The sequence below is a fragment of the Mercenaria mercenaria genome, chromosome 10 (assembly GCF_021730395.1).
Source record: "Mercenaria mercenaria strain notata chromosome 10, MADL_Memer_1, whole genome shotgun sequence".
NCBI classification, from domain to species: domain Eukaryota; kingdom Metazoa; phylum Mollusca; class Bivalvia; order Venerida; family Veneridae; genus Mercenaria; species Mercenaria mercenaria.
The window spans coordinates 28627445-28915802 of NC_069370.1; the positions used below are offsets into that span (position 1 = coordinate 28627445).

The 288358-nt window shown below is 36.6% G+C and overlaps 3 protein-coding genes and 2 long non-coding RNA genes across 9 annotated transcripts in view; 2 read left to right on the forward strand and 3 right to left on the reverse strand.

Moving 5' to 3' along the window:
* Window positions 1-9756: 9756 nt before the first annotated feature.
* LOC123559578 (uncharacterized) lies at window positions 9757-20649 on the reverse strand. 3 transcript variants are annotated; one of them, XR_008372677.1, is made up of 2 exons: window positions 20337-20649; window positions 9757-11162 (listed from the first exon to the last, which is right to left on the reverse strand). It is a non-coding gene; the product is annotated as an uncharacterized LOC123559578 (long non-coding RNA). The 3 variants fall into 3 exon arrangements; XR_006687954.2 differs by lacking the exon at window positions 20337-20649 and adding an exon at window positions 19279-20229; XR_006687953.2 differs by lacking the exon at window positions 20337-20649 and adding an exon at window positions 11338-12280.
* A 19281-nt stretch (window positions 20650-39930) lies between these two features.
* On the reverse strand, window positions 39931-78343 carry LOC123559577 (V-type proton ATPase subunit F-like). Of its 2 annotated transcripts, XM_053552566.1 has the most exons (6): window positions 77592-77613; window positions 69805-69854; window positions 65227-65308; window positions 61312-61394; window positions 53443-53565; window positions 39931-42100 (listed from the first exon to the last, which is right to left on the reverse strand). In XM_053552566.1, exons 1-6 carry the CDS (start codon window positions 77596-77598, stop codon window positions 42071-42073), a joined length of 375 nt encoding a protein of 124 aa, XP_053408541.1. In that variant the 5' UTR covers window positions 77599-77613; the 3' UTR covers window positions 39931-42070. The 2 variants fall into 2 exon arrangements, with proteins under 2 accessions (XP_053408541.1, XP_045207453.1); XM_045351518.2 differs by lacking the exons at window positions 69805-69854; window positions 77592-77613 and adding an exon at window positions 78240-78343.
* Window positions 78344-81658: 3315 nt separating this feature from the next.
* LOC123559576 (prenylated Rab acceptor protein 1-like) lies at window positions 81659-156350 on the forward strand. Of its 2 annotated transcripts, none has more exons than XM_045351516.2 (5): window positions 81659-81784; window positions 107336-107545; window positions 131506-131603; window positions 136081-136182; window positions 144267-156350. In XM_045351516.2, the coding sequence occupies exons 1-5, from the start codon at window positions 81705-81707 to the stop codon at window positions 144356-144358; spliced, it is 582 nt and encodes a 193-aa protein (XP_045207451.1). In that variant the 5' UTR covers window positions 81659-81704; the 3' UTR covers window positions 144359-156350. The 2 variants fall into 2 exon arrangements, with proteins under 2 accessions (XP_045207451.1, XP_045207452.1); XM_045351517.2 differs by lacking the exon at window positions 81659-81784 and adding an exon at window positions 81819-81970.
* Window positions 156351-178257: 21907 nt separating this feature from the next.
* On the reverse strand, window positions 178258-181045 carry LOC128559845 (uncharacterized). Its single transcript, XR_008372679.1, has 3 exons — window positions 180264-181045; window positions 179490-179657; window positions 178258-178967 (listed from the first exon to the last, which is right to left on the reverse strand). It is a non-coding gene; the product is annotated as an uncharacterized LOC128559845 (long non-coding RNA).
* A 26594-nt stretch (window positions 181046-207639) lies between these two features.
* The window catches only part of LOC123559575 (fibroblast growth factor receptor-like), a 117286-nt gene continuing 36567 nt past the window's right edge, over window positions 207640-288358 (forward strand). The window contains exons 1-11 of the mRNA XM_053516840.1: window positions 207640-207753; window positions 230859-230995; window positions 231554-231645; window positions 235713-235894; window positions 238562-238691; window positions 247189-247334; window positions 250039-250192; window positions 262369-262428; window positions 274174-274262; window positions 283499-283609; window positions 284949-285114. Of these exons, the coding sequence (XP_053372815.1) occupies window positions 207640-207753; window positions 230859-230995; window positions 231554-231645; window positions 235713-235894; window positions 238562-238691; window positions 247189-247334; window positions 250039-250192; window positions 262369-262428; window positions 274174-274262; window positions 283499-283609; window positions 284949-285114 (1381 nt within the window). The remainder of the gene's footprint in view (window positions 207754-230858; window positions 230996-231553; window positions 231646-235712; window positions 235895-238561; window positions 238692-247188; window positions 247335-250038; window positions 250193-262368; window positions 262429-274173; window positions 274263-283498; window positions 283610-284948; window positions 285115-288358) is intronic.

Here is a 288358-nt window from a genome sequence, read left to right on the forward strand (position 1 = left end):
ACATAGTGGTGTGGGAGACATATATCATTTATTCCTCTGTGTGTGTGTGTGTGTGTCTGTCTGTGTGTGTGTCTGTCTGTCTGTCTGTCTGCGTATGTCCGTCTGTCACAAAGCTTGTCCGCACTCTAAGAAGAACATTTCTCATCCGATCTTCACCAAACTTGACGAAAATGTGTTTGACCATAAGAACTTGGCCAAGTTCGATAACTTGCCAAATCGGCCCAGGCACTTCTGAATTAAGGCCCTTGAAACTTGTTTTTATAATCAAAGCACTGAAAGTCTGATAAGGCAGTCGCGTTATAATCAAAGCACTGAAAGTCTGATAAGGCAGTTGTGGCAGACATGCGCCTTTCTCAAAAGCATCTCTAGTTTAAGAAATATAATATCGTGGTTATTTACTAATTGTTCTATTTTTATAATTTTGATGGTATCCTCATGATGATGATGTTGATGACGACGTTGGGCTATTAATCATACCTTTAAACGCAAACGTATGGTGATGATGAGGATGGTTGTGGCGGTTATGATGATGATGATTAGACTATGCATTTTACTGTACATTGGGTAATAATTACAGCAGTACTATGTTGACCTTCCGAAACTGGAAATGGTTTAAAAATTAATCATGCATTAAGTATTAGATTGCGTCACATTTTGTTCATTATACAGCAGTACAATCTATTGTTTTGTTTTATTTTTAAGCAGGTATTGAATGTAAATTTCTTTTGGGCGATGGGTAAAGAAAACAGGCATGTGGACAATAGAAATTTGTGCTGGTGTTGGGTAAAGTAGTTAAAATATGTTATTTGGTAGCAATACCTGAAGGTAAGTAGTCAGGTAAAAGCTACGTGTTATTAAGGTTTAGGAGTATATCACCAAAACACAGAAATATTTTATAAACGAACAACATCGTTACCAATATTTTACCTGACCATTACATGTTCTGCCGTACTGTTCCGTACCGAAAATATTCTGAAAAAGTTGTCCCCCTTTGAAAATGAATGCCATTTGTAAAGAAATAAAAATAAACAATCGCTGAAAACTGTGTTTCACCTAGTTATGTAAAATTTCAACACTCGCACGCTATTACAAATGCATCAAAACAAACATGTGTAACAGTTCCTTGAAAATGGTGAGTTTTTAAAAGTGCTTGACTGTCTGGAAGTGGGGCCTGTTTAAACAGTTCTTTTTTTCGGAATTCAATGCTTATATCAGTATACTGACACTTGTTTTATAGAGTAATATAAGTAATATGCACGCTATCATTACAAAAACAACAAAACAAGTGTCAGTATACTAATATAAACATTGAATTCCGAAAAAAAGACTGCCTAAATTTGACCCATTTCCGGGCAGTCAAACGCCTTCAAATACTCACCATTTTCTAAGAACTGTTACACATGTTAGTTTTGATTCATTTGCAATCGCATGCGAGTGTTGAAATTTCACATAATGAAGTGGAACACAGTTTTCAGCAATTGTTTATTTTTATTTCTTTACAAATGGCATTCATTTTCAAAGGGGGACAACTTTTTCAGAATATTTTCAGTACGGGACAGTACGGCAGAACAAGTAATGGTTAAGTAAAATATTGGTAACGATGTTATTCGTTTATAAAATATTTCTGTGTTTTGGTGATATACTCCTAAACCTTAAACCGTTGTCTTTGGTCCCTTTTGTTCTACCATCTAAATCGGTTTATGACCACATTATTTATGTTAACGCTTTTTATCAAAAACTATTTTGATGTGGTTGTTGTAGAAGCGAAAGATAACATTTCGATGTTATTGAAAAGTTGTTTTTGGTCCGTTTTGTTCTACCGTATATGATACAGTCTATATGATACAGTTTATGTCCGTTATATCTATGTTTACGCTTGTAATTAAATTGTTTTGCTGTGGCTTTTGTTAAATCAAAATTTCTAAGGAGGTTAAATTGATCGAACTGATTTGAACGGCATATGTCATACAAATTTTGCTTTCGAATTGCGACTTTGACTGCGTTTTCAGTGCTAGATGGTTCCTGTGCATGCATGTATTATGTAAGAAAATATTCCGTATTATACTGCCAGTGGCTTAGTCGTACAGGAATTGCAGTAACATTGATTCTTGAATATTGCATCAGTATGATATCTTAATGCCGCCATCTAGTTAATAATTTTCGTCCACAGTGCCAAATCTAGGGCTGTGCGCTTTGTGACTTAATCGTAATAATGAAATCATTCATCAATAATCAAAAACTGTATAGTATTTCTATTATTTAGTTATTTGATTTCGCGGCGTTAAACCCAACATAATAGATAATAATTTTGATATTATATTTACTTTTATTTAGATGCTTGTGTATGCAGCTTCTATATCCTCTTGTCACAGGCGTTGTGCTGTCGATATATGTTATTATACCGGAGCCAAGGAAGAAGCACTGTCGAGTCAAATAGTACACTAGGAATAGAAGGGCAGCCTGAGAGCCCTGTCGAATCATTTGGTGGATTGCATGAGAGACTTCGCTAAATCTAAATATACACTCGGAGTGGCAGGGTGGCATGACCTCGGTAGAGTTCTTTCACCTTAGACTGGTGAAAGTAAATGGAAACATTGCTAGCAGGGTAAGCAAAACACTATTAAGTAAAACTTTTGATCTATTCAAATATACGTAATTACATACTTGAATAATGGCTGAATTATAAAGTACGTGTCTTATAAAGATTACCGCCTGACCTATTTCGGGTTAGATCCAACAAATTTATGAGGGAAAAAGTAACTGCTGCATAGTGTTGATTTGATAAAATCAAGAGAAATAATGGTCAAATAGAGTTGAATATAGCTTATATTGCCATCTTTGAAAGTAAATTATTCGGAAAATCTGGTATTATTTAAGAAATGAATGCTTGCATGTGGCTATTCAGTAATTGTTCCATCTCTTGAACACTTAGAATGGGTAAGTCACACTTGACTGAGTATTGACCTTGAAAGCTGTTGTCATTACAAGCTGGCCAATCATACTCCGTGACCTTAGAAATAACCTCTGACGTTTAAATTATTCTTTCCTAATTGAGGCGACTCTCTGGCTGAACGCGCTCTGCAGATTACACATTACTAAACCCGGGGATGGAAAAGTGGAGTTGTTGAAACAGGGCAAACATCTCATTTGTCACAAAGGTTAACATACGTCGTTACCTTCGAATGCATGTTTAATAGTGTGAAAACAAACCCCATTGCGACCACTGGCACCAGACCAGAAAGAATATACCTCTGTACATGTTATACCCTACCCCTAGGTATTCTATAAGAACCATGGTCATGAACGGGAAAGTGCACTAACCCATTTCAATCGTAAATTTCTCACCTAAAACGCGCAGTTCGGTAAATGGATACCCAGCATATTGAACAAGCGGTAATTTATCTTCCATCATGCACCAGTCTCATTGTCTCAATATTTCATATTGCAGAGATTCTCACTATATTTTATGCTTTCGTTACCGTTACAGAAAAACTTGCGTGAACTCCCCTAATGAACATCCGGTCTAGAGGTCACAGCAGTGTGAACATGTTAGGCGAAATGTAAAGAAACAAAAACAGAATGCAAAATATTCACCGTCATACAATAAAACTCGAAATGATGAATGAAATTCATCTTGTATATGATTTTGAATTTGAAATCATACATTGGTAAACATCTGTTCTGTTTATTTCATTCATTTTGCACATTTATGCTGCATATACACATTTTAGCGTACACGTGTAGTAAAATGACGACTGACATACATTTTCACATCAGCCAATCAGAATGGTTAAGTAATCTAGACCGGAACTTCACCAGGGAAGTTCAAGCAAGTTTTTTGTGTAACGTTGAAAATCTATAAACTACGCGTTGTTTTTCTAAGACAAGAAGTATTGAAGAAATGTGACCGGTACACAACTGAAAATAAATGATCGCGTATTTAATATACATAGTACACATTTACCGAACTGCGTGTTTTAGGTATGAAATGCGCGATTGAAAAGGGTTGGTATATTTTCCCGTTCATGACCATGGTTCTTATAGAATACCTAGGGGTAGGGTATAACAAGTACAGAGGCATTTTCTTTCTGGTCTGGTGCCAGTGATTGCGACCCTCTCATTGTGCACAACAAATTCATGAATCGAATGCCCGGATGTTTAGGACAGATACTACTAAATTACAGCCATGAATTACTTGATTAATGACCGCTAAATTTGTTGTGTGCGAGGTCGAAGACGCATCAAATCACGGCGGCCCAAATCACTAGTAAATTAGGATCCCATCACCAGCTATTGAAGGGATGAACATTTTTCAAAAAGTAACTGATTAAAACCAAACACTTGCGTATAATATCCATTTTACATGTTAGAAAAAAACACCAAGTTCGTAAAATATCCACTATTCACTTTTAATTGTCCGCTATATCATCTCTATAAACTTCTCAAAAAATCTACACGCGTGTACGATTTTCCAATAATACGTGCACATTACGAGTTTAAATCGGGTCAACGTGTACAGCCAGTGTTTCTTAATTGCCGTATTTACTCAACTAAAAGTGGTAACGGATTTACTTTGTTGTTGGATTTAACAACTTATTTTAGCGTAATTACTGTGGAAATAGCGGACTTGACATTTTTTTCGTATTTTGGTGCAGATATAAACGCCCCCTTGGTGCAAATGTAACGCCCCCGGGGCGCTTAAACGGGGGTTATAGAATGCCAATAAGGTAGAATGGTCTTGTCATTGCGTCCAATCCTAGTGTTCCACACACTGATGACCAATATTTAAAGAAGAAATTGCAACCAAAATTTACAAGATGATCATTATATAATTATATAGATGTGCTCTAGAAGGAACTTTTGCTATGCTTTAACTTGTTAGATACAATATTCAATGTACCATTTTATGGGCAAATTTTATTTCATAAAATATTTGGTGGCCCTCAACACACTTTGTGCATTTCGGTATGGCATATTGTATACACAATCATCAGCATAATTTAGGCAATCAGAGCAAAATCCATTACCATGATGTTGAGAATTCGTTGAGCATCTTGGCCTCGGATTTTCGGCAGCTGGATTTGCTAGCACAATTTGCAATTTTGCATGTCTAGTACATGTGTGCTTATCATAAATTTAGAGCTTCAGCATCATATAGCGTTGCCTATATTGTTTCTATGCAATTTGGCTAGAAATCTATCATTTCATGCTTCATTTCATGATACTTCTATCTCATACAATATGCCATGATATTTCATTAATTTTCTGTAATGATATTATAATAATAAAAGTCACGGCCTTATCCCATTCAATCAGCATTTGTTATTTATTGCGACAGGCTGCTCTTACTGATATATGGTTAAAATCTAGGTCAGTTCTCGTCATGGTTAAAACAACATGTCTTTCAGAGTGCGGGCGAGTCTGCCGCTTCTTATATTCATGTCCTACTGATAAAATAAAGACAAGATAAGGTACAATTACATAGTTACATGAGTTTTTGCAATTATTACAGACTAAACACGTTTTTCTGTAACGGCTTGTACAATGAAATGCTTTAACAAATGAAAATTCTTCCCATATTCTGAAAGGAATGGCACCGTTCTAGAGGCTGGCTACAGTTTAGTGTAGGTATTTTATACTTGCAGAGGTAATTCATATTTCAGTTAAAGTATATACTTTTACTCTCAGAACATGGAGATGCCTAAACATATTCAAGAATCCACGCATAATCTAGCATGACTATCTCATCGATATGACGATATGACTATTACGCATCAAGTATATAAAATGGTGAAAACGAAAATCGCTTATACACTGCATGTCACGTAATTTCAAAGTATTGGACTACATTTGTCATGCATTATATATTTACTTAGGACAAATGTAAATACACAATCTTTACATATCCTACTAAATACGAAATTTAAACATACATGTGGCTGATAAAAGTTATGAGCCATTGATTTCAAATAAAATTGCGTTTCGTTCTCTTACACTTGGTGTCAATCTTCCTGGTTCTTTGTAATCTTTAATTCTTCTCATAATCCGCCCGGATTTAACACTGACTTAACTCGTCAATAACACACTGTTTATTAATTACTATTTATTTGATTTATCAATATTTATTTTCTGTTTCATTCCGTATGTGAAATACATCCAAGTTTGCCTGTCAGTCATAAACTAGTTTAAATTTTATATTTCGTTCTTACTGGTCTGAAGGATGCAGGTCGAAAATACCTTATTTAAATCCCAAACAATTCCTGAAACAAGACATTTATGAAAGGAGAATATTCTGTTTAACAGACAATTGTGTCTCTGTGTGTGTGGGGGTGGGGGGGGGGGGAAGCTCAAGCACGACAACATCGTGTTTAAACTCTGTGATATTAGACTTCACAGTACAAACTGTTCTCGCAAGTAAAGTTCTGCCAACTTCCCCACATGAATCAGAGGTGAAGGACGAATGATTTCAGATTGTTTTGCGAAATCGTCACGGAGAACATACGTCATGCCCTAGGATCGAACTCACAGCTATTATTATGATCATTTAATGTTTTTGCAGGGAAAATTATATTATTGGAATTATAACAGTGCCAAAGTTCAAGTACGCTATTGTATCATATGAAAAGTAAGCTTTTGTCGGAAAACTTTTTTTTCCAATTATGATATGCAGTATCAATTTAGGTTATACCAGAGTTATTTTCCTCAAAGCTATCACGACTGTATCATAGCTGCGTTGTGCGTTAATCGAAACTTTAATTGAAATTAGCTCAATTAAGTTTATATTTGTTTCTAGAACCATGTATTCCGTTCCGTGTCATTGAACACTTTAGGTTTATTTTATATGATGGTAGAGGATCGTAGGTGAGACGGTATTACGATGACAAAATTAGCTTTTTGTAAAGCTAGTCAGCGGCCCGTTTATTATGTTATGTTCAACTTGATTATAACCGAGAAGGAATACGACACTGATATACCAACTTTCAAATAAGCAAAAATTTTCATTTATCTTTGTCATCACAGAAAGCAAGGCAGAAAGCAAGGTAGAAACGGCCTCCATTATATTCGAAAGCTTCCGTATTCACCGTTGATTTTAAACGAAAAACCTATCGTAATACTACGGTGTTCCGTTAGGGCCAGCGCCTGCTCACTGCAAACGCGAAGCGTGAAGGTACGACAGTACGATGGCGAAGCACGACAGTACGATGGCGATAACACGACACTACAATGGTGAAGCGCGACAGTACGATGGCGAAACGCGACAGTACGACGGACTGTCACCATCGTACTGTCGCGCTTAGCCATCGTATTGTCGCGCTTCACCATTGCAGTGTCACCATCGTACTGTCGCGCTTCGCCATCGCACTGTCGCGCTTCACCATCGTAGTGTCACCATCGTACTGTCGTGCTTCGCCATCGTACTGTCGCGCTTCGCCATCGCACATTTGCGCTTCACCATCGTACTGTTGCCTTCCTGTCAACCATGCGCAAAATAATTCACTTAGTCTGCATGACGTCAGACGGAGGGACGTGCTCGGCCGATGATATTCGTTCAACAACACCCTACCGGTTAATATTCTTTTTTGTTATACCTCAAGTAAACAATGTAAAATAGCCATAAACCAACGGAGAATATTTTTAAATAGTACATTTCAAACAATATTAAGGTATGATATTTTTGAATAGCATTATGACAGATGATATTAATTTGAGTGACTCACTGCCGGGGGATTTTCATTTGTATAACACCCGGGTGATATTCGTTTGAATAACAGCTGCCGGGTGATATTCGTTTAAAAAACATCAGGTCTGGTGATATTCATTTTAACTATAATACCGGTGCCGAAAAACGTCCCAATTATTTGATCATTGGACAGAAAAGACAATACTATACAACACAAAGTTTAATTAAAGTCGGTCTATAAAGAGAGAAAAGATGGTGAAGCCCGACAGTACGATGGTGACAGTACGATACTGAAGCGCGACAGTGTGTTGGCAAAGCGCGACAGTACGATGGTGACATTACGATGGTGAAGCGCGGCAGAACGATGGCGAAGCGCGACAGTACGATGGTGAAGCGCGACAGAACGATGGCGAAGCGCGACAGTGCGATGGTGACACTACGATGGTGAAGCGCGACAGTCTGATGGTGACACTACGATGGTGAAGCGCGACAGTGCGATGGTGACACTACGATGGTGAAGCGCGACAGTGCGATGGCGAAGCGCGACACTATTGTGGTGAAGCGCGACGGTACGATGGCGAAGCGCAACAGTACGACGGACTGTCACCATTTTACTGTCGCGCTTCGCCATCGTACTGTCGTATTATTATCGCCATCGTACTGTCGTGCTTCGCCGTCGTACCTTCGCGCTTCACAGGGAGCAGGCGCTGGCCCTAACGGAACACCGTATAATACAGACCCGTTGAGACTGGCCGAAAAAAAGTTCTTCTTTGAAAAACGGATTTCCAATTTATCACTTTTTTACCCAGTCAGAATTCTTGTTTCAACAGCCAATAACATTTATAAGAAGATCCTTTGGAAGCATAGAATTCAAATATGCACAATAATAACAGACTCGGAACAAAAAATTTAACAACGCTGAATCAAAGTACGGGGAGTCATTTTACGTCCACTTTAAGATTGCTGTTGTGATAGTTAATAAAAGTCTCAGTATAACCTTTGAACAAAACAGTACTGAATTCCTTAATTTTGGAAATGAATATTTGAAAGTACATGCATCCTTTTATTGGCTGCAGTAACTGTTTCACAGCTCTCGAAGAAATAATTGGATTCTTCATGTGCTAGTTTTGTATGTTTGTTACATTTGTGTTTTTCGATTATTTCGATCATAGTTTTTTCGTGCAAATATATACAAAGTTTATGCCGGGGTGTGAACATTTCCATGAGGAGTGAAGAAATGGGTACGTTTGTTTTATTCCTTACACCCCAACTAAATATAGACTTTGACAGCAAGGCACTGATTGGCTGGGGAAAGTGTCCTCTGAACGTAACCCTTTATCGGCTTTCGCTTTCATCTGACACAAAGAACCAAGCGAGCCGCATTCTAGATTTTATTTAAAAAAAAAAAAATAATAACTAACCTTGTAGAGAAATTATGTCATGAATATTTCATGGCTGGTTTCACGTGTGTAATAAAAAGAGAAGCTATTCACTTTTGTGGTGGTGGTGTGGCGCAGGTTTAAATGTTCGGAAGTTTTGCTAGTCTTTCATAGATTATGTATGTATTCTTAAACTTGGGCAGCTGTTCCGTGTGAGAAAAACATGCAAATGTATGTGAATTTGTTTGTGGGATAAATAGGAGTCCAAATTAGAGGCTACATATTTCTGAAGATAGATGGCTGATACATAAAGATAGTGTTTGCGGTGATATTCATCACCTCCAGGGTAGTTATCAAAATTAAACGTCAATATCAAAGTGGTATAGAGGATATTTTTAGGTTTCAAGTGCAAGTTTGCCCCATATTGCGCAATCGTAGCATTGAACTTTTGTACAGTTTAGTGTCAGGCGTTACCGGAAACCTGTGATTCGTGCGATTTATCATACAGTAGAGATGACAACGTAGATGTGAATCTCTTCAAAAGGGAACGACATAAAGATATAAATATACGGCAGTAAACTGGAGAACACCATTTTCTAAAAAGAAACCCATTTTTTTTAAATTTATAGATTTATGATGAGACAGATAGATGTTTATACAAACAATAAAAGTTCATTCAAAAACAGAAAACAGTGGAGCTGATCACCTTGCTATTAACGTGATACAATCAACTTTCGTCCACGTACAAATTTATATTCCATAAAAAAATCCAGTTTACCCAAAAAGAATGTTCGCAGATTTACACTAAGTTCATAAAACATTTACACGTTCATAAAAATTACTAGTACGAGAATAAAAAAAAACAGGCTCTTTATTTTACTTCCAATGAGAAATTTTTCAGTCCACATGAGCCGACATTCACAAAATTTAATAATTCGACACACTTTGACAAGATGCGCAAGTACGTTAAGTGTCCTACAACCGTAAAACGTTCACAAGTAGATTCCAATTTAAACATTCACAAGGATATATATGTAGGTCGCCGCTCACCAAGAACCGGTTATCACGAGGCACTTTGTAGGTCAATCGTAAAACACATTCAGTTCAATTAAGCGTTCATCTGTTAAAATATATCTAAATAATGTAAATAGTCAGTTCATGCGAAGTTCAGCTTTTAATAGTCTAGAGCTTTCCTGTAAGAAAGTCTTTGAACTGTAAACGACTTTCTGTGAGCAACGTTTCACACACTACGTCACATTTGTTGTGAAGCTATTTGACGACTACTATATACTGGTCTCTTATTCTTTAATTATTCGTACATTTATCAGTAATAACTTTCGTCCTTAAAATAGAAGAGATAACTAAATCCGTCTTTTACATCTTGGAAAAGGTTAAGTAACAGTGGACGAATATAATTTCATACTCACACTTGTGAAACGATTAACGCTTTTGAAATCTGTTTAATCAAATATTCAATATGAAACTATGAAACAATGAAAATTTTCCTAAAACCTATAAGGCAATTAAATTACAGTTATGGAATTGATAATGTACAAATAAACATTTGGTAAATCCAAATAAAAATGGCAACATGGGTAATCACACAGAACACTTTACTTTGTACATGTTTGTTTTCTCTTTAATCATAGCACAGTCTGTTGACCTTGTCGTGTGGTTATCGTCTGGCAGCTCGACACTTCCCGACAAGTGCTTGGCGGAGTCCTTTTATTGTCGGTCTTTGCAATTTGACTATTTTCACAATTTTCTTTCTGGGAGTCTGTGGAATCAGAGAAAAATTCTGGCTTATCCAATATGGCTGCCCGTTGTTTGTTTTTCTGTTTGAATCTCCCAGACCTCGATATTGACATCGTGTGACGTAATCGCGCGTTCTTTTCCTTTTCCGTCTCACCAAGCGTTCCTTCGTCTTTGAAAGATTCTGATCGGATTAACTCGGATCTTGTCCGCTTATCGTCCTTTTTCGAAGAAGTTTTCTTGCTCCAAAACTTGAGCCACGACATTGTCTCTATTTACTTTTTTGATTGTCTGTCAGTACGGTCTTAAAAGTATGTCTGCCTTTACATGTTTATTTCTGATCTTCACGGCTGCAATAAAAGAATAAATATTTGACATTAATCATGTATAAAGAACATCAGAAAATGTCTGAATACTTAAACAGACAGTCGTAAAATAGTGCCAAATGCTTATATTTGTAAATATACACAAATTTATAGCCTTAAGAAATCGATGTTAAAACAAAATGTCTACATATATATATACCTGTACTGATAAGCTTTGGGAGATTAACGTATCCTTATGGTTACTTAAACATCCTTCCTTTAAATTTTCTCAAGAAGTCCCATTAATTGCACAACTAGTGTCCCTACCTGACCCAATCTTACTGTTTTAACAAGTAAGATATAACAGGTATACATGTACTTATAAACACTCAGGCCCGAAGAAAAGTGCTTGTTTGTCTAAGTTATATTTACTTTTGACAAACAAACGGTAGGCAGGTATAACTGGCGACAGATAAGGGAAAATGAAATCAGATTGATTGCTTGAAAACGAGGGTATGTCGAAGTTTTATAACAATGTATTTGATAATAAAGAAAGTTACAAGTTAAAACGTTAAAACGTTCTCAGATTTAGAAAATGTTTCTGTGATTCTCTGAACAAGAAAAGGTCCCATTTGCATTAAATATACTTGTAAATCCTTGTGCTGCCTTTACTTCTAATTTACTCTTAAATCTATATATATTATCTGAACTTATAGACGATAATGCTCATTTCATTTTAATTCAAAATACTATTTGTATCAATTCGAGTTAAATGCAAGTTTGTTCTGGTTCACTTAATTTGAAATTAAATTTTTGCTTATTCTACTTTGTTCCTATTAATACTGTCGTTATTTACTTCTGTAAAGGTATTTACATGTTCCCTTTATATTTCCCGTATAGCACTGACATGACATGACAGATAATTATCTTTTATCTTTGTTTATTATTGTATTTGCATTAATACCAGTATTTAAACTTTTATGTCGAGACTGATAAGAACAGGTACTGATAAAAGTCCAGAAGGTTAAATTCCCCTACATCTAGCATTTTCGCGACGACTACTAGTTTTCCAATATCTTTAAAAGAAGGAAGGTAATGTTACGTAATAAAGACATATCGTACTGAATGCTAACATATACTTTACAAGTAAGGTTTAGCATATATATTACCTATGAATAATTCAGTTTATTTCCAAATCCAGTAATTTGGGTAATGTATTTTCACTACTCTTTCAGCATGAACAATTTATCTTGGAAAACACTAATTTCAACTAAAAACTAAATCAGTGTGTCCTATGCGACGCTACAGTGACTTACTTCAACAGACTTAGTTCTATATAAGTCCAAATAATAATAAAAGATCACTGTGCAATGTGTTAAGTAATAAGTGAGTCACCGGTCTGAAACAAAGCAAATTGTATAATGTTTTAAAAGTTAATGTATACATGATGCACATATCGCTTCAAAGTGTAAATATATAAGCGTTATTGTGTGATATGTAAATGGCCATGGTCTTGTTTATCACAATTTATACGGTAACGAATTTGTGTCATTCCATCTCTATTTAATTCGTTGCGAAATAACGCTTGCGAAAATAACAAAGCGGTTATACAGTAAAGCATCGGACATTAAAAGTACTAAAAAAGTAGTACAAAAACTAGTCTCGCTAAATAACAAAAAGATTATTTGAAAAAGGAACCTGACGAAAACAGAAAGGACGACTTTATGGAAAAAAAAGACAGCATTTTTTGGAGGCAGGAAGTAACAAAATATAACTCGACAGAAGTCTCGTGTTGCTTCGACTTTATTATTCTGTTCTGGGAATTTCAGCGTACTTTAGCGTGGCTAGACTTTATTATTCTGTTACTTTAGCGTGGCTAGACTTTATTCTTCTATTCTGGGAATGTCAGCGTACTTTAGCGTGGCTAGACTTTATTACTCTGTTCTGGGAATGTCAGCGTACTTTAGCGTGACTAGACTTTATTATTCTGTTCTGGGAATGTCAGCGTACTTTAGCGTGGCTAGACTTTATTATTCTGTTCTGGGAATGTCAGCGTACTTTAGCGTGGCTAGACTTTATTATTCTGTTCTGGGAATGTCAGCGTACTTTAGCGTGACTAGACTTTATTATTCTGTTCTGGGAATGTCAGCGTACTTTAGCGTGGTTAGACTTTATTATTCTGTTCTGGGAATGTCAGCGTACTCAGTTTGCGTGGCTAGACTTTATTATTCTGTTCTGGGAATGTCAGCGTACTTTAGCGTGGCTAGACTTTATTATTCTGTTCTGAGAATGTCAGCGTACTTTAGCGTGGCGTTAGTTCGTCATTTCCCAAATTGAATCGTTTTCTTTCCTTCGTATATTTTTTCTATCTACTTCCCCCATTGAATTACCGAAACGTCGACATGGCACATATCGGCCACTATACTTTGAAAAATCATTATGATAAGCTGTTATACTGTCTAATGCGACACACGCTTCAATATTTTTCCATGAAGAATAATCCGCGAAGATTTATACCAAAAAAGATTACAAAACGAGTGAAAAACTACAAACTTCAATATGACAGGACTTTGATGTTTATAATGGAGGAAGTTTTAATAGGTACGCGTAATCGCCAATGCGTACAGTTTTATGTGAATGATGAATATAGTCGAGGTGTGAACAATTGCAGTTTGAAAATTATAAATGATGACTGCAGTCACTTTAAACTTTCTATCTCGTTAATTATTCATACTTTTGAACAGCTTTCAACCGTGAAATATATACAAGATCTTTCAAACCTGCTTCAAATAAAATCATACTCTTGATTAACCATCAGTATAATTATTTATCTCCAGTTCATACACTTTTTCATGGGCATTTTGCAAGTAAAACAGAAGACAGTTAAAAACCTGATTTAGCTTTCCTAACTGTCAACAACTTCCACACATGCAGTAGAGACGTATGATTTTATACATTATTTGAATGGCTTGCCGATGAATAGTCAAAGCTATTGCCCGAGGGCCAATAGTTTTGACTATTGAGTGGTAAGCCATTAATAAAGAGTTTAAATACATGACATCAGAGATTAATTTTGAATTAAATGTTGTGTGTTGAATATAGACCGGACATATAGCATAATTCATGGACCGGCGATTTTTATGTAAGTTACTTTAAACGTTATGTCATGACCGGCAGGACGCATTTAAGTATACTAATGTTGGGGACTACTTTGCTCCTGCTTAGTCAATATATTCGTTTACTTGTAAAAAATATACATATTTCTTATAATATCTATATTTCTAAGATAGGGAGTGTTTTTGTTTAAATCTGAACTTAATTTTCAAACAAACAATTTCGTCCCGTTAGTAAATGTATATAGACAAGTACCCTAGTATGTTTATCATTGATGTATATAGACAAGTACCCTAGTATGTTTATCATTGATGTATATAGACAAGTACCCTAGTATGTTTATCATTGATGTATATAGACAAGTACCCTAGTATGTTTATCATTGAGTACAGAGTATACTTCAGATGGTTTGGTGAATATCAGAAGTAAAAATAGATTCCGTGGTCTCTCTAAAAAACTATATATACATGTCATCGATGTATCGACCATATTGTATTTGTAAACTTCCGTTAAATAACAATAGCAGACATATAGGTATGATCAAGTCCTTGTTCTTTTTATCTCTTATTCTTTAATTATTTGTACCTTTAATGAACAATAGTGTTAATGCTACCAATCAATAGTTAAGCACTACAATGTCTCCTTTTATCAGCAAAGTTGATCGTTTTGTTCGACATTCTGTCTAATGCGCTTAACTGACACTTTAAACAATATATTCAAAATAAAGAAATCGGAATTAATCCAGCGTTTGTTTGCATTTGTTTAACTTGAAAGCAAAAGAGGCATTATTTCTGTTTCGATAATGTACACATATGATAGTTTCGCTCTCACTTTCCCGTTTGCGTAAATTAACTTATATCCGCTTAAATGTTGCAATTTTGACCCGAAACTAAATATGGTTTTGAAAAAGTTGGATCAGATGTATTCAGTTATGAATCCAAAATAAATATGATATGATATAGCTCTTATTTTGTCTCTGACAGAGTGGCGCAAATATGACATAAAGTAGACGTATTTATGGTCATTTTATGCCTGAACAAGAAAAACATTGTTGATGTCCAGCGACAATACGGCCACCTAGTAATAAAACATCTAAATATAAAATTAGGGGAGTTATTTTTATCTCTTCCGTTTGCACTTGTTTCACTTTTATTTACAAGCTACTGATCAAAATGTGTGATAATCATTTCGTAACGTTGTGTAACATTATGAGATGCAGTTTTTAAACCATTTATTCCATGCTCCATCCACAAGCTCTCTTGGCAGAAACTCAGTATTTCTTCGTACATGTGACACTCTTCATTCAATCCAGATGACAGAGACACTATATGTACTTGTTCCTGAATGTAACACTCTTCATTCAATCCAGATGACAGAGTAATTCCATGATTATATACATTTCCCTCTGAATGTAACACTCTTCATTCATTCAAGATGACCACTCTTCATTCACTCCAGATGACAGAGACACTCACTATATATATTTCTTCCTGAACGTAATGCTCTTTATTCATTCAAAATGACCACTCTTCATTCACTCCAGATGAAAGAGACATTTACTCTCTATATATATTTCTTCCTGAATGTAACACTCTTCATTCATTCAAGATGACAGAGACACTCACCATATATATATTTCTTCGTGAATGTAACACTCTTCATTCATTCAAGATGACCACTCTTCATTCACTCCAGATGACAGAGACACTCACTATATATATTTCTTCCAGAATGTAAAACTCTTTATTCACTCCAGATGACAGAGACACTCTCTCTATATATTTCGTCCTGAATGTAACACTTTTCATTCATTCCAGATGACAGAGACATTCAAAATATATATTTCTCCCTGAATGTAACACTCTTCATTCACTCAAGATGACAGAGACACTTACTATATATATTTCTTCCTGAATGTAACACTCATTCCAGATGACAGAGACATTCAAAATGTCTTCCTACCTGCAACACTTAAACTGTTCACTCCAGGTGCCGGCGGCAGTAGTTGGCACAATCTCCTAAAAGGAAAACACTAACACTCATCACTCAGCCAATGTGAAGTAACAGTCGTAACTAAGAGCAACACTTGAAATCTTCTAGTCAAGAGTGACTGTAGAAGCAACACTAGCTCTTCCTGACTGCATCGTTCAGTTAGGGCAAAAGTGACACTATAACATCAGCACACACTATCTCTTCCTGACTGCAAAGCTTCTATTTAATCATTCTGCCAGGGTGACACTACAGCAGCACCACTCATTATCACGTCCTGGCTGCCACGCTTCTGTTTAACCATTCAGCCAGGGTGAAAGTGACACTATTGCAGGACCATTTACTATCTCTTCCTGGCTGCTAAGCTTCTATTTAACCATTCAGCCAGGGTGAAAGTGACACTATGAAGGCGCCACTCACAATCTCTTCCTGTCTACAGAGCTACTATTTAACCATTCAGCCAGGGCGAAAGTGACACTTTAGCAGCACCACTCACTATCTCTTCTTGGCTGAAACGCTTCTATTTAACCATTCAGTCAGGGTGAAAGTGACACTATAGCGGGACCACTCACTATCTCTTTCTGGCTGCAACGCTTCTATTTAACCATTCAGCCAGAGTGAAAGGGACACTATAGCAGGACCACTCACTATCTCTTTCTGGCTGCAACGCTTCTATTTAACCATTCATCCAGGGTGAAAGTGACACTATAGCAGGACCACTCACTATCTCTTTCTGGCTGCAACGCTTCTATTTAACCATTCAGCCAGGGTGAAAGGGACACTATAGCAGCACCACTCACTATCTCTTTCTGGCTGCAACGCTTCTATTTAACCATTCAGCCAGGGTGAAAGTGACACTATAGCAGCACCACTCACTATCTCATCCTGGCTGCTAAGCTTCTATTTAATCATTCAGCCAGGGTGATAGTGACTCTATATCAGGACCACTCACTATCTCTTTCTGTCTGCCACGCTTCTATTTAATCATTCAGCCAGGGTGAAAGTGACACTATAGCAGGACCACTCACTATCTCTCCTGTCTGCCACGCTTCTATTTAATCATTCAGCCAGGGTGAAAGTGACACTATAGCAGCACCACTCACTATCTCATCCTGGCTGCTACGCTTCTATTTAATCATTCAGCCAGGGTGAAAGTGACACTATAGCAGCACCACTCACTATCTCATCCTGGCTGCTAAGCTTCTATTTAACCATTCAGCCAGGGTGAAAGTGACACTATAGCAGCACCACTCACTATCTCATCCTGGCTGCTAAGCTTCTATTTAACCATTCAGCCAGGGTGAAAGTGACACTATAGCAGGACCACTCACTATCTCTCCTGTCTGCAGCGCTTCTATTTAATCATTCAGCCAGGGTGAAAGTGACACTATAGCAGGACCACTCAATATCTCTTCCTGGCTGCTACGCTTCTATTTAATCATTCAGCCAGGGTGAAAGTGACACTATAGCAGGACCACTCAATATCTCTTCCTGTCTGCCACGCTTCTATTTAATCATTCAGCCAGGGTGAAAGTGACACTATAGCAGGACCACTCAATATCTCTTCCTGTCTGCAACGCTTCTATTTAATCATTCAGCCAGGGTGAAAGTGACGCTATAGCAGGACCACTCAATATCTCTCCTGTCTGCAGCGCTTCTATCTCTCCTGTCTGAAACGCTTTTATTTAATCATTCAGCCAGGGTGAATGTGACACTAAAGCAGCACCACTCACTATCTCTTCCTGGTTGCACCGCTTCTATTTAACCATTCAGCTAGTTTAAAGGCGACACTTTGGCAGCACCACCCACTATCTCTTCCTGGCTGCAACTATTCTATTTGATCAATAAGCCAGGATGAAAGTGACACTATAGCAGTACCGCTCACTATCCCTTCCTGGCTGGAACACGTACAGTCTTACAAAGTAAACAGCTTGCATCGCTCACAACTCTCTTGTAAGAAACAAAGAAGGAAAAGAAAAGAAAAAAAGAAAACATTTTACAATGACATAAAGGAAAAATGAGATGTTGTAAAGGAGCACCCGGAGGCACACATGCGAACTACATCGGAAAAATTAACTGAATGTTAATGTTTTCAAAATAATATCAAATTTACTCATTCAGTAATATACATTTTCACATTATGGTAATTTACATTTATACGAAACGAGACGGTTTTGTTACTGTTGATAATTTTCGTGTAAACCATTCATAAAGCCTACAAAATATTACGCATAAAAACACATTGCTACGAGCAGGATAGCCGAACTCAGTCACTTTGATAAATTAGCAACAAAGTGTATTCTTCATTGTTCCAAGCGAAATCAGTTTCATCTATTTTAACAGAACCATTTTCAAAATTATGTTCGTTTAAAGCCGTACCAATTCAGTCTTACATCATAGAGCGGCTTTTCCGCTTTTTTGGTGGTAGGTGGTGGCTGCAGATTTTCAGGCGTGTGCACATGAAAAAAAACCCACATTCAAAAGCCGGGTGCCCAACCCATATTAGTGTCGGGCGAGTGACTGAATGCTAGCAATAACGGAAGCTCCGTTTCTTCAGTCTTGAAAGAGTGCATAAGCTTTGTACATAAGGTGCACGGAACTGCAGGGGAGATTTATTATAAAACACTGCTGACAGCATGTTAGTGCATGTACGTGCATATATACAAGTATATTATAAGCAAGGTTATGATAAATAAAACTTATTTGAACAGTATTTTTTGTTGTTTAAAGTGGGGTTTACATTTCATAAAAGGTCGGTAGGGGTAAAAGGAAGAAACATTATTATATATATGGATTGAGATTTGAAAATATAGTAGTAGAAGTAGAAGTTTAACAATTTCACAGTATACTGGTATACTGAAAAAACTACATATAAACGATTTTACCACCGGTCCCGGAAATAATAGTTAAGTGGTTAACCATTTTTTTAATGTATTTTACACCGATTTAATACGTTTTCTTTGTTTAATCACAACTAAAACATACTAAAAATCTATTTTGAAACTATCCTGTGCTTTAATATCTAATTTTTGTAATTTAAGAAAAAGCTGATACTCACAATTTTATATTCCATAAAAAGTAATGTTGTCCGCTACATAATCAGTTTTAAAAGCTTTATTCTAAAAAAACACGATATTAGTATAAGTAATGTAAATCCTTATACCCGTATCGGAGTGTATAACAAAGTTCTAAATATGGATTTATACACACCTGAATGTGAATAAAGCGCTGTAACGTAAGGGTGGAAGGTAACATTCAATATACCTGCGTAACTGATCGACATAAATTTAGACCTAAGAAGGACATATTTTAATCTCTGCTGAAAACTGTAGATTATATCTGGTCCATTTGAAAAATAAAATACACAGACAAAAACGCCATATTTATACACAATTTTGAAACAAGTTACTGTTTCGTTATTTGGTACCAGAGACGGGCTGAATTGTACGAATGATTTACACTGATTATGATACGAGAGAGCTTTCTGGTTGGGTATCAGATATTGAATTCTCAAAATGTACTTCTAAACTGTATAAAACTGCAAGCCCTTGATTTCTAGAAGTCTTTCTTTTTCATTGATATGGTTTTATTTTCACAAAAATAGAGAATATCAAAGATGCGTTGACAGGTTTTCATACAGTTCCAGGATCGTTATGTGGGCATTCACAATATATTCCTGTAACAAAATAAACCCTAGACCACCCAAGATGTTTCTTCTCCCGTCTGATTTTACATATTGAATTGGAAACTGTAGATGTTATTAAGCTAAGATATATTTTATTCCAAAATACGCGCATTCCATCACTGGCTGCGTCAGAACTTGGTAACATGGAACATGAAACTTTTGCATTTGAGAGAGCATGCAAGAAATCGTACTCAACAAGGAAACATACTCCACGATTAATTAACGTAACGTCGCAAACCTTTTGGAAGCATTTCGAAAGTTATATAAACAGTTACCATAAGGACACTAAGGGCATGAAACCCTTATCGATCTGAAGCAATTTTAGAAAAAAAATGAACAAATGCAATCGAGTAAAAAAATTGATAACGGCTATATTTGACTACATAAGCATTAATAAAAGTATTTACAAAAAGACCAAATTATGGTATTACCTTGGTACAATCATAAAATAACTCCAGCAAGAATTATGTTGATGTTTTAGCACAATGTGAGACGTGTCTCCTGTTACGCAATATGAAATATATCTACAGCTAAAATGAATACTAGTATAACGATATTTTTCCTTATCAAAATGTGTAAATGTAAACAAAATCAGACACTGATCTGTCACTCATGTTTAATTATAAAGTTTACCATAACTTCATAGCTAATCATACATGAAATGATCGATCGATCACCACAGATGACAGACGCGATTACTTTTATTATCGATCCGTCTATCGCGTAAACTTCCTATAAGCCTCAAATTACCTTTTTTTGTCCAATGGTGGTATATTTATAATTTATATACGATGTTTACAAGCATTTAGTATAGTACAAACATGATTAACAGTACGTTTATGATATCCACATGGCCTTTTTGTGATAACCGATTTTTATTTTATTATAACAATTCAAAGAAATTGTACACATCGAACAACTCTTAATAATAATATCCATCAAGAAATACGGTGTTAAATATCAACATCAAGCTTAATACGATAATCCTCGGGACGGCTTCAACTGGACCCGGGATTAACGGACTGCCGTTTAGCAGTATACTACTTGAAATACCTGCAATATTACTGAAATTACTAACTGAACGTATAATTTCGAAGTGAATTATTAACTGAATGTACATTTTAGGAAACAACTGCTAATAGGAAACTTAACAATTACTGAAATCAAACCCTCTAATATTCTGTAACGGTTTTGACTTTTCTATATGCTAATTAGAAGTTTAGTAACTTTCACTTATTTCTGTACTTGCATGAATTAATTCCCTTTTATTCTGAACAATTTAATTACATTTGTTTCACAGCAAATCTAAAGTTTGTTGAAATTACACATTAATTCTTAAAGCAATTTAATGTATCTTTAAGTTGAAAGAGAGTAGTATGTATGATATGAGCATAACATTTATTGTTTATCAATATGTTAATATGCTAATTTTATACCAGTTTAATTGTTATTGAAAGTTTACATAAATACTTAAGAAATTACACTGTATCTAGGTGGGGGCCTCCGTGGACGAGTGGTTAAGGTCGCTGACTTCAAATCAAATCACTTGACCTTCGCCGATGTGGGTTCGGGCCTCACTAGGGGCGATGAATTCTTCATGTGAGGAAGCCATCCAGCTGGCTTACAGGAGGTCGGTGGTTCTACCCAGGTGCCTGCTTGTGATGAAATAAAGCACGGAGGGGCACCTGGGGTCTTCCTCCACCATCAAAGCTGGAAAGTCGCCATATGACCTAAAATTGTGTCGGTGCGATGTTAAACCCGACCAAAAAATGTATCTAGGTCAGCAACTCTGAACCAGGATTTCTGGCAGCAAATCCAGGATTTCCTAGTGAATCATTTAATTTTCTATATCTAAAAGGGTACAGACAGCCATGTTATGTCATAACCCTAGAATCGGATATGGTATCATTTGGGTTTCAAACGGCCCTCTTCCATCACAACCTGCGGGTTCTTTAGTGTATCCCCATCTATAGACTATAGTATTCATGGTTTTACTTGTTGACATTTTATTTTATGATGATATTCTCATATTATAACTTGGTTGTTCACTATTGTTAAGGGCTTTGTAAATAAATTTGAAAACCTTTATTCAGCTTGGTCTTTAGTTGATCTAACTTTAAACTTGATATACCCAGTGTACGAACCTAGGGTAGTAACCGCCCTGTTGAAGTATCTGCTCTTTGGAGCTATAGCATGACTGGAAAGGTTCATGCTGCGTGAAACTTAAGGGGACGCATATTGCTACATTCACAGTTCATACAGCAATGCGGAAGGGGTGCATATTCAAGAAATCGATGGTGGGAAAATAAAATACATATTCCTAAACTGATATAATACTGATGGACACCTGTAATATTCAGTATTTTGTGGATAAGGATGTGGTACTATGAATGTAATAGGAAAACAGAGGTGTTTGTGAAAGTACATTCAACACAAAATATTAAGCTTTTGTATAAGGAAAAAACAGGTTTTTTACTATAACAGTGTTCCAAATAATGTTGAAGGGATGAGATTTTCTTTCTAACACACCAGGTTTGCTTAAACATGTAAAAATTTAACGCCACGTCAGTTCATCTCGGATGGACGCCATATTTCTCATTGATAAAAAATGTAAACAAAAAAATCAGAGTGGGATTAGCATTGCAAGGGCATAACATGACATTCTACACAATGAATACCTTAGAACAGATATCTAAGATGCTACACAGGTCAGGCGGGTTAAATGCATAATGTCGATCACTTGAAATTCATCTTGAAAAGGTGGTTAATTTTAGTTTGTTTACATGGTTTTTAATTTTCCCACGACTTCTCGGCGATTCACTGCAAATGTATTACTGCGCCGGACGAAAGGTAACTCTAATAAACAACGGGAGACAACTTAGGTGTCAGCACGTGTACGATTTTTAAAAAAAACATGTCGATGATTATAATTTCTTATCAAATAATGAATCCTATTCAGATATTCGTCTTTAATATTAGAAAATTATTAATTTCTGTGGACATTTGTCAAAAATATTACCTACAGTGGACTACTTTGCGCATCAAACTGGTTTCCGCTTCAGTTGTGAGGCACTTCCGTTATACTTTTGACAACAATAACAAAACACAAAATTAATCAATAAAGTCACTTATAAACCGACTGCTACTTAAATAAGTGTAAGTAAAGTTGTTGTTACAACATTATACATGTTCGTTACGTTATGAAATAAAGTTTATCTTGAACTGCATAATCCATTAACTACGTTTACATGATATTGAATTTACAACTTATTTGACCCCATTTTTTTACGTGAATGACAGCATTCTCGTGCAACTCGTGCAAACAGAGTTATGAAAAGTATGGTGGAGAATTCAAGGACAAATTATAAATGACATTAAAATGAGGATAACTGTATATTCGTCCAGTTTTGATCATTGACATTCCTGCTGTGTATTAGTAACTTTTGTGAACAAGATTAGAATGTTGCTTTTGCACATATACACATTGATTGGACCTCTCAACCAAATTTCATACCTTATTTTAGGGATTTTTAAGACAGTACATTTTCAAAAGTTTGTTGAATGTGTTTTGATATTTAAGTGCATTGCAATTCATGAATACCAAGTTAAAAATTAATAATGGCAACATTTCTAGGCCTTTATTGTAAGCCACTAGACTTCTGTAATGATAAATGTTTAATGTATTAAGGGGAATATACTCTTTTAGTTTTGTAATGTGGCATTCCTTGACCACCGTATCTTTTCTTATGCACTACTTTGTAAACAAACTAAATAATGTGTTTTAGCTCACATTTGCCAAATGAAAAGCAAGACAGTGAACTTATTTCACATTCTTTCTTTAAATTAGAATCTGTAGGACATTGATAAATGTTTGGACAAAGTGAAGCACTATTATTTTCGCACCAAAAAGTCTTAATTGTTGACTTTGAATGTACACAAGAAGTCTTATGTAATTCAACAATAACTTTCTTGTTTCAGTTTTTCTCATTTTTATTTTAGTGAGCAATCCTTTGTGTACTTATAACAGTTGAAACAGTATTCATTTCATTTACCAAAACCTTGTACTTTTTTGCAGGTAAATTTTATAATACCCCACCCACTTTTTTCTAATTTCAAAGTATGCGTCCCCTTAAGTGAACTTGAGGGTTGCTATTTAAGAGCATCCTACAGGATCAGCTTGGGTTGACACTATTTAAAGTCTCAGCAGATAGAACGGTTACAATTCAAGGTAAATTCTACAGTAAATCTGCCACTGTTCATATATAATTCGAATGAATCATTTAGAGCTTTGTGTACTCTCTGGGTTCGGGACATTTAATCTCTGTTAATAATTAACACCTTAACTATCTTACACGCTCCACAAAAATGTGCAAATCCTCTTGATATAAGCACGAATGTACCTGTGCTTTAAATACCGATCGATTGATCGAGTGACTGATTGATTAAGTGGTTATGATGGGTTAGCTGTTGCGGACAGCTTCCACAAATGAAACAGAGACAATGTCTGGGTTTAATTTCTGCGTTAAATTATTAACAAAAAACGGAATTGTATCAACTATCATAGTGATGCTGCTGAAATAGGTGCATTGGACACTTTTGTACATAACATTTTAACATAATTTCAGATAAAGAGCAAGCTTTGAATTACAAGAACTCTTCAGTCCAAGCCTGGAAAAATGTATGTGCAGTGTTAACAAAATCAGCGAGTCATAAAACTGCGATTTTATTTTCACAAATGGAATCAAATGTGTCATTCATCTCGTGTAATTCATCATCAAAATATAAATACAGATTAAAGAGAATTCCAATATTGCTAGGTATCTAAAACAGACAACCTTTCTGATCTGGAAGTATTTAAAATTTCATTGATTTCCTTGAAGGACAGAAAACAAGACTGATAACAAAAATGTTATGAACATTTATACTGAAAAAAAAAATTTCAGTGAAGAAGACAATGAAGGCCCTTTATCTCTCTATACTTTGTGGTAACTGTTTAAAGCCTTTATCTCTCTATACTTTGTGGTAAACTGTTTAAAGCTCATAACTTCCTCCTTACAGACTGCAATTTTCATAAATGAACTAAGTAAACATATAAATAACTGAGTTTGTAAAACTTTGTTTAATTAGGTTGTCATACAAAAGTTTCTGCCAAAGAGACCATGTCTCAGAACAGTCACTGACCAAGTGATAGCAGGTAGATCAAGGAATAACTAACAAGCTGTATCTTCAACATTCTAGTACCGCCAAAGAAGCCAGAAATTAACTTGCCCCTAAGATGACCAAGGGGAGCACTGATCTAGTGGTTCAGGTATCAGCTGCTAGATCCAACTGAAGTAAAGACCACACTGTCTCATGTGGCATCAGTTCTGGTTTGGAGCAATGCAAATAAGCTTCAAGCTTTCATGCACATGGAGCTGGAATAACGTAGAATAAATTACAAGATTTCATGCACAGAGAGCTGGAATAAATTAGAGTAAATTACAAGCTTTCATGCTCAGAGAGCTGGAATAATTTAGAGTAAATTACAAGCTTTCATGCTCAGAGAGCTGGAATAAATTAGAGTAAATTACAATATTTCATTCACACAAAGCTAAAATAAACTAGAAATTGCTTTTGTAAAAAAGCGCATGTCTCCCCCAATGCAAAGTCCTATAGGCAAGAAGTCAATAGGGGTCAGGAGCGAAAGTCAAAGAGACACTGATGGTTGGCTGCAATAGGGACCATCTACTTGTCATGTCCAGTCATCCCACTAAATTTCAACACTCTAAGCCTAGTGGTTCTCAGGTCACTGTTCAGGCTCCTGTGACTTGACCTTTAATCAAGTGACCTCAAAATATTTAGGGGTCATCTGCTCTGCATGTCCAATTATCCTATTAAGTTTCAACATTCTAGGTCAAGTGGTTCTCAAGTTATTTTCCAGAAATGATTTTACATGACCAGGCCCCTGTGACCTTGACCTTTAATAGACTGACCCCAAAATCAATAGGGGTCATCTATTCTGCATGTTCAATCATCCTATGAAGTTTCAATATTCTGGATCAAGTGGTTCTCAAGTTATTGATCAGAAATTGTTTTCCATGTTCAGGCTCCTGAGACCTTGACCTTTAACAGAGCGACCCCAACATCCATAGGGGTCATCTACTCTGCATGTTCAATCATCCTATGAAGTTTCAACATTCTGGATCAAGAGGTTCTCAAGTTACTGATCGGAACTGGTTATCAATGTTCAGGCCACTGTGACCTTAACCTTTAAGGGAGTGACCCCAAAAACAATAGGGGTCATTTACTCTGCATGACCAATCATCCTATGAAGTTTCGACATTCTGGGTCGAGAGGTTCTCAAGTTATTGACTGGAAACGGTTTTCCATGTTCAGGCCCCTGTGACCTTGACCTTTAAGAGAGTGACCCCAAAATCGTTAGGGGTCATCTACTCTGCATGATCAATCATCCTACGAAGTTTCAACATTCTGGGTCAAGAGGTTCTCAAGTTACTGACCGGAAATGGTTTTCAATGTTCAGGCCCCTGTGACCTTGACCTTTAATGGAGCGACCCCAAAATCGATAGAGGTCATCTACTGTGCATGTACAATCATCCTATGAAGTTTCAACGTTCTGGGTCAAGTGGTACTCAAGTTATTGATCGGAAATGGTTTTCAATGTTCAGGCCCCTGTGACCTTGACCTTTGACAGAGTGACCCCAAAATCCATAGGGGTCATCTACTCTTCATCACCAATCATCCTATGAAATTTCAACTTTCTGGGTCAAGTGGTTCTCTAGTTATTGATCGGAAATGGTTTTCAATGTTCAGGCCCCTGTGGCCTTGAACTTTGACAGAGTGACCCCAAAATCAATAGGGGTCATCTACTCTTCATGACCAATCATCCTATGAAGTTTCAACATTCTGGGTCAAGTGGTTCTCTAGTTATTGATCGGAAATGGTTTTCAATGTTCAGGCCCCTGTGACCTTGACCTTGACCTTTGACGGAGTGACCCCAAAATCGATAGGGGTCATCTACTCTTCATGACCAATCATCCTATGAAGTTTCAACATTCTGGGTCAAGTGGTTCTCTAGTTATTGATCGGAAATGGTTTTCAATGTTCAGGCCCCTGTGACCTTGACCTTTGACGGAATGACCCCAAAATCAATAGGGGTCATCTACTCTTCATGACCAATCATCCTATGAAGTTTCAACATTCTGAGTCAGGTGGTTCTATAGTTATTGATCGGAAATGGTTTTCAATGTTCAGGCCCCTGTGACCTTGACCTTTGACAAAGTGGCCCCAAAATCAATAGGAGTAATCTATTCTTCATGACCAATCATCCTATGAAGTTTCAACATTCTGGGTCAAGTGGTTCACTAGTTATTGATCGGAAATGGTTTTCAATGTTCAGGCCCCTGTGACCTTGACCTTTGACGGAGTGACCCCAAAATAAATAGGGGTCATCTACTCTTCATGTCCAATCATCCTATGAAGTTTCAACATTCTGGGTCAAGTGGTTCTCTAGTTATTGACCGGAAATGGTTTTCAATGTTCAGGCCCCTGTGACCTTGACCTTTGACAGAGTGACCCCAAAATCAATAGGGGTCATCTACTCTTCCTGACCAATCATTCTATGAAGTTTCAACATTCTGGGTCAAATGGTTCTCTAGTTATTGATCGGAAATGGTTTTCAACGTTCAGGCCCCTGTGACCTTGACCTTTGACAGAGTGACCCCAAAAACAATAGGGGTCGTCTACTCCAACAGCCCTACAACCCTATGAAGTTTGAAGGTTCTAGGTCAAATGGTTCTCCAGTTATTACTCGGAAATGAAGTGTGACGTACGGACGGACAGGGCAAAAACAATATGTCTCCCCCAGAGGGAGGGGAGACATAATTAGAGTAAATTACAGTATTTCATCCACACAAAGCTAAAATAAATTGGAAGAAAGTACAAGCTTTCATCCACACAGAGCTAGAATAAATTGGAAGAAAGTACAAGCTTTCATTCACATAGAAACATTAGAATAAAGTCAAGTTTTCATCCACATAGAGCTAGAACAAGAGCTCGTCGACCACGTAATGCCCCACTTCATGCATTCAGTAATTGCACAAGGAACAGAAATTATATGCTCACTGTAAACAAAAGTTCTACCATTCTGGTTTAATCTGACCTTGACCTTTAACCTATTAACCTAACAAGAGATTACAGAGTGATCTTGGCGCCAACCACTGAGCCATTTTTGAATATTCCAAATTTCAAGACTAGTTCAAGGTCAAAATCAAGGTCAAATTTCATTTCGGTACAAAACAATGTGTATGTGGTCCAAATTTGAAAGCTGTGGCTTGAGAAATGTGAAAGCAGGTCACTAGATCAATTTCAAGGTCAAAGTTCATTTGAGTAGACAGAACTATGCACGTGCTTCAAATTTGGAGGCTGTAGCTTGAGAAATGTGAAAGTAGGTAACAGATAAAAATCAATGTCAAATTTCAATTCAGAACACAAAAATATGCAGGTGGTCCAAATTTGAAGCCTGTAGCTTGAGAAATGTGAAAGAAGGTCACTAGGTCAATCTCAAGATCAAAGTTCATTTCTGTACACAAAACTATGCATGTGGTTCAAATTTGAAGGTTGTAGCTTGAGAAATGTGAAAGTAGGTCACTAGGTCAAATTCAAAGTCAAATTTTATTTCGGAACACAAAACTAGGCAAGTGGTCCAAATTTGAAGCCTGTACCTTCAGAAATGTGAAAGTACGTCACTAGGTCAATCTCAAGATCAAGGTTCATTTCAGTACACAAAACTATGCTTGTGGTTCAAATTTGAAGGCTGTAGCTTGAGAAATGTGAAAGTAGGTCACTAGGTCAAAATCAAGGTCAAATTTTATTTTGGAACAAAAAACTATGCATGTGGTCCAAATTTGAAGCCTGTACCTTCAAAAATGTGAAAGTAGGTCACTAGGTCAATAACAAGGTCAAAGTTTTTTTCGGTACACAAAAACCTATGCATGTGGTCCAAATTTGAAGGCTGTAGCTACAGAAATGTGAAAGTAGGTCACTAGGTCAAAATCAATGTCAACTCATGTCAAGGTTCATCTTGCCACTCAAAACTATACATGTGGTCCAAATTTGAACGATGTAAGTTATGGACATGAAGATTCTAAGTTTTTCCCAATATAAGTCTATATGAACCATATGACCCCTGGGGCGGGCCCATATTTGACCCTAGAGGGATAATTTTAACAAACTTGGTAGAGAACCACTAAATGATGCTACATTACAAAATACCAAAGCCATAGTCTTTGTGGTTTGGACAAGAAGATTTTCGAGGTTTTTCTCTATATAAGTCTATGTTAACCATGTGACCCCCAGGGCTGAGCCATATTTGACCCTAGGGGAATCATTTCAAAAATCTTAGTAGAGGACCACTAGATGATGTCATATACAAAGCCCTAGGCCCTGTTGCTTTGGACAAGAGGTTTTTCAAAGATTTTTCCTATATAAGTCTATATAAACCATGTGACCCCCGGGGTGGGGCCATATTTGACCCCAAGGAAACAAGAGCCATGTTACACATGGCTAATCCCCCCACTGGGCATATTATAATTGAAGTCTAAAGTTCCTGGCAAGTTAGTGTCTGAAAGTATTAATTTTGGGGAAAGCTTTGAAGATCCGTTTAGTTGTGGTCCGCATCAGGGGTTTTAAGATGTGGAAGAAAGAATAAGTCAGTAGTGAGGTAGTTGCTAAATTTTATTAATTTTCATGAACAGTATAGCTATGATGTTTTTCTATATGGCTACTGTAAAAAGACGGAATGGAAAGCTAACAGGGAACAAGAGTGCCAGAATGTCACAATATATGCCCGTCAAAGCAAATTTCTTTACTCTAGCAGCTGTATTTGCAAATGGAATGTTAATTTTGTGGTTGTTTAGTAATCATTGTAAGTCTTTCGTTTTTTAAAGTCCACAAAAAAACTCCTTACCAGGTAGAGATACCTTATATATAATAAATTGGAGAGTAACATCTATGTTGTACCACAGAAAAGTGGTCTTGTTTTTTCCCTAGAGTCAATTATAAGAATGTTACAATATAAGTTATTTAAAGTAACAACTAAGGGAAGTTAATCTTTAAAAAAAAACACAAAAAAACAAGAAGCTGCGTTCAATAAACGCTTGATGCCCCCGGTGGCATCCTTGTCGATACAAAGCAACCTAAGTCCAAAACGAGGTCAAGGTCAAACTGAGGTCAGGTGATGTTTGAAGATGAGGAATGGTCACAGGTTACATCTGTATTAGTATCAATTCATTCTTGTAAGCGGTATTGATGCTAGGCGAAACGGTCCCATTTGGTTAACCAAGAGATGGCCCATATAAAGCAACCTAAGTCCAAAATGAGTCAAGGTCAAGGTCAAACTGAGGTCAGGTGATGTCTGAAGATGAGGAATGGTCACAGGTTACATCTGTATTAGTATCAATCCATTCTTGTAAGCGGTATTGATGCTAGACGAAACGGGCCCATTTGGTTAACCAAGAGATGGCCCATATAAAGCAACCTAAGTCCAAAATGAGATCAAGGTCAAGGTCAAACTGAGGTCAGGTGATGTCTGAAGATGAGGAATGGTCACAGGTAACATCTGCATAAGTATCAAGTCATTCTAGTAAGGGGTATTGATGCTAGACGAAACGGTCCCATTTGGTTAACCTCGTACGGACGGACGGACGGACAGGACGATCACTATATGCCTCCCGCATCAGTAGATGCCGGGGGCATAAAAATTGCAAGTCCACACAAAAATCTTTATCAGGTAGAGATTGGTCAAAATACACCTCAAAATTGGATTTAACATGCTTGTTGTACTACAGAAAAGTGGTCTTGATTTTTCCCTACGACAAGTAATCAAAAAGTTGCAATAAAAGCTATTTAAAGTAACAACAAAGGGAAGAAATTCTAAAGAAGGGAACTGCGCATGACACTTCGTCTCATGATGGCGTATAATTGTGCCAAGTTACATCAAAATCCCTTTATGCATGAAGAAGAAATGCTTCAGACAAAGTCATTCTTGTATCTGACCTTTGGCCTCTAAGTGTGACCTTGACCTTAGGCCTAGTGACCTGGATCTTGCACACGACACTCCGTCTCGTGGTGGTGAACATTTGTGCCAAGTTATATCAAAATCCCTCTATGCATGAAGAAGAAATGCTCCGGACAAGGTTTTTATTCTTGTATCCTTTGACCTCTAAGTGTGACCTTGACCTTAGACCTAGGGACCTGCTTCTTGCGCACGACACTCCGCCTCGTGGTGGTAAACATTTGTGCCAAGATATATCAAAATCCCTCCATGCATGAAGAAGATATGCTCCGGACAAATTTTTTTAAGAAAATATGATAAAGGGGAATAACTCAAAAAATAGGCAAGGTAGAGTTATTGTTCTTGCACACTGCACTTCCTCCCAATGTGTTCTATCAGTGTATGAAGTTTGAAGAAAATCCCTCCAGTACTTTTGGGGTTATGCTCCGGACAAAATGTTTTAAGAACATATGATAAAGGGGAATAACTCAAAAAATAGGCAAGGTAGAGTTATTGTTCTTGCACACTGCACTTCCTCCCAATGTGTTCTATCAGTGTATGAAGTTTGAAGAAAATCCCTCCAGTACTTTTGGAGTTATGCTCCGGACAAAGATCATTGCGGACGCACAGACGGACGCACGCACGGACGGAGAGCATTTCTAATATCCCCTTCGCCTTTGGCAGGGGGATAAATAATCTCAACAATCTTGGTAGAGGACCACTAGATTTTGCTACATACCAAATATCAAAGCCCTAGGCCCTATAGTTTTGGACAAGAAGATCAGAAACCGCTTAACTGTTCCTGGCCAATGTGACCTTGACCTTTGACCTAATGACCTCAAAATCAATAGGGGTCATCTGCTGTCATGGCCAACCTAACTATCAATTTTCCTGACACTGGGCCCAAGCTTTCTTGAGTTATTGCCTGGAAACCATTTTACTTTCCTGGTCACTGTGACCTTGACCTTTGAAATACTGACCTCAAAATCAATAGGGGTCATCTGCTGGTGATGACTAACCTCCCTATCAACTTTCATGATCCTAGACCCAAGCGTTCTTGAGTTATAATCCAGAAACGGATTGGTCTACATTCTGACCGACCAACCGACCGACATCTGCAAAACAATATACCCCTCCTTCTTCGAAGGGAGGCATAATAAATTGAAAGAAAGTACAAGATTTTATCCACACAGAGCTAGAATAAATTGGAAGAAAGTACAAGCTTTTATCCACACAGAGCTAGGATAAATTAGATAAAAGTATAAGATGACTAGTCTTATCATTATAAAATATTCAAACGTTGACTAAAGGCACAGTTAAAAGGATTCACCCACAATGAGGTCGGAAGGTTAAAGGGCATTTCTGTACCTACAAAGGGACATAATAAAAAAAGTTTTTCTTTCTTAAGATGCTTTAGTGGTTGACGAGAAAATTTCATATAGTAAAACACAAACCGCTGGAGGTTGCGAGATGTATGAATCAAACATACAGATTATAAGGAAAATGGCCAGGGGCAACATTATTTGCTCAATTAAGCTGAGGAACTCAAGTCATTAATGCTCAAGGGAGCGGTGTTACACTCGATTAAGCCAAGGAACTCAAGTCACTGATGCTTGAGGGAGCGATGTTGCACTCTATTACACCCAGGAACTGAGGAGATTGGTGCTTGAGGGAGCGGTGTTACACTCTGCTCGAGGGAGCGGTGTTACACTCGATTAAAGCGACTAACCCACACATCGTGGTATCAGATTTTAAACAAGAGGACTATGATGGTCCTGAATCGCTCACCTGTCTCCACATGACCCAATTTTCATGAAGATCCATTGAAAAATATGGCTTCTAGAGAAGTCACAAGGTTTTTCTATTATTTGACCTAATGGCCTAGTTTTTGAAGGCACATGACCCAGTTTGGCATTTGACCTAGATATTATCAAGGTGAACATTCTCACCAATTTTCATGAAGATCTCATGAAGAGTATGGCCTCTATAGAGGTCACAAGGTTTTTCTATTTTTATACCTACTGACCTAGTTTTGACCACACGTGACCCAGTTTCAAACTTTATCTAGATATCATCAAGGTGAACATTCAAATTTTCATGAAGATCCATTGAAAAGTATGGCCTCTAGAGTGGTCAAAAGGTTTTTCTATTTTTAGACCTACTGACCTAGTTTTTGACCGCAGTTGACCCAGTTTCGAAACTGACCTAGATATCTTCAAGATGAATATTCAGACCAAAGTTCATATAGATCCCATGAAAATACGGCCTCTAGAGAGGTCACAAGTTTTTTTTATTATTTGACCTACTGACCTAGTTTTTAAAGGCATGTGACCCAGTTTCGAACTTGACCTAGATATCATTAAGGCGAACATTCTGACCAATTTTCATGAAGATCCATTGAAAAGTATGGCCTCTAGAGAGGTCACAAGTTTTTTCTATTTTTAGACCTACTGACCTAGTTTTTGACCGCAGTTGACCCAGTTTCGAACCTGACCTAGATATCATTAAGATGAACATTCAGATCAACTTTCATACAGATCCCATGAAAAATATGGCCTCTAGAGAGGTCATAAGGTTTTTCTATTATTTGACCAACTGACCTAGTTTTTATCAGCATGTGACCTAGTTTCGAATCTGATCTAGATATCATCAAGGTGAACATTCTGGCCAATTTTCATGAAGATCCATTGAAAAGTACAGTCTCTAGAGAGGTCACAAGGTTTTTCTATTTTTAGACCTACTGACCTAGTTTTCAACCGCATGTGACCCAGTTTCGAACTTGCCTAGATATCATCAAGATGAACATTCTGACCAAATTTCATAAAGATCCCATGAAAAATGTGACCTCTAGAGTGGTCACAAGCAAAAGTTTACGGACGGACGGACGGACGAACATACTCACGGTATGATACTTAAGTGACTTTTCAATGTTAAATTTTAGTCACATAAAGCCAAAAATTAGTCACATAAACCCACTTTTGGACACTTTTTAAAGTGACTGTCATATAAACAAAAGAGTTCAAACCCTAACCTGCTAGACACTCAAGTACCAATTCGTTAGCCCGGACGGACGGACGACGGACGCCACGCAATCACAAAAGCTCACCTTGTCACTTTGTGACAGATGAGCTAAAAATCAAACGTTTGCTATATTCTTCTATATGCTGCATATTCGATGTTCTAACAATTGTCTTCATTGAACTGTATTGAAGAAAAAAATTAAAGACAAAATTTAACGGGTCTGAGAATCTAACTCACGACGAAAAAGTATAATATGAATACCGTAACCGCTCTAGGCCAACGAGAAATCACAGACTGCAGCGTAAAACGTACTAAGTGTACTGACTTCATTTTATGTTATTGTTTTGTTTGTTTTTATTTAAAAATGTCACAACAGTGTGTGATACCTACACGTCTGCGCTCTATTGATAATAACGTGATGTTTGCTGACGGGAATTCCGTTTTTTATCTTATTTTAATCTTATTTTGTCTTTAATTTATTTCTTCAATACAGTTCAATGATGACAATCTAGTTCTAACATGTTCACTAAAATTATATGTCACAATTGACACATAATTATGTCTAAATACACTCCGCCTTTGATATGATATGATTGATTTTCCATGCTTTCAGCGTTTTGATTATGATTTTACTGAACTACTCAAAGTACCAAATCTCCTAATAGCACTGTGTCTCCCAGTAATAGCAAGGTGCTTAATGTTTTATAAGCTTTCCTGTTATATTTTTAAAACCTATATGAGTTAGTTGTATAAGTTTTATATTAATCTTACACTTCACTTTAATAAAAGCATTGCTCGGCCATAATTTTAGGATTGACTGATTTATAGATACTACCAATTTTATATGAAAATAAGAAACAAAACAAAAACTTACACAAAGTATGTAATGCAAACTGACAAAAATGGGGATTGAACTCCCGACGAAAACTTATATGAATACCGTAATTACGGTGTCGTGACTTTTTATTGAATCCTGAACCGCGATGTACTATGGTACGATGACGAAAACGCAATGGCACGATGACAAAACAATGATGGCACAATGGTGAATACGCGATGGCACAATGATGAAATCGCAATAATGTAATGGTACGATGATGAAATGTCAACGTAATATCATTTTTCATCATTGTACCATCGCGTTTTCACCATCGTACCATCGCGTTTTCACTATTGTGCCATCGTGTTTTCATCATCATACCATTGCATTATCACCATCGTTCCATCGCGTTTTCACCATCATACCATCACCCTCCGGTGGTCATGCGCAGTGGTACAGTATCCCGGTACAACCCGTTTTCGGACACCTAACGGTATATCGCTACGGTTTCGCTACGTTGAAAATGTACAACAATTATAAATGCTGGAGTTTTGTTCAACAATCATTTATCCTAAAAAATACGCAAGTAAACAACCCACATCCCGCAGCATGTTTTAGATATCCTTTCCAACATGGCTGACCTACTTTCCCATTAACCGGAAGTTGTACAACCTGTTTTCGGACACCTGCTTCAAAATATACTGCGCTCCAAAGTCTACTTCACAAAAAGTCAGAAACAGTTTAAACAAATTTCGAACATTCATTTTAACTGTTAGTATCAAGAAAACTACCCAAAACGTATTTATAAAGTATTTTCAGTGTTAGTTTATAGAGTTAGTTGGTGGGATCAGCACAAATGGGACACAGGAACGTGTCTCCTATTCCAGTTACCCTCACTGTTACATACAATATGATAAGTGTACCCATCCCTTACATATTATCATCATAGGGTCTGTATGATCCCCTAGTGGGCATATGATTCTGAAAAGAAACAGAGAAAAAAAACTTTACTACTACTATTTAAAATTTCATTAACCAATTGATTAAGAAAACCTCGTAAGGTACAGGGGTCTATAAGTGGTAACTTTTTGTGTGAAGTATACTTTTGCAAAATTTGATAGTGGGGGCGGAGCCTGTAAAAAAAACCTCATCTGTCAGACGACAGAGCTTTCAACATGAAAACATTGGATTTATTTCTAAAAAACACATATTTTGGACGTGATATTGTGGGAATAGTGAAAAAATAAAAAATATAACAGTATGTAAGTTTTTATCATTTGGTTACCCTTTTAATTTCTATTTTTCTTCAAAACTACCAGCGTGACATTTGTATGGTGCTTGTAAACACAGCATGCGTGTGGGAAACCGGAAGGGGCGTGTTTTCCAGGAAAACTAAAACATTACCGGGGCCGGCCGAATACGGGTTGTGTCCGAAAATAGGTTGTCGCGGGATATATGTGTCAGTAAAAAACAGGCTTGATACAATATCATTTTCACATTGCACTATGTACCTTCTACATCCTAACAAGAATAAGCAGTGTTTGAATAATATCCTAATAATATGTACTACAGAAAAGTGGTCTCAAATTTTCCCTACGACTAGTAATGAAAAAGTTACAATATAAGCTAGTAACAACAAACGGAAGTAATTCTAAAGAAGGGACCAGCGTATGACACTCCATCACAGGATGGTGTACAATTCTGTTACATTACATCAAAATCCCTCCATGCATGAAAAAGAAATGCTCCGGACAGTCATTCTTGTATCTGACATTTGGCCCCTAAGTGTGACCTTGACCTTAGACCTAGGGACCTGGTTTTTGCGCATGACACTCCGTCTCGTGGTGGTGAACATTTTTTTCCACCCAACCATTTGTGTTTGATAAAAGCTATCTACACACCAAGTATACTGACAATAAGTGTACCCAAACTAAAGATATTGAGTGGAAACCATCATTCTATTTTTAGTAACAGTTACCCCAAATATCATTCAAAGCTAATTTTTCAGATAAGCTTACTGTACACAAAGTTTGGTGGCAGTAAGTAAGTCCAAACTAAAATTATAAAGCAGAAACCACCTTTTTGATGATCACACCGAGTAAAACAAGAGCACCGCCTTGCGGGTGCTGACGCTCATCTGATTTTTTTTGTGTAATAGAAATATTGTCCTACCCATGAGTTTCTAAGTCTAAAAAGGGCCATCATTCTTGCAAAAAGCAGGATAGAGTTATGTTTCTTGATTTACAGTGTCCACTTATGATGGTGAAAAACTGTTGCAGGTTTTAAAGCAATAGCTTTGATAGTTTATGAGAAAAGTTGACTTATACATAATACTCAACCAAGAAAATGATTTTCTAAGTCCAAAAGGGGCAATAACTATTGCAAAAAGCAGGATGGAGTTACGCTGCTTGCTGTACAGGGTCAGCTTATGATGGTGAACAAGTGTTGCAAGTTTCAAAGCAATAGCTTTGATAGTTTAAGAGAAAAAGTTGACCTAAACATAAAACTTAACCAAGAAATCTGATATTTTCTAAGTCCAAAAGGGGCCATAAATCTTGCAAAAAGCAGGATGGAGTTATGTTTCTTGCTGTACAGGGTCAACTTATGATGGTGAACAAGTGTTGCAAGTTTTAAAGCAATAGCTTTGATAGTTTAGGATAAAAGCTGACCTAAACATAAAACTTAACCAAGAAAACTGATTTTCTAAGTCCAAAAGGGGCAATAAATCTTGCAAAAAGCAAGATGGAGTTATGTTTCTTGATGTACAGGGTCTGCTTATGATGGTGAACAAGTATTCCAAGTTTCAAAGCAATAGCTTTGATAGTTTGGGAGAAAAGTTGACCTAAACATAAAACTTAACCAAGAAATCTGATATTTTCTAAGTACAAAAGGGGCCATAAATCTTGCAAAAAGCAAGATGGAGTTATGTTTCTTGCTATACAGGGTCAGCTTATGATGGTGAACAAGTATTCCAAGTTTCAAAGCAATAGCTTTGATAGTTTAGGAGAAAAGCTGACCTAAACATAAAACTTAACCAGGCAACGCCGACGCCGACGCCGACAACTGCTCAAGTGATGACAATAACTCATCATTTTTTTTCAAAAAATCAGATGAGCTAAAAAACTATTTTTAGAGAAAAAAATCTATTTTTAGAGAAAAAATCTATTTTAGTAACTGTGACATTGACCAAAAAAAAATTAAAAAAATTTGGATCTCAGTTGGATTTGAACTGACACCCTTCCGTCCCATTGACTAAAAAGTAGCTAAAAAGTGTGAAGATTAAATAAGTTATCCTGACCTTGAACTTGACCCCAATGATCCCATATACAATCCAAACCTTGGTTTTTCTATAAGCTACCTATAGGCCTAGTTTAATTTCAATACATTAATGAAAACTAAAGTTATTGTGCTGAAACCATTTTTTCTATTTTTAGCAACAGGGACCTTGACCTTGACCCAAATGCAATCCCAAGCTTCATCTCCTTATCGTCTATCTACAGGCCAAGTTTGGTGTCTATAACTTGTTCCAAACTAAAGTTATTGTACGGAAACCAAGTTTGACGCCTGCCCGCCCGTCCGTCGACATACCCCAATCTAATAACCAGTTTTCTACGAAAACCTGGTTAAAAATCCAGGGGGAGAGCCCCCTGAGCCCCTTTTGTGAGGGGAGTACACCCACCAATACATGCACCTGAGGATACCATTTCATACCTGTATTTCAAAAAAAAATCTAGGGGAAGATCCCCCTGACCCCCTAACATTGGCAAAGACACCCCCTCTAATACCTTGCTATGCACCTCTGGGGTGACGTCTTCATTCAAGAGTGGTGCAGTGTTACACTTGATTAAGCCGAGGAACTCCAGACATCGGTTCTCAAGGGAGCGGTGTTACACTTGATTAAGCCAACGAACTAAAGACATTGATGCTCGAGGGAGCAGTGTTACACTTGATTAAGCCAAGGAGCTAAAAGACATTGATGCTCGAGCGAGCGGTGTTACACTTGATTAAGCTGAGGAACTAAAGACATTGATGCTCAAGAGAGTGGTGTTACACTTGATTAAGCTGAGGAACTAAATACACTGATGCTCAAGGGAGCGGTGTTACACCTGATTAAGCCGAGGAACCCCAGACACTGATGCTCGAGGGAGCGGTGTTACACTTGATTAAGCCGAGGAACTTAAGACATTGATGCTCAAGGGAGCGGTGTTACACTTGATTAAGCCGAGGAACTAAAGACATTGATGCTCGAAAGACATTGATGCTCCAGGGAGCGGTGTTGCACTTGATTAAGCCGAGAAACTAAAGACATTGAAGCTCGAGGGAGCGGTGTTGCACTTGATTAAGCCGAGGAACTCCAGACATTGATTCTCGAGGGAGCGGTGTTGCACTTGATAAAGTGGAGGAACTAAAGATATTGATGCTCGAGGGAGTGGTGTTGCACTTGATTAAGCCGAGGAACTAAAGACATTGATGCTCGAGGGAGCAGTGTTGCACTTGATTAAGCCGAGGAACTAAAGACATTGATGCTCCAGGGAGCGGTGTTGCACTTGATAAAGCCGAGGAACTAAAGACATTGAAGCTCGAGGGAGCGGTGTTGCACTTGATTAAGCCGAGGAACTAAAGACATTGATGCTCGAGGGAGCGGTGTTGCACTTGATTAAGCCGAGGAACTAAAGACATTGATGCTCGAGGGAGCGGTGTTGCACTTAAGCCGAGGAACTATAGACATTGATGCTCAAGGGAGCGGTGTTACACTTTATTAAGCCGAGGAACTAAAGACATTGATGCTCCAGGGAGCGGTGTTGCACTACACTTGATTAAGCCGAGGAACTAAAGACATTGATGCCTGAGGGAGCGGTGTTGCACTTGATTAAACTGAGGAACTAAAGACACTGATGCTTGAGGGAGCGGTGTTATACTTGATTAAGCCGAGGAACCCCAGACACTGATGCTCGAGGGAGCGGTGTTACACTTGATTAAGCCGAGGAACTAAAGACATTGATGCTCCAAGGAGCGGTGTTACACTTGATTAAGCCAGGGAGCTAAAGACACTGATTCTCGAGGGAGTGGTGTTGCACTGTAATCAATTCTAACTTGAAATTCTCGAATTTAATGGAGTAAAAAATAACAAATCTTATCTCTCTAGCAACTATTTTTACATTACAATGATCTCCTTAAAAAGAAAATGGGTCTAAATTAAGTACAACACTGTTACATATAACTGTCACAGTATATCCATAACATATACAGAATGAACCTACTAAAGAATGAACAAGAGCTGTCCGTAAGACAACCAGTGCTCAACTATTCAAAATATTGTCCCAGAAGCAGGAAAATATTACCCTAAATGTTAAAATAACTATAGAGTTTCAAATCAGTATCTGCATTAGTTTTGGAGATAGTAACAAGTTCAAAAGGGGACATAATTTGACCAAAATGCATATCAGAGTTATGGGACCTGATGAAATCAACTTGTTTTATAACCCAGAAGGCACATGTGAAGTTTCAATTTAATATCTGCATTTGTACTGCAGATAGTAACTTGCATGTAAAACTTTAACCAGGTTTTTCTAAGTCCAAAAGGGGGCATACTTTGCCCAAAATACAGGTCAAAGTTATGGGACTTGATGCTATTAACTAGATTTATAACCCCGAAGACACATGTGAAGTTTCAATTCAATATCTGAAGTTTTGGAGATAGTAACTTGCATGTAAAACTTTAACCAGGATTTTCTAAGTCTTGAAAGGGGCATAATGTGTCCAAAATACATGTCAGAGTTATGGGACTTGACACAGTGAGTTTGGTAATTGTACGAAGACACATGTGAAGATTCAATATCTGCATTAGTTTTGGAGATAGTAACTTGCATGTAAAACTTTAACCAGGATTTTCTAAATCCAAAAGGGGGCATAATTGGCACAAAATACATGTCAGAGTTATGGGACTTGACCCAGTGAGGTTGGTAATTGATCTAGAAAAAGAAAAAAATACGTTTCAAATCTATATGTCTTTAAGTAATAGCTGTATGTACTTGCACGCAAAACTTTAACCAGGATTTTCTTAGTCCAAAAGGGGCATACTTTGCCTAAAATACTGGTCAGAGTTATGGAACTTGATGCTATCAACTAGATTTAAAACCCCGAAGACACATGTGATTCAATTCAATATCTGCATTAGTTTTGGAGATAGTAACTTGCATGTAAAACTTTGACCAGGATTTTCTAAGTCCAGAAAGGGGCATAATTTGCCCAAAATACATGTCAGAGTTATGGGACTTGACCTAGTTAAGTTGGTCATTGACCAAGAAAAAGAAAAAATAAGTTTCAAAGCTATATGCCTTTAAATGATGGCCATATGTACTTGCATGCAAAACTTTAACCAAGGTGTGACGCCGATGCCAATGCCGACGCCAGGGTGAGTAGAATAGCTAAACTATTCTTCGAATAGTTGAGCTAAAAACAATGGTGGCATGATAACCACTTGAGACACTATAGATATACAGCATATGGTAAATTTATTTTTGACATGATGGTTATACAACTGCTTTTATTCATGATGATTGTTTGATTCACAGATTAACTGTAAGATTTTAGTCTTCTTTCTAAAGGCTGGTGCTAATTTCGACGAATCACACAGTTCTCATATATATTCAAAATTCGAGTTTCACTTCTATCTCACTGAAACAATATTTACAACATTAAATAGAAAATTTCTTTCATAAAAGCCTTTTTGACAGTTCTTCATGTTGAAAATAGCTAAAAAATATAAAGTGAATACTAACAACTCCAGATATGGAATGAAACAGGTATAAAGGTACAACACTGTTTCTCTGTATGTTCAGTAAGAGCCTTTAAATCAATTTTCCTTGAATACATGATTTCCTTCTATACAACAGGCTTTCACATTTTTTGTCGTGGATAAAGAAGTTTCAAAAATCGTGCTTGAACCATAAAAATAACTGTCTCCTCTTGGTTAAGCTTTTATATATATTTTATTTCTGAGATAAATTTGTGATCAGGCATTAGAATAACTATAAAAGCCAGCAGGTTATGTTCTAAAATATTCTATATATCTTCAACATGAAAACTGTTTACAAACAAGAATCCCACTGGTCTGTAACACTTCCAGGGATGTTTGCGTCCAGCACAAGTCTGACGTAAAACATAAACATTCATTGAAACAAAATATAACACATTGCAGAGTCTATACTAAATGTATGTTCCGATTATTAACTCTTATTTTTTCTATTCAGCTAGCTAGACTGTAAACGTCCTCATCTGAAGTCTTCAGCTGAAAACATACCCTGAAACACAAAACAAGCTCAAATTAAAGTGCATTCTGAGTAACCAAACAATATAAATGGTAGCTGGAATTTGCCCAAATCATCTTGATGGACAGAAAAACTACAAAATGCTATGATGATTGGATAAGCACATTTCAATTAAATCTGTTTTCTTATTACATGTTATTATACAAAAGGTCTTATTGAAAAAGTCAAAATTATGGTGGGTGCATTTTCATTGATTATCAGAGGGCCTTTGTTACAATTAACAGAGATGCTTTATGGATTTATGGATTGGTAAAATCAGGTATAAGCTGTAAAATGACTAACATGCTAAATGTATATATTGTAATGTTCATGCTTGTGTAAAATATTTCTGATTTCTTCAATGTAACTATCGGTTTGAAACAGGGTGAGCCCTTATCTCCCTTGCTCTTTATACTCTTTATGTTTGAGCAAGTACTCATTGTAAAATATGTTCAAATTTGGACCAATCAGAAACAAGTTCCATAAATAGCACCAAAGGTATAGATAAGTAGATGGATGACAAGGAAGTCATTCTGTATCCAGCGATTGATGTTAACACATTGAAGATTCAACTTATTATTTATCCCAGTACCTTGTTAAATGAGCTATTGCTGACTGTCAGAGCAGATACATTATATAAAAGAAGACGTTTGAGACTAAAGAAGACTTGCATTACTGTAACTAGATGCGAGCTTTAGGGCCAGCGCATAGAAATTAAACCTCTACGGGATAGACGATAGCAAATACAGGATAAGCATTGGAAAGCTAAGACAGAGACGTTTGGTCTGGTGATCTTCTGAGTCAGTACAAGAGTTCCAGTTCAATGTTATTGGCGAAGTAAAGCCAATGCATTGGGGGGCATATTTAATGCTATATGTTATAGCATATATATGCGCTGAGCATCCTAGAGATAGGGCAATCATACCTAGTTGCAGCTTCAAGTAAGAGAACATAGGCTGAACACCTATGCGAAAGTCGATGTTGTCCATTCAAAGACATCGTCTGACAGGAAAATATTTGTATATGAGGTATATGGTCTCACCAACTCTACGTTTTAACAAAGGACATTCTACATAGTTTGTCAGCTAGTCTGAGACATAGTCACCTTAGCGATTGGACCCATTACATTGTTCAAGATACTAAAGCCTTCGGCTCACCCGATAACCTCCTCCACCTCGCCAGATAAACTTTCTCATCTACGGCACTAACCTATTATTCTCTATTTATCATGCAAGTACTATGCAAATTGCCTGATATCACTTGCCTGATATTTTATTTTGTTATCAGGTCATTGACCTGATCAATATCAAAATTAAGGTTTCGATGGAGGCATTGAGAAACAAAAATCAAACAACACCAAATCATAGAAAGAAAGAGTTGTTTGACATGAAAATTGAACAGCATGTAAAACATGTATATTACTTTACGAAACAAGTGTCAGTATACTGATATAAACATTGAATTCCGGAAAAGGGCTGCCTAAAGGGGCTCCACTTCCGGACAGTTAAACGCCTTTAAAAACTCACCATTTTCAAAGAACTGTTACACATGTTCGTTTTGATGCATTTGCAATAGCGTGCGAGTGGTGAAATTTCGCATAACAAGGTGGAACACAGTTTTCAGCAATTGTTTATCTTTATTTCTTTACAAATGGCATTCATTTTCAAAGGGAGACAACTGTTCCCGATTATTTTAAGTACAAATGGCATTCATTTTCAAAGGGAAACAACTTTTTCCGATTATTTTAAGTAATCTAACTACCAGAAATTAGCATTCTTTAGGCTACATGTACTAATATGCAGTTTTTGAGAAAACATACTGTACACCCAAAATATTGAAAATGTGATATTTTTGTGTTTTATCAATATTTAATGCAAAATTGCAATCAATTTGTCATTTTTTAATCAAATTCTAAACAAAGGAGACCTTTTCCATCCTCATCTGGTCAGATTTCAATTTTTACCAATGTTTCCTTGTATGTTACAGCACACTAAATAGCTGTTCTTTTTTATTCTATATAAAACTGTCAATTATTTCCAATGGCAGCTGCACACATCAGGATCTATTTTAAATGTCTGTAACTTACATTTTCTTGAAGAATTTTGTCAGTGCTGTATAAAAATCGAAAGAAAAGTTGGGGTCATGTTTGATGCAAGAAAAATATTTTCAGTCAACCCATTTTTCTCGCAATTTTCCTATTCAGTGTCTGTATGCCTAAATGTCTTGTGGTGGCCATTTTGGAATTGGGAAGCCATCTTGAATTTGTTTTAGACTGAAGTTTGTGTGTTTTGAAATAAAATGTGTGTATCTTCTTTGATGCTGGACACTATTTGACTTTTGTGAAATACTCTGTATAATGAGAATTTAATGGTGGCCATCTTGGATTTTGGTGGCAATCTTCAATTTTTTTGAAAATTGTCATGAGCTTAATTTTTTTGTGTTATAATTCTCTACAACCATGCAGAAATTCACTTTCTTAATAAAAACATTGACATTATTATGGGTTGATTCCAGAAATTCACAGTTTCACCTTTTACCCCAAAATAATGCATTTTGCACCGTGACACTTTTCTTTGTTACATACATCTTGTATAATGTTTTCACCAAAAATCATTTCTTTGTGAGTTTTCCCTCCTATTTTCATCAAAGGCCTTTACTACAAATTTAACCTGAAATTCTAAATAAAGCAGGGGCAATATTCATACAAGAGGGCCATGGTGACCCTGGTAGGTCAGTAGGTCACACTCGTGGTAACTGAAAGTCAGTCTTAAGAATAAGATCGATGTGCAAAACTGTACATGTCTTCCAAATTTCAAGGCTGTATTTTAAAAAACAAGAAGTAGGTCAGCAGGTCAAGTGTCAGAGTCAAGTGATCCCTAAACGCTTGGGGTCATCAGGTTATTATAATTAAACAGTCTAGGAAATATGATCTGATAATTTTTGAAGTATTTTTTCCTATATAACTCATATACCAAGTGACCCCCAAGAGCGGGGCCTCTTTTCACCCCAAATGCATAATTTGAACAATCTTGTTAGAGATCCACGTACTAGGCTATGCTACATACCAAATATCAAAGGCCTAGGCCTTAAACTTTCAGACAAGAAGATCTTTATTTTTTTTTCCTATATAAGTCTATGTTAAAATTGGTACCCCCAGGGCAGGGCCTCTTTTCACCCCAGGGACATAATTTGAACAATTTTGGCAGAGATACACTAGGAAAGGCAACATACCAAATATCAAAAGCCTAGGCTTTGCTGTTTCAGGTAAGAAGATTTTTAAAGTTTTTTTCCTATATAAGTCAATATAAAAACTCGAGACCCCCTGGGGCAGGGTCTCTTTTCACCCCAGGGGCATAATTTGAACAATTTTGGTAGAGGACCACAAGGTAATGCAAAATTCCAAATTTCAAAAGCAAAGGCCTTGCAGTTTCAGACAAGAAGATTTTTTCCTATATAAGTCTATGTAAAACTTGAAGTGATTGGGCTATTCCAGAAAATATCCGCACCCCCCCCTATGGAAGGCATTTCAACCCCCAAATACCCCCCTTGGACACACCCCTAAAACACCCCCCTTGGACAAGCATAAGTAGGGAAAACACCCCGCTGGACAAAGAAATTATTACACAGTGTACCCCCTGGACAACCTATGGAAGGCATTTTTCCAGAAAAACACCCCCCTGGACAAGCCATTTCAAAAGACCCCCTGGACAGACACCCCCTGGACAACCTATGGAAGGCATTTTTTCTGAAAAACACCCCCCTGGACAAGCCGTCTCAAAACACCCCCCTGGACAGACACCCCCTGGACAACCTATGGAAGGCATTTTTTCTGAAAAACACCCCCCTGGACAAGCCGTCTCAAAACACCCCCCTGGACAGACACCCCCTGGACAACCTATGGAAGGCATTTTTTCTGAAAAAGACCCCCCTGGACAAGCCGTCTCAAAACACCCCCCTAGACAGACAACCTATGGAAGGCATTTTTTCTGAAAAATACCCCCCTGGACAAGCTGTCTCAAAAGACCCCCCTGGACAGACCCCCCTGGACAACCTATGGAAGGCATTTTTCCTGAAAAACACCCCCCTGGACAAGTTGTCTTCAGAGACCACCCCTAGACAGACACCCCCTGGACAACCTATGGAAGGCATTTTTTCTGAAAAACACCCCCCTGGACAAGCCGTCTCAAAACACCCCCCTGGACAGACACCCCCTGGACAACACAATTTGTGATTGAAATCTATGTGGTTTTCGTATACCGGTATATATATATATATGTTGCCATATGATAGGCTATATTTTAGATTTACATCAAAAGTTGCTTCAATATTATCCCATAGTATTCATTAATTTATTTTGCTTTAGAGATTATCTTGATCATGTGATTCCCCACAATGGCAATTCTGCCCAGTGGTTTTCTAGAAGATTTTTTAGAAAATGTTGACGGATGGATGACGGATACTGAGTGGTCACAAAAGCTCACCATGAGCCTTTGGCTCAGGTGAGCTAAAATATTGGCTTAGTTATGGCCCTTGTGTCATTTGATGTTGGTGATGAATAGATCTGATTTTTCTATTTTTAGCTTTGGCGGCCATTTTGTGCAGAGAAGCTGAACACGACGGCAATATGCATAACTAGGCTTGGTACTGATCACTCCTGTGAAGTTTCATCGAAATCTGTCCAGCAGTTTGACCTGTAAGTGCCGGACAATATTTTCTATTTTTAGCTCTGGTGGCTCTGGTGGCCATTTTGTGCAGCAAAGCTGAACGTGCCAGTGATATGCACAACTAGGTTTGGTACTGATTTCGTTGAAATCCAGCCAGCAGTTTGACCTGTGAAAGCCAGACAATAATTTTCTATTTTATGCTCTGGCGGCCATTTTGTGCAGCGAAGCAGATTGTGCCGGCGATATGCACAACTAGGCTTGGTACTGATCCCTAGTGAAGTTTCGTCGAAATCCGGCCAGCAGTTTGACCTGTGAAAGCCGGACAAGCTTAATGCAGACAGACGGACAGACACAAGGTGAAGGCAAAAACAATATGTCTCAGAGACATAATAAAAAGAGACTGAGTGAAAGTGCATCAAGAACAAGAGCTGGCTGTTGACAGCATGCTCAACTATTCGAAGAATTGATGGAAGTATGGGATCAAAATATTTCCAGAGGTTTTCAGACAAAAGAAGAAAACTAGATAAGCCAAACAATTACCAGTATTTGTGGATTTGGATAAGTCTTGCACTATATGACAATGTGTGATGGTAAGCAAGTGCTCAAAGTTTCAAAGCCATATACCAAACAGTTTAGACAAAATATGGAATGGTATGTGAAATTTAACTAATTTCTATGTCAAAAAGGGTCATAACTGAGCTAAAGTCCTTGTCCTTGTTAATGTACTCTTGCCTACATATGTAGACTATGATGGTAAACAAGTGGTCAAAGTTTCAAATCCATATGACAAACAGGTTAGGCAAAATATGGACTGGTATGAAACGTTTAACTGATTTCCAAGTCAAACAAGAGGGCCAGAATGTCACAATATACACCCGTCACAGCAAATTAGCAAATAGCACCTGTATTTGCAAATTGAATTTTGTAGCTGTTTAGTATGGTAATTATTGTAATTCTTTTGTTTTTCGAAGTCCACAAAAAAACTCCTTACCAGATAGAGATACCTTAAAATACACCTAAAATTTGAAAGTAACCTCTATGTTGCACCACAGAAAAGCGGTCTTGGTTTTTCCCTACGGTTTATTATAAAAAAGTTACAATGTAAGTTATTTATAGTAACAACTAAGGGAAGTTAATTTAAAAAAAAAAAAAAAAAAATTGTAAGTCCACACAAAAATCCTTACCAGGTAGATAGGTCAAAATACACCTCAAAATTGGATGGAACATGCATGTTGTACTACAGAAAAGTGGTCTTGATTTTTCCTTACGACTAGTAATGGAAAAGTTACAATATAAGCTATATATAGTAACAAGAGGGCCATGATGGCCCTATATCGCTCACCTGAGTAAAGTTGCTTGCTTGAACAAATTTCTTTGCTAAAGCTTCAAAAACAAGAAAGTAGGTCAGTAGGTCATATTCATGGTCACTGAACGTCAGTTTTAAGACCAGGGTGCAAAACTGCACATGCCATCCAAATTTCAAGGCTGTATCTTAAACAAGAGGGCCATGATGGCCCTATATCGCTCACCTGTTATCATTGCACTTAAGGACAAGTCTTCAAGGTCAAAAGATCATAATAGAAATCAATCAAAAGAATTATGAGAAAATATAGTTGAAATTTTCATTAAGTAACTTTAAAAACAAGATTTGAAAACTTTTTGTAGAGGTCCACTAGGCAATGCTACATGTCAAATATCTAAGCTCTTCTGGTTTATTTTTAGAAAATTTTGAAAATTTTTCTATGTACAATCAAGTAACCTCATGGGGCAGGGGCAGTTTGACCCCAGGGGTCATGATTTGAATAAACTTTGTAAAAGTCTAATAGGCAATGCTACATGTCAAATATCTAAGATCTAGGCCTTCTGGTTTATTTTTAGAATTTTTTTTTAAGATTTTCCTATGCAAAATCAAGTGACCCCTAGGGGCGGAGTCAATTTTGACCCCCGGGAACAAGGTTTGAACAAATTTTGTAGAGGTCCACTAGGCAATGCTACATGTCAAATATCTAGTCTCTAGGCCTTCTGGTTTATTTTTAGAAAATTTTTGAAGATTTTCCTATGTAAAATCAAGTGACCCCTGGGGCGGGGTCAATTTTGACCCAGGGGGTCATGATATGAACGAATTTTGTAGAGGTCCACTAGGTAATGCTACATGTGAAATATCTAACTCTAGGCCTTCTGGTTTATTTTTAGAAAACTTTTGAAGATTTTCCTATGTAAAGTCAAGTCATCCCTAGGGCGGGGTCAATTTTGACCCCCGGGTCATAATTTGAACAACTTTAGTAGAGGTCCACTAGGCAATGCTACATGTCAAACATCTGAGCTCTAGGGCTTCTGGTTTTTGAGAAGAAGATTTTTTAAATATTTTCCTATGTAAAATCAAGTGACCCCTGGGGCGGGGTCAATTCTGACCCCGGGGGACACGATTTGAACAAATGTTGTAGAGGTCCACTAGGCAATGCTACATGTGAAATATCAAAGCTCTAGGCCTTCTGGTCTATTTTTAGAAATTTTTTGAAGATTTTCCTATGTAAAATCAAGTGACCCCTACGGCGGGGTCATGATTTGAACAATTTTAGTAGAGGTCCACTAGGCAATGCTACATGTCAAATATCTAAGCTCTAAGGCTTCTGGTTTTTGAGAAGAAGATTTTTTAAGATTTTCTTATGTAAAATCAAGTGACCCCTGGGACGGGGTCAATTTTGACCCCGGGGTCATGATTTGAACAAATTTGGTAGAGGTCCACTAGGCAATGCTTCACACCAAATATCTAAGCTCTATGGCTTCTGGTTTTTGAGAAGAAGATTTTTAAAGTTTTTCCTTTCGGTTGCCATGGCAACCAGTGTTCTGCATGGAATTCAGTTCTTTGAACAATTTTGAAAGGGGGCCATCCAAGGAACATCCCTGTGAAGTTTCATCAAAATTGGCCTGTTGGTGTAGGAGGAGATGTTGTTTAAAGGAAAGTGTGGACGGACGTACAACGGACGGACGGACGGACGCCGGACGGTGAGCGATCACAATACCTCACCCTGAGCACTTTGTGCTCAGGTGAGCTAAAAACAAGAAAGTAGGTCAGTGGGTAACATTCATGGTCACTGAAAGTCAGTTTTAAGATCGGTGTGCAAAACTGTACATGTCATCCAAATTTCAAGGTTGTATCTTAAAAAAAACAAGAAAGTAGGTCAGTAGGTCAAGGTCACAGTCGGGTGACAGTTTGGGTCATCAGGTAAATATCATTAAACAGTCTTGGAAATATGATCTGATAATATTTAAAGTATTTTTTCCTATATAACTCATATATCAAGTGACCCCTGGGGCGGGGCCTCTTTTCACCCCAGGGGCATAATTCGAACAATCTTGTTAGAGATCAGCTAGGCGATTATACATACAAAATATCAAAGGCATACACCTTGAACTTGAAGATTTTAAAAAAAAATTCCTATAGTATTATATGTCTATGTAAAACTAGGGAACCCCGTGGCAGGGCCTCTTTTCACCCCAGGGGAATAATTTTAACGATTTTGGTAGTAGACCACTAGGCAATGCAACTTACCAAATATCAAAAGCCTAGGCCTTGCAGTTTCAGGCAAGAAGATTTTTAAAGTTTTTTTCCTATACAAGTCTATATAAACCATGTGACCCCCCCTGGGCGGGGCCATATTTAAGCCTAGGGGGATCATTTGAACAATCTTGGCAGAGGCCCACTATATGATGCTACATACAAAATATCAAAGCCCTAGGCCCTTTTGTTTTTGACATGAAGATTTTCAAAGTTTTTCCCTATATAAGTCTATAGAAACAAAGTGACCCCCTGAGGACGGGCCCATATTATATACTAGGGGCATAATTTGAACAATCTTTGTAGAGGCCCTCTAGATTTTGCTACATACTAAATATCAAAGCCCTAGGCCTTATGGCTTTGGCAAGAAGATTTTCAAAGTTTTTCCCTATATAAGTCTATATAAACCATGTAGGCCATATTTGACCCTAGGAGATTAATTTGAACAATCTTAGTAGAGGCCCACTAGATGATGCTACACACCAAATATCAAAGCCCTAGGCCTTGTGGTTTTGGACAAGAAGAGTTTTTAAAGTTTTTCCTTTTTGTTGCCATGGCAACCAGAGTTCTGTAGGGAATTCAATTCTTTGAACAATTTTTAAAGAAAACCATCCAAGGATCATCCCTGTGAAGTTTCATCAAAATTGGCTTGGTGGTTTAGGAGGAGATGTTGTTTAAAGGAAAGTGTGGACGGATGGACAGACGTACGTACAGCCGTACGGTGAACAATCACAATAGCTCACCCTGAGCCTTTGGCTCAGGTGAGCTAACAAGAAAGGGAAGTAATTCTAAAGAAGGGACCTGCGCATGACACTCCGTCTCATGATGGTGTACAATTGTGCCAAGTTACATCAAATCCCTCCAGACCCCCAGGCCAAGGCCTCTTTTCACCCCAGGAGTACAATTTGAACAATTTTGGTTGAGGACCATAAGACAATGCTACAAACCAAATATCAAGGGTCTAAGTGCTGTGGTTTCAGACAAGAAGATTTTTAAACTTTTTTTCCTATATAAGTCTATGTAAAACTTGGGACCCCCGGGGTGGGGCCATATTTGACCTTAGGGGGATAATTTGAACAATCTTGGTAGAGGACCACTAGATGATGCTACACACCAAATATCAAAGCCCTAGGAATCGTGTGGTTTTGTACAAGAAGATTTTCAAAGTTTTCCCTATATAAGTCTATATAAACCATGTGACCCCCGGGGCAGGGCCATATTTGACCCTAGGGGGATAATTTGAAAAATTTTGGTAGAGGACCACTAGATGATGCTACACACCTGATATGAAAGCCCTAGGCCCTGTGGTTTTGGGCAAGAAGATTTTTAAAGTTTTTCCTTTCGGTTGCCATGGCAACCAGAGTTCTGCATAGAATTCAATTCTTTGAACAATTTTGAAAGAGGTCCACCCAAGGATCATTTCTGTGAAGTTTGGTGTAATTCTGCCAAGTGGTTTTCAAGAAGAAGATTTTTTTAGAAAATGTTGACGGACACACGACGGACATTGAGCGGTCACAAAAGCTCACCATGAGCCTTTGGCTCAGGTGAGCTAAAAAACAAAGGTTGCCGAAAAACTTTAACCTTAAAAATAACCTAAGTATAACACCTTGGTGACCTTGACCTTGGGTATAATAGGCCCTGCACCAGCACATACTTTGTTTGCATGCTGAACAATGTTAATGTGAAGTTACAGTTAGATATCAGCAATAATAACAAAGAAAAACAAAGGTTGCCAAAAAACTTTAACCAATTTCACGCCGATGCCGGGGCGAGTAGAATAGCACCTCCATTCTCCGAATAGTGGAGCTAAAAACGATGGATGCTGCCTGAACTGCATATTTGTCAGTGGATGTATAGCTAAGAATTTTAGTCTTAGTAGGTCTCTAGTCCAGGTACCCACACAACAAGTCTTGGGATCATAGGTCAAAACATAGGCAAGTTTTGAGGAAAAATTGAAAAATCTTTTTTTCCCTCAATGCATGAAAAAGAAATGCTCCGGACAAAGTTGTCATTCATGTATCTGACCTTTGACCTTTAAATGTGACCTTGACCTTAGACCTAGGAGACCTGGTTCTTGTGCATGACACTCCGTCTCATGATGGTGAACAATCGTGCCAAGTTACATCAAAATTCATCCATGCATGAAGAAGAAATGCTCCAGACAAAGTCATTCTTGTATCTGACCTTTGGCCTCTAAGTGTGGCCTTGACCTTAGACCTAGGGACCTGGTTCTTAAGCAAAACACTCTGTCTCACGTTGGTGAACATTTGTGCCAAGTTATATCAAAATCCCTCCATGCATGAAGAAGAAATGCTCTAGACAAAGTTGTCATTCTTGTATCTGACCTTTGACTTCAAAGCGTGACCTTGACCTTAGACCTAGGAGACCTGGTTCTTGTGCATGACACTCTGTATCATGATGGTGAACAATTGTGCCAAGTTACATCAAAATCCACCCATGCATGAAGAAGAAATGCTCCTGACTAAGTCATTCTTGTATCTGACCTTTGGCCTTTTAGTGTGACCTTGACCTTAGACCTAGGGGCCTGGTTCTTGCGCCAAACACTCCATCTCATGATGGTGAACATTTGTGCCAAGTTACATCAAAATCCCTCTATGCATGAAGAAGAAATGCTCCGGACAAAGTTTGTGGACAAAAGGGTGTTCCCATAATACGTCCCATCTTTCAGACGGGTGTATAAAAACCCTACTGACCTTTGATCTCCAAGTATGACCTTGACCTTCAAGCTAGGGTTCTGGGTGTTGCGCACAACACATCATCTGATTATGGATGGCAGAGTTGTGGACTGGACAGGAAAAAAGCCCTGTTGACCTTTGACCTCCTATTGTGATTGTGACCTTTGAGCTAGGGGTCCGGGTTTTGTGCAAGACACACCGGCTCATCATGGGGAATATTTGTGCCAAGTGATATTAAAATCCCTTGATGAATGACAGAGTTATGGACCGGACACGGAATTGCGGACAGAGGGAATGATAGAATGATAGAAGGATGGAAAAGCACAATCCTACAGTCCCTGAAACTGGTTGAAAACCAGTAGGGGACAAATAAATCACAAGATGTTAGTAGAGCTACCCTGTTCTAAAAAGTTTTACCTTTGCTCGTCTTAAAATAGAATCTTTGCTAGCATCATAGGGACATTCTTTACTGGGAATTTCTAACACAGCAGGTATTGGATCTGTATACATGTCTATAACATGGCGTATCATCTCTGCTATCTACAATATAAAAAACATGTACCACATAATAATGCAATATGATATATAATAATGTTATTTCTAGAGCGACGCAGCGGGGCGCCCTGCCCTGCCCTTTATAACTGCAGCCACGCTGCACTTAAAATGCACCCTCCTTTGATCTTCTGCTAAATCCCGCCCTTTATCCTGTAGACATGCCTCGCCGATTTTTTGATCAGCAAATTTAGTCACGGCGAGTGCACACAGTCGGCAAGAATCAATAAATTGTTAAAATTAATTGATAAAGAGTACTGATCCTTTGTACTGTCAAAATAGCGCCAATTAATGAATTGTCCGTAAGCGGCACGTGAAAAGCGCCCTGTACGATTTCTTCAGGCAAGCCTTAAATTAGACCAACGTTTAATATAATGATAAGTGTATATCAATGCAGTCTGATCCTACCGTAATTTCAACTGGAAATTGCACACATTTGATGAATTTCAAAAGCAAAAATAAGTTTAAAATATCCGTTCACGATTCTAATTACACCCGATGTCGTATGCAATTTTTCCATAATTCCTTCAAAAAAGCTGACAATCAGCATATTTTTTATGATAAGTAACATCAAAATTTAAGGAACTAACCCTGGTTTACCCTATAACATCAAGTAAACAAAGTAAAAAACACTTTTAGACAACATTCCGAAAGTGTACCAGTATCCGGAATGTTCATTTTGGATATAATTTTGTACAGGGTTTTATAGCACTTTTCTGTTAATGAAATATTGACAAAAGACCTAATCAATGTAAAATGAATTTTGATAAATATTAGTTTACAATTTGACCTGAAACAGACCTTTTCATTATGTTGTAATATGTTCATGGTTTCAAGCTTATATACATATATAAAGGCCTCCAAAAATTCATATTCACATGAACAAGTTGACATCCTTAGTGACATTTTTAAGAAAAAGGCTTGAATGTTATGATCAGAAGTACAATGTAATGTAAAAACCCATTTGTAAACTCTGTTACTGGTTTTTGGAAGATATCATTTACCACTTTATTCTTTGATAAGTGTGCAATAATCATAAGTATTATGAATACATAACTATAAACATCTGGAAATGCAACTTTCCTGTTAAAAACAGCACCCTGCTCCTTTTTGGCAGCCCCCTGCCCCTTTTTGACAGCACCCTGCCTTTTTTGAGCTCTAGAAATAACGCTCATATAATGAGTGCAATATTACATAACAGTTATTCAATCCCATGCACTATATAAACATGTACATTATTTGACAGGTAAGTAATGACTATGCACAAAATCATATTTTTTTTCTAAAACAGCATGCTCTAATTCTTCTGACTGAGTTTGGTGAATCATGATGAGAAGTTGTTTAAACATTTTTTTAGCTTTGGCAGTCATCTAAAGGAACCAAGCAGAACCAATTAACAAACTTCAGAGAGAATCATGCAAGGATGTTACAGACCAAGTTTGGTGAAGATCCATGAATAGTTCTGGGGAAAAATTCATTTAAAGCTTTTTCTATTTTCAGTTCTTGTGACCTCTAAAGGGGGCCAAATGGAACCATTTTAACAAATTAAAGCGTGTTACAAACCAAGTTTGGTAACAAGCGGGCCGAGATGGCCCTAGGTCGCTCACCTGAGTAACACACCATAACAGTGTAAACATGTTTTACCTAGTGTTTTTATGGAGACAAATATTCTGACCAATTTTCATTAATATTGGACAAAAAAAGTGGCCTCTTGAGTGTAAACAAGCATTTTCTTTGATTTGACCTAGTTTTTTTATCCCACATGACCCAGATTCGAACTTGTCTAAAATTTCATAAAAACAAACATTCTGACAAAGATTCGGGAAGACCGGAGCAAAAAAGTGGCCTCTAGAGTGTATACAAACTTTTCCTTTGATTTGATCTAGTGACCTAGTTTCTGACCCCATGTGACCCAGATTTAAAAACATCCAAGACTTTATGATAAACATTCTGACCAAGTTTTATGAAGATAGAATCAACAAGAGTGCCAGAATGTCACAATATACACCCGTCACAGCAGATTTCTTTACACTAGCACCTGTATTTGCAAATGGAATTTTAATGTTGTGGAAGTAATTATTGTAATTATTGTAATTCTTTCTAAATCCACATAAAAACTCCTTACCAGGTAGAGATACCTTAAAATACACCTAAAATTTGAAAGCAGCATCTATGTTGTACCACAGAAAAGTGGTCTTGGTTTTTCCCTACAGTCAATTATAAAGAAGTTACAATATAAGTTATTTATAGTAACAACTAAGGGAAGTTAATCTTTGAAAAAAAAAAATCCTCCAAAAAAATTTGTAAGTCCACACAAAAATCCTTACCAGGTAGAGATAGGTCAAAATACAACTCAGAATTGAATGTAACATGCATGTTGTATTACAGAAAATGGTCTTGATTTTTCCCTACAACTAGTAATGAAAAAGTTACAATACAAGCTATTTATAGTAACAACAAAGGGAAGTAATTCTAAAGAAGGGACCTGCGCATGACACTTCGTCTCATGATGGTGTACAATTGTGCCAAGTTACATCAAAATCTCTCCATGCATGAAGAAGAAATGCTTCGGACAAAGTCATTCTTGTATCTGACCTTTGGCCTCTAAGTGTGACCTTGACCTTAGACCTAGGGACCTGGTTCTTGCGCAAAACACTCCATCTCGTGGTGGTGAACATTTGTGCCAAGTTATATCAAAATCCCTCCATGCATAAAGAAGAAATGCTCCGGACAAAGTTTTCATTCTTGTATCCTTTGACCTCTAAGTGTGACCTTGACCTTAGACCTAGGGACCTGGTTCTTGCGCATGACACTCCCTCTCATGACGGTGAACAACTGTGCGAAGTTTCATCAAAATCCCTCCATGCAAAAAGAAGATATGCTTTGGACAAAGTCATTCTTGAATTTGACCTTTGACCTCAAAGTGTGACATTGACCTTAGATCCAGGGAACTGGTTCTTGCGCATGACACTCCGTCTCATGATGGTGAACATTTGTGCCAAGTTTCATCAAAATCCCTCCATGCATGAAGAAGATATGCTCCGGACAAAGTCTGTGGACGCCGCCCACCTGCCCGCCCAACCGCCCGCCAGGGGCGTTCCCATAATACGTTAAAAATGTACCCCCTATAGTGTAAACAAGCTTTTTCTTTGATTTCACCTGGCGACCTAGTTTTTGACCCCACATGACATAATAGATAAAATTTCATCCGATATTTCATGCAGATAACCATTCTGACCGAGTTCCATGCACATCAAATGAACAAGAGTGTAAACAAGCTTTCCTTTGATTAGACCGGGTAACCTAGGTTTTGACCCGGTATGACCCAGTTTCCAACTTGGCCTGGAAATCATCAATGTAAACATTCTGATCAAGTTTCATGAAGATAGGGTCATAAATGTGGCCTCAAGAGTGTTAACAAGCTTTTCCTTTGATTTGACCAGGTGGCCTAGTTTTTGACCCCATATGACCCAGTTTTGAACTTGGCCTAGAAATCATCATGATAAACATTCTGACCTTGTTTCATGTAGATAGGGTCATAAATGTGGCCTCTAGAGTGTTAACAAGCTTTTCCTTTGATTTGACCTGATGACCTAGTTTTTGACACATGACCCAGTTTCGATCCAGGCCTAGAGATCATCAAGATAATCATTCTGTGTAAGTTTGTTTCAAATCAAAGCATAAATAAAACCTCTATATGGCTGAAAGGGCCAACATAGCAAATTCTGTCCCTTTCAGGGGCAGTAACTCTAGAACCCATAAGGAAATCTAGCCTGTTTTGAAAAGGAATTGAGCTCTTATTGTGACTTAAGTTGTGTGTAAATGTGGTTAAAATCAAATATAAAATGTCACTTCTATCGTGTTCACAAGGTAAAAATTAATTTTGGTTCTTTCAGGGGTAAATCTGGGATTGTAACTCCAGAACCTATGATTGGATCTGAAAGATTCATTATGAAATTCAAGATTTATTGTTGTTGGAGAGATTTTACAAGTTTGTATCAAATCAAACCATAAATGAAGTCTCTATATTGCTTCAAAAGCCAAAATAGCAAATTTTAGCTCTTTAAGGGGCCATAACTCTGGAACCCATAATGGGACCTGGCCAGATTTTTGAAAGGAACTGAGATATGCCAATACAAGTTGTGTGTAAGTTTGATTAAAGTTGATTGCAAAATGTGGTATCTATCATGTTCACAAGCCAAAAATAACAATTTTGTCCATTTATGGAGCCATAACTCTGGAACCCATGATGGGATCTGGCCAGTTTTCGAAAGGAACCAAGATATTATGCCAATACAAGTTGTGTGTAAGTTTGATTAAAGTTGATTGCAAAATGTAGTATCTATCGTGTTCACAAGCCAAAAATAGCTAATTTTGTCCATTTAAGGAGCCATAACTCTGGAACCCATGATGGGATCTGGCGAGTTTTCGAAAGGAACCGAGATATTATGCCAATGCAAGCTGTGTGCAAGTTTGACTAAAGCTGATTGCAAAATGTGGTCTCTATAGTGTTCACAAGCCAAAAATAGCAAATTTTGTCCATTTAAGGAGCCATAACTCTGGAACCCATGATGGGATCTGGCCAGTTTTCGAAAGGAACCAAGATATTATGCCTATACAAGTTGTGTGCAAGTTTGATAAAAATTGATTGCAAAATGTGGTCTCTATCATGTTTCACAAGAAATTGTGGACAGACGACGGACAAACGAAGGGTGATCACAAAAGCCCATCCTGTCACTATGTGACAGGTGAGCTAAAAATACACCTTCTGGTTCAAGAGAAGTTGTTTAAAATTTTCAGCTCCGGCAGACCTTAAAAGGAGCAAATCAGAACCATTTTAATAAACATGTGACAGGACCTTACAACAAGAGGGCAATGAAGGCCCTGTATCGCTCACCTGACCTATTGACCTAAAGATCATCAAGATTAACATTCTGACCAAGTTTCATTATGAATATGATATGGTCATAAATTTGGCCTCTAGAGTGTTAGCTAGTTTTTCCTTTAATTTGACCTAGTGGCCTTGTTTTTGACCCCACATGACCCAGCTTTGAACTTGACCTAAAGATCATCAAGATTAACATTCTGACCAAGTTTCAGGAAGATACAATCATAAATGTGGCTTCTAGATTGTTTACAAGCTTTACTTTTGATTTGACCTGGTGACCTAGTTTTTGAACCCACCTGACCCAGATTGGAACTTAATCTTAAGATCATTAAGATTAACATTCTGACAAAGTTTCATACAGATATGGTCATAAATGTGGTCTCTAGACTGTTCACAGCTTTTCCTTTGATTTGACCTGGTGACCTAGTTTTTGACCCCACCTGACTCAGATTTGAACTTGACCTAAAGATCATCAAGATTAACATTCCGATTAAGTTTCATTAAAATACGGTCATAAATGTGGCCTCAAGAGTGTTAACCAGCTTTTCCTTTGATTTAACCTGGTAACCTAGTTTCTGACTCCAGATGACCCAATATCAAACTCATCCAAGATTTAACTGAGGGTAACATTCTGACCAAATTTCATTAAGATTGGGCCAAAATTGTGACCTCTAGAGTGTTAACAGTCAAATTGTTGATGACGATGGACGGACGACGACGGACACAGGGTGATGACAAAAGCTCACCTTGAGCACTTCGTGCTCAGGTGAGCTAATGATGTAACAGATCATGTTTAATGAAGATCCACCAAGTTGTTTATAAAAAGAAGTTGTTATAAGGCTTTTTCTGTTTTTAGCACAGGTGGCCGCTTATGCTGAACCGTTTGAATGAACTTGAGAGAGGTGCATGCTAGGATGCAACTAAATTAGTTTTTGTAATTCTGAGGAGTTGTTTAAGTAACAAGAGTGCCATGATGGCCCTATATCATTCACCTAAGTTTAATTGCTTGCTTGAACAAAAACAAACAAAAAACTAGGTGAGAAGGTCATGGTAAAGATTCTTCAAGATAAGTGCTGAAATCTGTTTAAAAAATGTACAAATCTCTTTGATGTAGCTTCAAAAACAAGAAAGTAGGTCAGTAGGTCTCTTTTCACCCCAGGGGCATAATTTGAACAATCTTGTTAAAGAACCACTAGGCAATGCTACATACCAAATATCAAAGGCTTAAGCCTTGAACTTTCAGACAAGAAGATTTTTTTTTCCTATATAAGTCTATGTAAAAGTTGGGGCCCCCGGGGCAGGGCCTCTTTTCACCCCAAAGGCATAATTTGAACAATTATGATAGAGGACCATTAGGCAATGCAACATATGAAATATCAAAAGCCTAGGCCTTGCAGTTTCAGGCAAGAAGATTTTTAAAGTTTTTTTCCTATATAAGTCTACGTAAAACTCGGGACCCCCTGGGTGGGGCCTCTTTTCACCTCAGGGGCATAATTTGAATAATCTTGGTAAAGGACCAATAGGCAATGCAACATACTAAGTATCAAAAGCCTAGGTCTTGTGGTTTCAGACAAGAAGATATTTTAAGTTTTTTTTTATATAAGTCAATATAAAATTGGGACCCCCTGGCGGGGCCTCTTTTCACCCCAGAGGCATATTTCAAACAATCTTGGTAGAGAACCACTAGATGATGTCACATACCTTATATATAAGCCCTATGCCCTGTGGTTTTTGACAAGAAGATTTTCCAAGTTTTTTTCCTATATAAGTCGATATAAACCATGTGACCCCCGGGGCGGAGCCATATATGACCCTAGGGGGATAATTTGAATAATCTTGGTAGAGGACCACTAGATGATGTTACATACCAAATATCAAAGCCCTAGGCCCCGTGGTTTTGGACAAGAAGATTTTCAAAGTTTTTCCCTATATAAATCTATGTAAACCACGTGAGCCCCACATGGCAGGGCCATATTTGACCCTAGGGGGATAATTTGAATTAACTTGGTAAAAGACCATTAGATGATACCACATACCAAGTATCAAATTCCTAGCTACTGCGGTTTTGGACAAGATGTTTTTCCTTTCACTTGCCATGGCAACCAGAGTTCTGTATGGAATTCATTTCTGTGACTAATTTTCAATGACGATCATGCAAAGAACATTTCTGTGAAGTTTCATCAAAATTGGACTGGTGGTTTAGGCTGGGAGGTGTTGACGGATGACGTACAACGACGGACAATCACTGACAACAAAAGCTCACACTTGAGTACTTTGTGCTCAGGTGAGCTAAAAATATTGTTGCAGGAAAATGGAGGATGGACCCAGCAGGATGGACGCCACATCATCCACCACCTAGAACAATGTTCTGTTCAGCCCAAAAATAAGCTTTCACACTGGTCCTGAAATAGGTCCTTGATCTGTCACATTTAACCGAGGTCTTGATATACACAAATTGTATGCCCTTTCAAAGAAGAGGGCCATGATAGCCGTAGAATTCTCAACTGTTACACATTTTGGTAGTTGGTCATGCTAGGAAAATATCTGTGAAATTATATTTTAGCATTTATGTGCATGTACATGGTATATGCTTATTTTTTGTTTCAAATTGTTGCTGTCAAAATTAACTAAACATTATAAAAATTGAACAGGCATGAAACAAACTGAATTAGAGAAAAGACACATAGACAGGAAGTCGATACTTCATTACAGTTTAGTTAAACACTGAATAGACATCTGTCACCAGTTTCCCCCAGAAAACTTCAATATCAACTCAAATGATTTGTTTATAAAATGTTCAATATTAGTTGTAACAGCTTGCTGTCAGCTGATACAGAAAAACTTACATTTTGATTTATGAGAATGATGGCAATATCAGTACGCTTCACAAAGTTACGGAACACCTCCTCTATTTCCATTACACTCGTATCTAAAATATAAACATAAATAGTAACAGAAATAATATGAAATACAATCTGAAATGACTCAAAATTGTGTAATGAATGAGGATTATGAAACAAGAAATGCATTTAAGAAACGCACTTGCCCCAACAATAGCAAACCAGTGACACAGTTTGTGACCTTGACATTAGTGGAACAGAATCATAAAAAGGATCAGGATACACTTTTTTTTTTCCTAAAATGATAAAAGCTTTTATTTCAAAATGACTTTCATCAAAGTAAAATTTCGTGAAAATTTTAAATTACTTTTAGGAGTACAAAATGTATTTTTTCCTAAAATGTTATTTATTTTCAGCAAAAAAATTCTGGAAAAAATAATGATGCTGTGACCTAGAGTTGATGAAGACAGCTGATTATATAAGAAAGCAAAGCTTTCATTGACATGCCTGGAGCATGTCAGATGTGTAACCTAATCAATCAATATTGACCTTATTGGTGTTGCTCAAAACCTCTTACATCAGGTTGATGTTGCTCTAAATCTCTTACACCAAGATATTGCTCTAAATCTCTTACACCAAGTTGAACTGACACTGTATGCATATATGTATGATGAGGTGTGACAGTTCAAACAGTATGCTCATCATACATATAAGCATACAGTTTGAACTGACACTCCTCATCATACATGTAAGCATACAGTTTGAACTGACACTCCTCATTATACATGTAAGCATACAGTTTGAACTGACACTCCTCATCATACATGTAAGCATACAGTTTGAACTGACACACCTCATCATACATATAAGCATACAGTTTGAACTGACACACCTCATCATACATATAAGCATACAGTTTGAACTGACACACCTCATCATACATATAAGCATACAGTTTGAACTGACACTCCTCATCATACATATAAGCATACAGTTTGAACTGACACTCCTCATCATACATATAAGCATACAGTTTGAACTGACACTCCTCATCATACATATAAGCATACAGTTTGAACTGACACTCCTCATCATACATATAAGCACACAGTTTGAACTGACACTCATCATCAAACATATAAGTATACAGTTTGAACTGACATACCTCATCATACACATTGGCAAACAGTTTGAACTGACACATCTCATCATACATATAAGCATACAGTCTGAACTGTCACACCTCATCATACATATAAGCATACAGTCTGAACTGACACTCCTCATCATACATATAAGCATACAGTTTGAACTGACACACCTCATCATACACATTAGCAAACAGTTTGAACTGACACACCTCATCATACATATAAGCATATAGTTTGAACTGACACTCCTCATCATAAAAATAAGCATACAGTTTGAACAGACACTCCTCATCATACATATTAGCATACAGTATGAACATACATATAAGCATACAGTTTGAACTGACACACCTCATCATACACATTAGCAAACAGTTTGAACTGACACACCTCATCATACATATAAGCATATAGTTTGAACTGACACTCCTCATCATAAAAATAAGCATACAGTTTGAACAGACACTCCTCATCATACATATTAGCATACAGTATGAACATACATATAAGCATACAGTTTGAACTGACACTCCTCATCATACATATAAGCATACAGTTTGAACTGACACTCCTCATCATACATATAAGCATACAGTTTGAACTGACACTCCTCATCATACATATAAGCACACAGTTTGAACTGACACTCATCATCAAACATATAAGTATACAGTTTGAACTGACATACCTCATCATACACATTGGCAAACAGTTTGAACTGACACACCTCATCATACATATAAGCATACAGTCTGAACTGTCACACCTCATCATACATATAAGCATACAGTTTGAACTGACACTCCTCATCATACATATAAGCATACAGTTTGAACTGACACACCTCATCATACACATTAGCAAACAGTTTGAACTGACACACCTCATCATACATATAAGCATATAGTTTGAACTGACACTCCTCATCATAAAAATAAGCATACAGTTTGAACAGACACTCCTCATCATACATATTAGCATACAGTATGAACATACATATAAGCATACAGTTTGAACTGACACACCTCATCATACATATAAGCATATAGTTTGAACTGACACTCCTCATCATAAAAATAAGCATACAGTTTGAACAGACACTCCTCATCATACATATTAGCATACAGTATGAACATACATATAAGCATACAGTTTGAACTGACACTCCTCATCATACACTTAAACATACAGTTTGAACTGACACACCTCATCATACATATTATCAAACAGTTTGAACTGACACACCTCAACATACACATTAGCATACAGTTTGAACTGACACAACTCATCATACAGATAAGCATACAGTTTGAACTGACACACCTCAACATACATATAAGCATACAGTTTGAACTGACACACCTCAACATACAGTTTGAACTGACACACCTCAACATACACATTAGCATACAGTTTGAACTGACACAACTCATCATACAGATAAGCATACAGTTTGAACTGACACACCTCAACATACAAATAAGCATACAGTTTGAACTGACTAACCTCATCATACAAATAAGCATACAGTTTGAACTGACACACCTCAACATACACATTAGCATACAGTTTGAACTGACACACTTCATCACACACATTTTCAAACAGTTTGATCTAACATACCTCAATATACATATTGGCATACAGTTTGAACTGACCCACCTCAATATATATATTCGAATACAGTTTGAACTAACATACCTCAACATTTACATAAGCAAACAGTTTGAACTGATACACCTCATCATACAGATAAGCATACAGTTTGAACTAATAAACCTCATCATACACAATAGCATACAGTTTGAACTGACAAACCTCACCATACGCAATAGCATACAGTTTGAACTGACACACCTCATCATACACAATAGCATACAGTTTGAACTGACACATTAGCATAATGTTACACATTTAGCATACAGTTTGAATTGTCAGTTCTACTGGAACAAATATCATCTCAAAGTCTGACTGAAACACACACTTTTCTGGGAGATTAAATAGCACACATACAGATGGTGTGAATAATATAATTATGCCTCCATTTAAAGAGCAAAAATGTGCTAGTGTGTGGCTTAAAATAGCAAGCTGAAAACAAAATCTTCAACAAGAGGGTCATGATGGCCCTAGAGTGCTCATTTGAATTTCAGAGCTTAAACAGGCTAGAGAGTGTGCAACTTTAGAAGACAATAATATAGTCCAGGTGTTGAAAGTTCCAGAGACAACAAAAGATTATGACATAAATTAGTATGACAGATTACAGAGAGTTCAAACATCATATGGTTCTTAGGTCTTTAAAATTGTGTGGACAAAACAACAATTGGAGCAGGCTGATGGTATTTTGGAAGGTCTCAGACTCCTAAAGAGGAAAAAGTGCCTAAATTTGCATAAAATTCAGATGCGATTTACATTATATAATGATGCTACAGACCAAGTTTGATGAAGATGCATCAAGTGGTTCATCAGAAGAAGTCATTTAAAGGCATTTCTATTTTTAGCTCTAGTAACCCCTAATATGGGTCACGCTCAATCATTTGAACAAGTTTGGGAGAGGATGTTGTATTTGGTAAAATTCGAACTAGTAGTTTCAAAGGAGATGTCATCTGAAGAAAAGTGTGGATGGAAGGACGGACGGTCGACAAACGATCAAGAGACGGTGAGCGATCACAATAGTCGACCCAAATACTTCTTGCTCAGGTAAGCTAAAAACCTAAAAGGCAAACATCTTGATAAGTGAATTATAACTTTAAGTTCTTTTTTAAATACCTACTTTTGTTAACTACTAAGAAATTGGGCTCCCTTTTCTTGTTTATTTCACCAATCCCTCCTAATAAAAATCCTGTACAGGTGTCCTGAAAATGTAAGAAACAAATCATAACAATAATAATACCTTAAATTTATTTATGTATTAGCCAGCCTAACATACAGTCTTAAAATTTAAATCCTCAGTGTTGCAATTTTCAGCTTGACTATTTGAAGAATAGTCCAAGCTATTCTATTTTGACACCTTGGCGTCAGCATCCAACCTTGGTTAAAGCTTTGCATGCAGGTACAAATAGCTGTCATTTAAAGGCATACAGCTTTGAAACTTATTTTTTCTTTTTCTAGGTCAATTACCTACCTCACTGGGTCAAGTCCCATAACTCAGACATGTATTTTGGCCAAATTATAGAAAATCCTGGTTAAGTTTTGCATCCGAGTACATATAGCTGTTATTTAAAGGCATGTAACTTTGAAACTTATTTTTTCTTTTTCTAGGTCAATTACTAACCTTACTGGGTCAAGTCCCATAACTCTGACATGTATTTTGACCAAATTATGCCCCCTTTTGGACTTATAAAATCCTGGTTAAAGTTTTGCATGCAAGTTACTATCTCCAAAACTAATGTAGATATTGAATTGAAACTTCAAATGTTTTTGAGGTTATACAAGCAGGTGATAGCATCAAGTCCCATAACTCTGACTTGCATTTTGACCAAATTATGCCCCATTTTGGACTTAGCAGATACTGGATTGAAACTCTATAGATATTTTAACATTTATGTTAATATTCCTGCTTTTGGGACAACAATTCGAATAGTCTGTTTAATTGAGAAAATGAATACTCCACATTAAAATGTCCAACAAAGTATCTCTAGGCAAATGGTATTGATGTACTGGTCGGACACATTGATAACCTGGACACTTTCTAATTCAAATGAGTAAACATTTGATAAATGAAGATCAAACAAATCCACCCGTTAACCATACAAGAATACTACAAGTATCAAAAACACTTCTCTTGAACACTTAGGGGGTTTTTTGCTTATAGATGCCTCAGTAAAATGTCTTTGGAATTTAGGTTCAAATCCCAAGCTGACTTTGCCATGAGAAAGAGTTATTACAGAATTTATTTTATTCAACATCTGTTATATGCATATGCATATAGGATTTTGAAAATGCATGGAAGAGTACATCAGTAGTATATGACATGGTGAATAGCCCTAATAGGCAAAAAAAACTGAGGACTATTTTTTTTTTTCTCGCCATTTCCCTATATAGTGTCTGTAGGCTGAACACCACTAAATCTGGCTGTTCTTTAATTTATTTAACATCAAATCTAAATAGGAATAGGAATACAAATTTTATTATTGTAAACTTTATCTTTTTTTGTGAGGCATTAAATCTTAATTATTTTAGGTTAGGAAACAATTTTGCATAAGCTGAAAAACTGACAATGCCGACATGAATAATTAAGATGCTTTTCAGAAACTTTGCTGTTCAAATGCGTTTTAACTTAGACATGAAAACTTTATATTATAGAATTTTGTTTAATCAAATTCACTTACTCCAAAAACAGTCAGATTAATAACCATTTTGTAATACTTTTGATAATCTTTAATTTGTCCTTTTTTTTTACAATACTTTTATTCAGTGAAGATCCTGTTATTATTTTCACCTCTTTCTCTTTTTGCAGTAACATAATTTTTTTATGACATTGTGTACATGTAGAATTTTAAATGGAATTTTAATTTTACCAGTATTTTAAAGTGTATTAAATTGGAAAAATCTGTTAGAGAATAGATGTTTTGGATCATATAAAGCATCTGTTACTCTACTAACAAAAAAAGGTTAGTAACAAATTAAACCAGTGGAACCTGCAAATGAAATTTAAGTTCAAAATTTTATTTTGTATTTTATTGAAATAATACATAATGAAGTTTATCTAAATAATTACGTATCTTAAAAATGTTAATGCATTTTAAATAAACACATGGCAATTGGCATGTTCTTCATTCAAGAAGTCAAAATAACATTTAGATTGTATTATATTTGTGATGGGGCAATCTAAATGTCAAAACTTCGAAGGACCAAAATAATGGAGGATAAATCACAGTACACAGTCATGTAAGTTATTGGTTTTATCACTTGCGTGTACGGCACGCCAATTGTCCAATAATTACTTGAACCTAGGTTCGTGGTCGAAAAACTAAGATTAACGATCAATGAACCAGGTTTTTCGAACGTAAAACCAGGTATTTTTAATACTAACCTATATTTTCGAGTGAAAACATAGGATAACACCGTAATCCATAGTTAATGCTTTTAAACGTAGGTTCACACTTGTAAACCCAAGTTCATGGTCGTAAACATAGGAAAATGACCGTAAACATAGGATAACGGCCAAAATTCGTAGTTCAATCGAGAAACCTAGTTTATCAAACGTAAACCATGGTTTACAGTCGATATATTAGGATTATAAAATCAATTATGAATTTCAGGCATGAACATTGGTTTACGGAACGTGAACCTATGTTTATGACTGTGAACTTGGGTATATGAGCGTGAACCTAGATTTACGTTAGATAAACTAGGTTTCTCGAACAAAGCTATGATTTTGGGTTGTAAACATAGGTTCACGTTCATAAACTATGGTTCACGCTCATGAACCCAGGTTCACGCCTGTAAATATATGTTCTTGCTCAATCGGATAATCCTAGTTTTTCGACCAAGAACGTAATTATTGGATAACTGGCTTGCCACGAACCATAGTTTATGGACGTGAACCTATGTTTACGAGCGAAAACCTATGTTTACGACTGTGAACTTGGATTTACGAGCGTGAACCATAATTTACAAATGTGAACCTAGGTTTATGTTCGATAAACTTAGGTTTCTCGAACAAAACTATGATTTTCGGTCGTTATCTATGTTCACCAGCGTGAACCTATGTTTACGATCGTAAACCCATGTTCACGGTCGTAAATCTTAGTTTTTCAACCAAGAACGTAATTATTGGATAATTGGCTTGCCATGAATGCATAGTTTATAGACGTGAACCTATGTTTACAAGCGAAAACCTATGTTTACAACCGTGAACTTGGGTTTACAAGCGTGAACCATAGTTTACAAATGTGAACCTAGGTTTATGTTCGATAAACTTAGGTTTCTCGAACAAAACTATGATTTTCGGTCGTTCTCTATGTTCACGAGCGTGAACCTATGTTTACGGTCATAAACCCATGTTCACAGTTATAAACCCAAGTTCACGGCTGTTAACATAGGTTCACATTCATAAACTATGGTATACGCTCACCAACCCAGGTTTACGCCCATAAATATTGGTTCACCCTCGTAAACTTAAGATAACGACCGAAATTCAATCGAGAAACCTAGTTTATCGAACGTAAACCTGGGTTCACAAGCATAAACTATGGTTTACACCTGTTAGCTTGTTTTTGCTTGAAAATATAGCTTAGGATTCGAAAAACCTGGTTTTATGTTCGAAAAAACCTAGTTTATCGATCGTTAATACTAGTTTTTCAACCGTGAACCTGGGTTTACGTAATTATTGGAAATTGGCGTGCTATATGCATGTAGACGCAGTAAATGTTAATCATGTACTACAGCACATACATAGATTTAAATCACCAGAAAATTCATAATTTTGGAAATAATTTGATAAGTTTTACATAAATCAATGAGGAAATGAATCCCCTTTTGATACATGAAGTTTTACTGAATTTATGGCCATTTCATGACATAATCGGCATTTAAATCTATAGCATGTAAATAGGTCTTGGAAAGTGGTATATTTACAGATTATCTGAAAATTTACAGATAATCTATAAATTTACAGATGAAATGTTTGAAAACTGCTTTAATTATATTTGGACTCAAAATTGCAGCCTGAAATTTATTGATTTACTTATGGTATGCATAAATAAAGGTCAGTTGTAACTTTCAGTCATCTCTGTTGACTTTGATTTTTCTGAAAATGCCAAAAACTCAAAGTCAACAAAAATGGCTGAAACTCACAAAGACCTTAATTTCGGCAGTGGCTAGTGAAACATCAACTGTGCATTAGACCTCAGGTCTAGTGCACCATCATTTTCATAAATATATATAATACAGCGTGTAGCTTATATACAACTTAAATTGACATTAATATATGCTATTTATGAAAATTCAAAATTTATATCTTTTTTTTTTTCCATGAAAATCATTGTCATAACTGAGCGCTCTTCTCAAAACGTCAAAACTAAATGCTCTATTGACCGACCGTTGCCCCTGGCGGGTTTTTTCACCATGAATAGAATTTAAGCCCATGCTACAATATCAGAGATTATCAACTTATCCTCTAAGTTCATAAAGGTCAGATTACTGATGAAAAATGTTGTTACAGTTATGGTACTTGTCAGGCACATGACTTTTATAATTGTAAGTAAGTTTGTGAAGTATCATTCCACTGGCCTTTGTAGAAATTGAAAATTGTTCACTTTGCAGAAATACGTTAACTAACCTGCTATATTAGTTCATAATGGGGAGATAACAGAACAAAAATGATGGTGACTGTCATGGTACTTACTTTTACAATTGTAAGTGTGTGAAGTTTCATACCATTGGCATTTGTAGAAACTGAAAAATTTCAAATGTGCCAAAAAAGATTAAGCTATTCTCTTATTCATAAAGGGGACATTACTGAAGGCGTACACGACTGTATCTGTGGAAAGATTTGTCTTACTGTATAGTGCAACAGCCCTAAACAACTCTGTAAAACTGCAGCTCGGGGAAATCTCAACAGCTGTTGCCGGAAATACTTGCTGTTTGACATCTCGGCATGAGACAACAAAGACATAGGGGGCTGCCATTTTGTTATGCCCGATTTTTAAAGCAATCAAAAATGACAAAAATTTAATAAACTGATACTACAGGGTAGGTACTCCTTCTGCAGGTGGTCAAAAAAAAATATTTTTTTCATTTGATGTCATTAGCTTTTAACACTAGATGATCCATTTTCGAACTTGGCCTAGATTTCATCAAGGTCATCATTCTGACAAAATTTCATGAAGATCAATTGAAAAATACAGCCTCTATCGCATACACAAGGTTTTTCTTTGATTTGACCTAGTGACCTAGTTTTTGACCTCAGATGACCCATTTTAGAACTTGGCCTAGATTTGATCAAGGCAATCTTTCCGACCAAAATTCACTGCTGAGGTGTAATAGGAAAATAATGAACAACTTGAATCATTATCTCATTATAGTGTGTTCGCTTAGAGCCATATTTTGGGCCCGGTGCGATTAGAAAAAAGATTAATGGCGACATATACCAATCTGTTCCGTAATGTCTGAAGTTCATTCTAAGCCATGTCGCCAGTGTAAATTCTGTGACTGGACCAAGTTATGACGTCATCAAAATGGCAGCCATTTTTTAAAATGTAAATATATCATCATCTTCAAATGATTGATAGAGTTGTTTGTTTTTGTTGCTGAAAGTGAAGTTTGTTGTAGCTTACATCGTCCACATACATAATGATTAGCATTATGTTATTTTAAATAAAAAGAACGTCATTTTTACAATATTAAAGATATATTATGCCCAAATTTCATATTTGAATATATGAACAATTATCGCATATCATTTGTGGAATTATAAAATAACCATGTTTGTGAGTATGAAAGATGGTGTGTAAGGTTTAAATTCTACATACTGATTAATGTGTAAATATATTACGCTACTAAAACTCTGGAAGTCTGTTTGAAACAAATGTTATTTTACAGACATTTAATTGTGATTGCAGTTAGTTTATATATTTAGCCAAGGTAAAGATGTCTAATGTAGTTTTTCTAGATTTAGATCAATATGCAATTATGAAATATTTATATGTAAATGGTGAGCATAGTACATCTTTAAAGAGATGCGAAATAAAGGAAAAACTTTGATGCAGTAATCAGTCAGGGGTGTAACTGTTTTAAGTTATGTTACCTATTTCAGTTACTTTTTCAAGCATTTTATAACCTGTATTAGTTATAAAATGTAGTTAACTCAAAAAAAAGTCTTTTTGCTGTTCTCACAAAGTGACCTTTAAAGTGAAATTAGTAGCAAACTGTGGTTAATCAAATTCTCTTTTAGTCTGAGCATGACCTGATAAGCATAATGGGATATTAAGAGTTTTATAGCTTTAAAACGTTTGCGTTTGCATAAAACTTTATCAGCCTTGCGTAAAATTTTTTACTGCATAGCTGGAAAGATAAAAAGTCAAGGATTCAAGAAATAATTGCATTAGTCTCATTCATAATGAGGAATTGGCACAGGAGGGCTTTGTAACATTTTATGATAACTGAAACAAGTTATGAAAGTTTAAGCAATAACTCAGATGGGTTATAAACTGAGATAACTTGAAACAGTTACACCCCTGACTGGTAATTTCTATGCTGCATCGTAATTAAATGTTAATCAACCTGTTGATAATAGTCTAATAACAATAATCTTACATAATTGAAAACAGTAATAATAGATTAGACAAACTTATAATCAAAAGCACAATCATCTCGCAGGGTCCTCACGACCCACGACCCTTCAAAATTGTATATTAATACACTGTAATATAATTCTACATGTATCTTTCTGAATGAGTGCACTATTTTCTTTCTAGTGAACTCTTCTCTTACTATTTAACACAGCTGGACATAACTATAGAATAAAAGAGTATAATATCTAATTTATCTATCACATTTATAAGTTACTTTCTACTTTTCGTTGCTGTTGCTGTGACATTCCTGATTCTTCGCTATTGGCCCATTCAAACAGATGCGTCGTCGCCAAACCCTTTAACCGTGAAATATCACTCATCCGTAAAATATACACAGCATTCAGTGAAAACTGACATGATGTCTGTGGAGCATTTACAATCATTTCAGAAATGTTTAAGCTGCTGTATGAAACACTCATTAAATTTGCTTCAAACATTTTCTTGACAATGTTAGATTTGAAGATTGAATACTGCTTAAGCTGGTGCTAGGGGGTGTGAGCGGTGTTGCATTTTCCATTACTGCTCATGAACAGACTCAAATAAACCGAGTGTACAATTTTCACTGTTTGCGTTGTTCTCGGTGTTTCCGAGGAATCTACTTTTCAGGTTTTGTTTAACATATGTTCGTAAATATCTTCTCTGTATTGTTTTATACCTGTAAATATGTATCAAATGTCTGATCACAACAAAACTAAGCTCCAGTAGCACAACTTTGCACGATATGGAAACTATGTACGGGTACGATATATTAAACATACAGTGGTAAAATGTGCCCTAGCGCTTATGCAACAGACTTTTCTACCATTCGAGAATGCATTTAATGTGATGATCGCAATTTCTCTGACAGAGACTGACTTTGCATCTTGGTAAAGAGATTATGATAGAGCCGCGTCAGTAGGGACACAATGGACCGCGCTAAAATCAGATACGAAACGATTATTGTTGCAAAAGCAACAGAGTCAAATATGACTGAAAATAAACAAACACCCCTAGTTCTAACTAGAAGAGTTACAATGATTCTTTTAGGAAACAAGAGCTCCGCAGTGCGGAGCAATACATGCCCGAATGTATGACATGTGACCCATAAGTGTGACCTAGACCTTGAAGCCAGCTATCCGAAACATGCACTCTGCATGTTGTCTTGATGTGGTGAACATTTGTGCCAACTGCTTTAAAATCCTTCAAGCAGTTCAAGAGTTACAGAGGTGATAGGAAACAAGAGTCATATTTGTGAACATCTGTGGCGATTTCTTCGAAATCCTTCAAGGGTTTCAAGAGTTACAGAGTGGACACGGACAGACGGACACCGGGTCATAATATAATATGCCCCCTTCGGGCGAGGAAAAAGATTGTTTGTTTCCTGTCAAGACAGGCAATAGCAAATATTAGTTGTTGAAAGAGGCCAATGCTCTGTGGATGAAAAATTACAAATGGCGATGAAAAAGTCTTACGTTAAATCCGGCAATAAACACAAAATATGCCAAACTATTGTCGATGAAACAAATACATACTCAGGATTAGCAATTCAGTTTTTGGACGGAAAGGTTAACATACAAGAACTTTCCTCTACAGCTAAATTCTTTAGGGAAAAATGATACTCATTCCTCAGGCTGGTACTCAGTTACTGCTGACAATCAAGATCAAGAACTTTCAGGATTTCCTAAGAATGCCAGACGATGGCAAATGTTTCATCACACAATCGTGATACCCATAATGAAAAGTTTCCATCTCACAAACGGGGCTAAAATGACCGACATATTCTAAAATGAAGGTAACAATCCAAACTATGGACTATGGAAAGTTTATTGTGTAAAGACACTATTATTGTTCAATAAAGTTTTGAGATCTATGGAAACTATTAATCCTAACTTTTGAATGGCTTCTATCGGAATAAAACATATCTCTGGGGAAAGAAACATTAGAAGAATGGTAGGAATTCTAATCAGTGCATTTGATCAAGTGCGAATGTTTAAGGTCATTGTGGAGTTCAACGCGTTACAACTGATGGTGTGTCAGCAAACTGGTACTGTGTTCATGTGTAGCAGAGACATAAAGCACACATAAACAGCTACAGCACTAATGGAATATGACGATATTCATATATTTTGATGGTAAAGCATATATCAAACAAATATATTCAACAAGAAAATAATCTGTCGAAATAAAGTGGGTGGGGCAAGATATGTTTTTATTATTTCACATTATTTAATTGTTTATATGCTTGAATACCCTTACAGAAGCAAGCCTCTGTGGCGTACATGCTGCGTATTTGCTGTGTATATGCCGCGAACACAGTAGTACGCCAGAGGAGTACATTTTACATACACCGCATGCCGCGTACTATTTCGACGAGTACACAGCATGTACGCAGGAGGTCACTAGTACACTTCAAGTACGCAGCACAGACTCTGAAAATTTAAGGAGTACACTGCATGTACGCAGGAGGGACTTGTACAAGAAAATAGTACACTGCATGTACACCGCAGATACTTCGAAATTTATAACACTTATATTTAGACGCATTAAAGTTGTTTCCCCTTGATGCAGTTACGCCATTTTCTTCAGATGTTTACCAAATTACATGCTACAAAAATTGATTTATTTCATTGAAAAGTGGATGAAGAAAAGCATACTAATTTATTTGATAACATCAATCTACATTATTTTGGTAAGGGTAAATACTTATTGATGCATGTCACTTATCTTTTTTCTGTTTTTTTTTCTGTCCAAATGATCTGCATTTGCATAAGAAAGTTGGTGGGGTAAGGAATTTACATTATCACAGCAGTTTCGCCACAAGAGTACACAGCATGTATGCAGCAGGAGTACACAGCATGTACGCCACAGGACTCGGGCCAGGAGTACACAGAATGTACGCCGCAGGAGTACACAGCTTGACGCCACAGGAGTACACAGCATGTACGCCGCAGGGGTAGTACACCGCAGGCTCATTTGCATGTGAAAAGTGTATGTGCCGCGTACATGCTGCGTACTATTTTTCGCATACTAAATTCCTCCAGCGTACATCCTGTGTACTATGTAGTCCACAGCATGTACGCCGCAAGTAGTACGCGGCAGAGCTCATTTGCATGTCAAAAGTGTACTACAAACGTACTATCGGTGTATGTGCGGTGTATATCCTGCGTACTATTTAAAGCCCTTGATTTCAGTACACATCATGTACGCATCATATACGCTGTATGTACACAGCAAGAGTACGCAGCAGGCCTTTTTCTTCTGTAAGGGTATTGTTATTACATTGACAACACATATTCTAGAATGGAAAACCGGAGAGAATAAGATGAAGTTTTGCTGTGTAACATAAATAAATAATGAATTAAGCAAAGTTATATTTTCAAACTTGGCCGCCATTTTGATGACGTCATAGATCGGTCCAGTCGCGGAACTCGGACTGGCGACATGTCTTTTTGTGACATTTAGACATGGTCTTACAGTCTGGTATATGTCGCCATTAATCTTTTTTCTGATCGCACGGGATCCCCATTCTGAATAAACTATTAGTGTCTGCAGACTTTATGACCCTTCTATAGGTAAGGCCATAAAAACCCAATTAACTACTTGGAGGGCCACTGGATATAAAATTATATTAGAAATCAAAATAAACAAAGGGCCATAACTCACTCAAAAATTGTTGAACCAGTCTGATTTTCAGGGGGACACAACTAGGGTACCAATACATCATTCTGACAAAGTTTGGTCAAAATCCCCCAAGTAGTTTCTGAGGAGATGCGATAACAAGAAATTGTTAACAGACGGACGGAAGGACGGATGGAGACGGACCACGGATGCAGAGTGATTTGAATAGCCCACCATCTGATGATGGTAGGCTAAAAAAATTACAGGGCTACCTATCATTTGCTTTAATCTGGCGACAAACTAACAAAAGAGTTCACCTTGCAAATCAATTTGTTTTGTTTTTTTATCACGGAAATATAATGTTTTCTTCGTGTAAATTTTAAAATAAAAAGGATGTTCGCGATCTTTAGAATTAACTTTGCACTGATACATATCCTTATTGATCCTTATCTATTTTGGCAATCTAACCAAACAATTCGGCAGAAAAACAGACAAAACACATGCGCAGTAGCTTAAAGACATGTTGGGCTAGCAATTTCGTGGCACAGCTTTGCAAAGAAAACCAGTGTAAAAACTGCGGTCAGTAAGTTAACTGTTTAACAGATGACTGTCGAGGATCATTATAATACGAGGTTTCCTAGCGACTTATATATTTTCTGTGTGTCAGTTTTGTATCATTCCTGTCTAGAAAATAACAAACATGATAGGGGATGAAAGTCCCAGAGACGGTAACGTTCGTAGATAGTAATTCGTCTTTGTTGTTTGCATATACTCAGGCAATTTTTTCATTGGTTTCCAGATCCGGTTTATGTACACACCGCAGACTGGTTGTCTGCATGAACATCCGAGTACATGGAACTAAAAAAGAAATTTTAAAAACTGTAAGGAACTTTAGGAAGTGTAAAGGCCGTCAAGTTTCTGCGTGGTGTGCAAACAAACAAAAAAATTCTAGGGCCAGTGCGAGAATGCGGTGAATGACGTCATCGTCACGGCTTCCCGTAAATTTTGCAAAGTATGATATTCGCTGTAAGAGGTATGATGATACTAAAATTAATGTAAACTTCAGTGGGAAACAGGCTGATTCGGACCGTGGCTGATTCGGACCATGGCTGATTCGGACCAAATATTTTGGCTGATTCGGACCACATACTTCGAATAAAAGTAGATAATGACCATATATTTTGGCTGATTCAGACCTCAAACTTTTATTTAACAGTCAATAATGACCATAAATTTTGGATGGTTCAGCAATTTTCAGAAAATAATGTTGATTAGCTTATATAGATGTTTAACTTGAAGTAAGGACATAAAATATACACCATACAAACAGGTAAGAAGTTTTGACAAACTAAAATGCATCATTTATGCATTTTGATAAGGACTTTAATTGTTCTTTGCATCAGACATTAAACTTAATACTCATAAGTATTAGTTTTACTCATGACATAAGTGTCAGGAAAACTTAAACAATTTGGGCCGAATAAGCCAAGTAAATTTGGTCCGAATCAGCCATGGTCCGAATCAGCCTGTATTCCTTCAGTGTTAGAGCGAAGTTTCACTTTCTTTTGAGTGTTGAGTATTTCTTTGTAAGTGGATATATAAAAGATAAATCCCCATGCTAGGCGGTGCCTTAATTCATATTATCATTTGACAACTTTAAGGCAAAAAACGAGAATATGAGAAACCTTGAGAATACGAGAAACAGGGATATCACTTTCCTAGACCTGGTATAGTTCTGGCTACCATAACTTCACTGACGCTATTTTTATTTTCTGATGGTCGCGTCCATTAAGTTATGGCAAAACCCCATTTGGTTAACTAACCAGTATCAAACCGCAACATCTCGCACACTTCTCTCGTGAGAAACGGATGACGTCATGCAACAGTTCAGAGCACGTGGTTATTTTTGAAAATCAAGATCAAAATTTCACTTATTAATGCATTTATTTTAATCATGAACATAACAAATTTCGATAAAAAATCATAAAAAACATATCCTAGAAAGTTTGAGTTCTCAGAAAAGGTCAATAAATAACAATTCTATACCGAATATTGGTTTTCAAATGAAGAGTACCCTGATCAGGTGACAACTGCAATGGCGGACACAATATTGCAGACAGGGTTACCAATTTGAAACTTGTGTATATAACTTGTGTTCAATTTATGTTGCATGGATTATTTTATACCAGATCAAAAGAAAAAATAATTAGAAACATTTTAAAATAAAAGGTGAGTTCATTACATTTCATTTGATGAAATTATAGCGTGACAGACTTCTGGCACGATTCCTGGTTAGGTTTCAGTACGGGATTCGTTTCAGCACAGAGATCCATTCATAACTTTATCATGACATCACAGTACATTAGGGGTTCTAATTGACCAATCAGAGAGCTGCATTTTCGAGTACCTGCCAATTTCCACTTGGGTATAACGAAGTATATTTACAATGAACATATAGTGAATTTAGAAATAAATATCACACTATTTTAGAAATCAAATTAATTTTTTCACTGCACATGCCCCAGATGATGCTACAAACAACAAAACTTTAAAGTTTCATTGAAATATTATATAGATTTAATACCTTTATTTTAGTTAAAAGTTTGAGATTTTACACAGGGAGTCTATGATAAAGTCCGAGTAAAATGTAATCAATACCCAAGTGAAATAAGTATCATTCCGCAATGTTTTGGACCTGTTAAAATTATGAATAACAGCATATAAACATCTCTGAGCTGAATATTTTTAGCTAGACCTGGTAAAGCGCCGACAGCGGTGAAAATTTCCTACACTATTTTGGTCTTTCGAGTGGAGATATGGCCTATAAGAGCAATAACTCATTATTTTCTATCATCAAATTTGCTGGACTAGAAAGAAAGGCTAAAAGAACCTCATCCCCGATGACAGCTATTAATTTTCCTTTTTGAGCTGTATGCGCCATCTTGACTATCATGTGACTGAAAGTAACGGAAGTAGTTTTTTCCGAAAAGAAAAACGCTACCATACTATTTAATTGTATCTAAAATCCCGTTAACATACCGTTACTTTTAAAATTGACACTGCATTTCAAACGTGTCTGCCTCAGTTTATTCTCACCCCTCTGCCAGCGTTATAGACAGGAATACACGGTAAAGTATTCAAATGCTAGACTCTCTGATCCCAAGATATTCTGACCTAAAAACATTGGACTATATTCCTTTGAGCGGGCTATTCTAAATAAAATCTGGTGCAGACAGAACAGTTACGTACGTGATAAAGACTTACGACGATGGAAAGCAGATCTAGGTTCTTATTCCGCTATTGATAATCTCAATAAGGCTGGGTTCCAGAGTAGAAAAGTGTGCTATTTTATTCCTTAATTTGGTATCTCTGGAATTTTTTAGAACACTGCTCTGAGTAGTGAAAGGAATATGACCATGGTCAATTCAAATCCAAAGACAACATAATGATTAATGAACCTTAAAAAATGAAATGACGGTGATAATAGTAGATAGACTTCGAATTCAAATTCAGTTTTAAACAATTTATGAATAGCACATTTATCTGAATTTCCTAAATTATAATAGCAAGAATATATCAAGTTCTTGTGTATTTTAGAGCGGGTAGGGTCGATATTTTTGATGATATCTATTTATAAAACGTACATTCATTTTTGCAATTCCTCACTCATTTAGAATAAAATGTCTTGATAACGTTCTAAAATTACAACATATTCGAGTAATGACTTGATTTCTTTTTATCTATTTTACTCTTCAGAAATAGCCCTAATTTCTCAAATAGGAACTAAATATAACGCAATGTATTTTTTCTAATGCCATAAATCCCATAATCAGGGGTCTCGCCTATTATAAAGAAATTAAGCAATTAATGTTTGCTAGGTAAATTTACTATGCATTACCGGGGTTTTCTTCTGGTATTTAGACAATTTTTCTTTCGTCATCCCAGAATATTATGTACTATGTAAACTTTGTAATCATATTTGTATCAGAACAACATGCATTGTATTAACTAATTTGAAAACTATAAATCTTTTTTCCATAGCGAATATATATTTGTTACATGTTGCTTTTTTTTTTTTTTGTTTTTTAGAGAGAATTATTGAAATAGTAGAAACTATATATATATATATATGATGTTTTCATTTTAATTCATAACACAACCTAATATATATGATGTTTTCATTTTAATTCATAACACAACCTAAACGCGCAAAACACCTGTACTTTACACTACAGTTCTCACTTTGTTTATGAATCTGATTTTTATAATGCTATAATGACCAGTTCGGTTCAAATCGGATCAAAATTGAGCCCTGCTGTTGGAAGACGTGCAATATCTTTGACTGACTATTATTTTTTTCCAGCCCTTTGGAGGATAGATGGGGTGGGGGGCATGCACCATTTTAGACTGTTCGCAAACGCCCTATAACCTTCCATACCTGAACAGTCTGAGCAAATATTTTTAGTGCCATCATGTTTCTCTTATTGTATCTTTCTATTGGACTGCTAGTAGTATATTCTGTTGGGCTGTTTCAAAAGAACCCAATAAAGGAGTTTAAAAACACAGGCCCAGTACTTTGTGTTTTTACCTTTATATATGTATATTAACGGACCCAAAATGTCTGCTTGAAAATGCAGACCCACGGTACAGGTTTTGTAAAAGAAACATTTAATATGGCCCCAATAAATATGGTAAAGAACATAGCCCCATTATCTAGGTGACTTTAAGTATACATATATATCGAGATCCAGTTAACTTTCAGAGTGAGAAAATATAGCTTCTCTGGTCCCAATCAGTTAAAAAGACTAATTTAAAAATGCCACTACTGATTTGTGAGACATGAAAACAGAGATATGAGTATATATGCAAATGTTGAACCAGTACGAATGTGTAGTGCAAATCAGGCCCGTATATAAAGCAGCATCGAAACTGATTTTTTGGGGTTAATGGACTTGCTGTGGCATATGCGTGTTCGTTTGTACTGCTAGGCGCTTTGCCGTAATTGGTCTGATATTTTGTGGTGGTGATTTAGTTCGTATAAATTCTCTCTACTATATAATAATTTATAATGCGAACTTGTATCCTAGCGGATCTCACGTATTGTAAAGTCAACTGTTCTGAATATATTTATATCCCTTAATGCAAACTATCTCTATATATTCAATGTATCATCGAGATCCAGTTAACTTTCAGAGACAGAAAATATAGCTTCTCTGGTCTCAATCAGTTAAAAAGACTAAAATGTCACTACTGATTTGTGAGACATGAAAACAGCGACTTGAGTATATATATGCAAATGTTGAACCAGTACGTCTGTGTAGTACAATTCGGGCTCGTATGTAAAGCAGCATCGAAACTAATCTTATGGGTTAGTGGACTTGCTGTGGCATGTGCGTGTTCGTTTGTACTGCTAGGCGCTTTGCCGTAATTGGTCTGTAATATATATCTGGTGTTCACTCTTGAAAGATATTTCAATCTTACATTGAAACAAACAAATATATATATCAAGATTGAATATGAATTCATTTTGTACGAAGTGATGAAAATGTAATAAGTCCAACACATCAAATATACTTCTGTTTGACAAATGAAAAAAGTAAAACATAAAACACAATGATATATGAAATAAAGTTCTGAATATTACTTATTCTGATATAGAATACCCAAATCCTATAAACTTGTTACCCGTAAAGTATGTTAGCACCCTTAATTAGGTGTTGATTAATCACTGTCCATCAGACAGAGTGACTATCGTGTGTAGTTGAAATGATTGGATTATCACACCAATCATGGTAAAGGTAAAGGTAAATTTTATTTATTGTCGCTTTGTGTAACAATGAATATAAGCTCTGTATAGCGTTTGTGCTGCCCTATTTTAACATCAGTTAAAACCAATTATACCTTACCCTAAGCAATTTACTGGTACCCATTTACATCTGGGTCGACTGAGGCAATCGTGATAAAGTGCCTTGCCCAAGGACACGCCGCACTGGGAGTAGCCAGGAAGTGAAACCATTCTTACACAATATTCCATTCTCCAAATTTGTCATAAAATGAATTTCAAATATATGGACTGAAAATTCAAAAAACTATAGTAGGTTTGTTTGCATGTTTCAGTATCATAAACTTATTGCAAAAGCCTATTTGTTTGCAGACTGCTGTTTTTGTAGTTGGGGCAAATGATTTACCGCTACGCCAATGCGGGAGCATCTTTTAAAATATATCGAAAATAATAGAGATGGAATTGTTCCCTAAAGTTAGAATTACGCACATTCCCCTTTTGGTCTTATGTGTCGTGCGGTACGGCACAGTAGAGGTTTTAGCTAAACGCAACAGTACACGTTGGTTTGTTGACATGGAAAAAGAAGCAACAAAAGTGGATATTGACGGAAATATCGACACTTCAGCCTTTGAAAACCAGACTCTTAAGCAAAGGTTAATTATGATTTATGTTATGGAATGTATATTACTACGGATTTGTGCGAGGAGTTCTGTTGATTAGGATGAAACCAAGGAAATTTTAGGGAAAAAATCTGTTTACTGAATACATCTGTACTAAAGCGTATAAATTTTCAAGAACCTTCCGTACTGGTACACTCCGATGAGGGCTTCACCTAACAGGTTATGAATAGGCATAGAACCTTCTGTAATTAACAACGTTTCAAGAAGTTCAAAATTTGTTTAGAAATTTTTCATTTTGTCTACTTCTGAGTACAGTAAAGGAAGGAAGTTGCTATTCAGTATACGTACGGCTCTCCTGTACAAACAGTGAAATAGCCCGCAGGCTATTTGTATGGCAGTTTTGTACTACATTGTTCTGAAGTCATTCCACAGATATATCTTCACATTTGTACAGATGCATTCTGCAAAAAAATAAAAATAAAATAAGGCAGGAGAACCAGAATCGGTTCCCATTCTACTTTTAAACTTCTAGTACAGGGGCGCAACTGCACGTAACACTCGAAAAGAGGCATGATGCATTGTATAATTATATAGATAGAAGATAGCAAACTTATTCATCCGGAAATGGTTCTCTAGCCAAAGTACCATTCAAATAGGCTAGGGAACTGGAATTTTATTTCTATGCATAAAGCTACCGAAATTCACTTTCAAATTGTTTCTTTTGGTAAGAAAGACCCCGGCGTCGGTGTCTTTCCACGTCCCCACCTTGGTAAAAGATTTTTTTACACTTTCTGTTTTTTCTCCTTATCTCTGTAATTACTTGATGGATTTTCTTTAATTCCTGATCATCAACCACATCATATGCAGTACGACCAAAGTGAAAAGTTCCAATGGACACCCATCACCGTGATACTGAACCAGTGTGTTCAAAAAAATTTGACCACCCAGCTGGGTGATTTCACCGCAAATCGCAGTGAACAGCGTGTCCGGACACGGTGCTCGCCAAACACGCTGTTTCGCGGTGAAATCGCGGCGAATTGCGGTGTTCATGATTGTTTTAAGATATGCTATTTTTCATTTTATTTTATCCAAAAATTTAAAGAAATAAACATAATATGTTAAAAAAAGGTATCATCGTAATCTTTCAGTTTCAATGTTCGTCTGCAAGGTAATTTTGGAGACTTTTCATATGTTGCAGGTAGAGCACTTTACGCGAAGCATATACGATGAAACAGTGCTTAATAAACAATAAAACCTGTAAATTCATTCCTTTATTTAGATTTTACTTTCTTGGCTTTATTTGTTTGAAATTTTGTGCTTCCTAATGAATGATATATTCTGTTAAACTTCGTTTAGAAAAAAGTGAATTAATAAAAGATAAAGAAGCCCAATTTTCATTTTCTACTCCTTCCCTCCCCTGGTGTTGTGCTGTAATTTTCACTCTTATTTAAAGTTTCTACCCGTAAGTATAGATAACAACTACTTTACGCTTTCATTATTTATTATAATCCATATGGAAATGATACATATTTATTAGTAGCTTTAAAACATCCTGTAGTGAATGGTCCCGTACGATGGCCAAAAATCTAGTCAAATGTGATTATCACTACTCATGTAGTTCAAGTTGGACTGTCTAGCTGAATGTGCCTCACGTATGACTAGCTTTATGACAGTGCGGGGCTGTATTACTAGCCACTACCGCGTCTTGCTCCGAAACTTCACTTCTGTTTTTTTCTATTTTTTAGCTCCACTATTCGGAGAATAGAGGGCTATACTACTCGCCCCGGCGTCAGTATCGGCGTCGGCGTGACCCTTCTTGGTTAAAGTTTTTTGGCAACCTTTGTTTTTCTGTCATATCTTTGTTACTATTGCTTATTATCCCCCGACGAAAGTCGGAGGGATATAGTTTTGGCGTTATCCGTCCGTCCGTCTTTCCTTCCGTCCATCCTACCGTCTTTCCGTCCGTCCGTCCGTCCGGAGCCATATCTAGGAAATGGTTGGGAATATTTATTTTAAACTTCATATACATGTTCACCACAATGAGTTCTTGCGGCCCGTCAAGTTTCAGTCAGATTGCCCAAGTAACACCAGAGTTATGGCCCTTAGAAGTTTCTAGTGTTAACTATATAGTGTACTATAAATATGGCAATTTCTGCATCATAACTTTTGATATATTTGACCTAGAACTACGAAACTTTAACAGAATTTAGAGCACTATAATGTGGTTGTGCACAGACAATTTTGGACAGATTTCTTTTTGTAACTTCATCATTTGTAAAAAAATTTTTTTTTTTTTTTCATTTCTTATTTTAGATTTTTTTTCAAACCTTCCAAGTTGTACAATTCCCCCACCTCACTTCTCCACCCAGTCATGCCCACCACTGATCATGCATCCTCTGCCCCCCCAACTTCACCCTTTTACCTTTTTTTTTTTTTGTTCATTTTTAATTTTCAATCAATATTTATAATCAGCATGTGAAATTTTGTTTCCTCTCCCGTTCCCCTGCACCCCCACCCCCTAAAAAAATATATATTTCCATTCCTTCTTTTTTTTTTAAATGTTCAAACCTTCAACATGTTAAGTTGTGACTGCACAAACCTTGCCCTCAGCCATGTTCAAGATATCTTACCTGTGTTCTCTTAAGGACATCTGATCTTTTAAGTTCAAATGTACATGTAAAACAGCAACACCTGGTGCCAAACCACTCAAAGACAATATTTCATTCCAGTTAAACTTCAAGCTCACATTTCAATTAACTGCATTTAATTTTAAAAGCTAACCTTATTACAGTAAGCATATCCCATTCAAAATAAATTCTTTATTCGGGATCAAAGTATCATACATTTATTATGTACTCTTTAATTAAACATTTGTTTTCTGTTAAATTGATTTTGACTAATGAAATTATTTGCTTCTTATTAACATCCTTAACTTTTTGCCGGATATATCTTTTTGCCATTCCTCACCACAAACCCTTTCGGCGGGGGATACCAATTCATCGAATTTGCTTGTATCTTATTGTTACTTCACATAAACATTGTCCAGTATACAAACAAAGTATGTGTAGGGGTTGAGCCCATTACACCCAAGGTCAAGGTCACCAAGGTGTTATACTTAGGTTATTTTTAAGGTTATAGTTTTTCGGCAACCTTTGTTTTTCTGTCATATCTTTGTTGCTATTCCTTATATCTTACTGTAACTTCACATAAACATTGTATAGTATACAAACAAAGTATGTGTAGGGGCTGAGCCCATTATACCCAAGGTCAAGGTCACCAGGGTCTTACACTTTGAATTATTTTAATGTTAAATTTTATCGAGAGCTTGGTTTATAGACATATCTTTGGTACTTTAGAATATAATGACTTGAAATTAAAAGTATTTGTTTATAATCATCTGCATGTGTGGCTACATACCCCATAACTCTAATTGTGTTTTTGACAGAATTATGCCCCTTTTGTACTTAGTAAAACGTTTTTGCAATCTTCTCTTTCTGGATATAACTTTAATGCAATATAAGATAAAGACTTGAAACTTAAAATGTATCTTTATCATCATCATCTGCATGTGTGGTAACAATCCCCATAACTCTGATTTGTATTTTTGACCGAATTATGCCCCTTTTATACTTAAATTTTTACAAACTTCGTTTTCTGGACATAACTTTGGTACTATATAAGATAATGACTTGAAACTCTAAATATATCTTTATCATCATCATCTGCCTGTGTTGTAACAATCCTAATAACTCAAATTTGTGTATTTGATGGAATTATGCCACTTGGTGTATCTTCCTTTTGAAGTAGAGGTCTCTTATTCAGACATATATTCATTTTACTGTCAAATCCCCGAATAGTGGAGCGCGCTGTCTTACGGACAGCTCTTGTTATGTACTAGTAGTTTATGTGTACCTGAAATATAAAATAATAATTACTTCATTACTTTTGATTTATCCCTTATTTTATTTCGAAATAATGTCAAAATTAATTAATGAATTGCTTGTTTTATAAGCTTTCTATTCTTCAAAACAAATATATTTTGTGTTTTAAGAATTAAAGTTTAGGCTGTTAGAAAAACGTCACTTTTACAAAATAACATGGACGTTCGGCGAACAATGTTTTATCATTTCTAAAAATAGAATATCAACGGATTTGTATACAAACACGATCACATTCGTTTTATTGACTGAAATATCAGATAAGTATTGATGTCTTAAGTAAATAACATTTAAAACTATATAAAATCATTACTAATTCATTAAGAAATCAATTACCGGACGGCTAGAAAATCCCCTGAGGATTTGCTAGTCGTCCGGTAAAGCAGGCTAGACACTTCCTTATTGATAACGAACGTATACACCGTATTGAACAGGCATCGGCAGTTAATCTAATTAGCACTTGTTAACCAACATGAACTTATTAATCATAAGTAACTTACCAAATAATTTTGCAACGTGTGAAAATGGGCAAACATGCTAAACGAAAGAAAGAATTAGTTTAATTGCAACGTTTTAACAATTTTACATAAAACTATAAGCATAAACAAAGGAAACAAAACAGTTTATAATTACACATCTTATAAGCTTAGTGTTTACCTGAAAACAGAAAACAATATTGTTAAAACAAAATAAAGGAGCAAAAAATATTTTTCTACAATGAAAAACGGGTTTAACTGAGATGATCTGAACACGGAGAAACACCAATTGCACACAGCGATGCACCGTGTCCGCTGATCGATAGGCAGCAAATAAACAGACTCGGTGTTCGCTTCGATCTGCTAGCGTGTTCGGGACACCACAAATGGACACAGTCAATTGCTTTTTGTCGCGGAGGTTCGCGAAAAAATGACTTCATTTTGGTTGTAACTCTCACACCAATATTTCATGAATTATCCACCCTTTTAAATTTTGCTTTGAATTTCAGGTTGAAGTTTTGATACACTTTCACTCTATCTCAGTTATTCCTAAATGGATTTGATTCAAACTGAAAGTAGGTGTTCCACATCATCTCCCACATCATATGACACAAATCCCATAACTCTGGTACCAATATTTAATGAATTATCCCCACTTTTACGTAGAATTTCAGGTTAAAGTTTTGATGCACTTTCACTATATCTCGGTTATTATGTCTCCCACCACACAGTGGTGTGGGAGACATATTGATTTACTCCAGTCTGTGTGTGTGTCTGTGTGTCTGTCACAAAGCTTGTCCGCACTCTAAGTCGAACATTTCTCATCCGATCTTCACCAAACTTTAACAAAATGTGTCTGCCAATAAGTGCTCGGCCAGGTTTGATAACTAGCCAAATCGGCCCAGGCACTTCGCAATTATGGCCCTTGAATTACCGAAAAATGCTCAGATTTTAGGCGCATTCCTGGAGCCAAAAGGACCCCTATACTACTCATGAGTAGTGAAGGGGTCCTTTTGGTTCCAGGAATGTGCATGCAGTCTGAGTAGTATAGGAGTCCTTTACTTGATGAATGTGCATGCGCTCTAGTAGGGCAAGTTCGATAATGAGCCAAATCGGTCCAGGCACTTCGGAGTTATGGCCCTTGAATTACCGAAAATCGGCCTTTTTACTCTTGTCCGTACTCTAAGTCGAACATTTCTCATCCGATCATCACCAAACATTAACAGAATGTGTTTGACCATAAGTCCTCGGCCAAGTTCGATAACTAGCCAAATCGACCCAGGCACTTTGAAATTATGGCCGTTGAATTACCAAAAATCAGCCTTTTTATTCTCGTCGGCGCTATAAGTCCAACATTTCTCACCCGCTCTTCACCAAACTTGAACCAAATGTTTTTGACCATAACTCCTTGACCAGGTTCATTAACTAGCCAAATCGCCCGAGGCACTCCAGAATTATGGCCCTTGAATTACCCAAAATCGGCCTTTTTACTCTTCAAAGGTATATTTGTAGTGAGTAAACAGTATATAAAGACTGACTTGCTATTTAGATGATTAGGCAGTTGTGGGAGACATGCGCTTTTCTCAAAAGCAACTCTAGTTACTAAATGGATTTCATTCAAACTTAAAATAGTTGTTCAACATCATCATTCACATCATATGACCAGTGCTAGCCCTGGCCATTATAAATTAATAGCCACTTTTTTTTCAGGGAAAAAATTAATAGACAAACTTATAGTATGTGACATGACCCATTGTGAAATCTTGTCAAGAATGATCATAACTTTTTGTGATGAAAGTCAGGGCTTAAGCTAGGCTAAGATTTTAGGGAGAAGTCACTTCTCCCTCAGCTAAGATTAGAGAGAAGGGGAGAGATTTTAGGGAGAAGTGACAAGATTTTAGGGAAAATGTGGAAATATTTTAACGCCATGACATGCAAGTTGAAAAAGGAACTAAATATGCTTATTAATGTTACTATTTTTATTATTTACTGTCTTTGTTTAAGTCTATTGATTTAAAGTAAATACAACAACAACAACATTTTATTCAGCATTAAACACCTCAAAGGTGTATATAGCCAGTAATTTACAAACATATACAATTGTGAACTTGAAATGATGCATTAACACCATAAAATATAAAAGAAAGTTGTCAGAGAAGTATAACTCATACTATCCATCCTTTAAATTCTTAAATTATTTGCGAAGTATATAAATTTTGCTAAATTATTTACAGTACTTTTATTATGTTCGGACATCAGGTTTTCAAATTTAAACATATTTGGCCAATGACAATAGTATCTTTTAAAATATTTCTGTCTTAAATTTCTAAACTTGGGACAAACTAACAAAAAATGATATTCATCTTCTAATACGTTCATGTTACAATTGTTACATAATCTGTTTATTCTATCTATGTTATTATATCTTCCAGTTTCGATGTTTAGACTGTGCGAAGAAGTTCTGAACCTACTCAATGCAATTCTGAAACGCTTATCTGATATAAAATTCAAGTAGTTTTCAAAAATAAAATCGTGTTTAAAACACGCGTACGATATAAGCCGTCTAGAATTGTTGATACTTGCATACCACCTCTGCATATAAATGTCAAGAATACGTTGTTTAATAACCTGAAAACTGACATTCATTTGCTTCTGGCTTAACCATACATTTGACATTCCTATTTCATCAAGCAATTGTTTTATGTGATATGCCCAATTTGAACCATTATAATTATTTTGATTATCCGCATCTGTACTTAACATGCTGTACACATTAAAAACTGTACTATTTTCTGGTAAGTTTAAGATTTTAAGCCAAAATTTTATCATAATTATTTGCCTTTGTACATCGGGTATCTACCAAGCTCCCCGTATAAACAATCCCGGTTAGTTGATATTTTTGCCCCAAGAGCTTTCCTACAGAATTTGGTATGAATAAGTTCAATATCTTTACCTTCATGAAAACCCAAAACCTCGGCACTATAGTTCATAATAGAACTGACTAGACTATCAAAAAGTTTACATTTTTAGCTCGACAATTCGGAGAATAGTCTAGCTATTCTACTCACCCTGGCGTCGGCATCACACCTTGGTTAAGTTTTTGCATGCAAGTACATACAGCTATCATTTAAAGGCATATAGCTTTGAAACTTATTTATTCTTTTTCTAGGTCAATTACCAACCTCACTGGGTCAAGTTCCATAACTCTAACATGTATTTTGAGCAAATTATGCCCCCTTTTGGACTTAGAAAATTCTGGTTAAAGATTTACATGCAAGTTACTATCTCAAAAACTAATGCAGATATTGAATTGAAACTTCACATGTGTCTTCGGGGTTATAAAACTAGTTGATAGCATCAAGTCCCATAACTCTGACCTTCATTTTGGCCAAATTATGCCCCCTTTTGGACTTAGAAAATTTTGGTTAAAGTTTTGCGTGCAAGTACATACAGCTATTACCAAAAGGCATATAGATTTGAAACTTATTTTTTCTTTTTCTAGATCAATTACCTACCTCACTGGGTCAAGTCCCATAACTCTAACTTGTATTTTAGCCAAATTATGCCCCCTTATGGACTTAGAAAATTCTGGTTAAAGTTTTGCGTGCAAGTACATACAGCTATTACTAAAACGCATATAGATTTGAAACTTTTTTTTTCTTTTTCTAGATCAATTACCTACCTCACTGGGTCAAGTCCCATAACTCTGACATGTGTTTTAGCCAAATTATGCCCCCTTTTGGACTTAGAAAATTCTAGTTAAAGTTTTGCGTGCAAGTACATACAGCTATTACTAAAAGTCATACAGATTTGAAACTTATTTTTTCTTTTTCTAGATCAATTACCAACCTCACTGGGTCAAGTTCCATAACTCGGACATGTATTTTGAGCAAATTTATGCACCCTTTTGGATTTAGAAAATCCTGGTTAAAGTTTTACATGCAAGTTGCTATCTCCAAAACTAATGCAGATATTAAATTGAAACTTCACATGTGTCTTCGGGGTTATAAAACTAGTTGGTAGAATTAAGTCCCATCACTCTGACGTGTATTTTGGGCAAATTATACCCCCTTTTGGACTTAGAAAATCCTGGTTAAAGTTTTGCGTGCAAGTACATACAGCTATTACCAAAAGGCATATAGCTTTGAAACTAATTTATTCTTTTTCTAGGTCAGTTACCAACCTCAGTGGGTCCATAACACTTAACATGTATTTTGAGCAAATTATGCCCTCTTTTGGACTTAGAAAATTCTGGTTAAAGTTTTACATGCAAGTTACTATCTCCAAAACTAATGCAGATATGAAATTGAAACTTAAGATGTTTCTTCAGGGTTATAAAACTAGTTGATAGCATCAAGTCCCGTAACTCTGATATGCATTTTGGTCAAATTATGTCCTGTTTCGAACTTAGAACTCTTTTGATATTTAACATTTTGGGTAATAATTTCCTGCTTCTGTGACAATATTTCGAATTTGTCGAGCTTGACTGTCTTACGGACAGCTCTTGTTGGGACGCTGGTAGTTCCACTTGATTACATACGATAGAAAGATTATGTAATGAGAAAGTTGTGTGTTGTGCCCAGTGTTTCTGTGTACGATTCCAGGGCTTTTTCACCCTATCTCACAGGGCCGATATTCGGCCCCATTCCCAATGCCAAATATGCTCTATTTTTCCCAATCTGGAGCAAAAAAATCCCAATCCAATGAAAAATTTCCCAACTGAAATCAGTTACTTTCTGTTTCTTCAATAATAATTCTTGCACAATTAGTTTTGTTTGCCAAGTAAATCAAACAAAATGTTGGAAAAACCATCTTGTTTCTATTTTTAGTAAAAAATAATTACAAGATTTTGCTGAAGAAATGTATGATTTGTATGCAAAAACCTCTCAAAATGCATAAAAACACAAATATTAATTGAATAAAGTACCCAAAACATGTTGACAGGTAGTTCTTATACCATTAAAATCAATTGTCACATATTTTCGCGACCCAGTTTTTACACTCGAAAATACAGGCACCTTGCCATTCTACTTTTTGGATAATTTCAGTTATAACTTTGGTGAAAACAAACTGTAAACAAAAATTTTAGCATGACAAATAAAGAGTTACTGTATTTTTAGGCAATATTGGAACACAATCCTGAAAAACAGTCTCAAAATTTCACAATGGGATACTGTCTAGTCACAGTGTCTACCAGTAAAATTTGAAACTGAAGATTTAAACTAATATATATTAATAAAAAACTCACTTAATTTGTCAGTATATTTTCCCAAATTTGACAATTTACCACCTTAAAAATTCCCAATATGACCAGGGGCCTTTTTCCCAAACCCCCCTGAAAAAGCTCTGGATTCCAGTTATTATTTTAAAAGAAATATACCCCAAGATTAGGGGTGGGCGATATACCGCGGTAGACCGGTTATTGCGATTTTTTTTCCGACGATACGATATTGCGATATGATTTTCGAATACCGGTTATTTTATAACATTAAGTAACACTAACGTAAACCAAGAAGTTTCACAAAAAAAAAATCTTTTTCTTGCCAGCACGATTCAACTTTGTTTTCATTTTTCTCCTTTCATTTCTGGTGCAGGTGGCAGACTGGTTTACAGCTATTTTACGGACCCAATTCCACATAATAAAACCAAAAAGAAAATTTAGATAAATATAATTTCGTATTTTTCAGCGACTCATTAGTAATTTTTCTATCAACTAGAATTTATTATTCATACAACAGCTATACCACTTTCCTCGTTTATAATCGGTGAATTGAGCAACCTGTGTTATATGATTGTATCCGTAAACCGAATGTAGTGCCGCACAGTAAACTAAATAATATTTTGACGCAGTCTACTTTCGCTTTTGAATATCCGGTAATCGGCGTCATAGCAATGATAGCAACATGTCGGACTTCGAGATTGTTGATCGTCAACAGTTAATAGTATTTGTGTACGACAAATTGACAATACTCTCCATAATCTAGTCAAAACTTTTTATTTTTTTGTTTACTGGTATTTTTATTTATTGAGAAGGTGGAGCAAACACTCGTGTTTTTGATACTAGTCATTTTACTCATTTTTAATTGAATAAATTTGAAAAAAACAGTATGATTCATCATGTTTTTGTTCATTAAATAACTGGTACAATATATCCCAGTATATTGCAATATCCACATACAATATTGCAATATATCGCAATACCAATTTTCGTGGCAATACCCACCCCTACCCAAGATACTAAAATGATGTAACAATATCGAGTTTAATGTTATTTAGGTAAAAATCATATGTTGTCCCCCTATTTCCCGATTCAAATATCATGACTTTAGTTTTATTTGCATTTGTTTTCAAGGACCATCGATTACAATAAGTTTCTAAGTCATTTAACATAAGTTGTAGTGATTCTGGATCTGTCACAGACAGTGCAGTATTGTTAGACTGGCATCAGTCGTTAGATTCATTGAATGTAAAGCACCTGGCCATAAAATCAATCCTCTCTGATACCACTTTCTAAAAACGTTTACAGTATCTCTTGCCTCTGTCTGTTGAGATGAGCCTAGAGAGGAAATGTTTTTCTGAGAAAATAATTTAGTGTCAGTGTGAAGAAATTAATATTATTACAGACTATTTGATCTCAACAGACTTTGTAAGTCTACAGTATTGTCTGCAAACATAATAAGGAAAAACTGGATTTCATTGACACTAATTATCCCATCTAAATTTGAATTTATGTTTTCTTTTATATCATTTACGAAAAATAAAAATAGCAGAGTAGAACTAGGATCTCCTTGTTTCAATCCGATCCCCGATTCGAAAAAGTCAGATGTTGTCTTGTGTCTAACACAAAATTTTACGGTTTCATACATAGCTCGAAGAGTTCTAACAAATCTAGAACTGATGCTTTGATGCAGAAGCTTACTTAAAAGAAGCGTCCTATCTATTTTATCATAACATTTTTCAAAATCAATGAAGATGCAGTAAAGTTTTTTGCGATCACTTAATACTTTTGAAATTAGCGAATGTAAGAAGAAAATACAATCCACTGTTGACTTGCCTTTCTGAAACCCAAATTGGTTCGGATTGATTTTGTCGTATTTGACAGACCATTTCGTAAGGCGGTTTAGCAAAATTTGAGAATAAATTTTTCCTAAGATATTAATAACTAAGGGTTATTCCTCTGTAGTTTTTCGGGTCATCAGCATTTCCACTTTTAAAAATGGGAACAATTATGCCTTCACCCCAAGATTTTGGATATTCAGCATTCATAAACATCTTGTTAAACAATTTAATCAGAAAAGGGCTTATCAGATCTAAAGAACACTTAAATAATTCCGCAGTTAACTGATCGAGCCCAGGGCTCTTTCCATTATTTTGAGAAAAGACAGTGTCCTTTAATTCTAACGGAAAAATTTCTACGTCTAATTCTTCATCATACTGGTCCTGTATATCTAAATTTTGTAAATTGGCATTTAGACCCACGAACAAAGTCTGAAAGTGATTGCTAAGATCGTCTAAATTTAAATTATCTGACTGTATATTCTGCTTTCTGTATTGTTTCTTTATATGTTTCCAGAATTGTTTAGGTTTAGATTTAGCGATATCCGCGATTTTCTTTCCCTCATCAATTTTATACTTTTTTCTTTTCGCGGAATTTAACTTTATTGTACACTTTCCTTGAGTCAAAGTAATTCTGCCGAAATTGTGCATTATTTTGCTTTCTTACGTTATTCGAATTCTGTTTATTTAATCTGCCAAACACTGAAAATGCTGTGTCTTGTATTAAAGTAGTGAATTGCCCTACGGAGTTACCAAATTGAATACTGTTATTTTCAATATTTTCACTTAACAATTGAAGCGTGTATTGTTGCTCGGCTAGATGATCAATAAATACTTGACCTTTAGTCTCGTCCCAGACAATACGCATTTCCTCGTGTGCATTATCTGTAGGTAAACGCTGTGTAAATGAAATATCAAGAACTACCTTTACAGGTGTATGGTCTGAAAATTCATTCAGCGGAAGGATTTCAAAGTCAGAAATGATATCAATGTTGTTAATATTTAAGATGAAATAATCAACAACACTATTACCGTTTCTACTGTGAAAAGTAAAATCTCCTATATTCGCATCTCTCTTTAATCTACCGTTAGTGATAATCATGTTCGTAGATTTACATAAATTCAGTAACCTTGTACCGTTGAAATCTGTCCCTTGATCTTTACTGGGTCAAGTTTAACAGCTGATCAATATACCTGTCAAAATGTAAATAATCAACCTCATTCGAAGTACGGCTATTAAAATTGCCATTTAATAAGACCTTGCCTTTATTTTGATATTTTTCAGTACCTGTCTCAATAATATCAAAAATATCTATTTCCTGCCTATTTAATACTTTTGAATTTTGTGGCGGAATATATACACTGCAAATAAAAATATCATCTGTCAAATGGAAATGTGACTTATGTATTTTTATCCATACAACACCACATTGTGTTTTTCCACAATCTTAATTTTGTTTCTCAAAAAATGTTTAAAGTATACTGAAATACCACTGCTGTAACGGCCTTTCCTAACGTTCTGTGACTTATTTCCATATAAATGTTCACTATCAAAACCTTTTATTTCTACATTTAAACTAGTTTTCTTTGATAACCATGTTTCTGATGCAATAAATATGTCATGATTATACACTATATCCAAAAAGTCAGGATCACATAATTTTCTGCTCAGTCCATTTACGTTCCAGGAGAGAAATTTTAATTGTTTCCCTCGACTTCCCTAATAATTTTGCGTAGTGGCATTCTTTCCAGTAACTGACCGTTAATGTACAGTTTTTTCCCGACAAATTTTGTATCATTTCCATTTTCTGCTTCGGCTTTTTTTACTGAGTAAAGCTCCTTTCTTGCATCTCGCACCTGTTTAGGTTGTTGTATACCGACTCCTACTTTTCGCTCTTTCAGCTGCTCACGCTTATCGAATCCAGCTTTACGGACTATTTCCCGCTCCGAATAATAATGGAATTTTACCACAGTAGGCTAAAGTAAATAACAGATTCACTCAAAATGTCAGTGATTCTGTTTTCTTATCCTTGTAAACCTTGTGAATCTAATGTGATTAAACTGCAAATTAAAGTTTTTTTTCACTCTTGCAATGATTGCCCAAACCAAGAAAACCCTTTGAATATAAATACAATTTAAAAAAGTTAATTCCATATATCAGCAAAAAATAAATCAACTCCCAGTGCTATAATGCACTCAAAGTCACAGTCACTTTAAATAACAGGTGTGTATTGATGCTGGTTCTCAATTAAATACATGTCAATACAGTAGCAGTGACATCACTATGACATTACATGGAATACACTTCTTCTTTGATCTGCTGGTGTCTTCTTTGATCTGCTGGTGTCGGCACACATCAAAAGAAACAATTGTCAAACAGGTTAAACCCAGTTTCTGACGGCAGGTGTCAAAAATTTGGGTAAATTTAAGTTTTCTTATTTAAGTCACAGAAAGTGTCAGTGATAATATTATGTTTCTAAAGTCTTGGTTTTGAAAAATACGAGTAAAATTAAGTGGATTGAAGGAAATTTCTGAGCCAGTCAAGGTAAGATACTTTCTAAAGGTCAAAAAAGAATGTGTAAGCTAATGTAATGTAAACCCTACTGTTAATTTGTGCTTGTCCGCGGACAGATGGAATGCAAAAACGCACTTGCTGTTCGCCGTCTAAAAGTCTCGAGTCGGACATAGGAATTCCACATCTGAAGGAATTATGTTTAATTAATTTGTTTGTTTGGTAATTAATGGCGATTAAATGATCAGGGATATTAAAGTGATGATAATTGTTGCTTAAAACTTCTATACGAGCAATAGTGTACACATGCGGATCAATTAGTGAAGTATACCTCGTACGCGTGTTGGTGATAAACAAATCAATTAAGTGTGTCAGTCCATTTAGAAGGGGTAATTATGCCTCTCGGCAAATACGCTTCCTGCTACCGACTGCACATCTTTGTCGATAAAACTACGTATGTTCCAACAGTTTAAGGACAATTTTTTTCCAGTATTTTTTTTTGTAGCATTTTTATAAATTAATCGCCATTTTCTATCGCCAAAAATTGCGTTTTAATCGACACTTTCATAAAATAATCGCCATTTGACCATAATGTCGATTGGCAGCGCAAGCACTCAATCTGACTAAAGTACTTGATCTTCTAAACGAAGATCTGAGAACGACCCATTCACATTCGTCTTCTGTATATTTTGGATTTCCAATATTGCTATTTTTATTTTCGCAAATCTATTTTTGTTTGAACCAACCAGACAACCTGTTCGAATGTCAAGGAGTAAGAAAAATTTGCAGTTAATCCAGGTCTCGAACCCGGGACCTCTCATTTACAAAGCAAGTGCCCTACCGACTGAGCTAACCGGCTATCTGACATCGTTTGACATAAAAATTGTTGATATCAAAACCCACGGCTTTTAAAGCTTGCAGGATATTGTAAGGTAGCTTTTGATTGGCTAGCGGAAGGGTCGTCAGAACGAGGCCATGAATAGCTCGTTGTCAGATCCTATGCGTAGCGTAATAGGAGATGTACTTTAGTCAGATTGCGCAAGCACTGATATGACACAAGGTCATAACTCTTGCACCAATATTTCATGAATTATCCCCTCTTTTTGTGCCCATGAGTAGTGGGGGCATATAGATTTGCTCTTGTCTGTGCGTCCGTCCCAAGTTCGTGACGCGACTAGCTCAAAAAGTATTTGATATAAATTGATAAAATCTTGCATGAGTCTTTATCATGATATGAACTTGCGCACCTCCTATTTTTCGTCTGGCTCCGCCCCCTATTTTTAGAGTTATGGCCCCTGAAATAGTCAAAAATGCACATTTTCACCTTGTGACACGCCTATCTCAAAAAGTATTTGATATAGATTCATGAAACCTTGCATGAGTCCTTATCATGATATGAACTTGCGCACCTCCTATCTTTCGTCTGGCTCCGCTGTACTTTTTCTTTGATGTCATTCATTCCGTAAGGCTTTTATGTGGCTATTTTTCTCTTACATGGCTAAAAGAACAATAGAGAGAACAAAAGAGTAGCCACATAAGTATCCATATGTAGGAACGTCCGTCCGTACGTCAACAACTTGTTGTCTGCACGATATTGGTTTCATTTATGATTTTATTTTAACCAAACTTGCACACAACTTGTATCATCATAAGATCTCGGTTCCTTTCTTGAACTGGCCAGATTCCAGTATGGGTTCCAGAGTTATGGCCCTTGAAAGGGCCAGAATAAGCTATTTTGACCTTGTCTGCACAATAGCAGCTTCATTTATGATTTTATTTTAACCAAAATTGCACACAACTTGTATCACCATACAATCTTGGTTCCTTTCTTGAACTGGCCAGATTCCATTATGGAGTCCAGAGTTATGGCCCCTGATAGGGCCAGAATTACCTAATTTGACCTTGTCTGCACAATAGCAGCTTCATTTATGATTTGAATTTAATCAAACTTGCACAAAACTTGTGTCACCATAAGATCTTGGTTCCTTTCTTGAACCGGCCAGATCCCATAATTTGGGTTCAGAGTTATGGCCCCTGAAAGGGCCAGAGTTAGCTATTTTGACCTTGTCTGCACAATAGCAGCTTCATTTATGATTTGATTTTAACCCAACTTGCACACAACTTGTATCATCATAAGATCTCGATTCCTTTCTATATGCCCAAAGGGACATATTACGTTATCGCCTCGGTGTCTGTCTGTCTGTTGGTTAGCAATTTCCCTTCCACTCTGTAACTCTTGAACCCCTTGAAAGATTTCAAAGAAACCTTACACAAATGTTCACCACTTTGAAACGATGTGCAGAGCGCATGTTTTGGATGGCTCACTTCAAGATCAAGGTCACGCTTAGGGGTCAAAGGTCAAATGAATTTCTTTTGTGTGTTTATTACTCTGCATTTGCGTTGCATTGCAGTGCTCTTGTTTTTATTTGGCAGATCCTTGTTTTGTTCACTTACAATAATTTTTTTAATTACTTCCCTATTATGTTACTATAAATAGCTTATTTAGTAACTTTTTTATTATTAGCCGTAGGGAAAAACCGAGACCACTTTTCTGTGGTACAACATGGATGGTACCTCCAATTTTTAGGTGTATTTTGACATATCTGAAAATTTCAACTATATTTTCTCATGATTCTTTTGATTGATCTTGATTATGATTTTTCTACCTTCTTGTCCTTAAGTGCAGTGATAACAGGTGAGCGATATAGGGCCATTATGGCCCTCTTGTTAGAGTTATGGTCCCTGAAATAGTCAAAAATGCATATTTTCACCTTGTGACACGCCTAACTCAAAAAGTATTTGATATAGATTCATGAAACCTTGCATGAGTCTTAACCGTGATATAAACTTGAGCACCTCCTATTTTTTATCTGACTGCCCACTATTTTCAGAGTTATGGCCCCTGAAATAGTCAAAAATGCACATTTTCACCTTGTGACACACCTAGCTCAAAAAGTATATGATATAAATGGATGAAAACTTACATGAGTCTGTATCATGATATGAACTTGCACACCTCTTATTTATTTGCTGGCTCCTCCCCCTACTTTTAAAGTAATAGCCCCTGAAATAGTAAAAAAATGTACATTTTCACCTAATTATGTGCCTAACTCAAAGTATTTAATGTAAATGAAACCTTGCTTGAGTCTTTATCATAATGTGACCTTGCACACTTGGCATTCTTCTTGAAAATCTTAGCATTTATTACAGAGTTATGGCCCTTGAAATAGCCAAAATAGTGGATTTTTTGTTTGTGATGCTCTTAGCTCAAAAAGTATATGGTATAATACAATGAATCCTTTTCATAATTTTTAGCTCATCTGATTTTTTGAAAAAAAATGATGAGTTATTGTCATCACTTGAGCGGTTGTCGGCGTCGGCGTCGGCGTCGGCGTCTGCGTCGGCGTTGCCTGGTTAAGTTTTATGTTTAGGTCAGCTTTTCTCCTAAACTATCAAAGCTATTGCTTTGAAACTTGGAATACTTGTTCACCATCATAAGCTGACCCTGTATAGCAAGAAACATAACTCCATCTTGCTTTTTGCAAGATTTATGGCCCCTTTTGTACTTAGAAAATATCAGATTTCTTGGTTAAGTTTTATGTTTAGGTCAATTTTTCTCCTAAACTATCAAAGCTATTGCTTTGAAACTTGGAATACTTGTTCACCATCATAAGCAGACCCTGTACATCAAGAAACATAACTCCATCTTGCTTTTTGCAAGAATTATTGCCCCTTTTGGACTTAGAAAATCAGTTTTCTTGGTTAAGTTTTATGTTTAGGTCAGCTTTAATCCTAAACTATCAAAGCTATTGCTTTAAAACTTGCAACACTTGGTCACCGTCATAGGCTGACCTGTACAGCAAGAAACATAACTCCATCCTGCTTTTTGCAAGATTTATGGCCCCTTTTGGACTTAGAAAATATCAGATTTCTTGGTTAAGTTTTATGTTTAGGTAAACTTTTTCTCTTAAACTATCAAAGCTATTGCTTTGAAACTTGTAACACTTGTTCACCATCATAAGCTGACCCTGTACAGCAAGCAACATAACTCCATCCTGCTTTTTGCAATAATTATTGCCCCTTTTGGACTTAGAAAAATCATTTTCTTGGTTGAATATTATGTTTAAGTCAACTTTTCTCATAAACTATCAAAGCTATTGCTTTAAAACTTGCAACAGTTTTTCACCATCATAAGTGGACACTGTACATCAAGAAACATAACTCTATCCTGCTTTTTGCAAGAATGATGGCCCTTTTTAGACTTAGAAAATCATGGGTAGGACAATATTTCTATTATACAAAAAAAATCAGATGAGCGTCAGCACCCGCAAGGCGGTGCTCTTGTTTTTTAAATCATCACCATATCCAGTGTTTATTTGTCGACTGCTGCGGGTGTCCCAGTAACTAGGGTAGGCAGCAGGTGGCTAGATTGTTTAACACCCAGTCTCCATGCTTCTCTGTCATGTGGGTCAAAGCTGTCAAGGTTGTAAGCCTTCAAGTCCCGCTTGACACATTCCAACCAGGTCTTTTTAGGTCTCCCACGTCCTTTGGAGTTTGGTATGGATATACTCAAGATTGAGTTGATGCATGAGGATGCACGAATGACATGGCCATACCACCTCAGGCGTCTGGTACGAATAGGGGTCAAACTATACCCCATTAAGACTGCAAACATTTGTATTATTTCCCCTAATTTGTGACAAATGTACCAGTTAGGGGCACACCCTGTGTCCTACAGACACATTCTAGTTACTTAGAATTTGAGGTTAAAGTTTTGATACACTTTCACTCTATCTCATAGAGATAGGCCCTAAAATTTTCTATGATAGAATTACATTAAATAAAGTCTAGAAATTAATTTCCAAGTCCTTGAAACAACCAAAAATGATTTCACAAATGTGAAGTTTATGATAGTTTTGTTAATATCAATAACAGAAGTTTTAATTTTTAATTTAAAGTTGTGATCCACAAAGAATGACAACTCTTGCCTTGGGCTAGTACTTATAAGTAGAGATCTATTAGTTTACTTCCCTTGCAATTACACAATTGAGAGGAAAATGAAAACTGTTTAAGACACAATATCATACTTTTTTGTACAACAAAATCATTAAGGATTTATTCATTTGTGTTTGATTTACCCCTTAAGACATGGTTCCTATGATTCTGTCAACTTACATATGGTAAAAAATTAACTTTTAACAAGCCAATAATAAAACGAAGTACCAGTAGGTAAATAATAGTGCAGATAATACAGTTTTGCTTGTATCAAAATGTCACAATAGATCCACTTTTGTAATACAGAACACCTGGTAGGATTAGTAAAGGTGCAATTATATTGATCTCTATTTCCTATGCCTATATCTCAGATTTGATTCAAACTTAGTTGTTCCACCTTATCACCCACATCATACAGTTTAGACATAATTTTATCATTTGATAGTGAAAATGCAGCCTATAGGTTCTGCATGAATGTTTTTAGATATTATTGAGTCTTATGATGGTTGAACTGTAGATGTAAAATTGGAAGTCCATGTCTGAACAGTGAACAATACTATATATATGTGCTAAGTACTTGACATAATTATGTATTTTTCTCATGCAAGTGTTTATTTAAATATTAATTATCACTTAGATATTTGATCTTTTTGTCACACAAAAAACAGAATTTTCTTTGAATTTTGAGTCATTTTTGCAGTATTTCCCACTTTTTGCAATTTTACTTCCAGTACAGGAATTCCCTGTAAGTTTCGGTGGGAATTCCCACCCCTGAGAAATAAGGGCAGTAACACATTAAAACATCTTGCAGAGATTTAGATATGAGTAAATGCAAATACACTGAACAAAAAGTTGTTATTTATTATTATTTTTTTTTATGTTTCCTTAAAAATTCTATGCTTCCTATCATTAAATAATACACATCATTGTGAACTTATTTAAATATCTAACTTTTAACAATATTTAATTAGCTCACCTGTCTCATAGTGACAAGGTGAGCTTTTGTGATCACCCTTCGTCCGTCGTGCGTGCGTGTGTCCGTCCGTCAATCAACAATTTCTTGTCTGCACGATAATGGTTTCATTTATGATTTTATTTTAACCAAACTTGCACACAACTTGTATCACCATAAGATCTCGGTTCCTTTCTTGAACTGGCCAGATCCCATTATGGGTTCCAGAGTTATGGCCCCTGAAAGGGCCAAAATTAGCTATTTTGAGCTTGTCTGCACAATAGCAGCTTTATTATGTCTCCCCCAGGAGACATATTGTTTTTGCCCTGTCCGTCCGTCCTTCCGTCCGTCCGTACGTCACACTTCATTTCCGAGCAATAACTGGAGAACCATTTGACCTAGAACCTTCAAACTTCATAGGGTTGTAGGGCTGCTGGAGTAGACAACCCCTATTGTTTTTGGGGTCACTCCGTCAAAGGTCAAGGTCACAGGGGCCTGAACATTGAAAACTATTTCCGATCAATAACTAGAGAACCACCTGACCCAGAATGTTGAAACTTCATACGATGATTGGTCATGAAGAGTAGATGACCCCTATTGATTTTGGGGTCACTCTGTCAAAGGTCAAGGTCACAGGGGCCTGAACATTGAAAACTATTTCCGATCAATAACTAGAGAACCACTTGACCCAGAATGTTGAAACTTCATAGGATGATTGATCATGAAGAGTAGATGACCCCTATTGATTTTGGGGTCACTCCGTCAAAGGTCAAGGTCACAGGGGCCTGAACATTGAAAACCATTTCCGATCAGTAACTAGAGAACCACTTGACCCAGAATGTTGAAACTTCAAAGGATGATTGGTCATGCAGAGTAGATGACCCCTATCGATTTTGGGGTCACTCCATTAAAGGTCAAGGTCACAGGGGCCTGAACATTGAAAACCATTTCCGGTCAGTAACTTGAGAACCACTTGACCCAGAATGTTGCAACTTAATAGGATGATTGGTCATGCAGAGTAGATGACCCCTAATGATTTTGGGGTCACTCTGTGACAGGTCAAGGTCACAGGGGCCTGAACATTGAAAACCATTTCCGGTCAGTAACTTGAGAACCACTTGACTCAGAATTATGAAACTTCATAGGATGATTGGTCATGCAGGGTAGATGACCCCTAACGATTTAAGGGTCACTCTGTTAAAGGTCAAGGCCACAGGGGCCTGAACATGGAAAAACCATTTCCAATCAGTAACTTGAGAACCTTTCGACCCAGAATGTTGAAACTTCATAGGATGATTGTTCATGCAGAGTAAATGACCCCTATTGTTTTTGGGGTCACTCCGTTAAAGGTCAAGGTTACAGGGGCCTGAACATTGATAACCAGTTCCGATCAATAACTTGAGAACCACTTGACCCAGAATGTTGAAACTTCATAGGATGATTGAACATGCAGAGTAGATGACCCCTATTGATTTTGGGGTCAGTCTATTAAAAGTCAAGGTCACAATGGCCTGTTCATGTAAAATCATTTTTTGGAAAATAACTTGAGAACCACTTGACCTACAATGTTGAAACTTAATAGGATGATTGGACATGCAGAGTAGATGACCCCTATTTATTTTGAGGTCACTTGATCAAAGGTCAAGGTCACAGGAGCCTGAACAGTGACTTGAGAACCACTAGGCCAAGAGTGTCGAAATTTAGTGGGATGACTGGACATGCCAAATAGATGATCCCTATTGCAGCCAACCATCAGTGTCTCTTTGACTTTCGCTCCTGACCTCTATTGACTTCTTGCCTATAGGACTTTGCATTGGGGGAGACATGCGCTTTTTTACAAAAGCATTTTCTAGTTTATGATTTGATTTTTACCAAACTTGCACACAACTTGTATCACCATAAGATCTTGGTTCCTTTCTGGAACTGGCCAGATTCCATTATGGGTTCCAGAGTAATGGCCCCTGAAAGGCCCAAAAATAGCTATTTTGACCTTGTCTGCACAATAGCAGCTTTATTTATGATTTGATTTTTACCAAACTTGCACACAACTTGTATCACCATAAGATCTTGGTTCCTTTCTGGAACTGGCAAGATTCCATTATGGGTTCCAGAGTTATGGCCCCTGAAGGGGTCAAAATGAGCTATTTTGACCTTGTCTGCACAATAGCAGCTTCATTTATGATTTGATTTTAACCAAACTTGCACAAAACTTGTATCACCATATGATCTTGGTTCCTTTCTTGAACTGGCCAGATCCCATAATAGTTTATAGAGTTATGGCCCCTGATAGGGCCGGAATTAGCTATTTGACCTTGTCTGCACAATAACAGCTTCATTTATGATTTGAATTTAATCAAACTTGCACAAAACTTGTGTCACCATAAGATCTTGGTTCCTTTCTTGAACCGGCCAGATTCCATAATGGGTTCCAGAGTTATGGCCCCTGAAAGGGCCAAAATTGGCTATTTTGACCTTGTCTGCACAATAGCAGCTTCATTTATGATTTGATTTTAACCAAACTTGCACACAACTTTTATCACCACAAGATCTTGGTTCCTTTCTTGAACTGGCCAGATTTCTTCATGGGTTCCAGAGTTATGGCCCCTTAAAGGTCCAAAATTGGCTTTTTTGGCTTTTGCAGCCATATAGAGACTTCATTTATGGTTTTATTTGATACAAACTTCAAAAATATCTTCAACAACAATAAATTTTGAATTCCATGACAAATCAGATTCAATCGTAGGTTCCAGAGTTATTTTATATCTGATTGCCTCCCCTGATGTAATAAATATGGATTTATATATATCAGTAAATACTTACAGGACTTATTTGAAATTTCATTATCGTTATTAGTTGGACTGAGACAATCAGGGTAGATAACTATCTACTGATTTTATGTCAAATTACCTCCCTTTATTTCAAATTAAAATGGGTATATCTCCATAACTAATGAAGATACTAATCTGAAATTTCATTTATGTCAACAGATTTATTTGGCAGATCCTTCTTTTGTTCACTTACAATATATATTTTTTTAATTACTTCACATTTACGTTACTATAAATAGCTTATTTTAGTAACTTTTTTATTATTGGCCGTAGGAAAAAACCGAGACCTCTTTTCTGTGGTACAACATGGATGGTACCTCCAATTTTTAGGTATATTTTGACATATCTATACCTTGTAAGAATTTTTTTCTTTTTGGTTAAATTTCTTCCCTTTGTTGTTCCTGTCCTTTGGACTTAGATATTTTTTCTGAGGACCTTCTTGTCCTCAAGTGCAACGATAACAGGTGAGCGATATAGGGCCATCATGGCCCTCTTGTTTTTAGCTCACCTGTCACAAAGTGACAAGGTGAGCTTTTGTGATCGCGCGGTGTCCGTCATCCGTCCGTCCGTGCGTGTGTGCGTCCGTAAACTTTTGCTTGTGACCACTCTAGAGGTCACATTTTTCATGGGATCTTTATGAAAGTTGGTCAGAATGTTCATCTTGATGATATCTAGGTCAAGTTCGAAACTGGGTCACGTGCCATTAAAAACTAGGTCAGCAGGTCTAAAAATAGAAAAACCTTGTTACCTCTCTAGAGGCCATATATTTCACAAGATCTTCATGAAAATTGGTCAGAATGTTCACCTTGATGATATCTAGGTCAAGTTCGAAACTGGGTCACGTGCCATCAAAAATTAGGTCAGTAGGTCTAAAAATAGAGAAACCTTGTGACCTCTCTAGAGGCCATATATTTCACAAGATCTTCATGAAAATTGGTCAGAACGTTCACCTTGATATCTAGGTCAAGTTCGAAACTGGGTCACGTGCCGTCAAAATCTAGGTCAGTAGGTCAAATAATAGAAAAACCTTGTGACCTCTCTAAAGGCCATATTTTTCATGGGATCTGTATGAAAGTTGGTCTGAATGTTCATTTTGATGATATCTAGGTCAAGTTCGAAACTGGGTCACGTGCCATCAAAAACTAGGTCAGTAGGTCTAAAAATAGAAAAACCTTGTGACCTCTCTAGAGGCCATATATTTCATGAGATCTTCATCAAAATTGGTCAGAATGTTCACCTTGATGATATCTAGTTCAAGTTCAAAAGTGGGTCAAGTGCCCTCAAAAACTAGGTCAGTAGGTCAAATAATAGAAAAACCTTGTGACCTCTCTAGAGGCCATATTTTTCATGGGATCTGTATGAAATTTGGTCTGAATGTATTTTGATGATATCTAGGTCAGGTTCAAAAGTGGGTCACGTACCATCAAAAAGTAGGTCAGTAGGTTAAATAATAGGAAAACCTTGTGACCTCTCTAAAGGCCATATTTTTCATGAGATCTGTATGAAAGTTGGTCTGAATGTTTATCTTGATGATATCTAGGTCAAGTTCGAAACAGGGTCATGTGCGGTCAAAAGCTAGGTCAGTAGGTCTAAAAATAGAAAAACCTTGTGACCTCTCTAGAGGCCATACTTGTGAATGGATCTCCATAAAAATTGGTCAAAGTGTTCACCTTGATGATATCTAGGAGAAGTTTGAAACTGGGTCACGTGCCTTAAAAAACTAGGTCAGTAGGGCAAATAATAAAAAAACCTTGTGACCTCTCTAGAGGCCATACTTTTCATGTGATCTGTATGAAAGTTGGTCTGAATGTTCATCTTGATGATATCTAGGTCAAGTTTGAAACTGGGTCAACTGCGGTCAAAAACTAGGTCAGTAGGTCTAAAATTATTAAATATTTTTCAATGGATCTTCATGAAAATTGATCTGATTGTCCACCTTGATGATATCTAGGTTAGTTTCGAAACTGGGTCACGTGCGGTCAAAAACTAGGTCAGTAGGTATGAAAATAGAAAAACCTTGTGACCTCTCTAGAGGCCATATTTTTCATGAGATCTTCATGAAAATTAGTGAGAATGTTCACCTTGATGGTATCTAGGTAAAATTTAAAACAGGGTCACGTACCTTTGAAAACTAGGTCAATAGGTCAAATAATAGAAAAACCTTGGGACCTCTCTAGAGACCATATTTTTCAATGGATCTTCATGAAAATTGGTTAGAATTTTTATCTTGATAATATCTAGGTCAAGTTTGAAACTGGGTCACATGCCTTCAAAAACTAGGTCACTATGTCAAATAATAGAAAAAACGACGTCGTACTCAAAACTGGGTCATGTGGGAAGAGGTGAGCGATTCAGGACCATCATGGTCCTCTTGTTTATCTTTCTTATCCAACTGAATTTAGTCAATATTTAGAAGTTTCGTATGGCATATTTAATTTTTTGATGGAGTATAACAGGTTACGGCCAGTATTTGCTTGACAGACTGATTTTTAGTTTTTACGGTTTAAATACATTAATACAAATAGACTTTCTTTAATGAACCAAAAACAGCAATGGCAACAAGTTAAATTGACCTTGTACCGTTTATATTTAAGCAGTAGTAGGTGCAGTTTGGTATGTGTTGATATGCATCACAACAGAATATTTTATGTGTGTAGTTTACTGGACATTATCTAATGGATCGGTTGCCTCAAAGTGTAATACATTCATTCTCCAAAAGCTGCTGTCATTGAAGCTCAGTGTTGTAGTAGAAATCTGCTACTTTAGAGATTTGTAATTTTGTATTTCATAAAGACACTGGAATAAGACAGTGTTTTATTTTTTGCAGAATCATGGCTCTTAGCTTGTCAAATGCTACTGCTCGGGAATGGTTTGCAAAGACGAGGGATGGAATTCGTCCATGGGGAGAGTTCATAAACACTGGAAGATTTCAGACCCCAAAATCTGTCGCTCCTATGCCTAAAAGAATTATTAAAAATATTGAACATTTTCAGAGCAACTACTTGTTTGTGTTCATTGGCCTTGTTGTGTTCTGCATGTAAGTATTTTTAGATAGTGCTACTAGCTACTAAAGGCTTGTAATGACAGTGTTCAAAATGTGCTGCACAAATGAGATATGCAAATTTACTTCCAGGTTTGTCCAAAGCAGCAGTATAACAATACAACCTATGTTTACAACACTTCTCTCTCTCAGACATATATTTTCCTTCCTAAATTAATATCTCCATAAAGACAGATGTATTTTCCTTTCCGTAAGGTAAAAGTGTTTAATAAAATATTATATAAATAAACCTCTCTGTAAACACTAATTATATTATATTATATATATTGATATATAATTTAATATAATGGAGACATATTGTTTTTGCCCTGTCCGTCCGTCGGTCCGTCCGCCCGTCCGTACGTCACACTTTTTTCCGAGCAATAACTGAAGAACCATTTGACCTAGAACCTTCAAACTTCATAGGGTTGAAGGGCTGCTGGAGTAGACGACCCCTATTGTTTTTGGGGTCACTCTGTCAAAGGTCAAAGTCACAGGGGCCTGAACATTGAAAACCATTTCCGATCAATAACTAGTGAACCACTTGACCCAGAATGTTGAAAATTCATAGGGTGATTGGTCATGAAGAGTAGATGACCCCTATTGATTTTGGGGTCACTCCGTCAAAGGTCAAGGTCACAGGGGCCTGAACATTGAAAACCATTTCCGATTAATAACTAGTGAACCACTTGACCCAGAATGTTGAAACTTCATAGGATGATTGATCATGAAGAGTAGATGACCCTTATTGATTTTGGATTCACTCTGTCAAAGGTCAGGGTCACAGGAGGGCCTGAACATTGAAAACCATTTCCGATCAATAACTAGAGAACCACTTGACCCAGAATGTTGAAACTTCATAGGATGATTGTACATGCAAAGTAGATGACCCCTATTGATTTTGGTGTCATTCTGTTAAAGGTCAAGGTCACAGGGGCCTCAACATTGAAAACCATTTCCTATTTATAACTTGAGTACCACTTGACCCAGAATGTTCAAACTTCATAGGATGATTGTACATGCAAAGTAGATGACCCCTATTGATTTTGGGGTCACTCTGTTAAATGTCAAGGTCACAGGGGCCTGAACATTGAAAACCATTTCCGGTCAGTAACTTGAGAACCACTTGACCCAGAATGTTGAAACTTAATAGGATGATTGGTCATGCAGAGTAGATGACCCCTAATGATTTTGGGGTCACTCTGTTAAAAGTCAAGGTCACAGGGGCCTGAACATGGAAAACCGTTTCCAATCAATAACTTGAGAACCTCTCGACCAAGAATGTTGAAACTTCATAGGATGATTGTTCATGCAGAGTAAATGACCCCTATTGGTTTTTGGGATCACTCCGTTAAAGGTCAAGGTCACAGGGGCCTGAACATTGATAACCATTTCAGATCAATAACATGAGAACCTCTTGATCCTGAATGTTGAAACTTCATAGGATGATTGAACATGCAGAGTAGATGACCCCTATTGACTTTGGGGTCACTCTGTTAAAGGTCAAGGTCTCAGGAGCCTGAACATTAAAAAAAAAAAACAATTTCCGATCAATAACTTGAGAACCACTTGACCCAGAATGTTGAAACTTCATAGGATGATTGAACATGCAGAGTAGATGACCCCTATTGATTTTGGGGTCAGTCTATTAAAGGTCAAGGTCACAGGGGCCTGGTCATGTAAAATCATTTCTGGAAAATAACTTGAGAACCACTTGACCTAGAATGTTGAAACTTAATAGGATGATTGGACATGCAGAGTAGATGACCCCTATTTATTTTGAGGTCACTTGATCAAAGGTCAAGGTCACAGGAGCCTGAACAGTGACTTGAGAACCACTAGGCCAAGAGTGTTGAAATTTAGTGGGATGACTGGACATGCCAAGTAGGTGATTACTATTGCAGCCAACCATCAGTGTCTCTTTGACTTTCGCTCCTGACCCCTATTGACTTCTTGCCTATAGGACTTTGCATTGGGGGAGACATGCGCTTTTTTACAAAAGCAATTTCTAGTTATATATTTCCTTTCTATGAGATAAAGACATTTAATAAGTTAACCTCTTTATAAAGACTGTAACTGTTGCTTAAAGTAAAGATGTTTAATAAGTTAACCTCTTAATAAAGACAGTAACTGTTGCTTAAAGTAAAGATGTTTAATAAGTTAACCTTTTAATAAGTTAACCTCTTAATAAAGACAGTAACTGTTGCTTAAAGTAAAGATGTTTAATAAGTTAACCTCTTAATAAAGACAGTTGTTTAAGAAAAAGATGTGTGTAAGTTAATTTCTTTATAAAGACAGTTGCTTAAGATAAAGACGTTTAATGAGTTAACCTTTTTAGCTCGACTTTTCGAAGGAAAGTAGAGCTATTGCACTCGCCCCAGCGTCGGCGTCGCCGTTGGTTAAAAGTTTTTGATAAAGTCAAATGTCTCTGTTACTATCAAAGCTATTGACTTCAAACTTAAAATAGTTATCTACTTAGTAATAATCTAAGTCTACACCAGGAGAAACAATCCCCATAACTCTGATTTGATTTTTGATTTATGCCCCTTTTTGACTTTTTTGGTTAAAGATTTTTATAAAGTCAAATGTCTCTGTTACTATCAAAGCTTTTGACTTGAAACTTAAAATTATTTACTATCAACGTCTACACCAGGAGAAACAATCCCCATAACTCTGGTTTGAATTATGACATAGTTACTTAGAATTTTTAGTTCAAGTTTTTGATTAAGTCAAGTATCTCTGTTACTATCAAAGCTATTGACTTAAAACTTAAAATAGTTATTAACTATCAAAGTCTGACCAGGAGAAACAGTCCTCATAACTCTGTTTGAAATTTTGACAGAGTTATGCCCCTTTGTAACTTAGAAATTTTTGGTTAAAGTTTTATAAAGTTTTTCCTGGCAAAGCCCTAATTCAGAGTCAAGCACTGAGAAAAGTCGAGCGCGCTGTCTTACGGACAGCTCTTGTTATAAAGACAGTTGCTTAAGGTAAATATTTGTATATGTTAACCTCTTAAGATAAAGACAGTTGCTTAAGGTAAAGATATTTAACAAGTTAACCTTTTTATAAAGCCAGTTGCTTAAGACAAAGATGTTTAGATAGTTAATCTCTTTATAACAGATGCTTAAGATAAAGATGTTTAATAAATTATCCTCTTGCCAGTTGCTTAAGATAAAGGTATGTCTAAGTTCTCCTCTTTATAAAGACAGTTGCTTCAGGTAAACATGTTTAATAAGTTAACCTCTTAATAAAGACTTTTGTTTAAGATAAAGATGTGTGTAAGTTAACCTCTTAAAGAGAATTTCTATATAGTTTTTTTCCTTTCATAGAATTTTTTTAAATTCACATATATGATAGGAAATTTTATGCTGAAAACAATGAACAAATAAAATCAATAGGTCACCAGGCTTGTTTTTGTGAAAAATTGTTTTGAACACTTCCACTGATGCTGAAACTACCAGCGTTTTTTCAACATTTTCATAATTTTCTGCTTTTTAGCTCACCTGTCACAAAGTGACAAGGTGAGCTTTTGTGATCATGCAGCGTCCGTCGTCTGTCTGTGCGTGCGTCAGTCCGTAAACTTTTGCTTGTGACCACTCTAGAGGTCACATTTTTCATGGGATCTTTATGAAAGTTGGTCAGAATGTTCACCTTGATGATATCTAGGTCAAGTTCGAAACTGGGTCACGTGCCGTCAAAAACTAGGTCAGTAGGTCTAAAAATAGAAAAACCTTGTGACCTCTCTAGAGGCCATATATTTTATGAAATCTTCATGAAAATTATTCAGAATGTTCATCTTGATGATATCTAGGTCAAGTTCGAAACTGGGTCACATGCGGTCAAAACCTAGGTCAGTAGGTCTAAAAATAGAAAAACCTTGTGACCTCTCTAGATGCCATATATTTCACAAGATCTTCATGAAAATTGGTCAGAACATTCACCTTGATGATATCTAGGTCAAGTTCGAAACTGGGTCACATGCCGTCAAAAACTAGGTCTGTAGGTCAAATAATAGAAAAACCTTGTGACCTCTCTAAAGGCCATATTTGTCATGGGATCTGTATGAAAGTTGGTCTGTATGTTTATCTTGATGATATCTAGGTCAAGTTCGAAACTGGGTCATGTGCGGTCAAAAATTAGGTTAGTAGGTCTAAAAATAGAAAAACCTTGTGACCTCTCTTGAGGCCATTTATTTCATGAGATCTTCATGAAAATTGGTCAGAATGTTCACCTTGATGATATCTAGGTCAAGTTTGAAACTGGGTCACATGCCTTCAAAAACTAGGTCAGTAGGTCAAATAATAGAAAAACCTTGTGACCTCTCTAGAGGCCATATTTTTCATGGGATCTGTATGAAAGTTGGTCTGAATGTTCATCTTGATGATATCTAGGTCAAGTTCGAAAATGGGTCACGTGCCCTCAAAAAGTAGGTCAGTAGGTCAAATAATAGAAAAACCTTGTGACCTCTCTAAAGGCCATATTTTTCATGGGATCTCCATAAAAATTGGTCAGAATGTTCATCTTGATGATATCTAGGCAAGTTCGAAAATGGGTCATGTGCGGTCAAAAAGTAGGTCAGTAGGTCAAATAATGAAAAAACGTTTTGACCTTTCTAGAGGCCATATTTTTCATGAGATCTGTATGAAAGTTGGTCTGAATGTTTATCTTGATGATATATAGGTCAAGTTTGAAACTGGGTCAACTGCGATCAAAAACTAGGTCAGTAGGTCTTGAAATAGAAAAACTGTGTGACCTCTCTAGAGGCCATACCCTTGAATGGATCTTTATGAAAATTGGTCAGAATGTTCACCTTGATGATATCTAGCACAAGTTTGCATCTGGGTCAAGTGCCTTATAAAACTAGGTCAGTAGGTCAAATAATAAAAAAAAACCTTGTGACCTCTCTAGAGGCCATACTTTTCATGGAATCTATATGAAAGTTGGTCTGAATGTTCATCTTGATGATATCTAGGTCAAGTTTGAAACTGGGTCAACTGCGGTCAAAAACTAGGTCAGTAGGTCTAAAATTAGAAAAATCTTTTGACCTCTCTAGAGGCCATATTTTTCAATGGATCTTTCAATTGATCTTTTTTTCTTTTTACAGATTTTATTATATACTTATTTGATATTATAGTCATATTTGTAATACTCCATCCTTACAATAATGGGTATAAATGCAAAAAAAAATTGTTTCATATTTAGTTTTGTGAACTTTTTTCAATGAAAAATACCCATAGTGAAGAATATTTTTTTTTAATTTGGAAAAACTCTTTCATAGAATTTTTTCCTGTTTTTCTTGTGTATAGATAATTGTATTGTGAGCATAAAAATGGCTAAAAATATATGGGTCACCAGGCTAAATTTTATGTTAAGACCGCTAGAATACAACACCTGCCACCGGACGGAAAGTGGCGCGAACCTGGCCAAATTGATTATATATATGTGTGCTAGAAGTTAAAAAAAGTTTTAAAAATTCTTAATTGTTTCTATAATTGAATACTAAATCATCTGAAAGGTGATATTGTCTTATCAGTACTAAGTCAATTATCTTACATTATATGAACAACACTGTCTTTGTACTAAAATGCGATGTGAAAACACAACCACAAAAATAGCAAGATATCTGTCAGGCATGATATTTGTCAATACAACATAAACTAGTATCAACATTTGATTACTGATAAAACTTATCAAAAATGTTATTTCATTCAAGATTCCTCATATTTAAGCTTGTCTGTAACATGTTTCAACAAATGTTGACTTCAGTTCAGTTTTCCATAGAAAGTGTCGGCTGCGCAGAAAGATGCGCACAAAAAACTATCGGAAATCTCTTTAATAAAGACAATTGTATTAGACCCGTAACAGAGTATCTCCTTCTTGAAGATTCCTATCATAAAGCTACTTTGACTGCAATTTTCAGGGGGCGTAGGTTCAAGCCCCACTGAGACCAAAATTATTTTTCCTTATTTTCCTTTTTTTAGCTCACATGAGCCAAAGGCTCAGGGTGAGCTATTGTGATCACTCACCGTCGGGCGTCCGGCGTCCGTTGTCCGTCTGTAAACTTTTACTTTAAACGCCATCTCCTCATAAACCGCTAGGCCAATTTCATCCAAACTTCACAGGAATGTTCCTTGGGTGAAGCTCTACAAAAATTCTTCAAAGAATTGAATTCCATGCAGAACTCGGTTGCCATGGCAACCGAAAGGAAAAACTTTAAAAATCTTCTTCTCAAAAACCAGAAGCCCTAGAGCTTAGATATTTGGTGTGAAGCATTGCCTAGTGGACCTCTACCAAATTTGTTCAAAACATGACCCCGGGGTTAAAATTGACCCTGCCTGAGGGGTCATGATTTTACATAGGAAAATCTTAAAAAATCTTCTTCTCAAATACCAGAAGCCCTAGAGCTTAGATATTTGACATGTAGCATTGCGTAGTGGACCTCTACTAAAGTTGTTCAAATCATGACCCCGGGGTCAAAATTGACCCCGCCCGGGGGTCACTTAATTTTACATACATTTCTATAGGAAAATCTTCAAAAAAATTTTAAAAATAAACCAGAAGGCCTAGAGCTTAGATATTTGACATGTAGCATTGCTTGTTCAAATCATGACCTTCAGGGTCAGAACTGACCCAGCCTCAGGGGTCACTTTATTTTACATAGGAAAATCTACAAAATTTTTCTAAAAATAAACCAGAAGGCCTAGAGCTTAGATATTTAACATGTAACATTGCCTAGTGGACCTCTGCAAAATTTATTCAAATCGTGACCCCGCCTCAGGGGTCACTTGATTTTACATAGGAAAATCTTCAAAAAATTTCTAAAAATAAACCAGAAGGCCTAGATCTTAGATATTTGACATATAACATTGCCTAGTAGACTTCTACAAAATTTGTTCAAAACATGACCCCCGGGGTCAAATTGACCCCACCCCATGGGGTTACTTGATTGTTCATAGAAAAATCTTCAAAATTTTCTAAAAATAAAGCAAAGGCCTAGAGCTTAGATATTTGACATGTAGCATTGCCTAGTGGACCTCTACAAAATTTGTTCAAGTCTTGACCCCCGAGGGTCAAATTGACCCAGCCCCAGGGTTTACTTGATTGTACATAGGGAAATCTTCATAAATTTGCTAAAAATAAACCAGAAGGCCTAGATCTTAGATTTTTGATATGTAACATTGCCTAGTAGATTTCTACAAACTTTGTTCAAATCATGACCCCGGGGTAAAATTGGCCCCTCCCCAGGTTTGACATTTGAAACATGTAGCTCATATTACTCAGGCTAGCAATCCAGGATCATCATGACCCTCTTGTTCTAGTAAGTTTTTACTTCTTTCAAGACTTCTTATTGATTTATTGTACAAAAGTGGAAAATTTTCATTTGATAAGCGATTTCTTGCTGTTCAAAATGAACTTACCTCTGAAACAGAAGGGGTAGAGTTAGACATCTTTAAAAGTACTGAGTTACATGCGGTAGAAGTTCTCTATTTTGCCTTCACTCTTTAGATTACATATTGTGGAAGAAATGTAGGTAGGTTTTACTTCTGCCCCAAGGTTATTTTTGACTAAAGTGAGCAAAATTCAAAACAGACCCGCAGGATTCGACCTTAATTTTTAGCTCGACTATTCAAAGAATAGTCTAGCTATTCTACTCACCCTGGCGTCGGTGTCGGCATTGGCGTCGGCGTCACACCTTGGTTAAGTTTTTGCATGCAAGTACATACAGCTATCATTTAAAGGCATATAGCTTTGAAACTTATTTATTCTTTTTCTAGGTCAATTACCAACCTCACTGGGTCAAGTTCCATAACTCTAACATGTATTTTGAGCAAATTATGCCGTTAAAGTTTTTCGGCAACCTTTGTTTTTCTGTCATATCTTTTTTACTATTGCTTATATCTTACTGTTACTTCACATAAACATTGTCCAGTATACAAACAAAGTATGTGTAGGGGCTGAGCCCATTATACCCAAGGTCAAGGTCACCAAGCTGTTATACTTAGGTTATTTTTAAGGTTAAAGTTTTTTGGCAACCTTTGTTTTTCTGTCATATCTTTGTTACTATTGCTTATATCTTACTGTAACTTTACATAAACACTGTCCAGCATACAAACAAAGTATGTTTAGGGACTGGGCCCATTATACCCAAGGTCAAAGTCACCAAGGTCTTATACTTAGGTTATTTTTAAGGTTAAAGTTTTTCGGCAACCTTTGTTTTTCTGTCATATCTTTGTTACTTTTGCTTATATCATACTGTAAGTTCACATGAACTTTGTCCAGCTTCCATGCAAAGTATGTGCAGGGGCTGGGCCCATTATACCCAAGGTCAAGGTCACCAAGAAGTTATACTTTGAATTATTTTCATGTTAAATTTTTTCAAGAGCTTCGTTTATAGACATATCTTTGGTACTTTAAAAGATAATGACTTGAAATTAAAAGTATTTGTTTATAATCATCTGCATGTGTGGCTACATACCCCATAACTCTAATTGTGTTTTTGACAGAATTATGCCCCTTTTGTACTTAAACTTTTTTTGCAATCTTCGCTTTCTGGATATAACTTTAATGCAATATATGATAAAGACTTGAAACTTAAAATGTATCTTTATCATCATCATCTGCATGTGTGGTAACAATCCCCATAACTCTGATTTGTATTTTTGACCAAATTATGCCCCTTTTATACTTAAATTTTTTACAAACTTCGTTTTCTGGACATAATTTTGGTACTATATAAGATAATGACTTGAAACTCAAAATATATCTTTATCGTCATCATCTGCATGTGTTGTAACAATCCTAATAACTCAAATTTGTGTATTTGATGGAAGTATGCCTCTTGGTGTATCTTCCTTTTGAAGTAGAGGTCTCTTATTCAGACATACATTCATTTTACTGTCAAATCCCTGATAGTGGAGCGCCCTGTCTTACAGACAGCTCTTGTTAAACATTACTATTAGGGGTCCAATACCTTAAGGTAAAGATGTTTAATAAGTTAACCTCTTAATAAAGACATTTGCTTAAGATAAAGATTTGTATATGTTAACCTCTTTTAATATAAAGACAGATGCTTAAGGTAAAGATATTTATCAAGTTAACTTTTATATAAAGCCAGTTGCTTAAGATAAAGATGTTTAATAAGTTAATCTCTTTATAAATACAGATGCTTAAGATAAAGACGTTTAATTATCCTCTTTATAAAGACAGTTGCTTCAGGTAAAGATGTTTAATAAGTTAACCTCTTTACAAAGACAGTGCTTAAGGTAAAGATGTTTAATAAGTTATCCTCTTTACAAAGTCAGTTGCTTAAGATAAAGATGTTTAATAAGTTAACCTCTTTACAAGGACAGTTGCTTATGGTAAAGATGTATAATAAGTTAACCTGTAAAGACAAATGCATAAGGTAAGATGTTTAATAAGTTAGCCTCTTTTCAAGGACAGTTGCTTAAGTTAAAGGTGTTTATTAAGTTAACCTCTTTATAATGACAGTTGCTTAAGGTAAAGATGTTTAATAAGTTTACCTTTTTATGACAGTTAAAGGTGTTTTTTAAGTTAACCTCTTTACAAAGACAGTTGCTTAAGATAAAAACTTTTAATTAGTTAACCTCTTTATAAAGACAGTTGCTTAAGATAAGATGTTTAATAAGTTAATCTTTTTATGATGGCAGTTGTTTGAGGTAAAGATGTGTATATGTTAACCTCTTTATAAAGACAATTGCTTAAGATAAAGATGTTTAATAAGTTAACCTCTTTATAAAGACAGAGCAAATAATTTCTGTTCCTTGTGCAATTACTGAATGCATCAGGGGGGCATTTCGTGTTCGACGAGTTCTTGTTTAAGATAAAGATGTGTATATGTTAATCTCTTTTTGAAGACAGTTGCTTGAGGTAAAGATGTTTATTAAGTTAACCTCTTCATAAAGACAGTTGCTCAAGGTGAAGATATTAAATTAGCAGTTGTGTATGATAAAAAAAAGTTTAATACAGTGTGTCCGAAAAGAAAGGTAACACATTAACATTTTCATAACTTTGCTTAATCCAGGGCTATTTTTATCAAATTTATATAAATTTAAAGGTCTTAAATGGAAGCTTTTACTGCTCGTTAAAATACATCATTTTCAAGATGGCGCGATTGATGTCAGATGAACGCTTTTTTATCGTCAAACATTATGATGAAACAAAATGTGTAACAGACGTTCACCGAAAATTTAAATATCATTTTAAAAATACAAATGTAGGCAGGAAACATGTCTACAAGATCGTACATAAATTTGAGCAACGTGGGTCAGTAGCAGATGCTCCAAAAGCAGGTCAGCTGAGGTCCAGTAGGAGCAAGAAAACGTGAATTTGCTTCGGGAAATGCTCTTGAATAGCCTAGGAAAGTTGGTGAGACATTCTTCCTCAGAGACCGGAATTCCTCAAACTTGTGTTCATGACATTGTAAGGAAGGATCTTTAACTTTTTATACGCCCACAAATGAAGTTTGGGGGGTATATAGTCCTGAGTGAGCTTGTCAGTCGGTCCATCTGTCCGTTGGTTTTCATGGTTTCCGGACAATAACTCATGAAAGGCTTGGCAGATTTAAATAATGTTTGGTACACAGATGTACTAGCATTTAGGAGTGACCTGTCGCTTTTATTAATAGATTTGAAAGGTTACTGGAATAAACCACTTCAGTAAAGGGGTACCCTACCTTTATATAGCTTATTTTTATAATAAATATTTAAATGACTGCCTCTTCGACAATTAGACGCAGTGGTAAGCGTGACGCCTCTAGAATCTAACTTTTGTGAGTTCGAATTCCAACGGAAATCAATATATATATATATTTTACATTTTTTTTTTTTGTTTGTTTCATTTTATATTTTGGTAACATACATTTAAAATGATAATAATGTTAAAGATGTATTTGAATTGCATTACTTGTATCATTTTGCTATCTTCGCATATAACACAGGTTTTTCAAATATCTTTATGATTGTGAATTATTCAACATGGTTGACATAGCTCTTGACGATTTAGTCATTCAACTAGCTGATGACACTTATTGGGAGGAAACCGACGCCGCCAGCGAGTGTGAGGATGCTCCATTTGGCGCGTGTGTTTGAAATGTATTGAATGTATTGAAATTGTTTGAATGAAATTAAAAATGAAATTGAAATGATGAAATAAAATGAAATAAAAAAAAACATGAAAAATAAAATAAAACAAATTCAATCATAAAAAAGTCGTCTTGTATGGGTTTCGAACCCACAGCCTCTTAATCGCAAAAGTTAAATCACTAGCAAGATTCCTCAACTCTACCAACTAAACTATCAATGCAATGTCAATCTGTTCGGTATTTGAAATATATTTATAGTTTTAAATAAGTCAAATATCTTTCAAACCCTTATTTGATAAATGGAACAGTCTGGAAAATCCAAATCTAAAAATAAAAGCGACAGGTCACTCCTAATTGCTAATAACATCATAGAATACAGGTCAAGTTTGACGTTGATGTCAGTAGATAAAATGTCAAGGTCACAAGGATCTAGAACAGTTAAACGGTTTCCGGATGATAACTTGAGAATGTTTGGGCCTAGGATCATAAAATTTGATAAGGAGGTTGGTCATGACCAGCAGATGACCCCTATTGATTTTGAGATCTGTAGGTCAAAGTGACAGTGACCCGGAACAGTTAAACCGTTTTTGGATGATAACTTTAAAACGCTTGGGCCTAGGATCATGAAACTTAATAGTTAGGTTGATCATGACCAGCAGATGACCCCTATTGATTTTGAGGTCAGTAGGCCAAGGTCAAGGTCACATTGATCCATGGCAGATTGATCATATTTAGAATGAATAAGTTTTATGATGATTATTATTATTCTAAATCATGTTGAATTAAGAACACAACTTTTAGCAAATTCATCAGAATCTAAAACATTTATTACAGATGTAGTGTTTACCTGTGAAAAGATTTTTATGATTATTGACTCTATATTCTTATAAAATTACATCCGTTTCAAGAAAGTGCTCAAAGTAATTATGTCTCCCACACCACTGTGGTGGGAGACATATTGATTTACTCCTGTCTGTGTGTGTGTGTCAGTCTGTCACAAATCTTGTCCGTGCTCTAAGTTGAACATTTCTTATCAGATCTTCACCAAACTTGAAAAAAATGTGTTTGCCAATAAGTCCTCGGCCAAGTTCGATAACTAGCCAAATCGGCCCAGGCACTTCAGAATTATGGCCCTTGAATTACCGATGGGCCGCTTACTCTAAAACTTTCCCATAGGCTGCTCACTCCAAAACTATCAAAGGTATAATTATTTTCTGTGAGTAAACAGTATATAAAGACAGACTTACTATTCAGATGATTAGGCAGTTGTGAGAGACATGCTCTTTTCTCAAAAGCAGCACTAGTTATGATAATAATGTCACCATGGTATTGTTTTAAAGCTACTCATCTACAGCTGTGTTGAAATTTTTCAGCATGTTCAGTTTACCAAGTTTGGCATAGATTATAATATATAAATGTGACACTGAAAATGAAAATGTGTAAAATTCTTGTAAATAAGCAAAAACTGTTAATCTTCATTATTTCAATTGCATTACTATGGTGGCATATTTCCGCCATGAGGTAGCTAGGTAGCTATTGCGATACTTTAAAAAGTTATCTTGATAAAGTGTAGTTTTCTGAAAAGATTATCTCAGTAGTGGAAGGTTTCCAGGAAATATTATTGCGATAATTTACATTATTTTCTCGATACTTTTTGTATAAGTGCCCACATCTGCCATTTATTAGTTAGATTACCATTCTCGATACTTTCAGAAATTATCTTGATATTTAGAACTTTTCTGAAAAGTTTATTGTAATAGCCTAAAGTTTCATGGAAATAAAAGGCATATCGAGAAAAATAATTTATTGCAATAATGTTTTAAAAAAAAATGTAAAACTTTGCTGGAAAGTTTAAAAAAATATCGTGATAGTTACCGAGCATCTTGTGGCAGCGCCAAGCATTAACGCGAAATTTTACACAAAAACCTTTTCAGGAAATGAATGAAAATATCTAGAAAATACTATTTATTGCTGAAATGTTTTCAGAAAAAATGCACACATTTCCTGGAAAGTTTACAAATTATCGTGATAGCTACCTAGCTATCTCGTGGCAGAAATATGCCGCCATACATTACAATGGTTTATTCCCTTCCTCACATTGCATTTTGGTAATTAATCAGGCTATCCTTAAAAAGTCATACGCCAATAATTTGTTCCACTGGTGACTTTCACAGCACCCACATTTTTAGCTTACCTGAGCACAAAGTACTCTGGGTGAGCTGTTGTCCGGCATCCATCCGTCCGGCCACACTTTCCTTTAAACAACATCTCCTCCTTAACCACAGGGCCAATTTTGATGAAACTTCACAGGGATGTTCCTTGGATGGTCTTCTTTAAAAATTGTTCAAAGAATTGAATTCCATACAGAACTCTGGTTGCCATGGCAACCGAAAGGAATTTTTTAAAAAATCTTCTTGTCCAAAACCACAGGTCATAGGGCTTCGATATTTGGTATGTATCATCATCTAGTGGTGCTCTATCAAGTTTATTCAAATTATCCCCCTCGGGTAAAATATGGGCCCGCCCTGGGGGTCACATGGTTTACATAGACTTATATAGGGAAAATTTGAAAATCTTCTTCGCTAAAACCCCAGGTCCTAGGGCTTTGATATGTAGTATGTAGTATCAATTAGTGGTCCTCTACCAAGTTTATTCAAATTATCCCCCTAGGGTCAGATATGGCCCCGCCCTGGGGGTTATGGTTTATATAGACATATAGGGAAAAACTTTGAAAATCTTCTTGTCCAAAACCACTGGGCGTAGGGCTTTGATATTTGGTATGTAGCATAACCTAATGGTCCTCTACCAAGTCTGTTCAAATTATCCCCCTGGGGTCAAATATGGTCCTGCCCCGGGGGTCACATGGTTTATTATAGACTTAAATAGGGAAAAACTCTTGAAAATCTTTTTGTCAAAAACCACAGGGCCTAGGTATGTACATGTAGCATCATCTAGTGGTCTTCTACAAAGGTTGTTCAAATTATCTCCCTGGGGTCAAATATGGCCCCGTCCCAGGGGTCTTATGGTTTATATAGACTTACATAGGGAAAATCTTTAAAAATCGTCTTGTCCAAAACCACAGGGCCTAGGGCTTTGATATTTGGTATGTAGCATCATCTAGTGGTCTTCTATCAAGATTATTCAAATTACCCCCCTGGGGTCAAATATAGCCCTGCCCCGGAAGTCACTTAGTTTAAATAGACCTGTACAGGGAAAAACCTTTTAAAAAAATTTGTCTTAAACCATAAGGCCCAGAGCTTACATATTTAGTATGTGTTATACTCTAGTGGTTCTCTATGAAGATTGTTCAAATCATGACCCTTGGTGGTCCCTTATTATGCCCCCCTTCGAAGAAGGAGGGGTATATTGTTTTGCAGATGTTGGTCGGTCGGTCTGTCGGTCGGAATGTAGACCAATCCGTTTCTGGATGATAACTCAAGAACTCTCGGGCCTAGGATCATGAAAGTTGATAGGGAGGTTGGTCATCACCAGCAGATGACCCCTATTGATTTTGAGGTCTGTATGTCAAAGGTCAAGGTCACAGTGACCCTGAATAGTAAAACGGTTTCCGGATGATAACTCAAGAACCCTTAGGCCTAGGATCATGAAAGTTGATAGGGAGGTTGGTCATGACCAGCAGATGACCCCTATTGATTTTGAGATAGTATGTTAAAGGTCAACTGGTCACAGTGACCGTGAACAGTTAACGGTTTCCGGATGATAACTCAAGAATGCTTAGGCCTAGGGTCACAAAAGTTGATAGGGAGATTGGTCATGACCAACAGATGACCCCTATTGATTTTGAGGTCAGTATGTCAAAGGTCAAGGTCACAGTGACCAGGAACAGTAAAATGGTTTCCGGGCAATAACTCAAGATTGCTTGGGCCTAGTGTCAGGAAAATTGACAGTTAGGCCATACCAAATTGATTAATAGTTCTTCGGAAAATTTAAAAAAAAAATTGGAGCGGGCGAGCGAAATTTTTATTTTATTTTTTTTTTCTCAATTTTGATTTTTTCAGAGGCGGGTAGATTTTACATGGAGCGAGCGGGCTTTTTTTATTTTTTTCCCAGCTTGGACCCTTGAGGAGGCGGTTATGATTATACATGAAGTTAACATTTCTTTAGAAATAACACAGAAATCAAACATTTACAGTGTGGGTAACACAGTATATAGCTTTTCTATTATGTTTTAAAGACTACATGAATGATTTTGCAAATAAATTCTTGCCAAACCTCACTGAATCACTTTGTTTTTCTTAGTTATAATTTCTAAGGGATGAGAGTCTTATTTTTAATTTTGATTTTTCTACATTAATCTGAAGGCCTGCCTATTTAACGGCACAGCATGAGGAATATTTAAGACAAAACAGGCACATGTGTGGAATAACATTTCTTCTGAAGCACAGTTAGATGGCTTAGGCACATGAACAACTTTGTGCCCCTAGTGGAACTCCAACCCATACAGGTGAAGGGAAGTAACAAACCACTTGACCAGTGAGACCAAACAGAGTTGGTCATACAGATGCTTCGACATTGCTCGAATCCCTTTGGAATAATTTCTTAACAGATCAGGCTAGCTTATGTTTTTGTGGTGGAGATTCATTTCAGGCAAAAATGATAACAAGACTGACAAAGAATGATCCCAATATGGCCACCCTTAAAGTGTTATATGGCCACCCTTAAAGTGTTGTTTGTTTTGCTTTGACTGAACTAGAAATTTAGAGTTGGGGAGGTCTGTTTTTTCCAGTTTTTTTTTTCGTTCTATCAATTCACAGCCAAGTAATAGACAAACAGGCAAAATTGGGGTTACAAAAGGACATATTTTATATCTACACTACTTATTTGAAAAGCTAAACAATTTTTAAATTGACTAAATGCGTTTCGATAGAATATCTGACTGCTGTACTAAAGAAGTTACGTTCAAAAAGATTTGGCCTAGACAATGTGATAGGTCGGTCAGGATCTGTGAACAAACATTTTTTTAAGATAGTAGTTGGCCTCAGCTTTGGGCTCTAGATATAACATACTGAACTAAACAACTGATAACAAATGGTTTGAAAACTATATCTGAACAATATTTCCAAATATTTTAACTGCATCCCCGTGCACGTCTTACAAGTCGTGCTTCGTTCCTTTCACTGTATTGAACAAAAGTAGAACGTGCCTACTTCATTACCTACCGACACATCGAAGGCCATGTGTGGCACTAGCACAGACACTCCAGATTTAAAACAAATGATGAACAACACCATAATTCCTGACTTTTTGAGTTTTGGTCATCAGTAACATGTATTACGGATGCATGAAATCCGATCAATATCACTTTGACGCATTAAAACAGCGATAAAACCTGCTTTGCCGTTATTATTCCGGACCGCGTAATCGGGAAAAAAATCATTTTTTTCGGAGATTTTTATGTACGTGCGGGCGGGTGATTTTTATTTTTTTTTCTCGGGAATGAAATTATTGATGCGGTAGTTCCGACGAACGACATATCAATTTGGTATGGCCTTAGGTTGGCCATGACCAGCAGATGACCCCTATTGATTTTGAGGTCATTAGGTCAAAGGTCAAGGTCACATTGGCCAGGAACAATTGAACAGTTTCTGATCTTCTTCTCCAAAACCATAGGGCCTAGGGCTTTGATATTTGGTATGAAGCACAATCTAGTGGTCCTCAGGCCTCGACCTTAACTTTTTTCAGCAGTTGCCAGCAGGTCCACCAACTTCTAAAATCTAGTAGACCTGCTCAGACTTTAGTGGACCTCCAATTCTATCACATAAATTGTGATGCTGTAGACGTCATAACTTCATATGACTCAAAGCAACAGGACTTATTTCTAAAATAATTAAAAATGGAAGACTGTAGCAATCTGTTATCCCGAAAAATAATTATTTTGAAAAGTGTCCCAAAATATGGACACAATAATCATCATCCTCCCGACCCGTGTTGAAAGTGAAAAAAGAAAACATCAACAATTAATTATCGGTAATTATTCTGATGATAAACTAAGTAATTGGCCTTGTTTTCATCTTCAAAGAGCTAAAAGAAGTGTGTCGGTTATTCGTGGCATCTGAAGCGGAGATCAAAGCGATATAGTTTCCCCGAGATTGTCATGGCATTACGTCATGTTTTCGCGCCATGTGACACATCACTGTCTGATCGTACTTTCTCGATTCCTTTAATTGTTGAGAAGAAATCAGTAAAAAAGTTTTTTCTTTCATTTTTTAAAAGCGAATGTGCAATATCCCGAATAAACTGACATGTAAATGTGTCAAACCGTGAACGATGATAGTGGATGTCCTACCTCTGTGACCTATTTGCCCTCAAGAAATTTACATTATTGTTTGAGAAGAATATCTAACAAAGTGTTTTGTCAAAAAATACATGTACAAAGAATCATTTGAAACTTACTAAAAACCGCAACGACATCATACTGTATTATTTTAAAACCACATTTCTATTTACGTTCATTAGGTCACGTAACCTATTCTGCCGAGCTAACAGAAATCTGTTTGCCAAAAATCGTTTTACTCCATGTATTTAAACTGCTGCCGCTTTTTCATTATTTAAGATTTTTTAATTGTGTTTTTTGTACTTTCTGGTCAAAAGTCTGAATTTTATTACCATAGTATGTACCGTTTATTTACTTTAAGAAAGAAATAAATAATCAAGATCGCGCTGTTTGAAATTTTACAAAACATTATATGAAAATTTGATCGTTTTTAAAGAATTTTGCCTACATTCCTGTCGATATCTTATTAAAATTGTTACAGAATTCAAACTGTGTTAGTTCTCAAGCGGTGTTGAAAATTTAAAGCGATTATATTAAAAAATGAATGCACTACGCGCGTTTTTGTGTCAAAAGTAACCGCGATGTAAATTAGACATTACGATAGGTCGCACGTGCTTGTGGAATGGAAAATTACCAGCATGACGTTTTGATATTTTTACGATTTGCGGGTAAATTCCAGTCAATCCAGGTAATTTTGCCTGATGTAATTTCTCAATTTGGTAAATACCACGTAACAACCACTCGCCCGATCGGTGGAGTAGTCCATTCGTGCTCTCCTGACTTTAACTCGCCAATGCTTATAACGGTAGAATGCCGTACTTAAGGCAAAATCAACTTTCGTTTTGTGAATTCGCCGATATGGGTACGATTTTCCCCCCTATTTGTTTACTCTTAAGGGTTTTATTTTATTTGCAGACCGTGGCTGAAAATTGGTTGACCGTCGGTCTACCCAACTTTTGATAGTTAGTGGACCTGCCGATATTTTGGTTGCGTCGGTCCAACGGTCCACCGCTAAGGTCGAGGCCTGGTCCTCTAGCAAGATTGTTCAGATTATTTCCCTTGGGTCAAATATGGCCCCACCCCGGGGGTCACATGGTTTATATAGACTTATATAGGGAAAAACTTTGAAAAGCCTCTTGTCCAAAACCACAGGGCCTAGGGCTTTGATATTTTGTATATGAAATCATCTAGTGGTCCTCTACTAAGATTGTTCAAATTATTCCCCTAGGGTCAAATATGGCTCCGCCCTGGGGGTCACATGGTTTAAATAGACTTATATAGGGAGAAACTTTGAAAATCTTCTTGTCGAAACCACAAAGACTATGGCTTTGATATTTTGTAATGTAGCATCATCTAGTGGTTCTCTACCAAGTTTGTTCAAATTATCCCTCTAGGGTCAAATATGGGGCCGCCCCAGGGGTCACATGGTTCATATAGACTTATATAGGGAAAAACTTAGAATCTTCATGTCCATAACTTACATCATTCAAATTTGGACCACATGTATAGTTTTGAGTGGCAAGATGAACCTTGACATTAGTTGACCTTGATCTTGACCTAGTGACCTACTTTCACATTTATGTAGCTACAGCCTTCAAATATGGACCACATGCATAGGTTTGTGTACTGAAAAAAAACTTTGACCTTGTTATTGACCTAGTGACCTACTTTCACATTTTTGAAGGTACATGCTTCAGATTTGGACCAAATGCATAGTTTTTTGTTCCAAAATAAAATTTGACCTTGATTTTGACCTAGTGACCTACTTTCACATTTCTCAAGCTACAGCCTTCAAATTTGAACCACATGCATAGTTTTGTGTACTGAAATGTACTTTGATCTTGAAATTGACCTAGGGACCTACTTTCACATTTCTGAAGGTACAAGCTTCAGATTTGGACCACTTGCATAGTTTTGTGTTCCGAAATAAAATTTGACCTTGATTTTGACCTAGTGACCTACTTTCACATTTCTGTAGCTACAGCCTTCAAATTTGAACCACATGCATAGTGTTGTGTACCGAAATAAACTTTCATGTTGAGATTGACCTAGTGACCTACTTTCACATTTCTCAAGCTACAGGCTCCAAATTTGGACTGCATGCCTATTTATTTTTGTGTTCTGAATTGAAATTTGACATTGATTTTTGAGTCGGCTAAAGGCTGAAAGCCTTTTGACGAGTCCTTGCTATCCAACGATTCTCTAAATGGACCAAATAACACAGTGAAGGGATGTAGTTCCATTAGATTTCTCAAACTTCAAACAGTTCACTGCATGAATGAAGTTAAGTTGTGTCAATTCCCTTTGCTATGACCAATATACGATGTAATCTGTCATATTTATGACTTGTAATTGTGCAATTCTCGAATGTAACTCATTAAGCATAAATGTGCATTTTAAGAATTGCGCAGGCTAACAGAGCTTGGGTAACATCCAGCGAAAGACAAAAAATAGTTCCAGCAGGGCTCCAGATAAGATGCATATTAGCGTAAATTACGTATAGAAATAATGCAAATACGCATGTCTAATAATTTCTAAGCATATAAAAACGTATATAAAATTACAGAAACGCACACAATGCTTTTTTAAAAACAAAATCTGAATCGTCTGGATGCGTTAGGTAACATAGCCGATCAGCCTTAATTCTCCCACATTGAACGTAAACACGCATCGTATGATTTCTATAAACTTTGCGTGGGTTGAATTTTGCAGTCAGTAAACGGATAAATTATCGGAAGAAGAAGCTTTTACTTGTTTGTTTAGTTACTACTGATATTAAAAATGATTTTAATTCTTATTTTTCGAGAAATAAACAAATCGGCGAAACATTAAATTGTATTTTCTTGTAGTTTTTGAAATCGAAAGTAGATCGTCTATGTTTGGCGAAACGAAACAACTTTTTTATGAAAAGATTTAAATAAGAGGTAATTTAACCGTAAACTTCAATGTCAGATACTGCCAATTGCTGCTAAATGTCTTCATATCATCACAATTTGTAAAATATATTGTTCAAACTGGAGAAAAGTGTAATCGTATCCGGATTTAATATTTTGGGTAAATATCGAGCTGTGTTATGAAATTTTAAGAAAGAAACTAAAAACAAACTGAAACTGGTAGACTATACTGTCAGTACATCAATCATTAGCCGACTCAGGCCATTCAGGCTTTTGATTACCTATTACCTACTTTCACATTTCTCAAGCTACAGCCTCCAAATTTGAAGCACATGCATAGTTCTGTCTACCGAAATGAACTTTGACCTTGAAATTGATCTAGTGACCTACTTTCACATTTCTCAAGCCACAGCTTTCAAATTTGGATCACATACACTTTGTTTTGTACGAAATGAAATTTGAACTTGATTTTGACCTTGAGCTAGTCTTGAAATTTGGAACATTCAAAAATGGCTCAGTGGATGGCACCAAGATCTCTCTGTAATCTCTTGATAGGTTAATAGGTTAAAGGTCAGATTAAACCAGAATGGTAGAACTTTTGTTTACAGTGAGCATATAATTTCTGTTCCTTGTGCAATTACTGATTGCATCAAGGGGGGCATTTCGTGTTCGACGAGCTCTTGTTTTACATAGACTTGCTTGTTTTTGAAGCAGTGGAAAATAAAGTTACACCACAAGCGTAATGTTTGATACAGATTTCAATATTCATCTAGAATTGTCTTATTCATGACCTACTCACCAACTTTCTTGTTTTTGAAGGTACAGGGTAGAAATTTGGACCACGTTATAACTTTTATTACTGATTTCAGTACTTATCTTTAATATTCTTAACCTTGAACTGCTGACCTACTTTCTTATTTTTGAAGCTAGTTCAAGCTACAGCAAAAAAATGTGGGCAACCAGTTTAATATTTAAGCAGATTTCAGTAGTTACCTCGAATAATCTTTACCATGATCTACTCACCTAGTTCTTGTTAGTGAAGCTTAAGGAAAGAAATTTGTTTAAGCAAGCAACTAAACTCAGGTGAGCGATATAGGGGCATCATGGCCCTCTTGTTTAAATTTTTAGAGAGAGAGAAAAATGCCTAAAATTTGTGAATGAGTTGCTTTAAAGTAGTCTCTAATGTGAGTAGATCTCCACTTACTTTTTAGCCCATCTGAGCCAAAGGCTCATGGTGAGCTTTTGTGACCGCTCGACGTCTGTCGTCCGCCGTGCTTCCATCAGCAATTGCTAAAAAATCTTCTTGAAAGCCACTGGGCAGAATTACACCAAACTTCACAGGAATGATCTTGGGCGGCCCCCTTTCAAAATTTTTCAAAGAATTGAATTCCATGCAGAACTCCGATTGCCATGGCAACCTAAAGGAAAAACTTTAAAATATCTTCTTGTCCAAAACCGCAAGGCATAGAGCCTTGATATTCCGCATGTGACATCCTCTAGATTGTCCTCTATTAAGATTGTTCAAATTGTGCCCCTGGGGTGAAAAGAGGCCCACCCCGGGGGTCACAAGTTTTACATAGACTTATATAGGAAAAAACTTTAAAAATCTTCTGGCCTGATACTGCTTTTGTTCAAATTATGCCCCTGGGGTGAAAAGAGGCCCTGCCCTGGGAGTCCCAAATTTAACATAGACTTATATAGGGGAAAAAAATCTTCTTGTCTGAAAGTTCAAGGCCTAGGCTTTTGATATTTGGTATGTAGCATTGCCTAGTGGATCTCTAACAAGATTGTTCAGATTATCCCCTTGGGATGAAAAGAGGCACTGTCCTGGGGGTCACTTGTTATATGAGTTATATAGGAATAAATACTTGAAAAATGATCAGATCATATTTCCTAGACTGTTTAATTAAAATTACCTGATGACCCCAAGCGATTAGGGGTCACTTGACTGTGACCTTGACCTACTTTTTAGCTTACCTGAGCCAAAGGCTCATGGTGAGCTTTTGTGACCGCTCAATGTCTGTCGTGCGTGGTCTGTCATGTGTCCGTCAACAATTTCTAAAAAAATCTTCTTCTTCAAAACCACTGGGCAGAATTACACCAAACTTCACAGGAATGATCCTTGGGTGGCCACCTATCAAAATTGTTCAAAGAATTGCCATGGCAACCAAAAGAAAAAAACTTAAAAAATCTCCTTGTCCAAAACCACAGGTCCAAGGGCTTTTGTATTTGGTATGTAGCATCATCTAGCGGTCCTCTACCAAGATTGTTCAAATTATCCCCTTAGGGTCAAATATGGCCCGCCCTAAGGGGTCACATGATTTACATAGACTTATATATGGAAAACTTCTTGTCCAAAACCATGGGTCCTAGGGTTTTGATATTTGGTATGTAGCTTCATCTGGAGGTCCTCTACCAACTTTATTCAAATTATTCCCCTAGGGTCAAGTATGGCTCCTAGGGTCAAGTATGGCCCTGGTGGTCACATGGTTTATATAGACTTATATAGGGAAAAACTTTGAAAATCTTCCTGTCTTTAACCACAGGGCCTAGGACTTTGATATTTTGTATGTAGCAATATATAGTTGTCCTCTACTAAGATTGTTCAAATTATCCCCCTTGGGTCAAATATGGCCCCGCCTAGGGGGTCACATGGTTTATATAGACTTGTATAGGAAAAAACTTTAAAAATCTTCTTGTCTTAAATCACAAGACCTAGGCCTTTGATATTTGGTCTGTAGCTTTTCCTGGTGGTCCTCTACAAAGGTTATTCAAATTACTACCCTTGGGTGAAAGAGGCCCTGCCCCTGGGTCCCAATTTTGCATAGACTTATATAGGAAAAAAACTTTAAAAATCTTCTTGTCTGAAACCACAAGACCTAGGCCTTTGATATTTGGTATGTAACATTGCCTTATGGTCCTCTACCAAGACTGTTCAAATTATTACCCAGGGGTGAAAAATGGCCCCGCCCCGGGATCCCAAGTTTGACATAGACTTATATAGGAATTTTTTTTTTTTGATTTTTCTTGTCTGAAAGTTCAAGGCCTTGGCCTTTGATACTTGGTATGTAGTATTGCCTAGTGGTTCTCTAACAAGAATGTTCAAATTATGCCCCTGGGGTGAAAAGAGGCCCTGCCCCTGGGGTCACTTGTTAAATGAGTTATATAGTAATTTGGGGTCACTTGACTTTGACCTTGACCTGTTGACCTACTTTTTTGTTTTTTAAGATAGAGCCTTGAAATTTGGATGACAAATTCCAGTTTTGCACACCGATCTTAAACTGACTTCAGTGACCATGAATGTGACCTACTGACCTACTTTCTTAATATTTTAGCATCAGTTTGACATTTGAAACATGTAGCTCATATTACTCAGGTGAGCGATCCAGGGTCATCATGACCCTATTGTTTGTTTTTTAAGATACAGCCTTGAAATTTGGATGACATGTACAGTTTTGCACACCGATCTTAAAACTGACTTTCAATGACCATGAATGTGACCTACTGTCCTACTTTCTGATATTTTAGCATCAGTGTGCCATTTTAAACATGTGGCTCATATTACTCAGGTGAGTGATTCAGAGTCATCATGACCCTCTTATTTTCTCATTAATATTATGTTCATGTCTTGTTATTTATGTTTAAAATGTTTTCATTGTATTTACAGATTGACCTCTCCGATGTTACTCATTGCCATAGCAGCTTGTCTAGGAGCGTGTTACATAATCAGCCTAAAGAACCGAGATAACAAACTTAAAATTATGGGTTAGATTTTTTGTTCACTTGGATATAAACATTATTTCTGGTTTACATGTACATTGAATAATTACTTGTATAAATCCCGCACGATAACACAAACGATAACATGTTTGATAATTATCAGTTTTCTTCAGTAAAACGTTTCAATACAGAAAATATTTTTGTATAACATTACAGTATGCACTTAACTTCTATGCAAAATATCTTCAACAACAATAAATCTTGGATTCCATGATGAATCTGTCAGATCCAATCATGTACAGTTTTGCAAGCCGATCTTTAAACTGACTTTCAGTGACCATCAATGTGACCTACTGACCTATTTTCTTGTTTTTAGCTCACCTGTCACGTAGTGACAAGGTGAGCTTTTGTGATCGCCCTTTATTCATCGTACGTCATCCATCCACAATTTCTTGTGAACATAATAGAGACCACAGTTTGCAATCAATTTTAATCAAACTTGCACACAACTTGTTTGGAATAATATCTCGGTTCCTTTCAAAAACTGGCCAGATCCTTATATGAGTAATATAGGAAAAATACTTTAAAAATTTTCTGATCATATTTCCTGGACTGTTTTATTATCCCCCGACGAAAGTCAGAGGGATATAGTTTTGGCATTGTCCATCCGTCCGTCCTTCTGAGCTCACATTTGCATACTTAGGTGGCTATAGGAACAATAGGTAACTGTACTTTTTCTTTGATGTCATTCATTCCGTAAGGCTTTTATGTTGCTATTTTTCTCTTACGTGGCTAAAAGAACAATAGAGAGAACAAAAGAGTAGCCACATAAGTATCCATATGTAGGAAAATCCGTCCGTCTTTCCGTCCGTCCGGAGCCATATCTAGGAAAAAGGTTAGGAATATTTATATATTACTTCATAGACATGTTCACCACTTTGAGCTTTTGCGGCCCACCAAGTTTCAGTCAGATTGCCCTAGTAACACCAGAGTTATGGCCCTTACAAGTTTCCAGTGTTAACTATATAGGGTACTATAAATATGGCAATTTCTGCATCATATCTTTTGGTATATTTGACCTAGAACTATGAAACTTAAACAGACTTTAGATCACCATAATGTGGTTGTGTACACCCTATTCAATGAATTTGCTTGTTATAATTACCTGATGACCTGAAGTAATTAGGGGTCAGTTGACTTTGACCTTGACCTACTGACCTACTTGAGATTTAGATGACAAGTACAGTTTTGCACACCGATTCTAAAACTGAGTTTCAGCGACATGAATATGACCTACTGACGTACTTTCTTAATATTTTAGCATCAGTTTGACATTTGATCATGACCCTCTTGTTTATGTTGCTGTGAAGCAAAATGTAAATGTAAACATCATACAACAAATAGTATGAAAAACTTCCCATTCTGACATAAAACAAGTAAAAAAAACTTCCCATGCTGACATAAAACAAGTAAAAAAACCCGTCCCATACTGACATAAAACAAATTAAAAAAAAACAAACAAAAAAACTGCCCATACTGACATAAAACAAGTAAAAAAAATCCTGCCCAAACTGACATAAAACAAGTAAAAACTTCCCATACTGACATAAAACTAGTAAAAACCTTCCCATACTGACATAAAACAAGTAAAAACTTCCCATACTGACATAAAACAAGTATAAAAAACCTTCCCATACTGACATAAAACTAGTAAAAACCTTCCCATACTGACAAAAAACAAGTAAAAAAAGGCTATGTAAAGGTAAACAACAATATACATAAAGAAGTTCAATATTGTATATTAGAGGTATTGATATCTATTGTTGTATGATGCGACAGATGGACTCTTGTATGATTAATATCTGGTTGGTGTGTTTTTCGTGTAGATTTACGTATTGTTTTTCAACAAACCATATCTAGTTGTATTGTTGGGTGCTTTTAGCTCACCTGTCACAAAGTGACAAGGTGAGCTTTTGTGATCGCGCGGCGTCCGTCGTGCGTGCGTAAAGTTTTGCTTGTGACCACTCTAGAGGTCACATTTTTCATGGGATCTTTATGAAAGTTGGTCTGAATGTTCATCTTGATGATACCTAGGTCAAGTTCGAAACTGGGTCACGTGCGGTCCAAAACTAGGTCAGTAGGTCTAAAAATAGAAAATCCTTGTGACCTCCCTAGAGGCCATATTTTTCAATGGATCTTCATGAAAATTAGTCAGAATGTTCACCTTGATGATATCTAAGTCAAGTTCGAAAGTGAGTCACGTGCGGTCAAAAACTAGGTCATTAGGTCAAATAATAGAAAAACCTTGTGACCTCTCTAGAGGCGATATTTATCATGGGATCTGTATGAAAGTTGGTCTGAATATTCCTCTTGATGATATCTAGATCAAGTACGATACTGGGTCAAGTGGGGTCAAAAACTAGGTCAGTAGGTCTAAAAATAGAAAAACCTTGTGACCTCCCTAGAGGCCATATTTTTCAATGGATCTTCATGAAAATTGGTCATAATGTTCACCTTGATGATATCTAGGTCAGGTTCGAAACTGGGTCACCTGCAGTCAAAAACTAGGTCAGTAGGTCTAAAAATAGAAAAACCTTGTGACCTCTCTAGAGTCCATACTTTTCAATGGATCTTCATGAAAATTGGTCAGAACGTTCACTTTGATGATATCTAGTTCAAGTTGGAAACTGGGTCACATGCCATCAAAAACTAGGTCATTAGGTCAAATAATAGAAAAACCTTGTGACCTCTCTAGAGGCGATATTTATCATGGGATCTGTATGAAAGTTGGTCTGAATATTCATCTTGATGATATCTAGATCAAGTACGAAACTGGGTCAACTGCGGTCAAAAACTAGGTCAGTAGGTCTAAAAATAGAAAATCCTTGTGACCTCCCTAGAGGCCATATTTTTCAATGGATCTTCATGAAAATTGGTCACTTAGCCACAATGAACTTGGTTGAGTGTGGACAGGTGAGCGATTCAGGACCAGCATGGTCCTCTTGTTCAGGCTTGAATGATGGAGTTAGACAACAGGTTTTTGTCATACACCTGGGTAGAATTATAAATTTACTGGAAACAAGCTGATTGGCTTCCTCACATGAAATAATGTAATGTCCTGAACAGAGTTTCATTCCAACAGCACAGATGGGATAATGATTAAAACCTTAACCACTTGGCTGTGATGCTCCACACTATATAGCTTGTTAAGTACCAGTATATGGTTGTAAGCAATATGAATATGTCTGTTTCTTTCCAGGGAAAGTGTTATGGGTTACTGTAGACCAGACATCCCAACTCTCCCTTTCCGATCGGGTTTCTCCCGATTCTGGTTGTAAAACGTGACCACCCCAATCAGAAGTCTCAATCTCCCGATTAAAAAAAAACAAACAACAAAACAACATAAACAACAATAAAAAAGCAAAACTTATGAAATAATCCACTTCTTTGCACCTATCTGATACTGTACGTATCACTGCTGAGTCTGTAAACAACACCTTTCGGAAACACCTTTCAGATATTTTCGCACCTTATTCTACCCCTGCTGATTATTGTTTATTACACGATTCATCAAAGCCAGGTGTTGATTAATGTGTCACAATTGAAATTAAAATCCAGACGTTAGATATCTAATTAAATTCAATCAAATTTAGATTAGAAATTATACTGGCTTTACCTTTTTCTGTAACTTTTTGAAATCGAAAGTAGATGGTCGCCGAGTCAACCTGCTAGGTTTTAAAAAACATTTCTCTTAAAATCATTTTGATAAGAGGAAATGTCATGGTAAATTTTAATATCACTTACCATCAAATGCTGTTAAACTGTCTTTGCATCATAACAATTTGTCAAACACATCCTTTTAACTGGAGATTTAGGCAAATCTACGAAAGTGTAACAATACCTGGACATTCAATTTTGGATAACAGAATTTTGATCAATAAAAGTATTTGAGCGAGGGGTTTTAAATACTGGTTGACAGGGATGAGAATCAAACAGTAAATTTTCTATTGCTTGAACTTTTATTCTTTTAGCTATATACATTTTGCTTTTACAGTTCTAACAGCTGCACTGTTCGTCATGTAAAATTCACCTGGGGAGTCTTCTTTCCAACAAAAGAAATAAAAGTGCAGGTTTAATTCTCAGTGGTGTTTTGAATTTAGACATACTGCTTAAAGTGCCATAACTATTTAATTTTGCACAGAAGGCTTCATGTATTATTATTCCAAAACATTAAAAATGCATGAATAATAAGATATAGACAAGTGAATTTTTTAAGACTAGTGATTTTATAAGGGCAAATAAGTTTATATTATCATTAGATTTGTTAAAAAAAAGCTTCGTTATCATGAACATAATTACCGCGGTATAAAATCTCCCATCACCTCAATCTGCCACTTTGGAAAGCAAAAACTCCCATTTGGCGTTCAGAAAAAGTTGGGATGTCTGCTGTAGACCTATAATTATTTAGAATGAAAAATACTCCCCAAGGCTAGATATTGTATAATGTAAAACTTTTTTGCAGGTCGAGAACTAAGTTTAGCTCAGCAGTATGGCGCAGTTGGTTTATGTTCATTTCCCCTATTCTGGTTGGCTGGTGCAGGATCTGCAGTCTTCTGGGTTATTGGTAATATAGTTTTTCCTACTTTTTAGCTCACCTGTCACAAAGTGACAAGGCCAGCTTTTGTTATCGCGCTGTGTCCGTCGTCCGTGCGTGCGTGCGTCCGTCCGTAAACTTTTGCTTGTGACCACTCTAGAGGTCACATTTTTCATGGGATCTTTATGAAAGTTGGTCAGAATGTTCACCTTGATGATATCTAGGTCAAGTTCGAAACTGGGTCACGTGCCTTCAAAAACTAGGTCAGTAGGTCTAAAAATAGAAAAATCTTGTGACCTCTCTAGAGGCCATAATTTTCAATGGATCTTCATGAAAATTGGTCAGAATGTTCACCTTGATGATATCTAGGTCAAGTTCGAAACTGGAACACGTGCCTTCAAAAACTAGGTCAGTAGGTCTAAAAATAGAAAAACCTTGTGACCTCTCTAGAGGCCATATATTTCACAAGATCTTCATGAAAATTGGTCAGAACGTTCACCTTGATGATATCTAGGTCAAGTTCGAAACTGGGTCACGTGCCGTCAAAAACTAGGTCAGTCGGTCAAATAATAGAAAAACCTTGTGACCTCTCTAACGCCCATATTTTTCATGGGATCTGTATGAAAGGTGGTCTGAATGTTCATCTTGATGATATCTAGGTCAAGTTCGAAACTGGGTCATGTGTGGTCAAAAACTAGGTCAGTAGGTCTAAAAATAGAAAAACCTTGTGACCTTTCTAGAGGCCATATATTTCACAAGATCTTCATGAAAATTGGTCAGAACATTCACCTTGATAATATCTAGGTCAAGTTAGAAACTGGATCACGTGCCTTCAAAAACTAGGTCAGTAGGTCAAATAATAGAAAAACCTTGTGACCTCTCTAAAGGCCATATTTTTCATGGGATCTGTATGAAAGTTGGTCTGAATGTTCATCTTGATGATATCTAGGTCAGGTTCGAAACTGGGTCACGTGCAGTCAAAAACTAGGTCAGTAGGTCTAAAAATAGAAAAACCTTGTGACCTCTCTAGAGGCCATATATTTCATGAAATCTTCATGAAAATTGGTCAGAATGTTCACCTTAATGATATCTAAGTCAAGTTCGAAAGTGGGTCACGTGCCATCAAAAACTAGGTCAGTAGGTCAAATAATAAAAAACCGTGTGACCTCTCTTGAGGCCATATTTTCCATGGGATCTGTATGAAAGTTGGTCTGAATGTTCACCTTGATGATATCTAGGTCAAGTTTTAAAGTGGGTCACGTTCCATCAAAAACTAGGTCAGTAGGTCAAATAGTAGAAAAACCTTGTGACCTCTCTAAAGGCCATACTTTTCAATTGATCTTCATGAAAGTTGGTCTGAATGTTCACCATGATGATATCTAGGTCAAGTTCGAAACAGGGTCATGTGCGGTCAAAAACTAGGTCAGTAGGTCTAAAAATAGAAAAACCTTGTGACCTCTCTAGAGGCCATACTTGTGAATGGATCTCCATAAAAATTGGTCTGAATGTTCATCTTGATGATATCTAGGTCAAGTTCGAAAGTGGGTCACGTGCCATCAAAAAGTAGGTCAGTAGGTCAAATAATGAAAAAACGTTGTGACCTCTCTAGAGGCCATATTTTTCATGTGATCTGTATGAAAGTTGGTCTGAATGTTAATCTTGATGATATCTAGGTCAAGTTTGAAACTGGATCAACTGCGATCAAAAACTAGGTCAGTAGGTCTTGAAATAGAAAAACCTTGTGACCTCTCTGGAGGCCATACCCTTGAATGGATCTTCATGAAAATTGGTCAGAATGTTCACCTTGATGATATCTAGGTCAAGTTTGAAACTGGGTCAAGTGCCTTAAAAATCTAGGTCAATAGGTCAAATAATAGAAAAACCTTATGACCTCTCTAGAGACCATATTTTTCAATGGATCTTCATGAAAATTGGTCAGAATTTTTATCTTGATAATATCTAGGTCAAGTTCAAAACTGGGTCACATGAGCTCAAAAACTAGGTCACTATGTCAAATAATAGAAAAAACGACGTCATACTCAAAACTGGATCATGTGGGAAGAGGTGAGCGATTCAGGACCATCATGGTCCTCTTGTTAGCTCATCTGAACCAGAGGTTCAGGGTGAGCTATTAAAATAGGTGGATGGTCCGGCATCTGTTTTTAGCTCTTTAGCTTTTGAGCTATTGTGATTGCTCAATGTCCATCGTCCGTCCATCCACACTTTCCTTTAAACAACATCTCCTCCAAAACCACAAGGCCAATTAAGACGAAACTTCACAGGGATGTTCCTTGGATGGTCTTCTTTAAAAATTGTTCAAAGAATTGAAAAGTTTTACATAGGCTTATATAGGTAAAAAAAAACAAAAATCTTCTTGCCTGAAACCAGAAGACTTACCCCTTTGATATTTGGTATGTTGCATCGCCTTATGGTCTTCTACCAAGACTGTAAAAATTATTATTCGGGGGTGAAAAGAGGCCCCACCCAGGGGGTCCCAAGTTTTACATAGACATATATAGGAAAAAACTTCTTGTCTGAAACCACAAGAACTAGGCTTTTGATATTTGGTATGTTGCATTGCCTGGTGGTTCTCTACCAAAATTGTTCAAATTATGTCCCTAGGATGAAAAGAGGTCCTGCCCTGGGTGTCCCGAGTTTTGCATAGACTTATATGGGGAAGAAGTTTAAAAATTTTCTTGTCTGAAAGTTCAAGGCCTAGGCCTTTGATATTTGGTTTGTAGCATTGCTTAGTGGTTCTCTAACAAGATTGTTCAAATGATGCCCCTGGGGTGAAAAGAGGCCCCGCCCCGGGGGACACACTTGTAAATGAGTTATATAGGAAAAAATACTTTAAACAATTATCTGATCATATTTCCTAGACTGTTCAGTTATAATTACCTAATGACCCAAAGTAATTAGGGGTCACTTGACTGTGACCTTGACATACTGACCTACTTTCTTGTTTTTAGCCTGATGATGGTGGGCTATTCAAATCACTCTGCGTCCGTGGTCTGTCGTTCATCCATTAACAATTTCTTGTTATTGCATCTCCTCAGAAACTACTGGGGGGATTTTGACCAAACTTTGTCAGAATGATGTATTGGTACCCTAGTTGTGTCCCCCTGAAAATCAGACTGGTTCAACAATTTTTGAGTGAGTTATGGCCCTTTGTTTGTTTTGATTTCTAATATAATTTTATATCCAGTGGCCCTCCAAGTAGTTAATTGGTTTTTAGCTCACCTGAGCAAAAGGCTCAGGGTGAGCTATTGTGATCGCTCACCGTCCAGCGTCCGGCCGTCCGTCCACACTCATTTAAACAACATCTCATCCTAAACCATCAGGCCAATTTTGATGAAACTTCACCGGGATGATCCTTGGATGGTCTTCTTTAAAAATTGTTCAAAGAATTGAATTACGTACAGAACTCTGGTTGGCATGGGAACCGAAAGGAAAAATTTAAAAAATCTTCTTGTCCAAAACTGCGATGCCTAGGGCTTTGATATTTGTTATGTAGCATCATCTAGTGGGTCTCTACCAAGATTGTTCAAATTATCCCCCTAGGTCAAATATGGCCACGCCCGGGGGGTCACATGGTTAATATAGACTAGTTTTGGGAAAAAACTTTGAAAATCTTCTTGTCCAAAACCATAAGGCCTAGGGCTTTGATATTTAGTATGAATCATCATCTAGTGGGCCTCTACAAAGATTATTCAAATTATCTTCCTAAGGTCAAATATGGCCCTGCCCCGGGGGTCACATGGTTTATATAGACTTATATAGGGAAAAACTTTGAAAATCTTCTTATTTAAAACCATAAGGCCTAGGGCTTCGATAGTTATTATGTAACATCATATAGTGGGCCTGTACCAAGATTGTTCAAATGATCCCCCTAGGATGAAATATGGCCCCACCCCGGGGTTCACATGGTTTATATAGACTTGTATAGGAAAGAAACTTTAAAAATCTTCTTGTCTGAAATCACAAGACCTAGGCTTTTGACATTTGGTACGTAGCATTGCCTTGTGGTCCTCTACCAAAATTGATCAAATTATGCCCCTGGAGTGAAAAGAGACTTATAATTATAGGAAAAAAACTTTAAAAATCTTCTTGTCTGAAACTACAAGACATAGGTCTTTGATATTTTGTTTGTAGTATTGCCTTGTGGTCCTCTAATGAAGATTGTTCAAATTATGCCCCTGGGGTGAAAAGAGGCCCCGCATCGGGGGTCCCAAGTTTTACATAGACTTATATAGGAGAAAACTTTAAAAATCTTCTTGTCTGAAACTGCAAGGCCTAGGCTTTTGATATTTTGTGTGTTGCATTGCCTTATGGTCCTCTACCAAAATTGTTCAAATTATGCCCCTGGAGTGAAAAGAGGCCCTGCCCCGTGGGGTCCCACGTTTAACATAGACTTATATAGGGAAAACAATAAAAAATCTTCTTGTCTGAAAGTTCAAGGCCTAGGCCTTTGATATTTGGTTTGTATCATTGCCTGGTGGACCTCTAACAGGATTGTTCAAATTATGCCTCGGGGGTGAAAAGAGGCCCCGCCCTGGTGGTCACTTATCATGTGAGTTATATAGGAAAAAATACTTTAAAAATTATCAGATCATATTTCCTAGACTGTTTAATTAGATTTACCTGTTGTACCCAAGTGATTACGTGTCACCTTACTGTAACCTTGACCTACTGACCTACTTTCTTGTTTTTAGAGATACAGCCTTGAAATTTGGATGACATGTACAGTTTTGTATACCAATCTTAAAACTGACTTTCAGTTACCATGAATGTGACCTACTGACCTACTTTCTAATATTTTAGCATCAGTTTGTCATTTGAAACATGTGGCTCATATTACTCAGGTGAGCGATTTAGGGTCATGATGACCCTCTTGTTTAGTAAAAGCATCGACGTCAGTAAATACTTATACTTCTGACATGCCTGTTTTGTTACAATTCCTTAATGAAAATAATCCGATGCTAACAAACAAATACACCTATGATTTAATCATCCACCGGGTATGAAGAACTTGCACAATACGTGATAAACACTGCATTGTGTTATCAAATTATATGTCGTAACAATATCATTTAATTTGGTACTATTTCTGATTCAAAAATGTGGACGGCTTATTTTTGAGTGCAGCTAATTTATGGGCCCTTTTTTATACGTATTATGTTATGACGCTGGTGTCAGTCCGGCCGGCCGTCCGTCCGTTAGCAATTTCGTGTCCGCTCTATAACTCTTGAACCCCTTGAAGGATTTCAAAGACACTATACTTAAATGTTCACCACATCAAGACAGCGTGCAGAACGCATGTTTCGGATGGCTCGCTTTAAGGTCAAGGTCACACTGGGGTCAAAGGTCATATGACTTTGTTTTGTGTCCGCTCTGTAACTCTTGAACCGCTTGAAGGATTTTAAAGAAATTTGGGAAAAATGTTTACCACATTGAGACAACGTGCAGAGCGCATGTTTCAGATGGCTCGCTTCAAGGTCAATGTCAAACTTAGGGATCAAAGGTCGTATGACTTTTTTTGTGTGTATATTGTACTGCATTGCAGTGCTCTTGTTTTTATTTGGCAGATCCCTTTTTTGTTCACTTACAATAATTTTTTTATTGAATTACTTCCCTTTTGTGTTACTATAAATAGCTTATTTTGTAACTTTTTTATTATTGGTCATAGGGAAAAACCGAGACCACTTTCCTGTGGTACAACATGGATGGTACCTCCAATTTTTAGGTGTATTTTGATATGTCTATACCTGGTAAGGATTTTTTTTGTGGACTTATAGTTTTTTTCTGTTCACTTAGAATTTTTTTTTTGAATTTCTTCTCTTTGTTCTTCCTGTCCTTTGGGCTTCCACAGTTAAGTTCTTTAAATTTTGCTCCCATCCTCCTCTGATATAACCCTTTGGGTGTTTATTGCCCCACTTGGCAGAGCTCTTGTTCCTGTTGTGAAATGGTGGCTCATTTTCGAGACCGGTTTATTTTAAAAACCGGCTTATTTTCAGGATTTCAGGGTATTTGATGTAAATTCATGAAACCTTGCATGAGTCTTAATCATGATGTGACCTTGCACACTTGGCATTCTTCTTGAGAATCTTAGCGCTTATTACAGAGTTATGGCCCTTGAAATAGTCAAAATAGTGGATTTTTTGTTTATGATGCTCATAGCTCAAAAAGTATATGACCTAGATCGAATAATGAATCCTTTATATAAAGTGTTTGTTGAGGCTATACCCCCTTAAGTCTGCTAATTTTTAGCTCACCTGTCACAAAGTGACAAGGTGAGCTTTTGTGATCGCGCGGTGTCCGTCGTCCGTCCGTCCGTCCGTAAACTTTTGCTTGTGACCACTCTAGAGGTCACATTTTTCATGGGATCTTTATGAAAGTTGGTCAGAATGTTCATCTTGATGATATCTAGGTCAAGTTCGAAACTGGGTCACGTGCCATCAAAAACTAGGTCAGTAGGTCTAAAAATAGAAAAACCTTGTGACCTCTCTAGAGGCCATATATTTCACAAGATCTTCATGAAAATTGGTCAGAATGTTCACCTTGATGATATCTAGGTCAAGTTCGAAACTGGGTCACGTGGGGTCAAAAACTAGGTCAGTAGGTCTAAAAATAGAAAAACCTTGTGACCTCTCTAGAGGCCATATTTTTCATGAGATCTTCATGAATATTGGTCAGAATGTTTATCTTGATGATATCTAGGTCAAGTTTGAAACTGGGTCACGTAGGGTCAAAAACTAGGTCATTAGGTCTAAAAATAGAAAAACCTTATGACCTCTCTAGAGGCCATATTTCTCAATGCATCTTCATGAAAATTGGTCAGAATGTTCATCTTGATGATATCTAGGTCAAGTTTGAAACTGGGTAACGTGGGGTTAAAAACTAGGTCAGTAGATCTAAAAATAGAAAAACCTTGTGACCTCTCTAGAGGCCATATTTTTCATGAGATCTTCATGAATATTGGTCAGAATGTTCACCTTGATGATATCTAGGTAGAGTTTGAAACTGGGTCATGTGCGGTCAAAAACTAGGTCAGTAGGTCTAAAAATAGGAAAACCTTGTGACCTCTCTAGAGGCGATATTTTTCAATGGATCTTCATGAAAATTGGTCAGAATGTTTACCTTGAAGATATCTAGGTCAAGTTCGAAACTGGGTCACGTGGGGTTAAAAACTAGGTCAGTAGATCTAAAAATAGAAAAACCTTGTGACCTCTGTAGAGGCCATATTTTTCATGAGATCTTCATGAATTTTGGTCAGAATGTTCATCTTGATGATATCTAAGTCAGATTCAAAACTGGGTCACGTGGGGTCAAAAACTAGGTCAGTAGGTCTAAAAATAGAAAAAACCTTGTGACTTTCTAGAGGCCATATTTCTCAATGGATCTTCATGAAAATTGGTGAGAATGTTCAGCTTGATGATATCTAGGTCAGGTTCGTAACTGGGTCATGTGCGGTCAAAAACTAGGTCAGTAGGTCGAAAAATAGAAAAACCTTGTGACCTCTCTAGAGGCCATATTTTTCACGAGATCTTCATGAAAATTGGTGAGAATGTTCACCTTGATGATATCTAGGTCAAGTTTAAAAGTGGGTCACATGCCTTCAAAAACTAGGTCATTAGGTCAAATAATAGAAAAACCTTGTGACCTCTCTAGAGGCCATGTTTTTCAATGGATCTTCATGAAAATTGGTCAGAATTTTATCTTGATGATATCTAGGTCACATGTGCTCAAAAACTAGGTCACTATGTCAAATAATAGAAATAACGATGTCATACTCAGTTGAACACTGGGTCATGTGGAGATAGGTGAGCGATTCAGGACCATCATGGTCCTCTTGTTGAATTATTGCCCCTTGTTTGTGACAAATGTACCAGTGGGGGCACACCCTGTGTCCTACAGACACATTCTAGTTACATCAAGACAGATGTTACCATTCATGATTCAGTGTGTAATACATATATTCAAGGTCATATAGTCAAGTACAGGTTTGCTTTTGTGTATTTAGCAAAGGCCTTTTTCAAGCATGCTTGAGTTTTTCAGGTATCTGCAGCAAATTTCACATCAGCATGCAAATTAGCCATTTCACTTGTCTATTTCAGGTGCCTCATTCTTCGTGATTATGTTACATGCCTCATTCTATACTCCTGGAGATGAAGGAGAACCATTTGATCTGGAAATGGAACCAGTCTAATGTTCATATTTAACAGTGACATTGAAGTAACCTTGACCTTGCCTGATGAAACAATAATGTTTTAAGAAGAGTGTATTATATGTGGATATGTTTTTAAAGCAGCTCATCTTCAGATAAGTAACTGGAAAATTACGATGGCGTCAGTAAACAGAAGAGTTCAAAGTATAGATATGTGGATTTTCCAATTCTGCTTGATAAATTATAAATCATAAATTTTCTTCAGTTACAAGTTTGCTTGTTACATAATATGCTATATGTTGGATTAGGTGTAATATTACCACAATTATAGTAATAGATCAGTCCTCTATTAGTGGACCTGAAGTGGCATTGTTCACAAACAAACAAGTCTGGTACACAACAGAAGACAATATTAATTGCGATTTAAAGGAATTCATAATTTTTAAGAGATGAAATATTACAATGGTTACTCATCAGGAGGAATGCTGCTATAATAAGACTGTGATTGTGGTAATTGAGTGATCATTATATAACTGAAATACAGAACAATGTATGTAAACTACATTCATACTCGATTACTTATTTATTGATGCATTAAAGCTCACCTGAGAACAACTTGCTCAGGTTGAGCTATTGTGATCGCTCACCGTCCACTCTAGTAGTCCTCTACCAAGATTGTTCAGATTATCCCCCTAGGGTCAAATATGGCCTGGGGTCACATGGTTTGCGTAGACTTAAAACTTTGAAAATCTTCTTGTCCAAAACCACAGGGACTATGGCTTTGATATTTGGTATGTAGCATCATCTAGAGGTCCTCTACCAAGATTGTTCAAATTATCCCAACCTAGGGTCAAATATGATCCGGCCCTAGGTGTCACATGGGGTATATAGACTTGTATAGGAAAAAACTTTGAAAATCTTCTTGTCCAAAACCACAGGGCCTAGGGCTTTGATGTTTTGTGTGTAACATCATCTAGTGGTTCTTTACCAAGATTTTTCAAATTATCCCTCTAGGGTCAAATATGGCCCCGCCCTAGAGGTCACATGGTTTATATAGACTTATATAAGAAAAACTTAGAAAATCTTCTTGTAGAAATTTGAACGACCTGTATAATTTTTGATACAGATTTCAGTGCTAATCTTGAATAGTCTAATCTTGACCTACTGACCTACTTTCTTGATTTGAAGGTACAGCATTGAAGTTTGGACCACCTGTGTAACTTTCGATACAGATTTCAACACTTATCTTTAATATTCTTAACCCTGACATTCTTTTTAGCTCCACTATTCAGAGAATAGGGGGGGCTATTCTACTCACCCCGACGTCGGCGTGTGCTTTCTTGGTTAAAGTTTTTCGGCAACCTTTGTTTTTCTGTCATATCTTTGTTACTGTTGCTTATATCTTACTGTTACTTCACATAATCATTGTCCAGCATACAAACAAAGTATGTGCAGGGGCTGGGCCCATTATACGTAAGGTCAAGGTCACCAAGGTGTTATACTTTGGTTATTTTTAAGGTTACAGTTTTTCGGCAACCTTTGTTTTTCTGTCATAACTTTGTTACTATTGCTTAAATCTTACTGTAAGTTCACATAAACATTGTCCAGCATACAAACAAAGTATGTGCAGGGGCTGGGCCTATTATACCCAAGGTCAAGGTCACCAAGGTGTTATACTTAGGTTATTTTTAAAGTTAAAGTTTTTCGGCAACCTTTGTTTTTCTGTCATATCTTTGATACTATTGCTTATATCTTACTGTAAGTTCACATAAACATTGTCCAGCATACAAACAAAATATGTGCAGGGGCTGGCCCATTGTACCCAAGGTCAAGGTCACCAAGTTGTTATACTTGGAATTTGTCATGTTAAATTTTTTCGAAAGCTTTGTTTATAGACGTATCTTTGGTACTTTTAAAAGATAATGACTTGGAATTAAAATTTTTTCTTTATAATCATCATTTACATGTGTGGTTACAATCCCTATAACTCTAATTGTATTTTTGACAGAATTATGCCCCTTTCATATTTAAAGTTTTTTCACAAACTTCGTTTTCTTGATAATATAAGATAAAAGCTTGAAACTTATAATGTATCTTTATCATCATCATCTGCATGTGTGGTAACAGTCCCCATAACTCTTGATTTGTATTTTTGACCAAATTATGCTCCTTCCATACTTAAATTTTTGACAAACTTCGTTTTCTGGACATAACTTTGGTATTATATAAGATAATGACTTGAAACTCCCCTAACAATCCCAGTAACTCTGATTTGTGTTCTTAACAGAATTATTGGTGTATCTTCCTGTTAAAGTAGAGGTCTCTTATTGAGACATATATTCATTTTACAGTAAAATCGCAGAATAGTGGATTGCGCTGTCTTACGGACAGCTCTTGTTTCAGGTGAGTTTTTGTGATAGCTCAATATCCGTCGTCTTGTCGTCTGTCTGTCAACATTTAGCTTGTGTATGTGATAGAGGCTATATTTTTCAGCTGATCTTCATGAAATTTTGTCAGAATGATATCCTTGATGAAATCTAGGCCAAGTTCGAAAATGGGTCATCTGGGATCAAAAACTAGGTCACTAGGTCAGATCAAAGAAAAACCTTGTGTATGCGATAGAAGCTGTATTTTTCAATTGATCTTCATGAATTTTATTCAGAATGATTGCCTCTATGAATTCTAGGTCAAGTTCGAATATGGGTTATCTTGGGTCAAAAACTAGGTCACTAGGTCATATCAAAGAAAAAGCTTGTGTATGCAATATGGACTGCATTTTATACCAAATCTTCATGAAATTTGATCAGAATGTTTGTCTTGATGAAATCTAGGTCAAATTTGAATGTGGGTCATCTGGGGTCAAAAACTAGGTCACCTGGTCAAATTAAAGAAAAACCTTGTGTACGCCATAGGGGCTGCATTTTACACTGGATATTCATAAAATTTAGTCAGAATGATTGCCTTGATGAAATCCAGGAGGATTTCGAATATGGGTCATCTGGGATCAAAAACTAGGTCAAATCAAAGAAAAACCTTTTGTATGCAATAGAGACTGTATTTTTCAACTGATCTTCATGAAATTTTGTCGGAATGATTACCTTGATGAAATCTAGGCCAAGTTTGAAAATGGGTCATCTGGATTCAAAAACTAGGTCACTAGGTAAAATGAAACAAAAACCATGTGTATGTGATAGAGGCTGTATTTTTCATTTGATCTTCATGAATGTTGGTCAGTATGATTGCCTTGATGAAATGTAGGTCAAGTTCGAATATGGGTCATCTTGGGTCAAAAACTAGCTCACTAGGTCAAATCAAAGAAAAACCTTGTGTATGCAATAGGGGCTGCATTTTACACTGGATTTTCGTGAAATTTGATCAGAATGTTTGTTTGGATGAAATCAAGGTCGAGTTTGAATATGGGTCAAAAACTAGGTCACCCGGTCAAATTAAAATTCAAATATGGGCCATCTGGGAAACATGTTTACACTGTTATGATGTGTTTCTCAGGTGAGTGACCTAGGGCCATCTTGGCCCTCTTGTTTTTTGAAGCTACAGCAAAGAGATCTGGACCATCTGTATAATTTCTTTACAGATTTCAGTAGTTATCTTGAAAAATCCTTACCATAATCTTTGTTTTTGAAGCTTTAGCAAAGAAATTTGTTTAAGCAAGCAACTAAACTCAGGTGAGCGAAAGAAGACCATCATGGCCCTCTTGTTTACAGTTACGCTGTATTTGAATGAAAAAATACTGTTATTGATTATCTATAGAGGATATTTCTATGTTTGCACATGTTACAAACATGTAGCTATACTTACATAGAAACTGAAGCTAATCATGCATTTACATAAAAATGAACAGTGTTAACTTGACTGGAAAGTTTGTTAATAAGTAAGAATTGATCTTGCTCAGTTCTTTTTAATTATACTCCTACAGTTTGGTTTTGCTGACCATGAATATTTAGAAAGGTAACATGTTATGGACAAAATGTATTGATTTACAATTGCTTTTTTGACTGCTTAGTGTCTGTCGTCCGCCGTGCATCCATCAACAATTTCTTAAAAAAATCTTCTTTTTCAAAACCACTCTGCAGATTTACATCAAACTTAACAGTAATGATTCTCGGGTGGCCGCCTTTCAAAATTGTTCAAAGAATTGAATTCCACACAGAACTCTTGTTGCCAGTTGCTTGTAACAGAAAGGAAAAACTTTAAGATCTTCTTGTCCAAAACCGCAAGGCATAGAGCCTCAATTATTGGCATGTGACATCATCTAATGGTCCTTTATAAAGATTGTTCAAATTATGTCCCTGGGGTGAAAAGAGGCCCCAACCCTGGTGTCCCAAATTTTACATAGACATATATAGGAAAAAAGTTTTAAAATCTTCTTGTCTGAAACCACAAGACCTAGGCCTTGATAATTGATATGTAGCATTGCCTTATGATCCTCTACCAAGATTATTCTAATTGTTACCCTGGGGTGAAAAGAGGCCCTGTCCCGGGTCATAGACTTATATAACAAAAAACTTTAAAAATCTTCTTTTCTGAAACTGCTAGACCTAGGCTTTTGATAATTGGTATGTTGCATTTGCCTAGTGGTCCACTACTGAAATTGTTCAAATTATGCCCCTGGGATGAAAAGAGGCCCTAGCCTTTGTGTCCCAAGTTTTACATAGACTTATATAGGAAAAAAGTTAAAAAAAAATCTTCTTGTTTGAAAGTTTAAGACCTAGGCCTTTGACATTTGATATGTAGCATTGTCTAGTTGTTCTCTAACAAGATTATTCAAATTATGCCCCTGGGGTGAAAAGGGGTCACTTATATATGAGTTAAATAGGAAAAAATAATTCAAAAATTATCTGATCATATTTCGTAGACTGTTTAATTACAATTACCTGATGACCCCAAGTAATTAGGGGTCACTTGACTGTGACCTTGACTTACTGACCTACTTTCTTGTTTTTAGCTCACCTGAGCCAAAGGCTCATGGTGAGCTATTGTGACCGCTCAATGTCCGTCGTGCGTCGTGTGTCCATCAACATTTTCTAAAAAAATCTTGAAAACCACTGGGCAGAATTACACCAAACTTCACAAGAATGATCCTTGGGTGGCCCCCTTTCAAAATTATTCAAAGAAATGAATTCCATGCAGAACTCTGGTTGCCATGGCAACCGAAATGAAAAACTTTAAAAATCTTCTTCTCAAAAACCAGAAGCCCTAGAGCTTAGATATTTGGTATGAAGCATTGCCTAGTGGACCTCTAGCAGATTTGTTCAAATCATGACCCCGGGATCAAAATTGACCCCGCCCCAGGGGTCACTTGATTTTACATAGGAAAATCTTAAAAAATCTTCTTCTCAAAAACCAGAAGCCCTAGAGCTTAGATATTTGACATGTAGCATTGCCTAGTGGACCTCTACTAAAATTGTTCAAATCATGACCCCGGGATCAAAATTGACCCCGCCCCAGGGGTCACTTGATTTTACATAGGAAAATTTTAAAAAATCTTCTTCTCAAAAACCAGAAGCCCTAGAGCTTAGATATTTGACATGTAGCATTGCCTAGTGGACCTCTACTAAATTTGTTCAAATCATGACCCCCAGGGTCAAAATTGACCCAGCCCCAGGGTCACTTTATTTTACATAGGAAAATCTTCAAAAATTTTCTAAAAATAAACCAGAAGCCTCTAGAGCTTAGATATTTCAAATGTAGCATTGCCTAGTGGACCTCTACAAAATTTGTTCAAATCATGACCCCCGGGGTCAAAATTGACCCAGCCCCAGGGTCACTTTATTTTACATAGGAAAATCTTCAAAAATTTTCTAAAAATAAACCAGAAGCCTCTAGAGCTTAGATATTTCAAATGTAGCATTGCCTTATGATCCTCTACCAAGATTATTCTAATTGTTACCCTGGGGTGAAAAGAGGCCCTGTCCCGGGTCATAGACTTATATAACAAAAAACTTTAAAAATCTTCTTTTCTGAAACTGCTAGACCTAGGCTTTTGATAATTGGTATGTTGCATTTGCCTAGTGGTCCACTACTGAAATTGTTCAAATTATGCCCCTGGGATGAAAAGAGGCCCTAGCCTTTGTGTCCCAAGTTTTACATAGACTTATATAGGAAAAAAGTTAAAAAAAAATCTTCTTGTTTGAAAGTTTAAGACCTAGGCCTTTGACATTTGATATGTAGCATTGTCTAGTTGTTCTCTAACAAGATTATTCAAATTATGCCCCTGGGGTGAAAAGGGGTCACTTATATATGAGTTAAATAGGAAAAAATAATTCAAAAATTATCTGATCATATTTCGTAGACTGTTTAATTACAATTACCTGATGACCCCAAGTAATTAGGGGTCACTTGACTGTGACCTTGACTTACTGACCTACTTTCTTGTTTTTAGCTCACCTGAGCCAAAGGCTCATGGTGAGCTATTGTGACCGCTCAATGTCCGTCGTGCGTCGTGTGTCCATCAACATTTTCTAAAAAAATCTTGAAAACCACTGGGCAGAATTACACCAAACTTCACAAGAATGATCCTTGGGTGGCCCCCTTTCAAAATTATTCAAAGAAATGAATTCCATGCAGAACTCTGGTTGCCATGGCAACCGAAATGAAAAACTTTAAAAATCTTCTTCTCAAAAACCAGAAGCCCTAGAGCTTAGATATTTGGTATGAAGCATTGCCTAGTGGACCTCTAGCAGATTTGTTCAAATCATGACCCCGGGATCAAAATTGACCCCGCCCCAGGGGTCACTTGATTTTACATAGGAAAATCTTAAAAAATCTTCTTCTCAAAAACCAGAAGCCCTAGAGCTTAGATATTTGACATGTAGCATTGCCTAGTGGACCTCTACTAAAATTGTTCAAATCATGACCCCGGGATCAAAATTGACCCCGCCCCAGGGGTCACTTGATTTTTACATAGGAAAATTTTAAAAAAAATCTTCTTCTCAAAAACCAGAAGCCCTAGAGCTAAGATATTTGACATGTAGCATTGCCTAGTGGACCTCTACTAAATTTGTTCAAATCATGACCCCCAGGGTCAAAATTGACCCAGCCCCAGGGTCACTTTATTTTACATAGGAAAATCTTCAAAAATTTTCTAAAAATAAACCAGAAGCCTCTAGAGCTTAGATATTTCAAATGTAGCATTGCCTAGTGGACCTCTACAAAATTTGTTCAAATCATGACCCCCGGGGTCAAAATTGACCCAGCCCCAGGGTCACTTTATTTTACATAGGAAAATCTTCAAAAAATTTCTAAAAATAAACCAGAAGGCATAGAGCTTAGATATTTCACATGTAGCATTGCATAGTGGACCTCTACAAAATTTGTTCAAACATGAACCCCGGGGTCACTTGATTTCACATAGGAAAATCTTCAAAAAATTTCTAAAAATAAACCAGAAGGCCTAGATCTTAGATATTTGACATGTAGCATTGCCTAATAGACTTCTACAAAATTTGTTCAAATCATGACCCCCGGGGTCAAAATTGACCCTGCCCCAGGGGTCACTTGATTTTACATAGGAAAATCTTCAAATATTTTCTAAAAATAAACCAGAAGGCCTAGATCTTAGATATTTGACTTGTAGCATTGCCTAGTAGACTTCTACAAAATTCGTTCAAATCATGACCCCCGGGGTCAAAATTGACCCCGCCCCATGGGGTTACTTGATTGTACATAGAAAAATCTTCAAAATTTTCTAAAATTAAACCAGAAGGCCTAGAGCTTAGATATTTGACATGTAGCATTGCCTAGTGGGCCTGTACAAAATTTGTTCAAATCTTGACCCCCCTGGGTTAAATTGACCCAGCCCCAGGGTATACTTGATTGTACATAGGGAAATCTTCATAAATTTGCTAAAAATAAACCAGAAGGCTTAGATCTTAGATATTTGATATGTAACATTGCCTAGTAGACTTCTACAAACTTTGTTCAAATCATGACCCCTGGGGTAAAATTGGCCCCCCGCCCCAGGGGTTACTTGATTGTACATTGAAAAATTTTCCAAAAAATTTCTAAAAATCATCAGTTTGACATTTGAAACATGTAGCTCATATTACTCAGGTGAGCGATCCAGGGTCATCATGACCCTCTTGTTTAAGGTACAGCTGAAATTTGGATGACACATACAGTTTTGCACACTGATCTTTACACTGACTTTCAGTGACCATGAATGTGACCTACTGACTTACTTTCTTAATATTTTAGCGTCAGTTTGACATTTGCAACATGTAGCTTATATTACTCAGGTGAGCGATCCAGGGTCATCATGACCCTCTTGTTTGAAGTTTTGACTTTAGAATAAATTTTGTGAAGTCTTAACATAATTTTTAAGTGGTCAGATTATTCTACATATTATGCACAGGGGCTATCATCCTTTCTCCTCTATTTTTCTAATCAGACTATAATTTATTAGAAAATTACCATTTTTCAGGAGTCATTATTTTTCATAACCCTTTGGTGGCATGTTGTGGAAAAATGTCCCCTAAAACTAAAACCAGGCAGTATGACAAAAATCGATGTGTTAGGCTTGCAAAAATATGGGCATTAGATATTGAATATTCTTGGATGGTGGGGGAGGAGGGGAGTTTTGTCTGTGATACTTGTCAGTGCAAGAATACCATATGTACGATTGTCTTTGCAATACATATTTACAGATCTGAATGCTGGAATTTAAATTTCAAAGAAGGAACTGAAGATATTGTTGTATACCCAATGACAAAAATTGGAGTAAACATTGATATGAGTTACCTTCTGACTCATTTCAAATAAAGCTTCACTTTTATTCAAAGCAAAGGCAATTAGTGATTATGGTATGGCCAAATCAATATTGCTATATTTGATAACTATGTTGATTTTAACCAGAACATTGAAATAAGCTGTCATTTCTCAAATGTTTGCTTAAAGTAGCAAATTTTTTTCTACTCTAAGAAAACTAAGGCCTCTGATATTAATGAAGAATCTCTACACTGTTTTCCCCCAAGTTGCCCATGTTTGTGAGTCACTGTTTTGTAAATAATATCAGAAATGATATGTGGGTTGATTATGTTGAAATTGCATATACTGTGAAATCATTTTTATTGGAGTAGGACGAATTTTTGCATATTACTCGCTAGGAAGGATTCACAAATTTAAGACCATGCCATCTTTTATCAAATACGATTAAACTAAAAATTTATCCGCTATAAAAAGACATAAAATAGTTATCGAAATTTATTTCCTATCAGAAATATATGTATATTTTACATGCTTGTATTTCAATATTTCTCAAAATATCACAGTTTATCTGCAGTTAATAAAAGGTTGTCATGATAGAATTTTTTTTTTTTCTACAAAAATTAAAGATGTAAACTTATTTAATTAATAACATTAATCATGTGTTAATTAGTTACATGTATATTTGGCTTACCATTTTTCTTTGTGAATACTTCAGATACTAGTGCTAGTGTAATGTTGTTAACATCCTCTTACAAAGGCTAAAAAGTATATAATATGTATAGTGATTATTCACATGTGCTTTTGTTGTTTCCAGAGTAATTGGACACAAGCTACTCATAAAAAGACTTCAGTGATCTCTTTTATTTAAAATGATCCTTTGATATTTTGTCACAATTTAGGTAACCATAGTATCAGTTAACTGAAATTACCAGTTAGACTGTTATTACATTTATTCAGCAGGGTTATTAAAATGACCGCTTTAATTGACGGGTATACAATATAATGGTACATGATAATGACACATGAGGTACTGGTGACTTTATTTTTAGCCCACCATAACTTTGTTCAGGGTGAGCTATTAGTATAGGTGGATGGTCCAGCATCCGTTGTCTTGTGTCAACATTTTATACTTAAACATCTTCTCCTCTGAAACTACTGGTCAGAATTACACCAAACTTGGTCAGTAACATCCTGACATGGACCTTTATCAAGTTTGTTCAAATGGTTCACCTTGGCCCATTTTAGGGGCCACCAGAGCTAAAAATAGAAAAACCTTAAAAGAACTTCTTCTAATGAACTGCATGATGGATTTTTACCAAACTTGGTCCGTAGCATCATTATAAGGCCATCTTAAGGACCACGGCAGCTAAAAATAGAAGAAACCTTTAAAAGTCTTCTTCTCAGGAACCACTCAATGGATCTTCATTTGACTTGGTCTGTAGCATCGTTATAAGGTCCCCTACCAATTTTTTACATATCGAGGGTTCAACGCAATAAGGGCGTTATCTACATATGATTATTATATGTAGATACGCCCTTATTGCATTGAACCCTCGATATGGGGGCACTTGGCCCCTTTTAGGAGCCACTAGAGCTAAAGTTAAAATACCTTTTAATAAGTTCTTCTCATGAACTGCTGGATGAATCTTCATCAAACATGGTTTATAGCACCATTATAAGGTCCTTTCCCAATTTTGTTCCAATATGGACGATTGGCCCCTTTTAGGGGCTACTAGAGCTAAAATTAGAATTGCCTTTAAATGACTCCTTCTCATGAACCACTTGATGGATCTTAATCAAACTTTATTTGTAGCATCATTATAATGTCCTTCATCAACATTGTTCAGTTTGGGGCACTTGGTCAATTTTAGGGGCTGCTCGAGTTAAAAATAGAAATACCTTGAAACAACTTCTCATGAACCGCTTGATGGATCTTCATCAAACCTGGTCTAGAGGATCATTATAAGGTCCTTTCTCAAATTTGTTCAATGTAGGGAGGGGTGGGGGGGCACTTAGCCCCATTTCTGGGCCACTTGAACTAAAAATAGAAATACCTTTGAAAGACTTTTTCTCATGCACTGCTGAATGGATCTTCGTCAAACTTGGCCTGTAGTGGCATTAGAGTGTCCTCCCCCAGTTTATTCCAATGGGAGCAGTTGGCCTCTCTTTAGGTGCTGTTAGAGTTAAAAATAAAAATATCTTTAACAGCTACTCAGGAACTGCTCAGTGGAGTTTCAACAAACTTGGTGTTTAGTATCATTATAAGGTCCTCTCCAGTATTTGTTAAATTTTGTGCACCTGGCCCCTTTTAGGGGGCACTAATATTAAAACAAGAAATGCCTTTAAATGACTTCTTCTCATGAGCTGCTTGATGGATCTTCTTCAAAATCATTTGTAGCATCATTATGAGGTCCTCAATTGGAGACACTTGGCCCATTTTAGGGGCTGCTGGAGTTAAAAATATTTTAACTAACTTCTTATCAACTACTGGATGGGTCGTCATTAAACCTTGTCTGGAGCATCATTATAAGGTCCTTTACCATATTTGTTTAGTTGAGGGCACTTGGCCCCTTTTTTGGGGCCACTAGAGCTTAAAATGAAAATACCTTTAAAGTGCTTCTTCTCATGAACGGCTTGATGGATCTTTGTCAGACTTAGTCTGTAACATCATTATTAAGGTCTTATGTCAGATTTGTTAAAATGGGGGCACTTTACGTGGCCACTATAGTTAAAATAGAAATACCTTTAAATGATTTCTTCTGATTACTGGTATGTGTTTTTGGTGCATGACAGCAAATATAGAAAAAATTCAAATAACTTTAGTTTTAATGAACAGCTTATAGGATAGTTAGAAGCAAAGTCAGATGGTTAATGTTTTCTTCAAGTAGCGACTTAGGCCCATTTGAGCCTCTTGTGTTATTTTGAAATTTAAAATGTGCTAATTTAATTCCATGCGAAACTGTCTTGTTTGCTGTTCCAAATGCAAATTCAAATGACTTCACAGTATATATGATGTATGAAATTATTTTTATATGCTATTTGATCAGTTTGATTTATAGAAATGTGATAGTTAGTTGTTTTGATTAATTTATGATATATTTATATATCTTACTTACCATATTAATTTAAAATATAGATTGTAGAAAGTGGAAATGTTAACTTAAACTGAAATAGAGATCTACTTTTTAAAATGCTCACTTTCATAACTGTGATTGAAGCATATGACATAATAATTAAATTTTGATGGAGGATCTAGCTCTTTAAGTCACTCTTACTTGCATAGGAACTTTCAAAATAAAAGTAAAATATTTTTTGAAATTTGTTTTAAAAAACGTCATCTGTCCATCCGTCCGTCATCAACAATTAGACTGTTAACACTCAAGAGGTCACAATTTTGGCCCAATCTTAATGAAACTTAGTCAGAATGTTACCCTCAATAAAATCTTGGACGAGTTCGATATTGGGTCATCTGGGGTCAAAAACTAGGTCACCAGATCAAATAAAAGGAAAAGCTTGTTAACACTCTAGAGGTCCTCATTTTGGCCCAATCTTAATGAAACTTGGTCAGAATGTTACCCTCAATAAAATCTTTGATGAATTCGATATTGGGTCATCTGTGGTCAAAAACTAGGGCACCAGGTCAAATCAAAGGAAAAGCTTGGTGAACACTAGAGGTCACAATTTTGGCCCAATCTTAATGAAACTTGGTCAGAATGTTACACTCAAAAAAGTCTTGGACTAGTTCGATATTGGGTCATCTGGGCTCAAAAACTAGGTCACCAGGTCAAATCAAAGGAAAAGCTTGTTAACAATGTAGAGGCCACATTCATGACTGTATCTTCATGAAACTTGGTCAGAATGTTTATCTTGATGATCTGAAGGTCCAGTTACAATCTGGGTCATGTAGGATTAAAAACTAGGTCACCAGGTCAAATCAAAGGAAAAGCTAGTTTACACTGTAGAGGCCACAATTATGACCATATCTTAATGAAACATGGTCAAAATGTTAATCTTGATGATCTATAGGTCAAATTCAAATCTGGGTCAGGTTGGGTCAAAGACTAGGTCAAATCAAAGGAAAAGCTTGATAACACTCTAGAGGCCACATTTATGACTATATCTTCATGAAACTTAGTCAGAATGTAAATCTTGATGATCTTTAGGTCAAGTGCGAATCTGGGTAATGTTGGGTCTAAAACTAGGTCACTGGGTCAAATCAAAGGAAAAGCTTGTTAACACTGTAGAGGCCACATTTATGACTGTATCTTCATGAAACCTGGTCAGAATGTTAGTCTTGATGATATCAAGGTCCAGTTTGAATCTGGGTCATGTAGGATCAAAAACTAGGTCACCAGGTCAAATCAAAGGAAAAGCTAGTTAACAATGTGAAGGCCACATGTATGACCATATCTTAATGAAACTTAGTCAGAATGTTAATCTTGATGATCTATAGTTCGTTTTCAAATCTGGGTCTGGTGGGGTAAAAAACTAGGTCACTAGGACAGATCAAAGGAAAGGCTTGTTAACACTCTAAAGGCCACATTTATGACTGTATCTTCATGAAACTTGGTCAGAATGTTAATCTTGATGATCTTTAGGTCAAATTCCAATCTGGGTCATGTGGGGTCAAAAACTAGGTCACCGGGTCAAATCAAAGGAAAAGCTTGTTAGCAGTCTAGAGGCCACATTTACGACTGTATCTTCATGACACTTGGTCAGAATGTTAATCCTGACGATCTTTAGGTCAAGTTCTAATCTGGGTCATGTGGGGTAAAAAACTAGGTCACTGGGTCAAATCAAAGGAAAAGCTAGTTAACACTTTAGAGGCCACATTTATGACCATATCTTAATGAAACTTGGTCAGAATGTTAATCTTGATGATCTTTAGGTCAGTAGGTCAGGTGAGCGATACAGGGCCTTCATGGCCCTCTTGTTTATAACAGCGTGTTTAGTGTTTGTAAACAATTGTGTCAATCCATGAAATTTAATCCAAACGAAGAATTAAAATTCCCATTCATTTTGTGTTCAAAAGTTAAAATCCACGAATTCATGTCCCCACGAAATTGCCGTTTTGACCAAAACCACGAAATTTCATGCTTTTACAGTATTTTAAGAGAATGTGCAGATTATCATAATCTTGTGTAATACGTTGTAAGATCAAAAGGTAATACATCCAGATAAATGGTTCATAAGAATTTTAAGATCTTAGGGCGATTCTAGAATTGATTATATGGGGTCGGGCGGTTTCCGAATGTCTTATTGACGGGTGGTGGGTCGGTAGAAAATTATATTATATATATATTTTATATGTCTGCCCTGATGATTGTATATGAAACCGGTAGGTAGACAAAAATATATAGAGAGGAAAACCCATTTGATGTTATATATTTATATATATGGGTGATGGGGTCCATCAGAAAGTCATAATTATTGGTGGTGGTCCTCACAAAAATCGTAATTTGGATGGACTTCTTCTTCGTATGCAACTACATTGTCAGACCAGTAGCCTCGATGAAACTTGTGGTTTGCCACAGATCCTCAATGCCTCGATACAGTTTCTGGTGGATTGAGGTATATATCGGCCAAGTCGCAGCTCGCTCCTGGTCATGCCTTTTACATCTCTGGAGTATATGCTCCGTAGTCTGATCTTCCTCACCACATGGACAGGTTGGTGATGGTGCCAGTCTGTATTTCTTGTACATGTGAGCATTAAGCTTGTGCCCTGAGCGAAGCCTGACAAGCATCACTTGTTCAGACCGATCAAGGAGATGAAAGCATCTTCCTCTATCCTTGGTCTCGTTAGTGCCTTGATGATGGTGACTTTCTCCTTGTAACTCACAGGTGTTGTTGGTTGTTTTGACTGAGCTCCTTGCTTAGGCAGTTGGTGTTCCTCTTCATTGCCTGCAAGTCCACAGTGGGATGGAATCCACTGAAGTGCTACTTTGCAGGTTATACTCAGGCTCTGCATTTTCCTGGTTAGCTGCGGAGCTTTATTGTTGATCAGAGCTTTCATGACAGACAGTGCATCTGTGAGAAAGACAACTGAGGAGCTTTCTTCTGCCGAGTCTTCAGTCATTGAGACGGCTTTCATGAGTGCTTCAGTCTCCGCCTTGTAATAGCTGCAGTATTTTCCTGTAGCTGCATGTAGTGTTTCTCTCTTGCCAGATGGGTATTGAATGAAAACTTGCTCCTCCATCTTTTGATGGCGCATGTGTATAGACATGAGTCAATTTTTCCTGAGGATAGTTTTCATTGATCATAGCCAGTGTGTGGCTCTTCCAAATACCTTCATCCTCTTGCTTCCCGCAGTCAAGATGAGGAACAGCAAGTCTCACAGTCACAGAGGACAGATAATGATGAGATCATTCGTTAGAGGGTTTATAATGTCTTCTCTATCTAGGGGAGTCGTTGGTATGTTCGGCTCAGTTTTGAACTCTCGATTGAGTTTCTTTGCCTCATGAACGAAGCTGCTACGTTTGAGCAGATTTATGGGGTAGCCATTCAACTTGGCTTTCATTGGATGGTCTTGAAATAACCTGAATTTCTCTGCTTGAAGCAGGACCTTTGCATGTCTACTGTCTTGTAACGGCTGTGTACCTGTTAGCTTCTCCATGAAGGAGATTGGTGTACACTTTGTAGCACCTGTCATGATCTGCAATGCATGGTTTTGAACCTTGTCTAGAGCCTGTTGGTTAGTTTTTGCAGTAGTGGACCAGGCAGTTGAGCTATACTCTAAATGGGGTCTCACTGTTCCTTGATATATTGTCTTGAGTATATTCTCATTTGCTCCCCACGTTGTTCCAGCAAATTTACGCATCATGGTAAGCTTCCTACAGGCCTTCCCTTCTGCTTGACTAATGTGGGGTCTCCAGGTCAGCTGTTTGTCAAAGGTCACTCCAAGGTATTTTGCCTCGTCTGCTTCAGTCAGCGAAGTATTTCCCGTCTTGATTTTACCCGCCCTCTGCTTTGACGACATGGAGAATAGTGTGGTTGACGATTTCTCTGTATTGATCGAGACACACCAGTCTTCAGCCAAAGCTGAAAGCTTGTTGATGGCTTCTTGCATCCTGTGTGTGGCTGTTGTGGCATGCTCTTTCTTACTCCATAACACCCAAGTCGTCAGCGTAGAGTGCAGCTTTAATTCCTTTTGGTAGTTCAGAGACCAGATCATTGATGAAAAGCAGGAAGAGTGTAGGGGATAAGACTCGGCCTTGCGGGACACCATGACGCAACAGAAACTTCCTACTGCTGGCATGTTCTAAGCTGACTCCTGCTCTCCTATTGTAGAGGTGTGACTTAATCCACCTCAGTATGTGACCTCCTACTCCACTCCACATCAGTTTGACGAGGAATCCATCAGTCTAGACTTTGTCAAACGCTCGCTGCAGATCAATCCATGCTGTAAGCACGACTTTCTGCTCTTGGAAGGCGTCCTCTATCTCTTGCGATAGGTAAGTGGTCTGGTCCTCAGTGGAGCAGAATTGTCTGAAGCCAGCTTGTACCATGTACCACTTCAGGCGTGCATTCACAATCCTCTCCATGGTCTTTCCAACACAGCTGGTTAGACTGATTGGACGATAGCTTGCAGTCTTCTTTAGATCCTTCCCTTTCTTCTGGATAGGGATCATGACTGCCTCTTTCCATATTTGTGGAAGTAGTCCTTGTGTCCAGCTGTAGTTGTAAAATTCCAGGAGTTTGCAAATTGCTGCATTGCCAAAATGGGTCAGCATTTCATTTGTGACTCCATCTGGTCTAGGATACTTCTTTGTCTTCAATTGCCTAAGAGCTTTCTGTAGCTCATGTAGTTAAGACTCTGTTTCATGCATACTGATGTCACTTGACTTGTCTGCCTTTCCCTTTTTAGCTCATCTGATTTTTGGAAAAAAAATGATGAGTTATTGTCATCACTTGATCAGCGTTGGCGCTGGCGTTGCCTGGTTAAGTTTTATGTTTAGGTCAGCTTTTCTCCTAAACTATCAAAGATATTGCTTTGAAACTTGCAACACTTGTTCACCATCGATAGCTGACCCTGTACAGCAAGAAACATAACTCCATCCTGCTTTTTGCAAGAATTATGGCCCCTTTTGGACTTAGAAAATCAGATTTCTTGGTTAAGCTTTGTGTTTAGGTCAGCTTTTCTCCTAAACTATCAAAGCTATTGCTTTAAAACTTGCAACAGTTGTTCACATCATAAGCTGACCCTGTACAGCAAGAAACATAACTCTGTCCTGCTTTTTGCAAGAATTATGGCCCGTTTTGGACTTAGAAAATATCAGATTTATTGGTTTAGTTTTATGTTTAGGTAAACTTTTTTCCTAAACTATCAAAGCTATTGCTTTGAAACTTGCAACAGTTGTTTACCATCATAAGCTGACTCTGTACAGCAAGAAACATAACTCCATCCTGCTTTTTGCAAGAATTATGGCCCTTTTTGGACTTAGAAAATCATGGGTAGGACAATATTCTATTATACAGAGACAAAAAAATTAGATGAGCATCTGCACCCGCAAGGCGGTGCTCTTGTTTCTCTTCAAGCTTCCCTTTGCCGTTCCCTGTTGACGGGGCTGTTGGAAACATCTTTGTAGTTGGAAGCAAAAGTGTTTGCAGCTTGTTTACCCGTCAACAGTTCACCATTCTCTTCCAAAGTTACTGAGCCTTTTCCCGTGTCTTCATCGTTCAGCTGTCTCGTCAATCTACATAGCTTTTCTCGCTCTAGGTTGATTGAGGTTGTTTTGTTTCTCTAGCTCTTCCTCTGTGCTTCCAGTTTGTACCTAAGGAATTTGGCCTTGGCTCGCTGTAGAGAAAGGTTACTTTCTTGTGAGGGATTGTTTTCTGCTTCCTCCCTGGCTTCTGATAGCTTTGCCTGTAGATTCTCCAACTCACTTCAGTAGGGCTTATAGTCCTTTCTTGCTCCCTTTGGAATGGCACTGTAAGCAGCCTTTAGTATACTGGCGTTGAAGTCTTTGACAACGCGGTTCATGTCACTATCTTCCAAATGATGTCTTTACAGAACTCATCACTCAGACTTTGGTAAAAGGTCCATCTGGCCTTCTTGTAGTTCCATCTGGGGATGTTAGGTGAAGTAGAGGCTATACGGTCCATAGTAAGATGGACTGGGCGATGGTCGCTACCTCCTAGTTGCTCATCAACTTCCCGCTTGACATGTCCATGTATGTCATCAGTACATAGAGCAAGGTCAGGGGTTGACGTTGTTCCCCAGCTTCTGGAGTAAGAAGTTGGGGGATCGTCCGGCATGTTGATGAGGTTAAGCTTGTTATCATCTTGCCAGGTCTCCACTTCCTCTCCACATTTATCCAGGTGGTCTTATCCCTAGCTTTGTGAGTGACTGTTAAAGCCTACAATGATGAACCTGGTTTCATCAGTTGTAACTTTGTCCAGGGACAGAGTTTTGTCACTTGGAGAGTATATATTCACAAGTTTCAGGTTGAACTAGTTCTTTCTGAGGCTCAGAACTTGGAACTCGGAGTCATCCATATGCATGTTGGTCTGGACAGTACTGATGTTGTTCCTGACTAATGTCATGATGCCTCCTTTTCGTCTGCCAATTCTGTCACAGTGAAAACACTGGTATCCTCTGACTTTGAAGGATTTCTCTGGTTGTAGGTGAGTTTCCTGAATGCAACAGACATTGATGTCTTTCTCATGGAGGATATGCTCAAGTTCAGCCTTCTTGTTGAAGACACCCTCCGCATTCCAATGCATCAGCCTGAAAGGCTAATGCGGATTGGTTCTTCTCCTTGCTATGTTTCTCCCTTCTCTTTGCATGTTGTGGGTTGAAGGAGGGACCCCAGTAGCTGTGGGTGGACTCTGTCGAGGCTCAGAGCCGGCACTGAATCTCCCTGGAGGGACCTCCCTCAGAGATTCAGTACCACATTGTTGTATACCGAATGGCTGTGTAGTCATAGCGATATTGCATGGTCCTGTGTTTCGTTAAGAGAGTGCGAATGGCCAAACACCTCTGTCTTCAACTCTCTAGGTTTCTGCCGGGGTTACCTCACCCTTAGTTCCGAGTTCATACCCTACCTTGGAAACACAGGGGCTATTTGTCCCATAGCTGGGGGTTTGTTCACACCGGTGGGCCTGGCATGCCACATGTTGGTGGGTGCAGACCTCCTCCGAGTCCCCTGCAGTTCTGCCTGAGGCCGCAAGGTGCTCGGTTACCGTGTGGCGCCAACTGGGAGGGACTGGAATTATATTCTTAATAATGGCTCAAAAGGATTTTAGAAATAGTTTCCAACTTTTAATTTTATGATTTGATTTTGCTTGTCACTTCTGCGCAGAATCGGACGAAATCAACACCCGTATAAGTTTTTCTTTCCAAAACCATACTAAATATAAATATTTTTTTCTTGAAAATTTGCATACAAACGTAAAATTATATTCTTAATAAAACCTCAAAAGGATTTTAAACAATCTTCTATACTTTAAATTTCATGATTTGATTTTGCCTGTCACTTGAGATTTCCGCGCATATAGAATCGGGCGAAATCAACACCCGTATATGTTTTTGCTTTCATAACCATATTACATATGAATATTTTTTCTTGAAAATTGGCATACACGCAGAATTATATTTTTAGAAAAATCTTAAAAGGATTTAAAAAAATATTCATCACTTTAGATTTAATGATTTGATTTCGCAAAATAAAATTTGATTTCGCTATTCAGTCATACCCCTGCAAAAGGGCTTGTCTGTAGAGAGGCTGTGTACTGGCAGGGAAGACTTACGCACTCGGCTTCTTTTTCACCAGAAGAAGGCTAGCCAGCGGTGGAGGCTGAAAGCGGAAGATGACAAGCACACAACACACAGCACATCACACACTTGAAGCATCAATAGACCAATGCCACACATTTGAATGGACATTTTCCTTTCTTTTCAAGTACAAATCGCTACTAAATTTACTGACTGCGATACAGGGACCCCAGTTTTGACATCACCGACCTAAGATGTATGATCGTATGTTTATTTCTGTTCATTAAATATTCTGTCTGTCGCGTCGCTTCCTGTTGAATTTTCATTGATAGCGTCCTGAATTGCCGAAATGTTGTCAGTCAACATTTCCTGACGTAATAGAATTGTGTCACTGATTATTACTGTATCTCGCGCTTGCGTAAGGTCAGTAAAATTCGTGGAGACCGATTGATTCTTCCTTTTTCCCTGCCTTTCGTTCGCACTCGTAATCTAACAGGTGGAAGTAACGTATCTGGGATACAGTATGGGTCCATGAGCCGTATACACTTATAAATTTATTACAGTGTTTCAACGTTTTCTGATGAAAAAACGCCAAGAAGTCATTTTGATTTTTTTTGCCCTTGTGACAATGAGCATTTAGCTAATGGCTCAGTGGCTCATTGTCACAGGGGCAAAAAAATCACATTTTACCAAGAAAACATTATCATTGTAATAGATTTATGTGTATATGGCTCATAGACCCAAACTGTATCCTAGGTTACATATTACTTCCATCTGTGTTCTACCTAGCACGTGACGCGTATAAATAAATGTTTGGTTATGCCGGATAATGTCATATACCAGTTATGGCCGTTTCACATACGCACCAAAACTGAACCGGGAAAAAGAAATAGAATGCAGCTAATGATAGTTTCAGAAATGAAATCGAGGTCGAAACGAAAACATGCATGAATTGAGTAAATACTCTTTGTATAAAGATCCCTTTTCCCTAAAATAGTCGAATTTTTCCTTGCTAAAAAATGTTTTGAACAGGTGTACAGAATTTTCTTGCAATTACACACAAAGTTGTATGTTAATAAATCAGTGGTACCCATTTCATTATCCAGTGGTGATGTAAATAACATATTGTCATCATCCATGTTAAGAACATTACTATCTGACACAGATATTTCCATATGTTTGTGAAAGCACTAGCTGATTCCGAAACATTTTTTACAAGAAAATATGCAAGTCGCTTAAAAAAAACTCAAGACAGTCCTTCTCGTTTATATGCATTATCAGGGAAGTCACTAATGTCTATTTATCTTCATATGTCTCACACAAACATATTGACTGCAGTATAACATACATGTTTTCTTTGCCGATATGTGGCCCAACATGTATTTAAACTGATGTGCACGCAGTTTGTCTACTTTTCTGTCTAATTGTTCAGTTAAATCACCAAAATCAGTAGGGATATGTATCAATGCAAAGTTCGAACATCGAACATCAATTTCTTTAAAATACTTACATGATTTATGTTGTGCATGATAAAAAAAAACAAAAGCCACGTGTTCATTTGATTTGCAAGGGGAACTTTTCTTCTGATAATTTCAAATAATATTTTGCCCCCAGCTTAAAGAAAATGATAGATAGACCTATCATAAATAGCTGCACTTTTTGCATTTTAAAGTATTGATGGCAAAGCCAACGTTGCAAAGATATTTCTTTTTTTTTTTAAACTTACTTTACGATGTACTAAAAAATGTGACTTGCGAAATATTTCACATGTTTTCCTAAACATTATCTGTCCAAATTATTTCCGTTATTTGTTAAACACTTTGTGTCCAACAACACAAGGTGTAATTTTCGCATTTAGCCATTTAAAGGCACAGATTTCCAGATTTTCGCTCTTTAAAATTGAAGTTTGTTCATATTATGAACATTACAACACAAGTTTTTGTTTCTAAACCCTTTAAAATGCCAAATCAAGAGAAAAAGAACATGTCCGAGTTGGGAATCAAACCCGGGCCGCTGCGGCAATAAAAATTTTCCTGCGCTCTCACCATGCAGGAATATGTCTTTAATGGTCGCTAAATATTTTACCTAAATAAGTTTACCTGCTATAAACGCGTTTATTAAAAGGAAAGCCTGACAATAAGTTAATTCTATATGAAAGCCATCCTCAAGCCTTTCGTAACACTGAAAGAATTTTTAAAATCGGACCACTATTGAAAAAGATTGAAATTTAAGAAAATGGCTGATCATGGAGGCAGCCATTTTAGTGTGTTTATGACATTATTTACACACTGCTGAATTTCTTGAGTGTAAGGTGTAAAACATTATAATTTCTTTCATCATAGCTGGAAAAGGTAGAGAATTTTTTTACAGAAATAAATAAATACAGTTCAAAAGTGTATCTAAAATTTAAAAAATCTGCCATTTTGTTTTTTGTTGCCATGGAAACAAAATGGCCACCAATTTGACCAAATATTTAAATGCTCATAACTTTGACTTTTTAGCTCACCTGTCACGTAATGACAAGATGAGCTTTTGTGATCATCTGTCGTCCATTCACAATTTCTTGTGAACAGGATAGAGACCACAGTTTGCAATCAATTTTAATCAAACTTGCACGCAACTTGTAATGGCATAATATCTCGGTTCCTTTCGAAAACTGGCCAGATCCCATCATTGGGTCCAGAGTTATGGCCCCTTAATGGGCCAAAATTTGCTATTTTTGGCTTGTGAACACGATAGAGACAACATTTTGCAATCAACTTTAATCAAACATGCACACAACTTGTATTGGCATAATATCTCGGTTTCTTTCGAAAACTGGCCAAATCACATCATGGGTTCCAGAGTTATGGCCCCTTAAAGGGCCAAAATTTGCCATTTTTGGCTTGTGAACACCATAGAGACCACATTTTGCAATCAACTTTATTAGGGGGTCGGACGTATATAATGTCTCTCGGGTTTTTAAGCGAGAATTCAATGTCATCTTGGCAGAAATGGCGATGTAAACAAAGAAACGGGAGGTTTTTCTTCAAAAAACATGTAAGTACATGCTTATTTGCCATTTGATCGAACTGCTGATATACTCTTTCGATAGCCACATGTTTAAGGTGAGATTGACACATTCGTTTTTGGTCGTACAGTTGACAGTACAAAAACTATTGAAGGGACAAATTGATTTGAAGTGACTGTTTTTGGATTTCTGTCATGTTTTTGTGCAAGTTTTGACCAAAACAGGCATTCTGCTCATGTTAGATTGACTGTATTACGTACTATATTACTATATCTCAATTTCGGAAATGTTTGCACGTTTCTAAAACCTGGCATCGCCGCGTTTTTTAACTTTAAGCATATTTGGATGTCTGTCAGGCCTATTTAAGCAAATTTAATGTATCAACTGGTTTCAAAACACCGCACTCGAACCCACGAATCATAAAACAATCTTCACTACAAAATTATACGGAGCGCACTAACAGATGGCACCACGGAGGCAGTATTTTCAGCGTGTCAGGAAATTTAAATATAAAACATTTAATCTAACCCATCACTGACGGGGTAGAGGTCTGAGGTCGAAAATAGCGAAAAAACTATTGACTATTGTTTCTGATGTTTCACCAAGACGTTTAATATGTAAATAGCCCAGTTTCAGAGCCCTCTATAAATACAACTATTTCTATGTTTATTCATTTTTTTACATGATTGCGATGTGTTGGCCTATCCCTTTAAAATACCCCCATTTAACAAAATGAAGTGAACGACATACTGTATCTACTAACTAATCACAAAAAAAATAATCCAGAGGATACTGATTGTACACATCCGCATGCGTTCCGATACATAGATATATACATGTGCATTTAAAATGACTTAACATATTAAAGGACAATTATTTCGATGTTCGTAACTTTTATCTTTACAGCATGCGTAGACATAGAAAGAGGTGGATGGAGGAGTGTGAGAGAGGGGGTCGAATTGAGGAGAGAGAGTGATAGAAAGAGGGGTGGATGGAAGGAGAGAGGGGGGTCTGTTACTGCGCTCCGTATAATTTTGTAGTGAAGATTGTTTTATGATTCGTGGGTTCGAGTCGTAGCACGGGTGTCATTTTTGTCTTCTCTTATCTTTTTTAAAGCCGTTTAAATGCAAAATATCATGTTCTGATATAAATAATGTGTCAAAATACTTTTTTGGCAAAATACTTTTTGCTTAAATGTGTGGTCTAGTCCTTTATACAGAATTCTGTTCTCGTTATATCCCGTGTATCACAAGTTTCACAAATTAATCCCTGTATAGTTGGCTTATACAATGTATTTAGGTACATGTACAGTCTTATTCACTGAGAAGCAGGCTCCGTTTATTTGTCGATGATACCTTCTTTGTATACACACGCATATGTATGAAACAATTATATGTTACATATATCATCGTCTTAAATGTATGATACTCTATATATATATATATATTAATATAAGGAGCCACAACGTTTTAGTTGTCACATAATCCATTTTTTTTCGGACAGACAGGCGCAAGGAGTGGTTCACGTACCGTTAATTAAGAGCCCTCTCTAATGGCGGAATGCGGTGTTTTGAAACCAGTTGATACATTAAGCGCCTTTGAACGTGAAATTGATCATGAAAAGGGCGCTATATAAATCTGGTATAATAATAATAATAATAATAATTAAATTTGCTTAAATAGGCCCGACAGACATCCAAATATGCTTAAAGTTTAAAAAAACAGCGATGTCAGGTTTTAGAAACGTGCAAACATTTCCGAAATTGAGATATAGTAATATAGTACGTAATACAGTCAATCTAACACGAGCAGAATGCCTGTTTTGGTCAAAACTTGCACAAAAACATGACAGAAATCCAAAAACAGTCACTTCAAATCAATTTGTCCTTTCAATAGTTTTTGTACTGTCAACTGTACGATGACATTGAATTCTCGCTTAAAAACCCGAGAGACATTATATACGTCCGACCCCTGTTTAATAAAACTTGCACACAAGTTGTATTGGCATAATATCTCAGTTCCTTTCGAAAACTGGCCGGATCCCATCATGGGTTTTAGAGTAATTGCCCCTTAAAGGGCCAAAATATGCTACTTTTTGCTTGTGAACACGATAGAGAACACATTGCGCAATCAACTTTAATCAAACTTGCACACAACTTGTATTGGCATAATATCTCGGTTCCTTTCGAAAACTGGCCAGATCTCGTCATGGGTTCCAGAGTTATGGTCCCTTAAAGGACCAGAATTTGCTATTTTTGGCTTGTGCAGGCATATAGAGACTTCTTTTATGGTTTGATTTGATACAAACTTGCAAAATATCTTCAATTTGAATTAAGAAATTTGTACTTTTACCTTAACTTTTCTAATACATTTTTTTAAAGGCATGTACTCTGTATCTTCTACATGTTAAAACCAATGCATGATTACCTCCCCTGATTTTAATAAAATGGATTTATCTCAGTAAGTATTTATAGGATTTATTTGAAATTTCATTATTGTCATTAGTTGGACTGAGACAATCAGGGCAGATAACTATGGACTGATTTTATGTCAAATTACCTCCCTTTGTTTCAAATTAAAATGGGTGTATCTCAGTATCCAATGAAGATACTGATTTGAAATGTCATTTATGCCGTCAGATGGACTTGGACAATCTAGAAAAATTTTGACTGAATTTATGACAAATTACCTTCCTTTATTTTATGTAAATGAATATACCTCAGCAGCATCTAATGAGATTGGTTTTAAATGTTATTTAAGTCTTCCAGTGTAAGGAATAGTCATGCTAATACAAAAATGCAGCATTTGAGCCAAGGACCCTCAAACTTGATATGGAGATTGACTATGACTAGGATTTGACCCATAGGTCAAAAGGGACTGTTACAAGAAAATATCTATCCTGATGATATTTAAAGTGTATGCCTATGTGACCTATGTCAAAACTTTAATTTATCATTAAGAGCAATGGTACTCAGGTGAGCGATATAGGGCCATCATGGCCCTCTTATTTACTCATATTTTGAAAATTCTTTCACTTCTTTAAATGATTTAAGAAATCCCACCTGACAAAATTAACATAAGAACAACGTTGCCTTTCCCTTAAAGAAATATTATAAGCAATAATTTTCTGATATCTAAAAATTTTCTTTTTTTTTGTTGTCGTAGGATCTCACTGAGTCCAATCGTTACTTTGAAAGACTGGATCAGTAACGCATGATCTCGGATCAAATAGATCTGTTTTAGTCATTTTGGGTAAGAAAATAATATTTTTCTGTTACAGTGGAACTTCCGAAAACCGGACCTTCTAAAAACCGGAAACCTTTGTAAACCGCACAAACTCAGTCCCTTTTTTTTAGAATTATTTAGAATTTGTTGCCAAGGACGGCGTATCATAGGCTTAGTGCAAAATAGTTGTAACTGACATTTTTCACAAAAATCACTTTTTAGCTCACCTGAGCCAAAGGTTCAGGGTGAGCTATTGTGATCGCTCGCCGTCCAGCATCCGTCAGGCGTCCGTCCGTCCACACTTTCCTTTAAACAACATCTCCTCCTAAACCACCAGTTCAATTTTAATGAAACTTCACAGGAATGATCCCCTTTCAAAATTGTTCAAAGAATTGAATTCCACACAGAACTCTGGTTGCCATGGCGACGGAAAGGAAAAACTTTAAAAATCTTCTTGTCCAAAACCACAGGGCCTAGGGCTTTGATATTTGGTATGTAGCATCATATAGTGGACCTCTACCAAGATTTTTCAAATTATCCCCCTAGGGGGGTCAGATGGTTTATTAGCTCACCTGAGTCAAAGGTCAATTTTGATGAAACTTCACAGGGATGTTCCTTGGATGGTCTTCTTTAAAAATTGTTCAAAGAATTTAATTCCATATAGAACTCTGGTTGCCATGGCAACCAAAAGGAAAAACTTTAAAAATCTTCTTGTCCAAAACCACAGGTCATATGGCTTTTATATTTGGTATGTAGCATCATCTAGTGGTCCTCTACCAAGGTTGTTCAAATTATTCACCTAGGGTCAAATATGGCCCTGCCCTGTGGGTCACATGGTTTATATAGACTTGTATAGGGAAAATTTGATAATCTTCTTATCCAAAACCACAAGGCATAGAGCCTCAATATTTGGCATGTGACATCATCTAATGGTCCTCTATAAAGATTATTCAAATTATGCCCCTAGGGTGAAAAGAGACCCCGTCCCGGGGGTCCCAAGTTTTAGATAGACTTAAATAGGAAAAAACTTTAAAAATCTTCTTGTCTGAAACCAAAAGACCTAAGCCTTTGATATTTGTTATGTAGCATTGCCTTTTGGTTCCCTACCAAAATTGTTCAAATTATGCCTTTGGGGTGAAAAGAGGCCCCGCCCCGTAGGGGTGCGTATCAGTCAAAATGATCGATACGATGTTTGTATCGATACAAAATGATCGATATTCGATATATCATATGATATTTTTAAACAGAATAATAACAGAGTACAAGACCATTATAGTAATGCAATATGAACTTTATTACTAGTATTGATTTATCACTTTTAAGGTCGGTCTATTCTGAGACAAAATCACAGGACTTGGATACATTTTTCTTTAGGAAACAGAGGCAAGCATGTTAGAATTGTTGTTTTACCTTTTTTAGCTCACCTGAGAGGTCACAATTTTGGCCTAATCTTAATGAAACTTGGTCAGAATGTTACCCTCATACAAATCTTGGACGAGTTCGATATTGGGTCATCTGGGGTCAAAAGCTAGGTCACCAGGTCAAATTAAAGGAAAAGCTTGTTAACACTCCAGAGGTCACAATTTTGGCCCGATCCTAATGAAACTTGGTCAGAATGTTACCCTTAATAAAATCTTGGATGAGTTCGATATTGGGTCATCTGGGGTTAAAAACTAGGTCACAAGGTCAAATCAAAGGAAAAGCTTGTTAGCAATCTAGAGGTCACAATTTTGGCCCAATCTTAATGAAACTTGGTCAGAATGTTACCATTAATAAAATCTTGGATGAGTTCGATATTGGGTCATCTGGGATCAAAAACTAGGTCACCGGTTCAAATCAAAGGAAAAGCTTGTTAACATTCTAGAGGTCACAATTTTGAAACAATCTTAATGAAACTTGGGCAGAATGTTACCCTCAATAAAATCTTGGACGAGTTTGATATTGGGTTATCTGGGCTCAAAAACTAGGTCACCAGGTCATATCAAAGGAAAAGTTTGTTAACACTGTAGAGGCCACATTTATGACTTTATCTTCATGAAACTTGGTCAGAATGGTACACGTGATGATCTCAAAGTCCAGTTTGAAACTGGGTCATGTAGGGTCAAAAACTAGGTCACCAGATCAAATCAAAGGAAAAGCTAGTTAACACTATAGAGGCCACATTTATGACCATATCTTAATGAAACTTGGTCAGAATGTTAATATTGATGATCTATAGGTCATTTTCAAATCTGGGTTATACGGGGTCAAAAACTAGGTCACCAGGTCAAATCAAAGGAAAAGCTTGTTAACACTCTAGAGGCCACATTTATGACTGTAAAGGTCAAGGCCACAGGGGGCTGATTCAGGTCCTAGTATGGATCCTTGTAGCGCATTGATTGCAGTATATTATACAAAGATGTCAGATACAGATGATGAAATGATTATGGAGGAAGGTATTGATGTACCAACGATATCCCAGTTCTATGGAGAAAAGGATAAGGGAGAAGTAGCTTACAAAACATGGATATACGAAGTTTCATGTGCATAAACAGTACTTATTACAGTGAGAAACAGGTTCAGAATTGAGTTAGACTGTCATGCAAGGGAGAAGCTGGAAATATATTGAGAAGAATAGGAGTGAAGGCATCACTGACAGAAATTTTAAAGAAATTTGATGCAACTTCTGCAAAAGATACGGAGGAAGAAATACTTCGTCAATTTTATTCGTGTGTACATTACCAAATGAAGATTTTTTTTATTTTTTTATTTATTTTTTTTTTTATTTTTTGGATTTAACGTTGCACCGATACATGATAGGTCAGATGGCGACTTTCCAGCTTTAATGGTGGAGGAAGACCCCAGGTGCCACGCCGTGCATTATTTCATCACGAGCGGGCACCTGGGTAGAACCACCGACCTTCCGTAAGCCAGCTGGATGGCTTCATTACATGAAGAATTCAACGTCCCGAGTGAGGCTCGAACCAACATCGATGAGGGGCAAGTGATTTGAAGTCAGCGACACCAGATGAAGATTTTATTACATATTCAGGTAGAGTTGAAGAACTATGAACATACTTAAGTACATTCAAAATATTATTTTGAAAAATGTTGTGTAAAAAAGGGCTTAGACATCCACTGAAATAGCAGTGTCATATAAATATGAAACGGTAGATGATTTTGACAAATTTAAAATCGAAGTGCGAAAAATAGGGAGAGACATGTGTATCCAAACTGAAGAGAGACCACACTGTCATACCAGTTAATTATATGAAGACCAGAGAGAACTTGGAGAGCTGAAAGAATTACTGATTAAGTTAAATGGAAGAATACAGAGACTAAAACAGGAAAAGATAAAGACACAGCATAATAATAAACAATATGAATACAGACCACCAAGAAGATGCTACAAAGAACATTATTACAAGAGATACAACAAAAATTATAGACCAGAGTACTACCCGACTAGACCTACTGCAGGACAAGGCTTTCAGCCTAAGTGCTTTAACTGCAATAGAAGAGGACACATCACGAAATTCTGTCCAAGAATAAATGCAACTGTACAACCAAAGATAGACAAAAACAGATCAGAACCGAAGAAGTTGGAACGTCAACTGAAGCTGAAATAATTTATTTATTTATTTATTTATTTTATTGGGTTTAACGTCACACCGACACAATTTTAGGTCATATGGCGACTTTCCAGCTTTAATGGTGGAGGAAGACCCCAGGTGCCCCTCCGTGCACTATTTCATCACGAGCGGGCACCTGGGTAGAACCACCGACCTTCCGTAAGGAAGCTGAAATAAGACTCAATGGGATAGAAACATCAGCTTTACTTGATTCTGGGTCTTGCATAAGCAGCATCAGCAAATCATTTTATGATCAACACCTGAGTGATACTACAATCAGACCATTAAATGAAATTCTCAGACGGGAGTTCATTACCATACTTGAGATGTGGCAGCATCACTTAGTACAGAAGGAATTCCACTATCTAGACAATTGAATTGTTTATTCCTTATAACTCCGGAAACAAGCTACAGTGCGAAAAGTCCTGTTCTCATTGGAACTAACATATTAAATGAGTTCTTAACAGACTGCAAGAATAACTTCGGCGAACTGTTTTTACAAAAGGCAAGTTTACACACGCCTTAGTACTTGACCTTCAGATGTTTGACTCTTAGACAGAGAGAGAGTTAAAGAGAAATAAAGACCGAATAGCGATAGTGAGGTCTGCTGAATCAAACAAAATTGTGATAGGACCCAATCAATTTGTAAACATAAAAGGGTACACTGACAAGGAAATCACTTTTCATCCGACTATATTGCTACACTGCAAGAGACTGAAGACAGTGCAATTCTAGAGTTTGTAGACATTACCCCATCCGTGATACAGTACGCCTACAAGAAGAATGGAGAAATAATAGTCAATATTTCAAATGTGACCACAAAAAGTATTACAGTTTCACCGAAAGCAATTCTCTGCGAAGTACAGCCAGTCACCATTGATGAGTCGGTTTTTCAGAAGATTGAAAGTCAGAGAAATGAGGAGATTTGGAACAAGTATATATACAGTCAGAATTAAGTGAAAGTGAACATCAACAATTATTTGGATTACTAGAGAAACATATTGATATTTTTTCAAAGACAGATACAGACATTGGTAATTGTGATAAGATAAAACGTCGGATCGACTTGATAAATGAAACACCATTCAAACATAGACATAGGTGCATACCTCATTCAATGATAGATGAAGTGCCAGTCCACTTAGAGCAACTACATGTATTAGCTAATTGTGTAATTACAAAATCAAAGCCACCATGGGCCTCCAATATAGTTCTTGTAACGAAGAAGAATGGAAAACGTCGAATGTGCATCGATTATAGAATGTTGAACAACAGAACATTCAAAGATGCATTATATATTTCCACTTTTCAGTGATTATAACATATATAAAAACTATATACATGTACATGAGAAAACATGAAACAACGTTAGTATAAACAAGAAATACATAATTATCAAATATGTATGAATAAAGTTCATTATACTCCCACCAAACATGTTTGGAGGGGGGTATATAGGAGTCAGTTTTGTCGCGTCCTGTCGTGTCCCGTCCCGTCGCGTCCCGAAATCTATTATCTCAGTTATTACTAAATGGATTTGATTCAGACTTAAAATAGATGTTCCACCTTATCACTCACATCATGTGACACAAGGTGCATAGCTCTGACACCAAGTTTTCATGAATTATGTCCCCTTTTACTTAGAATTTAAGGTTAATTTTGTTGTATTTTCACTATATCTCAGTTATTACTAAATGGATTTGATTCAAACTTAAAATAGTTGTTCAACCTCATCACTCACATCATGTGACATAAAGTGCTTAACTCTAACCTCAATTTTTTATGAATTATGTCCCCTTTTACTTAGAATTTAAGGTTAATTTTGATGTAGTTTCACTGTATCTCAGTTACTACTAAATGGATTTGATTTAAACTTAAAATAGATGTTCCACCTCATCACCTACATCATGTGACACAAGGTGCATAACTCTGACACCAATTTTTCTTGAATTATGTCCCCTTTTACTTAGAGTTTAAGGTTAATTTTGATATAGTTTCACTATATCTCATTCTGATTGGCTTAGAGCCAAAGGGAAGTAACCTTTTTTTAAACTTTTGTACTGAGTTTCTTCCCCTTAAATTCCAGGAATTAGTCTACTTTTAGAAATCCTATTTTTAGATTTTCAATATTTTTGGTATTTTTCTAACTTTTTTATTATCAGTCCTATGTAAAAAGTAAATACATTTTTCTGTGGTAACATGGGTCGGTAAGACATTTTTTTGTATTCACTTTTAGTGTATCTCTAATATTAGAGATTTTTTATATTTACCTCATCCCTCATCCAGGGCACATAATTATACTAGTATTACTTATATGTGGAAGCCCAGGATGAAGTACTCCAAAGACGAGTAAACTTCTTTCTAAGTATTAAGCTTTTTTGACATTTTTATATTATTCTAAGTATTTTTAAGATTACTTATGGTTGCCATTCTTCTGTGACAAGACCGTATGGTGGGGGTATGAGTCACTTATGTGACAGTTCTAGTTATTATAGTATTTTTTAGATATTTCCACAGCAAAATCATATACATGTTAAGTTTCAATGGGGTACATTTAACCCATATATTAAAAAGTTATAATCTTAAGTGTATTTCTTTTCATAAATCACCAAGTAGACAGGGCAAATATTACTTAAACTACTAATAAAGCAAACTGACTTTTTACAATTCAGTGGAATTTGAAACGCGTTTAATTAAGCTATATATGTGACCATGACTGAGAAAATGGGTCCAGATGAGGAATTTTGACATTTTCAGGTTTTTGCATATTTAGAAAGTATATTCATTCAGAAATAAATCCTGAAAATTTCAGATGAAAATCTTCAAAATTGTCAATTTTATGACATATTTCGTAACATAGATATTAAAAATAAAAACAGTACATTTCAGTTATCCTTTCTTTCTAATTTATTTCTCACATACTGGTAATGGCTAACAATTCTGAAATAAATTTATCTTTTGTTACAATTGCATGATATAAGTAAGATCCCTTCTTAATACACAAAATGATAATCAATTAAAATCTACAACAATTTCTATAAAAATATTTCTAAAATTGTGTTACCATGGCAACAAATATATAAAAATCCCTTTTCTATGATAAAACTTAAAAAAAAACATGTTAGCTTGAAATAAGGATTTTAAAAAGTAAAATATTTTAAGGCATATGTATTTACAAAAATAAACTGAAAATTTCCCATGAAAATATTAAAAATGTTTGGTTTTATGACAGTTTTTGTAACATGGGTAATAACCATAAAAATAAGATAGATTTGTCATTGTTTCTTCATAACTTGTCTTTTACATGCTGATAATAAATGACTACTTTGGAAAAAAAAGAACCTTCTATTACTATGAAATTTTATGATGTTTTCTTAAAACAGAAAAATACAGCTAATTTAAATCTTTCATATTTTCTATGAAACCATTATTCAAATTGCGTTACCATGGCAACATATGCAATAAATTGCTTTTTCTACAATAGTACTTAAAATAAAAGCTTAATTTAAAATAATGTTTCTTGTAAGTTGAATATAATGAAGTATATGTATTCGAAAGTAAAAGTTGAAAATTATATGTGAAAAGATATAAAATGTTTGGTTTTATGACAGATCTCGTAACATGAGTAATAACCACAAGAATAAACTATTTCAGTCGTTGTTTCTTCAGTTTGTATTTTCACTTATTGGTAATCACTGGCTATTTTTAAATAAATGAACCTTCTTTTACAAAGAATATTCAGATATTCACTTAAAGTGCAAAGATCTAGCTGGCTAAAGTCCTTCACATTTTCTACAAAACATTATTAAATTATGTTACCATGGCAACATATGCATTTGATTCTGTTTTCTACAATAGTACTTTAAAAAAGAGCTAAATTTGGAAAAGTGATTCAGATAACTTGAATATTATAAAGTGGTATGTATTCAAAAATATTATCTCAAAATTTCATGTTAAAAAATTAAAATGTTTTGTTTTATGACAGTGTTTGTAACATGAGTAATAACTATAAGGATAAGACATTTCTGTCGTCATTGTTTCTTCATAACTTGCCTTTTACCTGCTGGTAATAAATAACTATTTTGAAATAAATGAAACATATATTACTATTGATTTTTTTTATTGTTTATGCTTATTTTAAAGTAGAATACTAGAAAGTAAAGCTAATTAAATTTTTTCCATATTTTCTAGGAAAATTGTGTTACCATGGCGACATATGTTTTAAATTCCCTTTTCCTAAATTAATAATACTAAAAAGCAAGAGCTTATTTTAAAAAAGTATTTCTAATAAGTTAAATATTTGAAAGTATAAGTATTCAGGAAAGAAATCTGAAAATTTCACATAAAAACTTTAAAACAGCCATGTTCTGTAACAAAAGTAGTTATGTAAGAATAAACATTTCAGTCATCCCTTTCCTCATAATCTGTTTTTTCACTGGCTAGTTATAACTGACAATACAAAAAAGTGAACATTCTTTTACCATTACATTATATACTGTAGATCCCTTATTGAAATACAAATCCATAATTTCAATGAAATATAATTTGAATTATGTTACCATGGCAACATACATACTGAATTCCTTTTTCTAAAAATACTTTAATAATTAACATAACAGCTTAACTTTTGATGAAGGTTACACTGCTACAAACTCTGATGAAAAGTAAATATTTATTTCCAGCCAATACTTTAATGTAGGTAACTGAAACTACAACCTTTACTTGATGTTTAACCTTAACAGCTAAACACATCTATATGAACAGCAAAACAGGCTAAAGTGTTGTGTATTAAAACGTTTGAATTCAACAACAATTTCTATCTTTTACATTCACTTCCTTTTTTCAGTTCTCAGAAAAATCCTCGCCATTCACAATTTCAGTTTTCAGTTGAAGTGGTTTGGGAAAAACAGAATCCTTTGACTTTTCAGACAAATACTATTCTCTTATGAGTTCATACAGGTACCATTGTCAGGCTTGTGTCATTCCATGTCAATAATATTCGTTTGGCAAGGGGGAGTAGATTTTAGTAAGTTAACTGGACTGTCACTTTTAACACTAACAATCCAGGTGTTTCTGCAGACATGATAAAGTGGTAATACTTGGTTGTCTTCTTCAAAAGTTTAAAATATTGTGATAAGGTATTTCTCCACTGGTAGAATGTGACAGGATTTAAATCATTGTTGACCAACTGTGCGGTGTTATGGCCTTTCTTTGATGACTGACACACTGTGTCAGCAATATCATGTATTATTAAAGGTCTCAGCATTCACCCTCCTCCACAGATTCTTCTAAATTCAAAAGTGCAAGTCAGATTCAAACTTTGCATGGTCTGTGATCATAGTTGAATAATCATTCAATCTGTGATATCCTGTAACAAATAAGTAAAACATATTATTTTAAATAATTAACCATATTATTTTAAATAATTAACCTAGGAGTCTCTTTATTTAATAAAAGCAGGGTTATCACTATTTGATAATAGATGATTCTTTAATTTCTTACAATCAATGCTCTAAAATATTGATAAACAGACTGACAACAGCGTGATGTCAGTATATAAAATGTACTCGTACTTCGTTTGTAGATTTTGATTACTGCAAATAGGATGTTCTAAAAAAGCATTTTTTGCATTTATTGGGTTAACCCTTTACCTGCTAAATTTGTAAAATTGACTACTCCATCTTTAAATAGAGACAGTGCCATTTATAGCTTATAGGGGGTTCCCATAGAAAATTTGCAAAGTATCAAACACTGCAGATCATGATCAGACTGCACAGATGTGCAGGTTGATCTTGATCTGCATTGGTTGCAAAGACAGACATAGCTGCCTCATGCAGCCTAAGGGTTTAAAGTATACACTGTTTTAACAGCTATCAAAAATGGTTGTTACCTAGTAAAAGTCTCCACAGACTGTACCACAGCAATATGTTATTTCTATTCTAGCTAGCAACATTGTCAAAATGGAATACCAATACATGTAGTGATGTACCATGCTCACAAGTTGTCTGCCCCTTAACCAACTGAGTTGCTTCATAAACAAGAGGAAACACTTGCATTCCTGAAAAAAGATTTAAAAGTCTTTGGTAAAAATATCTGTTATCTTCATGTATCTCAGGAACCTTTACAGTCTTCATTCAAATCTATATTCTTGGTGCAATAAAACTGGTAAAAAATTTCAATCACATCACAATGTCTAAGTCAAGAATGGGTTAATTAAATTTGAAAATAATCACATTACAATTAAACTAAATTACAATTAATTGATTTACTTTGAATACTTAATTACAATTCCTAAATTCCTATTATTTAGAACTATATTCTACAAGTTAATGAGATATCAACTTATACACATATACATGTTGTGTTAAGCATTCAAATCCTCCATGTACTTATTGAGTGCCACAGACTTTTCTCAGGCTAATAGCCAATGTAATGAAGACTTTACACCAACTGATCCTCCTCAAAACCAGATTGTTGAAATTAAATCTCAATAATACCAGTTTTGTCAGTTTAAGCCATTTAATAGTCATAGTACATACATTGTACAAATCATTAGTGCAGAAGTAGACTTATTTTGAATTGACTCCAACAAAACCTAGACAGAGGTATAAATAATATATTGCATTAAAATTTTAATAAGAGCCATTAGTTGCAAGTTACTTACCTGATTCCTCAAAGCACATCCAAAATATGTTACATTTTCTTGGGATCTTAAAATAAACAGACCAATTTCCTGGCTGTTGTAGGGTATATGAACCAGCTGTATAGTGGAATGAACCATCAAAGGAACAAGGAATATCATCTGAAAGAAGATACATTACATGTACTGTAAACATCACTAAAATCAAAAACTTCATGAATACTAAATTAATAATGTGATTGTGAAAGGTTTCATTAACTTACCACAAAATACTATAAAAGTTATTATACTATGAATCTATTTTTTACAGGATCATAGATTGTTGTACACACAGCAAGGCTCAAAAATTTCAAAATTAACAAGCAAATTCGATGAATTGGTATCCCCAGCCGAAAGGGTTTATGGTGAGAAATGGCAAAAAATATATCTGGCAAAAAGTTAAGGATGTTAATAAGAAGCAAATAATTTCATTAGTCAAAATCAATTTAACAGAAAACAAATGTTTAATTAAAGAGTACATAATAAATGTATGATACTTTAATCCTGACTAAAGAATTTATTTTGAATGGGATACGCTTACTGTAATAAGCTTAGCTTTTAAAATTAAATGCAGTTAATTGAAATATGAGCTTGAAGTTTAACTGGAACGAAATATTGTCTTTGAGTGGTTTGGCACCAGGTGTTGCTGTTTAACATGTACATTTGAACTTAAAAGAACAGATGTCCTTAAGAGAACACAGGTAAGATATCTTGAACATTACTGAGGGCAAGGTTTGTGCAGTCACAACTTAACATGTTGAAGGTTTGAATATTTTAACAAAAAAAAAGGAATGGAAATATATATATCTATTTATCGTTTTAGGGGGTAGGGGTGCGGGGGAACGGGAGAATTTCACATGTTGATTATAAATATTGATGGAAAATTAAAAATGAAAAAAAGGGGGTAAAAGGGTGAAGTTTAGTGGGGGGGGGGGGGCATGACTGGGTGGAGGAGTGAGGTGGGGAAATGGTACAACTTGTATGTTGATAAATAATAATGGAACGTTTGAAAAAAATCTAAAATAAGTAATGAAAAAAAGGGGGTGTGACCAAGGCAAGTGGGCGACCAGGTGTGGGTGCGCAACTTCACATGTTTATAATATATGTTCACAGAAAAGAATGAAAGAAATTTAATGAATTTCTGCCAAATGGTAAGTTTGTTATGTACAAATATGTGGATTTTTAGACAATTAAAGGGCAATAACTCTGCAGTTACAAAAGAAATCCATATAAAGTTGTGTGTGCACAACCACATTATAGTGCTCTAAATTCTGTTAAAGTTTCATAGTTCAAGGTCAAATATATCAAAAGTTATGATGCAGAAATTGCCATATCTACAGTACCCTATATAGATAACACTAGAAACTTCTAAGGGCCATAACTCTGGTGTTACTTGGGCAATCTGTCTGAAACTTGATGGGCCCCATAACCTCGTAGTGGTGAATATGTATATGAAGTTTGTTTGAAAAAAATCTAAAATAAGGAATGAATTTTTAAAAAAAAAAATTGGGGGGGGGGGGGGGGGGGGGAGGGGGAGGGGTGTGATCAAGGTAAGGGGGTGACCAGTGTGGGTACACAACTTCACATGTTTACAATAAATGTTCATGGAAAAGAATGAAAGAAATTTAATGAAATTCTACCAAATGGTAAGTTTGTTATGTACAAATATGTGGATTTTTAGACAATTAAAGGGCAATAACTCTTAATTTACAAATAAATTCGAACGAAATTGTGTGTACACAACCACATTATGGTGATCTAAATTCTGTTTAAGTTTCATAGTTCTAGGTCAAATATATCAAAAGTTATAATGCAGAAATTGCCATATTTATAGTACTCTATATAGTTAACACTAGAAACTTCTAAGGGCCATAACTCTAGTGTTACTTGGGCAATCTGACTGAAACTTGACGGGCCGCAAGAACTCATAGTGGTGAACATGTATATGAAGTTTTAAATAAATATTCCCAACCATTTCCTAGATATGGCTCTGGACGGACGGACGGACGTTCAAACGAAACGGTATTTATTTGACACCCCCATTGTTCTCTCTATTGTTCTATCAGTCACATAAAAAGAAAAAAGTCACATAAACAGAACGGAATGAATGACATCAAAGTGAAAGTACCGTTATGCAGTCACTTAACCATCATTTCGCGGGCACGGAAGGACGGACGGACGGACAACGCCAAAACTATATCCCTCCGACTTTTTTACAGGTCTGATGTCTAAATATTCTTTCTGTAGTAGGCTGTCATCAATCATGTAACAAGCAGTCGTACTTTAACGGTCAAACTTTTGCTAATTAAAACATGTGTAAAAAAGCTGCGCGCGTAAACTTGGCGCAACTTTAAACGTCTAAATTTTCACGAGGCAGAAATCGCACAACGCACCGAGTACGACATCGTTTCCGGTAAAGTTGCACGGTTTCGAATAATCGGACAATCGGCGCGTTATTTCTAACGCTTGATCAAAACTAGTCCAAATGATAGGATGAACGTTTCGGGACAGGGTGATAACTTTTGACTGTCACTGTCCCGTCACGTCCAAGCTTATTCTGCGTATTTCTGTAAGGAAATCAATCCCCAATGAAAGCGTATGCAAGATAAAATTTTCACGAGACAGAAATCGAACGACGCACCGTTTCCGGTAAAGTTGCATGGTTTTGGATAATCGGACAATCGCCTCGTTTATTTTTAACGCTTGATCAAAACTAATCCCAATAATACGATGCACATTTCGGGACAGCGTGATAACTTTTGACTGTTACTGTCCCACCACGTCAAAGCTTATTCTGCGTATTTTTGTAAGGAAACCCCAATGAAGTCTGTTGGGAACGTTTTTTTGTACATGTACATATGGTTATATGAATGTATTTATAAAGGTAACGGTTCCGATAATGAATTTCTGTTGACATTTCAGCATAAAATTGTCTCGCTGTCATTTTTGAACGTATGTTTTGTGTTTTGTTTCTGTCACTTTAGTGACATCGGCAGTTCGAAGTATACTGAAACCGGTGTCGGGGTAGATATCTACTCGCACTTATTCACATCATATTTCCGAAGATTTTAGTCTTTTATTCAAAATTGTGAGTTAAATTTAACCCATTTGACATTTCTTTATGAATATTTATGTTTAATTTATTTGAGTCTGACCAGAATTTTGTGACTTTTTTGGATTTTTAACGGTTTTTATTTCGGCATGAAGGTCAAAAACCAGTGTCTTAAAAGGGCAATATTTCAAATGAAATTGTGAAAAATCTAATTCGGTGACCACCCATTTTCTTTTTATATTTTAAAAGTAAACATTATATTCTGCCATTCTTGCAAGTTTAATCAAATTCCTTTATGTAGATTTGGAAATATTAACTGTTGAAGGAAATATACAATATTTTATAATTATGATGCTTTTTTGACTTCGAAAACAACAACAAACAAGTGTCATGTAACTATTTCTTGAATCGCATTAAAATTTCTTTTTGTTTCGAAGGAAAATAATCATGTTTTATGAGATTTGACTATCAGTTATACTTTATGAATTATTTATTTGATTCCTCTATGGCAGACACGATATAGATTTCAGGATACACTTGTACCCTAGTCATGTATTATGACCTGAAATAAAATGAAAACGAAGTCGGTGACCCCCATATTTCTTTTTATTTTTTGGTTACTTATAGAATGAACTAACAATATATGAAATATGAACAAAATCTGTTATTGGGAAAAAATGGTGAAATTCTAGCATACGCCTTTAAAATGGTATTTTTTTTCTCCCTGTGTTTAGGTATCTTGCCGAAACGAAATACAAGATATCTAAATGGAAAAGCTCATGAATATGTCTTCAGCAAATACATACATGTATAGTCTTAGGGCAAATTTACGTCTTATTTTGAATTAACAAAATAATTTGTAAGCCCTCTGTATAGTGCAAATAAAGTTATACGTCATGTTTATATAGCACCGGGACTTGCTAGCATTTGAACCTAGAAAATTCAGAATATCGGGATCTATTAGACATCGTAAAAATGCTCTGAGCTTCCTCAGCAAATGTGCTGATAGACTGACGGTCCAAAATTTTGGAGAACTGTTAGCAGAAATGATTTTCTAATTTCGGCGAAAACAGGGCATTCCGAAATAATGTGCCTATTTATATCGCTCTCTTGACGTTGACAAACTAGTCAGCTTACAACGTTGCGCATATTTACGAACGTTAGTACTCTAATTACGTTTAGAACGTAACGTATAAATTGTTTTGTATCTGTTAATAGGTATAATCTGCAGGGGAACATACTACATGAATGGATCTAAATCTACAGAACTCGGGGTCTGATTCTATTCTCTCTTCCCAGTTAATGTCCTGGTATGTCTGTTTGAGACCATGGATTTTCAAGTCAATTTGCTCGGGAATATTGAAAATTGGATATAGTCATTCAAATATTTGACCCAGATCCGGCATATGTCTGGGATAAGAAAAGAAACACAAAGAGCACACAGCTTTCACAGTAGGGCCGCTAGATTTTTACCAGTTTGAAACAAAATGCTATTTCGTCTTGCCAACAGTCCAGCTACTTACCAAAGGTTAATGGAAGAATGTTTGGGAGATTACAATATGAAGATCTGTGTGATATATTTAGATGATTTGATAATTTTTTGTGAAAACTTCCAACAACATCTCGGAAGACTAGACCTGATATCAACAAGACTTCAAGAATGCAACTTAAAGTTATCAGCAGACAAATGTTATTTCATACAGAAAAGAGTTAAACTTTTGGGACAAATAATGAGTGAATTTGGCATTGAAACTGATCCAGACAAAATTGAAAAGGTAAAGAACTGGCCTACTCCAATAAATGCGGAAAAACCTAGATCGTTTTAAGCTTTCGCAGGATATTATAGACGTTTCTGCAGTGATTTTTTAAAGATAACCAGACCTTTGAATGAACTTTTACCGCCAGCCACTAGTAAGAAAAATGGAAACTCACCAAAGAATTAATGGAAGTGGACAGAATTTGAACAAGAAACATTTGGTAACCTAAAAGGAATCCTAACATCACCACCTATTTTGGCATATCGGGATTTCAGCAAACCTTTCTAACTACATGTCGACGCTTGTACAACAGGACTTGGAGCAGTACTCTATCAGACTCAAGATGACAAGAAGAAAGTTATATCGTACGCCAGCAGAAGTTTATCCCGCTCTGAGAAGAACCACCCTGCATTCAAGTTAGAGTTTCTAGCTTTGAAATGATCTGTTACCTAGAAGTTTAGCGGCTATCGTACTGGAAATCATTTTGATGTCTACACTGATAATAATCCACTCACTCACGTTTTAACAACAGCTAAATTAGACGCAACTGGTCAAAGACGGGTATCAGCGCTTGCCAGTTATGACTTTTCTTTAGTTTTTCGGCCTGGTTTAAAAAAACACAGACGCAGATACCTGTCAAGATATCCTTATGAGAAAATCAGAGATACAATGGTGATTATATCAAATTGAACAACGAGACAGTGAAAGCAATACGTGGAGCAATTCATGTAGAAACATACATACAGGTTCTTCCAGCTACATTCAACAACATTATTGAAGCGACAAATACTCCAGGACAGGCAATGGCAGAAAAAGAAATGAAGGAAATACGAAAACAACAGAGAGACGGAAGTGTAGACAATGGGTTAGAGCGGTCATGGATAAAAGAATGCCTAACATCAAGTATTTTACCAAAGAAGACTACTTAATGAAGAAATATTTTCATAGATTCAAGATCATTAGAGGAATTTTGTATAGAGAGATAACAGAGAATGGTAATAAGATATTACAATAAGTACTACCAAAAATCTACAAGAAGACTTATTACTTGGCCTGCATAACGAAATAGGACATCCTGGAAGAGACCGTACGCTATCATTGTTACGTGAAAGATTATTTTGGCTTAGAATGTCATGTGATGTTGAACAGTGGGTTACAGGCTGCGAAAGATGTCTGCACAGAAAGTCGTCACCAAATGCTACTGCCCCGTTAGTAAACGTTGTCACAACATCCGCTATATATCCACTAGACCTTATATGCATGGACTTTCTCACATAAAAGCCTTCAAAAGGTGGAATTTCAAACATACCGGTGGTAACCGACCATTTCAGAAAATATGCATTAGCTATCCCGGCAAGAAATCAAACAGCCAAAACAACAGCAGAAGCTTTTTATGAACAGTTCATCGTACACTATGGTACTCATTCATTCAGATCAAGGTAACAACTTTGAATCTACAGTAATAAAAGAACTCTGCGAAATATTTGGTATCGAAAAGTCACGAACAAAACCTTATCACCCAAGCGGAAATGGTCTCTCTGAACGCTACAATCGTACACTGCTAAATATGTATCTACTACCATTAGTGTATGCATATAATTGCACCAAGCATGAATCAACAGTTTTTGCTATACCAGTTAATGTTTGGTAGAACTCCAAAACTACCAGTTGATTCAGTCTTCGAGTCAGTGAAAGACGAACCATCAAATCAAACTAAGACAGAATATATTTAACAACTTAAAAAGCGGCTAGAGCAACGAGAGTAATTGTAAACAAATTCAATACGAAGGCTCGACAGAAACAGAAAGACAATTATGACGCGAAAGCAAAAGAATCTAAGATTAGTGTAGGAGACAAGTGCTTGTGAAAATCTTAGCCTTTGAAGAAGCATAAAATATCAGACAAATTTGAAAGAGAATCCTATGAAGTGGTAGAACAACCCAACTAAAACACCCCTGTTTTCAAAGTAAAGGCACCTGATGGAAGAACAAGAGTTTGACACCGTAACAACCTTCTACCTTTTGGAACATACAATGGTGTACCAGATAAAGAGGTAGAACAGTGGAGACCTGTTGCTAAACCAAGAAAGGTTAGTAGAAAGGAAGCAGCTGCTATTTAGAATAAGAAGATGGAAGTTAGTAAGGAAGTTGAAAGTGACGTCATAGAAGAGTCAGATGAATCAGAAGATGAGTATGTAACACTAACATACTAAGATGAGGACGCTCACACTTCCAAAGGAGAAACTATGGAGTCAAAGGGAGGAGAAACTAAAAAAAAGTTAGAAGTAGAGGAGAATGTTCAGACAGAAGAAGACAAAGGAGATAAACAAGAAATGACAGTTGAGAGAGAAGAAGGTGCTTCTGGACAAGATCTTGAAATAGAAGACACAGATATGGAAGTTGTTAGTCACACAGACTACACAGCAAATGCAGGTGGACTTGAAAGTGGAGGAGAAACAGGAACGAAAGATGTCACAGTTGTTCAAGATACAGGTGGAACAGTTAGAAAAGATGATTTGAAAGATCATAACACAGAACTTGAAGCAACAGATGAAACACAAAACACAGAAGTGAAAGAAATAGATCAGAGAGAGGATAATAAAGAAAAGACTAGTAAAACTAAGCCTGCTCCAAAACCACCGAAGAGACCAGATAGATCAAAGAAAACACCAAAGCATTTAGAAGACTATCATCTATATCAAGTGCCTGCTAGACCTACAGATAGCAGAACAGAAACATTGGATAGACTATTAGAATCAGGAATATTAAAGACAGTTAGCCCAGATGCAGAAAATGAGATATGAGAAGCAGTCATGAAGTAATTGAAAAAAAGTGTGAATTTTGAAGTACTACACTTAAAGATGAGCGATCAGTATAAATGTGATGATTTTAAAGATTAACTATCAAGTTTTAAGTGTGAAAATATGTTTACAGTGTAATATGACATTGAATTGATGTGTATGAAATTGATGGATTGAAATGAAATTCAGACACATATAAGTATAAATTTGATGTCTAGTTTGTTGTATTGTGTAACAGTTATAGTGATTAAATTGTTGAGACATAATTTTCAAGGGGGGTGGGAGGTGGGGGGTGGAGAGAGAGAAGTGGAATTTTAAAGTGTTGCATACATATGCAAGTATACTTACACAAACTTTACTTGAGAACTAGTTGTAAATTTATAGTTTTGAGTGATTGCAAATGACAGTATATATATAAATTTCTGTTGATAAAATTTTGTTACCAGAATATTTTGAAAAGAAATATATTTTTGATACAATAATGAATGATAATGGTATTGATGTTTTGATAGTGTTTCTCAGTACAGTTTATGTTTTGTTGAATAAAGAGACGTCATTTTCCAGACAGGGGGGGGTATGTAGTAGAGCTGAATTATTTTTTTAGTTATCTAGTGATAACCTGTTTATTTTCCATTCCATGTAAAACGGCACATCAATTTATACAATACAACGTGTAAACAAAAAATATTAGTAAAAGATTCATATATAAGTTAAATGCAGAGATATCTTTTCAAGCTGAAAAACAAATTATTAGTAAAGAGATATATTCTTGATCTTAGCATGTACTGCTTATGGAAGGTGTTTGTTTTTTTTTAAAAAGATATTAATATATATAATTTACATAGTGAATGGAGGTTATGTTTAAAATGTTTCTTAAATCAATTTGCCAACAAACTGGCATCTACTCTCACAGCTCTATATGATCCCATTTCATGTTATGTGAAGAAAGTTTTCCTTTTACTGTTGCAATGTGTTTTTCTAACTCTTTTCTTTCTTGAAGAAATATTAAAAAGTTCTCAAATCTAGGGACAGTATACATTAATTTTTATTTGAAAATAAAGTACTTTGCTAAAATTATCATATATATATTTAACTAAACAACGTTTTTGAGCTTGAGGGATGTTTAAAAGGCTAAAACTAATACTACGGTAGTGTAAATTGATTTTCAAATTATGTTGTGAAAGAAAGTTTAATAAGTTTGACCAAACATTTTGAATATATGTACACTCCCAGAATAAATGTTGTAATGTCTCTACATGCATGTTACAAAAGTCACAGAGACTGGACTGAGAAATGTTACATTTATGTAGAATTTTTTTGGTAGGAATAATCCGCAAAACATATTTATACTGAAATACTCTCAACTTAGCCTCAACAGTAGTCTTAAAGGGTATCATATAGATACTCTTCCAATTTAAATTTACAAAACATTCGTTCCATTTTTGTTCTGCTGTTACGATTTTATTGTTTTATTGTTTTCTAAATATGTGTTGTACAGGAGTTTGTTAGGTTTTTTCAATTGCATGATTTTTTTTAATAACAGTATGTACATACCACGTGGTATGTGACGTCATTTTCGGGTATTACGGCAAGAAAATTAATAAACAAATCCATCGATTCAGAACTTAAAAACGCAGTAAGTATTTCATTTTCCCGCCAATTTGAATAAATTTTTATGAGGCTCAAGCCAAGATAGTGGGCTATAAACACAAGACAATATGTTTCTGAAATTCTAAGCAGTTTTTGCAAAGGTCCGTTCCAACCCTGAAATTCGGTAAATTCTTGGAGGGTAATACGGCAAGAAAAACCCGCTTTTTACAAAATAATGCAGTATTGATTTTTTTAACATTGTTGTGCCTTTCACCGCTGTTTATTTGGGCTCCAAGAAGGCCTGCAAATCACTTTACTGGAAATAAAATGGTAGGTTTTTCTGTGAAAAAATATGTCTTCGGAAAATGCTAGTACGGCAAGAATGATATGACGGCAAGCAGATTCACGAATACACCTATTGTCCCTTAAACTTACTTCTGTCAGCTTGATTGACTGTATCGTAATGTAAGTAAATAGGGCCTACCTACGTAGTGTATGGTATGCTAAACTAGATGGAACCGTTTATAAACAGTAAAGTCCTGTTTCATTTTTGAGGTGTTGTCAAAACATGTCTACGTATGTATGAGATTTATAAGAAGGAATAATTCAGTGGTCTGTTTTCAAAACTATTGTTACCTTTTCATGCACTTTCAGTCCAAAGGAAGGATAGGGCTTTGCTTTACAATCAGTTATATTATGTGAGCGATCATAGCCCTCTTGAGATTATCTTAAAGTTTGTCTGTTAAACACACCTTGAAAATTCTTTTTGCGAATATTGTTGGCAAGTAAAGTGGTTGTATAGGCATAGTTTTACAACATTACATTTTACGACCATGACTGAAACGATATTTTGGACGATTGTTAACATTGTTCATAAAAGATATTTATCATTTGTTATAATTTGATACTATGACAACATACGTATAGGGGAATGAAGAATGTTGTAATACTGTACAATTTCGATATTAGATTATGCAAAATCTTATGAAAATTCAAGTTTATAATGTTAATCGAATAGGGTAAATATCCTTTTCTTTTCATACTTTTATGCCCCCACCCCTCAGTTCAGGGCATAAAGTGTTACCACTTTCTAGATTCATCATTATGTGGTTGGATATATGATTCCTTCATAACTTGGGTCATAACTTAGTAAACAACTGTTTCATTACATGACCTGTATTTGGAATATGTTATACGGACCCTTGATTCTGTCTGTGACAACAATGTTTTATTTACCAACAGATAGGTGTTATGCCTCAGGAGCAGATCAATATAGCACTTATTCGTGCTCTTTGGCTAATCACTATTCTTGATTCAAATGTCATGCAATAATTCTTTCTCTCGCGTTCGGTGTGGTCTTTATGAGATACAAAGTTGTTTTACTCAAATCCGAATTTATTATATTCTTCTAGCCACTGGTTTACGCGTTGATAGTGTCGAACTATTTGAGAATATATTTTAATAGATTACATTTTGTATATTGTTTTTATTTTTATATTTTTTATTAAACTGGACGATACGACAAATGCAAAGTCGAGATGGAAATACTTTCTCTTACAATAATTTTATATCATATGTGCAAGTTTGCCCATCGTCAGTAAAATTTTTGTTTGAATAAAAGATAATTTTGAAATATGAATTTATCACACAAAAGGATACTGCATAGTCTTCATTTATGAACGTTGATTACAAAGTTTCAATTTGCATAATATGTCTTTGCGTATACAAAGCTGACTTGGTGACCTTTTGTTGATTTTGCATTTGTTGTATTGCCATTGCTTAAGTCTGATAAAATGAATATTTCCAATTTTACTTTATTTTTACTGTTACGTTTTACATTTCAAAACGTTTAATAAATTTCTAAAATTTGTAACTATCTGCTTATACTATAACTTAATGTGTTAATGATATGTTGGTAAGTAATTTTATTGAAAATTTCATCTTCTGTACGTGTCCGCAATGTAACAGACTTTACATTTGAACTCGCTTGTTGGTTTCTGTGTCTGAACACTGACGTCTTAGATAGTTTCCCAAGTTTAAGTGTAGTCTTTGTCCGCGTCATGACTCCGAAAAAGTAAAAATACATCGTCCGAGTATTTGTGAAGTTTTTTCTTATCAAAGTTTAGTAGATCTATCACCATAATCTCGAAATCTTAAAGACTTATTCCTATATGAAGTTTCGATACATTATCAAGTACTATTATTGATAGGCATTGTTCAGAGGCCCAAATTTCACATTGTTGATTCATCTAGTGATTGATAAGTAAACACATAATGTGAACACGTAGGATATATTTTCAATTTTAAACACTTTTTGTAGACTTTTTGGCAGTTTGAATCTTTTAGGATGGTTGTTATTATTCGCGTCTGCACTAGTATAACTACACAGGAACTCATCATAAAGTTTAAAGATACCTCTTGAGACTATAAATAAAGTAGAAATTAGGAAACTTCCCTTGAAGGCTCTAAATTATTAGATAACAAGTAATGAAACAGAAAATTTTTAATAATTTTACTGACTAAACGAAGCATTAAGAAGCATTGAAAAAAGCTGTTCTTTCATACCATGTCATACCGAAATTAATCTTACAAGCTAAAGAAATCTGCAGACAGGTATTATTATACATAAGGAAATGAGTCTCAAACTCAGTAATCCGCGAAACTGTTCGTAAAGGGAAAATATGTGTATTCACGAATCTGCTTGCCGTCATATCATTCTTGCCGTATTAGCATTTGCCGAAAACGTATTTTTTTCGCAGAAGACCTACAATGTTATTTCCAGTAAAGTGATTCGCAGGCCTTCTTGGAGCCCAAATAAACAGCGGTGAAAAGCGCAATAATGTAAAAGAAATCAATGCTGCATTATTCAGTAAAACACGGGTTTTTTCTTGCCGTATTGCCCTCCAAAAATTTGCCGAATTTCGGGGTTGGAACGAACCTTTGCAAAAACTGCTTAGAATTTCAGAAAAACATTGTCTTGTGTTGATAGCCCACTATCTTGGCTTGAGCCTCGTAAATAAATTATTAAAATCGGTGAAAAAAATGAAATACTTACGGTGTTTTTAAGTCCTGAATCGATGGATTTCTTTATTAATTTTCTTGCTGTAATGACGTCACATACCACGTGGTATGTATTCATGTTTCTCTCATGTTTTCATTTACCGTTTCCGACTTTTTTTCTTTCAAGGCAGATGGGATGTTTAATATCAGGGAATAGTAATAAAGATACTGTTTATTTTCAATTCCATAAAGAGTTTGAAATTCCTCAAAGTTGTAGAATCATTTGTTTTCATAGCTTTACAAATCTTTGATCATTTTTACCCCTTTCTCCAACCATGTTTTATAGAAAATAGTTTTGCCTGATCTTTTGATCAATGAATTATTCCATATAATTTCTGTGGATACGTTTTTAATATTTTTGTTTTCAAAATTAATGTTAGACCAACTTGAGATAACGTCTTTAAGGAAGGTATTCTTGATTTAGAAGTAATGGAGTAAAAGAAGTTGCATTCAAAAAGCATTTTAACACCGAGTTTATTAATTTCCTTTAAATAAGATGTTTTCCGCGGCAAGCACCTTTATTTTCTGAGTTTAAAATTCGTTTCAGGTTAAAGGTCAGTAAATCAAATCCTTCTTTGTTTCATATAAAAAACAACAACTTCAGGTCGTCTTTATATATCTTTAGAGAACATCACTTTTTCCTATACCTATTTTTCGTGAAAGTTCTATCAAAACTAAACGAAAAAATGAAAAGAAAATAGGGGGTTGAATAGTTCCTAGTGAAATGCATGTCATTTGTGGTCTGCTAACCTAAAAATGGCGCATATTTGCTCTCGTCCGCGCAATAAACACCTACTTCCGGTTTCGATCTGCAAAACTTGCCATGTGGGGTGTATGAACATGAAAACCATCTCATTTCATGCAGAATGTATTCTAGCAGTGAAATGTGTGATTAAAGCACTCGTTCTACACGAATTTGCGCAAAAAATGAGAAAATTTGGATCTATTTATTATGGTCTTCTTTCGACACACCACGGAAGCACATTTTTGACCGAATTACTGACCTTATTCCTTCACCCAGCTACATTTTATTGCATTTTCAAATGCCTGCACATCAATCATTTTTAAACCACCATCCTTATAATCTTTTATAATTGTTTTTTTTTTTTGAGATATTTTGTCTGGTTTTCCATCCTAAAGAAATTAGAAAAGGCGTCTAGTTAGTTCTGAAAAATAATTATCTGGTGGGTGTTCTAACACTGTTAAGGGAAAAAAATAACTTTTAGGATAGCAAACGTCTTTATTACTGTTATTTTTCCTAACGAACTCAGTTTATGTTTTTTTCCATTTATTCAGACATGCATATAATTCTTCATTTTTTTTTATCATAACTTAATTTTTTTCGTTCAGTTTTTTATTTGTAAAAACTATTCGTAAAGTGGTAGCTTGGTCTGATGTCCATTTAAATGATTTCATTTTACAAAATATGTTTTCAGTGTAACGCAAAGATCCTGCTCTTGATTTAAAACCGTTGATTTTTTAAAATTTAGTTTAGAGCTGAATTTTAGACTATTTTATATGCTTTATATGCTCAGTACATCTAGAAACGCAACATTTTTACCCTCGAGTTTTTCATACTTTCGTTTATAATTTCCTTGTACATGTATAGTTGAATTATATCAAGGGTCTAAATTCACGTTGGAACTAGCACACAGTTAATAAACTGTAAAACCACCATTTGCATTTACCAATGCAAGGCAGCGTCGGTTAAATAATATTGACTGTAGACCAAGTGTTGCGTTTATATATTTACTCAGTATATTTTAGACAACTCATTTGGTAGTTGTGTACTTTTAAAGTCATGATTATTGGGGATACCTTGTTACCCTGTTTAATGGAACAGCATCCACACATACAATTTACAATACATCTCTGCATCTTTTCTCTGTCCATACTGTGATCTGTTAGCTGTAAAAACCAAAACCATTCAGTGATATGCAGTTATTACAGAACAAATGGCAGTAGTAGACCGTCGCGGAAACACAAGACAAACACGAAACAAACGCAAAGCCAATGATAATTAACCATTGCAACCAACCGAGATCACTTTAAAACAATCGCAACCAATACAAGGACAAATACTGACCATTGCATCCATATCCTGATTTATCAAACGCTTTAATTCAACCTAAATCTTTCTGCAACTCAAGTTTTACAACAAACATGTCCGACTAAGCACTTTTCACAAAACACCACAAAAAGCGGGAACTTAAAACAGAACCATGACCATGAACAGCTAAATTTAGTAACAAGGAATCCCCAATATTCCAAGGGAAATAACCATGACTATAAAAATACATGAATACCAACAGGTTGTCTAAAATATAAAATAGTCTAAAATTCAGCTCTACTGCAGGTTAAAAAATTACTTGTAAACTCAATTCCAATGTCCTTTTCGCTAGTGTCAGTTTTCAATTTATGTCGGTTACCATCCTTATCAGCCATAACATAATTATTCGAAATTACATTTCTTGTTACCGTAGTTAACTACCTTGCAATTTTGAACATTGAAATTCATTAGCCAGTCTTTGCTATACATGCACAGGTTGACTATGTCTTTTTGTATTTCTTCTTGATCTGTTGTCGATTTTACATTTCGATAAAACTTACAATCATCCGCAAACATTTTAAAAACTTTCCTTACTACATCTGGCAAATCGTTCACGAATATAATGAAGAGAACTGGTCCTAGTATTGGACTCTGCGGAATTCCTGAAATGACGTCCTACCACTCGTATAAGTTACCGTCCACCACCACTCTTTGCCTTCGGTTAGGTAAGAGTTCAATAGTGGTCCTTGTACCCCATAACCCTCTACCTTCTGAATTTGTCAGTCAAGATATATAGTATGAACCCGAGCATCATCGTCTAGGTAATGGAGATCTCAAGCCACGTGCAACTCGAAGCATAGAACGCAAATACTAGCATCAAGGACGTAAATTGACAATATTTATGTCATTGATAATGGAAATAGCTTGATAATTACGCAGACTCGAACAGTTTTATATGAGGTAAGAAAATGCGGAACTCTCATCAGAAAAAAAAAGAAATTTTACAGTTCAAAGAAACCTATTAACAGTTTGAAGTGATGGAGTATGTGCGTATATGAGACTAAGCTCCTCACAGCGGTTACCTTCCCTTGCGTTCATTATAACCGTGATTTATGTACTGTAAGGGGAAATAATCGCTGCGGGGAGTAAATAGGTTATATAGCAGTAATTGGATCAAAATGTGCTTCCGTGGTGTAGTCGAAAAAAGTCTAATAAATAGATCCTAAGTTTTCCATTTTTTGCACATTTGTGCATAAACTTGGGCCAAATGGGCATTAATTATTTCACTCGTGCAATGAATTTTACATAAAATAAGACACTTTTCATGCTAATATTTGCATGTTTTCGAATTGTTTACTTGAAAACGAAAGTAGGATGTTTATTCTGCGGACTGCTTTCTGAAATGCGGCAGTATGAGGGTACCTGTCTTCAGTTGACTTGCATTTCACTGCATACTATTCAGCACCCAATTTTCTTTTCGTTTTCTTGAAGCAAATGTATGGATATCTTATGGAAAATAGGTCTACGACGGAGAGAAAATCCAGAACCTGTATCAAAATTGTTCTGAAGTAACTGAATTTTATATGAATCAAAGAACAATTTCTTTTCTTGGTATATTGCCCATAAGTGACAAATCAGGTATTTTTCGCAAAGTGGCAGCAGACAGAGCGGAATTTCATAATTCTATTTCTAATAACGTATAACGACATTGTGGCACAGAACAGACGGTTATTACTTTTTTTATTTATGACTAAATTTTCGCACATGGGGTGATAATTTCGCTAAATCTGGTGCAGATCAAATCCCGTATTTGTATGATCTAGACATGAAATCACGATGGATTTGTTAAATCCGTGGCATTTTGGATAAAGTAGTGCTTATTTTACCTTCTGTGCACTTAAACATTGCTGAACTCATGTAAAACACTCGAAAAATGCGAAAACGTGCACATGAGGAGACATTTTTGGCCAAAAAACGGACATGGGATGGCCTTACAAAAACGCGAATTCTTGTCTTTACTGAAGGTTTTCTGAGAAATAAATGCTAAAATTTCCGAAATTTAGATAAAATAGTTTCCCAAATGAAGACCCTAATAAATAGATCCTAATTTTTCCATTTCCCGTGCATTTGCGCATAAACCGTGGACCAAAATGGACATTATTTCACTCGTGGAATTAATTTTACATAAACTATTACACTTTTCGTGCTAATATTCGCATGTTTTCGAGTTTTTTACTTGAAAACGAAAGTAGGGTGTTTATTCTGCGGACCGCTTTCTGAAATGCGACAATATGAGGGAACCTGACTTCAGTTGACTTGCATTTCACTGCATACTATTCAACACCCCTTTTTCTTTTCGTTTTCTTGAAGCAAATGTATGGATATCATGAGGAAAATAGGTCTACAACGGAGTGAAAATCTAGAAACTGTATCAAAATTGTTTTGAAGTAGCTGAAATTTATATGAAACAAAGAGCAAATTCTTTTAGCCTTAAGAACGGAAAACTACGGTACTACACGGAAATTAGACATAACTAATAGATCAAAGTCATCCAAGCGCAGATCAGGGTAAACAAAGGGCTTTGTTGATGCTGAGGATCTGTAAGATGCTGCGGTTTTTTGCATTATTTGCTCTTTTACAAATAGGTATTTTTAATTTTTCAAAAATGCTGATTTAATATTCTATCGGTTTGGTGTCTCTGATTTTATATTTATTTTATTTTTGTTTCTCCATAGAGGATAATTTGTTATCCCGAGACTTTCAGCTTAGTAAGATTCACCGATTCGGAGACAGTCTCCCGATCGGTGGATTTCTCCCGATCGGGAGATTTTTCATGGCATGAAAGTGCTGTCTGATGTACCCCAAATCAGAGAATGTCTCCCGATCTGGAGACAGCGTGTGATAGTGGGTTCTGTTTGGTTTCTTCGCGCAACAAACGCTTCTTCGGTGCATTTTTCCACCTTCAGAAGTCAAGAGCAATTTTGATGAAGGAAGACCGAAGGTTCAAAAACATTTACCGAAGATTTTCTTGGAGAAACACCGCCAAAAGTGTATAAACGTAATCATTTTGCATTCATTTCTGATTTCTTCAGTCTCGAACAAGATGATACTATTAAATAAAAGTAGCCTCAAACCTATATTCAAGCGGTATTAGTGGCAATATTTACAGTAAGCAAGCAAATGAAAATATAACAGTTATTTAGTTTAATAAATAATTTCAAATAATTCATTATCTATCAAAACGTACAAGTTTTGACACAAAATATAATTAAAATACTCCCGACAATCACGTGTCAACATGTACATATTCTACCATTTTGATTTTGTATGTCCTTGGTATTTTCGCGTTAAAAATGTTGTTATTGTAGTTGTAGAATTACTGTATACAACTATATTTGTTTATTTCTGGTACACTAAGGAATAGTTATTTCTCGATTGTCACCGACAATCGAATAATCGTCGTTAATTTTTCCAGGTCGGCGACAATCGATTGTGTGTGAGGCAATCGATTGTCGGGTAATAATTGATCTAATTTTCCATGTATTAATTTACTTTACCTGCTGAATAGGGCTACACTAATTGAGGACCCGATTCCGCCGTTTTACGAAAATATTTGGTAAAGGAAGAGCACTCGTTTGCATTTAAATACTGGGAACTTGGATAATTTTCTGTTCCTGTAAGTTCAGATAGTATGTGAAGCAACTGTTTACCAATTAAAATGTGAGAAAAATCGAGGGGAAATATAATTATATTTTTGTTTAAATGGATTTGTCACACATCACAATAGATAGAATCTTCCATTTGACTGATCGTAAGATGATATCATTCTGTCAATTGCGTATATGTAACAGTCGTGAATTTATTAATACAATCATAATTTCTCAAACAATTATACAAACAGATATTAATTTCAGTTTCAATCTTTTTTTCACTGCATTAATCTTTTTAATCTGCCCCCAGGATAAAAGTACACTGATATTTCACAAGTCAAATAAACGTGTCAAAATATTACACAAACAAAATTTTCTTACCCTAAAAATTTATAAAAGTTAAAACATCCTGTTAATCCAATAACCCTATAACTGGCGAAAGAAATTCATAAGATTCGTAATATTTGCAATACACAGTGTTACATCACACCCAGATGTAACCACTTCTACCTGTCAGTCAAAATTCTTAAACTTCAAACAGTGTTCGCTTTGATCTTTGACATGAATGGACTGCTGATGTGATGCACTATAATCTTTAGATATCTCTGTAGGTCACTCGTGGCGTGATTAAAAAAAATGTGGACTCGTTGGTTTTTACAAGCAGAAATAATTCCTGGAGATATATGTGCCAACAGCTAGAGTGTGTTCTTTTTTTTTTGTTGTTTATTTTACTGTAAATCTTTTTTTTGTACAAACACTTGGGAGGAAATAGAAAAATAGGTGTATGAAATAAAGATCACAAATCACTGTTTTTGTTCTGGAAAAATCTCCTCTTCAAAGATTTTTTTTTTTTAGATACTTAGCTGATTTACATACTTACAAATTTACAGACAAATATTGATTCTTATTGTTTTGAATGTTATTCATGTCATTACATGTACATTTTCAATCATTTTGTATACATTTCAACTGAAATAAATTAAAGAAAAATATACTGTCATTACTGTTCTGGAGTGTAGACAGTAGTGAAACCAATTAACATTACTATGTATAATATATTATATATGAGTGTTTCGATTAATAATCAATCGATTGTATCCTTCCGATTCGATTTGATAATCAACAGCACTTTGGGTCCAATTATGAAACACTACTAAGGAACAATGTGTCTTTTTGTAAAAATTACAGTTTGATTCTAACAATATTGGTAAAATTATGTGAAATGTTCCACACCCAGTACTTGACAATTTACTCATTTTGACAGTGCGTTCACCTGAAAGAGCTGTCCCTTCTGCGTAATTTGACGGTATGTAACCACTTAATCCAGTCCGTTTCGGAAATTATGGTACCAAGGCTGGCATTAAAGGGAAGTGGGGCATTGTGGGATTGTCGTTCATCCGAATCGGGCCTATTTATAACAGACGACATAAACAAAACATTGGCGAAAACGATGATAGCAAGTGAAAAAAAATACAGGCTTTTGGTTTAATTGGGTATAAATTTAAGTATTGCAGCTATTTTGAAAGTATACTCACCAAATTTCTATACATTTTGGATAAAATGATTTAAATTTGAACTAAAATGAAAATAGGCTGTTTGTAAACAATATCTAGATGGCGTTGCAGTGCAAAAACGGAAATAACACGAAATTACCAATGACGCGAGAATACCGCGGCTGACTATAATAACAGAAAATAACATTCCCCTCTCAGTTAGTTGTGGCAGCCATATTTGTTTATATGTGGGGATGGTAAAACATACTTAAATTTTTATGTAAGCGACCTACTGCCACGGCGGTGTTTCTTTACATGCAAAATAAAACAGTTTAATCTAATAAAATAGACTTATCAGTGACTAATTAATCTATAGTGGAAGGATCAATATATAGTGTATATAAATCGGACTATATTATAAGAGGTACACTTTTATTTGTGGAAAACTCAGAATTTCATCTGAATAATGTCTGATGAGAACTCGGACAGTGCCAATTATTCGGATAAAGGTCTGAATCAAGAGACGTTCTTATTGTAGTTTGTACCTGCGAGAGACCGAGGTTTTTGGTTACAGAAAGCAGGGCCAACCACAGCAATGGATTGAGCATGCTGAACTATACATGGCAATAGGCAATACAGTTCCAGCTTCCCATATCACGGGTCTGCAAAGGATTCGAGGATTATGGCGAATTTATGTAACACATATCGAGACAAACTCAGGCTTATGACACAAGGGGTACTCATTAGGGGTAAACGCGTCAGTGTTTTAAAAACTGCTCCAGGTCGACTTGATAGTGAGTAAGTCACAAGAGTAAGAGTAAAGAACATTCCATTGACAGTTGATGATGAATTGATCAGGCGTACATTAACTGAGAAAGGTATTGAAATCCGTTCGCTATTTCGTGAGAAATTACGTGTCAATGACAAGTTAACGAATTGTGAAACGGGAGATAGGTTGTTAACTGTCAAATCATCTACCGTAACCCTCAAAGAGCCCCTGCCTCAGTTCATGAATTTTGGGATTTACTCTGCGCGGGTTATCCATTCAGGACAGTCAAAACAAGGCGACAAAGGTGTTAGGCCAAAGCAATGTACTAAGTGTTTGTCAGACGGCCATGTGTTTAGTCAATGCCCAAATGACTCAGTGTGTAAAAAATATGCGCAGATTGGACATAAGATGCTTGACTGTCCTTTTGGTGATACACAGAAGTCTGAAAAAGAACAGGGCACAGAAACTGATTCTGACACAGCTGAATCTAATGAGATACATCCAAACCAGAGAGCTGCACATAAAGGAAATGACTATCGGGCGTTATCTTTGCCATCGTCACCAGTATCAGGTGCAGGCATCGGACGTGGTGTAAGTATTCGCATGGAAACTAGAAAACTGTGGAAGACACTTTCACTCCCAACAAAGACAAACCAAAACTAGTGAATGAACGTTCGCCTCCAACACCTCCGGATGAATATCGTGATAAAATGGACTAGACTGACAAGAAGCATCATAGGAAGAAGTAACTCTTCTCGGTCTTCATTCGTTAATATGAGGTGTACATTATCAGATACTTTGGAACGTTTCATGGATGTGAGACTGAACAACCCATTAAACAAAAATGTTATGGATTATTGCACGATTATTATTGCACATTTTGAATAAAAGATTTTCAATGATTGCAAATAAAACTTATATGTAAAGATTTAAAAAAATATATTTGTAGTTTAATATTGATATTGCATAACCTAATAAATACACAAGCGTTGCCTTAAATCATTGTCAATATCTATCATGTTGCACGTGGTTTTGCCGCTCTACATTTTTGCTTTTATTTATGAAACTATAGTTTGTTTCAGATTAATCATTCATTTAACGAAATAATGATTAAATGATACGTTAAATGTTTTCATTTTTGTATACTATGTACTTGAAATTTCAAGATTTTATTGTTATATTGAGAACAGTATTTTCACTTACTCTCTGCATTAATGTAGTTGATTCGGTAGAGGAAGTCTCTTTTCACATTCAGACATTGAGAGGAGTATACAGTACATTTTGGTAATGCATATTAACGTAGCAACACTTATATTTTTGATTTTCGTTAAGTGGTACTTTTTTTGCAACAGTTACCTCAAAACGGCTGTGTCAAAGTTTATCCTCGATTGTTTACCAGTATATGTTATAACTTTTAGGTTCCATGTACAAAACACATATAATTTTGAATTATGATGACAGTGTAAAATTCATTTTGGGTCTTTAAATGCCCAAGGTCTGCGTGGTTCACAGAAGCGACTTAAGAGTTTCAGAATATATTAAACAGCAAAAAAATGGATATAATTTTTTTGATAGATACGCATTTCACACAAGAAATTTTAAATGACGTATCAGTCGACGTCAAAGATTTCAAAATATACAATTCGTTTGGCTTGAGCAACAGTAAAGGTTGCAGCATATTAATAAAAAAATCGTTTAATCTTGAACATGAGATATTTGATACTTCTACCGATATTGAAGGTCGATATATTTTGATAAACATTATGTATAGTAGAGACAATGTTTTCGTTGCTTTTCTTATATGCACCGAATAATAAAAGAAATAGAAACCTATTTTTTGCCAGTATTAATACATTACTTGACCAAGAATGTAATGGATTAAAAATCATTGGCGGTGACTTCAATGACTCATTAAATATGTCGGATAGAATATCACGTAACACGAATAACATCAAACCGACAGAAAATCTTGTAAAATTTATAAAAAATCATAATTTGTGTGACATTTGGAAAATGAAAAACCCCAGTAAAAACCTTTACCTGGAGATGCACAAATGGATTTGAAATAAGCAGAATTGACATTTGGCTTATAAATAATAACGTTTCAACTTTAGTATCAGATACGGACATAAGACCCGCACAAATAAGATTCAGTGATCATCAAGATATATCCCTCAAGATTAATCTACCTAATAAACGTGGACCGGGTTACTGGAAAATAATGCTCTTCTAAATGATATAGAATATAAAAAAATGATAATTAAAACAATAGAAGATATTAAAAAAGATGCTAGCCTAATAAGGCCAGAGTTTTTTAATAACTTGGGTTACGGGAGCGCCGGTCCTAATTCTCCAAAAATCCAAATAAAAATAAAATTCAAAATTGCGATTTTATTTTTATTTTCCCCGACGCTTGCATCTACTTTCCGTGGTGGAAAATAAAACAGTGTCTATTAACCTGCAATAAATATCACAGCGCGTACAAAGGGCTTCCGATATTCTCAAAGGACGACAAAATCAATACACCGTGACGTAACTTTACTAGAATGACGTGACTAGCTCCGCCCCATAACTAATCAAAGCGATGATTTGCAGCCTCGTAAAAACTGCCGGCAGTGTTTGAAGTGTGTGACAGTGTGAAAGTATCGTGTCTTATAGAGAACGACTGTAAATATAAACCGTTATCCAGATCAGCTGACATGTTTAGAAGGCGTTAATTGCAGACAACAAAAGGCTTGGATTAAATTGGTGAAACAAGCTCCTAAGTCGGAAGACAAAGTAACTTAATTGTGGAAAATATATTGATAATTTCAACACAAAAACCTCAGCAAGTAACTATATTTTAGCAAATGATATTTCACATCCAGTTTAAATTAATACATTTTTCTGACCGGTAATAAATTTGCTACTTACTTTGGATTTTCATCAATGATAAATCCTTTTACAGTATTTTTAGAAGAAAAAAAAACATCCAATTTGTCTCCTGACCTATTAAAAACTGATATCTTTGACACATTTCAACCAGCACATGGCAGCTGACATCAAAAGGAGTGTCGGCAAAAGTTTCCTTTATTGATTTTCTTTGATGTGGGATAAAAGTTAACTGGTTGGGTATTGCAAGGTGAATGACGTAATTTGACATAATTCTACTCCAAGTAAAATGTACTTCAGATTTTTTTAAGTGGATTTTCGTTTTGTAGCTGAACAACAGTAAGTCTGGTGATTTTAATAAAATGCTGACTGTTGCTATAAATTTAAAAAAACAATAAAATATTTTTTGTTAAATAAGATGTTTTCTAATCAATCTAGTGGTCATTTTCTCTAAATTCTATTACTTTATGCATTGTTCTGAACCAATTAGTATGATGATGATAGTAATGATTATGATGATGATGATGGTGAGGATGATGTTGATGGTATTGAAGGTAACTGTACAAAGTGAAAATGTGTAGGAGTCCAAGAAAATTTAAGCGGGACTCCAAAATCTGAATGTTAGGCAGTCCTGACTCCATGAAATTGAATCATAATGGAAGCCCTGCAAGGGTACTGAACTCCATGTATGGACCAATTACTTTTAATATTTTAAAACATTTGAAACTGAGTAATATTACAAAATCTTGAACTATTAAAGAAAAAGTATGTGTAAGTTTGAATGTAGTACCTTTGCTGATTGTTTTTAAAATTCGCAATTTAAATTTTAAAGTCTACCTCAAATTACTTTCAAAGTAGTAGCCAGATATGGAGTCCAGTAACTTTTAACAGACCCCTCACACTTAACAGGCTTGGGACTGCCTGGCATGTATTGTGTAATACGGCCCATGTCGGTGCATAAATGAAAAATGGAGAAATCATAAAAGAAAAAAGTGAAAAGTATTTCCGTCTTCCTTAACCCTTACAATGGTACAACCGATTGGTTTTGCCTTTGCAAAAGTGCAGACCTAGATCAGCCTGCACATCCGTGCAGACTGATCATGGTCTGCACTGTTCGCTATTCAGTCAGTACATTTTGAGTGAACACCCCTTCGAATGATAAATGGTATTACCCAAATTGAATGATGCACCTGTACATTTTAGAAACTTAGGGTGCTAAGGGTTAAAAGGTCAGAAACACAATATGCATAGGATGTGACAACAATACTACACTACACTACTAGTATATATAATCACACCAAATACCAGAAACAGAATACAATGCCAGACGTGTTTAGTCTCTATTTATTAGCAAGCTATATATATGTTTAAAGCAGGCAAGCAACATGCAAAAAATTTCAAGTATTTAATAGTTTCTACAACATAATATTATAACATACAACATGTAGGCTTTAATAAAGAAAGTGGGAATAAAATGCTTCAAATTGGGAAAATAACTTTTCTGATTTATCTAGACTGTGTTGTGAATCTACATTTGCCTGAAACAACAATTTTTTTAACCCAGTGGCACTTTTTACAAAATAAAATTTTTTGTGTGTTTTTTCATTTTATTTTTATTTTTTTTCCCGATGCTAACATTTTCCTACTTTATTTTTATTTTTATTCCCTCCTCCTAATGCTCATTTTTGGAAAATCTCCCGTAACCCAAGTTTTTAAAAAACTCTGGCCTAAATATAAACAGCCGAATACGTTGGGAAATATTAAATATGAAATTAAAGATAAATCAATTGCATATTCAAAGAAAAAAGCAAAACAACAACGTGATTACCTATCAGAATGAGAAAAGCAATTAAAACACTTAAATATATTATATGAAAAAAATAACTGTGATATTACTTTAAAACGAATTAAAGAACTAGAAACTGACATTGATAAATTATATGATATAAAGGTTATCGGTGCAAAGGTCAGATCCCGAGAACAGGTCATTGACGAAAGGGAAAGTAACACAAAATACTTCCTCGAAAAATCTAGACAATCTCGAAAATGATTAAGTGCTTTAAATGTTAATGGTAATTTAATCACAGACTTTGAAGATGTCCTTAATGAAGAAGTAAGATTTTATGGGGATTTGTATACAGAAAATTGCCAGTATGAAAATATTGAAGAATATTTCGATACTGTCAGATTTGATAAAATGCTCACAGAAAATGAAGCAAATACATGTGAGGGTCTAATCACTCCTGAAGAATGTGAAATAGCTCTTTCAGAAATGAAAAGAAATAAAAGTCCCAGATGTGATGGGTTATCTGTTGAATTTTATGTCACTTTGGAATAATATAGATAATTGTCGATGCCTGTTCATTACGGCCCATATGTTGTTATCAATAAAGAGTATTTAAATTTCAGACAGTTTTCGAGTAAAACTTCTTTCTATAAAATGCAGTTTCAAACAGTTAATTTTAACTTCGAGTCATGAAAGTTGTTCAAAATTTAAATAAATTTCATTTGCACTTGTACATGTAGTCTCGTTTATTTTCATTTTGCAGTGATTTTTATCGTAAAGTTGACAATGAAATAAGGGATAAATCAAAAGTAATGAAGCAACTATTGTTTTATATTGCAGGTACACACCAACTACTAGTACATAAAAAATAGTAAAAAACAGAAGCGAAGTTTCGGAGCAAGACGCGGTAGTGGCTAGTAATACGGCCCCGCACAGTTCTAAAGCTAGTCATACATGAGGCACGTTCAGCTTGACTGTCTTGCTTGGTCTACATGAGTAGTGATAATCACATACGACTAGATTTTTGTCCGTCGTACAGGACCGTTCACTACAGGATGTTTTGAAGCCACTAATAAATATGTATCATTTCCATATGGTTTATAATAAATATTGAAAACTGGTAGGAACTTTCAAAAAAAGTGAAAATTACAGCACAACACCAGAGGAGGGGAGGAGCAGAAAATGAAAATCGGGCTTCTATATCTTTTATTAATTCACTTTTTTTCTATACAAAATTTAAAGGAATATAATTATCATTTATTAGGAAGCATAAACAATTCAAACAAATAAAGCCAAGAATGATTGACACTAGAAAGAAAAAATATTTTGCTATGTTGCGTTCTCATATAATGCTTCCATTTGATTTTATTTCTTATTCATAACATGTACATAGATACAAACGATACCAACAACTGAAATTTATTTACACAAAATACAGACAAGACAGACATATTCTATAAATCATCATGTAATAATCACACACATAACGTGACAAATACACGTGCAGTTGTTAAAAGTAAACAGTATATTCTATTTCATATTTTGTTGCTGTTCCCTTTAGCCTATTACACAGACCAAATTTTATGAAAAAGAGCACACGTTATTACGAATATGCAAATATCTTAATCTTGCCGAAAATAATACAGAATGGAGAATAAACAATTTTTGTCAGTAGTGAGTACATATATGAATTATATAATGAACACAAAATAATTTCTGTAAGCACTATCGAGACAAGACTATCTGAACATTATCGATACACAGGTTTTTGTTTTATATGAGGCTATAAACATATATGACATTTAATGCTAATAAAATTGTTAACAAAACAATTATAAAACTGTTAGTTGTTTCTTCCAAGGCTCGTACTCGGCACTCCTTTTCGTAATTTTGCCCTGAAAAAAAGCAGATAAAACTTAAAATTTTTAACACATACAGTGCGTGGCCATAATAAAGTACGCAACGTCAGATACATAACGTTAATTTTTTCACGACTCTAAAGAAAGTCATTACTTTAAATCTTTATATTAAATCAAATCGCTCAACTAATTATAATTCTCTTAGAGTAAAGTGCTCGTTTAATTATTTTTCCGACAGTTTGATGATGTCATTTAATAATTATACTAGTATGACGTCATAAACAAGTATGCCTGGCAGAGGTCAAGATCTCACCCTAGAAGATAAACAAACAATCGTAAATTTAAGTGAAAACGGTTTTAGTTCTAGAAAAATCGCAGATTTTACGGGAAGAAGTTCTAATACAATTCAAAAATTTCTCAAGAGGTTTCGGAAACGAGGAACAATAGAAAACATTAAAAGAACCGGGAGGGTAAGAAAAACAGACGACAGAGACGATCGTGCGTTGTTCAGATTAGTGAAAAACAATCGTCGGCAGACTTTGGTGGACCTTACAGTGAAATTTAACAATACTTTAGAAACCAAGGAAGTGTCCTCTCATACTGTTCGTCGTAGGTTGAGAGAACATGGGTATCATCGTTGTAGGGTTGCTAAGAAAACAACTATCTCTGCAACAAATCGTAGGGAACGAGAGAGGTGGTGTAAAAGCAGGAGTAAATGGACTGTTAATGAAGATTGGTGTAAGTTAATTTTTTCTGATGAAACAAAGGTTGAACTAGGTAAAGACAGAAAGGTTTATGTTTGGAGAAAGCCTGAAGAAAAGTACAGACTCGAATGTGTTGGGCAATATTCTGACCACTCCCCGCGAGCTGGTATTTCGGCAATGTTTTGGGGATGTATAACTATTCATGGTGTCGGCACACTTACCGAGGTTGACGGTAATATTAATTCTACAGAGTATATACGTATTTTGGATGAAAATTTGTGACCGGTTGAAGCTAAAAATTTTATTGGAAAGCCATGGGTATTACAAGGGGACAGCTGCCCGGTGCATAGATCAAACCAGACTGAAACTTGGAAAGAATCGAACAATATTCCTTGTTTAAATTGGCCAAGTCAGTCACCTGACATTAACATTATAGAAAACTTGTGGAGGACAATCAAGTGTTGCCTTGAAAGAGACTTGACGAGGTTAAAAAACAGGGCCGACCTCATTCGAGTTGTGAAGGATATTTGGCACGACATTGATCCGCGTCGTATCAGCTCTGTAAGATTCATTACCAAAACGTCTGCGGGCTGTTGTAAAGGCAAAGGGATCTATTACAAAATATTAACAAGCAAGTTACTTTTGATTGACAAAGTTTTGAGTAACCGTAGTTAATACGTCACGTTGTCAAAAAGTTAACGTCAAAGTGACGTCGCTTTTGCGTACTTTAATATGGCCACACACTGTATGTATGTTACACATTAATAGTTTCTTGAAATTTGAAATGTCGTGATATAATTCGATTAATTTGTTATTTCATACATGTAGACGTGCAACTAAATGTTTAAATGGATTTACTTTAAGTGAATACCACTGTTTTCTTTCCCGAGCGAAAACTTTAATTCTGATATTCTATATTGTATCAAAATTATATTTCAAAATTCTTTTTTAGCTCACCTGTCACAAAGTGACAAGGTGAGCTTTTGTGATCGCGCGGTGTCCGTCGTCCGTCGTGCGTCCGTGCGTCCGTCCGTAAACTTTTGCTTGTGACCACTCTAGAGGTCACATTTTTCATGGGATCTTTATGAAAGTTGGTCAGAATGTTCATCTTGATGATATCTAGGTCAAGTTCGAAACTGGGTCACGTTGCCATCAAAAACTAGGTCAGTAGGTCTAAAAATAGAAAAACCTTGTGACCTCTCTAGAGGCCATATATTTCACAAGATCTTCATGAAAATTGGTCAGAATGTTCACCTTGATGATATCTAGGTCAAGTTCGAAACTGGGTCACGTTGGGGTCAAAACTAGGTCAGTAGGTCTAAAATAGAAAACTTGTGACCTCTCTAGAGGCCATATTTTTCATGAGATCTTCATGATATATTGGTCAGAATATTAACCTTGATGATATATAGTCAAGTTCGAAACTGGGTCACGTAGGGTCAAAAACTAGGTCTTAGGTCTAAAAATAGAAAAACCTTGTGACCTCTCTAGAGGCCATATTTTCATGAGATCTTCATGAAAATTGGTCAGAATGTTCACTTGATGATATATAGGTCAAGTTCGAAACTGGGGTCATGTGGATCAAAAACTAGGTCAGTGAGATCTAAAATAGAAAAACCATTGTGACTCTCTAGTGGCCATATTTCTCAATGGATCTTCATGAAATTGGTCAGATGTTCACCTTGATGATATCTAGGTCAAGTTCGAAACTGGGTCATGTGCGGTCAAAACTAGGTCAGTAGGTCTAAAAATAGGAAACCCTTGTGACCTCTCTAGAGGCGATATTTTTCAATGGATCTTCATGAAATTGGTCAGAATGTTTACCTTGAAGATATCTAGGTCAAGTTCGAAACTGGGGTCACGTGGGGTTAAAAACTAGGTCAGTAGATCTAAAAATAGAAAAACCTTGTTACCTCTCTAGAGGCCATATTTTTCATGAGATCTTCATGAATATTGGTCGGAATGTTCTCTTGATGATATCTAAGTCAGTTCGAAACTGGGTCACGTGGGGTCAAAAACTAGGTCAGTAGGTCTAAAATAGAAAAAACCTTGTGACTCTCTTAGAGGCATATTTCTCAATGGATCTTCATGAAAATTGGTGAGAATGTTCAGCTTGATGATATCTAGGTCAGGTTCGTAACTGGGTCTGTGCGGTCAAAAACTAGGTCAGTAGGTTCGAAAAATAGAAAAACTTGTGACCTTCTAGAGGCCATATTTTCACGAGATCTTCATGAAAATTGGTCAGAATGTGCACCTTGTGATATCTAGGTCAAGTTTAAAAGTGGGTCAGTGCCTTCAAAAACTAGGTCATTAGGTCAAATATAGAAAAACCTTGTGACCTCTCTAGAGGCCATATTTTTCAATGGATCTTCATGAAATTGGTCAGAATTTTTTATCTTGATGATATCTAGGTACATGTGCTCAAAAACTAGGTCCCTATGTCAATCAATAGAAATAACGATGTCATACTCAGTTGAACACTGGGTCATGTGGAGATAGGTGAGCGATTCAGGACCATCATGGTCCTCTTGTTTGATATTTACAAAAGGAAATAAATTCGTAACAAATTAACAATTTATTAGAAAACTATTAATTTTAACTGGTAACTTACCTCTTAAATAATTCAAATTCCATGCCAAACTGTGAGCAAAGACTAATCGTTAGGGTGTTAAATAACGTAATTGTATTGAAGTAATTGTTAGTATAACAACAGAAGTTGACAAACATATAAAACTGTTCACCGCAATTTGCGGTGAAATCACCTAGCTGGGTGGTCAAATTTCTTTGAACATGCTGGTCTGGTATCCCGGTGATAGGTGTCCATTGGAACTTTTCACTTTGGACGTACTGTATGTTTCCTTTGGCATATTGATTGTGTTAGTACATGCGTATTTAGAAACAATTTTGGTATTGTTACTAGTATATTTCTGACTATATATTATATATATATATATATTGAAGACGTTCCGTTGATGTATTGTGTTATTGTGCTATTGATTTGTTACATGAACAGTAGTAAATCACCATTTTTGAAACCTGTTTTGTGTTAAGTTGTTTGTTTGGTATCAATTATATAGTAAAGGAAAGAAATGATTTATTTTCGGATGAACAAAGTGAGGGAGAAAATAAGCCAGGTTAACTACATCATAGATGTACATAAAATAGCATGACTATATATATTCACAATTAAACTGCCTTAATATGGAATTTTAATGGTTTTAAATAGTAGTACTGATATAAACAGTATCTAAATATAATATATTTGATAATACTCTGGAGGACACTTTTTCGACCTCATCTTCATTAAACTTTGTCAGACTTTCTATGAAACTTGGGTCAAGGTTAATCTGGGTAACCTGAGTTAAAAACTAGGTCAATGACTACCATCCATATTTGCTTTTAAGACACATTTTTAGGAGTCACATTTCCTGTGCAAAGAGTGGGACGCGTCTTATAAGCGCGTACTACAAGGAAATTAAAAGAAGATTTTAAAAAAATCTTCAATTTACAGATGTACATTTACAGCTAAGTACATTTTTATTTTTGTCACTGCAAATGGCTACTTTCATTTTTCGGCAGCCATTTGTTAATTGTTAAAACACACTTGTTATGAAATGTTTGATGCTTCAAATCGGCAAATAAACAGCTTTATGATTGACACTGATTGATGTCAAACTTCGACATCTTCAAAGAATGGCCAACGGCAATTATTCTTGCCAAATGACGGGGATGTAGAGATGCCTAGCTACTTGAAACTCGAGCATGGTTGGGTAATATATCAAAGTTGGCATACCTGTATTTGACTGGCATGTTAAGCTATAATCATTTGAGAGCCCAGCCATAAAATCTGCGATATTATTTCGGCCAGTTTGTAGACGTAATTTCGCTGTTTCCTAGTAGCTAAAATGTATTTGTTTACGTACATAAAAAGGACTTTAAAACATTCTGTTTAGTTTTACATTTTAAAAAACAGTCTGCAAAGTTTTGAATAATCTTGGTGAATAACGCCAATCTTTTCTAGACATATTTTTAGCCGAATCTTGGTTATTCAAATGCATTTTATCATACATAAAGTATATCTAACAAATAATCAACGCCTTCGAGTTGTTTATCATCTGATTTACCACAGTTCAGAGTTCAGATGCGTAGGAATTGAACCACGAGGGCTAACGCCCTCGTGGTTAAATACTGAAGCATCTGAACGATGAACCGTGGTAAATTAGACGATAAATAACGAGAAGGCCTTGATTGTTTTCATACTGACATGCTCATTGATATATTTTAATAGATATTATACTGGACTTCGTTTACCTGAGGAGTAATGTATCGAACGTCATGCGGCAATATGACGTCATAATTGACGTCATAATGCTCTCTTACGGGTCCGCGCATCAACCATTGTTTATCGCAGAATATATAGAGCTTGATTTTCTGGAAAACAAACCGAACCATGTTAGAATTTAAAATACTTTATTTTATTTTATTGAGTAACATCGGCAAATATTAGGGGCCATCTGCTGGTCATAATCGACCTCCCTTTCGGCCGATTTGTAGACGTAATTCCGCGGTTTCCTAGTAGCTAAAATTTATTTTATTACATACAAAAAAGGATTTTAAAATACTTTGTGTAGTTTTACTTTTTATAAAACAAAACTGCAAAGTATTGAATAATATTGGTGAATAATGCCAATCTTTTTTAGACGCTTGGTTACTCAAATGCTTTTTATTATACAGGAGGGGTATATTGTTTTGCAGATGTCTGTCAGTCTGTTGGTCAGTATGTAGACCAATCCATTTCCGGATGATAACTCGAAGACGCTTGGGCCTAGGATCATGAAAATTGATAGGGAGGTTGGTCATAGCCAGCAGATGACCCCTATTGATTTTGAGGTCAGTAGGTCAGAGGTCAAGGTCACAGTGACCCAGAACAGTTAAATGGTTTCCGGATGATAACTCAAGAACACTTGGTTATTCAAATGCATTTTATCATACATAAAGTATATCTAACAAATAATCAACGCCTTCGAGTTGTTTATCATCTGATTTACCACAGTTCAGAGTTCAGATGCGTAGGAATTGAACCACGAGGGCGTTAGCCCGAGTGGTTAAATACTGAAGCATCTGAACGATGAACCGTTGGTTTTCTACTCAATCCTTCATGCTGTAACTATGTAACGTTTCATGTTGTAAATATATATGAATAAAATATTGTGTAAACCAAGAACACTTAGGTCTAGTATTATGAAAGTTGATAGGGAGGTTGGTCATGACTAGCAGATGACCCCTATTTTCAGTAGGTCAAGGTCACAGTGACCTGGAACAATTAAACGGTTTCTGGATGATAACTCAAGAATGTTTGGGCCTTGGGTCATGAAAGCTGATAGGTAGGTTGGTCATGACCAGCGGATGACCCCAAAAGTCAAGGTAACATTTACCCAGAACAATTAAACTGTTTCCGGATGATAAATTGAGAACGCTTAAACTTAGGATCACGATACTTAATAGGGAGGTTGATTATGACCAGCAGATAACCCCTATTGGTTTTGAGGCTAATAGGTCAAAGGTCAAGGTCACATTGAACCAGAACAGTAGAACTTTTGTGTACAGTGACCAAATAATTTCTGTTCCTTGTGCGATTACTGAATGCATCAAGGGGGGCATTTCGTGTTCTACAAGCTCTTGTTCTGTCAGAATGTCCATCTCTGTGAAATCTAACTCATATTAAAACATGAGTTACATGAGCTAAAAAAGTAGGTCACTAGGTTAAATCATAGCAAAACCTTATTGACACTTTAGAGGCCATATCTTCTATTAACAAAACGCGATAACTGTGGCCTTTATTTACTTATACCGGATCAACCCATAACAGTGAAATAGGGAATCAGGTGGACACATTATATGACAAATATCTTATATCGCAAAACCAATGTAAGTAGCAGTTAACACATATGATTTGTAAGCCTACGGTGCTGGTTCGAAAACAGGACAAGCTACTTTTTTATTTTTCCAGCATGTTTTTACCTGGAAAAGGAATACAGGTAAAACTATTTGTACAATGATTTTCTCGTGCACTTATACTGAGAACTTGTTTCCATTTTTCAGAGGATCTCATATTAGAATAGACATTGAATCTATTAATTTGCAAAATGATTAAAGAAAACTCTTTAAAGAAAAAAATACAAAAGATGATATAAAAAAGGCCTGCAAAAATAAATTAAGTAAAAATCATTAAAAAAAGAAGGGCACGAACCTACACCATACAAACATAAAAAGAATAGAGGTCTGACACACTGTCCACTAGCCTACAAATATGTTATGGAATAACGCATCAAGAGTAAAGAATTCTACAGACTTCACACTTCTTGTCTTTGGCATCATAAGATGACTTCCCAGGACAAGTTACATAACTTTAGCTTTTATATTGTCAAAATTATGCCCCTTTTTATTATGCCCCTCTTCGAAGAAGGAGGGGTATATTGTTTTGCAAATGTCGGTCGGTCGGTCGGAATGTAGACCAATCCGTTTCCGGATGATAACTCAAGAACTCTTGGGCCTAGGATCATGAAAGTTGATAGTGAGGTTGGTCATCACCAGCAGATGACCCCTATTGATTTTGAGGTCTGTATGTCAAAGGTCAAGGTCACAGCGACCCTGAATAGTAAAAGGGTTTCCGGATGATAACTCGAGAACACTTGGGCCTAGGATCAGTAAAGTTGATAGGGAGGTTGGTCATCACCAGCAGATGACCCCTATTCATTTTGAGGTCTGTATGTCAAAGATCAAGGTCACAGCGACCCTGAATAGTAAAACAGTTTCCGGATGATAACTCAAGAACACTTGGGCCTAGGATCATGAAAATTAATAGGGAGGTTGATCATGACCATGACCAGTAGATGACCCCTATTGATTTTGAGATCAGTATGTTAAAGGTCAAGGTCACAGTGACCCTGAACAGTTAAACGGTTTCCGGATGATAACTCAAGAATGCTTAGGCCTAGGGTCAGAAAAATTGATAGGGAGATTGGTCATGATCAGCAGATGACCCCTATTGAATTTGAGGTCAGTATGTCAAAGGTCAAGGTCACAGTGGCCAGGAACAGTAAAATTGTTCCTGGGCAATTACTTGAGAATGCTTGGGTCTAGTTTCAGGAAAATTGATAGTTAGGTTGGCCATGACCAGCAGATGATCCCTATTGATTTTGAGGTCATTAGGTCAAAGGTCAAGGTCACATTGGCCAGGAACAGTTAAACGGTTTCTGATCTTCTTGTCCAAAACCATAGGGCCTAGGGCTTTGATATTTGGTATGTAGCACAATCTAGTGGTCCTCTACCAAGATTGTTCAGATTATTTCCCTGGGGTCAAATATGGTCCCACCCCGGGGGTCACATGATTCATATAGACTTATATAGGGAAAAACTCAGAATCTTCATGTCCATAACTTACATCATTCAAATTTTGACCACATGTATACTTTTTAGGGGCAAGATGAACCTTGACATGCGTTGACCTTGATCTTGACCTAGTGACCTACTTTCACATTTCTGTAGCTACAGCCTTCAAATTTGGACCACATGCATAGGTTTGTGTACCGAAAAAAACTTTCACCTTCTTATTGACCTACTTTCACATTTTTAAAGGTACAGGCCTCAGATTTGGACCACATGCATAGTTTTTTGTTCCAAAATAAAATTTGACCTTAATTTTCCCCTAGTGACCTATTTTCACATTTCTCAAGCTACAGCCTTCAAATTTGAACCACAAGCATAGTTTTGTGTACTGAAGTGAACTTTGACCTTGAGATTGACCTAGTGACCTAATTTCACATTTCTGAAGGTACAGGTTTCAAATTCAGACCACTTGCATTATTTTGTGTTCTGAAATAAAATTTCACCTTGATTTTGACCTAGTGACCTACTTTCACATTTCTCAAGCTACAATCTTCAAATTTGAACCACATGCATAGTTTTGTGTACCGAAATGAACTTTGATCTTGAGATTGACCTAGTGATCTACTCTCACATTTCTGAAGCCACAGGCTTCAAATTTGGACCACATGCATATTTTTGTGTTCTGAATTGAAATTTGACATTGATTTTTACCTATTACCTACTTTTACATTTCTCAAGCTATAGCCTCCAGATCTGAAGCACATGCATAGTTCTGTCTACCAAAATGAACTTTGACCTTGAAATTGATCTAGTGACCTACTTTCACATTTCTCAAACCACAGCTTTCAAATTTGGACCACATACACATTGTTTTATACCGAAATGAAATTTGACCTTGATTTTGACCTTGAGCTAGTCTTGAAATTTGGAACATTAAAAAATGGCTCAGTGGATGGCGCCAAGATCACTCTGTAATCTCTTGTTAGGTTAATAGGTTAGAGGTCAAGGTCAGATTAAACCAGACTGGTAGAACTTTTGTTTACAGTGAGCATTTCTGTTCCTTGTGCAATTACTGAATGCATCAAGGGGGGCATTTCGTGTTTGACGAGCTCTTGTTAACTTAGAATTACAAGTTTAAGTTTTGCATGTAAGCAGATTTCTCAGAAACTAAAGGACCAAATGCTTTCAAACTTCACAGATGTCTCCAGCATCGTGGCGAGTTACGTAACTCTAGCCTTTATTTTGTTAAAATTATGCCCCTTGTTAACATAGGAATTTTGTAACATTTTTGCATGTAAGCAAGTTTCTCAGAAATTGCTTGACCAAATGTTTTCAGATTCTCCACATGTCTTTTGCCTCTTGTGATGACCTCATGTGACAACTTAGAAAATTTTGCTAAAGCTTTTGTTTGTAAACTAGTATTAGAATGGCAGGGCTTCAAATAGCCGAGCACTGTCATTTGACATCTCTCTGTTATACCCCAAGATACTAGTATCTGGGGGCTATACTGGATTCTGCTCCATCCGTCAGTCTGTACATAGACGGAATTTGTCTGAGCGATTTCTCAGCTTTTATTTACCAGATTTCCATCATTATTATTATCAGTACCAAGCCTATTTGTGCATGTGCCAAGCGGGTTCCAATTGGATGATTTTTATGCCCCCCTTCGAAGAAGGAGATGTATATTGTTTTGCAGATGTCGGTCGGTCGGAATGTAGACCAATCCGTTTCCGGATGATAACTCAAGAACACTTGGGCCTAGGATCATGAATGTTCATAGGAAGGTTGATCATGACCAGCAGATGACCCCTATTGATTTTGAGGTCAAAGGTCAAGGTCACAGTGACCCTGAACAGTTAAATGGTTTCCGGATGATAACTCAAGAACACTTGGGCCTAGGATCATGAAAGTTGATAGGGAGGCTGGTCATGACCAGCAGATGACCCCTGTTAATTTTGTGGTCAAAGGTCAAGGTCACTGTGATCCGAAACAGTTAAACAGTTTCCGGATGATAACTCAAGATTGCTTGGGCCTAGGATCATGAAAGCTGACAGGAAGGTTGGTCATGACAAGCAGATGGCACCTATTGAGTTCAGTAGGTCAAAGGTCAAGGTCACAGTGACCAGGAACAGTAAAATGGTTAACGGGCGATAACTCAAAAACGCATGGGCCTAGGATAAGGAAAATTGATAGAGAGTTTGGTTATGATCAGCAGATGACCCCTATTGATTGTGAGGTCATTAGGTCGAAGTTCAAGGTCACATTGGCCAGGAACAGTTAAACAGTTTCTGGACGATAACTTGGGAACGCTTAGGCCAAGGGTCATGAAAGATCATAGAGGGGTTTATCATGACCAGTAGATGACCCCTATTGATTTTGAGGTCAGTAGGTCAAGGGTCAAGGTTACAATGACCTGGAACATTTAAACCATTTCCAGACAATAACTTGAGAACACTTGGGCCTGGGATCATGAAACTTGATAGGGAGGTTGGTCATGACCAGTAGACAACCCCTGCAGATTTTGAGGTCAGTTGGCCAAAGGTGCAGGTCACATCAACCCTTTCCGGACGATACTTTGAGAATGCTTGGGCCTAGTATCACGAAACTTAGCAGGGAGGTATATCATGACCAGCAGATGGTCCCTGTTGATTTTTTGGTCAGTAGGTTAAAGGTCAAGGTCAGATTGAACCAGAACAGTAGAACTTTTGTTTACAGTGAGCATATAATTTCTGTTCCTTGTGTAATTACTGAATGCATCAAGGGGGGCATTTCGTGTTCGATGAGCTCTTGTTCACTTAGTTATAGCCCTTTATTAGTTATGTCTTCCACCACATAGTGGTGTGGGAGATATATTGATTTACTGCTGTCTGTGTGTGTTTCCGTGTGCGTGTGTGTGTGTGTGTCTGTGTCTGTCTGTCTGTCTGTCTGTCTGTCTGTAACAAATCTTGTCCACATGCTTGTTGAACAGTTATCAGCTGATCTTCGCCAAACTTAAACAAAATATGTTTACCAATAAGTCCTCGGCCAAGTTTGATAACGAGCCAAAACGCCCGAAGCACTTCAGGATTATGGCCCTTGAATTACAGAAAATTGGCCTTTTTACTCTTTTCTGCGCTTTAAGTTGAACAGTTCTTATCTGATCTGTTTGTTGAGTTACATGTAATCTTATCACTGCTGCCTCTAATAATTTTAATGTCTAGTGTCATAGAAAGTACTACAGTTGTACCCCCTTGATGGTTCAAACCCAGTATCTTTATGTTGAGTTTCTGACATTTTATCAACAAAGCCAATGTCTTTTTTAGCTCACCAGAGCACGAAGTGCTCAAAGTGAGCTTAGTTGTGACTGGTCATAATGTCTGGTGTGCGTTTGTGCTTCAACATTTGCCTTTTGAACACTCTAGAGGCCACAGTAAAAATGTGACCCAATATTTATGAAACTTGGTCAGAATGTTTGTCTTTATGATCTGTAGACCAAGTTTGAAACTGGGTCATGTGGGGTCAAAAACTAGGTCAGTAGACCAGATCAAAGGAAAAGCTTGTGAACACTTTAAGAGGCCACAGTTGTGACTCAGTCTTTATGAAACTTGGTCAGAATGTTTGTATTGATGATTTCTAGGTCTAATACGAAACTGGGTCTTGTGGGTTCAAAAACTAGGTCAGTAGGCCAGATCAAAGGAAAAGCTTGTGAACACTCTAGAGGCCACAGTTGTGACTCAGTCTTTATGAAACTTGGTCAGAAAGTTTGTCTTGATTATCTCTAGGTCAAGTTCAAATCTGGGTCATGTGGGATCAAAAACTAGGTCAGTAGGCCTGATCAAAAGAAAATCTTGTTAACACTAGAGACCACAATTTAAGTTTGAAACTCATGATAATTAGTCTGAATGTTTGCCTTATGATCTATTATAGATCAAGTTCGAATCTGGGTCATGTGGGATCAAAAACTAGGTAACTGGTCAAAAGAAAGGAAAAGCTTGTGAACACTCTAGAGGCCACAGTTGTGACTCAGTCTTTATGAAACTTGGTAAGAATGTTTGTCTTGATGATCTCTAGGTCAAGTTCAGAACTAGGTCATGTGGGAGGGGCCTCTGTGGCCGAGTGGTTAAGGTCGTTGACTTCAAATCACTTGCCCCTCATCGATGTGGGTTCGAGCCTCACTCGGGACGTTGAATTCTTCATGTGAGGAAGCCATCCAGCTGGCTTACGGAAGGTCGGTGGTTCTACCCAGGTCCCCGTTTGTGATGAAATAATACACGGGGGGGCACCTGGGGTTTTCCCCCACCTTTAAAGCTGGAAAGTCCCCCATATGCCTTCGGTGGGGTGCAACGTTAAATCAAAAAAAAAAAAAAAAAAATCATGGGGGGTCAAAAGGCCAGATAAAAGGAAAAATCTTGTGAAACCTGAGAAGGGGTCGAATTTCATTTTGAGCCCTTTTTGGTCAAACGTATTGGGTCTTTTGGGTCAAAAAACTAGGTCACCCGGTGAAATAAAAGGAAAAAATTTTGGAACACTAGGGGCCCACAGTTGTGCCCCAAATTAAAAATGTGTTGTTTTTTATGATCTGTGGGTCAATTTTTGAAACTAGGCCATTGGTATCAAAAACTGGGCCAGTGGGCCCAATCAACTCTGGTGAGCGAATAGGCCCATAGGGCCCCTCTTGTTTTTTTTTTTGATTGGGAATAACACCATAAAATTTTGTTTGGGGTTAAGTAAGTAATTTAAAATGTTACTGTAAAGAATTTGTGCTTTTGTGGGAAGAAAATGAAACCCTTAGATGTTTTATAAGAAAAACACTACAGGGGGAAATGGAAAGTTGAGGGCCCAGAAAATTATTAATGGTTTTTTACCCATTGGATAAAATGCTCTGTAGTGATACTAAATTTGCGAACAGAACAGAAAAAATAGGGTTTTAAAGTCGACATAGTACAGACAATAAGTCTGTTTAAATACAAAGGGGGGTTTCCAGAATCACTATCATGAGTTGACATAGCAGAGCAGGCACATAACATGAAAACTGAGTAGAAAGACTGCATTGCCAAACTATATTTTAGGTGGTTTTGAAGTTTCAAAACTTTTTGCTTTATTTTGATTTGTCATAAAAATTTTTGCAGTTGAGGGAAAAAGTCTCCTACCATGTTCTTTTGCAAATTTTTGGGTTAATTTTTCTGGTTTTTTGTTTTTACACCCCTTTTAGCCACCTGCACAAAGTGACAAGGTGGCTTTGTGATCGCGCGGGGTCCCCGGGCCCCGTCCCTCCGTCCCCAAATTTTGCTTGTGACCATCTAGAGGTCCATTTTTTATATAATTTTTTTTTAAAAAAGGTCAGAATGTTCACTTGATGATATCAGGTCAATTCGAAAAATGGGTAAAGTGCCCTCAAAAACTAGGTCAGTGGTTAAAAAAAGAAAAACCTTTTGACCTCTCAAAAGGCCATATTTCACAAATCTTCAGAAAATGCTCAGAATGTTCCCCCTTATGTTTTTAGGGCAAGTTTGAAACTGGGGCAGTGCCCTAAAAAACTAGGTCAGTAGGTCTAAAAAAAGAAAAACCCTTGTGACCCTCTAAGGCAATTTATTTTCAAGACTTCATGAAAATTGGTCAGAACATTCCCTTGGATATCTAGGTTTCAGTTTGAAAGGATCACGTGCCCTCAAAAAATAGGGGTAGGGGCTAAAAATAGAAAAACCTTGTGACCCTCAGAGGGCCAAATTTTTTTTGGGATCTTCAAAAATTATCAAACATTCCCATGTAAATTAACAAGTTTGAAACGGGTCCGTGCGCAAAAATAGGTCAGTAGGTCAAAAAAAGAAAAAACCCTTTTGACCTCTCAAAGGCCCTATTTTCAGGGATCTGAGAAAATTGGGTTTAAAGTTCATCTTTATGATCTGGGGGGTTTGAAACTGGGTCAGTCCGGTTTAAAAATAGGGGATAAGTCTAAAATAAAAAAGTTTGTGACCCCTCTAAGGCCATTAAAATTTTATAGATCTTATGAAAATTGGCAGAATTCACCTTGATGATAATTTAGGGCAATTTTGAAAGTGGGGCACGTCCTTCAAAAACTAGGTAGTAGGTCAAATAATAAAAAACCTTGTGACCTCCAGAGGCCATATTTTTCTGGATCTGTATGAAAGTTGGTCTGAATGTTGTCTTGATGAACAGGTCAAGTTTTGAAAGTGGTCACGTGCCCTTTAAAAAAAGTCAGAGGTCAAATAATAGAAAAACCTTTTGACCCTCTAGGGCCATTTTTTCATGGGGCTTATGAAAATTGGTTGAATGTTTCCCTTTATGATATCTAGGTCAAGTTCGAAAGTGGGCAAGTCCATCAAAAATAGGGCCGTAGGTCTAAAAAAAAGAAAAACCCCGTGACCTTCTAGAGGGCCATAATTTCACAAGATTTCTGAAAATTGCTCAGAATGTTCACCTTGATGATACTAGGTAAAGTTTAATGGGTCAGGGCCATAAAAAACTAGGTCAGTAGGTCTAAAAATAAAAAAACCTTGTGACCTTCTAGAGGCAATATATTTTCAAGACTCAAAAAGGGTCAAAACTTTCACCTTGATGATATCTAGGTCAATTCGAAACTGGACCCGGGCCCATCAAAAACTAGGCATGGGTTAAAAATAGAAAAACCCTTGTGCCCTCTCTAGGGCCATATTTTTCAGGGGATCTTCGAAAATGATCAGAACTTCACCTTTATAATCAGACAAGTTTAAAAAGGGGCCGTCCCGTCAAAAATAGGTCAGTAGGTCAAAAAATAGAAAAACCTTTGGCCTCTCAAAGGCCATATTTTCAGGGGATCTGTATAAAATTTGGGTTTTAATTTTAATCTTGTGATATCGGTCAGTTTTGAAACTGGGTCACGCCCGGTAAAAAAACTGGGTCATAGGCTAAAAATAAAAATTTGTACCTTCAGGCCAAATTTCATGAGATCTTCAAAAAATTTGGTCAGAATGTTCCCCTTTGATGATATCTATCAAGTTCGAAAGGGGGTAGTCCCTTCAAAAATAGGTCGAGAAATAATAAAAAACCTTTGCCTCTCTAGGGGCCATTTTTTTTCATGGTTTTATGAAATTTGGGTTAATTTTCGCTTGATGATATCTGGGAAAGTTCGAAAGGGGGTCAGTCCCCTCAAAAACTAGGTCGTAGGTCAAAAAAAAGAAAAACCTTGTGCCCTCTTGGGCCTATTTTTATGGATTTATAAAAGTTGGTCGAATGTTCTTTTGATGATATCTAGGTCATTCGAAAGTGGGTCACGTGCCATAAAAAAACTGGGTCAGTAGGCAAAATGGAAAAAATTTTTGTGACCCCCCAAAAGGGGGCCTATTTTCGGGATCTGTATGAAAATTGGTCGAATGTTCATCTTGTGAACTAGGTCAAGTTCGAAAAGGGTCATGTGCGGTCAAAAAAGGTCGTAGGTCTAAAAATTGAAAAACCTTGTGACCCCTCTAGAGGCATACTTGTGAATGGATCTCCATAAAATTGGTCAGAATGTTCACCTTGATGATATCTAGATCAAGTTTGAAACTGGGTCATGTGCCTTAAAAACTAGGTCAGTAGGTCAAATAATAAAAAAACCTTGTGACCTCTCTAGAGGCCATACTTTTCATGGGATCTAAATGAAGTGGTCGAATGTTCATCTTGATGATATCTAGGTCAAGTTTGAAACTGGGTCAACTGCAGTCAAAAACTAGGTCAGTAGGTCTAAAATTATTAAAATCTTTTGACCTCTCTAGAGGCCATATTTTTCAATGGATCTTCATGAAAATTGATCTGAATTTCACCTTGATGATATCTAGGTCAGTTTCAAAACTGGGTCATGTGCGGTCAAAAACTAGGCCAGTAGGTATAAAGATAGAAAAACATTGTGACCTCTCTAGAGGCCATGTTTTTCATGAGATCTTCATGAAAATAGTGAGAATGTTCACCTTGATGATATCTAGATAAAGGTCAAAACAGGGTCACGTACCTTCGAAAAACTAGGTCAATAGGTCAAATAATAGAAAAACCTTGTGACCTCTCTAGAGACCATATTTTTCTAAATGGATCTTCATGAAAATTGGTCAGAATTTTTATCTTGATAATATCTAGGTCAAGTTCAAAACTGGGTCACATGAGCTGAAAAACTAGGTCACTATCTCAAATAATAGAAAAAACGACGTCATACTCAAAACTGGGTCATGTGGGAAGAGGTGAGCGATTCAGGACCATCATGGTCCTCTTGTTTTTGTTGGTGGGGGGAGGGTGCAGTTAGAGGTGCTCTTAGGGAGCATATAGTCGCCACCTTGTGTCCGTCTGTCTGTCTGTCCATCTGTCACACTTCTTGTCTGGAGAATAACTCAAAAAGTATTGAAGGTACCAAGCTGTAACTTTATACAATGATAGAGCTCACTGAGAGGAAGTGTAGTGACAAGGAACCATAATTCTAAGGAGTCCCACTTTTTTTATTATCTCCCTTTTTTTTGAAAACCTTGGCAGGGGCATAACTCGAATGCTATGTAAGGTATTGACTTGATACTTTACATATTGATAGAGGCCAGTAAGAGGGAGAGCAATGAAAATGAAACATAACTCTAGGTGGTCCCTTTCGAATCACTCTGCGTCTGTGGTCCGTCCGTCTGTTAACAGTTTCTCGTTATTGCATCTCCTCAGAAACTACTGGGGGGATCTTGACCAAACTTTGTCAGAATGGTGTATTGATAATCTAGTTGTGTCCCCCAGAAAATCAGACTGTTTTTACAACTTTTGAGTGAGTTATGGCCCCTTGTTTATTTTGATAATTTACATATATTTATATCTATAGGGAAAATCTTTTGAAAATCTTCTTATCCAAAACTACAGGGCCTAGGGCTTTGCTATTTGGTATGTAATATCATCTAGTGGTCCTCTACCAAGATTGTTAAAATTATTTCCCTGGGATCAATTATGGCCCCGCCCCAGGGGTGACATGGTTTTATATAGACTTACATAAAACCTGTTGTCCAAAACCATAAAGCCTAGGGCTTTGATATTTTGTATGTGACATCATCTAGTGGTCCTCTACTAAGATTGTTCAAATTAGTCCCCTAGGGTCAAATATGGCCCCGCCCTCAGGCTCACATGGTTTACATAGACTTATATAGGGAAAAACTTTGAAAATCTTCTTGTCCAAACCACAAAGCCTTTGATATTTGTAATGTAGCATCATCTAGTGGTTCTCTACCAAGTTTGTTCAAATTATCCCCCTAGGGTCAAATATGGCCTCGCCCCGGGGGTCACATGGTTCATATAGACTTATATAGGGAAAAACTTTTAAAATCTTCATGTCCATAACTTACAACATTCAAATTTGGACCACATATATAGTTTTGAGTGGCAAGATGAACCTTGATCATGACCTAGTGACCTACTTTCACATTTCTGTAGCTACAGCCTTCAAATTTGAACCACATGCATAGGTTTGTGTACCGAAACAAATTTTGACCTTGACATTGACCTAATGTGACCTGCTTTCACATTTTTGACAGTACAGGCTTCAAATTTGGACCACATGCATAGTTTTGTGTTCCGAAATGAAATTTGACCTTGATTTTGACCTAGTGACCTACTTTTACATTTCTCAAGCAACAGCCTTCAAATTTGGACCACATGCATAGTTTTGTGTACCGAAATGAACTTTGATCTTGAGATTGACCTAGTGGCCTACTTTCACATTTCTGAAGCTACATGCTTCAAATATGGACCACATGCATATTTTGACCTTGAAATTGATCTAGTGACCTACTTTCACATTTCTCAAGCTACAGCTTTCAAATTTGGACCATATGCACAGTGGTGTGTACCGAAATGAAATTTGACCTTGATTTTGACCTTGACCTATTATTGAAATTTGGAACATTCAAAAATGGCTCAATGGTGGGCACCAAGATCACTCTGTGATCTCTTGTTTAATTATTTTCCTTTTTTTGAAAACCTTGTCCGGGGTGTTTGTTTGTTTTTTGTTTGTTTTTGGTTTAACGCCGTTTTTCAACAGTATTTCAGTCATGTAACGGCGGGCAGTTAACCTAACCAGTGTTCCTGGGTTCTGTACCAGTACAAACCTGTTCTCCGCAAGTAACTGCCAACTTCCCCACATGAATTATCAGAGGTGGAGGACTAATGATTTCAGACACAATGTCGTTTATCAAATAGTCACGGAGAACATACGCCCCGCCCGAGGATCGAACTCGCGACCCCGCGATCCGTAGACCAACGCTCTTACCTACTGAGCTAAGCGGGCGGGCTTTGTCCGGGGTGTAACTTGAATACCATGTAAAATATTGACTTCATACTTTACATAATCATAGAGGTCAATAAGAGGGAGTTCTTTGACAAGGAACTATAACTCTATGTGGTCCCATTTTTATACGCCCATCTCTGAAAGAGCGGGGTGTATTACGTGAACATCTGTGGTGGGCGGGTGGCATCCAGAGCATGTCCGCTCTCTAAGTCGAACAGTTTTCTTCCGATCTTCACCAAACTTGCCGACAATGTTTGTGGGCATAATATCCCAGTCAAGTTTGATGACCACCCCAATTGCCCCAGGCACTCTTGGATTATGGCCCTTGAATTACTCGAAAAACTGCGTGTTTAGCCTTGTCCGCTCTTAAGTCCAACAGTTTTCATCAGACGGGCATATTTTGTGACAGTCTGGCACTCTTGTTGAACTATCTCCCTTTTTGTGACCCCTCAATGTCCATCATGCATCGTGTGTCGTGCGTCGTCCGTCCGTCAACATTTTCTAAAAAGACCTTCTTGAAAACCACTGGGCAGAATAACACCAAACTTCACAGGAATGATCCTTGGGTGGCCCCCTTTCAAAATTGTTCAAAGAATTGAATTCCATGCAGAACTCTGGTTGCCATGGCAACTGAAAGGAAAAACTTTAAAAATCTTCTTTAGTATCTGGTATGTAGCATCATCTAATGGTCCTCAGCCAAGATTATTCAAATTATCCCTCTAGGGTTAAATATGGCCCCGCCCTGGGTGTCACATGGTTTATTATACGCCCAAAGGGATGTATTATGTTATGACGCTGTCCATCCGTCTGTCCGTTAGCAATTTCATGTCCGCTCTGTAACTCTTGAACCCCTTGAAGGATTTCAAGGAAACTTTACACAAATGTTCACCACACCGAGACGATGTGCAGAGCGCATGTTTGGATGTCTCGCTTCAAGGTCAAGGTCACACTTAGGAGTCAAAGGTCATATCAGTTTGTTTTGTGTCCGCTCTGTAACTCTTGAACCCCTTGAAGGATTTCAAAGAAACTTGACACAAATGTTCACCACACCAAGACACATGCAGAGCGCATGTTCTGGATGACTTGCTTCAAGGTCAAGGTCACACTTAGGGGTCAAAATTCATATCAGTTTGTTTCGTGTCCGCTCTGTAACTCTTGAACTGCTGGAAGGATTTCAAAGAAACTTGGCAGAAATGTTCACCACATTGTAATGATGTGCAAGGTCAAGGTCACACTTAGGAGTCAAAGGTCATATCAGTTTGTTTCGTGTCTGCTCGTAACTCTTGAACCCCTTCAAGGATTTCAAAGAAACTTGACACAAATGTTCACCACACCAAGACCACGTGCAGAGCGCATGTTCCAGATGACTTGCTTCAAGGTCAAGGTCACACTTAGGGGTCAAAAGTCATATCAGTTTGTTTTGTGTTTTCGTTTTTCTGAACTACTTCCCTTTTATGTTACTATAAATAGCTTATTTTGAAACTTTTTTATTATTGACCGTAGGGGAAAACCAAGACCACTTTTCTGTGGTACAACATGGATGGTACCTCCAATTTTAAGGTGTATTTTTACATACCTGTACCTGATAAGGATTATTTTTTTTAGACTTTGAATATTTTTTTTGTGGACTTAGATTTGTTTTTTGAAGTTTTCCTTTTGTTGTTCCAGTCCTTTGGGGCTACAACAGTCAAGTTCTTTAAATTTTGCTCCCATCCTATGATGTAAGCCTTCGGGCGTATATTGCCCCGCTTGGCAGCGCTCTTGTATAGACTTATATAGGGAAAACTTTGAAAAGTTTCTTGTACAAAACCACACGGCCAAGGGCTTTGATATTTGGAGCATCATCTAATGGCCCTCTACCGAGGTTGTTCAAATTAACCCCCTAGAGTCAGATATGGCCCCACCCCTGGGGGTCCCAAGTTTTACATAGACTTAAATAGGAAAAAAAGTTTAAGAACGTTCTTGTCTGAAACCACAAGACATAGGCCTTTGATATTTGGTTTGTAGCATTGTCTTATGGTCCTTTACCAAAATTGTTCAAATTGTACACCTGGGGTGAAAAGAGACCCTGCCCTGGGGTCCCAAGTTTTACATTGACTTGTATAGGAAAAAACTTAAAAGTCTACTTGTCTGAAACCACAAGACCTAGGCCTTTTATATTTAGTATGTAGCATTGCTTTGTTGTTCTCTACTAAGGTTGTTCAAATTATTACCCTGGGGTGAAAAGAGGCCCCACCCTAGGGTCCAGAGTTTTAGGAAAAAACTTAAAAAATCTTCTTGTCTGAAACTGAAAGGCCTAGGCTTTTGATATTTGGTATATTGCATTGCCTAGTTGTCCTCTACCAAAATTATTCAAATTATGCCTCTGGGTTTAAAAGAGGCCCCGCCCCATGGTCATGAGTTATATAGGAAAAAATACTTAAAAAATTATCTGATCCTATTTCCAAGACTGTTTGATTATAATTATCTGCTGACCCCAAGTAATATGATGTCACTTGACTGTGACCTTGATCTGCTGACCTACTTTCTTGTTTTTTAAGATACAGCCTTGAAATTTGGATGACATACACAGTTTTGCACACCAGTCGTAAAACTTGACTTTCTTTGACCATGAATGTGACCTACTGACTTTCTTAATATTTTAACATCAGTTTGACATTTGAAACATGTAGCTCATATTACTCAGGTGAGCGATCCAGGGTCATCATGACCCTCTTCTTTGATACTTGATGTCCGGAGGATAACTCGAAAAGTATTAAAGGTACCAAGTTGTAACTTTATACTCTGATAGACCTCCTTGTGAGAAAGTGCAGTGACAAGTGGCATAACTTGATTGCTGTGTAAGTTATTGACTGCATACTTTACAGATTGGTAGAGCTCATTGTGAGGGAGTGCAGTGAAAAGGAACCATAACTATAAGTGATCCCATTTTTGAATTATCTCCCTATTTTGAAAACCTTGTCAGGGGCCTAATTCGAATAATACTATGTAAGCTATTGACTTCATATTTTACATTATTCATAGAGATCAGTGGAAGAGAGTGCAGTGTTAAAGAACCACAACTCTTTCTGACCACATTTCTCCTTAACACAACTTCCATGACTGAGTATCCATCGGTGTTACTGATTGCCTTGTTTTTTTTTTTAATGTTTAGTTATTTCAACACTTGTGGCTGATTACAAATAATGTTTAGATTAAGACATCATGAAAGTGTTTCTAGGCACATACGGAGTTTTGCAGCAGATGTTAAATTAATGCAATAAACATAGTCTGCTTCACAAGTGTCAAGGATGGGAGCAGACTGGTTGCAGAGACTTTATGACTTAGACAAAATCAATAACAATGATTAAATGAGACCAGTCACATAGTACTGTCATTAAGAATTAATGATTATCCCTAGAAGAATTATTCATTACATTGTTTTGCTGAAAGCAGTTTTGGTTTTTATTTCTAAACAAAGCCCCGGAGAAGTTATAAATAATTCATTTGTTGAAAATAATTTACTAAAAATACAATTTTAATTACATTCTGAATTAAGACCAAGCCGGTTTAATACCATGTTATTTGTCACATAAAGCATTATTCTATTTGCATATTTGAAATTGAATTTTATAGGCCCCACATCTTTTAAAAGACAGTTTATTCATAAGTAATATTTCATTTGATGATCATTCTTTTAACAATAACTAAGAATGAAGGGCCATTTGTCAAGTGGAGTGAAATGTTTTTTTATTAACAGAACAAGTTAAGACATACTGCTGTGACAATTTCATTTCCAAGCAAGTAGAAACAAAATTTGTCTGCAAGCAAGAGAATTAATTAGTTACATTGCCTGCAGTTCTGATTTTCAGATCAGCTGTCAAGGTATCATAGAATCTCTTTCCGCAAAGTCAATAAATATTCTTGGGGAAAACAGCAAACTGCTCAATTATATTGTTGCATTAAAAAAGCCAGGATGTATTCAGACAGTTACACTGAGGCACAACCTTGTGTTTCAAGGAATTCTCCCTTGGTTTTTTTTTAAGCTTTTTCATTGCTTTGCAAAAAGTAATAACATACCCCAGTTACATCACTGTGTAATATTGTGTGTACCTCAGTGTACTCCAGTTACATCACTGTGTAATATTGTGTGTACCTCAGTGTACTCCAGTTACATTACTGTGTAATATTGTGTGTACCTCAGTGTACTCCAGTTACATTACTGTGTAATATTGCGTGTATATTAGTGTAGATACATTGCTGTATAGTATTGTATGTACCTCAGTGTAGCTACATTGCTGTATAGTATTGTATGTACCTCAATGTAGCTACATTGCTGTATTGTATTGTATGTACGTCAGTGTAGCTACATCACAGTGTAATATTGTATGTACCTCAGTGTAGCTACACCACAGTGAAGTATTATGTGTACCTCAGTGAACCTACATATCTGTGTAGTAGTATGCATACCTCAGGGAAGCTACATGTCTGTGTAGTATTGTGCATACCTCAGTGAAGCTACATCACAGTGTAGTAGTGTGTGTAACTCAGTGTAGCTACATCACAGTGTATATTGTGTGTATAGCAGTGTAGCTACATCACAGTGAAGTATTGTGTGTACCTCAGTGAAGCTACATCAGTATTGTGTGTATCTCAGTGTAGCTACATCTCAGTGAAGTATTGTGTATACTTTAGTGAAGCTACATGTCTGTGTAGTATTGTGCATACCTCAGTGAAGCTACATGTCTGTGTAGTATTGTGCGTACGACAGTGTAGCTACATCACAGTGTAGTATTGTGTTTACCTCAGTGTAGATACATCACAGTGAAGTATTGTGTGTACCTCAGTGAAGCTACATCACTGTGTAGTTTCATTCGTACCTCAGTGAAACTACATGTCTGTGTAGTATTGTGCATACTTTATTGAAGCTACATCACTGTATGGTATTGTGTGTACCTCAGTGTAGCTACATCACAGTGAAATATTGTGTGTACCTCAGTGAAGCTACATCACTGTGTAGTATTGTGCGTACCTCAGTGTAGCTACATCACTGAAGTATTGTGTGTACCTCAGTGTAGCTACATCACTGAAGTATTGTGTGTGCCTCAGTGTAGCTACATTATTGAAGTATTGTGTGTACCTCAGTGAAGCTACATCACTGTGTAGTATTGTGCATACCACAGTGTAGCTACATCACTGTATGGTATTGTGTGTACCTCAGTGTAGCTACATCACTGTATGGTATTGTGTGTACCTCAGTGTAGCAACATCACTGTATGGTATTGTGTGTACCTCAGTGTAGCAACATCACTGTATGGTATTGTGTGTACCTCAGTGTAGCTACATCACTGAAGTATTGTGTGTACCTCAGCGTAGCAACATCACTGAAGTATTGTGTGTACCTCAGTGTAGCAACATCACTGAAGTATTGTGTGTACCTCAGTGTAGCAACATCACTGTATGGTATTGTGTGTACCTCAGTGTAGCTACATCACTGTATGGTATTGTGTGTACCTCAGTGTAGCAACATCACTGTATGGTATTGTGTGTACCTTAGTGTAGCTACATCACTGAAGTATTGTGTGTACCTCAGTGTAGCTACATCACTGAAGTATTGTATGTACCTCAGTGTAGCAACATCACTGTATGGTATTGTGTATACCTCAGTGTAGCTACATCACTGTATGGTATTGTGTGTACCTCAGTGTAGCTACATCACTGAAGTAGTGTGTGTACCTCAGTGTAGCAACATCACTGAAGTATTGTGTGTACCTCAGTGTAGCTACATCATTGTAGTATTGTGTGTACCTCAGTGTAGCTACATCATTGAAGTATGTGTGTACCTCAGTGTAGCTACATCACTGAAGTATTGTGTGTACCTCAGTGTAGCAACATCACTGAAGTATTGTGTGTATCTCAGTGTAGTAACATCACTGAAGTATTGTGTATACCTCAGTGTAGCTACAACTACATCATTGTAGTATTGTGTGTACCTCAGTGTAGCTACATCATTGAAGTATTGTGTGTACCTCAGTGTAGCTACATCACTGAAGTATTGTGTGTACCTCAGTGTAGCAACATCACTGAAGTATTGTGTGTACCTCAGTGTAGTAACATCACTGAAGTATTGTGTGTACCTCAGTGTAGCTACATCACTGAAGTATTGTGTGTACCTCAGTGTAGCTACATCACTGAAGTATTGTGTGTACCTCAGTGTAGCAACATCACTGAAGTATTGTGTGTACCTCAGTGTAGCAACATCACTGAAGTATTGTGTGTACCTCAGTGTAGCTACATCACTGTCCAGTATTTTGTGTACCTCAGTGTAGCTGCATCACTTTATACTATTGTGTGTACTTCAGTGTAGCTACATCACTTTGTAGTGTTGTGTGTACCTCAGTGTAGTTACATCACTGTTTAGTATTTTGTTTAACTCAGTGTAGCTACATCACTTTGCAGTATTGTGTGTACCTCAGTGTAGCTACATCACTGTATAGTATTGTGTGTACCTCAGTGTAGCTACATCACTGTGTAATTTTTATGTGTACCTCAGTGTAGCTACATCTCTGTGTAGTATTGTGTGTAACTCAGTGTAGCTACATCACTGTGTAGTATTGTGTGTACCTCAGTCTAGCTGTGTCACTGTGTAGTATTGTGTGTACCTCAGTGTAGCTGCATCATTGTGTAGTATTGTGTGTACCTTAGTGTAGCTACATCACTGTAGTATTATGTGTGCCTCAGTGTAGCTACATCACTTTGTAGTATTGTGTGTACCTCAGTGTAGCTACATCACTTTGTAGTATTGTGTGTACCTCAGTGTACCTGCATCACTGTGTAGTATTGTGTGTACCTCAGTGTAGCTGCATCACTGTGTGTATTGTGTTTACCTTAGTGAAGCTACATCACTGTGTAGTATTGTGTGTACCTCAGTGTAGCTACATCATTGTGTAATATTGTGTGTACCTCAGTGTAGCTACATCACTGTGTAATTGTGTGTGTACCTCAATGTAGCTGCATCACTGTGTGTATTGTGTGTACCTTAATGTAGCTACATCACTGTGTAATATTATGTGTACCTCAGTGTAGCTGCATCACTTTGTAGTATTGTGTGTACCTCAGTGTAGCTACATCTCTTTGTAGTAGTGTGTACCTCAGGGTACCTGCATCACTGTGTAATTTTTTGTGTACCTCAGTGTAGCTGCATCACTGTGTGTATTGTGTGTACCTCAGTGTAGCTGCATCACTTTGTAGTATTGTTTTTACCTTAGTGTAGCTACATCACTTTGTAATTTTGTGTGTACCTCAGTGTAGCTACATCACTTTGCAGTATTGTGTGTACCTCAGTGTAGCTACATCACTGTGTAGTATTGTTTGTACCTGAGTGTAGCTACATCACTTTGTAGTATTGTGGGTACTTCAGTGTAGCTACATCACTGTGTAGTATTGTGTGTACCTCAGTGTAGCTGCATCACTTTGTAGTATAGTGTGTACCTCAGTGTAGCTACATCACTTTGTAGTATTGTGTGTACCTCAGTGTAGCTACATCACTGTGTAGTATTGTGTGTACCTCAGTGTAGCTACATTACTGTGTAGAGTGTGTAACTCAGTGTAGCTACATCACTGTGTGATATTGTGTGTACCTCAGAGAAGCTACTTCATTGTGTAGTATTGTGTGTACCTCAGTGTATACAGTGTTGTGAAAGTTCAAACTTGTCTACAGCGAAACACTGCTTATTCTAACTTTGATGACTCCAGGAATACTGGTTAGATTAACTTAAGTGCCTGTTACTTAACTGAAATACTGGTGAAAAAGGGTGCTAAATCCAAAACAAAAAAAGGTGGAAAAATTGATTCTGGTAAAATTTTCCAAAGCCAGGATTTAATTGTTAAACATAAGGATAACATGGTGTAATAGCCATATTTCATATCTTGTAACTTGATGGTAATATTTAAATGAAATTTGGTCACTTTAAAGACATTCAAAATTAAAAACTTTTCACCTAGAGATTTTTCAAATTTTATCATTTTTGGGGAGATAATTATGTCTCCCCCAGGAGACATATTGTTTTTGCCCTGTCCGTCCGTCCGTACGTCACACTTCATTTCCGAGCAATAACTGGAGAACCATTTGACCTAAAACCTTCAAACTTCATAGGGTTGTAGCGCTGCTGGAGTAGACAACCCCTATTGTTTTTGGGGTCACTCCGTCAAAGGTCAAGGTCACAGGGGCCTGAACATTGAAAACCATTTCCGATCAATAACTAGAGAACCACTTGACCCAGAATGTTGAAACTTCATAGGATGATTGGTCATGAAGAGTAGATGACCCCTATTGATTTTGGGGTCATTCTGTCAAAGGTCAAGGTCACAGGGGCCTGAACATTGAAAACCATTTCCGATCAATAACTAGACAACCACTTGACCCAGAATGTTGAAACTTCATAGGGTGATTGGTCATGAAGAGTAGATGACCCCTATTGATTTTGGGGTCACTCCGTCAAAGGTCAAGGTCACAGGGGCCTGAACATTGAAAACCATTTCTGATCAATAACTAGAGAACCACTTGACCCAGAATGTTGAAACTTCATAGGATGATTGGTCATGAAGAGTAGATGTCCCCTATTGATTTGGGGTCACTCTGTCAAAGGTCAAGGTCACAGGGGCCTGAACATTGAAAACCATTTCTGATCAATAACTAGAGAACCACTTGACCCAGAATGTTGAAACTTCATAGGATGATTGGTCATGAAGAGTAGATGACCCCTATTGATTTTGGGGTCACTCCTTCAAAGGTCAAGGTCACAGGGGCCTGAACATTGAAAACCATTTCCGATCAATAACTAGAGAACCACTTGACCCAGAATGTTGAAATTTCATAGGATGATTGTACATGCAAAGTAGATGGCCCCTATAGATTTTGGGGTCACTCCTTTAAAGGTCAAGGTCACAGGGGCCTGAACATTGAACACCATTTCCGGTCAGTAACTTGAGAGCCACTTGACCCAGAATGTTGAATCTTAATAGGATGATTGGTCATGCAGAGTAGATGACCCCTAACCATTTTGGGTTCACTCTGTGAAAGGTCAAGGTCACAGGGGCCTGAACATTGAAAACCATTTCCGGTCAGTAACTTGAGAACCACTTGACCCAGAATGATGAAACTTCATAGGATGATTGGTCATGCAGAGTAGATGGCCCCTAACGATTTTAGGGTCACTCTGTTAAAGGACAAGGCCACAGGTGCCTGAACATGGAAAACCATTTCCAATCAATAGCTTGAGAACCTCTCAACCCAGAATGTTGAAACTTCATAGGATGATTGTTCATGCAGAGTAAATGACCCCTATTGTTTTTGGGGTCACTCCGTTAAAGGTCAAGGTCACAGGGGCCTGAACATTGATAACCAGTTCCGATGAATAACTTGAGAACCACTTGACCCAGAATGTTGAAACTTCATAGGATGATTGAACATGCAGAGTAGATGACCCCTATTGATTTTGGGGTCAGTCTATTAAAGGTCAAGGTCACAGTGGCCTGTTCATGTAAAATCATTTTTTGGAAATAACTTGAGAACCACTTGACCTAAAATGTTGAAACTTATTAGGATGATTGGACATGCAGAGTAGATGACCCCTATTTATTTTGAGGTCACTTGATCAAAGGTCAAGGTCACAAGAACCTGAACAGTGACTTGAGAACCACTAGGCCAAGAGTGTTGAAATTTAGCGGGATGACTGGACATGCCAAGTAGATGATCCCTATTGCAGCCAACCATCAGTGTCTCTTTGACTTTCGCTCCTGACCCCTATTGACTTCTTGCCTATAGGACTTTGCATTGGAGGAGACATGGGCTTTTTTACAAAAGCATTTTCTAGTTGGTATTGAAGTTAACATTCATGCCTATGGGAAATATATGATTTCTTTGATTATGAGAATCTGAACTTGAGTTTGGAGAAAATGTTGCGGTAGAAAGCTGCCATTATACGATTCTGATGCAAATATCAAAAAGAAATCTAAAATCTCCCATAGGGAAAAAGAGAATCATTTTTTTTTTTTTAGTTTTCAGGGGAGATAACTCATGAAAAACCAAAATTATCCTGGGAGGTAATCTAAAGGAAAATTTTGAGAACTTCTGTCACTATATAACTTGTCAATATGCACCTTATTTCTATCATTTGACACTTTTAAAGATTAAATTATCAAGTTGTATGTACGCTTTTGGTGAAATTGAGGCCTATTACTCCATGTTATCCTTAATGCAAATCTGGAATTTTCAGACATCTTCTTTATAAAGGTTGTATAAATTAGAATGTTTTTTCAACCTAGAAATCAGAGAGTAAAAGTTCTGAAGGTTTTCTTTGATGGTGTTTCAGATACAATTCCTGTCTGTACCAAGAGCAATGATGGTCCAATCTACTATGAAGGGGACTCTGTGACCTTGACATGCACAATGGGTTTCCATGGTAACCAGAAACCAAAGTTAGATTGGACTTTACCCAGATGGCATGTGGATTATGATCATTTGAGGTTCAAACAAGAAAACTCGGCTAACTTGGTAAAAATCATCATCTATTACTTTGCCTTATAGAAATTATTATTACTTGACTACTTATATAAATTTGGTCAGTAGTAAAAACCTGTCTCCATTTAATAAGTGTGCACTACAAACTCATTAATAGTTTTGGAATCTTAAGGTTGTCTTAATCAACAAAATAAATGAATTTCGAAAATAAGTTTAGAATGTCCGTTCACGATTCTAATTACACCCGATGTCATATGCAATTTTTCTAAAATTCTTACAAAAAAGCTGACTTTTAATGCAATATTTTATGATAAATAACTTAAAATTTGAGGAATTATCTCTGGTTTACCCTAGTGGGTCAAGTAATCTGAGCAAAAACCGCTCTCAGACGACATTCCGAAAGTGTACCAGTATCCAGATTGTACCTTTTGGATATAATTTTAAAAGAGTGTTATAGCAGTTTATAGAACTTTTCTGTTAATGAAATATTGATGAAAGACCTAATCAGTATAACATGATTTTTGATAAATATTAGTTTACAATGTGACCTGAAACAGACATTTTTATTATGTTGTAACATAATCTTGGTTTTATTGTATTACCAGTTGCTTATAACTATATAAGAAAATTTTATAGTCAATTATATCAATGTGTTTGGACAGGACTCCTGTATTTTGGAAAAAGACCCTTCAAAATTTGGACCCAATGGTCCTGGGACTCTTGGGTTTTCAGGTCTAGTGGAATCCCTGGTATATACATGCTTTGTCATAAGCCAACAACTCTTTTAGAACTAATAATATCGAAAATTTCTTCTCTACTAAGGACCGGTCATTGTCCTCCATTGTCTGTCAACATTTGCCTTGTTAACACTCTAGAGGCCACATTTATGACCCTATCTTCGTGAAACTTTGTCAGAATGTTAATCTTGATGATCTTTAGGCCAGGTTCAAAACTGGGTTATGTGGGGTCAAAAACTAAGTCACTAGGCCAGATCAAAAGAAAATCTTGTTAACACTCTAGAGACCACATTTTAAGTTTGAAACTCATGAGAATTAGTAAGAATATTTGTCTTGATGATCTCTAGGTCAAGTTTGAATCTGGGTCATGTGGGGTCAAAAACTAGGTGAGCCAGTCAAATCAAAGCTTGTGAACACTGTAGAGGCCACAGTTGTGACTCAATCTTTATGAAACTTGGTCAGAATGTTTGTCTTGATGATCTCTAGGTCAAGTTCGAAACTGGGTCATGTGGGATAAAAAATTAGGTCAGGCAAGATCAAAGGAAAATCTTGTTAACACTAGAATCCACGGTTTAAGTTTGAAACTCATAGAAAAAAGCCTTTATATAACTTTGGTTATAATGAACAGCTTAAAGGATTTTCACAAAACCTAGTTAGAAGCAAAGTCAGATGGTTAAGGTTTTCTCCAGGTGAGTGACTTTGGCGGCCCATTTGGGCCTCCTGCTTTTGACAGTGGCAATAACAGTTGGAAACATGCTATCAAAATTAACAGGTTTTTAGCTCACCTGAGCACGAAGTACTCATGGTGAGATATTGCGATCACACAGTGTCCGTCGTCCGTCCGTGCATCAAGTCGTCCATCGTCAACATTTGTGTTTAAAAGACATCTCCTCCAAAACCACTAACTTGATTTTGATGAAATTTGGCCATGATGTTACTTGGGTGGTCCTCTACCAAAATTGTTCAAATGGTTCCGCTTGGTTGCACATAAGGGCTGCCAGAGCTGAAAATAGAAAAAAAACTTCAAATGACATCTCCTCCTAAACCGATGGTCCGATTTTGAAATAATTTCACACAAATGGTCCTTATGCTACCCTCTACAACGATTATTCAAATTATTATGATTCGTCAAAAAACCCGGCCGCCAGAGGCGTGGTCATTTTTCCCTATATGTATATAGTTGAAACTTTAAAAATCTTCTTGTGTGAAACTGCTGGACTGATTTTAAAATAATTTTACACAAATGGTCCTTGTGTGACCCTCTACCAAGATTGTTCAAATAATTTTATTCTTCAAAAAACATGGCTGCCAGAGGGCGTGGTCACTTTTCCCTATATGTATATAATTAATATGGAAACTTTAAAAATCTTTTTTGTGTGAAACTGCTAGCCCGAATTTAAAATAATTTTGCACAGATGGTTCTTGTGTGACCCTCTACCAAGATTGTTCAGTTTGTTTGCTTTGTCAAAAACATAGCTGCCGGGGGTGTGGTCACTTTTCTTCTCTGAATGAATAATAGCTAGAGCCTTGATATTTGGCATGTGATATCAGATTTGTAATGTGTACCATAATTATTCAAATTATTGCCCTAGGTTCAAAAGTGTGTGTGACATGTATATAATATAGGCTAACATAGAAGAAACCTAACTCTGTTCTTATACAAAGACACTTAAAGCCTTGTATGTAGGTGAGCACTTTAGGGTCAATTACCATCTTGTTTGTAGCTTCGTTCATATGGTAGGAACTCGGCAGTATTCCCAGTGGCATTTCCAGTACGTCATTATCTAATTATAGTTCAGGAAAAGCTTGATAGTGTGCATGTCTGTGAGTTGTCAGTCATTCATATATAGAGAAACAAGGCCAATCCAGTGTTTGAGATTTAAATTGAGTTATCTGTCTTGAAGCATATGGTAACATCAATGTTTCTTACTATTTTGTAATTTGTAGAGCTGTTAATTTGCAGGTTTCCTCAAGTGTCACCCTTGGCTTACAACATATGATAGATGGAAAGCTGTTTACATGTTCTGCCTCATTTGTCAACATATCTTCAACATATAATTGTACAACCATGTTCAAACCAGAAAGTGTTCAATGTAAGTTATACAGTTGTTGCAGGGCCTTGAAGTTAGCCAATTATATATTGATAATCAGTTTCATCAGATTCTGAAGTGTCATGTTTATTCCAAAACTTTGCATATGATGGTGTTAAGTTCAAACCTAAAGAAAGTCAAGCTCACAGGACCAGTGTCAAACAGTCATATTGCCGTTTATATTTCATTTAATTGTATTATAAATAATTTAAAGATTTGTTAAATGAGGGACAAATTGTTCTGAATGATTTGACAGTGTTGCAGGCCTTACACTCATTAACAAGTGTATTGCTATGTCTGTTGTATGTTAAATTTCAATGCCTGTTGTATGTTCTATTTCTATGCCTATTGTATGTTTATGTCTGTTGTATGTTCTATTTCAATGTCTGTTGTATGTTCTATTTCTATGCCTGTTGTATGTTCTGTTTCAATGCCTGTTGTATGTTCTATTTCAGTGCCTGTTGTATGTTCTATTTCTATGCCTGTTGTATGTTCTATTTCAGTGTCTGTTGTATGTTCTATTTCTGTGCCTGTTGTATGTTCCATTTCTGTGTCTGTTGTATGTTATATTTCTATGCCTGTTGTATGTTCTATTTCTATGCCTGTTGTATGTTATATTTCTATGCCTGTTGTATGCTCTATTTCAATGTCTGTTGTATGTTCTATTTCTGTGCCTGTTGTATGTTCTATTTCTGTGTCTATTGTATGTTATATTTCTATGCCTGTTGTATGTTCTATTTCAATGCCTGTTGTATGTTCTATTTTTATGCCAGTTGTATGTTCTATTTCAATGTCTGTTGTATGTTCTATTTCTGTGCCTGTTGTATGTTCTATTTCAGTGCCTGTTGTATGTTCTATTTCTATGCCTGTTATATGTTCTATTTATATGCCTGTTGTATGTTCTATTTCAGTGTCTGTTGTATGTTCTGTTTCAATGTCTGTTGTATGTTCTATTTCAGTGCCTGTTGTATGTTCTATTTCTATGCCTGTTGTATGTTCTATTTAAGTGCCTGTTGTATGTTCTATTTCTGTGTCTGTTGTATGTTCTATTTCAGTGCCTGTTGTATGTTCTATTTCAGTGCCTGTTGTATGTTCTATTTAAGTGTCTGTTGTATGTTCTATTTCAATGTCTGTTGTATGTTCTATTTCTATGCCTGTTGTATGTTATATTTCAGTGCCTGTTGTATGTTCTATTTCAATGTCTGTTGTATGTTCTATTTCTGTGCCTGTTGTTTGTTCTATTTCTATGCCTGTTGTATGTTCCATTTCTGTGCTTGTTGTATGTTCTATTTCTGTGTCTGTTGTATGTTCTATTTCTATGCCTGTTGTATGTTCTATTTCTATGCCTGTTGTATATTCTATTTCTGTGTCTGTTGTATGTTCTGTTTCTGTGTCTGTTGTATGTTCTATTTCTGTGTCTGTTGTATGTTCTGTTTCTGTGTCTGTTGTATGTTCTATTTCTATGCCTGTTGTATGTTCTATTTCTATGCCTGTTGTATATTCTATTTCTGTGTCTGTTGTATGTTCTGTTTCTGTGTCTGTTGTATGTTCTATTTCTGTGTCTGTTGTATGTTCTGTTTCTGTGTCTGTTGTATGTTCTATTTCTATGCCTGTTGTATGTTCTATTTCTGTGTCTGTTGTATGTTCTATTTTTATGCCTATTGTATGTTCTATTTCTGTGCCTGTTGTATGTTCTATTTCAGTGCCTGTTGTATGTTCTATTTGAATGTCTGTTGTATGTTCTTTTTCTATGCCTGTTGTATGTTCTATTTAGATATCTGTTGTATGTTCTATTTCAGTGCCTGTTGTATGTTTTATTTCTATGCCTGTTGTATGTTCTATTTCAGTGCCTGTTGTATGTTCTATTTCTATGCCTGTTGTATGTTCTATTTCAATGCCTGTGTATGTTCTATTTCTGTCCCTGTTGTATGTTCTGTTTCTGTGCCTTTTGTGTGTTCTATTTGTGTGTCTGTTGTATGTTCTATTTCTGTGCCTGTTGTATGTTCTATTTCTGTGTCTGTTGTATGTTCTATTTCTATGCCTGTTGTATGTTCTATTTCTATGCCTGTTGTATGTTCTATTTCTATGCCTGTTGTATGTTCTATTTCAATGTATGTTGTATGTTCTATTTCTGTGCCTGTTGTATGTTCTGTTTTTTGTGTCTGTTGTATGTTCTATTTCTATGCCTGTTGTATGTTCTGTTTCTGTGCCTGTTGTATGTTCTATTTCAGTGCCTGTTGTATGTTCTATTTCTATGCCTGTTGTATGTTCTGTTTCTATGCCTGTTGTATGTTCTATTTCAGTGCCTGTTGTATGTTCTATTTCTGTGTCTGTTGTATGTTCTATTTCTGTGCCTGTTGTATGTTCTATTTCTGTGTCTGTAGTATGTTATATTTCTATGTCTGTTGTATGTTCTATTTCAATGCCTGTTGTATGTTCTATTTCTATGCCTGTTGTATGTTCTATTTCAGTGTCTGTTGTATGTTCTATTTCTGTGCCTGTTGTATGCTCATTTCTGTGTCTGTTGTATGTTCTATTTCTATGCCTGTTGTATGTTCTATTTCTATGCCTGTTGTATGTTCTATTTCAGTGCCTGTTGTATGTTCTATTTCTGTGCCTGTTGTATGTTCTATTTCTATGCCTGTTGTATGCTCTATTTCAATGCCTGTTGTATGTTCTATTTCTATGCCTGTTGTATGTTCTATTTCTATGCCTGTTGCATGTTCTATTTCAGTGACTGTTGTATGCTCTATTTCTGTGCCTGTTGTATATTCTATTTCTATGCCTGTTGTATGTTCTATTTCTTTGCCTGTTGCATGTTCTATTTCAGTGACTGTTGTATGTTCTATTTCTGTGCCTGTTGTATGTTCTATTTCTATGCCTGTTGTATGCTCTATTTCTGTGCCTGTTGTATGTTCTATTTCAGTGCCTGTTGTATGTTCTATTTCAATGTCTGTTGTATGTTCTATTTCTGTGCCTGTTGTATGTTCTATTTCAATGCCTGTTGTATGTTCTATTTCAGTGACTGTTGTATGTTTTATTTCTGTGCCTGTTGTATATTTTATTTCTGTGCCTGTTGTATGTTCTATTTCTGTGCCTGTTGCATGTTCTATTTCAGTGCCTGTTGTATGTTCTATTTCAGTGTCTGTTGTATGTTCTATTTCTATGCCTGTTGTATGTTCTGTTTCAATGTCTGTTGTATGTTCTATTTCTATGCCTGTTGCATGTTCTATTTCAGTGACTGTTGTATGTTCTATTTCTGTGCCTGTTGTATATTCTATTTCTATGCCTGTTGTATGTTCTATTTCTGTGCCTGTTGTATGTTCTATTTCAGTGCCTGTTGTATGTTCTATTTCAATGTCTGTTGTATGTTCTATTTCTATGCCTGTTCTATGTTCTATTTCAGTGTCTGTTCTATGTTCTATTTCAGTGCCTCTTGTATGTTCTGTTTCAGTGTCTGTTGTATATTCTATTTCAGTGCCTGTTGTATGTTCTATTTCTGTGCCTGTTGTATGTTCTATTTCTGTGTCTGTTGTATGTTATATTTATATGTCTGTTGCATGTTCTATTTCAATGCCTGTTGTATGTTATATTTCTGTGTCTGTTGTATGTTCTATTTCTGTGTCTGTTGTATGTTCTATTTCTATGCCTGTTGTATATTCTATTTCTATGCCTGTTGTATGTTCTATTTCTGTGCCTGTTGTATGTTCTATTTCAATGCCTGTTGTATGTTCTATTTCTGTGCCTGTTGTATGTTCTATTTCAATGCCTGTTTGTTCTATTTCTATGCCTGTTGTATGTTCTATTTCTATGCCTGTTGTATGTTCTACTTCAATGCCTGTTGTATGTTCTATTTCTATTCCTGTTGTGCCTGTAGTATGTTCTATTTATATGCCTGTTGTATGCTTTATTTCAATGTCTGTTGTATGTTCTATTTCTGTGCCTGTTGCATGTTTTATTTCTGTGTCTGTTGTATGTTCTATTTCTATGTCTGTTGCATGTTCTATTTCAATGCCTGTTGTATGTTCTATTTCTGTGTCTGTTGTATGTTCTATTTTTGTGCCTGTTGTATGTTCTATTTCAATGTCTGTTGTATGTTATATTTCTGTGTCTGTTGTATGTTCTATTTCTATGCCTGTTGTGCCTGTTGTATGTTCTATTTCTGTGCCTGTTGTATGTTCTATTTCTATGCCTGTTGTATGTTCTATTTCAATGCCTTTGTATGTTATATTTCTGTGTCTGTTGTATGTTGTATTTCTGTGCCTGTTGAATGTTCTATTTCAATGTCTGTTGTATGTTCTATTTCTATGCCTGTTGTATGTTCTATTTCTGTGCCTGTTGTATGTTCTATTTCTATGCCTGATGTATGTTCTATTTCTATGCCTGTTGTATGTTCTATTTCAATATCTGTTGTATATTCTCTTTCTATGCCTGATGTATGTTCTATTTCTATGCCTGTTGTATGTTCTATTTCAATGCCCTTTGTATGTTCTATTTCTGTGCCTGTTGTATGTTCTATTTCTGTGCCTGTTGTATGGTCTATTTCTGTGCCTGTTGTATGTTCTATTTCTATGTCTGTGTCATGTTCTATTTCAATGCCTGTTATATGTTCTATTTCTGTGTCTGTTGCATGTTCTATTTCAATGCCTGTTGTATGTTCTATTTCTTTGTCTGTTGTATGTTTTATTTCTATGCCTGTTGTATGTTCTATTTCTATGCCTGTTGTATGTTTTATTTCTGTGCCTGTTGTATGTTCTATTTCAGTGCCTGTTGTATGTTCTATTTCAGTGCCTATTGTATGGTCTATTTCTATGTCTGTTGTATGTTCTATTTCTGAGCCTGTTGTGTGTTCCATTTCTTCTATTTTTAGTCTGTTGTATGTTCTTTTTCAATGCATGTTGTATGTTCTTTTTGAGTGCCTGTTGTATGTTCTGTTTCTATGCCTGTTGTATGTTCTATTTCTATGCCTGTTGTATGTTCTATTTCTGTGCCTGTTGTATGTTCTATTTCTGTGTCTGTTGTATGTTCTATTTCTGTGCCTGTTGTATATTATATTTCTATGCCGGTTGTATGTTCTGTTTCTATGTCTGTTGTATGTTCTATTTCAGTGCCTGCTGTATGTTCTATTTCTGTGTCTGTTGTATGTTATATTTCTATGACTGTTGTATGTTCTATTTCTATGCCTGTTGTATGTTCTTCTTTTGTGCCTGTTGTATGTTTTATCTCTATGCCTGTTGTATGTTCTGTTTCTATGTCTGTTGTATGTTCTATTTCAGTGCCTGCTGTATGTTCTATTTCTGTGTCTGTTGTATGTTTTATCTCTATTCCTATTGTATGTTCTTTTTATACCCCCGAAGGGAGGCGTATTAGTTTTCAACTGTCCATCCGTTCGTCACAAAGGTAACTTTTTGCATGAAGGCACTTTACTCGCGAACCACTGCACCCAGGACCTTCAAACTTCAAATGCTGATAGTACTTATTGAGTACATGACCCCTACTGACTTTGGGGTCACCAGGTCAAAGGTCAAGGTCATAGGGTCCAATGTTTACTCGTTCTTTTGTCACAGCGTTAACTTTTTACATGAAGGCACTTTACTCGCGAACCACTGTACCCAGGACCTTCAGACTTCTCGTGCTGATTGTATTTATTGAGTACATGACCCATACTGACTTTTGGGTCACCAGGTCAAAGGTCAAGGTCACAGGAGCCAATGTTAACTCGTTCGTTCGTCACAACGTTAACTTTTTGCATGTAGGCGCTTTACTCGCGAACCACTGCACCCAGGACCTTCAAACTTCACATGCTGATAGTACTTACTGAGTACACGGTCCCTACTGACTTTTGGGGTCACCAGGTAAAAGGTCAAGGTCACGGGCCAATGTTAACTTTTTGCATGAAGGCACTTTACTTGCGAACCACTGCACACAGGACCTTCAAAGTTCACATGCTGATAGTACTTATTGAGTACACGACCTCTACTGACTTTGGGGTACCGGGTCAAAGGTCAAGGTCACAGAGGCCAATGTTAACTTTTTGCATGAAGGCACTTTACTCGCGAACCACCGCACCCAGGACCTTCAAACTTCACATGCTGATAGTACTTATTAAGTACACGACCCCTACTGACCTTGGGGTCACCAGGTCAAAGGTCAAGGTCACCAGGTCAAAGGTCAAGGCCCTGCGGGGGCATTTGTCACCATTAGTGACAGCTCTTGTTCTGTGCCTGTTGTATGTTCTATTTCTGTGCCTGTTGTATGTTCTGTTGTATGTTCTGTTTCTATGCCTGTTGCATGTTCTTTTTCTGTGCCTATTGTATGTTCTATTTCTATGTCTGATGCCTATTGTATGTTCTGATGTTTTTGTTCCTGTTGCATGTTCCATTGCTATGCCTGTTGTATGTTCTGTTTCTATGCCTGTTGTATGTTCTATTTCTATGTCTGATGCCTGTTGTATGTTCTATTTCTATGTCTGATGCCTGTTGTATGTTCTATTTCTATGTCTGGTGCCTGCTGTTTGTTCTATTTCTATGTCTGGTGCCTGTTGTATGTTCTATTTCTATGTCCGATGCCTGTTGTATGTTCTTTTTAGCTCACATGTCACAAAGTGACAGTGTGAGCTTTTGTGATCGCGCAGCGTCCGTCGTCCGTCCGTGCGTCCATCTGTCCGTCCGTGCGTAAACTTTTGCTTGTGACCTCTCTAGATGTCACATTTTTCATGGGATCTTTATGAAAGTTGGTCAGAATGTTCATCTTGATGATATCTAGGTCAAGTTCGAAACTGGGTCACGTGCGGTCAAAAACTAGGTCAGTTGGTCTAAAAATAGAAAAACCTTGTGACCTCTCTAGAGGCCATATTTTTCACAAGATCTTCATGAAAATTGGTCAGAATGTTTACCTTGATGATATCTAGGTCAAATTCGAAACTGGGTCACGTGCCATCAAAAACTAGGTCAGTAGATCTAAAAATGGAAAAACCTTGTGACCTCTCTAGAGGCCATATATTTCACAAGATCTTCATGAAAATTAGTCAGAATGTTTACCTTGATGATATCTAGGTCAAATTCGAAACTGGGTCACGTGCCATCAAAAACTAGGTCAGTAGATCTAAAAATGGAAAAACCTTGTGACCTCTCTAGAGGCCATATATTTCACAAGATCTTCATGAAAATTGGTCAGAACGTTCACCTTGATGATATCTAGGTCAAGTTCGAAACTGGGTCACGTGCGGTCAAAAACTAGGTCAGTAGGTCAAATAATAGAAAAACCTTGTGACCTCTCTAAAGGCCATATTTTTCATGGGATCTGTTTGAAAGTTCGTCTGAATGTTCATCTTGATGATATCTAGGTCAAGTTCGAAACTGGGTCACATGCGGTCAAAAACTAGGTCAGTAGGTCTAAAAATAGAAAAACCTTGTGACCTCTCTAGAGGTCATACTTTTGAATGGATCTTCATGAAAATTGGTCAGAATGTTCACCTTGATGATATCTAGGCCAGGTTCGAAACTGGGTCATGTGCCATCAGTAACTAGGTCAGTAGGTCAAATATTAAAAAAAAACTTGTGACCTCTCTAGAGGCCATATTTTTCATGGGATCTGTATGAAGATTGGTCTGAATGTTCATCTTGATGATAACTAGGCCAGGTTCGAAACTGGGTCAACTGTGGTTAAAAACTAGGTCAGTAGGTCTAAAAATAGAAAAACCTTGTGACCTCTCTAGAGGCCATATTTTTCACAAGATCTTCATGAAAATTGGTCTGAATGTTCACCTTGATGATATCTAGGTCAAGTTCGAAACTGGGTCACGTGCCTTTAAAAACTAGGTCAGTAGGTCAAATAATAGAAAAACCTTGTGACCTCTCTAGAGGCCATATTTTTCAGGGATCTGTATGAAAGTTGGTCTGAATGTTCATCTTGATGATATCTAGGTCAAGTTTGAAACTGGGTCAGCTGCGGTCAAAAACTAGGTCATTAGGTCTAAAAATAGAAAAACCTTGTGACCTATCTAGAGCCCATACTTTTGAATGGATTTCATGAAATTGGTCAGAATGTTCACCTTGATGATATCTAGGTCAAGTTTGAAACTGGGTCACGTGCCATCAATAACTAGGTCAGTAGGTCAAATAATGAAAAAACCTTGTGACCTCTCTGGAGGCCATATTTTTCATGGGATCTGTATGAAGGTTGGTCTGAATGTTCATCTTTATGATATCTAGGTCAGGTTCAAAACTGGGTCACATGAGCTCAAAAACTAGGTCACTATGTCAAATAATAGGAAAAAAACCACGTCATACTCAGTTCAAAACTGGGTCATGTTGGGACAGGTGAGCGATTCAGGACCATCATGGTCCTCTTGTTTTGTGCCTGTTCTGTGTTGTGTATGTTCTATTTCTGTGTCTGATGCCTGTTGTATGTTCTATTTTTGTGCCTGCGTATGTTCTATTTCTATGCCTGTTGTATTTCATTTGTGCGTATTAATGTATCAGGTAATTTGTCTTGACAGATGTTCCCTACATTTCACACTTGAGAACTTTCCCTTGGACAGAAGAACACAATCACCAGACAGAAGAAGGCTCGAACATTACATTGGCTTGTGAAGCTCATGGTAACCCTCGACCTAACTGGACCTGGAAATTCTTCCCCAAAAAGGTTGTGTTTTATGATATTATAATATAAATTTTCATGCTTAGTTCATTTAGTATTCTCCTTGGTATGAATTTTGTCTGTTATAGTCTTTACACATGTATCCTCCACAAAACTTGAAATACACACACAACTGAATTAATAATAATTCACAATTAACGTCAAATATCTGAGATTTTCAGCTATGACAATATTGTCTTTATCACTACGCGGCACAGAATAAATGAAGTCACATACAGTAAAAATCATACTGCATTTAATGAAGTTCATGATTTATATAGTGGAAGGCTTAAATGTTAATAGATTTGATCTCACATTGACACTTTGTTCACGTCATACATCAACCTTTGATACTGTAATATCTGTGACATCATTATCTCCTGGTCTCAGTTTAACAGCAACGTTCCTGGAACATACAAACTATCAGAAACAGTAAATTCGTTCAAACAACCTTAGAATTAAACTATTTACTAAATGTTGTTAGAATCAATTCATAAAAGTTTGGGGCCTGGCTGCTGGATTAAAGGTTATAGCGTCGTACTTTTCTTTACATAGACTGGTTCCTACATACTGCACTTTTAAGATCAAGATAAAACAAACCGGGAACCAAAACTGGTTTTGTGACCTACAAGCGTGATCATCGGTCTGCAGTGGCATAGCCAGTATTACAATAGAACGCTATTTTTCGCAAAAATAAAATGAATTATTTTTATTCAAAATAATTTTAATTATTCAAAGTGAAAGACTCATTAAAATATTTTGGACGATAATGGCTATTTAAAAATAGCTCAAATAAAACAATGCTCAGAATAAAGTACTTTCAAGATGAGAGCTTTTAATTTTGCGCGGTAACTGACACGTAACATCATGACGTATTTTTAATGTTTTGTAGCGTTTCTATGGTAATTCATTATTTCAGCATTATTAAACCAATAAGCATCGGATCAGAGACAGTTTAATGAATTTGTGTTAGAAGAATGAATATACAGACACATTTAGTTTGTCGTAAACGTTGTTGTAAATCCTTATGTTAGCTTTCAGTTGGGCATTCACACAATGTTACGGTATACTTCCGGTACCTCCTTTAATATAGAATGAACAAAATAGGAGAGTCAAAATCTAAATTGTATCACTTGTTAGCTCACCTGTCACAAAGTGACAAGGTGAGCTTTTGTGATCGCGCGGTGTCCGTCGTCTGTCCGTGCGTCCGTAAACTTTTGCTTGTGACCACTCTAGAGGTCACATTTTTCATGGGATCTTTTTGAAAGTTGGTCAGAATGTTCATCTTGATGATATCTAGGTCAAGTTCGAAACTGGGTCACGTGCCTTCAAAAACTAGGTCAGTAGGTCTAAAAATAGAAAAACCTTGTGACCTCTCTAGAGGCCATATATTTCACAAGATCTTCATGAAAATTGGTCAGAATGTTCACCTTGATGATATCTAGGTCAAATTCGAAACTGGGTCCTGTGGGGTCAAAAACTAGGTCAGTAGGTCTAAAAATAGAAAAACCTTGTGACCTCTCTAGAGGCCATAATTTTCATGAGATCTTCATGAATATTGGTCGGAATGTTTATCTTGATGATATCTAGGTCAAGTTCGAAACTTGGTCACGTAGGGTCAAAAACTAGGTCATTAGGTCTAAAAATAGAAAAACCTTGTGACCTCTCTAGAGGCCATATTTCTCAATGCATCTTCATGAAAATTGGTCAGAATGTTCATCTTGATGATATCTAGGTCAAGTTCGAAACTGGGTCACGTGTGGTCAAAAACTAGGTCAGTAGATCTAAAAATAGAAAAACCTTGTGACCTCTCTAGAGGCCATATTTTTCATGAGATCTTCATGAATATTGGTCAGAATGTTCACCTTGATGATATCTAGGTCAAGTTCGAAACTGGGTCATGTGGGGTCAAAAACTAGGTCAGTAGATCTAAAAATAGAAAAACCTTGTGACCTCTCTAGTGGCCATATTTCTCAATGGATCTTCATGAAAATTGGTCAGAATGTTCACCTTGATGATATCTAGGTCAAGTTCGAAACTGGGTCATGTGCGGTCAAAAACTAGGTCAGTAGGTCTAAAAATAGGAAAACCTTGTGACCTCTCTAGAGGCGATATTTTTCAATGGATCTTCATGAAAATTAGTCAGAATGTTTACCTTGAAGATATCTAGGTCAAGTTCGAAACTGGGTCGCGTGGGGTTAAAAACTAGGTCAGTAGATCTAAAAATAGAAAAACCTTGTGACCTCTCTAGAGGCCATATTTTTCATGAGATCTTCATGAATATTGGTCGGAATGTTCATCTTGATGATATCTAAGTCAGATTCGAAACTGGGTCACGTGGGGTCAAAAACTAGGTCAGTAGATCTAAAAATAGAAAAAACATTGTGACCTCTCTAGAGGCCATATTTCTCAATGGATCTTCATGAAAATTGGTGAGAATGTTCAGCTTGATGATATCTAGGTCAGGTTCGTAACTGGGTCATGTGCGGTCAAAAACTAGGTCAGTAGGTCGAAAAATAGAAAAACCTTGTGACCTCTCTAGAGGCCATATTTTTCACGAGATCTTCATGAAAATTGGTGAGAATGTTCACCTTGATGATATCTAGGTCAAGTTTAAAAGTGGGTCACATGCCTTCAAAAACTAGTTTATATAATATTTATAGCACAATTTTCTTTATCTTTTTAGGCATTTTATAATCTACATTTACAGGTGAATAAGTCGAAAGTTCTACCGTGCAAATTTGTTACTTGCCGATTGAGTTACCTAACTACAATGGATACTGGATCCTATCAGTGTATTGTCTCAAACACAGTGAAAGGTGTTGACCGTTCTGCTACACAGACCTTATATCTGAAGGTCAATGGTATGTTAATTTAAATGACTTTAATGTGGTGTCTCATTGATGAGTGGTTCATATTGCTGACTAGTGATGAGAATCAGACAGCTGAAGCAGAATCGATTAATCAGTCCGATTCTGATCTCTCTCCGCTTCGATTAATCGAAAGAATCAGAACTGAAAGATCAATACAGACTTGTAATGTGGCAATATGGTAGTAACTGCAAACCTTTCTCAAGACTTTCAGATTATTGTATGACTACTTTTATTACTTTTTATGAAGAATTCTATGACACAGCAGCTGCTGTACTGTACAGCTTTAGCAACTGTTGGGCAATTATGGCCCAGTTGTTCGAATCTTCAACCGGCTTTAATCTATCCGCTGGTTATATCTTGATTCAAAATATTTGTCTTGATGGGATTTTTTTATTTCACTATAAAGGCAGTTTTGTTTTTCAAATTCTTCTAAAATGTCGACATATAGCCTTAAAAGTTAACCAACCGATAGCTTAATCGGCTGTTCAAAGGTTTGAACAAATAAGTCCAAACTGCGATCTGTGAGGAACTATTGGACCAAATGTAAAAGTAACTAAAATTCATCTTTTCTCTATGACTCAAGGCCTGGGATTCAAGTCATGCTAGATGCACTGCTAAATTTGACATGGAAGATATGCTTGGGGCATTGCTGGCAGGTCTGGAATTAGTTTATCATCTTTTTTTTAAGTAAATCCACTATTTTGTATTGAAGGAATGATAAAAGCTTGTCAAATAAAATATGAAAATTATTTCCAATTAGAAAAAAGTGGGAGGGGTACCTTCGTTAATATATGCTTTAAAGCATATTTTGCAAACAGCTCTAGTAGTATCAAGATTTTCCTTAAAAGGAACCAACAACCGGCATTCAGGCTTCATGCAGAACCCAAAATATTTCAAGGCGTCTGATTTTTTACTGCCAGGGCAACAAAATTTTTATTATTGTTACGATCATGACAGCTAACCTGACGGTGTTCTCCAGTTTAAAGAGCAGATATTTTGAAATACGAACCCAAAGATTATAAAAGAGCTAAACTATTTAAGCTAAACAGCGAGAAGTATCTGAAACAGTCCTGAAAGCGGGATTTTAATTTTTAGCTCGACTATACGAAGTATAAGGAGAGCTATCCTACTCGCCCCGGCGTCGGCGTCTTTCCGCGTCCCCACCTTGGTTAAAGTTTTTAGCTCGACTTTTCGAAGAATAAGTAGAGCTATCCTACTCACCACGGCGTTGGCGTCGGCGTCACACCCTGGTTAAGTTTTTCGTACCAGTCCACATTTTGACAAAGTCTTTTGAGATAAAGCTTTGAAACTTTCAACACTTGTTCACCATCACCATGTCCAGTTATAGGCAAGAGTACATAACTCTTTCAAGCATTTTGACTGAATTATGGCCCCTTTTGACTTAGAAATCTTGGTTAAGTTTTTCGTACCAGTTCATATTTTGACAAAGTCTTTTGAGATAAAGCTTTGAAACTTTCAACACTTGTTTACCATCACCATGTCCAGTTGTAGGCAAGAGTACATAACTCCATCAAGCATTTTGGTTGAATTATTGCCCCTTTTTGACTAAGAAATCTTGGTTTTTTCATACCAGTCTACATTTTGACAACGCCCACCCGCTTAGCTCAGTAGGGAGAGCGTTGGTCTACGGATCACGGGGTCGCGAGTTCGATCCTCGGGCAGGGCGTATGTTCTCCGTGACGATTTGATAAAAGACATTGTGTCTGAAATCATTCGTCCTCCACCTCTGATAATTCATGTGGGGAAGTTGGCAGTTACTTGCGGAGAACAGGTTTGTACTGGTACAGAATCCAGGAACACTGGTTAGGTTAACTGCCCGCCGTTACATGACTGAAATACTGTTGAAAAACGGCGTTAAACCCAAAACAAACAAACAAACAAACATTTTGACAAAGTCTTTTGAGATAAAGCTTTGAAACTTTCAACACTTGTTTACCATCACCATGTCCAGTTGTAGGCAAGAGTACATAACTCCATTAAGCATTTTGGCTGAATTATGGCCCCTTCTGACTTAGAAATCTTGGTTAAGTTTTTCGTACCAGTTTATATTTTGTGTAAAGTGTTTGACATATGGCTTTGAAACTTTTATATCTTGTTCAGTATTATAGACTCTATCAATAGGCAAGAGTACATAACTCTGTCATCTTTTTTGGCTGAATTATGGCCCTTTTTGAACTTGGAAATTGGTTTTGTTTTCGTATATGTCCAGGTTTTGTCAAGACTGTTTGACATTATGGCTTTTAAACTTTAAACACTTGTTTATCATTATGATTTCCATCTGTAGGCAAGAGTACATAACTCTGACAACTATTTTGGCTGAATTATGGCCCTTTTTGGACTTTGAAATTTTTGTCAAAACTATTTGAACTGTGGCTTTGAAACTTTTAACACTAGTTTATCAACATGATTTCCATCTGTAGGCAAGTGTACATAACTCTGTCAACTATTTTGACTGAATTATGACCCTTTTTGGACTTGGAAATTGGTTAAATTTTTCATACAAGTCCATATTTTGCCTAACATATAACTTAACATATTTGCCATCATGGTCACACATTGCCATTTAGTGCAAGACTAATCGAAATCCACAAATACAGGAACATTTTTTGTTTAATCCATTTTTTTCTTTTGTCTGAAAATCTATGGAAATATTTTGACCCCATTCTTCAATCAATTCTTCGAATAGTCGAGCGCGCTGTCATCCGACAGCTCTTGTTTTACACTTTCTCTTTTTTAGTCCGCTACTGGTTGAAAACCAGTTTCATCCTATAGGAATGCGCTTTTCCGTCATTCCGTCCGTCCGCAATTTCGTGTCCGGTCCATAACTCTGTCATCCATGAAGGGATTTTAATATTACTTGGCACAAATGTTCCCCATGATGAGATGACGTGTCATGCGCAAAACCCGGACCCCTAGCTCAAAGGTCAAGGTCACAATTGGAGGTCAAAGGTCAACAGGGCTTTTTTCCTGTCCGGTCCCCATCTCTCCCATCCTTGAAGGGATTTTAGTATTACTTGGCACAAATGTTCCCCATGATGAGATGATGTGTCATGCGCAAATCCCGGACCCCTAGCTCAAAGGTCAAGGTCACAATTGGAGGTCAAAGGTCAACAGGGCTTTTTTCCTGTCCGGTCCATAACTCTCCCATCCATGAAGAGATTTTAATATTACTTGGCACAAATGTTTCCCATGAGGAGACGACATGTCATGCGCAAAACCTGGACCCCCCTAGCTTAAAGGTCAAGGTCACAATTGGAGGTCAAAGGTCAACAAGGCTTTTTTCCTGTCCGGTCCATAACTCTCCCATCTATGAAGGGATTTTAATATTACTTGGCACAAATGTACCTCATAATAAGACGATATGTCATGCACAACTTTCAGACCCCTAGCTCAAAGGTCAAGGTCACACTTAGCAGTCAAATGTTAACATAGCATGAACAGGGTCTGTTTCGTGTCCGGTCCATAACTCTGACATTCATTAAGGGATTTTAATATCACTTAGCACAAGTGTTCCCCATGATGAGACGACATGTCATGCGCAAATCCCGGACCCCTAGCTCAAAGGTCAAGGTCACAATTGGGGGTCAAAGGTCAACAGTTTTTTTCCTGTCCCGTCCATAACTCTGCCATCCATGAAGGGATTTTAATATTACTTGGCACAAATGTTTCCCATGATGAGACGACATGTCATGCGCAACACCCAGTACCCTAGCTTAAAGGTCAAGGTCACACTTTGAGATCAAAGGTCAAGAGAATTTTTTTCCTGTACGGTCTATAACTTTGTCATGCAAAGCAGGATTTAGATATCAGTTGGCACAAATATTCCCCTGGATGAGACAACATGTCATGCGCAAGAACCAGGTCTAAGGTCAAGGTCATATTTAGAGGTCAACGGTCAAATTCAAGAATGACTTTGTACGGAACATTTCTTCTTCATGTATGGAGGGATTTTGATGTAACTTGGACCAAATGTTCACCACCATGAGGCACCCTTGTTTTTAGAATTACGTCCCTTTGTTATTACTATAAATAGATTTTATTGTAATGTTTTTATTACTGGCGGTAGAGAAAAATCGAGACCACTTTTCCGTGGTACAGCATGCATGTTACATCCAATTTTTTAGCTCACCTGAGCACAAAGTGCTCAGGGTGAGGTATTGTGATCGCTCACCGTCCGGCGTCCGTCCGTCCACACTTTCCTTTAAACAACATCTCCTCCTAAACCAACAGGCCAATTTTGATGAAACTTCACAGGGATGTTCCTTGGATGGCCCCCTTTCAAAATTGTTCAAAGAATTGAATTCCATGCAGAACACTGGTTGCCATAGCAACCGAAAGGAAAAACTTTAAAAATCTTCTTCTCAAAAACCAGAAGCCCTAGAGCTTAGATATTTGGTGTGAAGCATTGCCCAGTGGTCCTCTACCAAATTTGTTCAAATCATGACCCCGGGGTCAAAATTGACCCCGCCCCAGGGGTCACTTGATTTTACATAAGAAAATCTTAAAAAATCTTCTTCTCAAAAACTAGAAGCCTTAGAGCTTAGATATTTGACATGTAGCATTGCCTAGTGGACCTCTACTAAAATTGTTCAAATCATGACCCCGGGATCAAAATTTACCCCACCCCAGGAGTCACTTGATTTTACATAGGAAAATCTTCAAAAAATTTCTAAAAATAAACCAGAAGACCTAGAGCTTAGATATTTCACATGTAGCATTGCCTAGTGGACCTCTACAAAATTTGTTCAAATCATGGCCCCGGGAGTCAAAATTGATCCCGCCCCAGGGGTCACTTGATTTTACATAGGAAAATATTTAAAAAATCATCTTCTCAAAAACCAGAAGCCCTAGAGCTTAGATATTGGACATGTAGCATTGCCTAATGGACCTCTACTAAAGTTGTTCAAATTATGACCCAGGGGTGAAAATTGACCCCGCCCTAGGGGTCACTTGACTTTACATAGGAAAATCTTCAAAAGTTTTCTAAAAATAAACCAGAAGGCCTAGAGCTTAGATATTTCACATGTAGCATTACCTAGTGGACCTCTACAAAATTTGTTCATATCATGACCCCCTTGGTCAAAATTGACCCCGCCCCAGGGGTCACTTGATTTTACATAGGAAAATCTTCAAAAATTTTCTAAAAATAAACTAGAAGGCCTAGAGACTAGATACTTGACATGTAGCATTGCCTAGTGGACCTCTACAAAATTTGTTCAAACCTTGTCCCCCAGGGTCAAAATTGACCCCGCCCTAGGGGTCACTTGATTTTACATAGGAAAATCTTTAAAAGTTTTCTAAAAATAAACCAGAAGGCCTAGATCTTAGATATTTCACATGTAGCATTGCCTATTGGACTTTTACAAAGTTTATTCAAATCATGACCCCTGGGGTCAAATTGACCCTGCCCCATGGGGTTACTTGATTGTACATAGAAAAATCTTCAAAATTTTCTAAAAATAAACCAGAAGAGCTTAGATATTTGACATGTAGCATTGCCTAGTGGACCTCTACAAAAAGTTTTCAAATCTTGTTTTTAAAGTTACTTAAAGAAAATTTCAACTATATTTTCTCATAATTCTTTGGATTGATTTCTATTATGATCTTTTGACCTTGAAGACTTGTCCTTAAGTGCAATGATAACATGTGAGCGATATAGGGCCATCATGGCCCTCTTGTAGGTGTATTTTGACCTATCTCTACCTGGTAAAGAGTTTCTTGTGAACTTATATTATTTTTTTTTTAATTTAAGATTAATTTCCCTTTGTTGTTACTATAAATAACTTACATGATAACATTTTTATAATCAGCCAAAAAAATTCAATATGAAAACAACTGTGGGTTTTTATATATGCACATTTTAATCCAAGTGTGTTGTTATAACATATTGTATATGTAGTACAATATTGTTTATACATCATTGACAGATATCAGTTCATTATGTTATACTGCAGTAGAGAAAATTAGGTGCCTTCCAGTAGGGGACTTTGTATTGCATGGCAATACTTCATTCACTTGTTCAACTTATCTCTGTAATTACTTGATGGATTTGATTCAAACTTGAAATACTTATTCCTCATCATCATCCACATCATCTGACTTAAGGGCCATAACTCTGGCACCAATATTTCATGAATTATCCCCCCTTTTCACTTCTAAAGATTTTCAGGTTAAAGTTTTGATGCATTTTCACTCTGTCTCTGTTATTACTGAATGGATTTAATTCAAACTTAAAATAGTTGTTCAGTATCATCACCCACATCATATGACACAAGGTGCATAACTCTGGCACCGTTTTTTCATGAATTATTCCCCCTTTTTACTTAGATTTTCAGGTTAAAGTTTTGGTGCACTTTCGCTCTACCTCTGTTATTACTAAATGGATTTGATTCAAACTTAAAATAGTTGTTCAACATCATCACCCTCATCATATGACACAAGGTGCATAACTGTGGCACCATTTTTTCATGAATTTTTCCCCCTTTTTACTTAGAATTTCAGGTTAAAGTTTTGGTACTCTTTCACTCTACCTCTGGTATTACTGAATGGATTTGATTCAAGCTTAAAATAGTTGTTCAGCATCATCACGCACAACATATGACACAAGATGCATAACTCTGGCACAATTTTTCGTGAATTATTCCCCTTTTTACTTAGAATTTCAGGGTAAAGTTTTATGCACTTCCACTCTATCTCTGTTATTACTGAATGGATCTGATTCAAACTTAAACAATTGTTCAACATCATTACCCTTATCATATGACACACACAAGGTGCATAATTCTGGGACCAGTTTTTCATGAATTATTTCCCCTTTTTACTTAGAATTTTAGGTTAAAGTTTTGATGCACTTTCACTCTATCTCTGTTATTACTGAATGGATTTGATTCAAACTTAAAATGGTTGTTCAACATCATCACCCACACCATATGACGCAAGGTGCATAACTCTGGCACCAGTTTTTCATTAATTAATTCCCCTTTTTACTTAGAATTTTAGGTTAAAGTTTTGATGCACTTTCACTGTGTCTCTGTTATTACTGAATGGATTTGATTCAAACTTAAAATAGTTGTTCAACATCATCACCCACATCATATGACACAAGGTGCATAACTCTGGCACCAGTATTTAATGAATTATGCCCCTTTTTGCTTAGGATATACTTATATAGTGTTTTGATACATTTTATCTTTACCTTTTCATCCACAATTGGAGTCATTAAACACTCCAGTGACAGCTCTAGTTTCCTCAGATGTACCCAATTTCACTATCCAGCATCGAAATAGTCAAGCGCACTGTCTCCTGTGACAGCTCTTGTTTAATAAAATCAGCGACTAGAATCGATTCTTTTTGGTCAGAATTGATGTCGCCAACTTTGAAGCTTTGGCGATAATTAATCGAACATCGGCGACAATCGGAACATCACTATTGCTGACTGCGAATCTCCTGCCCCTCACCACTGTTTGTTCAAGCCTTGCTCGGGTCATCATATGAGGAAGTGGTCTAAATGGCTTGTAGAATGTCTGATTCTAGGTCTCTAAAATAATACAAAAAGGAGAACCTTAGGTCTGTATATCTGTAGAAATAAGTAAATGAGTATCTGCTATGAAGCACGTTTATAAATGAAAGTAAGCAGCTGAATTAAATGTCTATTATATGTATCCATATGATTATCGAAAGTTACCAAATGTCTACTGAAGAAAACATGCCACATTAAACTTTGAGACCATTTATCTCAGAATCTTGCTCTAAATGTTTCAGTTACTCTAAATGGGTTTTAGTAAGGATTTGAGCTTTGTTATGTCATATTTTTAGCCCGACTATTCGAAGAATAGTCTAGCTATTCTACTCACCCTGGCGTTGGCATCGGTGTCACACCTTGGTTAAGTTTTTGCATGCAAGTACATACAGCCATCAATTAAAGGCATATAGCTTTGAAACTTATTTTATCTTTTTCTAGGTCAATTACCAACCTCTCTGGGTCAAGTCCCATAACTCTGACATGTATTTTGAGCAAATTATGCCCCCTTTAAGACTTAGAAAATTTTGTTTAAAGTTTTACATGCAAGTTACTATCTCCAAAACTAATGCAGATATTGATTTGAAACTTCACATGTGTCTTCGGGGTTATAAAACTAGTTGATAGCAGCAAGTCCCATAACTCTGACCTTCATTTTGGCCAAATTATGCCCCCTTTTGGACTTAGAAAATTCTGGTTAAAGTTTTGCGTGCAAGTACATACAGCTATTTCTAAAAGGCATATAGATTTTAAACTTACTTTTTCTTTTTCTAGATCAATTATCATCCTCACTGGGTCAAGTCCCATAACTCTGACATGTATTTTGGGAAAATTATGCCCCCTTTTAGACTTAGAAAATTTTGGTTAAAGTTTTACATGCAAGTTACTATCTCCAAAACTAATGTTGATATTGATTTGAAACTTCACATGTGTCTTTGTGGTTATAAAACTAGTTGATAGCAGCAAGTCCCATAACTCTGACCTTCATTTTGGCCAAATTATGCTCCCTTTTGGACTTAGCAAATTCTGGTTAAAGTTTTGCGTGCAAGTACATACAGCTATTACTAAAAGGCATATAGATTTGAAACTTATTTTTTTCTTTTTCTAGATCAATTCTAACCTCACTGGATCAAGTCCCATAACTCTTACATGTATTTTGAGCAAATTATTCCCCTTTTTATACGCCCGTTTGAAAAACGGGACATATTATGGGAACGCCCCTGGCGGGCGGGCGGGCGGGCGGCGTCCACAGACTTTGTCCGGAGCATATCTTCTACATGCATGGAGGGATTTTGATGAAACTTGGCACAGTTGTTCACCATCATGAGACAGAGTGTCATGCGCAAGAACCAGGTCCGTAGGTCTAAGGTCAAGGTCACACTTAGAGGTCAAAGGTCAAATTCAAGAATGACTTTGTCCGGAGCATATCTTCTTCATGCATGGAGGGATTTTGATGAAAGTTGGCACAGTTGTTCATCATCATGAGACGGAGTGTCATGCGCAAGAACCAGGTCCCTAGGTCTAAGGTCAAGGTCACACTTAGAGGTCAAAGGACACAAGAAAGAAAACTTTGTCCGGAGCATATCTTCTTCATGCATAGAGGGATTTTGATATAACTTGGCACAAATGTTCACCACCACGATGCGGAGTGTCATGCGCAAGAACCAGGTCCCTAGGTCTAAGGTCAAGGTCACACTTAGAGTTCAAAGGATACAAGAATGAAAACCTTGTCCGGAGCATTTCTTCTTCATGCATAGAGGGATTTTGATATAACTTGGCACAAATGTTCACCACCACGAGACGGAGTGTCATGCACAAGCACCAGGTCCCTAGGTCTAAGATCAAGGTCACACTTAGAGGCCAAAGGTCAGATACAAGAATGACTTTGTCAGAAGCATTTTTCTTCATGCATGGAGGGATTTTGATGTAACTTGGCACAATTATACACCATCATGAGACGAAGTGTCATGCGCAGTTCCCTTTTTAGAATTACTTCCCTTTGTTGTTACTATAAATAGCTTATATTGTAACTTTTTCATTACTAGTCGTAGGGAAAAATCGAGACCACTTTTTTGTAGTACAACATGCATGCTACATCCAATTATGAGGTGTATTTTGACCAGTCTCTACCTGGTAAAGATTTTTGTGTGGACTTACAATTTTTTTTTGGATTTTTTTTTTTTTTTTTTTTCTTTAAAGATTACCTTCCCTTAGTTGTTACTATAAATAACTTATATTGTAACTTTTTTATAATTGACCGTAGGGAAAAAACAAGACCACTTTTCTGTGGTACAACATAGATGTTACTTTCAAATTTTAGGTGTATTGTAAGGTATCTCTACCTGGTAAGGAGTTTTTTAGTGGACTTAGAAAAACAGACTTACAATGATTACTAAACAACCACAAAATTAAAATTCCATTTGCAAATACAGGTGCTAGAGTAAAGAAATTTGCTGTGACGGGCGTATATTGTGACATTCTGCACCCTTGTTGGACTTAGAAAATCCTGGTTAAAGTTTTGCGTGCAAGTACATACAGCAATTACTAAAAGGCATATAGATTTGAAACTTTTTTTTTCTTTTTCTAGACCAATTACCAACCTCACTGGGTCAAGTCCCATAACTCTGGCATGTATTTTGGGCAAATTATGCCCCCTTTTGGACTTTGAAAATTCTGGTTAAGGTTTTACATGCGAGTTTCTATCTCCAAAACTAATGCAGATATTGAATTAAAACTTCACATGTGCTTTCGGGGTTATAAAACTAGTTGATAGCAGCAAGTCCCATAACTGATATGCATTTTGGTCAAATTATGCCCCCTTTTGAACTTAAAACTCTTTAATTATTTAACCTTTTTGGGTAATATTTTCCTGCTTCTGGGACAATATTTCGAATAGTCGAGCTTGGCTGTCTTATGGACAGCTCTTGTTATGCCTCATTGTTGGAGACCCTGGAGGCATAAAATGTATGAAATGTTCATTTGTCGTTCAATCCATTCTTTTATCACATTTTCTTGTGTACTCATCTTCTCCTACAGCTTCCATCCAATTCACATGAAATTTGGCATATAATTTATCATTAACATGAAGTAGATTTGCCTTATTTCAGGATTTTTATACGCCCAAATGGATGTATTATATGTTATACCCCCGGTGTCTGCCTGTCCGTCCGTTAGCAATTTAGTGTCTGCTCTGTAACTTTTGAACCCCTTGAAGGATTTTGAAGAAACTTGACACAAATAATCACTACATCAAGACGACATGCAGAGCGCATGCTCTTGATGGCTCGCTTTGAGGTCAGGGTAACACTTAGGGGTCAAAGGTCATATGACTTTGTTTTGTGTCCGCTCTGTAACTCTTGAACTGCTTGAACTTGGCACAAATGTTCACATCAAGATGATGTGCAGAGCGTATGTTTTGGATGGCTCGCTTCAAGGTCAAGGTCACACTTAGGAGTCAAAGGTCATACCTGAACCACTTAAAGGATTTCAAAGAAACTTGACACAAATAATCGCCATATTGAGACACGTGCAGGTCAAGGTCACACTTAGGGGTCAAAGGTCATATGACTTTGTTTCATGTCCGCTCTGTAACTCTTGAACTGCTTGAAGGATTTTAAAGAAACTTGGCACAAATGTTCACCATATCAAGATGACATGCAGAGCCTATGTTTTGGATGGCTCGCTTTAAGGTCAAGGTCACACTTAGGGGTCAAAGGTCATACCTTCAGGCATATATTGCTCCGCATTGCGGTGCTCTTGTTTCTTCAGGTATGACCCTTAATTAAAACTCTTTCTCTACCTTATGTACTCAACTTTTACAGATCTCTTTAATGGATTGCTACTAAACTTGTCATACATATAGCATCCATTGCGGCCATGGACCTTTCTCAATTTTTTTTTTTTACAAATGGTACCTCTTGGCTGCATTTAGGAGCCCTTAGAGCTTTAAAAATGATTTATATTGGATAGTTACCAAACTGTGTGTGAAGTTTCCTCAGATTTATGCAGATGGTCTGCTTGAGCGACTCATTTTTCCAGGAATTTTTAGCTTGTACGATTTTTTAAAAAATCTACGAGGCATTGTCGTCATTTGATCATTGGCGTCGGTGCCTGCGTTGGTTAAAATTTTTGTTTATGTCCACCTTTTCTCAAAAACAAAGAGCTACAGCTTTGAAACTTTGCACACTTGTTAATCATCATGAAAGGACTATGTAGACCAAGAACCATAACTCTGATATGCATTTTGTCAGAATTATGACCCTTTATTGAAATATTAATTAGGTCCACTTTTTCCCCAAAACTATAAGAGCTACAGCTTTGAAACTTTGCACACTTGTTAATCATCATTAGATGAGAAAGTTGCAGACGAGCAATGGCATGTTTTCCATACTAAGAAAAGTGTTGCAATTCATGATACAGTGTGTCTTCATATATTTTGATGTCAGAAGATTAAGGTCAAGTGAGTGGCTGTAGGGTTGTCATGGCTAGCTTGTGGCTTTCCATGTGGCTTTAATGTAAAATGTTGTCAATTTTTCAGTAAAACGACTTAGAAAATGAAGCAGTATAGTACTATATTAAAATTATCCTGGCTGTCAGAAGTTTTAAAACACATGTAATCTTGTTACAGGCAGAGGTGTAACTTCTACTGCCGCACCAGTCAGTGTTGAATACAAAAAAGATAAAGGCTGTAAGTAACTTTTATATTTAAGAAATAATATATTACTTTGTCCTTGAATAAAACAGTTGGTATTCAGATGTGAAGGAATTGTACCTCAATGATGCAGTTTGAGAGACATCATAATATGCATCAGTGTGACATACAATAATTTATTCAAAAGAACTTCACTGTTGGAGAAATATAACTTCATTCTAACACAGTATCAAGGATGATAATAGTACTTATATCCACAAAATATTTGCCTGTTTTTTAGGGATGGCAACAAGTACCGATTTTGGTACTCGAGTACTCTCCGATTTTTTTCGATCAAGTACTCGATTATTCAGAAGTGGTTTCTGTAACCGGAATAGGCAAGAATCGGCCATATTTAGCATTTGTTTACTATTAAAGGGAGTTAATTCAAAATCATTAGTTGTTTCACCATGGCTACTGTAAGCAGTAATATAATGTTTCAAAACCCTTTTTAGCTCACCAGAGCACAAAGTGCTCAGGGTGAGCTATTGTGATCGCTCACCGTCCGTCCCTCCGTCGTCCGTCCATCCGTCCACATTTTCCTTTAAACAACATCTCCTCCTAAACCAACAGGCCAATTTTGATGAAACTTCACAGGGATGTTCCTTGAATGGTCTTCTCTAAAAATTGTTAAAAGAATTGAATTCCATGCAGAACTCTGGTTGCCATGGCAACCAAAAGGAAAAACTTTAAAAATCTTCTTCTCAAAAACCAGAAGCCTAGAGCTTGGATATTTGGTGTGAAGCATTGCCTAGTAGACCTCTACCAAATTTATTCAAATCATGACCCCGGGGTCAAAATTTACCCCGCCCCAGGGGTCACTTGATTTTACATAGAAAAATCTTAAAAAATCTTCTTCTCGAAAACCAGAAGCCCTAGAACTTAGATATTTGACATGTAGCATTGCCTAATGGACCTCTACTAAAGTTGTTCAAATCATGACCCCGGGGTCAAAATTGACCCCGCCCTGTGGGTCACTTGATTTTACATAGGAAAATCTTCAAAAAATTTCTAAAAATAAAGCAGAAAGCCTAGGGCTTAGATATTTCACATGTAGCATTGCCTAGTGGACCTCTACAAAATTTGTTCAAATCAGACCCGTGAGGTCAAAATTGACCCCGCCCCAGGGGTCACTTGATTTTACATAGGAAAACCTTAAAAAATCTTCTTCTCAAAAAGCAGAAGCCCTAGAGTTTAGATATTTGGTGTGAAGCATTGCCTAGTGGACCTCTACCAATTTTGTTCAAATCATGACCCCGTGGTCAAAATTGACCCCGCCCCAGGGGTCACTTGATTTTACATAGAAAAATCTTTAAAAATCTTCTCGAAAACCAGAAGCCCTAGACCTTAGATATTTGACATGTAGCATTGCCTAATGGACCTCTACTAAAGTTGTTCAAATCATGACCCCGGGGTCAAAATTGACCCCGCCCCAGGGGTCACTTGATTTTACATAGGAAAATCTTCAAAAAATTTCTAAAAATAAAGCAGAAGGCCTAGGTCTTAGATATTTCACATGTAGTATTGTTACGATCCAGGGGGTAGAGGTCTCCTAATACTGGCTATGAACAAACAGGCTATCTGTCAAACAATCTTTGTAAATTATGCAGGTGTACTTTTCATAGGGGTAGTACGGTAGCTGGGCTAAATCTGACTTGGGTATATACGGTAGTTGACTGAATCCAATTTAGTTAAATACGGTAGCTGGCTTGATCTAAGTAAGAGTAAGTACGGTAGTAGACTGAATCTAACTTGGGCATATACGGTAGTTGGCTGAATCCAATTTAGTTAAATACGGTAGCTGGCTTGATCTAAGTAAGAGTAAGTACGGTAGTTGGTACTGGTGAACACAGTAGTAATAAGGTTTATTAATTTTGCCGACCTGTTAAGTTATTTCTTCTAGGCGCAGGAAACAACAGAGGACAATGTTGGCTTTCCATAACCTTGGTTAATATCTGCATAAATATTCAACAACACTGATGTAACAGTTCAATTAACTTTTATTTTATAGATTAGGTAAATCTATTGAGAACAATAACTGGATTCTGTTAACTTCAGATTAGTCTGTTAATTCATAAAATACGACTTTCTATGAATTGTATAACGTTGATCAGTATACATTGACTAGACCTAATAAATATAATGAGCGTATTTCAAGATCTCCGTGTAGTTGCATAACAGCATTTCACAAAACGCGTAGTTTCTATAACCGTATAACAACCGTTGTGACAATAATACCAGAGTTTACTGTACACAAATAATAATTTGAAGCACTGTTTCTTTAAAAATATATCAAAATGTTGTAAAATTCTGTAGAAATAAGTTAAAATAACAATGATCCCAGGTCTAAGCAATTTACTTCAACGGCTCTTTACTTCGTGAATTTATTTTGCTTACATCTAAATTATTCGTGATAAAACAGGGAATAACAGCGTAGGATGTGTGCTCAAGAGGTTCGAAAGCTAGACTGACTGGTGACCAAAAATTGGGCAGCTTATATACTAAGCAGTGGTAGACTGACCCAAAGTGGGTAGCTGCTACCCGGACTTGGTAGTGCTGACCGAAGATTGGTAGAATGTCCGCTACCCAAAACGGGTAGCGACCCAATATTGGTAGAAAAACTGTATTAATTCTGACAAGAAAATGGCCGCTAAAATCTAATGAAAAATGCAACTGACTAAGTTTAACATTGAATATTGTAGTAACTACGGTAACAACCTTTATCAAAATACTGTATAGGTAAAATAGAGAGGTTATATTCTCGAAATATCGATGACTAAGCGATTTACTCGGCCGTAACTATCCCACAATGCAAGAGATAAAATGGCGTATACAGTAGGATTTGTAAAAATCAATAACATGTTTTTACGTTTTAAAAATGATTTAAACGTGGATTTAAACACTGACACTTGGCTAAAATACAGGTTCAATACCATAGTTTACGAAGGAATCGACATATTTAACAGACTTTATGGAATAACAATGAAATAAGCGTAAACACTTGGAAAGATTAGGATATCGCGGAATCATGTGGCTTCGACCTAATGTCAGGAAGGAAAATCTGGAATATTTCAACAGATACACTATGAAAAAGACAGGAAAGATAAAGGCAATCACTGTTTGTTTAATGTGTAGACTGCCCGATAAATATTTCTGGTCAGAATACATATTTTATGTATGGTGAATTGCCACATGCTTCGCACGAGTATGGAGATCTTGAATACCTAAAACACTATGAAAAATAAAGGTAAATGTTCACTTTGTTCAAGTTTTGACTAGTGTTCAAGTGTAAAGTAGTGTTTCAACATAATAAATTAGTGTTCAAGTATTATTTTATAACCGTCTGAACAACCGGTTCATAATGATAACAACAGGTCATGTAAAAAGTTGATCAAAATCCGGGGCACTTCACCATTGCCTAGTGGACCTCTACAAAATTTGTTCAAATCAGACCCCTGGGGTCAAAATTGACCCCGCCCCAGGGGTCACTTGATTTTACATAGGAAAACCGTAAAAAATCTTCTTCTCAAAAAGCAGAAGCCCTAGAGCTTAGATATTTGACATGTAGCATTGCCTAGTGGACCTCTACTAAAGTTATTCAAATCATGACCCCTGGGGTCAAAATTGACCCCGCCCTAGGGGTCGCTTGATTTTACATATGAAAATCTTCAAAAGTTTTCTTAAAATAAACCAGAAGGCCTAGAGCTTAGATATTTCACATGTAGGATTGCCTAGTGGACCTCTACAACATTTATTCAAATCATGACCCCAGGATCAAAATTGACCCCGCCCCAGGGGTCACTTGATTTTACATAGGAAAATCTTCAAAAAAATTCTAAAAATAAAGCAGAAGGCCTAGGTCTTAGATATTTGACATGTAGTATTGCCTAATAGACCTCTACAAAATGTCTTCAAATCATAACCCCAGGGGTCAAATTGGCCCCGCCCCATGGGGTCACTTGATTGTACATAGAAAAATCTTCAATATTTTCTAAAAATAAACCAGAAGGCCTAGAGCTTAGATATTCGACATGTAGCATTGCCTAGTGGACCTCTACAAAATTTGTTCAAATCTTGACCCCCCCCCCCCCCCCGAGGGTCAAATTGACCCAGCCCCAGGGGTTACTCTATTGTACATAGGGAAATCTTCATAAATTTGCTTAAAATAAACCAGAAGGCCTAGATCTTAGATATTCGATATGTAACATTGCCTAGTCGACTTCTACAAACTTTGTTCAAATCATGACCCCCAGAATAAAATTGGCCTCGCCCCAGGGGTAACTTGATTGTACATCGGAAAATTTTCCAAATAATTTCTAAAAATCATCAGTTTGACATTTGAAACATATTACTCTGGTGAGCGATCCAGGGTTATCATGACCCTCTTGTTTTAGCTCACCTGAGCAAAAGGCTCATGGTGAGCTTTTGTGACCGCTCAATGTCCGTCATGTGTCGTGTGTCCATCAACTTTAAGGTGAGCTTTTGTGATTGCACTTCTTCCTTCATCCATCTGTAAACTTTTACTTTAAAGGTCCAGTACTAAGGAAAGTGAACATTTTAATTTCTTTTAAAAAGCACAGAAACTATTTCATTTTATTGGAAAATGAAAGTTGGTATGTAGAAATTCGAAATAAATCGCAGTATATGTACAATTATTTTTCTATGAAGTATGAAGAAAGTTAAAAAGACCTGGGGGGTCATTCTGTCAATTCATTTAAATTTCAACATAATACACATACATTTCTTTGAGTTCCAAAGACCTTCTGTAAATTTTGACCTGCCAATCTTCAATATTTAGTGTCTTGCAGAAGTCTATGCACTGGCTATGAAAAAAATTGCCAACTCACTTTCCCTTAGTAATGGACCTTTAAACGACATCTCCTCATAAACCGCTAGGCCAATTTCATCCAAACTTCACAGGAATGTTCCTTGGGTGAAGCTCTACAAAAATTGTTCAAAGAATTGAATTCCAGAACTCTGATTGCCGTGGCAACCGAAAGGAAAAACTTAAAAAATCTTCTTGTCCAAAACCACAGGGCCAAGGGCTTTGATATCTGGTGTGTAGCATCATCTAGTGGTCCTCTACAAAAATTTTTCAAATTATCCCCTAGGGTCAAATATGGCCCCACCCCGGGGGTCACATGGTTTATATAGACTTATATAGGGAAAACTTTGAAAATCTTCTTGTACAAAACCACACAGCCTAGGGCTTTGATATTTGGTATGTAGCATCATCTAGTGGTCCTCTACCAAAATTGTTCAAATTATTCCTCTAGGATTAAATATGGCTCCGCCCCGGGGGTCCCAAGTTTTACATAGAGTTATATATGAAAAAAAAAGTTTTAAAATCTTCTTGTCTGAAACCACAACATGTAGACCGTTGATATTTGGTTTGTAGCATTGTCTTATGGTCCTCAACCAAAATTGTTCAGATTGTACCCTGGGGTGAAAAGAGGCCCTGCCCTGGCGGTCCTAAGTTTTATATAGACTTATATAGGAAAAATCTTTAAAAATCTTCTTGTCTGAAACCATACGACCTATGCTTTTGATATTTGGCTTGATGCATTGTCTAGTAGTCCTCTACCAAAATTGTTCAAATTATGCCCCTGGGGTTAAAAGAGGCCCTGCCCTTGGGTCAGTTACTATGTGAGTTATATAGGAAAAAAAAACTTAAAAAATCATTTAATCCTATTCCAAGACTGTTTAATTATAATTACCTGATGACCCCAAGTAATATGATGTCACTTGACTGTGACCTCGACCTACTGACCTACTTTCTTGTTTTTTAAGATATAGCCTTGAAATTTTGATGACATACACAGTTTTACACACCAATCATAAAACTGAATTACATTGACCATGAATGTGACCTACTGACTTTCTTAATATTTCATCATCAGTTTGATCTTTAAAACATGTAGCTCATATTACTCAGGTGAGCGATCCAGGGTCATTATGACCCTCTTGTTAGTCCCCTACTGGTTGAAAACCAGTTTCGGGGACTATAGGAATGCACTTTTCCGTTATTCCGTCCGTCCGTCCGTCTGTCCGTCCGTGCGTGCGTTCGTCCGTCTGCAATTTCGTGTCCGGTCCATTACTCTCCCATCCATGAAGGGATTTTAATATTACTTGGCACAAATGTTCCCCATGATGAAACGACGTGTCATGCGCAGAACCCGGACCCCTAGCCCAAAGGTCAAGGTCACAATTGGAGGTCAAAGGTCAACAGGGCTTTTTTCCTGTCCGGTCCACAACTCTCCCATCCTTGAAGGGATTTTAGTATTACTTGGCACAAATGTTCCCCATGATGAGATGATGTGTCATGCGCAAATCCCAGACCCCTAGCTCAAAGGTCAAGGTCACAATTGGAGGTCAAAGGTCAACAAGGCTTTTTTCCTGTCCGGTCCATAACTCTCCTATCTATGAAGGGATTTTTAATATTACTTGGCACAAATGTACCTCATAATAAGACGATATGTCATGCACAACTTTCAGACCCCTAGCTCAAAGGTCAAGGTCACACTTAGCAGTCAAATGTTAACATATCATGAACAGGGTCTGTTTCGTGTCCGGTCCATAACTCTAACATTCATTAAGGGATTTTAATATCACTTAGCACAAGTGTTCCCCATGATGAGACGACGTGTCATGCGCAAATCCCGGAACCCTAGCTCAAAGGTCAAGGTCACAATTGGGGGTCAAAAGTCAACAGAGTTTTTTTCCTGTCCCGTCCATAACCCTGCCATCCATGAAGGGATTTTAATATTACTTGGCACAAATGTTCCCCATGTTGAGACAACATGTCGTGCGCAAAGCCCAGACCCCTAGCTTAAAGGTCAAGGTCACAATCGGAGGTCAAAGGTCAATAAGGTTTTTTCCCTGTCCGATCTAGAACTCTGTCATCTGTCAAGGGATTACAATATTACTTGGCATAAATGTTTCCCATGATGAGACGACGTGTCATGCGCAACACTCAGTACCCTAGCTTTAAAGGTCAAGGTCACACTTTGAGATCAAAGGTCAAGAGGACTTTTTTCCTGTCCTGTCTATAACTTTGTCATGCAAAGCAGGATTTAGATATCAGTTGGCACAAATATTCCCCTGGATGAGACAACATGTCATGCGCAAGAACCAGGTCCCTAGGTCTAAGGTCAAGGTCATATTTAGAGGTCAAAGGTCAAATTCAAGAATGACTTTGTACGGAACATTTCTTCTTCATGCATGGAGGGATTTTGATGTAACTTGGACCAAATGTTCACCACCATAGGCACCCTTGTTTTTAGAATTACGTCCCTTTGTTATTACTATAAATAGATTTTATTGTAACTTTTTTATTACTGGCGGTAGAGAAAAAACGAGACCACTTTTTAGCTCACCTGTCACAAAGTGACAAGGTGAGCTTTTGTGATCGCGCGGTGTCCGTCGTCCGTGCGTGCGTGCATGCGTCCGTAAACTTTTGCTTGTGACCACTCTAGAGGTCACATTTTTCATGGGATCTTTATGAAAGTTGGTCAGAATGTTCATCTTGATGATATCTAGGTCAGTTCGAAACTGGGTCACGTGCCTTCAAAAACTAGGTCAGTAGGTCTAAAAATAGAAAAACCTTGTGACCTCCCTAGAGGCCATATATTTCACAAGATCTTCATAAAAATTGGTCAGAATGTTCACCTTGATGATATCTAGGTCAAGTTCGAAACTGGGTCACGTGCCTTCAAAAACTAGGTCAGTAGATCTAAAAATAGAAAAACCTTGTGACCTCTCTAGAGGCCATATATTTCATAAGATCTTCATGTAAATTGGTCAGAATTCACCTTGATGATATCTAGGTCAAGTTCGAAACTGGGTCACGTGCCATCAAAAACTAGGTCAGTAGGTCAAATAATAGAAAAACCTTGTGACCTCTCTAAAGGCCATATTTTTCATGGGATCTGTATGAAAGTTGGTCTGAATGTTCGTCTTGATGATATCTAGGTCAAGTTCGAAACAGGGTCACGTGCGGTCAAAAACTAGGTCAGTAGGTCTAAAAATAGAAAAACCTTGTGACCTCTCTAGAGGCCATACTTGTGAATGGATCTCCATAAAAATTGGTCAGAATGTTCACCTTGATGATATCTAGGTCAAGTTTGAAAGTGGGTCACGTGCCTTCAAAAACTAGGTCAGTAGGTCAAATAATAGAAAAACCTTGTGACCTCTCTAGAGGCCATATTTTTTATGGGATCTGTATGAAAGTTGGTCTGAATGTTTATCTTGATGATATCTAGGTCAAGTTCGAAAGTGGGTCACATGCCTTCAAAAACTAGGTCAGTAGGTCAAATAATAGAAAAACCTTTTGACCTCTCTAAAGGCCATATTTTTCATGGGATCTGTATGAAAATTGGTCTGAATGTTCATCTTGATGATATCTAGGTCAAGTTCGAAACAAGGTCATGTGCGGTCAAAAACTAGGTCAGTAGGTCTAAAAATAGAAAAACCTTGTTACCTCTCTAGAGGCCATACTTGTGAATGGATCTCCATAAAAATTGGTCAGAATGTTTACCTTGATGATATCTTGGTCAGATTTGAAACTGGGTCACGTGCCTTAAAAAACTAGGTCAGTAGGTCAAATAATAAAAAAACCTTGTGACCTCTCTAGAGGCCATACTTTTCATGGGATCTGTATGAAAGTTGGTTTGAATGTTCATCTTGATGATATCTAGATCAAATTCCAAACTGGGTCAACTGCGGTCAAAAACTAGGTCAGTAGGTCTAAAATTATTAAAATCTTTTGACTTCTCTAGAGGCCATATTTTTCAATGGATCTTCATGAAAATTGATCTGAATGTTAACCTTGATGACATCTAGGTCAGTTTCGAAACTGGGTCACGTGCGGTCAAAAACTAGGCCAGTATGTATAAAAATAGAAAAACCTTGTGACCTCTCTAGAGGCCATATTTTTCATGAGATCTTCATGAAAATTAGGGAGAATGTTCGCCTTGATAATATCTAGGTAAAGTTCAAAACAGGGTCACGTACCTTCGAAAACTAGGTCAATAGATCAGATAATAGAAAAACCTTGTGACCTCTCTAGAGACCATATTTTTCAATGGATCTTCATGAAAATTGGTCAGAATTTTTATCTTGATAATATCTAGGTCAAGTTCAAAACTGGGTCACATGAGCTCAAAAACTAGGTCACTATGTCAAATAATAGAAAAAACGACGTCATACTCAAAACTGGGTCATGTGGGAAGAGGTGAGCGATTCAGGACCATGATGGTCCTCTTGTCTGTGGTACAGCATGCATGTTACATCCAATTTTTAGGTGTATTTTGACATATCTCTACCTGGTAAAGTGTTTCTTGTGGACTTATATTATATAGATTTTTTTTTTTTTTTTTTATTTGTTAAAGATTAATTTCCCTTTGTTGTTACTATAAATAACTTACATGATAACATTTTTATAATCAGCCAAAAAAATTCAAGATGAAAACAACTGTGGGTTTTTATATATGCACATTTTAATCCAAGTGTGTTGTTATAACATATTGTATATGTAGTACAATATTGTTTATACATCATTGACAGGTATCAGTTCATTATGTTATACTGCAGTAGAGAAAATTAGGTGCCTTCCAGTAGGGGACTTTGTATTGCATGGCAATACTTCATTCACTTGTTTAAGATAGTCCTTGTTTTAGCTCACCTGAGCACAAAGTGCTCATGGTGAGCTATTGTGATCATGCTGTGTCCGGCGTCCGGCCGTACGTCTGTCCAGCGTCAACAATTGTGCTTAAATGAGATCTCCTCCAAAACAACTGAATGGATTTTGATGAAACTTGGCGTGGATGTTCTTTGGGTGTTCCTGTACCAAAGTTGTTCAAATGTTTTCACTTGGTTGCACATAGGGGCCATCAGAGCTATAAATAGAAAAATCTTCAAACGACATCTCCTGCTAAACCATTGGTCCAATTTTAAAGTAATTTCACACAAATGGTCCTTATGTCACCCTCTACCAAGGTTGTTTAAATTTTACCGATCATCAAAAAACATGGCAGCCAGGAGGCGTGGTCACTTTACCCTATATGTATAAAGTGAAAACTTTAAAAATCTTCTTGTGTGAAACTGCTTGCCCTATTTTAAAATAATTTTACGCAAATGGTCCTTGTATGACCCTCTACCAAGATTATTCAAATTATTCCTATTTGTCAAAAAAAACTATGCTGCCAGGAGGCGTTGTCACTTTTCCCTATATGTATATGGTGGAAATTTAAAAAATCTTCTTGTGTGAAACTGCGGCCCTGAATTTAAAATAATTTATCACAAATGGTCCTTGTGATAATTTCTCCCAAGATTGTTCAGATTATTTTGATTTGTCAAAAAACATGGCCGCAAGAGGGTATGGTTACTTTCCCTATATGTGTATGGTGGAAATTTTAGAAATCTTCTTTTGTGAGACTGCTGCCTTGATTTTAAAATAATTTTACACAAATGGTCCTTGTGTGACCCTCTGATTATTTTGATTTATTAGAAAACATGGCCACCAGAGAGCTTGGTTACTTTTCCCTATATGTATATAGTGAAAACTTTAAAAATTGTGTGACATGTGTATAATATAGGCTAACATAGAAGAAACCTAACTTTTTACTTGTACCATTACATTATACAAGTGCACTTGAAGCCTTGTACAGGTGAACGCTTTAGGGTCAATGACCCTCTTGTTTTGAGTACTCGATTAATAAATTTCGTAATCGATACTCGTAACACCGAGCGAGTACTCGCTTAGCCGTTGCCATCCCTAATGGTTTTTTTGTTTTATTTTCAATACACCACTGGTGTTTGAGTCCATGACATAATAAAATTTAATGTGACATACAAACAGAGATTTTGTTGCATATGAATGTCACAGTTTCAGTCTTCATTGTTAAATCTGGAAAATAAATTGGGTCATGCTAGAATATACTTGTTACCCATATCTAACATCTAATTTTAATCTGTGATATAATTTTGCTATTTCATGTGGGTATATTTAAAATGTCTATCTTCCTCCCTGTGACTAAAAAGCTTCAGTACTACCTTGTGTGTATCTAAGTTGTAGTAACCACTGGTTTCCAATATAGGAGACTCCTTCAGAAGAACTTTATCAATGTGTTTGAGGGTTGTATAAGATGCTTCTTTTCTAGAAGCTTCACTTGGTTCTTTGACGTACAGATCAAATGCAAATCACCCTACGCAGGTTTCATAGCATTTATAATCTTATCTGAAAGAGTTTTTGTAGTTTGGGGTCAGCCTGGCAACATCGTGTTTCGTAGTCTGGGCGTTGTACCAACGTCTTATATTGTCTGTGCTCTAAGGCTGACCGTTATTTGTGTCTTATATATAAACAAAATGGGCCTCCTTGGTTAAGGTCACTGACTTCCAACTACTTGCCCCTCACTGATGTGGGTTCTAGCTTTATTCGGGGCGTTGAATTCTTCATGTGAAGAAGCCATCCAGCTGGCTTACGGAACGTCGGTGGTTCTATCCAGGTGCCTGCCCATGATAAAATAATGCATGGAGGACCACCTGGGGTCTTCCTCTACCATCATAGCTGGAAAGTCACTATATGACATATAATTGTGTGGGTGCGACGTTAAACCCAACAAAAACAAAAAACAAAATTTAATATATATATAAAAAAAACAATAGGTAGCTTATCATATTTTGTGCAGTGAATTTCCTACATATCATATAACTTTCCAAAGTTTCATTAATTATTTATTAAAGTTTCACCATATGCAATTGGGGCGATTGTTTGCGCCAGCCTGGCTGTGATCCTTATTATTGTCTTCATCCTACTTGCGTTGAAAATGAGGGTAAGTTGTGTATCATATTTAAATATATTCTGATCAAGTCAATCTGTACAGAAATTTTGTTCTTTTACAACAATTTCGCAACTATTTCAGTTTGCAAATATACTGTCTTTAAAAAGCATCAAATCATTTCAAGGTTTATATTGAATTCTTAGTTACCGCAGGCTTTCAAGTGGCCCTAAAAATTCATAGAAAATCCTAATTAGCTCAACTTTTCGAGGAAAAAATAGAGCTATTGCACTCGCTCAGGTGTCGGTGTCGGCATTGCCGTTGGTTAAAGTTTTTGATAAAGTCAAATATCTCTGTTACTATCAAAGCTTTTTTTTAGCCCACCATCATCAGATGGTGGGCTATTTAAATCACTGCGTCCGTGGTCCGTCGTCCTTCCTTCCATCCGTCCGTCCGTTAACAATTTCTCGTTATCGCATCTCCTCAGAAACTACCAGGGGGATTTTGACCAAACTTTGTCAGAATGATGTATTGATACCCTAGTTGTGTCCCCCTGAAAATCAGACTGGTTCAACAATTTTTTAATGAGTTATGGCCCTTTGTTTATTTCTATAATTTACATAGATTTATATAGGGAAAAACTTTGAAAATCTTCTTGTCCTAAACCACAGAGCCTAGGGCTTTGATATTTAGTATGAAGCATCATCTAGTGGTCCTCTACCAAGATGATTCAAAATTATTTCCCTGGGGTCTAATATGGCCCCACCCCGGGGGTCACATGGTTTATATAGACTTATATAGGGAAAAACTTTTAAAAACCTCTTGTTCAAAACCACAGGGCCTAGGGCTTTGATATTTTGTATGTGACATCATCTAGTGGTCTTCTACTAAAATTGTTCAAATTATCCCCCTAGGGTCAAATATGGCCCCGTCCCGGGGGTCACATGGTTTACATAGACTTATATAGGGAAAAACTTTGAAAATCTTCTTGTCCAAACCACAAAGCCTAGGGCTTTGGCATTTGTAATATAGCATCATCTAGTGGTTCTCTACCAAGTTTGTTCAAATTATCCCCCTAGGGTCAAATATGGCCCTGTCCTGGGGGTCACATGGTTCATATAGACTTATATAGGGAAAAGTTTTTAAAAATTTGGACTACATGTATGGTTTTGAGTGGCAAGATGAACCTTGACATGAGTTGACCTTGATTTTGACCTAGTGACCTACTTTCACATTTCTGTAGCTGCAGCCTTCAGATTTGGACCACTTGCATAGTTTTGTGCACTGAAAAAAACTTTGACCTTGACATTGACCTAGTGACCTACTTTCACATTTTTGAAGGTACAGGCTTCAAATTTGGACCACATGCATAGTTTCGTGTTCCAAAATGAAATTTGACCTTGATTTTGATCTAGTGACCTACTTTCACATTTCTCAAGCTACAGCCTTCAAATTTGGACACATGCATAGTTTTGTGTACCGAAACGAACTTTGACCTTTACGTTGACCTAGTGACCTACTTTCACATTTTTGAAGGTACAGGCTTCAAATTTGGACCACATGCATAGTTCTGTGTTCTGAAATAAAATTTGACCTTGATTTTGACCTAGTGACCTACTTTCACATTTCTCGAGCTACAGCCTTCAAATTTGGATCACTTGCTTAGTTTTGTGTGCCGAAATGAACTTTGACCTTAAGATTGACCTAGTGACCTACTTTCACATTTCTGTAGCTACAGGCTTCAAATTTAGACCACATGCATAGGATTGTGTACCGAAACAAACTTTGACCTTGACATTGACCTAGTGACCTACTTTCACATTATTGAAAGTACAGGCTTTAAATTTGGACCACATGCATAGATTTGTGTTCTTAAATGTTATTTGACCTTGATTTTGGCCTAGTGACCTACTTTCAAATTTCTCAAGCTACAGCCTTCAAATTTGGACCACTTGCATAGTTTTTGTACTGAAATAAACTTTGACCTTAAGATTGACCTAGTGACCTACTTTCAAATTCTCAAACTACAGCCTTCAAACTTGATGCACATGCATAGCTTTGTGTACAAAGAACTTTGTCCTTGAAATTGATCTAGTGACCTACTTCCACATTTCTCAAGCTACAGCTTTCGAATTTGGACCACATGCACAGTGTTGTGTATGGAATTGAAATTTGACCTTGAGCTAGTCAATAAGTCTTGAAACTTGGAATACTCAAAAATGGCACATTGGTGGGCGCCAAGATCACTCTGTGATCTCTTGTTTTTTTACAAAATTATGCCTCATTTTTCCACTTAGCAGTTTTGGGTCAAATTCTTATAATTATGTAAGCTGGTATCTCAGTACCCACAAATGGGAATAGATTGAAACTTCACACACTTGTCCACTGTCATGAGCTGATAAGCACTGTGTAGGTTCCATAACCCTGTTTCCCATTTTTAGCTCGACTATTCAAAGAATAGTAGAGCTATTGGACTCGCCCATGTGTCGGCGTCCGCGTCCCAATTTGGTTAAGTTTTTGTATGTAAGCTGGTTTCTCAGTAACCACTTGTGGGAATGGATTGAAATTTCACACACTTATTCACTGTGATAAACTGACTTACACTGCACAGGTTCCATAACTCTATTTGCTTTTTTATAATATTATGCCCCTTTTTCGTCTTAATTTTTGGTTAAGGTTTTGTATGTAAGCTGGTATCTCAGTATCCACTCATGGGAAAGGATTGAAACTTCACACACTTGTTCACTGTCATGATATGACATGCAGGTTTAATAACTCTACTTTGCATTTTCACAAAATTATGCCCCTTTTTCAATTTAGCAGTTTTTAGCTCGACTATTAGCTATTCTACTCACCCTGGCGTCTGCGTCACACCTTGGTTAAGTTTTTGCATGCAAATACATACAGCTATCATTTAAAGGCATATAGCTTTGAAACTTATTTTTTCTTTTTCTAGGTCAATTACCAACCTCACTGGGCCAAGTCCCATAACTCTGACATGTATTTTGAGCAAATTATGCCCCCTTTTGGACTTAGAAAATTCTGGTTAAAGTTTAACATGCAAGTTACTATCTCCAAAACTAATGCAGATATTGAATTGAAACTTCACATGTGTCTTCGGGGTTATAAAACGTATTTGACCCCTTTCAGCGGCCATGTTTCTTCCAAAACCAATTATTTTTAGGCAATAATGGCCGAAGATACCCGATTTTTCAGAAGCACGTGATTGCTAAGTTTCGCATGACTTCACTACAAGAAAGACAAAATGACATGAGCTTCTCAATTAAAACTGATAACCAAAGATGTAATCCCCTTTTTGTTATTAACCAGGTTTTCAATGAAAGCCTGAGTGATTAGATTGGGGTAGATGTCGGTCGGGCGGGTGGGCGGTGGCGGTGGTGGCGGCGGCGGCGTCAAACTGGTGTTTCCGGTCAATAACTTTTGTTTCGGTAAAGATATTTGAATAAAACTTGGTATGTGTGTAGCTTATATCAAGACAAAGGCTGGGATTGATTTTTGGGTTTCTGGGGTCAAGGTCAAGGTCACTGTTACTTTAAATAGAAAAGGGTTTCCGGTCAATAACTTTTGTTTCGGTAAAGATATTTGAATAAAACTTGGTATGTATGTAGCTTATATCAAGACTAAGGCTGGGATTGATTTTGGGGTTTCTTGGGTCAAGGTCAAGGTCACTGTTACTTTAAATAGAAAAAGGGTTTCCGGTCAATAACTTAACTTAGGAATGAGCTATCAAGATGAAACTTGGTGTATAGAAAACTTATATAAAGTTGTAGCTTGGGATTGATTTTGGGGTTTCTGGGATCAAGGTCAAGGTCATTGTTACTAAAAATAGGGTTAGGGTTAGGTTAGGGTTAGGGTTAGCATATCTTCTACATGCATGGAGGGATTTTGATGAAAGTTGGCACAATTGTTCACCATCATGAGACGGAGTGTCATGCACAAGAACCAGGTCCCTAGGTCTAAGGTCAAGGTCACACTTAGAGGTCAAAGGATAGAAGAATGAAAACTTTGTCCGGAGCATATCTTCTTCATGCATAGAGGGATTTTGATGTAACTTGACACAATTATACACCATCATGAGACGAAGTGTCTTGCGCAGTTCCCTTCTTTAGAATTACTTCCCTTTGTTGTTACTATTAATAGCTTATATTGTAACTTTTTCATTACTAGACGTAGGGAAAAATCGAGACCACTTTTCTGTAGTACAACATGCATGTTACATCCAATTTTGAGATGTATTTTGACCAATCTCTACCTGGTAAGGATTTCTGTGTGGACTTAAAAAAAAAAATTTGTATTTTTTTTTTTTTTTTTTTTTTTTTTTTTTTAAGATAAACTTCCCTTAGTTGTTACTATAAATAACTTATATTGTAACTTTTTTTATAATTGACCGTAGGGAAAAACCAAGACCACTTTTCTGTGGTACAACATAGTTGTTACTTTCTAATTTTAGGTGTATTTTAAGGCATCTCTACCTGGTAAGGAGTTTTTTTGTGGACTTAGAAAAACAAAAGAATTACAATGATTACTAAACAACCACAAAATTAAAATTACATCTGCAAATACTGGTGCTAGAGTAAAGAAATTGGCTGTGACGGGCATATATTGTGACATTCTGGCACTCTTGTTTATTCTTATGAAAAGTGTTGAAAACCTGGTTTCGTGGCATTGCCGCGTTTCTTGTTATCAAATGGCCAGTAATTATCGGCAATTAGCATGTCACCTCATGTCAGTTTTGTTGTTCACAGTTTGACCTGGGTTAAAGATAATACTCGATAACTAATTAGTAGCATATTTGTGATTTTTTATATTTCTGTCATCAAAATACTTTTAAATTTATACGAAATTAATTGTGTTTGAAAAAAAATATAAACCACTCTATCTTTTACGGAACGTAATGGCAATCTTAGATTTAGCGTAGACAATAAGCGTGGAGAGTAGCTTCCCTTACCAAAATGGCGAAAATTGTAAACAAACTTGTTTTGAAGTTGGAAAATTGTCTGTAAAAATTTTTGTAGTTAACCACGCCGGAGTTTTAGATTGCTAAGAAGACCATTTGTATTGCGAAGGCAAATGCACGTCATTGAATCCTGGTAAAATAATAATGGAAAACCCAAAGGCCTAAAGGCTAAACTGGTCAGAAGTCTGAAAAATACATATACTGGCTGCACCTCTGATCAGCGATCACCTGGCTTAAGTGGCCAAATTGTCTGCTTAAGACAGGTTAAACTGTAGTTGATAGCAGCAATTCCCATAACTCTGATATGCATTTGGTCGAATTATGTCCCCATTTGAACTTAAAACTCCTTTGATATTTAACCTTTTTGGGTAATATTTTCGTGCTTATAGGACAATATTTCGAATAGTCGAGCTTGGCTGTCTTACGGACAGCTCTTGTTGGTTAAATTCTTATAATGTAAGCTGGTGTCTCAGTACCCACTTATGGGAATGGATTGAAACTTAACACACGTGTCCACTGTCATGAGCTGATATTATATAGCACTGTGCAGGTTCCATAACCCTGCTTCGCATTTTTACAAAATTATGCCCCTTTTTCGACTTTTGTATTCATTCAGTTGACAAGGCAGTTGAAAAGTCGAGCGTTGCTGTCTTCCGACAGCTCTTGTTATAAATTATCCCTAATTTTTTGTAATTTCTGTCTGAACCTAAAAATATTTTTGCACAAAGTCATGAACCAATTAAGTTAATAGGTCTCCCCCATTTGTCAGTCCGCATTAAGCTTGTCTGGCTTGCACAGGTCAAACTGCTGGCTGGATTTCGACGAAATTTCACAGGAGTGACCAGTACCAAGCCTTGTTGTGCATACCGCTGACACGTTCTGCTTCGCTGCAAAAAATGGCCACCAGAGGTAAAAATAGAAAAATCTTGTCCACATTTCACAGGTCAAACTGCTGGCTGGATTTCGACGAAACTTCTCTGGAGTGATTAGTACCATGCCTAGTTGTGTATGTCACCGGCGTGTTCTGCTTCATTGCAAAAAATGGCCGCCAGAGCTAAAGATAGAAAAATTTTGTCCGCCTTTCACAGGTCAAGCTGCTGGCTGGATTTAAACGAAACTTCACAGGAGTGATCAGTACTAACCCTAGTTGTGCATGTCACTGGCACGTTCTGCTTTGCTGCACACAATGGCCACCAGAGCTAAAAATAGAAAAATATTTTCCACCTTTCACAGGTCGAACTGCTGGCTGGATTTCGACGAAACTTCACAGGAGTGATCAGTACCAACCCTAGTTGTGCATATCGCTGGCATGTTCCGCTTCTATGCACAAAATGGCCACCAGAGCTATAAATAGAAAAATCTTGTCCAGCTTTCATAGGTGAAATTGCTGGACAGATTTCGACGAAACCTCACAGGAGTGATCAGGATCAAGCCTAGTTGTGCAGATTGCTGACATGTTCAAGTTATGCCCCGTTTTCAACTTAGAATTGTTCGGTTAAAGGTTTTGATAAAGTCAAATATCTCTGTTACTATCAAAGCTTTTGACTTGAAACTTAAAATAGCTATTTACTATCAAAGTCTACACCAGGAGAAACAATTTCCATAACTCTGATTTGAATTCTGACAGAGTTATGCCCCTTTTTAACTCAGAATTTTTTAGTTAAAGTTTAATAAAAGTTTTTACTGGCAAAGCTCTTATTCAGAGTCAAGCACTGAGAAACGTTGAGCATGCTGTCTTATGGACTACTCTTGTTTTTTTTGCTGAATTTTCTAAGTATATTTTGAAGTTTTGAAAAATCAAGAGTTTAATTAGAAAAAATTACAATCCAAATTTGCAGAACTACCTTAAAGGTAGATAAGTTTGTTGTTCTGTATAAGAGGTTAATTTTGCAGTGCAGAAATATTTGCAAATAAAGTTTCACAGTTGTCAGTGCCAAATACCACCATGAAAATTAAGAAATATATTTATGCCCCCCTTCGAAGAAGGAGGGGTTTATTCTTTTGCAGATGTCAGTCAGTCTGTATGTAAACCAATCTTTCCGGTTGGTAACTCAAGAACACTTGGGCCTAGGATCATGAAAGTTGATAAGGAGGTTGGTCATGACCAGCAGATGGCCCCTATTGATTTTGAGATCAGTAGGTCAAAGGTCAAGGTCACAGTGACCAGTAACAGTTAAATGGTTTCTGGATGAAAACTCAAGAACGATTGGGCCTAGGATCATGAAAGTTAATAAGGAGGTTGGTCATAACCAGCACATGACCTCTATAGATTTTGAGTTCAGTAGGTCAAAAGTAAAGGTCACAGAGACGCATAACAGTTAAACAGTTTCCAGATGATAACTCAAGAATTCATGGGCCTAGGATCATGAAAGTTCATAGGGAGGTTGGTCATGACCAGCAGATGATCCGTATTGATTTTGAGATCAGTAGGTCAAAGGTCAAGGTCACAGTGACCAGGAAAAGTTAAACAGTTTCCGGATGATAACTCAAGAACACTTGGGCCTAGGATCATGAAAGTTGATAGGAAGGTTGGTCATAAAAGCAATGACCCCTGTTGATTTTGATATCAGTAGGTCAAAGATCAAGGTCACAGTGACCCGGAACAGTTAAATGGTTTCCAGATGGTAACTCAAGAACGCTTGGGCCTAGGATCATGAAAGTTGATAGGGAGGTTGATCATGACCAGCAGATGACCCATATTGATTTTGAGGCCAGTAGGTCACAGGTCAAGATCACAGTGACCAGGAACAGTTAAACGGTTTCCAGATGATAACTCAAGAATGCTTGGGCCTAGGATCATGAAAGCTGATGTGGATGTTAATCATGACCAGCAGGTGACCTGTATTGATTTTGAGGTCAGTAGTTCAAAGGTCAAGGTCTCAGTGACTCTGAATAATTAGAAAGCATCCGGATGATAACTTGAGAACAATTGGGCCGAGGCTCACCAAACTTGATAGGGAGGTTGATCATGATAGCAGATGACCCCTATTGATTTTGAAGTCAGTAGGTCAAAGGTCAAGGTCACAATGACCTGGAACAGTTAAACAGTTTCTGGATGGCAACTCAAAAAGGCTTGGGTCTAGGATCATGAAACTTGATAAAGGTTGATCATGATCAGCAGATGACCCCTATTGATTTTGAGGTCAATAGGTTAAAAGTCAAGGTCACATTGACCCAGAACAGTAGAACTTTTGTGTATAGTGACCAAATAATTTCTATTCCTTTTGCAATTACTGAATGCATCAACATTCATGTTCTACGAGCTCTAGTTTGATTTGTTTCACACTTAAGGCTAAACTGCTAAAACTCCTTAATATTGTGTTAGTTGCTTGCTTTTGTTGTAACAAATAATTACTTGATTGAAAAGTGTAATTTCAGCAGTTCTTTTATTGATAACTATTCAGTTAACCAAGTGACTACATATTATTTATTCATCACAGTTGCAGTCTGCTGTTTAGCTCACCTAAGCACAACATGCTGAGTATGCTATTGTGATCACTCACTCTCTGTCAGTCTGTTGTCCGTCACTTCATCCACACTTATGTCATCTCCTCTGAAATTGTGAGATGGAAGTTGATGAAACATGGCCGTGGTGGTCTTCCTCCAAAATTGTTTGAACTTTTTCCCTTGGTTGCACACAGGGGCCGCCAGAGCTAAAAATAGTACTTTTTTACCATCATAGTCTTTATATCTAGGCAAGAATAAATAACTCGGACAAGGAATTTGGCTCAGTTATGGTGCTTTTTTGACATAGAAATTAGTTAATAATAATAATATGTTACACATTGCCATATAGTGCAAGACTTACCCAGTTCCACAAATACAGGTACATTGTTTGTCTTATCTATTTTCCTTCTTTTAATCTGAAAATCTGTGGTAATATTTTGACCCCATACCTTGAATATTTTGAAACAGCAGGCGCAATTTTAAAATAAGTTTAAACAAATCTGTCTTGGGTGGCACTTTACATACAAATTATACTGTTTTGTCATAAAACATGACTGCCAGTGGGTTTTGTTTGTTTGATATTGTCTCGTAGTATCCTATGTCATCATTCCCCGAACATCTTAACCTCCCCCACCCCTGCATTGTCTGCCCATATTTATTTAGTAGACACTTTTTAAAAAAAGATGTCAGAAAATACTGGCACTTTTTCAGAATAATTTAACTGACATTTTCTTTGCACAACCATCACATTCTGCCAAAACTGTTTAAGCAAGCAGTGGGCCTAGGATGATTTACAACTTAGTTGTAAAAAATTTGTTTCGCAAACATTTTCATTTATTCAGTACTTATAGTGATGATATTTCAGAGACGAGAACATATGTTACATGAACGGTTAACAAGAATGCATGATGAGAACCTTGATGACCAGGAGGTTGAACTTCTTGATGAAAATATACAGCCGGATAACTCCGAACTGGTTTGTGGTTAATGCCTTTGTTACAGTGTAAATAGTCCTTATTTGTACCAATCAGTAGTAAGTTCAGAACAGCATTTTAGCTCAATTATGCAAAGAATAGTCTGAGCTATATGCTACTCACCCTGGCATCGGCATAGGCGTCAAACCTTGGTTGAAGTTTTGCATGCAGGTACATATGGCTATTATTTAAAGGCATATAGCTTTGGAACTTATTTTTTCTTTTTCAAGGTCAATTACCAACCTCACTGGGTCAAGTCCCATAGCTCTGACATGTATTTTGGCCAAACTATACCCACTTTTGGACTTAGAAAGCAAGTTACTGTCTCTAAAACTGATGCAGATATTGGATTGAAACTTCACGTGTGTCTTCCGGGTTATAAAACTAGGTGATAGCATCAAGTCGCATAACTCTGACGTGCAATCTGGCCGAATTATTTCCCCTTTTGGACTTAAAAGATCCTGGTTAAAGTTTTGCGTGCAAGTACATATAACTTTTATTTAAAGGCGTATAGATTTGAAACTTATTTTTTCTTTTTCTAGGTCAATTACCAACCTCACAGAATCAAGTCCCATAACTCTGACATGTATTTTGAGCATATTATGCCCCCTTTTGGACTCCTGGTTAAAGTTTTGCATGCAAGTTACTAGCAGATATTGATTTGCAACTTCACATGTGTCTTCAGGATTATAAAACTATGTGATAGCATCCAGTCCCATAACTCTGACACGTATTTTGGGCAGATTACGCCCCACCCCCTTCTGGACTTAGAAAATCCTGGTTTAAGTTTTGCATGCAAATTACTCTCCCAAAAAACCAATGCAAACTTTACACCTTTCTTCAGGTTTATTACACTATGTCATAGCGTCATAGCATCAAGTCCCATAACTCTGACATGTATTTTGCAAAATTATGTCCCCTTTTGAACTTAAAAACTTCTGGTTAAAGTTTTGCATGCATGTTACAATCTCCAAAACTAATGCAGATACTGGATTTAAACTCAATAGATATTTTAACATTTAGGGTAATATTCCTGTTTATGGGATAACAATTGAAATAGTAGAGCTTTGGCTCTCTTTCAGACAGCTCTTGTTTCACATCTTGTTAAATCTGGCTGCATTTATTTCTTTTCACCCTCTTTTTCAAACTGTTGTTGTATTTACTTTTAAATTCAGCATCCTTCAATGATAATTTATTGGTCAATATTTATGAAGTAGTTAATTTCTTGTACCTGGCCTAACTGTAAATGTTGGCACTTTGCATGGATTACTTGTGACAGAAATATAAGAAACAGTGAGGTCAGATAATGCTCATAAATCATGCTTTTGTTGTATATTTTAGCCAGCAGAGTACGGAAGACTAAAACAGCAGTGGGAGATAGCGAGAAAAGATATACGATTAGTTGACCTTATTGCTAAGGGATCATTTGTTGAAGTGTGGCGAGGACGTATGAGAAAATATCCAAGGCGAAATGAAATTATGAAAGTTGCAATAAAAAGAATTGTATGTAAGTACGGTTATATCTTTAGAAAGAAAAATAAGTGATTGTATGTAAGTACGGTTATATCTTTAGAAAGAAAAATAAGTGATTCCTGAAATTACTTTTTTTGGCTGCTTTGCTAGCTCATCTGAGCACAAAGTGCTCAGGGTGAGCTATTGTGATTGCTCACTGTCTGGCGTCTGTCCGTTGTCCGTCCACACTTTACTTTAAACAACATCTCCTAAACCACCAAGCCAGTTTTGATGAAACTTCACAGGGATGTTCCTTGGATGGTCTTCTTTAAAAACTGTTCAAAGAATTGAATTCCATACAGAACTCTGGTTGCCATGGCAACCAAAAGGAAAACCTTTAAAAATCTTCTTATCCAAAACCACAGGTACTAGGGCTTTGATATTTGGTATGTAGCATCATCTACAAAGATTGTTCAGATTATATCACTTGGGTCAAATATGGCCCTGCCCGTGGGTCACATGGTTTAAATACACTTGTATAGATAATACTTTAAAAATATTCTTGTCTTAAACCATAAAGCCCAGAGCTTAGATATTTGGTATTTAGTATTGTCTAGTGGTCAACTATTAATTTTGTTCAAATCATGACCCTGGGTTTAAAATTTCCTGCACCTGGGGTCAAAAGTTTTTACATTAGCTTATATAAGGAAAGACCTATAAAAATATTCTTTTCTGAAACCATAAGGCCCAGAGCTTAGGTATGTGGTATGTGGCATGCTTTAGTGGATCTCTACCAAGATTATTCAGATCATGACCCTGGGGTCAATATAGGCAATGCCTGGCTGGACTCTTGTTTTACATAGACATATTTGTTTTTGAATCAGTGGCAAAGAAATTTGGACCACAAGACTTAGTATAATGTTTGATACAGATTTCAATACTCATATTGAATAGCCTTGATCTTGACCTACAGACCTACTTTTTCATTTTTGAAGTCACAGCATAGAAATTTGGACCACAAGTATAATTTTTGATACAGATTTCAATAGTCATCTTGAATAGTCTTAATCATGACTTACTGACCTACTTCCTTGTTAGCTACTGCTCAGGTGAGTTTTTCTGATCACTCTATGTCCGGAGTCAGCCGTCTGTCGTCTGTCAGCATTTAGCTTGTGTATGCGATAGAGGTTGACTTTTCAACTGATCTTCATGAAATTTGGTCAGAATGATTACCTTGATGAAATTTAGGCCGAGTTCGAAAATGGGTCATCAGGGGTCAGAAACTAAGTCAAAAGGTCAAATCAAAGAAAAACCTTGTGTATGCGATAGAGGCTGTATTTTTAGCTCACCAGTCACAAAGTGACAAGGTGAGCTTTTGTGATCCCGCAGTGTCCGTCGTCCGTCCGTCCATGCGTAAACTTTTGCTTGTGACCACTCTAGAGGTCACATTTTTCATGGGATCTTTATGAAAGTTGGTCAGAATGTTCACCTTGATGATATCTAGGTCAAGTTCGAAACTGGGTCACATGCGGTCAAAAACTAGGTCAGTAGGTCAAATAATAGAAAAACCTTGTGACCTCCCAAAGGCCATATTTTTCAACGGATCTTCATGAAAATTGGTCAGAATGTTTACCTTAATGATATCTAGGTCGAATATGAAACTGGGTCACGTGCGGTCAAAAACTAGGTCAGTAGGTCTAAAAATAGAGAAGCCTTGTGACCTCTCTAGAGGCCATACTTTTCAATGGCTCTTCATGAAAATTGGTCAGAATGTTCACCTTGATGATATCTAGGTCAAGTTCGAAACTGGGTCATGTGCGGTCAAAAACTAGGTCAGTAGGTCAAATAATGGAAAAACCTTCTGACCTCCCTAGAGGCCATATTTTTCAATGGATCTTCATGAAAATTGGTCATAATGTTCACCTTGATGATATCTAGATCAAATTTGAAACTGGGTTACGTGTGGTCAAAAACTAGGTCAGTAGGACTAAAAATAGAAAAACCTTGTGACCTCTCTAGAGTCCATACTTTTCAATGGATCTTTATGAAAGTAGGTCAAAATGTTCACCTTGATGATATCTAGGTCAAGTTTGAAACTGGGTCACGTGCGGTCAAAATCTAGGTCAGTAGGTCTAAAAATAGAAAAACTTTGTGACCTCTCTAGAGTCCATACTTTTCAATGGATCTTCATGAAAATTGGTCAGAATGTTCACTTTGATGATACCTAGTTCAGATTCGAAACTGGGTCAACTGCCTTCAAAAACTAGGTCAAATAATAGAAAAACCTTTTGACCTCTCTAGAGGCGATATTTTTCATGGGATCTGTATGAAAGTTGGTCTGAGTATTCATCTTGATGACATCTAGGTCAAGTTCCGAACTTGGTGAACTGCGATCAAAAACTAGGTCAGTAGGTCTGTGTCGTCCCTGTGTCCATGCGTAAACTTTTGCTTGTGACCACTCTAGTTTAAGATCCAGCCTTGAAATTTGGATGACATGTACAGTCTTTAAACTGTCTTTCAGTGACCATAAATTTGACCTGATCTACTTTTTAGCTCGATTGTTTGAAGAATAAGTAGAGCTATCCTATACAAAACGGCGACAGCGTCACACCCTGGTGAAGTTTTTCGTACCAGTCCATTTTTTGACAAATTCTTTTGAGATAAAGCTTTGAAACTTTCAACACTTGTTTACCATCACCATGTCCAGTTGTAGGCAAGAGTACATAACTCTTGTCAAGCATTTTGACTGAATTATGGCCCCTTTTGACATAGAAATCTTGGTTAAATCTTTCGTACCGGTTCATATTTTGACAAAGTCGTTTGAGATAAAATTTTGAAACTTTCAACACTTGTTTACCATCACCATGTCCAGTTATAGGCAAGAGTACGTAGCTCCATCTAGGATTTTGGCTGAATTATGGCCCCTTTTTTACTTAGAAATCTTGGTTAAGTTTTTCGTACCAGTCCATATTTTGACAAAGTCTTTTGAGATAAAGCTTTGAAACTTTCAACTCTTGTTAACCATTACCATGTTCAGTTATATGCAAGAGTACATAACTCCATCAAGGATTTTGGCTGAACTATGGCCCCTTTTGACTTAGTAATCTTGGTTAAGTTTTTCGTACCAGTTCATATTTTGTGTAAAGTGTTTGAGATAAAGCTTTGAAACTTTTATAACTTGTTCATTATAATAGTCTCTATCAGTAGACAAGAGTACATAACTCTGTCATCTATTTTGGCTGAATTATGGCCCTTTTTGGATTTGGAAATTGATTCTGTTTTCGTACATGTCCACGTTT

What these genes read in the sequence shown, in the direction of transcription:
- LOC123559576 (XM_045351516.2), top strand. Translation starts at nt 81,705, where the DNA reads ATGGAAAAAGAAGCAACAAAAGTGGATATTGACGGAAATATCGACACT. An exon ending in AACCAGACTCTTAAGCAAAG is followed by an intron (nt 81,785 to 107,335) that starts GTTAATTATGAT and finishes TATTTTTTGCAG; the next exon opens with AATCATGGCTCTTAGCTTGT. An exon ending in TAACAAACTTAAAATTATGG is followed by an intron (nt 131,604 to 136,080) that starts GTTAGATTTTTT and finishes ACTTTTTTGCAG; the next exon opens with GTCGAGAACTAAGTTTAGCT.
- LOC123559577 (XM_045351518.2), bottom strand. Translation starts at nt 78,302, where the DNA reads ATGATAGTCAAGATGGCGCATACAGCTCAAAAAGGAAAATTAATAGCT. An exon ending in TAGCTGTCATCGGGGATGAG is followed by an intron (nt 65,309 to 78,239) that starts GTTCTTTTAGCC and finishes TTACATTTTCAG; the next exon opens with GACACCTGTACAGGATTTTT. An exon ending in CTATTTTAAGACGAGCAAAG is followed by an intron (nt 42,101 to 53,442) that starts GTAAAACTTTTT and finishes TTTGTGTTTCAG; the next exon opens with GGTATGTTTTCAGCTGAAGA.